The following is a 207,347-nucleotide window of genomic DNA, read 5'->3' on the forward strand; positions in this document are numbered from 1 at the left end:
GCACCAGCCCCAAGCATCCAGTATCGTGCATCGAACCTAGACTGGCCACTCGTTTCATACATGATATTTTACATGTTTCAATGCCATTCTCCCAAATCATCCCACCCTCTCCCTCTCCCACAGAGTCCAAAAGACTGTTCTATACATCAGTGTCTCTTTTGCTGTCTCGCATACAGGGTTATTGTTACCATCCTTCTAAATTCCATATATATGCGTTAGTATACTGTATTGGTGTTTTTCTTTCTGGCTTACTTCACTCTGTATAATAGGCTCCAGTTTCATCCACCTCATTAGAATTGATTCAAATGTATTCTTTTTAATGGCTGAGTAATACTCCATTGTGTATATGTAACACAGCTTTCTTATCCATTCATCTGCTGATGGGCATCTAGGTTGCTTCCATGTCCTGGCTATTATAAACAGTGCTGCGATGAGCATTGGGGTACACGTGTCTCTTTCCCTTCTGGTTTCCTCAGTGTGTATGCCCAGCAGTGGGATTGCTGGATCATAAGGCAGTTCTATTTCCATTTTTTTAAGGAATCTCCACACTGTTCTCCATAGTGGCTGTACTAGTTTGCATTCCCACCAACAGTGCAAGAGGGTTCCCTTTTCTCCACACCCTCTCCAGCATTTATTGCTTGTAGACTTTTGGATCACAGCCATTCTGACTGGTGCGAAATGGTACCTCATAGTTTTGATTTTGTTTTGATTTGCATTTCTCTGATAATGAGTGATGTTGAGCATCTTTTCATGTGTTTGTTAGCCATCTGTATGTCTTCTTTGGAGAAATGTCTATTTAGTTCTTTGGCCCATTTTTTGATTGGGTCATTTATTTTTCTGGAGTTGAGCTGTAGGAGTTGCTTGTATATTCTCGAGATTAGCAGTTTTTCTGTCTAGGCACTCTGCCCTCTACTCTGTCTCCAGTGAAAGTGGGAGGGTAGCTAGCATTTCAGAAAGGAGACTATAACGTAGGGGCTGTCCTGGCACAACAGAAAGGAAAGATGAGATAGCATTGGTTTTGCTCCACGGACTGGGGGAGAAGGAAGAGTGTGGAGCCCGCAGAAGTGTGTGGAGCCCACAGAAGTGTGTGGAGACATGTGTGTCTCAGCTTCCTTTCCTGGGCAAAGTCCCAGAGTGGGGAAGTAGGCTCCAGCAGAAAGCAGAGGGGATATACCCAGGGTCCCATTTGTAACTCTGAGAAAAGAGGTCCTTGTTCAGCTTGGACAGCTGCGCCAGTTCATGCTCATGCTCGGTTACTTAGTCATATAGGACTTTTTGTGATCCCGTGGACTGTAGCCCAACAAGCTCCTCTGTCCATGGGGATTCTCCAGGCAAGAATACTGGAATGGGTTGCCATGCCCTCCTCTAGGGGATCTTCCCAACCCAGAGATGGAACCCATCCTGGGGCCTTGGGAGCACACAGATGACAAGCTGCCACCCCCATTAGGACAGTTTTATTAGCCTGTGCCATTCATGAACATTATTCACTCTAACTGCAAAGGTTCCACTCCAAGTTAATTGTAAGCCTCTTGCTTCTATTCCCACAACTGTGCCATTGTGTGATGTATTATGCCTTTGAAGGAAGTTCTATTCATGACAATGAGTCCTTTTTAAAAAAATTTTTTGGCAATAGGCGTTTACCTCACAGGCTACTTCCCAAAGATAACTATTTCAGTTATTGTGCTTTGTCCAGGAGTGTGGTTCGGCTTTAATTAAATAATCAATCGATGTTTTTAAAGGCACTCATATGCCAGGGACTGTGTCAACTCATGATCCAAAAGAATAGCCCTGCACCTCCTATAGTTTTAGTCAAAGCTATTTTGATTGCCAGTCATGGAAACTCACTCAAATTAGCTTAAATGAAAAGAAGAGAATTGAGTGAAAAGATGCAAGAATATTCACAGAACCAAGTGCAAGATGCTGGACTTTACATAGGACTGGAACCAGCATTTGGAGAGCCAGAAAAAGTTCCTTTATGTTTCTTTTTGGAAGTTTTTAGCCCCTTATCTCTACTTCTCTCTAAGCATCTACCTGATTTTTCTCTCCACAAACTCCATTTCTTTCCTACCAGAACAAAGTTCATTCAGTCCTCTCAATGTTCTCTCATTTCTGTTCTACCAACTACTAGGAATCCTTGTGATCCAATTGCAAATTCAAAGGAAAGAGAAGATGGGCTCTCCTCTGGCTGGGATTGGTGCCCTTGGTCCATTAGGGAGAGGCCATCCCATCAGCTGAGGCTGGGTCAAGGAAACAGAACCTTCCATGTATGCAGGAATGAAGGGTTGATTACAGGGACTTGGAGGATCGCAGAGCCACTGGAGACAATGGAGGATGACTACTTAGACAAACAACTGCTGTATGGCACCCCACCCCAGTACTCTTGCCTGGAAAATCCCAGGGATGGCGGAGCCTGGTGGGCTGCCGTCTAGGGGGTTGCGCAGAGTCGGACATGACTGAAGTGACTTAGCAGCAGCAGCTGTAATCTCATCCTACACAACCAAGCAGTGATTTTTAAGAACTCATCCCAAAACCATTGTGAATCTCATGAAATCTGGGCTCTGTTCCCCTGCTCCTTCTCTGTCTGCTGAAATCTCAGTTACTTTCACCACCAGGTCCAATGCCATCTTCTTTTATTTGGAACCTGCCTGCTCCCCCTTGCCTTGGGAGTGCAATATTATTCAGCACTCTCTGTCTTGAATGAGCTGTTCACCTGCATTTCCTCACACAACGTGGACCACAGTGGTAGGTTGCACGGGAGCCACTGTCTCATTCATCCTTGTATTCCCCACTGCCTTAAGTAGGTTCTTGCATGGTAAGCATTCGTTGAATTTCAAAATGCCTAAAATCAACAACAGTAACAAGCAACCCAATTTAAAAATGGGCAAAGGACTTGAAAAGGCATTTCTCCAAAAAGAAATACATGTGTTTCAGTAAACACATGAAAAGATGCTCAACATTATTAGATATCAGGGAAATGCAAATCAAAACCACAATGAGATATCATCTCACACCCTTTGGGATGGCTTTGACCAAAAACAAACAAACAAACAAAAAAAAACCTGGAAAAAAGTAGTGTTGAAGATGATGTGGAGAAACTGAAACCCTTGCATGTTGGTAGGAATGTAAAATATTGTAGTTTCTTTGGAAAACAGTATGATGATTCTTCAAAATATTAAGCATAGAACTACCTTATGAGCTAGTAATTCCATTCTTAAATACATACCCCAAAAAGTTGTAAGCAAGAACTCAAACAGATATTTGTATACCTTTGTTCTTGACAGCATTATTCACAATAGTCAAAAGGTAAGATTTTTGCCCATTGACAGGTGAATAGATAAACAAAATGTGGTGTTGATACATTCTTACAATGGAATATTATTCAGCCATAAAATGGAAAGGAATTCTGACACATGCTACCCTGAGGACATTACACTATATGATATAAGCCAATCATGAAAAGACAAATACAAATACATGAAATATCTAGAGTAGTCATATGTATAGAGACAAAATGTAGAATGGTTGCTGCCAGAATTTGGGAGGAAGAGGGAATGGGGAATTAGTGTTTAAAGGATACAGTTTCAGTTTGCGATGATGAGAAAGTTCTAGGAATAGACAGTGGTGATGGTTTCAGAACAATATGGATGGATGTACTTAACGTCTCTAAATTATATACTTACAAGTGATTAAAATACAAGTGATTATATACTTAAAAGTGATTAAAATCTGACTCTGAATTCCAAGCTTTTTCTGCTGCTTCTCTCAGCATCAATTAATTACCTTTTGGTAAGTGTAAAAAACATCCACAAGCCAGAACCTCACACATGTCATTTGCCAGAAGGGTTCCTGAAAATCTACATACCCTCCTGTTATCAATGAGTGGCACACAGGGGCACATATTCCCCCCAGGGAGCTATGTTTTTTTTTTTAAGGTGTTCTTGGGGTTGCCAACTTTTATGGACTGAATGTTTGAGTCCCCCCAAAATTCAAACGTTCATGCCCTAATATGCAGTGTGGCCATATTTGGAGATGGGACCTCCTAGTAAGAAATTAAGGTTAAATGAGGCCATAAGGGTAGGGCCCTAGTCCAAAGGGATTAATGCCCTTGTAAGATCATGGCATCTGGTCCCATCACTTCATGGGAAATAGATGGGGAAACAGTGGAAACAGTGGCAGACTTGATTTTTGGGGGCTCCAAAATCACTGCAGATGGTGACTGCAGCCAGGAAATTAAAAGAAGGAAGGAAGGAAAGATGATGGAAGGAAAGTTATGACCAACCTAGATAGCATATTAAAAAGCAGAAACATTACTTTTCCAACAAAGATCCGTCTAGTCAAGGCTATGGTTTTTCCTGTGGTCATGTACGGATGTGAGAGTTGGACTGTGAGGAAGACTGAGCACTGAAGAATTGATGCTTTTGAACTGTGGTGTTGGAGAAGACTCTTGAGAGTCCCTTGGACTGCAAGGAGATCCAACCAGTCCATTCTGAAGGAGATCAGCCCTGGGATTTCTTTGGAAGGAATGATGCTGAAGCTGAAACTCCAGTACTTTGGCCACCTCATGCAAAGAGTTGACTCATTGGAAAAGACTCTGATGCTGGGAGGGATTGGGGGCAGGAGGAGAAGGGGACAACAGAGGATGAGATGGCTGGATGGCATCACGGACTTGATGGACGTGAGTCTGAGTGAACTCTGGGAGTTGGTGATGGACAGGGAGACCTGGCAATTCATGGAGTCACAAAGAGTCGGACACAACTGAGCGACTGAACTGAAGAAGAACACAATTGTCTTGCTCCCTCACTTTCTCAGCACCTGCACAAAGAATAGGTCATGTGAGCTCATGGTGAAATAGCAGCCACCTCCAAACCAAGAGAAGAAGCTTCAAAATGACCCCACGTTGATCTTGGACTTCTTGGCTGTAGAACCGTGAGAGACAAATGTCTGTTGGTGAAGCCCCTCAGTCTACAGTACTTTGTCATGGCAGCCTCATCTACTAATAAAAGCAATATGACCAAAAAGTACATTCCTTTGTCCAGTACTCCTGGAAAACGCACCCAAGAAAATCTCATGAGAAAAGATTTCTCTTGGCCTCTCTTGATGACCTCTATTCTTCTTGTAGGGAAATTACCTCTAGTGCTGGCCGAGACTTCAGGCTCAGGCACCACAACACCAAAGCCCTCCTCCAGCAGAAAGATAAACAACTAGATCCCTGGACTTTGATCTAGGCAATTCTGCCTCTCCTAATAACCTCACCTCTGCTTCACCTGAATATTTTTGGCCTGCCAGCACAACCTTGGCTGAGAAGCACCAGGCTTGGCTACTGCCAGGTTGGCTCTCATATCAGTGGCAGCATCTCCAGTCCAGTGGGTGCCACTCAACACCCACATGCTGTGAGCAGAGTCTGGGCGGCCTCAGCTGTCATCTGCACATCCTGCCATTCCTCAACATGGAGTTCTCCCTTGAGACTCAGACGTGGGCATTATTGTCTGGATCTTAAAGGAAAATCTTTCAGTCTTTCACTATTGAGTACGAAGTTAGCCATGGGCTTTTCACATATGACCATTATTACGTTGACGTAGTTTCTTTATATTCCTAGTTTGCTGAGCGTTTTCAATACACAAATGGGTATTTGAATTTTGTCTAACGCTTTTTCCTCATCCAGTGAGATAATCATGTTTCCCCCCCCTCCTTCATTCTATTAATGTGGTATGTTGATTGACTTTTGTATGTTGAACAGTTCCTGCATTCCAGGAAGAAATTCCAATTCGTTTTAGGGTATAATCCTTTCAATGTGTTGTTGAACTCGGATAGCTAGTGTTGAAACTTCCCCAACTTTTACAGAGAAAGAAATTAAACTCTGAAGAGGTGAGACAATTTCTCCATAGCTACTCATTTAGTAGGTGTTTAGAGTTGGGGTTTAAACCTCAGCCTATTTGATTCCAGAATCCATGACATATTCACTATGCCAGACTGCCTCTTCTTATTCCATAGCAAGGTCAAGAAGGGAAAATGTGGGCTACCTAAATGTTTAAATGAAGATAACAGATGTAACGCTCCCAGAACAGCCTGAGCTTTTTATTAATGGTAGCATGGATGGCCTTCTGCCCCCTAGTTTAGTCTTCTGTCTTAAAAACAGCTTGCTCCCCAACCTTAGACAGAGGCTTCACGTGCAGCCTTTGGCCCAATTACCAATTTTGTTTCTTTACTATAAATATTCTAGAAGCATTAAAACCATCAGTGAGTTGTCGTATGACTTTATATTTCTGGCCCATAAGGAATTTTCATTCCCCTTGCAACTCATCTGTTCCTTTCTGCAGCTAGCTTCTAAATACCTTGGGACACTGACATTTCAAATATCCTTGTCTTTTAGCTCTTCTTCAGTGGCCTCAACTCATGTCCTGAATTCTTTTTCTTCATTTTCTTCTTTTTTTAGGATGTGACCAAAGCATTGCTGGTGGAGATACTTGGCATTTTTTGGAGTGTTTTCTCCTATTTTTCACAATAGCTCCAGGCAGGTCATTTTTGGACCCAGCATGTTGACAGAGTAACTTAGGATTTGTAGTGGTGATGAAATTTTTCCAAATGCCCTACAGGAAAAAGGAAGAAGACAGCAGGAAATCCACAAATTCTACTCTTGGTTTTGGGCTACACATTCTTCCACTTAGCAGGAATTTTCCCCTTTCCTTGGAAATAAAGAGCATAAAGCATGAATCCTGAGAATGCCCTTACAGTGTGTCTTGGAGAGGGAGCTGTGTGCTGACCACAGGGAGCAAGTTATAACATTTTCTACAAGGACTGCAGTCAGAACTGCTGTTAAACTGAGCTTTTTATGCAGTAACCTCATAGAAAACTCAACTCCGAGAGCTGAAGTTTACTTATGCTTTCCACCCCTAAAGGCCCAAAGCCCTCACTAAAGCTATAAATACCAGAATCCCTTCATCTCTGAACTACAGCCAGTTCTAGGTCTTGCTTAAATAGCCTGAAGCTGGTACACACGATGCATGTGTGTGTGGTGAAAAAGGCCTTTATGAGTTTGCCTCTGCTGGAGGCTGAAGAGAAGGGTGAGGGGAATGTTCTGGAATGTCTGGCAAACAACAGAGGCAGATTTGGGGGTTAAGCTGCTTAGGAGGCCCCGCGGGGCTCAGTTCTAATCCCCGCCATGTGCGGGTCTGCAGGCTGCCTGGCTCCCTCAACCTCCACGCCGTCTCCACAGCCGGGAAGTGTGGCGTGGGGGAGGGGACCGCTTTGTGGGAGTGAGGTGAGGGAGCGCTGTGCCCCCATGACGGTTGGGCATGCACAGCCCTGGTGCTTGCCGGGCACCCTCCCAAACCTGAGTGGGCTTCCCTTCCTCCTAGACCTTGCCCCGGCCTCCCACTTGTGTTCAAGAATGTAGATGGCACGTAGCTTGAGCAAGACCGCAGGCCCAGCACTTCTTCCCACTTACTCATCTGTCCTAATTCACTGCTCCTTCGATAGGACCCACTGTGAGCCAAACGCTGTGCTAGACTCAGCAGAGAGAACAATAAACAGGACTCTGACCTCCAGACCAGAATTTCAGTCAGGGACAAACCACAGAAAAGTCAATAAATAGAAAGCAGACAACTGCAGATTGTGAAAACCTCTTTAAATAAAAAGAAAAACAAACAACCCGCCCACCACCACCACCACCACACACCCACACTGACACAGAAAATAAACAATAAAACAAAACCAAAAGGTTAGGGTCAGGATCAGGGTTAGAGGTAAAGAATTTGCCTGCAATGCAGGAGAGTTGGGTTCGGTGCCTGGGTGGATACAATCCCCTGCAATGGCAAAAAACTCCAGCATTTTTGCCTGGAGAATTTAATGGACAGAGGAGCCTGGTGGGCTACAGTCATGGCATTGTAGAGAGTCAAACATGACTGAGGGACTAACACTTTCACTTGCTTTTCAAAACAAACAAAATACACACACACACACACACACACAACAAGATAAATAATTTAAAAGAAGGACTGGTCAGAGAAGGCTCTCCAGAAGCCAGGTTGGGGTAGGGAATTCCTAGAAGGGGTCCCCTCCATGCTAGGCGGGAGGCCGGAAGGGCTTGCAGTGTCCTGGGAGCCCCAAGGAGGCCAGTGGGGCAGGAGCTGGTGAGCAAAGGGGAAAAGGACTGGAGATACAGAGTGAGTCAGCAGGGCTGTGTCCTCACCAGGCTGTGGCCCTGATAGGAAGTTGAAATTTATCACAACTGCAGAGGAAGCAATAGAAGGATTTCAAGCAGTGAGAAAAGTGACACAGTATGTGAGTGTGTGTGTGCTTTAAATCACTGTAGCTACTAAATTGGATTAAGGAGCAAGACTAAACTAAACATCAGCTAAGAAGGTACTAGACTAGTCCAGGGGAAAGTTGATGGTGGCTTCAGGTGGCGCTAGTGGTAAAGCACCCGCCTGCCAATGAAGGAGACATAAGAGACGCTGGTTCCATCCCTGAGATGGAAAGATTCCCTGGAGAAGGGCATGGCAACCCACTCCAGTATTCTTGTCTGGAGAATCATGTGAACAGTGGAGCCTGGAAGGCTACAGTCCATAGGGTCGCAAAGAGTCAGACACGACTGAAGCAACTTAACACACCTAGAGACTATAGAAGTGAGGGTGGAAATGAGGGATAGAGGGCTGATTGTGGATCAGTTTTACAAGTAGAACAAACAGGACTTGGTGGTGAATTGAGACGTGAGATAAAGGTGAGCATCCCAGGTGAATGCTGGGTTTTTTTCTTAGGTGTGTGTGCATGCTGAGTTGCTTCTGGTCATGCAAGACCCTTTGTAACCCTGGACTATAGCCCACCAGGCTCCAATGTCCATGGGATTCTCCAGGCAAGAATACTGGAGTGGGTTGCCATGCCCTCTTCCAGTGGATCTTCCTGACTCAGGGATCAAACTCGAATCTCTTATGTCTCCTGCATTGGCAGGCAGGTTCTTTATCGCTAGTGCTACCTGGAAAGCCCTTTTCCTTAGGCAGCTGGGTCCACAAAGCTTTCTTCTGATGTGGAAAACCTTGGCAGGGGTTGGGGATGGGGTTAGAAACATATCTCAGCAAAGCAGAAACTGGGAACAGGACAGCTTTGGGGAGGAAAGATAAAAGCCAGCAGTGGTTCTCTGGGGTGGGTGTCTCTACCCATTCCAACCCAAAGCTTCCCATTCTCCCAGGCACTTGCCTGAGGAGCTCCGGCCCAGAAAAACCTCTTCCCTCCCTCTTCACTGCCCAGTGCTGCTTCTCAGCCCGTTCTTTCCCCAGGGTGAGGAGGGAATCTATTGGTAGCCAAGCACGTTAGTGTCACCTCACTTGCTTCCTGACCCTCAGCTGTTAGCACAGACAGACTAAACCATTCTGAGATCTGGCAGTGCAGGTTGGAGAAAAGGGGGAAGAAACCGGGGCCAGGGGAGCTAATCCTGTGTAGCAGGGGTCCAGAACTCCCAGGCCATGGGCTGGTACAGATATGGACTTTGGCTGCAAGGCAGGAGATGAGCAGCAGGCAGTGAGCAAAGTTTCATCTGCCGCTCCCTATCACTCACGTTACCGCCTGAACCATCCCCTCGCCTCTGCCCTCCCCCATTCGGCAGAAAAATTGTCTTCCTCTAAACCGATTCCTGGTGCCAAAAATCTGGGGGATTCCAAATTTGGGAGTCCCCTTCCACTCTGTAGGGGGCTTCCCTGGTAGCTCAGCTGGTAAAGAATCCGCCTGCAATGCAGGAGATCCCAAGTTGATTCCTGGGTTGGTAAGATCCCCTGGAGAAGGGATAGGCTACCCACTCCAGTATTCTTGAGCTTCCCTGGGGACTCAGTCAGTAAAGAATCTGCCCACAATATGGGAGACATGGGTTCGATCCCTGGGTTGGGAAGATCCACTGGAGAAGCGTATGCAACCCACTCCAGTGTTCTTGCCTGGAGAATCCCACAGACATAGGAGCCTGGCAGGCTATAGTCCAGGGGGTCACAAAGAGTCAGACAGGAATGAACAACCAAGCACAGCACAGCCGCTCCATAAAAAAGACCCCCAAATGTGCAGCCAACAGCAGAGTCCGTGAGCCTCAAGAGGTATGGCAGAGCCTAGTCTTAGAACTGCGAGTATAAACCAGTGATGGAGTAAAGTCAAGGTGCAGCACCCTTTTGGATCTGAACAATGGTCCTATTGGAAGAACACTGATGAGCAGTCACAAGGATGAGAGATGGGGTCCGACTCCCACAGGGAGAGGAAAGGAGGCAAGCAAGAGTTGGACAGGGAAGAAAGTCCCGACAAACAGATTGGGTCACCCAACAGAGGACGGGTATGTGGTCTCTCCCATCTGCAAAATGTGCCACACCCCCAGGCCACAATAATGCCAGGCCTCTTCATCAGGCAGAACCGAGCTCCTGTTCACAGCGTGCGTACCACTCGCCAGGTGTTGAGGTAGACCGCAGCTTGGTCCCATGCCCATCATCCCGTGAGCCTCTTTCTGGGTGTAGATGTGGACACAGCCTTAGAGCGGTGGTAAACTTTGCTGGGGCTCCAAGCTGGGAAGAGGTGGAATCAGGAAGAGACATGAGTCTCCCTTTAGAATCCTTGGCCTGTCCACCACAGCCCCTTACCTGGGTCAGCTTAGCTCAGGACTGGGCCAGACTCATTGTATATGCTGAGGCCATACTTTGGGGCCCTTAAGGACAGTGACCAGGCAGCAGCAGTAGCAGGCAGCTGACTATTCAACCTGCACCCCAGGCGGCTCACAGTGCCTGTCCTGTTCCTTCCTCTGTGGTCTGCAATGGGGGAGCATCAATAACGTTTGGTCCTCCAACACCTCTGCTATGCCAGCACTTCTGAGGGTTTGAAGGACTGATCCCACCCCAGAACGCGTCCTTGATTCTGTTCTGCCTAAGTCATCTGTGTTCCTTCTCTTTAGGAATCTTGTCTTCTTTAGAAATCTCGTCTTCAACCCAGACCCATGCTTCTCAAGCTGTTTTTTTTTAACCTGATAGCACATTCTAAAAATGGTGAAATTGGTATATCTAACAGGTAAACTGAGAAGGCTGTTCTGGTTTCCCCAGCCCCTGGTATGTATAACCCATTCAAGACTGTCCACTGGAGGACTTCTCTGGTGGTTTGGTGGTTAAGATTCACCTTCCAATGCAAAGGACAAGGGTTTGATCCCTGGCTGGGAAACTAAGATATGACATGCGCAGAGCAACTAAGGCTGTGCTCACTATAAAAAGAGAGCCTGTGCAGCCAAAATTAAAAAAAGAGAGAGAGAGACCCTCCACTGGGAAACTCTGACCCCCAAGACACCTAGAGAGTGCTGCTTATGGCTTTGCCTCTACCGCACCTTCACCTGAGTTCCCTTCTTCTCAGCCTTATTGAGGACAGAATCCCAGAATGACCTGGCCTTCCATTCTGACATTTTCAATCTCACAGCTCTCTGATTGGAAACCATGTCCAAGCTCACCCTCCCACCTCTGCCTACACACACACCCACACACACTATTCTCTTTGATTCAGAGGCCCTTTGTCACTTTTTTTTTTGAGATGATCATATGACATTTTAATTTTAAGGTCTATACTCCATTTACCGTTATTACTAAGTATTGGCTATGTTCCTTGGGTCTTACAGTTTATCTCTGTAGCCAATCTTATATGCAACAGTTTGTATCTTTCAACTACCACACCCCTATGTTGGCCCTTCATAAAACGAGTGATAACCACTAGTTTTTTCTCTTTATCTGTGATTCTGCTTTGTTTTTTGATATATTTTCCAGTTTGTTGTTGCTGTTGTTTTGGATTTCACACATAAGTGATATAATACAGTATTTATCTTTCTCTATCTGACATTTCACTTAGTGTAACGCCTTCCAAGTCTATCTATATTCCTGCAAATGGCAATAGATTGTTCTTTTTTGGCTGAGGAGAGTACCATATTTTCCTTATCCATTCATCCTCTGATGGACAGTTGGGTTGTTTTTTTTTTCCCCATATCATGGCAGTTGTAAATAAGGTTACTGTGAACATTGGGATGTGTGGATCTTTTCAAATTAGTGTTCTTGTTTTGTTTTTCAAATGTATACCAAGGAGTGGAATTGCTGTGTCATACAGTAGTTCTATTTTTAGTTTTTTGAGAAACTCCATACTGTTTTCAAACTTTCAAACATCACAGTGAATCAGTTATACATATACATATATCTACTTTTTTTTATATTTTTTCCCGTATAGGTGGTTACAGAGCATTGAGTAGAGTTCCCTGTGCTACATAGTAGGTTCTTAGTAGTTATCTCTCCCAATTTATCTTTCCCCCCTTTTCCCATTGGTAAGCATAAGTTTTTTTTTCAACATCTGTGGCTCTATTTCTGTCTTATAAATAAGTTCATTTGTACCACTTTTTGAAAATTTCACATATAAGCAATATTATATGATATTGATTTTTTTCTCTGTCTGAATCGCTTCACTCAGATGACAACTCTTTCATTCTTTTTATGGCTGAGCAGTATTCCATTGTACATATTTACCACATCTTTATCCCTTCATACACTGATGGATAGCTAGGTTGCTTCCGTGTCTTTGTGATTGTAAATAGTGCTGCGGTGAACATTGGGGTGCAAGTATCTTTGCAAATTATGGTTTTCCCTGGATATATGCCCAGAAGTGGGATTGCTGGATTATATTTATATATATATATATATATATATATATATATATATATATTTAGTTTTCAAAGAACTTCCATGCTGTTCTTAATAGTGGTGTACCAATTTGCCTTCATTTTAAAATCAATTTTGATCACTTATTTGATAACTTGGTATAAAAGTCAAATAACTTTTATTCTTGGAATTAAAGAAGTTAACTCTCCTGTATTATACATCTATAGAATAGTTTGAAGCTATCATCTATTCTTTTAATAATTTATCTTATTAAAATTATGTTGTTTTTTTTACAGAATTTTACTTATTAGTATATTTTTGGCAGGTTTTGGAATCTAGCTTATTCTAGCCTAATAAAATGATGGCAAAGTTTTCTAATTTTGTACTGTATAGAAAAATTCGTGTACACTGATTTTAGTTGTTTTTTTTTTTTTTCCTTTAGATGTTTGGTAAACCTCAATGACATAGTATTTTTTTCTTTTTAATTTATTTTTTTATTGAAGGATACTTGCTTTACAGAGTTTTGTTGTTTTCTGTCAAACCTCAACATGAATCAGCCATAGGTATACATATATCCCCTCCCTTTTGAACCTCCCTTCTGTCTCCCTCCCCACCCCACCCCTCTAGGTTGATACAGAGCCCCTGTTTGAGTTTCCTGAGCCATACAACAAATTCCCATTGGCTATCTATTTTGCATATGGTAATGTAAGTTTCCATGTTACTCTTTCCATACATCTCACCCTCTCCTCCCCTCTTCCCTGTCCATAAATCTATTCTCTATATCTGTTTCTCCATTGCTGCCCTGTAATGAAGTTCTTCAGTACTATTCTTCTAGATTCTGTATACCTGTGTTAGAATATATTTATCTTTTTCTTTCTGACTCACTTCATTCTGTATAATAGGTTCCAGGTTCATCCACCTCATGGGAACTGACTCAAATGCATTCATTTTTATGGCTGAGTAATATTCCATTGTGCATATGTACCACAACTTCTTTATCCATTCATCTGTAGATGGACATCTAGGTTGTTTCCATGTTCCAGCTATTGTAAATAGTGCTGCAATGAACAATGGGATATATGTGTCTTTTTTTATTTTATTTTATTTTATTTAACTTTACAATATTGTATTGGTTTTGCCACATATCAAAATGAATCTGCCACAGGTATACATGTGTTCCCCATCCTGAACCCTCCTCCCTCGTCCCTCCCCACATCATCCCTCTGGGTCATCCCAGTGCACCAGCCCCAATCATCCAGTATTGTGCATCGAACCTAGACTGGCGACTCATTTCATATATGATATTATACATATTTCAATGCCATTCTCCCAAATCATCCCACCCCCTCCCTCTCCCACAGAGTCCAAAAGACTGTTCTATACATCAGTGTCTCTTTTGCTGTCTCGCATACAGGGTTATCGTTACCATCTTTCTAAATTCCATATATATGCGTTAGTATACTGTATTGGTGTTTTTCTTTCTGGCTTATCTCACTCTGTATAATAGGCTCCAGTTTCATCCACCTCATTAGAACTGATTCAAATGTATTCTTTTTAATGGCTGAGTAATACTCCATTGTGTATATGTACCACAGCTTTCTTATCCATTCATCTGCTGATGGGCATCTAGGTTGCTTCCATGTCCTGGCTATTATAAACAGTGCTGCAGTGAACATTGGGGTACACGTGTCTCTTTATATGTGTCTTTTTAAATTTTGGTTTCCTCAGGGTATATCCCTAGGAGTGGGATTGCTGGGTCATATGGTGCTTTTATTCCTAACTTTTTAAGGAATCTCCATACCATCTCCCATAGTGGCTTTACCAATTTACATTCCCACCAATAGTGCAAGAGCATTCCCTTTTCTCCAGACCCTCTCCAGAATTTATTGTTTGTAGACTTTTTGATGAGAGCCCTTCTGACCAGTGTGAGGTGACATCTCATTGTAGTTTTGGTTTGATTTTCTCTAGTAATAAGCAATGTTGAGCATCTGTTCATGTGCTTGTAGACATCTGTATGTCTTCTTTGGAGAAATGTCTGTTTAGGTCTTTTTCTCACTTTTTGATTGGGTTGTTTGCTTTTCTGACATTGAGTTGTATCAGTTGCTTATATATTTTGGAAATTAATCCTTTGTCAGTTGTTTCAGTTACTATTATTTTCTCCATTCTGAGGGTTGTCTTTTCACCTTGCTTGTAGTTTCCTTTGCTGTGCAAAAGCTTTTAAGTTTAATCAGGTCCCACTTGTTTACTTCTGTTTTTATTTCTGTTACTTGAGGAGGTGAGTCATAGAGGATCTTTTTTTTTTAATTTATTTATTTTAATTGGAGGCTAATTACTTTACAATATTGTATTGGTTTTGCCATACATCAACATGAATCCGCCACGGGTGTACACATGCTCCCCATTCTGAACCCCCTTCCCACCTCCCTCCCTGTACCATCCATTTGGGTCATACCAGTGCACCAGCCCCAAGCATCCTGTATCCTACATCGAACCTGGACTGGCGATTCATTTCTTATATGATATTATACCTGTTTCAATGCCATTCTCCCAAATCATCCCACCCCCTCCCTCTCCCACAGAGTCCAAAAGACTGTTCTATACATCTGTGTCTCTTTTGCTGTCTCACATACAGGGTTATCGTTACCATCTTTCTAAATTCCATATATATGCATTAGTATACTGTATTGGTGTTTTTGTTTCTGGCTTACCTCACTCTGTATAATAGGCTCCAGTTTCATCCACCTCATTAGAATTGATTCAAATGTATTCTTTTTAATGGCTAAGTAATACTCCATTGTGTATATGTACCACAGCTTTCTGATCCATTCATCTGCTGATGGACATCTAGGTTGCTTCCATGTCCTGGCTATTATAAACAGTGCTGTGATGAACATTGGGGTACACGTGTCTCTTTCAATTCTGGTTTCCTTGGTGTGTATGCCCAGCAGTGGGATTGCTGGATCATAAGGCAGTTCTATTTCCAGTTTTTTAAGGAATCTCCACACTGTTCTCCATAGTGGCTGACCTAGTTTGCATTCCCACCAACAGTGTAAGAGGGTTCCCTTTTCTCCACACCCTTTCCAGCATTTATTGCTTGTAGACCTTTGGATTGCAGCCATTCTGACTGGCATGAAATGGCACCTCATTGTGGTTTTGATTTGCATTTCTCTGATAATGAGTGATGAGGATCTTGCTTTGATTTATGTCATCTAGTGTTCTGCCTATGTTTTCCTCTAAAAGTTTTATAGTTTCTGGTCTTACATTTAGGTCTTTAATCCATTTTGAGTTTATCTTTGTGTTTGGTGTTAGGAAGCATTCTAATTTCATTCTTTTACATGTACCAGTCAAGTTTTCCCACCACCATTTATTGAAGAGGCTGTGTTTGCCGCATTGTATATTCTTTCCTCCTTTGTCAAAAATAAGGTACCCATAAGTGCACGGGCTTATTTCTGGGCTTTCTATCTTGTTCCATTGGTCTATAGTTGTGTTTTTGTGCCGGTATCATACTGTCTTGATGACTGTAGCTTTGTAGTATAATCTGAAGTCAGGAAGGTTGATTTCTCCAGCTCCATTCATCTTTCTCAAGACTGCTTTGGCTATTCAGAAGCCTTTTGTGTTTCCCTATGAATTGTGAAATTTTTTGTTCTAGTTCTGTGAAAAATGCCATTGGTAATTTGATAGGGATTGCACTGAATCTGTAGATTGCATTTGGTAGTAATGTCATTTTCACAATATTGATTCTTCCTACCCAGGAACATGGAATATCTGTCCACCCATTTATGTTGCCTTTGATTTCTTTCATCAGTGTTTTACAATTTTCTGTGTACAGTTCTTTTGTCTCCTTCAGTTCAGTTCAGTTCAGTTCAGTTGCTCAGTCATGTCTGACTCTTTGCAACCCCATGCACACCAGGCCTCCCTGTCCATCACCAGCTCCTGGAGTTCACTCAGACTCACATCCATCGAGTCAGTGATGCCATCCAGACATCTCATCCTCTGTCGTCCCCTTCTCCTCCTGCCCCCAATCCCTCCCAGCATCAGAGTCTTTTCCAATGAGTCAACTCTTTGCATGAGGTGGCCAAAGTACTGGAGTTTCAGCTTTAGCATCATTCCTTCCAAAGAAATCCCAGGGCTGATCTCCTTCAGAATGGACTGGTTGGATCTCCTTGCAGTCCAAGGGACTCTCAAGAGTCTTCTCCAACATCACAGTTCAAAAGCATCAATCCTTCAGCGCTCAGCTTTCTTCACAGTCCAACTCTCACATCCATACATGACTACTGGAAAAACCATAGCCCTGACTAGATGGACCTTTGTTGGCAAAGTAATGTCTCTGCTTTTTAATATGCTATCCAGGTTGGTCATAACTTTCCTTCCAAGGCGTAAGCACATTTTAATTTCATGGCTGCAATCACCATCTGCAGTGATTTTGGAGCCCCCAAAAATCAAGTCTGCCACTGTTTCCACTGTTTCCCCATCTATTTCCCATGAAGTGATGGGACCAGATGCCATGATCTTAGTTTTCTGAATGTTGACCTTTAAGCCAATCTTTTCACTGTCCTCTTTCACTTTCATCAAGAGGCTTTTTAGTTCCTCTTCCCTGGTGGTTCAGATGGTTAAGCATCTGTCTACCATGTGGGAGACCTGGGTACGAGACCTGGGTTGGGAAGATCCCCTGGAGAAGGAAATGGCAATCCACTCCATTACTATTGTCTGGAAAATCCCATGGACTGAGAAGCCTGGTAGGCTACAGTCCATGGGGTCGCAAAGAGTCAGACACGACTGAGCGACTTCACTTTCTTTCTTTCACTTTCTGCCATAAGGGTGGTATCATCTGCATATCTGAGGTTATTGATATTTCTTCTGGAAATCTTGATTCCAGCTTGTGCTTCTTCCAGCCCAGCGCTTCTCATTATGTACTCTGCATATAAGTTAAATAAGCAGGGTGACAGTTTGTCTCCTTAGGTCAGTTTATTCCTAGACATTTAATTCTTCTTGTTGCAAAGGTGAATGGAATTGATTCCTTTATTTCTCTTTCTGATTTTTCATTGTTAGCATATACAAATGCAAGTGATTTCTGTGTACTGATTTTGTATCCTGCAATTTTGCTAAATTCACTGATTAGCGCTAGTAATTTTTTGATACCATCTTTAGGGTTTTCTATGTACAGAATCATGTCATCTGAAAACAGTGAGAGCTTCTTTTCTGATCTGGATTCATTTTATTTCTTTTCCTTTTCTGATTGCTGTAGCTAGAATTTCCAGAACGATGTTGAATAATAGTGGTGAAAGTGAACACCCTTGTCTTGCTCCTTATCTTAGGGGAAATGCATTGTTTTTCACAATTGAGAATAATGTTTGCTGTAGGCTTGTCATATATGTCCTTTACTATGTTGAGGTAGGTTTCTTCTATGCCCATTTTTTGAAGAGCTTTACTTATAAATGGGTGCTGAATTTTGTCAAAGGCCTTTTCTGCATCTATTGAGATGATCATATGGCTTTTATCTTTCAGTTTGTTAATATGGTGTATCACATTGATTGATTTGTGTATACTGAAGAATCCTTGCATACCTGGAATAAACCCAACTTGATCATGGTGTATGAGATTTTTGATGTGTTGCTGAATTCTGTGTGCTAAAATTTTGTTGAGGATTTTTGCATCTATGTTCATCAGTGATATTGGCCTGTCATTTTCTTTTTTTGTGTTGTCTTTGTCTGGTTTTGGTATTAGGGTGATGGTGGCCTCATAGAATGAGGTTGGAAGTACTCCTTCCTCTGCAATTTTTTGAAAAAGTTTTAGAAGGATAGGCATTAGCTCTTCTCTAAATGTTTGATACAATTCTCCTGTGAAGCATTCTGGTCCTGATCTTTTGTTTTTTGGGAGACTTTTGATCACAGCTTCAATTTCAGTGCTTGTAAACGGGTTGTTCATAATTTCTATTTCTTCCTGGTTCAGTATTGGAAGATTGAACTTTTCTAAGAATCTATCCATTTCTTCCAGGTTATCCATTTTATTGCCATATAGTTGTTCATAAAAGTTTCTTATAATCCTTTGTATTTTGGCATTGTCCATTGTAATCTCTCTTTTTTCATTTCTAATTTTGTTGATTTGATTCTTGTCTCTTTTTTTCTTGATGAGTCTGGATAAAGGTTTGTCAATTTTGTTTATCTTCTCAAAGAACCAGCTTCTAGTTTTATTAATCTTTGCTATTGTTTCTTTCATTTCTTTTTCATTTATTTCTGCACTGGTTTTTTATGATTTCTTTCCTTCTACTTATTATGGGGGAGGGGGTTGGTTCTTCTTTTTCCACTTGCTTTAGGTGTAAAGTTAGGTTGTCTATTCAATGTTTTCCTTGTTTCTTGAGGTAGGATTGTATTGATATAAACTTCCCTCTTAGAACTGCTTTTACTGCATCCCATAGGTTTTTAAGTTGTCATGTTTTGATTGTCATTTGTTTCTAGAAATTTTTTTATTTCCGTTTTGATTTCTTCAGTAACCTGTTAGTTATTTAGAAAGGTGTTGTTTAATCTCCATGTGTCTGTATTTCTTACAGTTTTTTTTTCTTGTAATTGATATCTAGTCTCATAGCGTTGTGGTCAGAGAAGATGCTTGATATGATTTCAATTTTCTTAAACTTACTGAGGCTTTATTTATGACCCAAGATGTGGTCTGTCCTGAAGAATGTTCCATGTACACTTGAGAAGAAGGTATATTCTTCTGCATTTGGATGGAATGTCCTGAAAATATCAATGAGATCCATCTCATCTAATGTATCATTTAAGACTTGTGTTTCCTTATCAATTTTCTGTTTTGATTATCTGTAGGGGTGTTCAAGTCTCCTACTATTGAAAGGTTGTTGCTGAACCACAGAAAAGATGCCGGGATTCTTGGCCTCCAGAGGAGAAGAATTCAATCCAAGGCCAGAGACGAGGCTTGATCACTCAGAGCTTTGTGCAATAAAGTTTTATTAAAGTATAAAGGAGATAGAGAAAGCTTCTGACATAGGCATCAGAAGGGGGGTAGAAAGAGTACCCCCTTGCTAGTGTTAGCAGTGGAGTTACATACTCTCCAATGAATCAAAAGAATGTCTGGAGGTTGTAAAGACCTCACCAGACCTACTCCCATAATTTACATTTTAAGATAACAGGATTAGCCAGAAGGTTTAATCCAAAGACTGTCCTCAGGCAGGATACATTATTGTTATATAATCCTAAGGAGGGTAGAACTTCCCTGGTGGCTCAGAAGGTAAAGTGCCTGCCTATTGGAGACCTGGGTCCAATCCCTGGGTCGGGAAGATCTCCTGGAGAAGGGAATGGCAACCCACTCCAGTATTCTTTGGAGAAGGCAATGGTACCCCACTCCAGTACTCTTGCCTGGAAAATCCCATGGATGGAGGAGCCTGGTAGGCTACAGTCCAAGGGGTCGCTAAGAGTCGGACACGACTGACGGACTTCACTTTCACTTTTCACTTTCAAGGAAGGTAGATGGAAAAAAGTTTGTCCTTTCTTCCTCCTTGAGAATTCCAGATCCCTCTCTCCTTGGGGACCCCTAGACTTCTTATCAACCTGCCTAGGAAATGACTCTTTCACTATTATTGTGTTACTGTCAGTTTCTCCTTTTATGTCTGTGTTTGACTTATGTATTGATGCACTCCTATGTGGGGTGCATAGATATTTACAATTGTTATGTCTTCCTTATCTCTTGTTATCTTTATTTTAAGGTCTATTTTGTCTGATATGAGGATTGCTACTCCAGCTTTGTTAGTGTCCTTGTTTTTTATTAGTGTCCTTCCTTATCTCTTGTAATCTTTATTTTAAGGTCTAATTGTTAGTGTCCTTCCTTATCTTAACAATTCCTAATCTTAACAATTAGACCTTTATTTTAAGGTCTAATTGTTAGTGTCCTTCCTTATCTCTTGTAATCTTTATTTTAAGGTCTATTTTGTCTGATATGAGGATTGCTACTCCAGCTTTCTTTTGCTTCCCATTTGCATGGATTACATTTTTCCATCCTCTCACCTTCAGTCTATATGTGTCTTTAGGTCTGAAGTGGGTTTCTTGTAGACAGCATATATATAGGTCTTGTTTTTGTATCCATTTAGCCAGTCTGTGTCTTTTGGTTGGAGCATTTAATCCATTTACATTTTTTTTTTTATAGTTCCTGAAACCTTAAATCCCACAACATTTATTATAAAGGTGGTGTAAAGGGAAACCCTGGTCTTCATGATGGGCTTATCGGTAGGATTTCTGGTAGCAGGCACGGGCACCAGGACCTCCAAACTTCTTGGATTCACAGCGACAGGGATCAGCTACCAGCAGGGTCCGGTCGTACTGGATGAGGATGTCTTTGATCTCCTTCTTGGAAGCCTCATCCACATATTTCTGGTAATAGGCCACCAAGGCTTTGGAGATGGACTGGCGGATGGCGTAAATCTGGGCTACGTGACCACCACCCTTCACTCGGACGCGGATGTCCACACCAGTAAATCGCTCCTTGCCCAGGAGCAGAAGAGGTTCCAGTAGCTTGTATTGCAGCGTGCGCGGTTCGATCATCTCCAGGGGCCGTCCGTTCACCTTGATGAGGCCGTTACCTCGTTTGCAGTGCGCCACGGCCGTGGCTGTCTTCTTGCTTCCGAAGACTTGCACCGACTGCAGAGGGCCCTTGGACGGCATGGCTGAAGGCGCAGAGACGAGATCCTCACCGCGCGGCGCCGCAACCGGAAAAGGCAATCCATTTACATTTAAGGTAATTATTGATATATATGTTCCTATTGCCATTTTCTTAATTGTTTGGGGTTGATTTTGTAGATCTTTTTTCTTCTCTTGTATTTATTGACTATATAAGTCCCTTTAACTTTTGTTGTAAAGCTGCTTTGGTGGTACTGAATTCTTTTAACTTTCGCTTGTCTGAAAACTTTTTATTTCTTCATTAATTTTGAATGAGATCCTTGCCAGGTATAGTAATCTTGGTTGTAGATTTTTCCCCTTCCAGTAGTTTAAATATATCCTGCCATTACCTTCTGGGCTGCAGAGTTTCTGCTGAAAGATCAGCTGTTAAGCATATTGGGTTTCCCTTGTATGTTACTTGTTGCTTCTCTCTTGCTGCTTTTAATATTCTTTCTTTGTGTTTAGTCTTTGTTAGTTTGATTAGTATGTGTCTTGGCATGTTTCTCCTTGGGTTTATCCTGTATGGGACTCTGTGCCTCTTGGACTTGATTGACTATTTCCTTTTTCAAGTTGGGGGAATTTTCAACTATAATCTCTTCAAAAATTTTCTCATACCCTTTCTTTTTCTATTCTTCTTTTGGGACCCCTATAATTCGAATGTTGGTGAATATGATATTGTCCTAGAGGTCCCTGAGAGTATCCTCAGTTCTTTTGATTCTTTTTACTTTATTCTGCTCTTCAGAAGTTATTTCCACCATTTTATCTTCCAGCTCACTGATTCATTCTTCTGCTTCAGATATTGTGCTATTGATTCCTTCTAGAGTATTTTTAATTTCAGTAATTGTGTTGTTTGTCTCTATATGTTTATTCTTTAATTCTTCTAGGTCTTTGTTAATTGATTCTTGCATTTTCTCCATTTTGTTTTCAAGGTTTTTGGTCATCTTTACTATTATTATTCTGAATTCTTTTTCAGGTAGTTTGTCTATTTCCACTTTATTTATTTGGACTTCTGTGTTTCTAGTTTGTTCTTTCATTTGTGTAGTATTTCTCTACCTTTTCATTATTTTTTTTTAACTTATTGTCTTTGAGGTCTCCTTTTCCCAGGCTTCAAGGTTAAATTCTTCCTTCCTTTTGGTTTCTGCCCTCCTAAGGTTGGTCCAGTGGTTTGTGTAAGTTTTATATAGGGTGAGATTTGTGCTGAGTTTTTGTTTGTTTTTCCTCTGATGGGCAAGGTTGAGTGAGGTGGTAATCCTGTCTGCTGATGACTGGGTCTGTATTTTTGTTTTGTTTGTTGTTTAGATGAGGCATCCTGCACAGAGTGCTACTGGTGGTTGGGTGATGCTGAGTCTTGTATTCTAGTGGTTTCCTTTGTCTGAGTTCTCACTATTTGACACTTTCTAGGGTTAGTTCTCTGGTAGTCTAGGGCTCTGGAGTCAGTGCTCCCACTCCAAAGGCTCAGGGCTTGATCTCTGGTCAGGAACGAAGATTCTACAAGTGTCTTGTTATGGCATTAGTGAGATTAAAACAAATATCCGATGAGAAACCAAAGATGAACCCCAGACAAATGGCAGTTACAAAATCAGGCAAATAATAATGAAAAGAATAGAATATACATTTATACATATAAACCCATGAGCAAAGTCAAAACAGCCCGACAAAAATAAAATACAGTAGATTTTCCTGGTGAACAAAGGAAATCAAAAGTTATATTTACCAGTTAAGAACAAAACTAAAGCACAAACTTGAAAACAAAACTAAAGCAAGGTGCCAAGTGGGGAATAAAGCAATGAAAACAAAACTAACAAATATGTTGAGAGGAAAGGAAAGAAAGAATAGATATGCAAAGTTAAATAGAGGTAGATAAAGAAGATTTATATACATTAAAGATTTACTGCAAGGGGAAAAGAACAGTAGGAAAGGCACACAAAGGCATAAATGTAGAAAAAATATAATAGCCTAAAAATTAAAATTATATAAAAGAGAAAAAAGAAAAAAAAAAAAAAAAAAAAGGGAAAACTTCACAGAACTGCAAAAGCCCAATGTAGAGGCAGAGGTTTATAACAACAATAAAAAGTGTGACTGAGGGGGGGAAAAAAAGGCTCAAAAGCTTAATTAGATTTCATAATGCCAAGAAAATCAACAACTACAATGGGGAGGGGGGGAATCCAAGAGAATCTACAGAACAAGTCAAAACATAAGAATTGTAAATGTTTGTCTCGAGTCACTGCTGTCAGAGTCCTTCCCCTCGCTGGGAGTCACAGTCCACCTCACCTCCCTAGGATGCCCTCCCACGCTGTGCTCATCTCTGGACCTGCTGTGGCGGCAGCTCAGATTCTAATCTGGTCCTACTCCTGTGTGTTCTTGCCTCCAATGTCCACAGTTATCAGAACTAGTGTGTTTTCTTTTGTGGGAGCTCTCAACGACCTTTTATATATTGCATAGACACAGAGTGTGCCTAGTTGATTGTGTGGATTTAATCTGCAGCTTGTCCAGCTGGTGGGAATCTTTTGGGTCTTCTTCCTTAGCCACACTGCCCCTGGGTTTCAACCGTGGTTTTATTTCTAGCTCTGCATGTGTGTTGTCCACTGTGGTTTGCTCCTGAGGTTGCAGTGGAGGACTTGGGTTTGCCCCTGTGAGGCCAGGTGTGGAGGAGGTGCAGCTGCTTGGGTTGCAGGGGTTCTGGCAGCACCAGGTACTCAGGGGGGTTGGCGGCTAGGGCAGCAGGAAATATATCACTCTAGAAGGGTATGGCAACCAGTATTGACCAATATGCTCCAGTATTCTTGCCTGGAGAACCCCCTTCCCTGACAGAGAAGCCTAGCAGACCACAGTCTACAGGGTCACAAAGAGTTGGACACTCCGGAAGCAACCCTGCTTGCATAGATGTATGGCTTTTTTCGCCTGTGGCAGCTCTGCCTCATGAGAGATGAGCGTGCAGGTGGTGCAGCTGCTTGGCTTGCAGGACCCTGGCGGTATCAAGCGTGCAGGGACATGGACTGCCTCCACCGCAGGAGTTATGGCCCTATCAGAGTCTTTTTCGAGCCTCTTGTAGCTGGTGATCAGAAGGCCTCTTTGGCCAGTCTTTCTCCGTAGCTCCACCCATTCAGGCATTTAGAGAGCTCCCTTGCCTGGGGTCCTTCTCTGTTGTTCTGCACATCAGGCATATAGAGAGGCCCCCTTGGCTGGGGTCTTACTCTGTAGATCAGTGTGTCAGGCACTTAAAGGAGCACCCTGGGTGGGGTCCTACTCTGTAGTTCAGTGCCTCAGGCATTTGCTAGGCCAGGCTCTCTATTGTTCAGCTGCTGATGCTGGTAGTGGGGCCAGAGAGGCTATGGTGATGGCCCCACCCCCTATGAGTGACTCAGCAGTATTGTCTTGCTTCCATGGCTGCCTGGCTTTCCTCCACAGTCATTTCCCACCACAGTCTCCTCCTTCACATCACCTTGATCTGTCTCTCTGCAGTCAACAGCAGCCCTTGCCCTGGGATTTCTCCATAATCCCTAAACTCCAGCTTCCAGCTCCTATGCCTTCCAGGGGACCTGCATCACTGTCCAGGGTATGTATGGCTGTGGCAAGGACTCTCTGATTCTCGTTCCATTTAGGCTGCCTCAGATCAGCTGTTTCACTCTCAGCCTTAAATGTTTCTCCTCTGACTCAGACAATTGCCCCGCTGCAGGGATCGGACCCCTGCTTCAGTTCTGTCACTGGCTGAGGGCAGGTCCAGTCCTATCAACACTCCTGTTTTTTTCCCTTGTTCCTTCGTCCTACTGAGTTTTGCATGGTTCTATATATTCTTTCCTCTGGTCAGGTACTCCTGTCTGCTCTCATCTGGTGTTCGGCATGCACATCTGTGTCTGAAGGTTTATTCCTGATGTATCCATGGAGAGATGTACTCTACATCCACCTACTCCTCTGCCATCTTGTTCTCCTGTTGCTTTATTTATATAAAATGCCTAGCATGTGTCTGGCACTTGGTAGGCTTCAGGATATGATAGCTTACTTAGTCCCCTTTTGTGCTATCCTAACATATGTGGCAGGAAAATAACTTTATCATATGGCAGCAACATATACCATATTTTTTGGGACAGTCCCAAACTTATCATTTAATTATTTTCAAAAAGGTAACATTGAATGTATAATTACATGAAATTTAATTTTTTAAAGAAAGATTTATTTAGGTATGATGGCAGGCAAAATTCCATGATGGCCCCCAGGAATTCCTTAAAATAGGGATCTTAAAATAGGGACATTATGCAAGTGGACTTGCCCTTTGCACATAAGCTTTTTGAAGGGGAGAATTTTCTCTGGCTGGTGGCAGAAGAAGAACTCAAAGGGTTGGCATGCCCCTGCTGGCTTGAAGATGTGGACATCATGCTGCAAAGAGAACAGGTGACCTCTCGGACCCAAGAGATGACCCTCCTGACTGCCAGCAAGGAAATAAGGACCTCATTCCTACAGCTTCAAGAAATTAAATTCTCAAGAACGAGCTTGGAAACAGATTTTTTTTCCAGAGCATCCAGACAGGAAGTCAGTGACTGCCTCCCTGGTTTCAGCCTTGTGACACCCTGAGCTGGGAAACCAGCCACAGCACACCCTAGTTCAACACACACAACTGTTGAGTTCAGAGGGTGAGTTTCTGCCGATTGGTCAGCAATATAGAACTAACATATAAGTTGCATTAATAAATTAATTTTTAAGTGGTCAGCTCAGTGAGTTTTGATAAATTTTAAGTCATGCAACTACCACCATAATCAACATATAGAACATTTCCATATAGAGCTTTTCCCAAAGCTTCCTCTGCATTCAATTCTCTTCCTCAGTCCCCAGTTCCTGAACTATGTTTTGTGGTGGGTTTTTTTTGTTTTTGTTTTTGTTTTTTGCCTTTTCTGGAATGCCATACAAATGGAATGGTAAAGTAGATAGCTTTTGTATTTATTTCACTCAATGCAATGCAGTGTTGTTGCATGCATTAAGTCATTCTTTTATTGCTGAGTAATACTCCATTGTAGGTATATATCATTATTTATCTCTTCAACTGTTAATGTAGGTTTGGATTGTTTTCAGTTGTTGGTCATTATAAATAAAGATTCTCTAAATATTTCCTTGAAATATGTCTCTGTGTAAACAATGTATTATTTATTTATTTGGCTGTTCTGGGTCTTTGCTGCTATGCAAAGTTTTCTCTAGTTGTGGCAAGTTGGGGCTACACTTGGTTGCAGAACATGAGCTTCTCACTGCTGTGTCTTCTCTTGTTGCAGAGCATGGGCTCTAGAGCTTGGACTCTGTAGTTGTGGCACACGGGCTTAGTTGCTCTGCCGCATGTAGAATCTTCCTGGGCCAGGGATCAAACTTGTGTCCCCTGAATTGGTAGGCAGATTCTTATCTACTGTACCACCGGGGAAGTCCTAGACAATAGATTTTTATTTCTCTTAATAAATATTTAAGAATGGACTGTGTGCTATATTTGTGTTTAACTTATGAGAAACGGCAGAAATCTATTCCTAAGTGCCTGTTCCATTTCATTCTCATCAGAAACAGATACAGGTTTCAGTTGGCTCACATCCTCATCAGTGTTTCATATTGTCAGGCTTTTAAATTTTAACCACTTGTGTGAGTATGCAGTAGTATCTCATGAGATTTTAATTTGTATTTTCCTAATGACCAATATGAAGCTTCTTTTTTATGTGCTTATTTGCCATCTGTGTATCTTCATTGGTAAAGGGTCTGTGCAAATCATTTGCCCATTTTTTTTTTGGGGGGGGGGATGTTCTAGATATCAATCTTCTATCAGCTATGCATTTTGCAAATATTTTTTTCCAGTCTGTGGTTTGTCTTTTCATTTCCTTAACAGTGTCATTTGAAGGGCAGAAATTTTTAATTTCAAAGAAGCCCAATTTATCAACTTTTTGAATGGTTTGTTCTTTGTCATATCTAAAAAAAATTTTTGCCTAAATAAAGGTCACAAAGCTTTTCTTCTTATAGTTTTATCACAGTAACTCTTATATGATCAATTTGAAATTAATGTATTATATATGATACAAGGTAATGGCTTAGTTTTTGCATATGAATAGCCAATTGTTCCAGAACCACACTTAGTAAGAGTGTCCTTTCTCCACTGAATTGCTTTTGTAGCTTTATAAAAAATCAACTGACCATGTATATGTGAATCTATTCTATTCTATTTGCCTACATACATATTTTTAAAGCTACACCTATTATCTTGGTTACTATAGTATTATAGTCAGTCTTGAAATTATGTAGTTTGAGTCTTTCAACTGTTTTTGTTTTTACCCTAAAATCCTTTTCGCTGTTCTAGATCCTTTGCATTTCTATGTGAACTTTAGAGTCAGCTTGTCAATTTTTTTTTAAACCTTTTTATTTTATATCGGAGTATAGTTGATTAAGGCAATGCCAAAGAATGCTCAAACTACCGCACAATTGCACTCATCTCACACACTAGTAAAGTAATGCTCAAAATTCTCCAAGCCAGGCTTCAGCAATATGTGAACCATGAACCAGATGTTCAAGCTGGTTTTAGAAAAGGCAGAGGAACCAGAAATCAAATTGCCAACATCTGCTGGATCATAGAAAAAGCAAGAGAGTTCCAGAAAAAACATCTATTTCTGCTTTATTGACTATGCCAAAGCCTTTAACTGTGTGGATCACAATAGACTGTGGAAAATTCTGAAAGAGATGGGAATACCAGACCACCTGATCTGCCTCTTGAGAAATTTGTATGCAGGTCAGGAAGCAACAGTTTGAACTGGTTCCAAATAGGAAAAGGAGTTCGTCAAGGCTGTATATTGTCACCCTGTTTATTTAACTTATATGCAGAGTACATCATGAGAAACGCTGGACTGGAAGAAACACAAACTGGAATCAAGATTGCCGGGAGAAATATCAATAACCTCAGATATGCAGATGACACCACCCTTATGGCAGAAAGTGAAGAGGAACTCAAAAGCCTCTTGATGCAAGTGAAAGTAGAGAGTGAAAATGTTGGCTTAAAGCTCAACATTCAGAAAACGAAGATCATGGCATCCGGTCCCATCACTTCATGGGAAATAGGTGGGGAAACAGTGGAAATAGTGTCAGACTTTATTTTTCTGGGCTCCATAATTGCTACAGATGGTGACTGCAGCCATGAAATTAAAAGACGCTTACTCCTTGGAAGGAAAGTTATGACCAACCTAGATAGCATATTCAAAAGCAGAGACATTACTTTGCCAACAAAGGTTCGTCTAGTCAAGGCTATGGTTTTTCCTGTGGTCATGTATGGATGTGAGAGTTGGACTGTGAAGAAGGCTGAGCACCAAAGAATTGATGCTTTTGAACTGTGGTGTTGGAGAAGACTTTTGAGAGTCCCTTGGACTGCAAGGAGATCCAACCAGTCCATTCTGAAGGAGATCAGCCCTGGGATTTCTTTGGAAGGAATGATGCTGAAGCTGAAACTCCAGTACTTTGGCCACCTCATGCGAAAAGTTGACTCATTGGAAAAGACTCTGATGCTGGCAGGGATTGGGGGCAGGAGGAGAAGGGGATGACAGAGGATGAGATGGCTGGATGGCATCACTGACTCGATGGACGTGAGTCTGAGTGAACTCCAGGAGTTGGTGATGGACAGGGAGGCCTGACGTGCTGCGATTCATGGGGTCACAAAGAGTCAGACACGACTGAGCGACTGATCTGATCTGATAGTTGATTAACACTGTTATGATAGTTTCTAGTGTACAGCAAAGTGATTCAGTTGTACATATATATGTCTATTCTCTTTCAAATTCTTTTCCCATTTAGGTTGTTACATAATATTGAGCAGAGTTCCCTGTGGTATACAGTAGGTCCTTGTTGGTCATCCATTTTAAAAACAGCATACATATTGAAATGTACCATGTCAATCCCAAACTCCTTAACTATCCCTTCCCCCAGAAGTGTGTATTCCTTTTTTCTTTCATCCTTTTTTTTTTTTTTTTTGACCATGCCATGCAACATGTGGGCTCTTAGTTCCCCGACCAGGGATTGAACCCACTCCCCCTACAGCAGAAGCACAGCCAGTCTAACTGCGGGCCCACTAGGGCAATATTGGGAGTGTGCTTTCTTAACTTTACTAAGTACTGCACTCTCCAGACAGTTGCACCACTCAGCTTGTCAATTTCTATGACAAGCTGGAGTTTGTTTGAGTTTGCACTGAACCTATAGACTAATTTGGGAAGAAACGGTGCCTTAACAATGCCCAGTATTCTTGCCTGGAGAATTCCATGGGCAGACGAGCCTGGGAGGCTACAGTCCATAGGGTCACAAAGAGTTGGACACAACTGAGCGACTAAGCATGCATGCACACCAATTGATCATGAAGTAGTGTCCTTTTTATATATTGAAAGATTCAAGTTAAAATTTTGTTAGAGATTTTTAGCTACTGTGTTTATAAGGGATATTGGTCTGTATATTTCTTTTCCTGTAAGATCCTTGCCTTGTTTTTACATCAGGGTAAAAAGCTTATATAAAATTGCTATTTTTAAAAGTCAGTATCCTTATTTGAACTCTTTCTATTGTATTGATTGTACCCTGTTTGGTTGTACCATGTGGCTTGTGGGATCTTAGTTCCCTGACCAGAAATTGAACTTGGGACATGGTAATGAAAGTGTCAGAGAAGGCAATGGCACCCCACTCCAGTACTCTTGCCTGGAAAATCCCATGGACGGAGGAGCCTGGTAGGCTGCAGTCCATGGGGTCGCTAGGAGTCGGACACAACTGAGCGACTTCACTTTTACTTTTCACTTTCATGCACTGGAGAAGGAAATGGCAACCCACTCCAGTCCTCTTGCCTAGAGAATCCCAGGGACAGGGGAGCCTGGTGGGTTGCCGTCTATGGGGTTGCACAGAGTCGGACACGACTGAAGTGACTTAGCAGTAGCAATGAAAGTGTAGAGTCCTATTCACTGGATCACAAGGGAATTACCCAAAATTGCTATTATTTTTTCAATGCTTGGTAAAATTTCTTAAATTTTTGGTAGAATTTACCAGTGAAGCCACAGGGGTTTGGAGTAGCCTTTGTGAGAAGGTTTTTAACTAAGAGTTCTTTTTTTTTTTTCATTTTTTTCAATTTTATTTAGGACTAATCAGCTTATCTGTTTCCTCTTGAGTAGCTTGAGTCTTTTAAAGAATTTATCCATTTCATCTAAAGTTATACAATTTATTGTCCTAAAATTGCTCTTATTTCTTTTTCTTTCTTTCTTTTTTTTTTTAGTGACTAGGGCTCTATAATGATGTTCCCTCTTAATTCTTGATGTTGGTAATTCATTTCTTTTTTGTTGATTAGTCTCGCTAGGACTTTGTTAACTTTATTGAGCTGTAAATAACCAACTTTTTGATTTATTAATTTCCTCTGTTATTTTTCTGTATTCTATTTCACTGATTTCTGCTCTGGTCATCATTATTTCCTTTCTTATGCTACTTTGATTGTGTTTTGCTCTTTAATTATTGTCAAAGACATAGTTTTTATGATGAGAATACTTTTAAATTTATTAAAGGTGTTTTTTAATTTGTTTTTTATTTTCTGTAGCCCAGAGTATGGATTACTTTACTAAATGTTTATGTGCAATTGAAAAAACTGTGTATTATGCTGTTGTTGGATGGAATGTTCTGTAAATGTTAATTAGATCAAGTTGGTTAATGGTCTTGTTCATGTCTTATATAGTGTCTATTTTTTTTTTTTGCATATTTGTCATTGGAGGGAAGTAATGAAGCTTCCAACTATAATTAGACTTGACTATTTTCATTTCTTTCCATTTTTTTCTTTATATATTTTGAAGCTATTATTAATACACACAGCAAACACATTTAGGATTGCTGTGTTCTTAAATTTACCTCTTTCTGGGACTTCCCTGGCAGTCCATGACTAAGACTCTGTGCTCTCAATACAGGGCACAGGGGTTCAGTCTCTGGGGAACTAAGATCCCACATGCAGCAAAGTGCTGCCCCCTCCAAAAATTTCCCCCTTCATAATTATATAATAGTCCTCTTTATTTCTGCCAACATGTCTCATTTTTAATGTACTTTGGATGTATAGTCCCTCTAGCTTTCTTTTATAAATATTAACACAAAATAACTTTTTACATAATTTTACATTTTCACCTATTTGTGTCTTTACATTTAAAGTAGATTTCTTGCTTTTTAAAATTCAATCTTTGCTTTTTAACTGAAGTGATTAGATTATTGACATTTAATGTAATTGTTAAAATTCAATCTTTGCTTTTTAACTGAAGTGATTAGATTATTGACATTTAATGTAATTGTTAATATGATTGGAGTTAGATCTACAATCTTCCTATGTTTTCAATTTATCAAATCTGCTCTTTAATCCTTTTTTTCTCTAGTATTGTCTTCTTTTGAATTGAGAATTTAAAAAATAATTCCATTCACCTCCACTAGTGACTTATCTATTCCACTTTTAATGATTGCCCTAGCTGAAGTGAAGTGAAAGTTGCTCAGTCATGTCCGACTCTTTGCAACCCAATGGATAGTCCATGGAATTCTCCAGGCCGAAACACTGGAGTGGGTAGCCTGTCCCTTCTCCAGGGGATCTTCCCTACCCAGGAATTGAACCAGGGTCTCTTGCATCAAAGGTGGACTCTTTACCAGCTGAGCTACCAAGTTATCACCCTCTGTCCCATTCTCTCTCACAAACACACGCTCCTCCTCCTACAACTCTAAATACCTGTACGTTAGATCACTTGACTGTACCCCATAGTTCTTAGAGCCACATCACCTGCTTCCAGACTCTTTGGCAAGCTTGTTTACATAGAGTGAACACAGATGAAAGGATCAGTCCAGCCATGGTAACACCAGCATTTGACCATTGAGGGCAGGTCAGAAGCTCAGAGTAGATGTTTAGCCAGACTGCAAAGCTCAGATCCAAAAAATTCAAGTCTTGGATCAAACTCTTAGGACAGAGTTGGAGACAGAAGAGGGTGAGCATTTAGGAAACTCAAAAAGAGCTGGGTATCCTCTCCAATTTGACGTGGTAAAGAATAAGAATGCCTTGTGTTATAGCAGATGGTCACAGGCAGAGATGACATTGAGATTGTTGGCACCCTGCAAGTTCTTAAAAGCTCTATGAAGAGGTGTGGAATCACCAATTTGGATCAAAATATCTAGATTTCAAGGAACAAGAATGCCCCAGATTATATCTGTTACACATTTTAATTTACCATCTCTTCTACATGGCCTATGTGGTGCTGTGGCCATATTTTCATAGATGTATTATGAAAACAGGAATAACATCTTCATCAGGTGTGCTCGATATACAGCAAGTATGCAAACATTTTCAAAGGAATGATGAAATCAGACAGTGTGGGTTAAATTTCAGTCCCACCACTCTGCAGCAGTTATTGATACTTAATGTTTTCCACTCTTTACAGTCTCATCTAGAAATTGGTCATAATCCCACTTCACAATGTTGTTGTGATGGTTAGACTGGGGAATATAGGAATCGGGTATGAATCTCATGGGCTTCCTTCATGGCTTAGTTGGTAAATCATCTGTCTGCAATGCAGGAGACCCAGGTTCAATTCCTGGGTTGGGAAGATCCCCTGGAGAAGGTAAATGACAACCCACTCCAGTATTCCTGCCTGGAGAATCCCATGGACAGAGGAGCCTGGCGGGCACAGTCTATGGGATCACAAGAGTCGAACACGACTTAGCGACTAAACCACCACAACCATGAGTCTCATGCCAAAAACCTTAGGGGAACAAGAAATGTAATGTTTTATTGTCTCTCTGAGTGAATTCAGTTTTTATTTCAGCTACGATTCTTCTGATGATGGAAATTTGTTTTCTGTCTATTAGATGCTCTGGCAGTTATTTCTAGGCAAACACCCTTCCCCACCTCCTCCCATCCCTGGGGTGTGCTTGAGCTCTGGAGCACTTTCCATTGTGATAGCGTACGTCTGCACAAGGGCATAAGCATCTAGTCTCACATCACTGTCATTCTCACACACATTGACATCTGTTGGGATGTCAAGCAGATTTCCAGCTTCGCTTCTGGTCATATGGTTCTTGTAGATTCTGGCTACAAGGCGGCTTTAGCTTTGCCAGTGTTCCGGGGTGAACATGAGTTGTAATAAGCTGTACAAAAAACATTTTATGCTTCTGGGGCGCTTGCAGGGAATACAGGACCCAGCTGGGCTGCCTTAGCCTGTCTGTCTGGACACATTTCAGCTCCACTGCCTTTTCACCCACCAGCCCTCTGTGTGACGCTGGCAGCGTTCTGTCCATTCCCAGGAGTCAGCGCACTCTCTGCTCTCAGGCCCCCTGACCCGCACGAAGCACCTGTGACCCCTTATCCCTTTCCCCATGGCCAGTATAAGAACTGGGACTGTGACATCTTCCTGGTGACAAACCAGCATCTCAGCTCTCCTTCTAACACGTCCCTTCTTCTCTTAAGGGGTGCTTTTTTGGTTGGTTTTTATTTTCTCCTGATGCAGGAAAAACTGATTCTAACCAATCTTACAGTTTCTAAAACCATTATTTATTACATAGAGTATGTGTCCCGAGCTATTTAGAACTCAGAATTATTTTTATATTCAATATCTGAAAATTAATTTTTTTCTCTTAAAACATTATATTTGCCCTGAGTTAAAAAACCTTATTTGAGAATCACATGCTAAGAACTGTCTCTTTTCTTACTCTCTGATTCTACTATGACAATCATTACTTTGCAGTGGGTGTAGAGTTCCAGTAAGAGGATCTTGAGATAAAGAGAAATGAGTGAATAAAAAATTATTGATTGTTTTGATTACTATGTTGAAATACTATCCAGTTGCTGCTGCTGCTGCTGATAAGTCACTTCAGTTGTGTCCGACTCTGTGTGACCCCATAGACGGCAGCCCACCAGGCTCCCCCATCCCTGGGATTCTCCAGGCAAGAGTACTGGAGTGGGGTGCCATTGCCTTCTCCGACTATTCAGTTACATGTATCCAAAAGATAGGCAAGTATAAAAGCTGGTCATAATTTCTTTATTTAGCATTGTTTCACTAAAAAATTTTTTTAATATTCATTTTTATTTGTTGATTTGTTTGGCTATGCTGGGTCTTAGTTGTGACATGCAGGATCTTCGATATTTTAGTTACGGCACATGAACTCTTGGTTGTGGCATGGGGGATCTCGTTCCTTTACCAGGGATCGACCCCAGGACACCTACTTTGGGGTCTTAGCCATTAGACTGACTACCAGGGAAGTCCCTCACTAAAAGTTTTAAAGTCAATGCTCAGCCCTTAACCTATGAATAGTATAAATATTTAAAATCTCCCCTTGTTTCTTTTGTACTTTAAAAACCTTGTTGTCTATTTTTAGCAAGTTTATTAGTTCTGTGTTTGCTCTGACTTGCTGTGACATCTGCCTTAGACATTAAGCTCCTCAGGAGCACAGACTGTATTTTCCCAGGAACTATACTCATTTCCTGATAGATTAGATCTGACAGCTCTCCCATCTCCTCCTGTAGCTCCTGCAAGATATGCGCTCATTTTTCTCACTCTCCCCAAGTATAGCCCTATACTCTAGCCAAAATAGTCTACTTGTAGTTCATTCATTCACAAATATCTATTGGGACTCAACCATATGACCTTGTTGGAGGGCAGAAAAGTAGTAGCGTAATAATACATCATGTTTGTTGAGCACTCCGTATTGCCCATTTTTCTTGATGCTTTGTATGTGTAATTTCACTAAGTTGTCCCAGCTCTCTGTGGACTGCCCAGGTGACTCAGTGGTAAAGAATCCTCCTACCAATGCAGGAGACACAGGTTTGATTCCTAGGTAAGGAAGATCCCCTGGAGATGGAAATGGCAGCCCACTCTAGTATTCATGCCTGGGAAATCCTGTGGACAGAGGAGACTGGCAGGCTACAGTCCATGAGGTCACGAAGAGTCAGACATGACTTAGCAATTGAACATGCACACAGTTATTATCTCCATTTTACAGGTGAGGAATATGAGTCTCTGAGAAGTTAGGCATCTTGCCAGAGTTCCCCTGGCTAGAGCCATGATTCCAAGCCCATCCAATTCAGCTCCAAAGCCCACATTCCTCACCTCCATACCACTTCAGATCCCAGAAGTTTTGTCAAATTTCTACCAAAATTTGGGGGATTCTTTCATAGAACTAAGTCAAACACAACTGATGTTACAAAGCTACTCAAGTTGTCTAGTGACTTCCCTGATAAAAGTAATGCTTTTGGTGAGTGAACTGGACCATGATATTGTTTTGGTTGGTCTTCAGCTCTCTCCACATGGAAGCTGCCCTGCCTGGGGCTATGAGTTTCTTGTCCTTGGTGGTGTGTCCTTGCAGGGGCATTGGGTAAATAAAGCTGTCAGGATTTGAAATCACTTATGCACAGCATTCCATAGCTTCTTCTGATCTTATTCCTACCAAGTAACCAACTTACTATTTCATATAGACACTGAACAGTTTACAAACCTTAGGGGTTTGTTCCCTGTCTTAATATGGGAGGCTATTGGATTTACAGTGACCACAAGTACATTCTAACACCCCATTGATTCCCTGTCTAAGAAAATATCAACTGGAGAGAATAACACCACCATGGAGCCATGACTCTGACTGTGGTCAGGAAGAGGAAGCAGGGAGCTCCCCAAAGGGGAGGCAACGCCCAATACAATTGTGGTCAGATTGAGAGAAAAGAGGGAGCCAAAGCTTAGCAGACTAGAAAGGTCAAGCCTTTGGAAGAAAATAGCATCCAGCGATGAAATGAGCAAAACCATGGACTTCCCCAGGTAAGAATACTGGAGTGGGTAGCCATTCCCTTTTCCAGGGGATCTTCCCGACCCAGGGATTGAACCCAGGTCTCCTGCATTGCTTTCTGCATGGGCTTCCCTTGTGACTCAGCTGGTAAAGAATCTGCCTGCAATGTGGGAGACCTGGGTTCCGTCCCTGGGGTGAGAAGATTCCCCGGGAGAAGGGAAAGGCTACCCACTCCAGTATTCTGGCCTGGAAAATCCCATGGACTGTATAGTCCATGGGGTCACAAAGAGTCGGACATGACTGAGTGACTTTCGTTTTCACTTTTACTCTTGCATTGCAGCAGATTGTTTACCATCTTAGCCACCAGGAAAGCCCAAATCAATGAATAGTCAAAGCCAGAATCCAGTAGAATGAGAGCAGAACAATTTCAACACCCCAAAAGAAGCAACTAAAATATCGAATGAAGAAAAATAAAGGAATTCCTTGGTGGTCCAGTGTAAAGACTCCACCTGCTAATGCAGGGGACCCAGGTTCAATCCCTAGTTTGGGAACTAAGATCCCGCATGCCACAGGGCAACTGAAACTTTGCCCCACAATTACTGAAGCCCATGTGCATGAGAGCTGGTACATTTTTGAACCCCTATCCTTTCTGAAAGGAAAATAGAGTGTCATAATATCATTAGATTAGAGGGATATTTTATGGAACCCAAGGACAGGAATATAGCTGGGTCTCAGAAATGTGCCAGACTGTGGGACCCTCAGAGGCCCCCTCTCTCTTTGCTGTCTCTGTATTTCTGCTTTATTCTTCACTCTCTGTTTCTAGGCTTTTTCTAGGAGAGCTCCTTAACTTGGGTGTTAGAGGCCCATCTAGACTCTTTCTCTGGATTTCAATTTTAGGACAAAAAGATTCTGATCAGCCTAGTCTGGTCTGGTACCACCCTTGGACTAAACACCTCTGCCTAAGTTTGGGTCAAGTTGTAGTAGCATGGCTGGTGAGAACCTACCAGGGGGTTGGGGGCCCCTCCCTCAGTTTTACCATCTCTTAGGCCAGTCTGTGTTGCTGTAAGGATCAGATTAGAGAAAATATATGAAAAGGTACCATGAAAATGAAAAGCACTCCAGTTTTCATGGCTGAAACGTGTAGCCGTAAGTATTTGAAGCTCAAATTGCTTTTGTGGTAATATTAGTTTCCACGCATTATAAAGATACCCTGGGTATATAGAGTCTTGTAAATTGGAGTGAATTTGCTTCATCTGAGATTTTATTCTAAACACTTTGCTTGCAAAGGATGCCACGAGAGAAGGGAAGACTTTCCAAGAATGGGTCTTCTGCTCTATAGAGAAGAAGATGCTCAGGATTGGGCGGGCGGGGGGAGAGACAGTCAATATTTGGCATCCGAAAAGGTAACACAGGAAACTGTTAAGCACCAGTCAAGGATGTTTGAAGGGGAAAGTGGGTGGGTTTTAAGTTTCCTCTATAGAGTCTACCTTCAGGAAAAGAAGCCAGTTGTAAACCCTGGAGAGGATGCTTTGTGTTGCTAGAGATAATTGCTCCTCATTAACTTCGCCATAAAGAAGCTTTAGTGTGTGGGGCATAGAGGTGGATGTAGCTGCTTTCTTCTCATTAAATGCTAATTATTGTAGACCAGATGGTTCTTGAGCTGTAGATTTTTATTAAATTTCCTGACTTCTCTTACACTGTCAAAAACAAACAAAAGGTAACTTAAAAGTTACCTTTTAAAGTAAAATATATCATAAGTTTTCATTAAGGATATATTTCAGGGATTGTTATACTTGAGATTATAGCATCTATTTTTATCTGATACAGCCTTAAATTCCATTCTACTTTATACTTAAAATTCAAAGGGCAAAGCAGATTGACTGTTTTACCTGTAACTTGCTGTGTTACCCAGAGTAAATTATGTAACTCATTTGTGCTTTTTGAGGAGAAGTAATACCCTCTGTCTTGTCTTGAGTGTTTCTGGGATTTTAAGCATAAAACTCATGCTGGAGCATAAAGTAACTCACAGCAGAGTGTTTTTTCTCTGCCTTGAAGACAGTGCATCACGGAATTTTAATTATTAATGTGCTGTTCGGATGTGTCCAAATGCTTCCCTTTTAAAACAAAAAGGGCCATAAAAAATGGAGCAACTAGGATGACACTAGAAATTAAATACAGGGCCTCGTTTCTGAGACCAGTAAGTAGTTCAGTAATTTTTTAAGAGGGATAATTATCTTTTTAAAAATTATTTATTTAATTTTGTCTGAGCTGGTCTTCATTGCTGCTCTCAGACTTTTGGCAGCCTGAGGCTACTCTCCAGTTGTGTTGAACTGGCCTCTACGGCTGTGGCCTCTCTTGCAGAGCACAGGTTCTCGGCGCCCAGGCTCAGCGGCCGTGCTGCACTGGCTTAGTTGCGCCGAGGTGCGTGCAATCTTTCCAGAACAGGAATCAAACCCAGTGTCCTCTGCATTAGCAGGCAGACTCTTACCCACTGGACCACCAGGGGTAAGTAGTTTAGAACAGAGAAGAAGATGGTCAAGGAGAACCAAGTAAGAATAATCAGGTTAAACACTAAGAAGATTAGAATAAATAAAGAATTCTAAGAAAAGATGCACATGTATAGGAGAGCATATGTGCACACACACACCCCAAAGGAAAAACTCAGTAACCGATTTGAACTTCAGAATTAAACAGAGAAAATTTCCTTGTGGATCTGTTGGTATTTTCCACAGGGAAAAAAAATTATTTCCACCAAAGTTTTTCAGGGAAGGTTAAGGGAATGGATATTCTCAAACTGACAGCCCGTCAGTTGGTCTACAAAAATGGAAAACTTAGTCAGAGCCAGAAAATAGCAGAAGAAACACACCTGGGAAACAATATAGATACGGATACTATCCTTGAGAAGCTTCTTGTCTTGAGGAGAGAGATATACAAACAAAAATGACAGGCAAAGATAGAGATAGGAAGAATAAGACAGAATACTTCTAGGGGCTTGTTAGAGATGCACCTAACCTGGAGGGGGCTTCCCTGGTGGCTCAGATGGTAATGAATTTGCCTGCAATGCAGGAGACCGGGTTTGATCCCTGGGTTGGGAAGATCCCCTAGAGAAGGGAATGGCTACCCACTTGAGTATTCTTGCCTGGAGAATTCCAAGAACAGAGGAGCCTGGTGGGCTACCATCCATGGGGTCACAAAGAGTCAGACACAACTGAGCGACTAACACTTGACCTGGAGGGTGGAGGAGCCTGGGAAGGCAGACAGCTGCATGTTCAGTGGACCAAGTGAGGAAAGGGAGCATGGACGCCAGTATTCCTGACTTCCCCTTGACTGTCCATCAGAAACTCTGACACAAGTCTTCACTGGCAACTGTGTTTGAAAGGAAAATGCTTTGAACTTGAAGTCTGATCAGTTATAGATCCACCATTAAAAGCTATAGTAAGACCTTGAGTGTCCTCATCTCAGTTTCCTTGTCTGTAAAATGGAAATAATAAAATATTTCCATGATCCTAAGTGACTGGAAGATGCACTATCAATTTAATAAGAAATTTTCAAGGTAAGCGTGGAGAGAGACGTGTCAGTTGTAATATGCTTACTGATTTCAGCAACATTAAAATGTAAAAATATGTTCATCATAAAATTAAGATAATGTGGTGATTTTCCAGACTTGTTGTGAGGATTAAATGAGATTATATACAAGAATATAATTTCCAGACATCCCTGGTAGTCCAGTGATAAAGAATCTGCCTGCCAATGCAAAGGACACAGATTCAATCCCTGGTCCGGGAAGATTCCACATACAGCAGGTCAACTAAACTTGTGTTCCGCCTCTGTTGAGACTATTTTCTGGAGCCCACAAGCTGCAACAAGAGAAGCCACCACAATGAGAAGCCCGAGCACTGCAACTAAAGGAAGCTCATGCAAAGCAACAAAGTCCAGTTCAACTCCTCGAGCTTGATCAAACTCATGTCCATCAAGTCAGTGATACCATCCAATCATCTCCTCCTCTGTCGTATCCCTCTCCTCCTGCCTTCAATCTATCCCAGCATCAAGGTCTTTTCTAATGATGCAGTTCTTCACGTCAAGAGGCCAAAGTATTGGAGCTTCGTTTTCAACATCAGTCCTTCCAATGAATATTCAGAACTGATTTCCTTTAGAAAATTTCCTGGTTGGGTCTCCTTGCAGTCCAAGGGATTCTCAAGAGTGTTCTCCAACACCACAGTTCAAAAGCATCAATTCTTGCGCGCTCAGCCTTCTTTATGGTCCAACTCTCACATTCGTACATGACTACTGGAAAAACTATAGCTTTGGCTATACAGACCTTTGTGGGCAAAGTGATGTCTCTGCTTTTAATATGCTATCTAGGTTTGTCATAGCTTTTCTTCCAAGCATCAATCTTCTTTTAATTTCATGGCTGTAGTCACCATCCGCAGTGATTTTGGAGCCCAAGAAAATAAAGTATGTCACTGTTCCCATTGTTCCCGCATCTATTTACCATGAAGTGATGGGACTGGATGCCATGATCTTAATTTTTTGAATGCTGAGTTTTAAACCAGCTTTTCAACTCTCCTCTTTCACTTTCATCAAGAGGCTCTCTAGTTCTTCACTTTTTGCCATAAGGGTAGTGCCATCTGCATATTTGAGGTTATTGATATTTTTCCCAGCAATCTTGATTCCAGCTTGTGCTTCATCAAGCCTGGCATTTCTCATGATGTATTTTGCATATATGTTAAATAAGCAGGGTGACAATATACAACCTTGACCTACTTCTTTCCCAATTTGAAACCAGTCCATTGTTCCATGTCTGGTTCTAACTGTTGCTTCTTGACCTGCATACAGGTTTCACAGGAGGCAGGTCAGGTGGTCTGGTATTCCCATCTCGTGAAGAATTTCCACAGTTTGCTGTGATCCACACAGTCAAAGGCTTTGGCGTAGTCGATGAAACAGAAGTAGAGGTTTTCTAGATTTCTCTTGCTTTTTCTATGATCCAGCAGATGTTAGCAATTTGATCTCTGGTTCCTCTGCCCTTTTCTAATACAGCTTGGACACCTGGAAGTTCTTGTTTCACGTACTGTTGAAGCCTTGAAGGATTTTTGAGCATTACCTTGCTAGTGTGTGAGATGAGTGCAAATGTGCAGTAGTTTGAGCATTCTTTGGCATTGCCCTTCTTTGGGACTGGAATGAAAACTGACCTTTTCCAGTCCTGTGGCCACTGCTGAGCTTTCCAAATTTGCTGGCATATTGAGTGCAGCACTTTAACAACTTCATCTTTTAGGATTTGAAGTAGTTCATCTAGAATTCCATCACCTCCACTAGCTTTGTTTGTACTTATGTTTCCTAAGGCCCACTCTACTTCATATTCCAGGATGTCTCACTCACTCTAGGTGAGTGATCACACCATTGTGATTACCACAGTCATTAAGATCTTTTTTGTATAGTTCTTCTGTGTGTATTCTTGCCACCTCTTCTAAATATCATCTGCTTCTGTTAGGTCCATACCATTTCTTTTATTGTGCCCATCTTTGCATGAAATGTTCCCTTGGTATCTCTAATTTTCTTGAAGAGATATCTAGTCTTTCCCATTCTATTGCTTTCCTCTATTTCTTTGCATTGTTCACTTAGGAAGGCTTCCTCATCTCTCCTTGCTATTCTTTGGAACTCTGCATTCAGATGTGTGTATCTTTCCTATTCTCCTTTGCTTTTCGCTTCTCGTCTTTTCACAGCTATTTGTAAGGCCTCCTCAGACAACCATTTCGCCTTTTTATATTTCTTTTCTTGGGAATGGTTTTTATCACTGTCTCCTGTACAATAATATTTCAAACCTCCGTCCATAGTTCTTCAGGCACTGTGTCTATAAGATCTAATCCCTTGAATCTATTTGCCACTTCCACTGTATAATTGTAAGGGATTTGATTTAGGTCATACCTGAATGGCCTAGTGGTTTTCCCTACTTTCTCCAATTTAAGTCTGAATTTTGCAATATTCAAATGCTCAAATATTTGATCATGATCTGAGCCACGGTCAGTGCCAGATCTTGTTTTTGCTGACTGTTTAGAGCTTCTCCATCTTCGGCTGCAAAGAATATAATCAGCCTGATTTTGGTATTGACTATCTGGTGATGTTCACGTGTAGAGTCATCTCTTGTGTTTTTAGAAAGGGGTGTTCGCTATGACCAGTTTCTTTTCTTGTCAAAACTCTGTTAGGCTTCATCCTGTTTCATTTTGTACTCCAAGGTCAAATTTGCCTGTTACTCCGGGTAGCTCTTCCTACTTTTGCATTCCCATCCCCTATGATGAAAAGGACATCTTTTTTTGATATTAGTTCTGATGGAGGAGCCTGGTAGGCTGCAGTCCATGGGGTCGCTAAGAGTCGGACATGACTGAGTGACTTCACTTTCCCTTTTCCCTTTCATGCACTGGAGAAGGAAATGGCAACCCACTCCAGTGTTCTTGCCTGGAGAATCCCAGGGACGGGGGAGCCTGGTGGACTGCCGTCTATGGGGTCACACAGAGTCGGACACAACTGAAGTGACTTAGCAGCAGCAGCAGCATGTGTGTGTGTGTGTGTGTGTGTGTGCATGCGTGCGTGCAAACGCACGTGCGCTCTAAGTCGCTTCAGTCCTATCCGACTCTTTGTGACCCCATGGACCTGCCAGGCTCCCCTGTCCATGGGATTCTCCAGGCAAGAATATTAGAGTGCCCTGCCTTCCTCCAGGGGATCTTTCTGACCCAGAGATCAAACCCACATCTCTTATATCTTCTGCACTGGCAAGCAGGTTCTTTACCACGAGCGCCACCTGGGAAGCCCAGTGGTTGGGACATAGACTTGGATTACTGTGATATTGAATGGTTTGCCTTGGAAGCAAACTGAGATCATTCTGTCATTTTTTAGATGGCACCCAAGTACAGCATTTCAGACTCTTGTTGACTGTGAGGGCTACTCCATTTCTTCTAAGGAATTTTTGCCCACAGTAGGAGATATAATGGTCATCTGAATTAAATTCTCCCATTCCAGTCCATTTTAGTTCACTGATTCCTAAAATGTCGATGTTCACTCTTGCCATCTCCTGTTTGACCACTTCCAATTTACCTTGATTCATGGACCTAACATTCCAGGTTCCTATGCAATATTGTTCTTTACAGCATCGGACTTTACTTTCACCACCAGACGCATCCACAACTGAGGGCTGTTTCTGCTTTGGCTCAGCCTCTTCATTCCTTCTGGAGCTTTTCCTCTGCTCTTCTCCAGTAGCATATTGAGCACCTACCAACCTGGGGAGTTCAGCTTTCAGTGTTATATTTTTTGCCTTTTCATACTGTTCATGGGGTTCTCAAGGCAAAACTGCAGAAGTGGTTTGCCATTTGGTCCTCTAGTGGACCACATTCTGTCAAAACTCTCCACCATGACCCGTCCGTCTTCAGTGGCCCTACACGGTATGATTTATAGTTTCACTGAGTTAGGCAAAGCTACAATCCACCCAGCACAGCCAAAAATAAATTAAAAAACAAAATAAAAAAATTTTAATTATATAATTTCACACTGTACTGTGAACTAAATGTGTATATCACTCAAAATTCATATGTTGAAATCCGAACTATCATTATATTTGGAAGAGGGGCCTTTCGGAGGTAATTAGGTCATAAGGGTGGCTCCCTTGTGAGTGGAAATAGTACCTTTGTAAGAAGGTGATGGCACCCTACTTCAGCACTCTTGCCTGGAAAATCCCATGGATGGAGGAGCCTGGAAGGCTGCAGTCCATGGGGTCGCTAAGAGTCGGACATGACTGAGTGACTTCATTTTCACTTTTCACTCTAATGCAATGGAGAAGGAAATGGCAACCCACTCCAGTGTTCTTGCCTGGAGAATCCCAGGGACGGCAGAGCCTGGTGGGCTGCCATCCATGGAGTCGCACAGAGTCGGACACGACTGAAGCGACTTAGCAGCAGCAGCAGCAAGAAGAGATATGAGAGCTTGCTGGGCTCTCCCCTTCTCTATGTAAAGATCCATAAAGAAGGCAGGTCTGGCATTGAGGTGGGATATCTTCACCAGACATCAGATCTGCCAGTGCTTTGATCATTGACTTCTCAGCCTCTGGAACTGTGAGCGGTAAATTTAGTTGTTTAAACCACTCAGTCTATGACATTTTTTTATAGCAGACTTAACAGTCGAGGACACACCGCCAAGTGCCACAATGGAAACATTATTATTTTCCTCACTATCTAAATGAGGCCCAGATTTTGACTTGAAAAAATGGATATGCCATTCAATCTTGGGATCAAATGTCTTCATGAGAGTCATTTTTATTAAGAAAGATATATCATTCTTTTTTTAATTTTTATTTACTTATTTATTTATTGGGGCTTCCTGGGTGACGCTAGTAGTAAAGAATCCATCTGCCAGTGCAGGAGACACAGGTTCAACCCCTGGGTCAAGAAGATCCCTGGAGGAGGAAATGGCAACCCACTCCAGTATTCTTCCTGAAAGAAATCCCACGGGGTGGCAAAGAGTTGGACATGACTGAGCACCACTTAGTTTACTCTGGCTACACTGAGCCTTCAGTGCTAAGCATGGGCATTCTCTAGTTGGGGTGAGTGGGAGCTACGCAAGCTTCTCACTGCGGTGGCTTTTCCTGCTGCAGAGCACAGGCTCTAGGCGAGTGGGCTGCAGTAGTTGCGCTTGCTGGCTCAGTAGGTGTGGCACATGTGCTCTGTTGCCCCGAGGCACGTGGGATCTTCCTGGACCAGGGATTGACCCCATGGCCCCTGCCTTGGCAGGCAGATTCTTAACCACTGAACCACCAGCTAAGCTCTATCATTCTTGTTGTTGTTGTTTGATGGCTAAGTTGTGCCTGACCCTGGGATTCCATTCTTAACAATTATCAATAATATACAGACACTTTTATAACCAATGAATTCTATCCTGAAATTTTATAATAGAAAAAAACTGAGGATCAGAGAAGTAAGATTATTTTCCTATATATGTATGGTACATGACTCGGGACAGAAAGAGGGCTTTTTAGAGTAATGTTGACAACTATTAGTGATTATGGTTATGTACAGTAAGCTATTGGAACCACTGTGTAACCCCAGCTCCTACATAGCAGCTGAAGGATGCCAGTCCCCACAGTGAGCAATGCCTTGGCAACAGCTGTACAAGGTTAAGCTGATTTAGATCATGGGATTGAGGGAATGGAAGGGGGCTGGTGGGAAAGGCACAGGTGGAAAATTCTGAATTCTGAGCTTCCTTCCCATGAAAAACAAAATCATGCTCAGTTTGAGTGACAGAGTTATTGGAATTTAGTCCTGATCAGGCATATTTCCATTCCCCTTCAAGAGCTCCCAATGCTCAGCCTGCCCTCCCAGCAGTTTACCTTGGTCTGAAAATGACAAAGTAGAGTGTGTCTTTCAGACATATGCACTGGTTGAGGATGGAGGGGGGCGGTTGGCAGGCAGGCCTGTTCACCGTAGAATCATAAGAGATTATTATTTGCTCTGCAGTCACCAGGTGGCTGGAATGGGCTGGGGTGAGTGACGATACTGCTAGCGTCACAACAAATGCATCTTTGAATGATTCGATCACATGACTTATCTACACCTATCTACCCCCACCCGAGTCCCACACCCCACCCCACCCCACCCCACCCCACAGCAGTAGTAACACTATAGAAACTTTCTTGAAGGCTTATCAAAGCATTGCAGGCAAGATGCAGCACATGGTGACTTCATTATAGAAGGGAGATTAAAACGGGGTGGTCACCGGGCCCCATCTGGGGATACTGGGCCTGGGTGAATCCTCCTTCTAAGCTCCCTGCTGCTGAGAATTCCGGTCAGGCCTTTTAACTCTGTGCTGCTCTGTGTACTCCACGCTGTGGGCCTGCTCTTCAACTTTAAGACAAACTGGAAGCTGGCTGTTCAACAGTAGCCAAAGCCGAACTGAAGAGTCACAGGATTTTAGAGCAGGAAGTAAGATATGCAATCTGTATTTAGGACAACTTCGTTTAGTTCTCACACACAAGTGTTATTGCCAGGCTCAGAGACTAGGAAAGCATGAGCAGACCGCTCAGGGTGGAAGCGACTGATCAGCGAAGGAGCCGAGATTCCCACCTAGGATCCTGACTCGCAGAGTTCGGTCAGGAAAACGTCAGCACGCCTCTCCGTCGGGGGTCTACCTGCGCCGCCCCCACCCCCTAACTCCAGACACCGGTCTCCCCGGGATGGCGGCTTTCTCCCGCGGCCGCCCCCGCCCCGGTGGGCGCGCTCCCCGCCCGGTGACTGGCAGACACCGAGGCTCCCCGCCCGGCGCTGCAGCGCCTCTCCTGCCTTTGTTTGGAGCGCGGGAGAACCAGAGAACAGGAGGAGGCCTGACTTCAATATTCTTGTCGTTTTTAAACAAACGATCTCCTAACTTGTGTCTGTTTCAGGCCAGCGTGAAGCGTCGGTAGGCAGAGCCGGCTGCGCCGCGAGCACTTGCTCCTGCCAGCCCCCAGCCCCCGCGTTCCCGGGGGGCCTCCCCACCCATCCTTCCCGGCGGCGGAGAGACAACAGCTACGCAGAAGAGCAGCCTGGCCACGGGTGGGAGGCTCTCCTCGCGGCTGGGGAGGCACAATGTGAAGATTTTTTCATTCATAAAACTATCAGCCATGATCGCTGCGTTCCCGCCTGCCCCTCGCCGCCCGCTCGGCGGCAGAGTAGGCCTGGGTCCAGGGAATGGGTTACGAGGGCCAACGGGCATAGGTGGCTCGTCTTCGCGTTTCTCCAGGAAGTCCCATTTCATAAATTCCGTGCGGGGTCCTCTCTCTATTAGACGACTGACATCGATTGTGCAGGAGCCCTCTCGATTGAAGAGACAAGATGGCTTGCGGTTTTGATCCATAAATAAAACCTCACCCTTTGACTCCAGGTTGTCCGACATCTTGCTGCTGCATTTTTCGGTCTATCAGATTTAGGAAGCGACTGTCAACCGTGCTATCGCTGCATTTGTAAACAACTGGCTTTCTAGGATCCTGTTTTTACCCTTTTATGGTGGCGGATGGGAGTAAGGGGGAATGAGCAGGGGAGATGATGGCAGGGACGGGACGGGTCGTCGTACTAATTCAGGATGCAATTTCCATCCAAATAATAGATTGTTATTAACAATGATCCTCTCTGCGAACCCTTAAAATTGCCCCTTTGCCTACCCTAGCAGCAAGAGGCGAGCCCTCATTCGCCGAGCAGACTCCGCCTCCCTCTTCCTCCCCTCCTCCCCATCACTACTCCCGGCTCTGGAAATTACAACTCCTGGGCGCGCGGCGTCGGGAGGAGGCTGCGCGGGGAGGGAGACAAGAGGGGATTCCCGAGCCAGCCGGGCGCTCGCCCTCCGCCCGCTGGCTGCAGCGCCGTGCGGCCAAGGTCAGAGGCGCCGCAGGAGGAGAGGCTGCGAACCGAAGCGGAGGGTCAATCCTGCCCTCGGGGAGAGAGCCCCAGGGCGCGCTCGGCCCGCGGCAGCAGCGGCCGGAGAGAGGTGAGAGAAGGTCTCCGGGCCGGCACGGCCGCCGGAGGTAGTCGCTGGCGCGGAGACCCGGCAGGTGGCGGCCCTTGGATGCGCGCAAGAGAAGCTCGAACTGCACCTTCGGTTCCCGGGCGCTGTCCGTCGCCTCGTGGTGCTGAACCCAGCCCCAAGGCCAAGGGGCCTGCTCGCCCTCCTTCTCAAAGATCACCCGGACTAAGGGCGGGGCGAGAGCAAAGGGGGCCCCCGGACAGCTGCCCACTGGAATCTGGAACCGAAGGGCTGAAACGGGAGAGCTAGCGATCCGCAATCCAGCAGCCGGTCCTGATGTGGAGAGGAGACGCCCGCTACTGCCAGCGGCGGCGCTAGTGCTGATTCATCACCTAAAGCATCTCGCAGGCCACCGCGGGGGCAGCCGACCGGCCCTGGACTCTGGCCGCAGGTTGAAGCCTCTGGTGCAGGAGCCTCGCGGGCAGGAGGTGAGGACTCTCTTTTACCTCTTCCCCCTCACCTAATCGTCTATGGGCGGTGGCCCCAGGACAGAGAGAGGGGCGTGCCCATGGGTTGCAAAGTAGTCATGCCCGTGTGATGCTCCCTCCTCCCATCTCACTGGTGCTAACCTCACTTATTCTCCTCTGCCCGTCTGCGGAGCTTGGGCCATTCCACCTTCCACCCTGAGCAGTTCTCCGCCGGCTCAGCGATGGAAGAGGAGCTGAAGTGCCCAGTGTGCGGCTCCCTGTTTCGGGAGCCCATCATCTTGCCGTGTTCCCACAATGTCTGCCTGCCTTGCGCTCGTACCATCGCGGTGCAGACCCCGGACGGTGAGCAACATCTGCCCCCGCCGCTGCTGCACTCTCGAGGCTCAGCGCTATCCTCAGGCGCCGCCGCCGCGCCCCCTCTAGACCAGGAGGCGGCGGCTGGCCCGGCTTGCAGCGGCGCGGGCGGAAGCGCTGCTGGCGGCCTGGGCGGCGGTGCGGGAGGCGGCAGCGACCACGCGGACAAGCTGAGCTTGTACAGTGAAACAGACAGCGGTTATGGCTCTTACACCCCGAGCCTCAAGTCCCCAAACGGGGTTCGAGTGCTGCCCATGGTGCCCGCGCCTCCTGGCTCCTCCGCCGCTGCTGCCCGAGGCGCCGCCTGCTCCTCGCTGTCCTCGTCCTCAAGCTCCATCACGTGCCCGCAGTGCCACCGCAGCGCTTCCCTGGACCACCGCGGCCTGCGCGGCTTCCAGCGCAACCGACTGCTTGAGGCCATCGTGCAGCGGTATCAGCAGGGCCGCGGGGCGGCGCCGGGGGCGTCCGCAGCTGCTGCGGTGGCCATCTGCCAGTTGTGCGACCGCACCCCGCCGGAGCCGGCCGCTACGCTCTGCGAGCAGTGTGACGTGCTCTACTGCGCTGCCTGCCAGCTCAAGTGCCATCCATCCCGGGGACCCTTCGCTAAGCATCGCCTGGTGCAGCCGCCGCCGCCGCCTGCGCCCTCCGAGGTCGCCTCCGGGTCCCCGGGCGCTGTCCAGGGCGCCCCCAGCGGAAGTGGCGGCTGTAAGAGCCCGGGAGCCACCGGGGCCGGAGCGGCGGGGGGCAACACCACCCGCAAGTACCCTACGTGCCCCGAACACGAAATGGAGAACTACAGCATGTACTGCTTAAGCTGCCGAACCCCGGTGTGCTATCTGTGCCTGGAGGAAGGCCGGCACGGCAAGCACGAGGTGAAGCCGCTGGGGGCCATGTGGAAACAGCACAAGGTGAGCGCCGCTGGGCGGGGCACAGGGACACGGGTGCAAAGAAAAGGGTGCCCCCTCCCGTTGGTTAAATGAACAAGTACTCTGAGTTGGTGTTGGAAATGGGAAGGGAATGGAAAGATGACATACTAGGTCCCCTCCCCCTTGAGGCTGTTTTGATTCCACCCAAAAGTCATCCAGAATGCAGAAGCAGGTCGCAGGACTCTTTCACTCCTAAAGTTGACTAATAAGTTACATTGATGACCCCTTTGGATTTATGGCACCTGGATTTATAGAGAGACTTTCTCTTACTGGGACTCTGGATGATGGAAGTGTGGCAGGGTTGCAGAGTAAACTCTTAGGAAGACAGAAAGCCACACTCATCTTCAGGCTGCTTTAAGCCATGTTCCCAGGGACTTGCCTGGAGATGCCACCTCCCTAGTGGGAAGGAACAGCCTCTAATAGGTAACTCGCATACACTTGTGGCTGCCAATGTATCTTCATATCTAACACAGAAGGAGAAAAGCCTGCAAAATCAGGTGAGGCCCTTGATCAGACCCCAAGGCATGAGTGAGGTCAGTTTTTCTAACAAACATTCACCTTAATTTCCTAATCAAAGGCCAGGCTGAGCAACTGGACTCACTGCTAAGGTCAGTGATCCAGGTTCCTTGTTCAAAGAGTCCAACTGCAAATTTGTATGTTTATCATTCAACGTCCTCTTTCCAGTAAACTCTTGCCCCACAGAGAAGCAGAAGGTCTCCAAAGAGCCCAACAGGAAGTATGTATTCTGATTGAGGAGGAAAGACACAGGAAAATAAGGCAACTTGCCATGGTTCTCTCTTCATATCATCCAACTGGAAATGGACAAAAAGGAGAGCACAGGGGGGAGAGAAGAAGAGGCCAACCATTTATACTATAGATTTATTACATACAGTTGCTCTACAATTTCTGCTACAGTGTGCCAGTTATTTCTGTAACTCAACATTTTCAAAGAAAAAAAAATTACGAACACTTCAGAAATCTACCTTGGAGAGAGAAATCTGCATTATAGGCCAGAAAAGAGAAATCTGGAGTCGAATCTCTAATTCTAGAGCAGTGATTCTCATTTGGGAACAATTTCACTCTCCTTATAGGACATTGCCAATGCCTGGAGACAGTTTTGGTTGTGTCACACTTAGGAAGTTGCCCCTGGCATCTGGGTTAGAGGCCAAGAAGCTGTGAAATAGCCTACAGTACAGAGACAACCTCCATCAAAACAATAACCCATAAAAATATCACTACTGTCTGTGGACTTGAAAATATTCACAGCCTAAAAGTTGAGAGTTTTGTTTTATTTAGTGGAAATTTTTAGAACTTCATGCCTGGGAGGCAGCAGCTCAAGAAATCTTGAGAGAACTGCTCTGAGGAGGTGATGGGAGGAGCCAGGTTATACAGAAATTTTGCAAATAAAGACAAGTCTGAACATCAAAAGATTATCATTAATTAAAGAAAACCAGATAACCCAAGTTGAGGAATTTAGGGCTTTTCTGTATATGGGAAGATGCAACAGTCTGGGCTCACTGAAATCATTCCTTTGATATGCACCTCAGCTATTGGGGGCCAATATCCTGTGTTTTCTTCACATCCTTAGTTTCCTCAAGGCTCACCATAGGGAGTGGCTGCAGTGATAGCTACTAGATGGCTGGTATTCTTTGCTTCCTGAGCTCCCTCGGGGTTCACCAGCTCACCATCCATGGTGGCTAAAGTTGCTGGTGACTGTGCCATCTTTGTATGTTGAAATATTCTATTTCTCATGTCTCTGAGAGAAACCGTGTTGTAAGTTACACAGACCTAGATCCAACTCTCAGGGTTTGTAATTCACTTTCTATAAACATTTAAGCACAATTTTAAACCCACTGAATAATGTCTAACTCAGATAGTTGTTGTTAGGGTAAGTATAATAGTGTATCTTTACCCTCTAGCACAGTATCTGACTCACAGTAACAGATATATATTTATCATTATTATTATTATTATTGCCTTCCCTGGTGGCTCACATGGTAAAGAATCTAGTTGCAATGCAGGAGATCCAGGTTTGATCCCTGGCTTGTGAAGATCCCCTGGAGAAGAAAGGCTACCCACTCCAGTATTCTTGTCTGGAGAATTCCATGGAGGAGTCTGGCAGGCTACAATCCATGGGGTTGCAAAGAGTCAGACACGGCTGGGCGAATTACAGTCTTAATCCTTAAAAACACTAAACTTGCAGAAAGCTATAGGGCAACAGCAAAGAGTTCTTATTTGACTGCAGTGACTTGGTAATCTGAAGAAAACATGAACTGGTAGCATGTTGAGTCCTAAAATAGCTTTGAGCTAAATGAGAACGTCTGCTCCAGTGAGATGCCATTCACAGGACATTTTGTTGCATATCACTTTCTGTAGCTGCCTTGTTTATTTTATCTTTCAAGTGAAGAGACATTATTTTACAAATAAAGAAATCTTCTGCAAAGAAATTGTGAACAATTATCAAGACAAGGTTCACATTCAGATTTACAAACTGGTAAATTTTCACAGCTTAGATAGCTAGAACTAATTTCGGACATTGCCACCCAAATTTTTAGGCTTAGTGTAGAGTGGAAACCAAAATGAGTTGAGATGAATCTGCAATTTTAAAAGATTAAGTCTCTTACCTGGAAAAGTGAGTTGGATAACGATCAATGGTTTCAATAACCAAGATCATGCAGGAAAAACACTGGTCATCTTGATTTAGTGTCAACAGCAGTTTTACAACATTTCTATCTGAGGAAATACGAAAAGAATACATAATATTTGCTCAATAGAGTGGGACAGTTATCTGGGGAAAACACAGCTATGCAGAACCTAAGTGTCTCAATTTAATATCACGTCTTCAGGGAACTAAGACATACTCCTAAGTAAAGAAGGAATTCTATGAGATACTTTTGTGAAAACTTCTTTTCAAGAATGAGAAGAAGTTCTGCTATTCTCTTTCACCAGCTGCTGTTTTTCTACAGAACAGGAAATCATTAAGTGCTCCTTACCATCTCAACTAGGGGTTGGAAATCTAAAGAAAAGATAACAGAGGGAGCCCTGATGGAAAGTTTGATTTTGCTTTGTGAGCAGGCATCTAGACCACCATTTTGAGCTGTGAAGGTGGCTACTTTTGTTTGTTTGTTTGTTTTTAAGATTATTTTTTTATATGGAGCATTTTTAAAGTCATTATTTGTTATGATATTGCCTCTGTTTTATGTTTTGGTTTTTTGGCCCTGAGGCATGTGGGATCCCTGACCAGGGATAGAACCCCATGCTCTGGAAGGCAAAGTCTGAACCACTGGACTGCCGGGGAAGTCCCTAGATGACTACTTTTGAAAGATAAACTCGATTTCACACCCCCACCGTGGCTGTTTGAGTTCTTTGGTAAAACTTACTAAAGTCTCTGGATTTTGCTGTCATCATCATCACTGTCATAGTCTGAAAATCCCAGGTGCCATGACAATCTTGGTATACTCCCAGAACTAGAATCAGGACAGAAATATTTCTCTCATATCCCTATGACTGGAGGAGCCTTAATCAAAGCTTTAATTCCTCTCTAGTGCGACTGGAGCTTGCCATCTAATTAGTGATTCTTAGGCAAAGAGACATGTAAGTGACACTGAAATCTATTTTGAAACAAGGTTGATTATCACCTCTCAAAAACAGTGAAAACACTTCAGGTCTTGGCCAAACACATTTTTGAATGATTCTCCCAGAACAGCCTTAATCATTTCAAAGAATTTGATGTGAAGAAGCAATACAGTGCAAAAGATAAGACAAAGAAGGGAGGCTTTCCATGAGAGCTTCTGTCTTTTTGCTATTGGGTGGAATTCCAATTTTCCTGAAACTAGAAGGAGAGGGTCACTGTGGGATGGACCTCTTCCCTGTGTGCCGAGTCGCAGAACGTCAGCAACCACTGTAATTCCTGCTGAGTGCAGGACTCTGAATTAAAATGGCTAGAAGTTGATTCTTGAACTGAGGTAGGGACTGCTGGATAAGCCCTTCTTCAGAAGTCTTTTGAGAACCATAAACAATAAAAGAGAATCAAAACAAAATCTCATGGTACCCCAGGAATACTGTTCCCAATGAGTCAGCATTTCACAAGAGCAAAGGAGACAGTAAGGTCTAAAAATCACAGGAAAGACAGGATTTCAGGTTACTGCCATGTCCCAAGGATCTGCCAGGCTTCTCAGCAGCCTGGTCCTACCTTATTTTTACAGAAGAGATAAAGAATGGGATTTAAACTTTAAAGTCTCAGAGGAAAGACTTTCTCCATTAAAAGATAACACATAAATGACAAAAGCAGAACATGTAATCATAATTGTATATGATCATAAATATATTTATTAGAATATTTGTGGTACATTATAACACAGGGAATAAATGCTCTTTGTTAAGCATTAGAATTACAGGTGTAGAGATGTAGAAATTAAATATCATCCTCAAATTTCAATTTGCTGAGAAAAACAAATTCTAACGTTTTGGAGTTTTTTCCTTCTAGAATTCTATTATATATTTATTTTATAATTATCTTTTTTTTTCTTTAACAATACAATGTGAATATCTTTCCTGTCAATTAATGTACATCATTTTGGATGGCTGCATGTTATTCCATTGTAAGGATTTATCCACATCCTGATGCTGGACTTTATCTAGGTGTTTTCAGTCTTTTGCTGATAGGAACATTTTTCAAGCTAAATCTATGCCTATATCCTTAATAATCACCTTAAGTTAAATTTCTAAATATGGAGCTGCTATATCAAAGGAGATCTGGCTTTCAGACATCTGATTAATGTTGCCAAATTGCTTTCCATAAAGTTCATACCTATCTTTTCTCCCAATAGCAAAACTATATTTAAAAAAATTTTTTTATTTAATTTAATTTTTTAAGTTTACAATATTGTATTGGTTTTGCCATATATCAACATGCATCCGCCACAGGTATACGTGTGTTCCCCATCCTGAACCTTCCTCCCTCCTTCCTCCCTGTACCATCCCTCTGTGTCGTCCCAGTGCACCAGCCCCAAGCATCCAGTATTGTGCATCGAACCTGGACTGACGACTCGTTTCATATATGATATTATATATGTTTCAATGCCATTCTCCCAAATCATCCCACCCTCTCCCTCTCCCACAGAGTCCAAGTTGACAAGGACCATGGAGGAAAACAAATAGATGGATTGTCTTGTTTCTAGTAACCATTGCTTGCTATTTTCATTACATTATTATTAGAACTATTTTTAAAGAGGATCACAGTATCTAGATTTTTATAACTACCTGCCTGTGATCTGTCTGGCCTCAAAAACTGGTTTAATATGTATAACTATTGCTTAAATATGTGCATGTATGCTGAGTCACTTCAGTAGTGTCCAACTCTTTGTAACCCTATGGACCATAGCCCACCAGGCTCCTCTGTCCATGGAGTTTTCCAGGCAAGAATACTGGAGTGGATTGCCATGCCCTCCTCCAGGGGATCTTCCCAACCCAAGGATCGAACCCAAGCCTCTTGGGTCTCCTGCATCAGCAGGCGGGTTCTTTACCAGTCGCACCACCTATCCCCTCTTGAATTAAGGCCCATGAAAAGACCAATGCTTCAGGGCCCATCTAAGGCATTTTTGAGTAGGACTGAAAGGGGAAAAGAGATTTAGGTAAAGAGAAGTGTTTGGCAAAAATCTTCTGGGAGGTCTGAAGTTTCCAGCTTTCTGGCTAATTACTGCAAGCTGAGAGTTACTTAACAGAAATCTCTCAGAGCTGTCAGAGCATGTAGCATGGAAATATACACAATCTGAGTGGAAACATGGATTGCTTGAAATGTTGAATCCTTCACCAACTCTGGAGCTCTGGGAAATGAATTGCATAGGCTGGCTTCTGTTCCATCGGTCCCAGACTGGCTAAGAACCAGTGGCAAAACTGCTTAGACACCTGCGAACACGAGCTGACTCTGATAAGCAGAGGCTGCCTCGTCTTCTGAAACCACCCTCTGTGTTAACATCACCACTGTCTTTAAAGCTGCCAGGGCTGTAGCCTGCCTCCTGCTTGGATTTAACTCCAGGCAGGTCAGTAATTCAGGAACAACTATTAGAAAGAGCCCCTGTGTTACAAGCTTTGAAGTACCTTCTTTCCTCATCATTCCATACATCTGAAAAACAAAAAGTGTGTTTGAGAGAAAGCAAGAATCCATAAACTTGAATTGCTTTCTCTTCTCTTTGAAGACTATTTATGGAGGATAGGGGTTCAGGAGAATTGAGAAGGACCTTAGAGACTGTGGAAGGAAAACCCCAGGTTACTGCAGAAGAATGTGTTTCCTAGTATAGTACTGGAGGTCACTCCATGGCTAAGGTGTTCTATGTTTAGCCTGCAGTGGGATGTCCTGTATCTGGGTCTACACTGGTAGAGATGGGACCTTGCTTGTAGATGCCAGTGAGATAGACTGTTTTAGAAAGGAGAGATCTCCTAATCTCTGAGATAGATTAGAGGGGCTGACATGCTGGCATACTGCCTGTTTCTGTAAATAAAGTTTTCCTGGGACACAGCCATCCTCATTTGCCTACATTCTGCCCATGGCTTCTTTGGGCGATGGTTGTTTTTGGTAGATTTAGGTAGTTGTGACCAGAGATCTATAGCCTGCAAAGCCAAGAATATTTACTGTCTGGCTCTTTATGGGGGGGAAAAGTGCCAACTTCTAGACTAGGATCTCGTGACTTAAACAGTGGTCTGCAGAGCAGCAGCGGCACTGGGAGCTTTTGAAAATGTGGAATCTTGAGACCCGCCACAGCCACTGACTCATGATTTGAATTCAGCAACATCCCTAGTTGGTCCAGACAGATGTTAAAGTTTGAGAAGCCCTGATGGGAATACTTTGGGGGCTGGGCCCAACACTCTGTGCACATCATCTGAGAAGCAGTGTGAAGGGGACTCTAGGGGGAGCTGAGAGGTTTGAACCAGAGTCTTAATTACTCTGGGAATCTTCAAGCTCATCAGATTCTGGGTGCTAGGAGGGAGGCAGTGTGGTGCTCAAAAACCCCCTGACCCAGAGATAGGCAGGAAGCTCAGAGGGGCGGTGGTGCTGTCTGAGCCCTCCTGGGCCAGAGCATAGGTGTCTCCTGAGAAGGGAACTTCAGGCAGATGCTCTTTGCTGCTTCCCTGGTCTGAACAGAAACATGTTCACTGCTGTTTGTATATCTGGGTTTCCTTTGGGTTTGTGTCTTAGTCCTTCTATAAAGAAGCAAAGAGGGTGCTTTATCCACTCTTTAGGCAGTTTTGAAGGGCCTGCCCAGAGAATGAGGGAGGTTGGAACTCTCAGAATCATGAAACCCAAAGGAGCAGGAGAAAATCCAGGCACATATTGTGGGGCTCTCATGAATTCACGCCTCTCTGCTTAGAATTTCCATTTTCTAGTGTAGGCTGTTTCCTAGCAGAGATCATAACTCCAGCCTCCTCCTTTGCAGATGAGGAACATCTGAGGTTGCGGGGATTGTCACAGTTGCACAGCAATTTGTAAAATGATGATCAAGTTTCCTCCTTTGTACCTTTCAATTGACTACAAAAATGTAACAGAATACTCTGTGTATCTGAACGAAAACAGGTGGCATACGGCACCCCCTAAAGAGTCATTAGGAATGGGAAAAAATAAAGGGTTGGCGGACACTTAGTCTAGAAAGTGGAGCAGCACGTGGGGGCACAATCCCTCCCTCATTTGACTGCAATGGGCTACAGAAAAGGGAGATGAAAGGGTGAGAAGGACACAGTGTGTCCTCTTTAGAACAAATAGGATAAAAGAATTTGAGTGCTGGAGGAAATCTAGAAGATCAAATAGCTCTGTCTCCTCATTTCTCATGTGGCTACGGAAGGAAGAAGAGATTTGCAGGAAATAGAGAATAGGGAAGGATCCACAAGAGACAGGAACCGATGAGGTGGGGGAGTCTAAATGACAGGTGTAAGAGACTGGAATCGACCCCTCCAGCACTCATCCAGCAGGAGAATCTGGGCCTTGGTCACATGGCATCTGAAAAACCTGTCCAGACAGTGCATCGTTTTAAAAAGTAGGTCAAGGTTGTGTTAGGAAATTTAGGCAAGTACTTGTACTTGTCCAGTCTCCAAATTCTTCCTTATAATTTGATATCTATATATTCTGGGTGATATCTATAAAACCAGAAAACCAATAAAATATGAATAATCAGAAATGACAGTCCTCTTTGAGGCAGACAATTGTGGCTAACATCACTCCATAAATCAGTTCAGTTCAGTTCAGTTCAGTCGCTCAGTCATGTCCAACTCTTTGTGACCCCATGAATTGCAGCACACCAGGCCTCCCTGTCCATCACCAACTCCCAGAGTTCACTCAAACTCACGTGCATCGAGTCGGTAATGCCATCCAGTCATCTCATCCTCTGTCATACCCTTCTCCTCCTTCCCCCAATCCCTCCCAGCATCAGAGTCTTTTCCAATGAGTCAACTCTTCTCATGAGGTGGCCAAAGTACTGGAGTTTCAGCTTTAGCATCATTCCTTCCAAAGAACACCCAGGACCGATCTACTTTAGAATGGACTAGTTGGATCTCCTTGCAGTCCAAGGGACTCTCAAGAGTCTTCTCCAACACAGCGCTCAGCCTTCTTCACAGTCCAACTCTCACATCCATACATGACTAATGGAAAAACCATAGCCTTGACTAGCCAGACCTTTGTTGGCAAAGTAATGTCTCTGCTTTTTAATATGCTATCCAGGTTGGTCATAACTTTCCTTCTAAGGAGTAAGCGTCTTTTAATTTCATGGCTGCAGTCACCATCTGCAGTGATTTTGGAGGCCAAAAAAATAAAGTCTGACACTGTTTCCACTGTTTCCCCATCTATTTCCCATGAAGTGATGGGACCAGATGCCATGATCTTAGTTTTCTGAATGTTGAGCTTTAAGTCAACTTTTTCACTCTCCTCTTTCACTTTCATCAAGAGGCTTTTTAGTTCCTCTTCACTTTCTGCCATAATCATGTGTTATCAAATGTCTGGCTACCTCTTAGCTGAGCTGTGTACCCACATGACTAAAATTCATCTCTAGCACTCACTGAGGATAACTTGAAAGTTGATGACACCTCTTGACCTGTAATTCCTTCCTCTGAACCTAAGCCACTAATGCCTATTTATTCTTCAAATGACCTAATTGCTTATTCATTCAACACTGAAATCTTCAATGCCAGTATCATGCCAGGGACCATTGTAAGCACCAAGGCTATGGAAGGGCATGTTTTTTCCTCCCAAGAGCAGAGATCTAGTCACAGGAGAGAGAAAATCAACATGTGCATAAACAGTTAAATACATTGGATAATTTTTGATAATAATAAGTACTACAATGGAAGTAAAAAATGTGATAAAAAGCAGTTAGGCAGACTTGTTCATGGGGAAAGTTGGAAAAAGCAAGATTTGAAGATTGGCTGAGAAGTAACCAGCCCAGCACAGTTCTGAAGACAGCTCGCTTCACAGGGAGAGCAAGACCCAAGAACCTTTGGAGTACATGAAGAAAGCGGATAAGTGGCTGGAGCAGATACAGACAGGATCCAGAGGGTGCAGGGAACACATGCGATTTTATGTTAAATGCAAAGGGAGATGACTGGGGGACTTTAAGCTTAGGAGTGATGTTTATTTTTTTTTAAGATTTTTTTACTGCAGTTGGAAAATGTGTGGTAGGGGGATAAGAGTAGAGGAAGGAAGACCACTTAGAGGCCATGGGAGTCACGTGGACTATAAATATGGACTTGAACTAGGAGGAAGGCAGCAGAAATGGGGAGAAGTTATTTTTTGTTGTTGTTTGTACTTGATATTCTGTGCTGTGCATGGGCTGTCTCTAGTTGTGGCGAGTGGGGGTTACTCTCTAGTGGTGGCGTGCAGCTTCTCGTTGTGGTGGCTTCTCTCGTTGTGGAGCACAGGCTCTAGGAGCATGGGCTCTAGGCGCATGGGCTTCAGTAGTTGCGGTGCAATGGGCTTAGCGCTTGTGGTGCATGGGCTTAGTTGCCCCACAGCATGTGCAATCTTCCCTGACCAGGGATCGAACCCATGTCCCCTGCATTGGCAGGTGGATTCTTAACCACTGGACCACCAGGAAAGTCCAGAAATGGAGAGAAGTTTATACATTCATATGCCGCTTAGCTCATTGGAAAAGACCCTGTTGCTGGGAAAGATTGAAGGCAGGAAGAGAAGGGGATGGCAGAGGATGAGGTGGTTGGATGGCATCGTCAACTCAATGGACATGAGTTTGAGCAAGCTCTGGGAGATGGTGAAGGACAGGGATGCCTGGCGTGCTGCAGTCCATGGGGTTGCAAAGAGTCAGACACGACTGAGCGACTGAACTGAATGCTGCTTAGTATTCTCTGAGCTTCTTTGATTCATGGTTTGATGTCTTACTATTTTTGGAAAATTCTCATCTATTATCTTCAGATTATTCTTTTGCTCTGCTCTCTGTCTCTTTTACTGCCGGTTTTCCAATTTCATGTATGTTACACTGTTTGATATTGTTCCACAGTTCTTGAATGCTCTGTTCTTTTCCCTTTAATCATTCTTTTTGTCTCTGTGTTACAGTTTCCTTAATTTCTATTGATCTCTCTTTAAGTTCACTGATTCTTTCCTAGACTGTGTCAAGTCAACAGACTAGTCTCTTTTTATCTTTCCTCTGCATTTTCTCAGTTGTCCTGCCTTTCCCCAGCAGTAGGAAGCCTTGCATGATCTGGACCCATGGCTGTCTCCTGAATCTTCTCCAGGAGGATTGGTATTTTTCTTTTCCCTGTCTCCAGCCCTGTGGGGTCTTCACTTTGCTTGGGGTGGTAGGGGAAAGGAACAGGTTTTGCTCTTTGTCCCCAGTGGCTTAAGGTTTTTATTTGGAGGGAGATAAGGGTCCTGGTAGGGCTTTGTATTTTCCTGTGGTGACTGTCATATCTCTCCTTCAAGCCAGCTCTGAGGTGCAGGTGTCTCCCTTTTAAAATCTAATAGATCCTTTAGATTTTGCAAATAGTCAGATTTCACTTTTCTCCTTGGTTGCCAAAATGCTTAGAGCCAAATATTTGGTGTGTACACAATGGATACAATTTGGTGTGAAATTTATGTTATAAATTTGGAACCTCATTTCCAACTCCATTTTATGCTGCATCCTTTGTTTTTCTTTAAGTAATGCCATCTTGAATTCTATAAACCCTTGAAAGCTGTCTTAAATCCCCTTTGAACTAAATAGATTAATGAATAATCAAGCAAGTGGCTTGCTTGAATAAAGCAAAAAAGAAACGGAAACTTCTGGAAAATCTTGTTAAGAAAGTCCTCTACTTTTGAACGGTGCCCAGTCACTGTTACAAAAGCAAAATATTGTTTGAAAATGTTCAGAACAAGAAATAGGGACCCTCCCAGTCACTGGGATGCGTGACTGCTCCCTTCTCCCGTTTAGTCCCTTACAATAAAGAAACTCCAGAATGACTATGCCTGGTCTTGACTGCAGGATCATTTGTCCTGTTTTACAACTTTCCTGTGAATATCACCACATATCTCAGCTTGTTTGGAGGGTGTGAGTATCACCTCTCAAGTTGGCTTCCTGTACAAGTATTTGCAGCTTCTTCCTGATGAATATTTGTCTTCCACATAGCTCAGCAGGGTTCCACTTCTGTAGCTTGTTTGGAGGGGAAGATGCTCAGAGGGGAAGTCAGGGCCCATTAGGGCCAGAAGGCCTCGCTGAGAGGCTGTCAGTAACCATGAGAGATTTGAGATTTTAGCCTGTGTACAACTTACACATGCATTTGCCACAGTTCATGGATGTGCTCAGGAGACGTGACACTCCTGGGTGAGAACTGAAGACAGTTTATTACTCACAGCAGTAGTATAGCATGGTATACTCACAGTCATAGTATTAGCATGTTTGTGCCATTTCCATGAGCCCAGTTCCCCCAAGGTGATGTGAAGATAGCCAGATGGCATCAGCACACACAGTAAATTGCCTTATAGAAGAGAAACATGAGCTTAGGGAAGCTGAATCTTTGGTAAAAGGCATTAATCAAGCACAGGGCTCTTTGCTCCAGAGGGAGACAGTAAGTCCAGTTTCCGAGGTTGTTGTCTATGCAAACATCCTTGGAAGGACTGCCCAGGATAAAGAGCAACCAGTGCCTCACTGACAACACTCGGAGAGACACAAGAGAGCAAAATTACCTTCCAACAGGAAGATTAAATCAAAATTCAGGTAGTTCCTCAAGTGATTTCTGCTTGTGTGCATTATGGGTAATTTCTCCAAGCTCCGCTGGTTCTCAGAACTTCTTGTTTCACTTGGGGTACACAGGCTTCAGGGTTTTCTGGGTGCTGTGATAGTGATGTTGGTGGCGATGGTGGCGGAATGCCTGTGGTGCGGTCCACAGGACGTATGAGTGGTTAGGGTGACTCATTCCTGGGTGCATTTGTGTCTCCTCCAGCATGGGAAGGACAAACACCATCTCACGGCTTCGTATTTTGCAACTGAAACATTCCATTGGATAGGCATTCACTGGGCACCTACGTAACCCACAGGCTGTGCTGAGGGTTGTGGATACACTTGAAACAGGCCACAGGGAGCTCACAGTCAACTGGAGGAGAGGATAATTTTACTCCCCTGTAATATTTGTACAACTGATATTAAAAAGTGGAATAAGTGCCATATTTGTCAAGTGAATAAACTGATGAGAGAAGAGGTGGGGGAAAGGTAGTTAATTTTGCCTGGAAATTGGGAAGGAGAAGGGTAGCAAGTGAGAGATTGAAGAGAAAATGGTGTTTGAGCTGCAGTCATGAATGATGAGTAGGAGTTTTTTCAGCAGGGAAAGAAATAGTGAAAGTGTTAGTCATGTCCGATTCTTTGCATTACATGGACTGTAGCCCTCCAGGCTCCTCAGTCCCTGGAATTCTCCAGGCAAGAATACTGGAGTGGGTCACCATGCCCTCCTCCAGGGGATCTTCCCTACCCAGGGATCGAAAGGAGAGACTTGAATATACAACATTGTGTGAGGTGTGAACAAAGATATTGAAAGTCAAGTTTCTACTTTCAAACACCAGGGATGAGCATATATTCACACACGAGGGGCACGGAGACCTATGACACTACTTCTGATAAAAGTGAGCGAACTTAAATTACCCACACAGCATCTGAGACTCAGAAAACATTCTGGATCTCGAGACAGTGGTGAGATAATGATGGGATAAATGGATTCCAGAAGCGGCATTTAAGGGGACAGCTACTTTGGGAGTCTAAGAAAGATTAGCTGTTGGCTTCATTTAAATTTCAGTGAAGAATAGAAATAGCCTGGCTATAATCCTTTTGAAGGTTCTTGTAAATTTTCATTATTTTCCCTGGGTTGTTATATTTATCCAGTTTGCTAGTAAAATTTGGCAGCAAAAACCTTTTGAACATCTCAATTAGCTTTGCTGAGTTAAGAGGAGAGAGGGGGCAAAAAAAAAAGTGAGGAAACTATGACAGAAAAGACTTGCAGGAGCAAGGCAGCAGTGAAAGGAACTTGGGAAAAGGTTGATAAAGGAGTCGATTTTGCACTGGCTTTTAGATGGACAGAAGGGCCCGTCTCTCCACTTGCACACAAGAAATAAAGAACAGCACCAGAGCACAGATGTGTCATTGTGCTCAGTCACTCAGTCATGTCAGACTCTTTGCGACCCCGTGGACTGTGGCCCACCAGGCTCCTCTGCCCATGGGATTCTCAGGCAAGAGTACGAGAGCCGGTTTCCATTTTCTACTACAGGGGATCTTCCCAACCCAGGGATCAAACCCGAGTCTCTTGTATCTCCTGCATTGGCAGGCAGGTTCTTTACCACTAGCGCTACCTGGGAAGCCCAGAGTGCAGATAATTGGCACTAAACCCTAAGTGTGAATGGGTGCAGAGCAGAGTCGGATCAACAGCAGATGGCAGGGTAGGCTGCACAGAGGGGATTAGAGCTGAGTTGGGTTTCAAAGTATTGGGAGGATTTGGAGAGCTGAAAGGAAGGAGGTATCCGAATGAAAAGAAAGTGCTCTCTTTTTTTTAATAATTTGACCATGAATAATGAAAGTCTCTCAGTCATGTCCAACTCTTTGTGACCCTATGGACTATAGCCAGCCAGGCTCCTTTGTCTTGGGATTTTCCAGGCAAAAATACTGGAGTGGGTTGCCATTCCCTGCTCCGGGGATCTTCCCGACCCAGGGATCAAACCTGGGTCTCCTGCTTGTAGGCAGATTCTTTACTGTCTGAGCCACCACGGAAGCCCAACCATGAATAGAAAACTCTAAGATAAGTCCTCATCAGACATGATTGCCCTCAAAACCATTCTGTTATGGTTGCCAGTGACTGGGGCTGGCCTGATCCCAATAAAGAGGTAGTTTGGGCCATAGGTGATTAAAAAAAAAAAAAAAATCACCTGGGTTTGCCATGCAAATGGCCTTTGTACAAAGACAAAGTCAGAATTCTGGCCCAGGGGTTTGTGCATCCACCATCCTGTCCCAGGCTGATATGCTACCACTGGAACATGATCTCTTTCATCTATGGCCTTTCTTCAGGCAAACACAATCTTGCTGTGCCCTGGTCTACTTTTCTACCAACTGGGTTTTCTCAGATTCTCCATGACACTCATTCTCACGTGCTGCTGCTGCTGCTAAGTCACTTCAGTCATGTCTGACTCTGTGCGACCCCATAGATGGCAGCCCACCAGGCTCCCCCGTCCCTGGGATTATCCAGGCAAGAACACTGGAGTGGGTTGCCATTTCCTTCTCCAATCTCACGTGCTAAACAGCTTTAAATGTAAAATACCACCTAACCGGACTTTTCTTATTTACACCTGTCAGTGCTATTTTGCGGGTGACAGAGACTTACCAGTTCTCTTTATTTAATCAACTTTGTACATCACAGGCATGGGCTTCCCAGGTGGCTCAGTGGTAAAGAATCCACCCACAGTGCAGGAGACACAGAAGACGCGGTTTTGATTGCTGAGTCAGGAAGATCCCCAGGACAGGGAAATGACAACACACTCCAGTATTCCAAGGACAGCGGAGCCTGGAGGGCTACAGTCCATGGGGTCACAAAGAGTCAGAAACAACTTAGTGACTCAGTTCAGTTCAGTCACTCAGTCATGTCCAACTCTTTTGACCCCATAGACTGCAGCATGCCAGGCCTCCCTGTCCATCACCAACTCCTGGAGTTTACTCAAACTCATTTCCATTGAGTTGGTGATGCCATCCAACCATCTCATCCTCTGTCGTCCCCTTCTCTTCCTGTCCTCAGTCTTTCCCAGCATCAAGGTCTTTTCAAATGAGTCAGTTCTTTGCATCAAGTGGTCAAAGTGTTGGAGTTTCAGCTTCAGCATCAGTCCTTCCAATGAATATTCAGAACTGATTTCCTTTAGGAAATTTCCTGGTTGGATTTCCTTGCAGTCCAAAGGACTCTCAAGAGTCTTCTCCAACACCACAGTTCAAAAACATCAATTCTATGGTGCTCAGCTTTCTTTATAATGCAACTCTCACATCCATACATGACTACTGGAAAAACCACAGCCTTGACTAGATGGACCTTTGTTGGCAAAGTAATGTCTATGCTTTAAACAACAACAATACATCACATGCATAAACAATGCTGTATTGGGGACATCTTGGCAGCAAGGGCTGTGTCTTGCTCCTTTTGTACCCCCAGTACCCAGAAGAGAAGTTGGCACCCAGGAGGCCAGAGAAACATCTATTTAATATGTGAATGGTGACTCAACACCAAAATGCATTCTAATATCAACACAGTAAATGACTGTTTCAGTGGGGCCCCTTTTAACTTCATGGTGACTCTTCAACAGTGTGATTCATGCGGGAGGGGCAGTCCAGGGAACAGTGTGGAAATGAGGGCAGGAAGAATTATGTGGTTTTTCTTGGCCCCTGATGAAGAGAGCCATTTGCATTCATTAGCATGGCACACCCCTCCCCCATTATATTTGCTAGTGGTTTTGGAAACAATCCATTGATCTCGTGGGATGACAGAAGCTAACTAGAAATGTGGTTGAGACTTTTCCCAAATGTTAGCTCTTACATCTTGTCCAGAGAACAGACTGAGTCTGTTTACTAGACTGTGATTCCTGAACTCTTTAGTGCTCCAGAAGTAGCAGAAACAGAATAAATAAAGTTCGTTGTGTTTTTTTAATATATATTTTTCTTTTTAAAATTCTGTTTATTTATTTGTTTTTGGCTGCACTGGGTCTCCACTGCTGCACCGGGCTTTCTCTGGTTGCAGCGAGTGGGGACGGCTCTCTAGTTGCAGTGCACGTGCCTTTCGTTGCAGTGGCTTTTCTTGATGTGGTGCATGCGCTCTAGAGCATGAGGGCTTCAGCAGTTGCAGCTCACAGGCTCTAGAGCTCAGGCTCAGTAGTTGTAGCCCACGGGCTTAGTTGCCCCAAAGCATGTGGTTTCTTCCCAGACCAGGGGTCGAACACAAGTCCCCTGCATTGGCAGGCAGATTCTTCACCTCTAGACCACCAGGGCAGCCCTGAAGTTTTGTTTTAGCGATAACTATCCTAAAACTCGACCACTTTTCAGGGAATGAGATGGCGCATTTTAAGCAGTGCACACCTCACAGTAAGCGCCTGGAAAAGAAAGGCCAGTGTCACCACCACGACTGTGCTCATCGTGAGTGTCAAGGCCAAACACAGTGGGAAAGAAGGGGGAACTGTTTCAGGGTCCGAGATCTTGCAGGCGGCCTGAGAAGCAGCCATCACCCTAATGACGCACTTGTCTCCTTGGTGGGGCCTTTTCACCACCCTACATGAATAGGTGCTAGAGAGATGATCTATCCTAGTACTACCTGGACCAACCTTCTGGTCCTCACTGACTGATATAATGGGAAGGATTTGGGTTGAAATCAAGAGCTCTGGGTTCAGTTTAGAGCTGTCTCTTGAGATAAGTTTCTTAATGTCCCTCAGCTTCAGTTTTCACACTTGAAAGGTGTGAGGATGAAGTGAGATGAAGTAAAGAAAGGTACCAATAGTAACTGCAGGGCGCTCAGTCCATTGTAGCCCCTGCTTCTTTCCTGAAGGTACAAGCAACTTGGCCATGTCCCTCTTCTCTAAAGAACTTAAAGCCCATGTTATGGTCTACAGAAAGAGTATGCATACTATGATTCCATTCAGTGATTATATGGGCTTCCTGGTGACTCAGACGGTAAAGAATCCACCTGCAATTCAGGAGACCCAAGTCTGATCCCTAGGTCAGGAAGATCCCCTGGAGAAGGGAATAACAACTCACTCCAGTATTCTTGCCTGAAGAATCCCATGGACAGAGGAGCCTGGTGGGCTACAGTCCATGAGGTTGCAAAGAGTCAGACACAGCTGAGTGATTAACACTTTCACTTTCAATGAATATATATGAAAAAAACATTTTTTAGATCCCCTGGAGGAAGAAATGGCAGCCCACTCCAGTATTCTTGTCTGGAGGATCCCACTGACAGAGGAGTCTAGCGGGCTACCAATAGTCATAGAGTTGCAAAAGGTCAGACATGACTGAAGCTACTTAGCACGCATGTTAGAATAGGGGAAAGTATACTAGTTTGCTAAGGCTACCATAACAAATTATCACAAACCGGGTGGCTTAACACAACCAAAATTTCTTGTCTCACAGCTCAGAAGACTGGAAGTCAGAGATCAGGGTGTCACAGGACCAGGCTCCCTCTGAAGGCTCTGGGAAGGGTTGATCCAGGCCTCTCTCCTGACTTCAGGCAGCTCCTTGGCTTGTGCTGCGTAACTCCAATCTTCCTGCTGTGTGTGTCTGTCGCCAGATTCCTCTTTTTCTTTTTTTAATTAATTGGCTAATTAATTTTTGACTGCACTGGGTCTTGTTGCTGTGCGTGGGCTTTCTCTAGCTGTGGAGGGGGCCTGCTCTTGGCTGCAGCGCTCGGGCGTCTCACTGCGGTGCTTCTCTTGTTGGGGAGCATGGGCTCTAGAGCGAGGGGTCAGTAGTCGTGGCACATGGGCTTAGTGGCCTGGAACATGTGAAATCTTCCCATACCAGGGCCTGAACCTGTGTCCTCTGCATTGGCAGGCATATTCTTAACCACTGGACCACCAGGGAAAATCTTCCCTTTTCTAAAGACTTCAGTCCTACGGGAAAAGGGGCCACTCTACCCCACTACGACCTCATCTTAACTGAGTACACCTGCAGTGAGCCTCTATATCACATTTGGTGGCACTGAGGATCAGGACAGTGAAAAACTATTTTAAGTTACTAACCAGGCAGAGGGAGCCAGTTGTCTCCTCATGAAAAAAAGTGGAAGTGTTAGCCACTAAGTCGTGTCTGACTCTTTGCAACCCCATGGACTGTAGCCCCACCAGGCTCCTCTGCCCATGGAATTCTCCAGGCGAGAATACTGGAGTAGGTAGACTTTCCCTTCTCCAGGGGATCTTCCTGACCCAGGGATCAAACTTTGCATTGCGGGCAAATTCTTTACAATCTGAGCCACCAGGGAAGTTGTCTCCTCATACCCTATAAAAATATTTGGCCAGGATGGATTTGAACTGTTTTCTAGCAGAGACTAGGCACATTAAGGCAAGTGGGAGTTCAGATCCTTGTGGTGGGTCAGGGAGAATGAAGGCTTTGAGGTGGGAGAGGGGCTGTGGGTGTTGGGTGGCAGCGAGGACCCTGTAGACTCTGGGCAGGAGTGGGGTGCCGGAGAGAAGGGCTTTCAAGGGGAGCCGTGTCATCCTTCAGCTTTCCTCTGAGCCCTCGTGGTGATCACCCAAATTGATTATATTGAAAATATTAGCCATCCAGGTTTATCATAAGCAATGGTATGTTGCATCAAGACACTGTTCTGAAGTCTAAATGTCCCGAATCAGAGGACATCTAGGGAAAGAGCATGTGACTGTTTTCAGTTGTAAAATTGCTTAACTGCTCAGGGTAGAAATTTCAAATGAGACCTTAGTAACATGAATTTTTTTAGTGAAAATAACCCTATTGTTTTTTTAATTACATAAGATGATACTCATTTTTAAATATTTAGGCAATACAGACAAGATGCAAAGAAAAATGTGAAAATTCATGTGTACTCTTAAAATTCTTACTTGTGTGTTACACACACACATATATAATTACCTGAATAGTGACCACATACATAATAACATACATATGTATGCCACATTGATTTAACCATTACTCCTGGATATTTAAGGTTGCGTATGAATTTTTACTATTTTGAAATTGTATTTATTTATTTTTGGTTGTGCTGGGCCTTTATTGCTGTGCTAGGGTTTTCTCTAGTTGTGGCAAGTGGGAGCTACTCTTCCTGTGCTGTGCAAGCTTCTCCTTGCTGTGGCTTCTCTTGTTGCAGAGCATGGGCTCCAGGGCTTGCGGGCTTCAGTAGCTGTGGCTCCTGGGCTGTGGCAGACAGGATCGGTAGTTGTGGCTCTGGGCTTAGTTGCTCCACAGCAGGTGGGATCTTCCCAGACCAGGGATCGAACCCATGTCCCCTGCATTGGCAGGCAGATTCTTAACCGCTGGACCACCAGGGAAGTCCTGGTCCTTGCTTCTGATCTTTGGTTCATTTTATAAACTTCTCTGCCATATTGTCCAAAAAAAAAAAAAAAAAACTATTCAATTCATCTGTTCAGCAAATACTTATTGACTATACACTGGTAAGTCATACAGAGATGAAGCAGACAGAGTTTCCATCCTCTAAGACCGCACAGTTGAGCAGAAGAAAAGGTAAATGCATGCTGGCTACAGAATATTGAGATGTGGGCCCGTACAGGAGCCCAGAAAAGTAGCCTTTCCACCAGCCATGAAGGGGTGGTGGAGAGAGGAGACAGCATGAGGGAGGGACTTTAGGGCTGAGCTTTTTTTTTTTAGATTTATTTATTTTTATTATTTTTTATTTTTTGGCTGTGCTGGGTCTTCACTGCTGTGCCAGGCTTCCTCACTGCAGTGGCTTCTCTCATTGTGGAGCTCAGGCTCTAGGGAGTGAGGGCTTCAGTAGCTGCAGCTCACAGGCTCTAGAGCTCAGGCTCAGTAGTTGTGGCACGTGGGCTTAATTGCCCCGAAGCACATGGGATCTTCTCGGATCAGGGATTGAACCTGTGTCCCCTGCATTGGCAGGTGGGTTCTTAACCGCTGGACCACCAGGGAAGCCCTGAAAGTTTGTTTTAGAGACAACTATCCTAGAACTCTACACTTGCCAGGGAAGGAGATCATGCACTCGAACTTCAGTACTTGCAGTGCATGGCTCAGTAGTTGTGGCACAACGATTTAGTGGCCCTGAGGCACGTGGGATCTTCCCAGACCAGGGATCGAACCCATGCCCCTGTCTTGGCAGGGGGGTTCTTAACCACTGAACCACCAGGGAAGCCCTGAGCTGAGTTTTGGATGATGAGGGTGGGCACTGGCAAAGCAAGGGGGAGACCATATCAGGCAGGCATACAGGGATGCATGATGGAGCAAGACGGAGCAGCCTGGCATGTGTGCTGAGGTTGTCTGTGTCTGGCTGCTGGTCTTGCCTGTTAACTCCTACACGAACTGACAAGCCTATGTCCCTAGGGGACATAGAATTTCCAATTAATCTGGGTCTGGTTTCTGCACACGTGAGCTCTTGAGGGTCACTTGGCACTAACTGACCCTTTTATCAGAATAGGAAGTGACCGTGTCTGCCCAGGGGTACATGTAGTGATGTAGCGAGTTCCCCTCAGGCCTGCCTCTTCTTATTTTTGACCTCACCAGCATTAAGGCCTAGCCAAGGAAGTTTGGTTGGTGTCTGTGACAAATCAATATTGGCAGCTTGAAGATACCTGTTGACAAGTTGAACTGCTCCCCCTGCACGACTGGGGCAGGAGCTCATCAAGAACTCCTAAGCTGTCAACATTTTGGGGAGCTGGACTCTGAAGCTGAGCTGTGGTTGGGAAGGAGAAACAGTTCCCACCATCCCCATCTCCAGAGGGACTCAACTTACCCAAGTACAGCATGAATCGCTGATTATAGCATAGATATCTTTGTGTTTGTTTGACCTCCCAGCCAGTTAGACTTCTTGATGTGAGCAAAAGAAACCAACTATGGCTCAGTTGAACTGAAGAAGATTTATTGGAAAAATTACACTTTTTCCTAAGCACTCACAGAATCCAAGGGAGCTTTGAGAGCCAGGTTCAAAGTCATGACAGGGATTACACACAGCACTGCATGTGTGCCAGCCTGTGCTCGCAAGACTGACAAGCAGCAATTCACTTAGCCCACAACCGCATCACAAATTCCCTCCTGTCACTACCCCCCTTTATACGGTGGAGGAAAACAGGGGCAGGAAGAGATTAAACCATTCACCCAGGGACACAGAGGTTGTGAGTTGGAATCCATACCAGGCATTTTGATCCCAAAGTCTTCCTCAAAACCTAAGACACAGGGGCTACAAGAATGGTCTACTTGCAGGAGTCTGGTCAGGGGACTTCTGCAAGTAGAACCACAATTCCCGATCTTTTTAGCACCGGGGACTGGTTTTGAGGAAGACACTTTCCCCATGAATCAGGGTCAGGAGGGATAATTTCTGGATGATTCAAGCACATTATATTTCTTATGCACTTCATTGTTATTCAGTTTCTAAGTTGTGCCCAACTCCTTGTGGCCCCATGGACTGCAGCATGCCAGGCTTCTCTGTCCTTCACTGTCTCCCAGAGTTTGCACAAACTCATGGCCATTGAATTGGTGATGCTGTCTAACCATCGCATCCTCTACTGCCTCCTTCTCCTTTTGCCTTCAGTCTTTTCCAGCATCAGGATCTTTTTCAATGAGTCAGCTCTTTGCATTAGGTAGCCAAAGTATTGGAGCTGCAGCATCTTGATTTCCTTTAGGATTAACTGGTTTGATCTCCTTGCTGTCTAAGGGATTCTCGAGTCTTCTCTAGTACCACAGTTCAAAAGCTCGAATTCTTTTGTGCTCAGCCTTCTTTATGGGCTAACTCTCACATCCATCAGTTCAGTTCAGTTCAGTTCAGTCACTCAGTTGTGTCCGACTCTTTACAATCCCATGAATTGCAGCACGCCAGTCCTCCTTGCCCATCACCAACTCCTGGAGTTCACTCAGACTCACGTCCATCAACTCAGTGATGCCATCCAGCCATCTCATCCTCTGTCGTCCCCTTCTCCTCCTGCCCCCAATCCCTCCCAGCATCAGAGTCTTTTCCAATGAGTCAACTCTTTGCATGAGGTGGCCAAAGTACTGGAGTTTCAGCTTTAGCATCATTCCTTCCAAAGAAATCCCAGGGCTGATCTCCTTCAGAATGGACTGGTTGGATCTCCTTGCAGTCCAAGGGACTCTCAAGAGTCTTCTCCAACACCACAGTTCAAAAGCATCAACTCTTCGGCACTCGGCTTTCTTCACAGTCCAAATCTTACATCCATACATGACCACTGGAAAAACCATAGCCTTGACTAGACGGACCTTTGTTGGCAAAGTAATGTCTCTGCTTTTCAATATGCTGTCTAGGTTGGTCATAACTTTCCTTCCAAGAAGTAAGCGTCTTTTAATTTCATGGCTGCAGTCACCATCTGCAGTGATTTTGGAGCCCAGAAAAATCAAGTCTGCCACTGTTTCCACTGTTTCCCCATCTATTTCCCATGAAGTGATGGGACCAGATGCCATGATCTTCGTTTTGTGAATGTTGAGCTTTAAGCCAACTTTTTCACTCTCATCTTTCACCTTCATCAAGAGGCTTTTTAGTTCCTCTTCACTTTCTGCCATAAGGGTGGTGTCATCTGCATATCTGAGGTTATTGATATTTCTCTCGGCAATCTTGATTCCAGCTTGTGCGTCTTTCAGCCCAGCGTTTCTCATGATGTACTCTGCACATAAGTTAAATAAGCAGAGTGACAATATACAGCCTTGACATACTCCTTTTCCTATTTGGAACCAGTCTGTTGTTCCATGTCCAGTTCTAACTGTTGCTTCCGCCCTGCATACAAATTTCTCAAGAGGCAGATCAGGTGGTCTGGTATTCCCATCTCTTTCAGAATTTGCCACAGTTTATTGTGATCCACACAGTCAAAGGCTTTGGCATAGTCAATAAAGCAGAAATAGATGTTTTTCTGGAACTCTTTTGCTTTTTCTATGATCCAGTGGATGTTGGCAATTTGGTCTCTGGTTCCTCTGCCTTTTCTAAAACCAGCTTGAACATCTGGAAGTTCACGGTTCACGTATTGCTAAAGCCTGGCTTGGAGAATTTTGAGCATTACTTTACTAGCATGTGAGATGAGTGCAATTGTGTGGTAGTTTGAGCATTCTTTGGCATTGCCTTTCTTTGGGATTGGAATGAAAACTGACCTTTTCCAGTCCCATGGCCACTGCTGAGTTTTCCAAATTTGCTGGCATATTGAGTGCAGCACTTTCACAGCATCATCTTTCAGGATTTGAAATAGCTCAACTGGAATTCCATCACCTCCACTAGCTTTGTTTGTAGTGATGCTTTCTAAGGCCCACTTGACTTCACATTCCAGGATATCTGGCTCTAGGTGAGTGATCACACCATCGTGATTATCTGGATCATGAAGATCTTTTTTTTACAGTTCTTCTGTGTATTCTTGCCACCTCTTCTTAATATCTTCTGCTTCTGTTAAGTCCATACCATTTCTGTCAGGTCCATACCATTTCTGTCCTTTATTGAGCCCATCTTTGCATGAAATGTTCCCTTGGTATCTCTAATTTTCTTGAAGAGATCTCTAGTCTTTCCCATTCTGTTGTTTTCCTCTATTTCTTTGCATTGATAGCTGAGGAAGGCTTTCTTATCTCTCCTTGCTATTCTTTGGAACTCTGCATTCAAATGGGTATATCTTTCCTTTTCTCCTTTGCTTTTTGCTTCTCTTCTTTTCACAGCTATTTGTAACACCTCCCCAGACAGCCATTTTGCTTTTTTGCATTTCTTTTCCATGGGGATGGTCTTGATCCCTGTCTCCTGTACAATGTCACGAGCCTCAGTCCATAGTTCATCAGGCACTCTATCTATCAGATGTAGTCCCTTAAATCTATTTCTCACTTCCACTGTATAATCATAAGGGATTTGATTTAGGTCATACCTGAATGGTCTAGTGGTTTTCCCCACTTTCTTCAATTTCAGTCTGAATATGGCAATAAGGAGTTCATGATCTGAGCGATAGTCAGCTCCTGGTCTTGTTTTTGTTGACTGTATAGAGCTTCTCCATCTTTGGCTGCAAAGAAAACATCCATACATTACTGGAAAAACCATACCTCTGACTATAGGGACCTTTGGTGGCAAAGTGGTATCTCTGCTTTTTAATAGGTTTGTCATAGATTTTCTTCCAAGGAGCAAACATCTTTTAATTCTGTGGCTTCAGTCACCAGCTGCAGTGATTTTGGAGCTCAAGTAAAGAAAATCTGTCACTGTTTCCACTTTTACCCGTTCTATTTACCATGACATGTTGGGACCAGATACCATGATTGTAGTATTTTTAATCTTGAGTTTCAAACCAGCTTTTTCACTCTCCTCTATCACTTTCATCAAGAGACTCTTTAGTTTCTCTTCACTTTCTGCCATCTGGTATCATCTGCATATTTGAGGTTGTTAATATTTCTCCTGGCAATCTTGATTCCAGCTTGTGATTCATCCAGCCCAGCATTTTGCATGGTGTACTCTGCATATAAGTTAAATAAGCAGGGTGACAATATACAGTCTTGATGTACTCCTTTCCCAATTTTGAACCAGTCAGTTGTCCATGTAGAACTATTATAATTGTTATATGTTATAATTGTTGCTTCTTGACCCTCTTACAGGTTTCTCAGGAGGCAGGCAAGATGGTCTGGTATTCTCATCTCCTTAGAAATTTTTTACAGTTTGTAGTGATCTACACAGCCAAAGGCTTTAGTGTACCTAATGAAGCAGAAGTAGACATTTTTCTGGAATTCCCTTGCTTTTTCTATGATCCAACAAATGCTGGCAATTTGATCTCTGGTTCCTCTGACTTTTCTAAAAACAGCTTGTGCCTCTGGAAGTTTATATTTCACATACTGCTGAAGCCTGGCTTGAAGGATTTTGAGCATAACCTTGCTAGCTCAAGGTTAGCTTGATTGTTAGATGATTATACAGTGGAGGTGATGAATGGATTCAGGGGATTAGACCTGGTAGACAGAGTGCCTAAAGAGCTATGCACAAAGGTTCATAAACTTGTGCGGGAGCCAGTGATCAAAACCATCCCCAAGAAAAAGAAATGCAAGAAGGCAAAGTGGTTGTCTGAGGAGGCTTTACAAATACCTGAAGAAAGAAGAGAAGTGAAAGGCAAGGGATAAAGGAAAAGATATACCCAACTGAATGCAGAGTTCCAGAGAATAGCAAGGAGAGATAAGAAAGCCTTATTAAATGATGCAAAAAAAAAAAAAAAAAACAGAAAAGCAATAGGAATGGGAAAGACTACAAATCTCTTCAAGAAAATTGGAGATATCAAGGCAACATTTCATGGGAGGATGAGCACAATAAAGGATAGAAATGGTATGGACCTAACAGAAGCAGAAGATATTCAGAAGAGGTGACAAGAATACATAGATGAACTATACAAGAAAAGATCTTAATGACCTGAATGTGAAATGAGTGCAATTGTGTGGTAGTTTGAATATTCTTTGGCATCACCCTTCTTTGGGATTATAATGAAAACACCTTTTCCAGTCCTGTGGCCACTGCTGAGTTTTCCAAATTTACTGACATACTGAGTGCAACACTTTAACATCATCATCATTTAGGATTTTAAATAGCTCAGCAGAAATTCCATCACCTCCACTAGCTTTGTTCATAGTAATGAACAAATGGGTCCTAAGACCCATTTGACTTCACATTCTAAGATGTCCCTCTCTAGGTGAGTGACCACACCATTGTGGTTATTCAGGTCATTAAAACCTTTTCTTGTATAGCTCATCTGTGTATTCTTGTCACCTCTTCTGAATATCTTCTGCTTCTATTAGGTCCATACCATTCCTATCCTTTATTGTGCCCATCCTTCCATGAAATGTTCCCTTGATATCTCCAATTTTCTTGAAGAGACCTGTAGTCTTTCCCATTCATATTGTTTTTCTGTTTTTGTTGTTGTTGTTGTTGTTGTTTTGCATTGTTCATTTAAGAAGGCTTTCTTATCTCTCCTTGCTATTCTCTGGAGCTCTGCATTCAGTTGGGTATATCTTTTCCTTTATCCCTGGCCTTTCACTTCTCTTCTTTCTTCAGGTATTTGTAAAGCCTCCTCAGACAACCACTTTGCCTTCTTGCTTTTCTTTTTCTTGGGGATGGTTTTGGTCACTGCCTCTTGTATAAGTCTTTGAACCTTTGTGTATAGTTCTTCAGGCACTCTGTCTACCAGGTCTAATCCCTTGAATCTATTCATCACCTCTGCTGTATAATCATAAGGGATTTGATTTGGATCATATCTGACTGGCCTACTGGTTTTTCCTACTTCCTTCAATTTAAGTCTAAATTTTGCAATAAGGAGTTCATGATCTGAGTGAGCCACAGTCAGCTCCAGGGCTTGTTTTTGCTGACTGTATAGAGCCTTTCCATCTTTGGGTGCAAAGAATGTTATCAATCTGATTTCAGTATTGACCATCTGGTGATGTCCATGTGTAGAGTCATCTCTTGTGTTGTTGGAAGAGGGTGTTTGCTATGACCAGTGTGTTCTCTTGACAAAACTCAGCTAGTCTTTGCCCTGCTTCATTTTTTACTCCAAGGCCAAATTTACCTGTTGTTCCAGGTATTTCTTGACTTCCTACTTTTGTATCCCAATGCCCTGAGATGAAAGGATATCCTTTTTTGTGTATTAGTTCTAGAGGGTCTTGTAGGTCTTCATAGAACCAGTTAACTTCAGCTTCTTTGGCATCAGTAGTTGGGGCATAGACTTGGATTACTGTGGAGTTGAATGGTTTGCCTTGGAAATGAACTGTGATCGTTCTGTCATTTTTGAGATTGCACCTAAGACCTGGATTTCAGACTCTTTAGTTGACTATAAAGTCTACTCCATTTCTTCTATGGGATTCTTGTCCACAGTAGTAGATAATATTCATCTGAATTAAATTCACCCATTCCAGTCCATTTTACTTCACTGATTCCTAAGATGTCAATGTTTACTCTTGCCATCTCCTGTTTGACCACTTCCAATCTCACAAACCTAACATTCCAGGTCCTATGCAATACTGTTCTTTACAGCCCTGGACTTTACATTCACCACCAGACACATCCACAACTGAGCATAGTTTCCTCTTTGGCTTTTTCGCTTCATTCTTTCTGGAGCTATTAGTAATTGCCCTCTGTTCTTCCCCAGTAGCATATTGGACACCTTCTGACTTGGTCAGGGAGCACATCTTCTGGTGGCATATCTTTGCTTTTTCACACTATTCATGGGGTTCTCGAGGGAAGAATACTGAAGTGGGTTGCCATTTCCTCCTCCAGTGGACTGTGTTTTGTCAGAACTCTTCACTATGACTTGTCCATCTTGGGGGGGGGGGGCTTACACAGCATGGCTCATAGCTTCACTGAGTTACAGAAGCCCCTGTGCCACAACAAGGCTGTTATCCAGGCAGGGGCCTGTGCACTTTATTTCTATTATTATTACATCAGCTCCACCTCAAATCGGTCAGCTCAGTTCAGTCGCTCAGATGTGTCCCACTCTTTGTGACCCCATGGACTGCAGCACGCCAGGCTTCCCTGTCCATCACCAACTCCTGGAGCTTGCTCAAACTCATCAAGTCAGTGATGCCACCTCAGATCATCAGGCATTCGATCCCGGAAGTTGGGACCCCTGCTACAGAGCAAATGCCTCTATTTCTACATTTCTTGGGCCTTCTGCTCAATTGTGAACTGCAAGGAGCTGGCACATTCCCAACTAGAATGGGGCATGTGCCTGCGCCTTGTCGGGTGATGGTAGTAGTAGCGGGGTCGTGACTCCAGTCCTTCCAGGCGGGGCCTGCTGGGAGAGAGGCAATTCCCAAAGCAAAATAAAGTGCCGTTGGGAACGATAGCCGATGGCCAACAGCAGGAAGCAGCAGTGCCTGCAACGGCCCCATTATGCGCAGGACCACCCTCACTAGACCGCCAGCCCGAGCCCAGGGCTCTCCATGCAGGCGCTCTCTTAAATCTTGAGCTAGCTCTTGGAGAGTGTATCATTACCCCCACTCCAAAGTGAGGACCCAAAGGCTCCCAAAGAAACCTGGTCACATAAAATGAGGGTTTGAGTTCAGACCCTGACCCCAAAGTCCAGTTCTGGGGTCCCTGGGTGGATACAGCAGGGCTTCCAGCTACATGGCTGGCAGATCCAGGAGCTTAGTCCACTCTCCAGCCTGATTAGTGCAGGGCTGAGCTGTGAGCTGAGCTTCTGGGGAGCAGGGCCCCCATCACTGCCTCTGGTCCGCCACGGCCTCAGTGGCTGGCTCCAGGTTGGGGCGGGGACAATGTCAAACCAGCCATAATGTAGTCACACTACATCCTATCCTGACCCATCTCCCCCATTGTCAGGATTCACATGTTCATAATCTGAAACTCCAGTGAAGAAGGAGCCTTCCATTCCCGGGACCACCTGCATCCCACCCACCCATTATGGAGGCACTTAGGGAGGAAAAGAAAGGAAAGTCTGAGAGTGAAGTGGGGAAGGGGTGGCATGAAAAGTCACAAAAAGAGGGCAGGGTTTGACTGCCAGTGCCCAGGGCCAGATGGGGCTTTGTGCCCTAGAAACAGCAAGTTCAGAGTGGCCACATGGCTGTTTTAATTAAGCCCAGTTGGAGAGGACTGAGACACAAGGAGTAGCTGGGGGCAGCTTGTCAGACGGAATCCACGACAGAATCTCCTCACTGACTGGTCTCTGTGGAGCACTTTCTACGTGGGTGGCCCTCTGCTGCCCACACAGAGTAGCAAAGGACAGGCCTGCGGGGCAGCAGGAGCTGGGCCCGGGGATGCCACGGGGAGCCGATGCATTTCCCAAGGGTTTCCCATCTCACAGAGAGGGAGAAGCACCCCGGAAGGAGTTCCAAGGACACATTCCATATGGGGAGGGAAGCAAACGATCTATAGGGGGCATTTAGGAGCCGTGTCTGGATCCTTGGTGTCTAACTTCCTGCACTTCTACCAGGTAATCCTGATATCAGACAAAAAACACCTAGTTTAAAAGGCAGCAACTTAGGGGCTTCTCCACAGAGACTGTGGCAAACATGAAAATTATCTCTGAGGCTGTGTGAACTAAAAGTATAAATAGGTCCTAGGGGGGTAATTTAGATAATTCATGTCTTAGTCTGTTTGGGCTTCTATAACCATACCATATAATCAAGGCAAACTGGAAGTGGTCAAACAGGAGATGGCAAGAGTGAAAGTCGACGTTTTAGGAATCAGTGAACTAAATGGACTGGTATGAGTGAATTTAACTCAGATGACCATTGTATTGACTACTGTGGGCAGGAACCCCTTAGAAGAAATGGGATAGCCATCATAGTCAACGAAATGGCAAACCATTCAATACCACAGTAATCCAAGTCTATGCCCCGACCAATAATGCTGAAGAAGCTGAAGCTGAATGGTTCTATGAGGACTTACAAGACCTTCCAGAACTAACACCCCAAAAAGATGTCCTTTTCATTATAGGGGACTGGAATGCAAAAGTAAAAAGTCAAGAAACACCTAGAGTAACAGGCAAATTTGGCCTTGGAGTACAGAATGAAGCAGGGCAAAGGCTAATAGGGTTTTGCTAAGAAAATGCACAGGTCATAGCAAACACCCTCTTCCAACAATGCAAGAGAAGACTCTACACATGGACATCACCAGATAGTCAATACTGAAATCAGATTGATTATATTCTTTGCAGCCAAAGATGGAGAAGTCAGCATAAGCAAGACCAGGAGATGACTGTGGCTCAGATCATGAATTTCTTATTGCCAAATTCAGGCTGAAATTGAAGAAAGTAGGGAAAACCATTAGATCATTCAGGTATGACCTAAATCAAATCCCTTATGATTATACAGTGGAAGTGAGAAATAGATTTAAGGGACTAGATCTGATAGACAGAGTGCCTGATGAACTATGGATGGAGGTTCGTGACATTGTACAGGAGGCAGGAATCAAGACCATCCCCAAGAAAAAGAAATGCAAAAAAGCAAAATGGCTGTCTGAGGAGGCCTTACAAATAGCTGTGAAAAGAAGAGAAGCCAAAAGCAAAGGAAAAAAGGAAAGATATACCCATCTGAATGCAGAGTTCCAAAGAATAGCAAGGAGAGATAAGAAAGCCTTCCTCAGTGATCAATGCAAAGAAATAGAGGAAAACAACAGGATGGGAAAGACTAGAGATCTCGTCAAGAAAATTAGAGATACCAAGGGAACATTTCATGCAAAGATGGGCTCGATAAAGGACAGAAATGATATGGACCTAACAGAAGCAGAAGATATTAAGAAGAGGTGGCAAGAATACACAGAAGAACTGTACAAAAAAGATCTTCACGACCCAGATAATCACAATGGTGTGATCACTCACCCAGAGCCAGACATCCTGGAATGTGAAGTTGAGTGGGCCTTAGGAAGCATCACTACAAACAAAGCTAGTGGAGGTGATGGAATTCCAGTTGAGTTATTTCAAATCCTGAAAGATGATGCTGTGAAAGTGCTGCACTCAATATGCCAGCAAATTTGGAAAACTCAGCAGTGGCCACAGGACTGGAAAAGGGCAGTTTTCATTTCAATCCCAAAGAAAGGCAATGCCAAAGAAAGCTCAAACTACTGCACAATTGCACTCATCTCACATGCTAGTAAAGTAATGCTCAAAATTCTCCAAACCAGGCTTCAACAGTACATGAACCATGAACTTCCAGATGTTCAAGCTGATTCTAGAAAAGGCAGAGGAATCAGAGACCAAATTGCCAACATCTGTTGGATATCAAAAAAGCAAGAGAGTTCCAGAAAAACATCTATTTCTGCTTTATTGACTATGTCAAAGCCTTTGACTGTGTGGATCACAATAAACTGTGAAAAATTCTGAAAGAGATGGGAATACCAGACCACCTGATCTGCCTCTTGAGAAATCTATATGCAGGTCAGGAAGCAACAGTTCAAACTGGACATGGAACAACAGACGGGTTCCAAATAGGAAAAGAAGTACATCAAGGCTGTATATTATCACCCTGCTTATTTAACTTATATGCAGAATACATCACGGGAAATGCTGGGCTGGATGAAGCACAAGCTGGAATCAAGATTGCCGAGAGAAATATCAATAACCTCAGATATGCAGATGACACCACCCTTACGGCAGACAGTGAGGAACTAAAGAGCCTCTAGATGAAAGTGAAAAAGGAGAGTGAAAAAGTTGGCTTAAAACTCAACATTCAGAAAACTGAAACCATGGCATCTGGTCCCATCACTTCATGGGAAATAGATGGGGAAACAGGGGAAACTGTGTCAGACTTGATTTTTCTGGGCTCCAAAATCACTGCAGATGGTGACTGCAGCCATGAAATTAAAAGAAGCTTACTCCTTGAAAGGAAAATTATGACCAACCTAGACAGCATATTAAAAAGCAGAGACATTATTTTGCCAACAAAGGTCCATCTAGTCAAGGCTATGGTTTTTCCAGTGGTCATGTATGGATGTGAGAGTTGGACGATAAAGAAAGCTGAGCGCTGAAGAATTGATGCTTTTGAAATGTGGTGTTGGGGAAAACTCTTGAGAGTCCCTTGGAGTGCAAGGAGATTCAACCAGTCCATCCTAAAGGAGATCACTCTGGGGTGTTCACTGGAAGGACTGATGTTGAAGCTAAAACTCCAATAGTTTGGCCACCTGATGCAAAGAGCTGACTCATTTGAAAAGACCCTGATGCTGGGAAAGATTGAAGGCAGGAGAAGGGGACGATAGAGGATGAGATGGTTGGATGGCATCAGCAACTCAATGGGCATGAGTTTGAGTGAACTCCAAGAGTTAGTGATGGACAGGGAGGCTTGGCATGCTGCAGTCCATGGGGTCACAAAGAGTCGGACACGACTGACCAACTGAACTGAACTGAACCATACCACAGACTAGGTGGCTTAAACAACAGAGATTCATCTCTCACAGTTCTGAAGCCTGGACCTTATTGAGTCTTTATATGTTCTTTCCTCAGTGCATGTGGGAGGAGAGAGTAAGATCTTTTCTTTTAAGGATACTAATCTCATCATGAGGGCTCCACCCTCAAAACCTAATCACATTCCAAAGTTCCCATCTCCTAATACCTCCATACCAGAGGTCAAGGCCTCCATATATGGATTTTTGGGAGACATAAACATTCAGTCCATAACCACCCATATATGATAGACCCAGATCAAACAATGAAGAGGACTTTGGGGGACTTCCTTGGTGATCCAGCGGTTAAGAATCCACCTGCCAATGCAGGGGACATGGGTTCAATCCCTGGTCCGGGAGGATCCCACATGCTGTGGAACAACTCAACCCATGTACCACCACTACTGAACCCACCCTGTTCCATCTACTGAAGCCTGAGCACCTAGAGTCCATGCTCCACAACAAGAGAAGCCCCCGCAGTGAGAAGCCTGCTCACCACAACCAGAGAGCAGCCCCCACTTCCGCAACTAGAGAAAAGCCTGTGCAGCAATGAAGACCCAGTACAGCCAAAAATAGATAGATAAATAAATTCTTTCTAATTTACAGGTTTCTTTTGCTTAAGAAAGTAATAGCATGAGTAATCTAAAAGGATTGTTATCGTTATTAATTAGGATGATTAAATATTTTAAACAGTGATATTATTAATAAAGTTACCATGAAAACAATAGTTAAATTATTTTACAATTTGCACTTTCAAAGGAATACAAACAGTTGTTATTATTTTAAAAGAACGGATGTAAGTTTAAAAAATTAGAAAAATTTGCACAAAAAATTAGACTGTTTAAATCGGTTCAGCACTTCTCACAACCCAGAAATCAAACTGAAAGCATCCTGTTAGATAAGTATCATTGCATTATTATCTCCCAAACATTCACTAAAGAATAACATTTAAAATGTCCTGTTTTGGTGTGATCAGGTTTAAAAAGTAGCAAAAGAGGATCTGGGGAAAGCTCAAGTTATATTTCCAAGTATAATAGTGCAAACTCATATGAGGAGAGGACCCTGTATAACAGAGAGATGAAGAATCTTTCTGAGACACACAGCTAACAGATGACAGAGCCAAGATTTGGCTATATGCCCCAGAGTCCTCTTGCTTAATGCATTGCAGCAGTCGCTCAGTCGTGTCTGACTCTTTGTGACCTCATGGACTGTAGCGCTCCAGGCTTTTCTGATCATGGAATTCTCCAGGCAAGAATCTTGGAGTGGGTAGACATTTCCTTCTCCAGGGGATCTTTCCAACCCAGGGATTGAACCTAGGTCTCCTAGGTCTCCTGGGCAGATTCTTTACCATCCTAGCCACCAGGGAAACCAGCTTAATGCATTATGAGGCCCTATAACACCATCTAGAAGGAGGCGGGGGTAGAGGCAGAAAACTACACCGTTCATCTAGAAGCTACTCCTTCAGGCTGCAGGCAAAGACATGATGCTAGGCCAGGAAGCAGGTGGTTTGGCCCTGTTGGAAATACTGACATTTTTAAGCTGTCTAAACTCAGAGACTCTATAGCAAAGTAATTCTAACCTTTAAGAAATAGGAAGGCATAAAATACAATGTTTGATTCAAGTTAAAAATCTGTTCAGTCATTTAAAAATATTTATCTTCTGTCTGGATATTTCCTTTCTTTCCAAGAGTATAGTATGGTCACAGAGACTGAACAACGCATTCTCATTTCACAGATGGCAGGGTCTTCCTCTGACCATGGAGTTCAGGATACTGGAGCAGATTGCCCTTCTGTTCTCCAGGGAATCTTCCCGACCCAGGGATCAAATCTGGGTCTCCTGCATTGCAGACAGATTCTTCACCATCTGAGCCACCAGGGAAGCCCTTCTCTAGGACCAGAAGAACACAGTTTTCCATGTCCCCTGCTGGCCCCCCTAGACAGTCCTTGTGGAAAAGAGGAAGAGCATGTCTCAGAAAATTGCAGCCAAATACAATATGCTGTGAGCCTGTAACATGTTGTCAATATGTAATTTGCCCCTTGAGAAATGGTTTCCACCTTTGCCACCCAATCCCTGGCTCCTTTTCCAGTAGAACAACCATGGCCAGTTTCCACAGTGCTGTCACCTGGGCAAGGAGAGCTGACTTGCGGCCCCACCACATGGGAAGGAACTGGGGTCAAGAAAGGAATTAATACAAGTGTGTGCTTGTTGGGTCAGGACATCCTTCAAGGGAGACCAGCTCTCACATGGGAGCCCAGGCTCTTCCATCAGGCTTTTGCTGCACCCTGCTGGGCTGGGGTCACAGGCAAGTCTGATGAGCCTGGAGCAGTGTCTAGTGAGCTGTGAGTTCATTCCCCTTTCAGCTGGGTGTCTGCCTAAGGCCACTGGAACCTTTCAAAAATCACTTGTTCTGGGCTCATTGCCAAGCTCCAGGATCTATTTGTCAAGTGGGATGTAGGTCGAGAGCAGGGCTGGGCTGCAGGGAGGCCGGGGCTGGTGGGGGCAGAGCCATGCTGGCTCCAGTTTCCCAGGTGGAAGGAGGGGGACACTCACTAATGCGGCTTCTTGTGGACAAGTGTGCTGCCTGTGGATCCACAGGGATCTGTCTTGGTTAGCATCCGCTTCTAGTGGAGCAATTGCTTTGCTTTCTATTCAGCCAGTGAGTGGTTTTTGAGCCCCTTTTTTGTGCCTGGCTAGAAAGACAAAGTCCCCACCATGAAGGAGTGCATATGTTCCCAGGAATGGGCCTCTCCTTGAAGAGAAAAGGGGTGCAGCCTCCGAGGGCCCTCTTCTTGCATTGAGTGTGGTAGGGAGGGAGGCACCCCTTTTCTGAACACAGATGATGAGTCTGAGTGACGCTGACCTCTCCAGCTCCTCCTGAGTGAAGTTATCAGACACAGGCTGAGCTGCTAAGGATGAGTGCATAGATCTGTGCTGCCCAGGACAGCAGCCACTGGCCACACATGGCGGCTGAAAACGAAGTAAAATTTCAAGGGCTCAGAGCCACCCATACTGGTGGCAGCTGTATGAGAGAGAAGATGCAGAACACTCAGCTATTCTTGCGATTTCTATTGGCTAGTCTTCCTGCATAGATAATTGCAACAGAATTGTCCATAGTGGGTAAGCATAAAGGGAAGGGCTTACACCAGCTGAAGTGTGTGGGGTGTGGGGAGTGGAATTAGGAAGCCATTGGAGGCAGGAAGAGCTTCTCTAGGAGCCACCTCTCAGCTGAGCCACACCCGAGGTTCCCAGCCACCTCCCAGAGCAGGACACAGCCCAGACCTCACCTTGATCATTGGTGACCCTGGTCACCTTCCATGTTCCCACATCTTCTCATCCACTCTGTGGCTATATTTGTACCATCCAATGGATCTCAAAGTGCATCAGTCATCCCTGGATAACTTGTTAAAAGAAAGATTCCTGGGCTTCACCCCCAGGTTCTGAGCAGTAAGACTGGGGTGAGGCCAGAGAATTTGGATTTCTAGCAAATTCCTGGGTGATGCTGATGTTGAGGGTCCAGGAACCACACTTGGAACACCATGGATATGGTCCAAAGAACCACATTCATTGACCCATTCATTCCACAAATATCTACACTGTTTAATTCTGCCTTGTGCCTGGTGCTCTTTCTGGATGTGAGCAACCAGAGAACTTACATTCTTGGGAGGAGAGACGCACAGCAAACAAACCTGTGTTGGGTGGTAATGAACATTGTGAAGAAGCATAAAGCAGGGCAAGGGGAGAGGCCTCTCAGACAGATCATATTTGAGCAGAGACCTAAAGACAGTGGATATCCGGTATGACCCGGCTTTTCTGGCACCATTTTTTCCTCTGCCCTCAGCTTTTTAATTTGAAACATGAGAGTACCGTTAAAAATCAAGGGCATCAGGAGATTTCCCTGGCGGTCCAGTGGCTAAGACTCCACACTTCCACTGTAGGGGATATGGGTTCAATCCTTGGTTGGGAAACTAAGATCCCACAGGCTGCAGAGCATGATCAAAATATAGATAAATAAAATTTAAAAACAAAGGGCATCAGTCTATTCAATAGTGAAGTTTTGAAGACAGATTCGATTGTGTGGGCATATGTTTCATTGAAAAGAAGCCTGAGGCTTAAGGCCGTAGATTTGAAACCAGCCTGCAGCTCTGCCTTTGGGTCCCAGCAACTGAGCAGAGTTAGGAGTGTCGATTGCCAAAGAGGCCACCACCATCCCTTCTACATGGTGACTTGGGACCCTCCATCCACTTGGCTCAAGCTCATTTCCAGGTCTCTTTCCCACCCATCCCACTTAGACCAAAACAGAACTGTGTACAAATGAGGTGGGCAGAGTGTGGCCTGGCACCTGGGGTGTCCACACATTGGCGTCTGAGTGTCCTACTCATGGGGGTAGAGCTGCTGTGGGAGGGGCGGGGGCCAGACCCGGTCAGGTCTATACTTGCTTCTTGTTCTGGGTCCTGTCAGCCCCAACCAATTGGCTGAATGCTTCTTACTTCTATCCAGCTTTGGAGGGCAGACAGAAGAGAGCAGGTCAGCCAACACTTTATCAGCCATTGCTGGAAAGACAAGCCCATGCTGCAATGACCGGGCTCCCTCCATAGAGGAAAGCTCTTGGTTATACCCTGTTATAAACACAGCTTTCAGAGCAAAGGGCAGACCAAATGCCTTTAACACCTGATTTTCCTTTTCAACCTGTAATATCTTTTAGGCCCAGCTGTCTCAGGCGTTAAATGGAGTTTCCGATAAGGCAAAAGAAGCAAAGGAGTTTCTGGTTCAGCTGAAGAACATTCTGCAGCAGATCCAGGTGAGCCCAGACCCCACCCCTCCGCAGAAGGGATGTGAGACACGGATGAGGAAAAGGAAGGCGCCTGGCAGCACTTCTCAGTGTTGAACACGGGGAGGCCCAACTCCTCCACTGCCCCGCCTCAGATGTTGCAGACACTACACACGCAACCCATTGGCAGCCATCTGGTAGGAAGGGGATTTCACTTGAACTCAGAAAGAATCATAAAAGAGAACCAGGCAGAAATAATGCAGGGCCATACAGTGCTACCAGTGTCTGTATACAGTGCTTTCATACCAAATGCATCATAATAGAAAAGCATCAGTTACTAAATAAATGTATTTACTGAGCACCCACGCTGTGTCACGTACAAGCCCGACACTGATCGATAAGTTGCAGTCTGTGCCCCGGGGCGCTCTGTCTGTCAGGGAAAGAGTGTATAAATGCATGCAGGGAGGAACTTTCACACAGATCACGAACTTCCTGGTGTCTGGGTGGAAAAGGGGGACTGAGGGCACTGAACTCTAAACCAGCCGATAGAAACCACCCTTCCTAATAAGCTAAAGCACAGAGTTCAGCCACCAGGCATTTCCTTCCCTGTTTCTGATGTTTCAGAACACCAGCTATTTGGTGGGGTTGCTATAGCAAAGCACCATAGACTGAGTGGCTTCAACCCCAGTAACCTATTTTCTCACAGTTATGGAGGCTAGTAGTTGAAGATCGAAGCGTGGGCAGGGGTGGTTCCTCCTGAGGGCTCTCTCCTGGGCTGGCAGACAGCCACCGCCTCCCTGCGTCCTCAGGGGGCCCTCCCTCTGTGCCTGTCTGTGTCCTGACCACCTCTTCTAAGGACACACACAGTCATGTTGGATCAGAGCCCAGCCTAAGGACCTCGTTTAAGTTACTTCTTTCAAGGCCGTTTCTCCAAACACAGTCTTGAGGTCATGGGGGTTCGGACTTCATCATAGAAGCTCGGGGCAGGGGTGGGAGAAAACACATTAGCCCATGACACGAGGTCTGAATCCAGGTTGGTCTGAGAGGTGTTAAAGGATTCTTTTTCACAACTGAGAAAGACAGATCCTACAGCCAGACCACCGGGTTTTGTTTGTTTTACTGTTTTCTGATTATGAAAAGTAAAAATATGTTCTAGAAACTGTGAAAAGTAGAAAATAGCAGACAAAAGTAACAGAAGTTCACCAATATCTCACCCCTTTAAGTGGCCATCCCACTATTTTGACATGCTCTTCCATTAGTTTACACACACACACACACACACAGTATGCAATTATGCTGCGCACACTTGTAGCTGCGTTTTTTTTTAAAGTCTCTCATGAGTGTTTCCCATGACACTGAAAACCCTCACAAACCCACACAGCTCAGGTGATGTTGAATATTCATTCCATCCTCCGATGTGCTGAGACTCACATGCACGGTCTCCAATCTGGAAGCGGGACCACTCTCTCTGGGGCCCACTTGCTGACATGGCCGTGTCTCTAGCACCAGCCACGTCTCTGTGTGTCTCCTCCCTAAAGCTCTCTGCGTCCCACAGGAGAATGGCCTGGACTACGAGGCCTGCCTGGTGGCTCAGTGTGATGCGCTGGTCGATGCTCTGACCCGGCAGAAAGCCAAGCTGCTCACCAAGGTCACCAAAGAGAGGGAGCATAAGCTGAAGGTGGGTGCCCGGGCAGCCAGCGCGCCCAGTCCCATCCCCCTCCCTGCCTAGGGTGGGGGAACACGCAGTGTAGACACAGGGTCAGTGTTAGTTGAGGGTATGAATGAGTGAACGAGTGAGGGGAGGAAGCACTGAGTAGGTTCCCTGGGACCTATGTACCCTCGTGCCACTTTGCCTGTAGTAATCGCCATGCCTACTCTCCCTCCAAAGTGGGGACCAGACCCCTGAATCCTGCTGCTTTCAGTCAGAAGCCCCGCTCTCCCATCGGCCAGGCCCCTGCTTTCTGTGGAAGACACACTCCCTGCTCCCATCTTGCAGAGCGGAGACGGCCTCGTTGGATGACGAGGGCTGGGCTCAGGACCCCGGCTCGGCCCATCCATCAGGTTCTCTGGCGTCTGGTGCTCGCGTGGTCAGCACGGTGGCCAGTGACCACCGTGGAAAGGCAAGACTTCCCTCACTTACACCGGGCCCCCGGCCCAGGCAGCTGCCCCGTGAACACCCTGCCTTAATGAAAACTACTCACTTCATGGTCTGGGCTCGATCTATTTCATAGACATTTCCCAACTGAACCAGAAATATTACTGAAGGGCGAGAAGGAATGTGTGTTGGGGGTGGTCCATGGGTTTACATGCAAAGCAGTTGAGCCCTTCAAGTGATCACCCAGCAAGCGAGAGTAGGGGGCATGGGCTGGTCACTTGGGAGGGTTCAGATTGTGTGCGTTCTCTGCTTTTTATCCAGAGTTCAGGAAGTGTGCTCTGTTGGGTGTGGCAGGCCTGCTTGTGGGGCAATGTGTCCAATTACTCCCCTGTAATGAGGGCACGTGGAGCTCAGGAACAGAGCAGCGGCAGGAGAGGGTACAAGGGAGTCGAGAACAGTGTTGCTTCCTGCTGCAGCTGAGCTGTTCTTCATCCATGAGACAGTTACCAGGGGTTCTTTTCATGGCAGATGGTTTGGGACCAGATCAATCACTGCACACTGAAGCTGCGCCAGTCCACTGGGCTGATGGAGTACTGCCTGGAGGTGATCAAGGAGAACGACCCCGCCGGGTTCCTGCAGGTGAGCAGGCTGGCAGTCCTTCTTCCAACTCCATGGCCATGTCCCAAACCAGCCAAGGTTCTAGGAAAGTCCCTCCCTGTGGCTTGGAGTTGAGCAGATTCTCCTGTGCTCAGTGGTTCCAGAATACCTGAAATCTCATCTTGGCTGTTCTCACAAGCTCTGACCTCGCTCTGGGTCATCATTAAATGAGGAGGTCAAACATCACAGTCTCTAGGCCTGCAATGCCACGCTCTCGTGGCTCGACTTCCTAGAACACCAGTGCAACATTTTCCCCACAGATGAAAGAAGACAGTCTGCCAGTCAAGCTGGAAAGATTGCACTGGAAGAAGTGAGTTAGCAGAATCCACATGACCCCCAGTGGGCAGAGTCCCACAGGTCTAGACAGAATACTGCAGCCCAGAAAGCCCGGGCTGCCTTGCTGGGCAACCCCCAGCAGCTAGGCTAATCCGGGTCACGAGCATCTCTTGGGAACACTTCTGTGACTCAAATGAAAGCCCAGTCCTCCGTCTGTGGGGAAAATGATGAATCTCCTTGATTGGTCCCCAGGAAGGGTGCATGGGCATCATAGCTCTACAGGGACATGTGCAAATGTTCTGAATGAGCAAGACTTTCTCCAGCAGAGAACAGAGCTGTGGGTTTGATAAAGTGAGAGTTTGGAGCAGAAGCTGCAGAATAACATGGGGGAAAGACAGTGGGAGGAAGGAAGCAGCCCAGTCTTGGGGTGAAGGAGATGCTTTCACATGCTAGGACAAACCACTAGTGAGTTTCACTTTGCAAAGTGCGGGATCTAGCAAAAGAAGTATATGCAGAGTGTTTCTGTATATTTTAAAAGTATCGTTTGCTTCCAAACAAACTTAGTTACTAAACAGAAAGAGACTCACAGAAAATGAACCAGTGGTTGCTGAGGGGAATGGATAGGTAGGGAATTTGGCAGGTTCATGGACACACTGTTATATACAAAATGGGTAACCAACAAGGATCTTCTGTGGAGCACAGGGAACTCTGCTCAGTGTTATGTGGCAGCCTGTTTGGGAGGGGGGGTTTCTGGAAGAATGGATACACGTGTATGTCTGGCCGAGTCCCTTGGCTGTTCACTTGAAACCATCACAACATTGTTAATAGGCCATCCCCCAATAGAAAATAAGAAGTTCAAAAAAATAAATAAAAAGTATCATTTGCTTTACAAAAGGGTTTAGCCTAAAACAGCAAGTGCTTCTTTACATGGAACATGCCTGACCTATGCAGATGATTTAAACAATATAATGCATTTTTATTTACCCCCATACCAGCATAGGTCCTGACATCTCTGCCAGGGCTTGAGAGGGCATGCTTAACACAGCCACCCCCTGAGCCCATGGAGATGAAGCCCCTACCCTTTCCTCACCACCTGCTGTGTTATTTTTCCTTTGCATGTGGACACCCTAAACTCTGTGCTTCCTTTAAGATCTCGGACGCCCTGATCAAGCGTGTCCAGGTGTCTCAAGAGCAGTGGGTCAAAGGCGCCCTGGAGCCCAAAGTGTCCGCGGAGTTTGAGCTGACCTTGGACAGCGAGCCGCTGCTGCAGGCCATCCACCAGCTGGACTTCATTCAGATGAAATGTAGGGGTGAGCCGTGGTTGGCCCAGTTCAGTTGTTGCTTCTTCTGGAAGAGGCATCATTCTGCAGGGCAGCTCGTGCATCGGCAGACTTGTGACCCTGGTGTGACCCAGATGGGGAGGGAGGGACTTCTGCAGCACAGACCTGGGTTCAGGTCCCAGTTCAGTGTCCTCGAGCTGGTGACCTCTGCGGGTAGCCCCCAGCCTGAGCCAGTTTTCGCATGTATGAAAGAGGATCGTTTGTTCGTTCAGAGATACCTATTGAGTGTTTATCGCCTGCCAGGCACCATCCTCGGTGTTCGGGACACAGCCGTGAACAAGTCCACAGACTCCCTCACAAGACTGAGCTGGCATCTAGAGAAGGAAATGATACAACAGATAGTATAATATACCCTGATGGTGGCGGGTGTGACCGACAAGGTGCTTTTTGAGAAGAGAAAGTGTTAGTTGATCAGTCATGTCTGACCCTTTCTGACCCCATGGACTGTAGCTCACCAGGCTCTTCTGTCCATGGAATTCTCCAGGCAAGAATACTGGAGTGCGTAACCATTCCCTTCTCCAGGAGATCTTTTCAATTAGGGATCAAACCTGAGTCTCCTGCATTACAAGCTGATTCTTAACCATCTGAGCCACCAGGGAAGCCATTTTTTGAGAAGAAGGCATTAGTATGGGGGTAGTGTTTCGAGGTGAGAAGGAAAGAGATGCAGTATAAAGGAAGGAGGTTCCAGGCGGCAGAGGGCAGGTATAAGTTTGCTGTGTTCCAAGCAGAGCGAGGTCGGAGGTGACAGCAGCGTGGAGAAGGTGGTGGGTGGGAGAGGTGAGTTCAGAGAGCCGGGGGGGCACAGGCTATGGGTTAAGAAAAGTTTGCATAACTTTCCCCAGGTTACAAAATTAGCATGTGAGGTCACCCTGCCTCTCCAGAGACATTAAGGGTACATTCAGGAGAAGGCGATGGCACCCCACTCCAGTACTCTTCCCTGGAAAATCTCATGGACGGAGGAGCCTGGTAGGCTGCAGTCCAAGGGGTCGCTGAGGGTTGGACACGACAGAGCGACTTCACTTTCACTTTTCACTTTCATGCATTGGAGAAGGAAATGGCAACCCACTCCAGTGTTCTTGCCTGGAGCATCCCAGGGACAGGGGAGCCTGGTGGACTGCCGACTATGGGGTCGCACAGAGACACAACTGAAGCGACTTAGCAGCAGCAGCAGCAGCAGGAGTGGAGGGAATAAAACTCTTTGGGGGTTTGTTTTTTTAATCAATGTATCAAAGAGCTGAGCACCACAGTTCAGAAGCTGTGAACTCAGGAAAATGCTCACTTGCAAAGTGTGTGGCCATTTTTAAACCGAAGACACCCAGTCTCTGCGCTCACTCCCACACTCAGTTTGCACCTGAGGTAAGGTTTGGAAATGCCATCTGCCCCAGGTGTGAATGAGGCGTGGTTCTGGGAACAGAATAAGCCTGGCAGAAGTTGGGGCTCTGGAAGGTGGGGGTGCTGAAAGAGGCCGCTTGGAGCTGCTCCTTACAGGGTGGGGTGGTGGAATTCACAGAGGAAGTGGAAAAGCGAGAAGCAGTGCCCGGGGATGCAGAGAGGACTTCTTCCACACTGATAACCCAGGGTCCTGGGGCCAGTCTGCATGGAGCCAGCCCTGAGACGACATCCATAACAGACAGTGCTCACACCCCACTAAACTGTCCACCAAAGGTGGAAGATGGTGCCCTAACATCTGGACCCAAATGGAAATCTGTAGTTTTTACAAAAACTCATGTTGCAGTGTTCCCTTTGAAAAATGTCAGCATGGACTATGCATGCATGCATGCTAAATAGCTTCAGTTGTGTCCACCTCTTTGCAACCCTATGGACCATAGCCCACCAGGCTCCTCTGTCCATAGGATTCTCCAGGCAAGAATACTAAAGTGGGTTGCCGTGCCCCCTTCTAGGGGAACTTCCCAACCCAGGGATAGAACCCAAGTCCCTTATGTCTCCTGCATTGGCAGGCAAGTTCTTTATCATTAACGTCACCTGGGAAGCCCCAGCATAGACTATATTTCTAAAATCTCTCGAGCCTGAAGACAACTAGAGAATAAAAAGATACTTCCAAGCTCACCTTGATAGAACTGATGATACACTTGACTTGAATCCCTAATTCCATGGGTAGACTGTCCCATACTCTAAGATTGCCTCACCTTCCAGGATCTAGTTCCCTAAGCCTTTAAAACACTCCCAGACAAAGGTTTCAATGTATCTCTGTGTTTTGCCTGTCCCCCACCCGCAACCACAACTTCATGGGCCCCAGGTGTGAGCTGCACATGACTCCATGCAGAGGGTCTAGAGAGGCCTTGCCGCACTGGGAGGCACAGGCGGTCAGGCTCTGCTGCAAGTCCTAGGGAGCCGCTCGTGGGGCAGAATCAAAACCAGTGATGCTCAGTGGGTCGGTGGGGAGAGGACACCTTGTCCTCAGGGCTCCAGACTCAGAGGGGTGGCGGCAACTGCCACGTCTCTGCGTCTCTCCCGGCCTCAAATCCCAGGACCCCCTTCCAGGCTAGGAGGTCCACGGAGTGTGCATACAAGTAGCAGGGAGTGGCGCAGGTGGTCGCCTTCCCTCTGGGGTGGGCCGGGCCCGCAGCTTGTCCCTGCGCCCTGCAGGGCGTGCACACTGAAGCCCGCCTGTCCCGTCACAGTGCCGCCTGTGCCCCTGTTGCAGCTGGAGAAGTGCTGCACCCGGAACAACAGCGTCACGCTGGCCTGGAGGACACCGCCCTTCACCCACAGTCCTGTGGATGGCTACATCCTGGAGCTAGACGATGGCGACGGGGGGCAATTCCGGGTGAGGTCTGCTGCGGGGGATGGGGGGCAAGGCTCGCACTGTCCCAGCCTCTGGGCCACTCCGTGTGGCTGCCCCTAACTCTGATGCCACTAACGGGGGTGTCAGCCCCAAGAACGCAGGACTGGCAGGCCTGGGCTCATGGGACACGCAGGGGGTTTCTCTACCGAGAGCTAGGTCTGGGCAGGCAGAGAAAGTTCAGGATGGCTTTTCTGTGAAGACTGACGCAGGTTGGAGGCCAAGGCAGAGCTCAGAAAAGGTGTCCCCCACACAGACCTGCTTCCCAGCTGACCCAGCAGTATCTAGTCAACGCCCTCCCACACATCCCCCCCAAGCAGCCTCCTACTCCCTCAATGTTCCCACACAACTGCCCTGCCCCGTTCACTAATTAGCTCATCTGGCAAGGTGATCTGCATGGGAAGACACATCAAAAACGGTTGTAGGGTTTGGGTGATGATCTACCTTCAGGTCCCCAGTGATGATATACATGGGGAGAGTAAAAACCCTTAGTGAGTCAGAAATGTATCTTCCAGTCTCACCCTGTGGTGGGAACCCTGACAGCTCCCCACCCCATCCCCCCAACAGAGCTCTACTGAGACATCACAGTGGAGTTCAGACTCCTGTCCAGTAATTTTGTTGACAATGAACTCCAGGAAGCACAAACTCTGGCTCTTCTTAGAGCTTCACCTTTCTGTCCCCAAGAGACTAAATAAAGACTCATTCTATCAAACCAGAGCAATCATAACAATTCTCATACTTCTTCTCCTAGAACTGGTACCCATTCAAGGAATCTTACCAGAGTCAGTGTTCCTTTTGTTTTCCTCAACGGGATTTACGCCTAAGTCTTCATTTTTTTGTTTTGTGAATGCCAAAGTTGTAGTACTCCATGAGGGAAAATTGAGTCCCTGGGAATATGGGCTCTTTAGGGAAGAGAGAAGCTGAAGTCACATTGGTCAGGAAGAGCAGGTCATACACTGTCTGGTCATATGCAAATGAACGAGGAACTGACAGAGTTCCTTGACTAACCAGAAACCAGGAAGACAGTTTATGGTTTTGAAATGGGATGAAGGAAAAGAAGCCACCAGTACTTCCCTGGTAGTCAGTGGTTAGGAATCTGCAGGGGACACGGGAAACTAGATCCCGCGTGCTGAGACGCAGCTAAGCCCGTGAGCCACAGCTGAAGATCCCATGAGCCACAACTGACACCCAGTGAAACCAAATAAATAAGTAAATAAATATTTACCAAAAAAAAAGAAGAAGCCACAGAGCTCAGTGGCTTCTCCCCTTTGAGACGTGACCATTAATAGAAGCTGGAGCCAAGGGCTCGAGTTTCTGAGGGACAGTGTGTCATGGTGGAAAAATCGTGGGCTTAACGCAGACAGACCTGGATTTAAACCCTGGCTTCTAAATGGATTGACTGTGATCTTGGGCAAGTTTCCTGCCCTCTCTGAGTGTCCTTGTGAGTAAAACATAAAAAATAATAGCAATGTCCCAAGGTTGTGTAAGGATTAAGATGCCTTATACAATAATAGCTGGCACACAGCTATTATTATCAATAACTCGAAAAAACAAATGAAGAATAACACCCCCAAGTAATCAAGCAGGAATGTTTACAATTTTATTTAATCAGGCTGTGCTGGGTCTTCTTTTCTGCACGGGCTTTCTCTAGTTGTGGTGAGCAGAGGCTTCTCTCTAGTTGTGGTATGCCAGCTCTCACTGCAGTGGCTTCTGTTGTTGCAGAGCACAGGCTCTGAGGCATGTGGCTCAGGAGGTGCAACACGTGGGCGCTAGAGCACAGGCTCAGTAATTGCGGCACACGGGTTTAGTTGTTCCACGGCATGTGGGATCTTCCCAGACCAGTGGTCCGACTCGTGTTTCCTACATTGGCAGGCAGCTTCTTCATCCCTGAGCCTAAGGGAAGCCCAGGAATGACGTTTTATGTAATGACAAAAGTGAGGTGTAAGACTATGTATTTGGGGGCAGTTAACGGGACAAATTAAGTTTGAAGTAAATGTTCTAGAAAAGGACCTTTGGGGTCCAATGCAGAAATGCCCCACCCTCTGGGGAACCAGGAGAAAAGCAGCTCCAGGAGGCTCAAGGAGTTGGAAGATGCCAGCCTCAGCGGTGGGAGAGGTGGGAGAAGGTGGAGTGGCCCTCTGACTCCAGAAGTGGCCAAATCAACTTGAACCACCTGTGCTTGACCACGCCCTTCCCCCGTCTGCTTTTTCCCATCATGTGTGATGATGCTTCCTTTTCAAATATTGTTTATTTTGTCTACTTCGATGCTTAGTTCATATTTTCCAGCTTAAATTCCCATTGAAAACTGATGATCTCCTCTTGCTCCAACCGTTTTGTGCACCCCCATCTTTGGGCTCCAGAGTCCTATCCGTGAGAACCACCCTCTGAAGAGGTAGGACGTTATCAGGCAGCATCACAGCTACTGCACCCCATACCTTCACAGCAGAGGAGCCCATCAGCCACCAGTAAGGGTTTGTGTTCAACTTGGATGTGCCCTGAAACTCAGCCACCACTCACCCCAAATCTACTTATTAATATCACTCTTGGGTAATGGAAATAAAAAGAAAAATAAACAAATGGGACCTAATTGAAGTTCAAAGCTTTGGCACAACAAAGGAAACTATAAGCAAGGGGAAAACACAGCCTTCAGAATGGGAGAAAATAATAGCAAATGAAACAACTGGCAAAGAATTAATCTCAAAAATATACAAGAAGCTCATGCAGTTCAATACCAGAAAAATAAATGACCCAATCAAAAATGGGCCAAAGAACTAAACAGACATTTCTCCAAAGAAGACACACAGATGGCTAACAAACACATGAAAAGATGCTCAACATCACTCATGATCAGAGAAATGCAAATCAAAACCACAATGAGGTACCATCTCACGCCAGTCAGAATGGCTGCTATCCAAAAGTCTACAAATAAATCCTGGAGAGGGTGTGGAGAAAAGGGAAGCCTCTTATACTGTTGGTGGGAATGCAAACTAGTACAGCCACTATGGAGAACAGTGTGGAGATTCCTTAAAAAACTGGAAATAGAACTGCCATACAACCTAGCAATACCACTGCTGGGCATACACACCGAAGAAACCAGAATTGAAAGAGACATGTGTACACCAGTGTTCATCGCAGCACTGCTTACAATAGATAGGATATGGAAGCAACCTAGATGTCCATTGGCAGATGAATGGATAAGAAAGCTGTGGTACATATACACAATGGAATATTCAGATCAGATCAGATCAGTCGCTTAGTTGTGTCCGACTCTTTGCGACCCCATGAATTGCAGCACGCCAGGCCTCCTTGTCCATCACCAACTCCCGGAGTTCACTCAGACTCACGTCCATCGAGTCAGTGATGCCATCCAGCCATCTCATCCTCTGTCATCCCCTTCTCCTCTTGCCCACAATCCCTCCCAGCATCAGAGTATTTTCCAATGAGTCAACTCTTCGCAGGAGGTGGCCAAAGTACTGGAGTTTCAGCTTTAGCATCATTCCTTCCAAAGAAATCCCAGGGCTGATCTCCTTCAGAATGGACTGGTTGGATCTCCTTGCAGTCCAAGGCTCTCAAGAGTCTTCTCCAACACCACAGTTCAAAAGCATCAATTCTTTGGCGCTCAGCCTTCTTCACAGTACAACTCTCACATCCATACATGACCACAGGAAAAACCATAGTCTTGACTAGATGGACCTTTGTTGGCAAAGTAATGTCTCTGCTTTTGAATATGCTATCTAGGTTGGTCATAACTTTCCTTCCAAGGAGGAAGCGTCTTTTAATTTCATGGCTGCAGTCACCATCTGCAGTGATTTTGGAGCCCAGAAAAATCAAGTCTGACACAATTTCCACTGTTTCCCCATCTATTTCTCATGAAGTGATGGGACCAGATGCCATGATCTTCATTTTCTGAATGTTGAGCTTTAAGCCAACTTTTTCACTTTCCACTTTCACTTTCATCAAGAGGCTTTTGAGTTCCTCTTCACTTTCTGCCATAAGGGTGGTGTCATCTGCATATCTGAGGTTATTGATATTTCTCCCGGCATCTTGATTCCAGCTTGTGTTTATTCCAGTCCAGCGTTTCTCATGATGTACTCTGCATGTAAGTTAAATAAACAGGGTGACAATATACAGCCTTGACGTATTCCTTTTCCTATTTGCAACCAGTCTGTTGTTCCATGTCCAGTTCTAACTGTTGCTTCCTGACCTGCATACAAATTTCTCAAGAGGCAGATCAGGTGGTCTGGTATTCCCATCTCTTTCAGAATTTTCCACAGTTTATTATGATCCACACAGTCAAAGGCTTTGGCATAGTCAATAAAGCAGAAATAGATGTTTTTCTGGAACTCTCTTGCTTTTTCCATGATCCAGTGGATGTTGGCAATTTGATCTCTGGTTCCTCTGCCTTTTCTAAAACCAGTTTGAACATCAGGAAGTTCACGGTTCACATATTGCTGAAGCCTGGCTTGGAGAATTTTGAGCATTACTTTACTAGCTTGTGAGATGAGTGCAATTGTGTGGTAGTTTGAGCTTTCTTTGGCATTGCCTTTCTTTGGGATTGGAATGAAAACTGACCTTTTCCAGTCCTGTGGCCACTGCTGAGTTTTCCAAATTTGCTGGCATATTGAGTGCAGCACTTTCACAGCATCATCTTTCAGGACTTGGAATAGCTCAACTGGAATTCTGTCACTTCCACTAGCTTTGTTCGTAGTGATGCTTTCTAAGGCGCACTTGACTTCACATTCCAGGATGTCTCGCTCTAGGTGAGTGATCACACCATCGTGATTATCTGGGTTGTGAAGATCTTTTTTTTACAGTTCTTCTGTGTATTCTTGCCATCTCTTCTTAATATCTTCTGCTTCTGTTAGGTCCATACCATTTCTGTCCTTTATTGTGCCCATCTTTGCATGAAGTGTTCCTTTGGTATCTCTGATTTTCTTGAAGAGATCTCTAGTCTTTCCCATTCTGTTGTTTTCCTCTATTTCTTTGCATTGATCACTGAAGAAGGCTTTCTTATCTCTTCTTGCTATTCTTTGGAACTCTGCACTCAGATGCTTATATCTTTCCTTTTCTCCTTTGCTTTTCACTTCTCTTCTTTTCACAGCTATTTGTAAGGCCACCCCAGACAGCCATTTTGCTTTTTTGCATTTCTTTTCCATGGGGATGGTCTTGATCTCTGTCTCCTGTACAATGTCACGAACCTCAGTCCATAGTTCATCAGGCACTCTATCTATCAGATCTAGTCCCTTAAATCTGTTTCTCACTTCCACTGTATAATCATAAGGGACTTGATTTAGGTCATACCTGAATGGTCTAGTGGTTTTCCCTATTTTCTTCAATTTAAGTCTGATTTGGCAATAAGGAGTTTATGGTCTGAGCCACAGTCAGCTCCCAGTCTTGTTTTTGTTGACTGTATAGAGGTTCTCCATCTTTGGCTGCAAAGAATATAATCAATCTGATTTTGCTGTTGACCATCTGGTGATGTCCATGCATAGAGTCTTCTCTTGTGTTGTTGGAAGAGGGTGTTTGCTATGACCAGTGCATTTTCTTGGCAAAACTCTATTAGTCTTTGCCCTGCTTCATTCCGTATTCCAAGGCCAAATTTGCCTGTTACTCTAGGTGTTTCTTGACTTCCTACTTTTGCATTCCAGTCCCCTATAATGAAAAGGACATCTTTTTGGGGTGTTAGTTCTAAAAGGTCTTGTAGGTCTTCATAGAACCGTTCAACTTCAGCTTCATCAGCGTTACTGGTTGGGGCATAGACTTGGATTACTGTGATATTGAATGGTTTGCCTTGGAAACGAACAGAGATCATTCTGTCGTTTTTGAGATTGCATCCAAGTACTGCATTTCGGACTCTTTTGTTGACCATGATGGCTACTCCATTTCTTCTGAGGGATTCCTGCCCACAGTAGTAGATATAATGGTCATCTGAGTTAAATGCACCCATTCCAGTCCATTTCAGTTCACTGATTCCTAGAATGTCGACATTCACTCTTGCCATCTCTTGTTTGACTACTTTCAATTTGCCTTGATTCATGGACCTGATATTCCAGGTTCCTATGCAATATTGCTCTTTACAGCATCAGACCTTGCTTCTATCACCAGTCACATCCACAGCTGGGTATTGTTTTTGCTTTGGCTCCATCCCTTCATTCTTTCTGGAGTTATTTCTCCACTGATCTCCAGTAGCATATTGGAATATTACTCAGCTATTAAAAAGAACTCATTTGAGTCAGTTCTAATGAGGTGGATGAAACTGGAGCCTATTCCGTTCAGTTCAGCTGCTCAGTCATGTCCAACTCTTTGTGACCCCATGGACTGCAGGATGGCAGGCTTCCTGGTCCATCACCAACTCCTGGAGCTTACTCAAACTCATGTCCACTGAGTAAGTGATGCCATCCAACCATCTCATCCTCTGTCATCCCCTTCTCCTCCCACCTTCAATCTTCAATCAGGGTCTTTTCAAATGAGTCAGCTCTTTGCATCAAGTAGCCAAAGTATTGGAGTTTCAGCTTCAGCATCAGTCCTTCCAATAATATTCAGGACTGATTTCCTTTAGGATGGGCTGGTTGGATATCCTTGCAGTCCAAGGGACTCTCAAGAGTCTTCTCCAACACCACAGTTCAAAAGCATCAATTATTTGGCACTCAGCTTTCTTTATAGTCCAACTCTCACATCCATACATGACTACTAGAAAAACCATTGCTTTGACTAGTCGGACTTTTATCAGTAAAGTAATGTTTCTGCTTTTTAACATGCTGTCTAGGATGATCATAACTTTTCTTCCAAGGAGCAAGCGTCTTTTAATTTCATGGCTGCAGTCACCATCTGCAGTGATTTTGGAGCCCCCCAAAATAAAGTCTGTCACAGTTTCCATTGTTTCCCCATTTATTTGCCATGAAGTAATGGGACCAGATGCCATGATCTTAGTTTTCTGAATGTTGAGTTTTAAGCCAACTTATTCACTCTCCTCTTTCACTTTGATCAAGAGGCTCTTTGGTTCTTCTTCATTTTCTGCCATAAGGGTGGTGTCATCTGCATATCTGAGGTTATTGATATTTCTCCCAGTAATCTTGATTCCAGCTTGTGCTTCAGCCAGTCCAGCATTTCTCATAATGTACTCTGCATAGAAGTTAAATAAGCAGGGTGACAGTATACAGCCTTGACATACTCTTTCCCAATTTGGAACCAGTCTGTTGTTCCATATCCAGTTCTAACTGTTGCTTCTTGACCTGCATACAGATTTCTCAGGAGGCAGATCAGGTAGTCTGGTATTCCCATCTCTTGACGAATTTTCCAGTTTATTGTGATCCACAGTTTATTGTGATCCACACAGTCAAAGGCTTTGGCATAGTCAATAAAGCAGAAGTAGATGTTTTCCTGGGACTCTCTTGCCTTTTAGATGATCCAGAGTATTTGTCAATTTGATCTCTGGTTCCTCTGCCTTTTCTAAATCCAGCTTGAACATCTGGAAGTTCATGTACTGTTGAAGCCTGGCTTGAAGAATTTTGAGCATTACTTTGCTAGCGTGTAAGATGAGTGCAATTGTACAGTAGTTTGAACATTCTTTGGCATTGCCCTTCTTTAGGACTGGAATGAAAACTGACCTTTTCCAGTCCTGTGGCCACTGCTGAGTTTTCCAAATTTGCTGGCATAGTGAGTGCAGCACTTTCACAGCATCATCTTTTAGGATTTGAAATAGCTCAACTGGAATTCCATCACCTCCACTAGTTTTGTTCGTAGTGATGCTTCCTAAAAGCCCACTTGACTTCACATTCCAGGATGTCTGGTTCTAGGTGAGTGATCACACCATCGTGGTTATCTGTGTCATGAAGATCTTTTTTGTATAGTTCTTCTGTGTGCTCTTACTACCTCTTCTTAATATCTTCTGCTTCTGTTAGGTCCATACCATTTCTGTCTTTTATTGAGCCCATCTTTGCATGAAATGTTCCCTTGGTATCTCTAATTTTCTTGAAGATATCGCTAGTCCCATTCTATTGTTTTCCTCTATTTCTTTGCATTGATCACTGAGGAAGGCTTTCTTATCTCTCCTTGTATTCAAATGGGTGTATCTTTCCTTTTCTCCTTTGCGTTTCACTTCTCTTCTTTTCACAGCTATTTGTAAGGCCTCCTCGGGCAACCATTTTGTCTTTTTACATTTATTTTCCATGGGGATGGTCTTGATCCCTGTCTCCATGTACAATGTCATGAACCTCCATCCATAGTTCTTCAGACACTCTGTCTATCAGACCTAATCCCTTGAATCTATTTGTCACTTCTACTGTATAATTGTAAGGAATTTGATTTAGGTCATACTTGAATGGTCTAGTGGTTTTCCCCACTTTCTTCAATTTCAGTCTGAATTTGGCAATAAGGAGTTCATGATCTGAGCCACAGCCAGCTCCCAGTTTTGTTTTTGCTGACTGTATAGAGCTTCTCCATCTTTGGCTGCAAATAATATAATCAATCTGATTTTGCTGTTGACCATCTGGTGATGTCCATGTGTAGAGTCATCTCTTGTGTTGTTGGAAGAGGGTGTTTGCTATGACCAGTGTGTTCTCTTGGCAAAACTCTATTAGCCTTTGCCCTGTTTCATTCTGTACTTCAAGGCCAAATTTGCCTTTTACTCCAGGTATTTCTTGACTTCCTACTTTTGCATTCCAGTCCCCTATAATGAAAAGGACATTTTTGGGGGGTGTTAGTTCTAGAAGGTCTGGAGAAGGCAATGGCACCCCACTCCAGTACTCTAGAAGGTCTTGTAGGTCTTCAAAGAACTGTTCAGCTCCAGCTTCTTCAACATTACTGGTCGGTGCCTATTATATAGCATGAAATGAGTTAGAAAGAGAAATACCATACACCCTTATGGCAGAAAGTGAAGAACTACAGAGCCTCTTGATGAAAGTGAGAGAGGAGAGTGAAAAAGTTGGCTTAAAATTCAACATTCAGAAAACTAAGATCATGGCATCTGGTCCCATCACTTCATGGCAAATAAATGAGGAAAAAGTGGAAACAGTGACAGACTTTATTTTGGGGGGCTCCAAAATCAATGTAGATGGTGACTGCAGCCATGAAATTAAAAGATGCTTGCTCCTTGGAAGAAAAGTTATGACCAACCTAGACAGCTTATTAAAAAGCAGAAGCATTACTTTGCCAACAAAGGTCCATCTAGTCAAGGCTATGGTTTTTCTAGTAGTCATGTGTGGATGTGAGAGTTGGACTATAAAGAAAGCTGAGTGCCGAAGAATTGATGGTTTTGAATTGCGGTGTTGGAGAAGACTCTTGAGAGTCCCTTGTACTGCAAGGAGATCCAACCAGTCCATCCTAAAGAAGATCACTCATGAATATTCATTGGAAGGACTGATGCTGAAGCTGAAACTCCAATACTTTGGCCACCTGATTGGAAGAGCTGACTCATTTGGAAAGACCCTGATGCTGAGAAAGATTGAAGGTGGGAGGAGAAGGGGACAACAGAGGATGAGATGGCTGAATGGCATCACCGACTTAATGGACGTGAGTTTGAGTAAACTCTGGGAGTTGGTGATAGACAGGGAGGCCTGGCGTGCTGCAGTTAATAGGGTCTCAAAGAGTCGGACACGACTGAGTGACTGAACTGAACTGAGTGCATATATATAGGGTTTATAAAGATGGTAATGATAATCCTGTATGCAAGACAGCAAAAGAGAAATAGATATAAAGAACAGACTTTTGCAATCTGTGGAAGACAAGGGTGGGATGATTTGAGAGAAGAGCATTGAAGCATGTATATTACCATATGTGAAATAGATGTCCAGTCCAAGATTGATGCATGAAACAGGGCACTCAGTGCTGGTACACTGGGAGAACCCAGAAGGATGGGATGGGGAGGGAGGCGGGAGCAGGGTTCAGGATAGGGAGACACATGTACACCCGTGGCTGATTCATGTCAGTGTATGGCAAAAACCACCACAATAGTGTAAAGTAATTAGCTCCAGTTAAAACTGATTAATTAATTAAAAAAATAACACTCTTGGGATGATAGCACTTTGGATGCAACATGTGGCTAAGTGAAATTTTCCACGTAACAGGGGCACCTGATGAGTGGTCTGTGTCTCTTCCAGGAGGTGTATGTTGGCAAGGAGACCCTGTGCACCATCGACGGCCTTCACTTCAACAGCACATACAACGCCAGGGTCAAGGCTTTCAACTCCTCCGGCGTTGGGCCCTACAGTAAGACTGTGGTCCTGCAGACATCTGACGGTGAGCACTGGGGTGTCTCAGGGGAAACAGATTCAGGCCCAGCCCACGTATCAGATGGGCAGACAGATGGGCAGGGAATATCTGTGAGTTGCTGGTGAGGGAGGCATCAGGGGTAAAGGAAAGAGGTGGCAGCTGGGTGAGTCCATCTCCTCCAGCCCTGCCCCTGATCTGCTCACCTTGCTCCCTGCCCGCCCATCACAAAGGAAGGAGACATTCCTTCACCCCACTTGCTGGATCTGGAAAGTGAGACTGGAGGCTGAGAGGCACAGGGAGATTACACTCCCTGTGTAGTCTCACTTCCAAGGGGCCAAGAGTGGGTGGGATGTCCCAGAGAAAAGAAGGCAGGAGGCTGCCAGGAGGAACTTGCCCCTCGAGCACCCCGTACCAGAGCTCAGATCTGAGTGCTGCAGACCTCGCTGTGTCCTTTCAGGATTCAGGCAATCAGAGCACATCCACACTCCGCTGGATTTTGATCATGTGAATCCTAAGCGTCGAGGGGTGATGTAGAGTCTGGTCTGCTACATCGAACACGTACCTATCAGGCCTCAGGGGTCCCTGGAGGGTACCAGCCCTGTGTTACTGTCAATGTTTGTCCCAGGGCTTCCCTGATGGCTCAGCGGGTAAAGAATCCACCTGCAATGCAAGAGACACAAGAGACGCAGTTTTGATCCCTGGGTCAGGTAGATTGCCTGGAGGGAGGGCATGCCCACTGCAATAGTCTTGCCTGGAGAAGCCCATGGACAGAGGAGGCTGGTGGGCTACAGTCCATACTGTCACGAAGAATTGGATGTGACTGAGCAACTAGCACTTTCACTTATCCCAGCCCATCCTCTGGCTGCCCTGAGGAACGCAGGACAGCCTGAACCGCCCCCCAGGGATGAGCAGATGGTGCTGTCCCAGGGGTGGGCTCCCCAGCTGTGTGCCCCTAGAAGCCCTCACCTGCCAGCAGGCTGTGGGTGGAGAACAGAGCGCGGGAGCTTTGGTGACCCCACTTCACTTCTCTGCCTCTCAAGTCTGTCTCCCATGACGCGGGGCTGGATGCATATCCTCACTCCTAACAGCACCCAAAATGTGCATGAGTGCTGTAGAAACCAAGATTCCATGAGAGCATGTAGGTGGGGGCCTGGATGTCTGTGTACTTGGCCCAGCTGGGGTCATGGGATTGGGCACATGGATGAACACAGAGGAGAGAGCATGAATGTGTATGTGCGTGCATGCGTGTGTGAATTGAGCAGGGAAGAACACTCAACCCCATGTGCGCACTTCCTGAGAGATGTCAGTGAGTCCGTCTGCAAGCCCAGGTCAGAGGCTGCCGGCAAGCTCACCCCAACCCTGCCCCTCTCGCCCGCCCCTTCCTTTCCAGTGGCCTGGTTCACGTTTGACCCCAACTCTGGGCACCGGGACATCATTTTGTCCAACGACAATCAGACAGCCACCTGCAGCAGCTATGACGACCGGGTGGTGCTGGGCACGGCGGCCTTCTCCAAGGGCGCGCACTACTGGGAGCTGCACGTGGACCGGTATGACAACCACCCTGACCCCGCCTTTGGGGTGGCCAGGGCCAGCGTGGTCAAGGACATGATGCTGGGCAAGGACGACAAGGCCTGGGCCATGTACGTGGACAACAACCGCAGCTGGTTCATGCATTGCAACTCTCACACCAACAGGTGCGTGCCCCCCGCCCTCCCCCGACACGAGGCTTGGGGTCCGGGTCCTCCTGCCCTTCCCAAATTCATCAGGATGCGGTGGGGGGCAGTGTCCTTGACCACTTTGGTGTCCAGTTCCCAGGGAGACATGACCGCTGGCCTGCAGCCCAGATGGGAGCATATGACAGAGTGTGGAGCTGGTGGGTGTGCAGGCTGCTCAGCGAGCCCCGAGGCCAGGCTCACCAGCCCTGGGCTCCAGTTCTCCTCCAGGCTCTGCTCCACTTTCCTCCACACCCCTCAGCCCAGCCTGAGTCACCATGGAGCTCCCCACACACAACCACAGGGCCTTGAAACAGGCAGGGAGGGGGTGCAGTGCCCCGGGGCATTCACTGTGGCCGGCTCTGACCCGGACAGCCCCAGCGCTGCCTTGCCCTGAGGCTGGCCTGGGAGAGTGGGGCCACCAAGCCAGACACGGGAAACTCGAATCCTGGGGGAGAACCTGGCCCCAGTACTGGAGGGTTGTGGCCCTCCAAGCCACCTCCTCACTGTGGGGTCTCCTTCCCAGTCTGCTGAGGGCCGTCACCCCTGCTGGGAGAGGCGAGAGGCGCCGAGGAACCAACCCCCCTGGGCTGCAGCGCTGGGCTGGGTCAACTCCAGGGGCTCTCAGAGCTCCAGGCCCACCTCAGTGCTCCTGCAGATGGCCCCAGGAGTCCTGGCCTGGGACAGGGACTTGCTGAAGGGTCCCCGGGGGCTGAAGGCAGATGGGACCCCTAGTCGGCCTTTTCGGCAGCTGTGACCCCCTCTCCACAGGTCTGGGGTGACAGCAGGCAGCTCCTCCCCTGGGGCTGGGCGGCCTGGCCCTGCGCCTGCCCGGCCGTCTGCTCACATGCCACCCGGGGGCTGGGTCCAGGCCCAGCAGCGCCCTCTCTGCTTGCTCAGGCCAAGCGGAAGCCTAGATACCCTGGGGTGGGGGTGACAACAAAGAGCATCTATCAACAGCCTACTTTGTGCTGTGGGAAGCACCTGGCTCATGGGATTTCGTTTGGGCCTCAGGAAAGTTTGATTGTTATCACCATTTGGCAGATTATGAGATCAGGGCTCAAGGTTAATGTCCAAGTCTTGGGGCTAATTAGGCATGGTGTCAGGGTTTAACTCAGGACCCAGGCTCCAGTTCTAGGGGAAGGGTGGAGAGGGGGCTGGGCTGGGCCTGGAGACCCGGGGGAGGCGCTGGGTGGGCCTCCTTCCTGTGCCTCAGGCAGGTCCTTACCGCCACCTGTTGGTCAGTGTCTGAACAGCGCCACAGGCCCACTCGCAAGTCGCACTCCCACCAGCAGTGTCCCGCCCCGGGTCCTGCTCCGCCCTCTGACGACACCCACCCAGCACTCCTCGCCGTTTCCCGTGCTGTCAGCCCACCATCCGCTGACCAGCTCTCCAGCTGACCAGCTCGTTCCCCATCAGGAAAGGACAAAAACGGTTTTCTGATCAGAGCAGAGCCGCCTGTGTCAAGGCGGACCTCCACCTCAGCTAAGGGAGGAGAGAGTCTAACGGACTCGGCCCGCCCACCCCCGGGAAGGAGGGTGACGCCCACCCAGAGACTCGCCCCGCCCAGTGGATGCGAATCCAAACCACCATGAGATGCAGCGCCCCAACATCCCCCACGAGGGTCCCGATTGTGGTCCTTTGCTCTACGGCGGGCTCTGGGGCATGACCGGCTCCCTGCTCCACTGTGTTTCCAGGCGAGGGGGTCCCCAGCAGCCTTCAGCTGATCCTCCTGTCCTCACCTCCACCCCGGCTTCTCTCCCCAGGACCGAAGGCGGTGTGTGCAAGGGGGCCACCGTGGGTGTGCTGCTGGACCTGAATAAGCACACTCTGACGTTCTTCATCAACGGGCAGCAGCAGGGCCCCACGGCCTTCAGCCACGTGGACGGGGTCTTCATGCCGGCCCTCAGCCTCAACCGCAACGTTCAGGTACTGCGCACCTTCCGGGCCAGGGCCCCTTGCTGGCCCCAACCCCCACTGCCCGTGGGCCTCCAAGGTGTACTGGACAAAGACGGCTCTAAAGAAGCCGACGGCTGCCCAGCCAGGAGCTTACTTACTGCCCACCTGGGCCGCGCCTGGAGACAGTCTCCTCCAGCGTGATGAATCCTTACTTGGCTCCTTGAAAGCAGCAGAGGCTCTAACGTGGCTCTTTGTGCACAAGCAGGGGAACGGAGGGGCAGCGAGGGTGCAGGAGGCGGGCAAGTCCTGATGACATGTTCTGGGAAAGCTGCCAGACAGGCAAGTCGGTGCCTCCTGTCCTGCAGGGCCCTGGTGCCCAGGTGTGTGCTGGGCCTCATGTGGCTTTCCTCCAAGAGGAGGGAGAGTTGGGGAGAGACCACGCCTAAGGATTTACCCGCATCCCATCCCTGCCCCTCTGGTTCCCTCAGAAAGCCAGCATCCTCCCAGGGCCGAGTCCAGTCCTGGGGGGACACCTTCTCAGGAGCCCCATGAGGGTGTGAAGGACAGAGGGGAGTGTGGAAAGTGTGGGTAGTGTGCCAGCCTTTGTTTCCCACAGACGGCTCCTCCCCTGGGAAGTATGGGGTTGGGGGCAAAGCCCTGTTTCAAGGTGTCCACTGACTTTGAGTATTATCCTTTATTGATTGATTTGTGGGGTGGCGCAGTGGTAAAGAATCCACCTGCCAATGCAGGAGATGTAGGTTCAATCCCTGGGTCAGGAAGATCCCCTGGAGAAGAAGTGAGCAGCCCACTCCAGTATTCTTGCCTGGAGAATCCCCATGGTCAGAGGAGGAGCCTGGCTGGCTATAGTCCATGGCGTTGCAAGGAATTAGACACGACAGAAGGAACTTAGCATCTACTCACGCACAAATCAACCAATGCATGTGTGTGCTCAGTCTCTGAGGTGTCTGACTCTTTGAGAGTCTATGGGATATATAGTCTGCCAGGCTCCTCTGTCCATGGGGATTCTCCAGGCAAGAATAGTGGAGTGGCTTACCATGCCCTTCTCCAGGGGATCTTCCCAGCCCAGGGATAAAACCCACATCTCTTATGTCTCCTGCATTGGCAGATGGGTTCTTTACCGCTAGTGCCACCTGGGAAGCTCTTGATTGATTTGTATCTCCATTCATTTGCAAAAGAGCTCTGAGGCAGCCTGAAGTATGAGCTGTTCTTACACAGGGTTAAGAAAACAAATGTAGGAAAGGAAAGAAAGCAGAAACAAATATAAATCCTGAGCCAAATTCCTCCTGCAGCAAAGAACCTCAGCCTTGCCGAGGCTCCTGCAGGCTGGGGCAGCATGGGAACCAGGCAATACGCAGTTCTCACTGTGAGGAAAGAGCTGTGCACAGCTCCTCGGAGCAAGCTCCTGGGCCTGATGGTAGTGATGCCAAGCATGATAAATAGCAGATTCCACAACACAGAAAAGCCGGGCCACTGCCCTTGGTGATCCTGGAGCAGAGGGCAGGGCACGGTTGCTGAGCTGTGTGCATTGGGGGCTCGCAGGGCCGCTCTGCCCCTGATCACCACATCTTCTTTTCCAGGTCACTCTGCACACGGGACTGGAAGTGCCAACAAACCTGGGGCGGCCAAAGCTGTCAGGCAACTAGGCTGCCAGGTCCTGCTCTGCGTGGCCATCCCTCACTGCACTCACATAACCCCTGAGGTAGCACAGCCACATCCTGGGTGCAACCCAGCAGCCGCTGAGCATCTTAGAGACCTGCTTTCTTTGAGGGATGGAGAATGTCTGCAGGCCATGCTCACTGAGGCCACAGAGGGTGGTGAACATGGGTGCTTCCTGTCGTTCCACCGGGCATTACAGACACGAAGGACATTTGTCAAGACAGCGAGGAAGTATCTGGGGTTTTGTTTGGTTTCCTGCCTTCTATTTTCAATGCTTGTCTTTTGCAGGGGGCGGGGTGGGGGGGCAAGGGGAGAGCAGATCCTGTGATGAGCATTCTGAGAGCAGGAGTCAGGGGACACTCGGGAATCCTGTATCCTTGGTGTCAAGTCTTTGCTGGATGCACCACTTCAGAGAACAAAGGGTGCCGGCTCCCATCTCTGCCAGGAAGTGTCATCCTTCAGGTTTTCAGTTCTGGCATATTCAGTGTGTTACGCCACTTGCAGACGAAGCCAGGATGCACAGAGAGGGACGTTAATTATTCATCTTGCTCTTTGCTGCTCCCATTGAACTGTTGAGAACTTTTTCAAACAGTTTCCTTAGGTCCTTCATTAATCAACCAGTCTCTCTCCCCTCCCCACCCCCTCACTCACACGTGCGCCCACACACACCAGTCTCCTAAAATTCATTCACTCAGTTCTTAAACACAAAACCCTGGAATCTGAATCACTGTGTGCTGAGTCTCCACCTGGTGATGGCTTTTTTCAGGAGATGGCTCCCCCAGAAGTTAGCTGCAAACCCGAGTTACTCCTCTGAGCTGTGAGGCTCTCAGATTCCTGAGACATGAGGCCCTGGGGAAGCCTGTTATACTCAGTCCACCATCACTTGAGACCATCCACGGCCACCATGACAGCATCGTGATAACAAGGAGTGGCCCAATGGCAGGGGAGGCTGTGCCCTGGGGCGGGCAGCACTCTGCAGAAGTCAGGAAACAGTGGACGCTGCTGTGTTCCTGGCCTTCACCATTCCTCGGTGTGAGGGCTCCACGTGGCTGCTGTGGGCTCCGGGATGAGCCCGCCCCTCCCTGCTGGGAATGCTAACCTTCTCCCTGGAGTCCGCCTGTCGAAAAGAGCCTGCTCCAGGGTCTGAGCCCAGCTGCGCCCCTCTGCTCTCCTCCCCGTCTCTTCTTCCTTGTTGCCTGCCACCTCCCTGTCCAACTGGTAGTAAGCCTTTCTCTCTCCTTTTTAAAAGAATATATTTTATCAAGCATTATTTTTGAGGTCGAGGAGTAACTTGTCTATTTGCTGGCTTGGATTTTTATAAAACTTAGCCCGTAAACCGGCACTGTCTGTGTCTACTTGGTCTTACCTGCTCGTTTAGACGCTGCACTTGCTTTCGGAGTCAGCCCGGCCAGTGCTGTGCAGATCCTACTAGCCTCTATTCAGCAGATGTGACTATCCTACCTCAAGCCCCTGCTCCCAGACGAAGACTGCCAGCCCAACTGTGCCCACCAAGGTGGCCAGGAAGACTGGCCGCCCACATCTGCAGGAGTCTTCTGGTGCTGTCTAAGCCCCTGCTGCCCAGGTCCCAGCAGCCACCCACTCAGTCGAGGTCCAGCCTCCTCCTTTCCATCCAGCAGGTGGTTCCCAGGGCACACAGAGGTGCCCTGCACCCCGCAAAGCTCCAGCCAGAGCCCAGCAAGCGACGCGCACGGCATCCGCATCCTCGCAGCTGCCTGTCTCTTCTCCGCCCCCAGCATCCTTTCATCTCACTCCGGGGCCACGGTTCTGGGGGACTCCACGTGGAGGGTGGGGAAAGTTCTTGAAGACTGGAGGCCCCAGAGGAGCCTCTGCCTTCCCGGGGCAGGAAGCCAAGGCCGGCAGGTCCAGAGGCATCGGCACTGGAGTATCTTTGGGGAAAGAAAAGCCCAGTGAGCTGGGAGTGAGGTGTGGCTGGGAAGGCGGCCACAGACGGCCCGATAGAAGTGGCTCCTTTCAGTGGAGTCTGGGTGAGAGGCTGGGAGCTCCCAGGATCATCGAAGCTGGGTGACCCTGCAACCCAGGCTCTGCGTCTTCGGGGAGGAGCTCCTTGGGATCAGCCTGCACTTGGTGGCACCCTTGGGAGAGCAGTATCTGGGTCAGAGGGAGATGGGCAAGGGAGGAGGAAGGCCTCCTGAGGAATAACATGACTTCCTTCCCACCAGCAGCAGCAGCGGCCCCAAGGCCCTGTGAGTGCAGGAGCAGGCGAGCACCTGCCTTTCCCGGCTCCTCCGGGGCCAGAAGCAATACAGCTGAAACCGAGCACCGCTCAGGTGGTCCGACAGCCACTCTCCTGTCCTCAGCACAAAACAACTTCTAGAAGCAAGAATGGACCACAGGGAGAAGGCAGGTCCACATGTTCTTGAGGGACCAACAGAATGAAGGGGGGACTCAACAACAACTCATGGTTTGTGTTATGCTCTCAAGAAGCCTGGGGTTCAGAGCTACTGCAGGGGTTCTCATCTGCCATCAGATTCCCTTTCCTTTACAACATGGTGTCATCTCTGTACATAAGGTGGTATCAAGATGATGCTTTGGTTGAAGGATAACTTGGTGTTTGTCTATTGAGCAGTTTCAGTGAGAAAGGCATTCAAACTAATTTAAGATGTCAAGTTCCATTTCATTGTAAATAATGCCCCAGCCACATAGATCTGCAGTTTGTTCTTTGCTAGTGAGCAGGTTTGGTCAAAGTGTATGCCTTTCCTTTTAGAATTAATCTCCTTAAAAATTATCCAATAGCATCTCACTGCATAGCACCCAAGCTCCTAATTCAAAGCAAGGTAAGACATCACACACAGCCGCTTTTCCTGCTCTGTCCTATTTGGGGAAATAACGATCCCACCTGCCGCACAGAGTAACCAACCTGAAACCCATCAAACTGTACATAGTCCAGGATGAGTCTTCAGCGCTATACGTACTCTGTCGTTTCGACAGCGCCCTCAGGCACCCCTGCCCCTCTGGTGCCCCTGCCCTCTGCCTACCAGAGCATTCTCAGGAAGGGACCAGGATGCTGGAGCCGTGTGTACTTCTTCCAGGGATATTTGCATCCAAGCCTCAGTTGAAAGGCTTAGTCCCCGGAGAAGGCACATTTCAGAACAGGTGAGTAGGTTGCTTATAGATGAAGCTGCTGCCGGCTGTGAGGTATCGTATCCACATACAAACCCCAAAGCACTCAGTACGTCAACACTGAAAAACTATTGCAAGGCTGTGGGTGATGCCAGGAGTTCTCAGTCTCAGCACTCTTGACATTTGGCACAGCGGGGGCCTGTCCTATGCACCATAGGCTGCTTAGAAGCATCCTTGACCTCCCCTCAGTGGACGCCAGTAGTGCCCCAAGTTAGCTGTGACACCTACAAGTGTCTACAGGACTTCCCTGGTGGTCCAGTGGTTAAGAATTCACCTGCCAATGCAGGGGACACGGGTTCAATCCCTGGTCTGGGAAGATCCCACATGCCGCAGGGCAACTAAGCCCAAGAAGCCTACACACCCTAGAACCCATGCTCTGCAACGAGAAGCCAGTGTAGTGAGAAGCCTGCACCCCACAACTAGAGAGCAGCCCCCACTCGCTACAGCCAGAGAAAGTTCGCACACAGCAACAAAGACCCAGTGCAGCCAAAAATACATCATAAAATATATTTTAAAAAAAAACTAATTAAAAAAAAAAAGCTTTAAAAGGATCTACAGACATTGCCAAGTATGCCCAGGGGACTCCCCAGCTGAGAACCACTGGGTTATGCTAGCAGTTGGTCATTGGTCGACACGCAGAGTGGTGTGTGGGGCGTCCATGCTGTGGTCCCCAGAAAGCCTGAACCACAAACCTGTGGGCTTCATCCTAACACCCATGACCAGGCCTTCCCAAGTCTGCAGTGTCCTGCCAGAAAGGACAGGGCAGGAAAATGGGGGAGCCTCTCACTGAAGCCAGCCCGTCAGGTCTCACTTTGTATTTCTGAAGGGTCTCCAACCCACCACCATTCCCAGAAAGCAACACTCTGCATCCACATTCTTCCCAGCCCACTTCTGACTAGAAGCTACAGGAACGTCTTAGTAGGTGTGTGGCCTTCAACTGGTGAAAACATCAAATCAGGCATCATCAGGAAGCTACTTAAGGCCTATGCAAATCCTGGAAACCACAGTGTTTCTTTCTCAAGCAAGCCAGGAGCTCCTGGCTATTCATCAGTCACATTCATTGATCCACGGCTTGAACTTTAAATGGACTATAAAACAGAGAAGAGTGGGTTTGGGGGAGAATGCCAGGCTCAGCCATCAGAAATGCCTCTCTTTCAACCCAGTACGGGTGGGGCCAAACCTCTTCAGTCTCTCTGTGCCTCAGTCTCCCCACCTGCATGTGGGCGCGGTCACACTAACCTACCTCATCTGGTGTGTTGTGATGATCGTAGACTAACGCTTCTTCAAGAACAAAGTGGAGACTTGCATCTACTGAGTCCAGGCCAACGGTTCACACTTGGAGGACAGAGCCTGCGCGGTGACTTTCCTGAGCCTCGTCTGACATGTCTTCCATCCAGGAGCACATGTTGATTACACAGCTGCCTGGCCAGGAGTGCGTAAAACCAGATTCACCTGAGCACGGAGGAGACAGGACAAGCGCTCCTGTTCTCAGAATGGCCTGCTTTGATGGCACGGTGTGAAGCACTGCATCTGCCTGCAGAAGCTGCCTTGAAACATGGAAAGAGTGACCGCCTTCCTGCCTTTGCGGTTATCTTAGCTCTCTTTTAAGGGCACCTTCAGCTGACAATGTTTCTCCTGTTTTCAAAGATCTCCGCAGAAGGAATGGTTTTGAAAACCAACATCTAAGCATGAGAAGGCATACAACCAAGCTACCATCTGGAAGGCAGGTTGGCCTAAAAGGTGGGGGGCCCAGTGTCCACACGGGTTGGGACTCACCTGCACCATCTGCTGTGGGGGGTGGGGCTCAATGGTTTCCTGATGAATGATGTTGACTCGAGTCAGAGTAGCTGGGAGCTGAGACTGCAGCCAAGTCTTTAAGCCAGGAGGCATTGCTTTCTCTCAACGGGAGTGGAAGGCTGCCTGGCCCGGGTGCTGGGAGACCCAGAGAGCTCCTGGGTGCCACTCCCCAGACTAGGACCTCAGGAAGCCTCCAAGGAGAGAATCCAAGACAGGCTTCGGGTCTGGAAAAGTGACTGCTGGCAGTTGTGGACACAGGAGCACAGTGGGTGTTTCCTGGGTGAGGCTGCAGCTAGGGAAGGGCCCTTCCAACTCCTCAGTGGTGACTGGACGTCCCAGGCCCCGGGGTTTTCTCAGCACCAAGAGGAAGTGCAGAGTGAGCAAAGCAGAAAACATTAAATGCATGATGTAGAATTGCTGCTTTCACACTCAGCTGTTGTATTAAGCATGAGAGATGTGTGTTTAATGTTGGCAAAGGAATTTTCAAAGTAGCAAAAAGCTTCGTGTCCTTGTTTAGCTGTCGATGACGGAAGCTCCGTCTTCCTGTCTGTCTTTACCCTGCTTTCCCCCTCCCCCGCTCCTCCCCCACCGCGCCCCTGTCTGTCGGGAGCGGCTGCCATAGGGTGGCAGCTCTTGGTCCCGTTGGTGTTCACATTCCACTGGAAACCCGGAGGAGGGAGGTGGGGGGACGGTATGCAACTTTTTTCTAATTTTTGTATTGGTATGCCAAGCGTTTGTATTTTTTGAATTGCAAACACTGTGCTTTCTGGTCTTCGGGGGTTGGTTGGACTTTGTGTATCGCCTTTTGGAAAACTTGAGTTTTACCACAACCTTAAGCAGATTTGAAATAAATTCTTTTGACACTGCCAACAGCTGAAAGACAAGGTCTGATCTGTGCTTACTGATCAGCAGCAAGGTCTGCCTCTCTTCAAAGTTGCCTAAGTGCCAGCTGGATGGGGCAGAGGCTGCAGTGGGATGGGGTGGGGGCCCGGGGAGGCCCAAGGTCAATGTGCTCAGGAAATCATGAGGTGATTATGCTCAGGAAATCATGAGGTAAATATGCTGTGTGCTAAGTCGCTTCAGTCGGGTCCGACCCTTTGTGACCCCATGGACTGTAGCCTGCCAGGGTCCTCTGTCCATGGGATTCTCCAGGCAAGAATACTAGAGTGGGTTGCCCTGCCCTTCTCCAGGGGATCTTCCTGACCCACGGAACGAACTCACTTCTGTCTTCTGCGTTGGCAGGTGGGTTCTTTACCACTAGCACCATATGACTCTCAATTATAAGGTACCATCTCAAACAGCTCATGAAACTCATTTTCGCAAGTAATTGGTAAGAGTTAACACATAGTTGAGATAAATTCATGAATGAAAAGTGGGTCATGGGCTGCAAGTGGAAGCTAACTAGGATTTGGGGAAAATGTCCTAATTGACCTGGGAGGATGAAGGAGACTGACCAGCCCCTTCACCCACAGACTGAGCCTGGTGTCTGACTGAAAACTGTCTTTTCTCAAATTGTGCTTCCCAAGAACAGCTGTCTCCCATGCTCCCACAGCTGGCGACCTGGTCTCAGCCTTCTGTCACCTGCTGGACCACCAAGTGGTTTAGCCAGGTTTCAGGGCCAGTTGTGGACTCTGAGAGCAGAGGGCAGGACATCTCTTAGAGGGAGCTCTTGGCATCAACACAAAGAGAAGGAAGCAGAATCTGGCCAAGGGAGACCCAGCAAAGGCCTCGGCCATTCAGCTCAGTTACCCAGCGTTGGGACGTCAGTCATCACTGCCTGGGACGTTACAGGGGGCGGGCATCCCTGAGAATAGCTCACTGCTGAAGCAGGTACCTCAGCGCTCTTGGCAGAGGGTCTGCAGGGACATGGCAGGGCCCACCAGTCCACGCCCTGTGCCACACACAGGTTTCCCCTCAAGTTTAGGGAGAGGCTCCTCCAGACTCACAGAGAGGGAAGCTGAGACAAGCCAGGCTGGCTGGTCCTGGAGCTGCACAGACCCTCACCATTTGCCTGGACTCCATCAACCCCCCCACCCCAGCATCCCTGATCCAGACTCCATCCCCTGGGGGGCGGGGTGTGGAAGACCTGAGCTTCAGGTTGCCAAGGCCCTTCTCTGTCCAGGGTTCCCGCACTTGTCAATTTACCACCGACACGGGACACGGAGCACCGGAGACGTCTGGGTAACCACCTGGGAACAGACTCCTCCCTGCCCCCTGGGTGACTGTAGCCCTGCCTCCACTTGCCGGTCAGGGTCAGTTACCTCTGCAAGCTGGTGCCTACTGTTGCCCGGGCAAGAGCCTTGGTTTAGTGAAACACAGCTGTGCTCTCTACTTTCTTCTTTGTCCACAAGGCCAAGCGCTGTGGGGACGGGAATCAAGAATTCCCTAAGGGGGTGCCTGGGATTAAGGGCAGGTGGTAGTGTTGTATGGCACCAGGACCGATCCACCCAGGTGTATCCATGGTCAGGGAGACGCCCTGTGAAGGGGGAAGGGCGCTGAGTATGCAAGACATAGCAAGGAAGCACTTAAGCTCCCCCCAAGCGCGGGCTCCTTCCATGGCAGCACTGCTCTCCACTGTCACTTCTCTCTGCTGCTAGCCTTGCTGGAGGAAGCCTCCTGAATGGGGAAATAAGCAGCATGGTCTTACACGTGACCATCAGTCCTGATCATGCAGGCTTGCCTGTCACCCTTAGACCTGACTATTTCCAGAGCACCCAGTGGTTACATGGCTCCTCTGTATTTACTCCATAAATTAAAAGGTGAAACAAGAAACAAGGAAAGCAGTTTACACTAGGAGCTTGCATGCTTTTCCAGAACTGACTAGCCTGGGACTCTGGTCGAGAGTTGGGCCAAGTGCTGAGTTATCTGAGCCACAAAGGCTCATGGGAGGTGGGGTGAGGTGGGACTGCTGGGTTTCCTGGCTCCCTATCAATAAGAAAAGGAGTTAAACTGACCGGGTACCCACTCCAGTAGGTCATTTCCAGCTCCTCAGATTTTTCCTAGGGCTTTGTCATGTTTGGTGGGCTTCCCTGGTAGCTCAGTCAGTAAAGCATCCACCTGCAATGAGGGAGACCCAGGTTCGATCCCTGGGCCGGGAAGATCCCCTGGAGAAGGAAATGGCAACCCACTCCAGCACTCTTGCCTGGAAAATCCCATGGACGGAGGAGCCTGGTGGGCTACAGTCCATGGGGTCGCAAAGAGTCGGACACAACTGTTTCACACTTTCTTAAAAAAAAAAAAGAAAAAAGAAAAATAAAAACATTTAACTGCCAAGGACTTCACTGGTGGTCTTAGTGGTTAGGAATCCACCTGCCAATGGTTCCATCCCTGGTCCGGGAAGATCCCATACGCAGTAGAACAACTAAGACTGTACTCCATAACTATTGAACCCATGCACCTAGAGCCCATGCTCTGCAACAGGAAGCCAGCACAACTGAGAAACCCTTGTACCGCAACCAGAGAGCAGCCCACAGGCAACAATGCAGGGACAGAAGACTCAGCTCAGCCCAAAATGAACTAATTAAAATAAATCCACCAAAATATAGACCCTAATGAAGACTGCCTTTCAAAATAAACCAGAAAAAAAAAAAAATACTTCCAGTGTTTAACAAAACATTTCCAATTTTGCCTCAATTGAAAATATATTTTGAACAATGTAAATGCCTTCCAAGTCAACTTATGAGTCACTTAAGAGAGTCAGCCAGTGGTGAAAAGTACCCCTCTGTTTTCCCCAAAACTTTATTATTTATTAGGTTTAGATCTGAATTTTTGGACAGTGGGGGGAAAAAAAACAGCCAAAAATGAAGACCTCTTTTTTAAGTGTCACAAGCTTTAGGAAGTTCCAATACACTCAATAAGGGCAGTACTATTCAAACATATGTGTATGGCTGCCCCAAGGGATGACTCTGAAGGAGATAACATTTAACTTATTGGTTGTGTTTTTTAATAGTCATGTTCATTTTTATCAAAAAGTTGTGTTTTATTTATACAGCTTCTTACAAAGTAGATTTTATACACCTTAGGTAGGCTGAAAATGTAAACTGCTTTTCCCACAAAACAACTGACAAATTATCACATTCTTAATTCTTTCATGATTAAACATTTTTAGAAAATTATAAACCAATTTTAAGCTAATTATTAGCATCTACAAATCTGTAAAATTATGAAATATCTACAAGTAAACGCACAAGGCACCAGTGAAAGTGAAACTTGAGTGAACCTCGCTGAAGAATTTTAAACATTCTTCTCAACAATTCGACTTCAGATTCACGTTGCAGTTGGCCCAATGTGGTTATCATAAAAAGACAGATACTTCAGCAGCTAGAAATTAATTATTTCTTTTCCTTAAGATAAAAAAGTCTGTGAAATACAAAATAAATAAGAATAATCTGGAAGTCTTGTAGGGGTCCAGTTTCGGTCCATTTGGCACTTTCCCATTCCTCTATTTTATAAAATAACGTCATTTAGCCACTCTGGAAGAATTTATTTTCTTGATATCAACTTGGCTCAGAATCAATGTCCCATTTTTGAATTTTCCAACCTGTCCAATCTGTCCACTTGACAAAATACTTGGAGCAGACTTCTTCTTTTTTGATTTCCTACATTTAAAGTGAGAGAAAATTACTATAATCAAGCTTTAAACAAATGATTCCAGCACCACAACCAGGCCACCTGGGTCTGCTCCTGTGAACTCTCAGCTCTTCCCAGGCATGGCCCCCGACCCAATGTAGTACCACCTCCTTCCTGCGGTCCCTGAACTGCCTCCTGCCTCAGGGCCTTTCCACTGGCTTCTTCTACCCTGAATAATCTGCTACCAGGTCTTTCCAGATCTTCCTCTTTATTCAGTTCTCAAGACTCAGATATGGCTTCCTTAGAACAACACACCAGTCCACCCTCAGTGACATTCCCTCATACTGTGCTAAACTTCAACCTCCTCACTAAGACTGCCAGCTTCCCTGGTGGCTCAGATGGTAAAGAATCTGCTTGCAACTGGGTTCGATCCCTGGTTGGGAAGATCCCCTGGAAGAGGGCATGGCAACCCATTCCAGTATTCTTGCCTGGAGAATCCCATGGACAGAAGAGTCTGGTGGACTACAGTCCATGGGGTCTGCAAAGAATCGACACAGCTGAGAGACTAACACTTTCATGAAGCCTGCCCAGACTTGACAAGCCCTATATATCTGTTTATAGGTTTTAATGTGTCTCCCGCCCTAAAATGTAAGCTCCTCCAGGGCAGAGACCCTCAATGTGCTCATGGCTGTACCCCCCACATCTATGTGCCCAGCACACAGAAGACAGACCACACAGCCAGAAACAACTGATCAGCTTCCAGCTGTAGACAAAAGTAGATTTTGAAACAGTAATTTCAGAAGAGAGAAAGAGGTACTTGAATGAAAGCTAAGAAATAAGCAGAATGGCAGAAAATCAAGGTTCTACTACTCAAACCCCAGTGCTCTCCCTCGTGTGGCTGTGGACAGGCAGGCAGCACAGACCCCGGCCAGTCATGCTGACCCAGCAGTACCTCTCTTAGGAGGGAACAGAGGTCTTGTTGGAAACTTCAGTCCCAGCTTTTCCATCAGTCACTGCACATGTCTGGTGCTTGAAAACAGGTTCCTTATTCAATTCTGAGGGAGTCACCTCATCTTGGACAATTCACTAAATCCTGTATTCCCCCCTCAAGGGCCTGATTTAGGATAAAAGATAGGGCAGCGCTGCACCAGGCTAGAAACACCACATCCATTCAAGGTATCACCTTCAGAACTAACCAAAAGGTTTATCCAAATCATTCCACCCCAGTGCCTATCACTTACCTGTCTTCCTGCCCTTTCCTCTTCTTTTTCTTGAAAATATCTGTGTCCTTGGCCTGATTTCAGAATCAAAGAAAAAATATGTATCCATAATGGATAATGGAGATTCAAAAAAAGGCAAGAGATTTGTCACCAAAAGCCACAGAGATACCATTTATTTTTAATATTTTTTCAGGTAGGCACATTAAACGTAACTGATTCAAAGTTTCATCCTAAAACCCTTTCAAGACTGTGAAAGGCCATTCAGAGAAAATGAACAGCAGAAAGGTCAAACCTTCCATTTTAAGCAAAAGGGAGGGAACATAACATCCACATACCCTTGTGGTTTGTCATAAGTCCATATGTTCTATACAACACAAAAGGCAAAAGAAACAACTTGATATAGCAAAAGGATCAAAGTAGCTCATAGTACCTGAACAGGAGTCGGCCATTTCAAAGCAAACCTTTCATGTAAATGAGTCAGATTACGTGGCTGGTATCACAAAATGCAGCTGACTCAAAGAAGTAGACAGAACGGTTATTTAACCCTAGGCTTGCTGTTGCCTAGACTGCTTTCCAAGCAGAGGGGTCCAGTGCTGCACTGCGGCAGACTGACACCATCTTTCCATTCTAGTTTAATAGAGAGGCTATGACACCTACCGTTCTCTTTTCTTCTTCCTTTGCTGCCTTCTTTTCTTTGATGTGCTCCTGCAAAACCTTGTAATTCACATAACTATTTTTCGGAGGCTGAAACGAGAAAGTACACTTATCATTTTTTAATCTTGCAAACACTTCCCAGCATCCCCCATCCTGCCTTGGTCAGGTGTTCCCCTCTGCCGTAACCCAGCTGGGGGTGGAAGGCAGAGGCAGCCACTCACCCGAGCACCCAGCATAATGGCACGTTCCTGTTCCAGGACTCTCTCCTTTCCTTTTCCATAGCCTGTGATCCCAAACCGGTGCACTTCCAAGCGAGCCTGCAGACACAAAGCACAGTCAGACCCAAGTGCCTTCCAAAGACTCCACAAAGGGAACACAGCCGGAGGGGTACTGCCCATCAGACACGACGCACTATACCCCCAATGCTATTATGACCTGCAGTGGCTGGCTACACCGCGTAAGAGTTCTGTCATGGTGGCAGGTAAGCAGCTTTGTGGAGCTCTCATGAAGGTTCATGAATTCCCCACACCATTCTCCCACATTTAATGCACGCAGCTAAAGCTGAGATTTCTCTGCATACAAATCAGTGATAAAATGAGGATGACCCACAGAGCTCTGTGGTGCTTTGAAGTGAAGTGAAGTGAAGTCGCTCAGTCGTGCCCAACTCTTTGCAACCCCATGGACAGTAGCCTGCACCAAGCTCCTCCGTCCATGGGATTTTCTAGGCAAGAGTACTGGAGTGGGTTGCTGTTTCCTTCTCCAGGGAATCTTCCCGACCCAGGGATCGAACCCAGGTCTCCCGCATTTTAGACAGATGCTTTACCATCTGAGCCACCAGGGAAGTCCATGTGGTGCTTTAGATGTGCTCTAAAACAAGCTGTTACCCGCAAAGGCAACAAAGCACCTCCCCAGACATATCTACTCACACCAAGAAACCCTTTATCACAGCAGCTTCAAACACAGGTCCATTTCTTTAAAAACATTGCTGGAACTTCCCTGGTGCAGTGGTTAAAAAATCTGCCTTGCAATGCAGGGGATACGGGTCTGATCCCTAGTCAGGGAACTAAAATCCCACAGGCCAAGGAGCTATGAGCCTGAGCACGCCATAGCCTGTGCACCACAACCAAAGATCCCACACAACACAATTAAGATTCAGTGCAGCCAAATAAATAAATACATTAAAAAAAACAACAACTTAAAAAAATACATTATATATAAAAAACATATTGTAAAACAGAAAAAGACACCAATATCCACTCTTGGCAGCTGAACTACTTCCTATCTTTTTTCTCACACATTTTTTTTTAATTGGAGGCCAATTACTTTACAATATTGTAGTGGTTTTTGCCATACATTCACATGAATCAGCCATGGTTATACATGTGTTCCCAATTCTGAACCTCCCCCCACTCTCATCCCATCCTATCCCTCAGGGTCTTCCCAGTGCACAAGCCCTGTCTCATGCATTGAACCTGGACTGGCGATCTGTTTCAAATATGATAATATACATGTTTCAATGCTATTCTCTCAAATCATCCCACCCTCGTCTTCTCCCACAGAGTCCAAAAGTCTGTTCTTTATATCTGTGTCTCTTTTGCTGTCTCGCATATAGGGTCATCATTATCATCTATCTAAATTCCATATGTATGTGTTAATATACGGTATTGGTGTTTCTGGCTTACTTCACTCTGTACAATAGGCTCCAGTTTCATCCACCTCATTAGAACTGATTCAAATGCATTCTTTTTAATGGCTGAGTAATATTCCATCGTGTATAGGTACCACAGCTTTCTTATCCATTCATCTGCTGATGAACATCTAGGTTGCTTCCATGTCCTGGCTATTGTAAACAGTGCTGCAATGAACATTGGGGTACACATGTCTCTTTCAGTTTGGGTTTCCTCGGTGTGTATGCCCAACAGTGGGATTGCTGGGTCATATGGCAGTTCTATTTCCAGTTTTTTAAGGAATCTCCACACTGTTCTCCATAGTGGCTGTACTAGTTTGCATTCCCACCAACAGTGTAAAAGGGTTCCCTTTTCTCCACATCCTCTCCAGCATTTATTGTTTGTAGACTTTTTGATAGCAGCCATTGTGACTGGCGTGAGATGGTACCTCATTGTGGTTTTGATTTGCATTTCTCTGATAATGAGTGATGTTGAGCATCTTTTCATGTGTTTGTTAGCTATCTGTATGTCTTCTTTGGAGAAATGTCTGTTTAGTTCTTTGGCCCATTTTTTGATTGGGTCATTTATTTTTCTGGTATTGAGCTGCATGAGCTTCTTGTATATTTTTGAGATTAATTCATTGTCAGTTGCTTCATTTGCTATTATTTTCTCCCATTCTGAAGGCTGTCTTTTCACCTTGCTTATAGTTTCCTTCATTGTACAAAACCTTTTAAGTTTAATTAGGTCCCATTTGTTTATTTTTTTTATTTCCATACTCTGGGAGGTGGATCATAGAGGATCCTGCTGTGATTTACATCAGAGAGCATTTTGCCTATGTTTTCCTCTAAGAGTTTTATAGTTTCTGGTCTTATGTTTAGATCTTTAATCTATTTTGAGTTTATTTCTGTGTATGGTATTAGAAAGTGTTCTAGTTTCATTCTTTTACAAGTGGTTGACCAGTTTTCCCAGCCCCACTTGTTAAAGAGATTCTTTTCTCAATTGTGTATTCTTTCCTCCTTCGTCAAAGATAAGGTGTCCATAGGTGCATGGATTTATCTCTGGGCTTTCTATTTTGTTCCATTGATCTATGTTTCTGTCTTTGTGCCAGTACCATACTGTCTTGTTGACTGTAGCTTTGTAGTATAGCCTGAAGTCAGGCAGGTTGATTCTTCGAGTTCCATTCTTCTTTCTCAAGACTGCTTTGGCTATTCGAGGTTTTTTGTATTTCCATACAAATTGTGAAATTATTTGTTCTAGTTCTGAGAAATACCATGGGTAGCTTGATAGGGATTGCACTGAATCTATAGATTGCTATGGGTAGTATACTCATTTTCACTATATTGATTCTTCCGATCCACAAACATGGTATATTTCTCCATCTATTTGTGTCCTCTTTGATTTCTTTCATTAGTGTTTTATAGTTTTCTATATATAGGTCTTCTGTTTCTTTAGGTAGATTTATTCCTAAGTATTTGATTCTTTTCTTTGCAATGGTGAATGAAATTGTTTCCTTAATTTCTCTGTTTTCTCATTGTTAGTATATAGGAATGCAAGGGATTTCTGTGTGTTAATTTTATATCTTGCAACTTTATTAATTGATTAGCTCTAGTAATTTTCTGGTGGAGTCTTTAGGGTTTTCTATGTAGAGGATCACATCATCTGCAAACAGTGAGAGTTTTACTTCTTCTTTTCCAATCTGGATTCCTTTTCTTTCTTTTTCTTCTCTGATTGCTGTGGCTAAAACTTCCAAAACTATGTTGAATAGCAGCAGTGAGAGTGGGCACCCTTGTCTTGTTCCTGACTTTAGGGGAAATGTGTTCAACTTTTCACCATTGAGGATAATGTTTGCTGTGGGTTTATCAAATATGGCTTTTATTATGTTGAAGTATGTTCCTTCTATGCCTGCATTCTGGAGGGTTTTTATCATAAATGGATGTTCAATTTTGTCAAAAGCTTTCTCTCCCATCTATTGAGATAATCATATGGTTTTTATCTTTCAATTTGTTAATGTGGTGTATCACATTGATTAATTTGCGAATATTGAAGAATCCTTGCATCCCTGGGATAAGGCCCACTTGGTCATGATATATGATCTTTTTAATATGTTGTTGGATTCTGTTTGCTAGAATTTTATTAAGGATTTTCGTATCTATGTTCATCAGTGATACTGGCCTGTAGTTTTCTTTTTTGTGTGGCATCTTTGTCAGGTTTTGGTATTAGGGTGATGGTGGCCTCATAGAATGAGTTTGGAAGTTTACCTTCCTCTGCAATTTTCTGGAAGAGTTTGAGTAGGATAGGTGTTATCTCGTCTCTAAATTTTTGGTAGAATTCAGCTGTGAAGCCATCTGGACCTGGGCTTTTGTTTGCTGGAAGATTTCTGATTACAGTTTCAGTTTCCGTGCTTGTGATGGGTCTGTTAAGATTTTCTATTTCTTCCTGGCTCAGTTTTGGAAAGTTGTACTTTTCTAAGAATATGTCCATTTCTTCCACGTTGTCCATTTTATTGGCATGTAATTGCTGATAGTAGTCTCTTATGATCCTTTGTATTTCTGTGTTGTCTGTTGTGATCTCTCCATTTTCATTTCTAATGTTATTGATTTGATTTTTCTCCCTTTGTTTCTTGATGAGTCTGGCTAATGGTCTGTCAATTTTATTTATCCTCTCAAAGAACAAGCTTTTGTCTTTGTTGCTTTTTGATATGGTCTCCGTTGTTTCTTTTGCATTTATTTCTGCCCTAATTTTTAAGATTTCTTTCCTTATACTAACCCTGGGGTTCTTCATTTCTTCCTTTTCTAGTTGCTTTAGGTGTAGAGTTAGGTTTTTTGTTTTTTTTTTTTTTACTTTTTTCTTGTTTCTTGAGGTATGCCTGTAGTGCTATGAACCTTCCCCTTAGCACTGCTTTTACAGTGTCCCACAGGTTTTGGGTTGTTGTGTTTTCATTTTCATTTGTTTCTATGCATATTTTGATTTCTTTTTTGATTTCTTCTGTGATTTGTTGGTTATTCAGAAGCGTGTTGTTCAGCCTCCATGTGTTGGAGTTTTTAATAGTTTTTCTCCTGTAATTGAGATCTAATCCTACTGCATTGTGATCAGGAAAGATGCTTGGACTGATTTCAATTTTTTTGAATTTACCAAGGCTAGATTTATGGCCCAGGATGTGATCTATCATGGAGAAGGTTCCATGTGCCCTTGAGAAAAAGGTGAAGTTCATTGTTTTGGGTGAAATGTCCTATAGATATCAGTTAGGTCTAACTGGTCTATTGTATCATTTAAAGTTTGTATTTCCTTGCTAATTTTCTGTTTAGTTGGTCTATCCATAGGTGTCAGTCAGTTCAGTCGCTGAGTCGTGTCTGACTCTTTGCGACCCCATGAATCGCAGCACGCCAAGCCTCCCTGTCCATCACCAACTCCCGGAGTTCACCCAGACTCAAGTCCATCGAGTCAGTGATGCCATCCAGCCATCTCATCCTCTGTCGTCCCCTTCTCCTCCTGCCCCCAATCCCTCCCAGCATCAGAGTCTTTTCCAATGAGTCAACTCTTCGCATGAGGTGGTCAAAGTACTGGAGGGTATTAAAGTCTCCCACTGTTATTGTGTTACTGTTAATTTCCCCTTTCATACTTCTTAGCATTTCCCTTACATATTATTGTGCTCCTATGTTGGGTGCATATATGTTTATAACTGTTATATCTTCTTGGATTGATCCTTTGATCATTATGTAATGTCCTTCTTTGTCTCTTTTCACGGCCTATATTTCAAAGTCTATTTTATCTGATATGAGTATTGCTACTCCTGGTTTCTTCTGGTCTCCAAATTTGCATGAAATATCTTTTTCCAGCCCTTCACTTTCAGTCTGTACATGTCCCTTGTTTCGAGGTGGGTCTCTTGTAGACAACATATATAGGGGTCTTGCTTTTGTATCCATTCAGCCAGTCTTTGTCTTTTGGTTGGGGCATTCAATCCATTTACATTTAAGGTAATTATTGATAAATATGATCCCGTTGCCATTTACTTTGTTGTTTGGGGTTTGAATTTATAAACCTTTTCTGTATTTCCTGTCTAGAGAAGATCTTTTGGCATTTGTTGAAGAGCTAATGTGGTGGTGCTGAATTCTCTCAGCTTTTGCTTGTCTGTAAAGCTTTTGATTTCTCCTTCATATGTGAATGAGATCCTTGCTGGGTACAGTAATCTGGGCTGTAGGTTTTTCTCTTTCATCATTTTAAGTACGTCCTGCCATTCCCTCCTGGCTTGAGGAGTTTCTGTTGAATGACCAGCTGTTGTTATCCTTATAGGGATCCCCTTGTGAGTTATTTGTTGTTTTTCCCTTGCTGCTTTTAATATTTGTTGTGTTTGATCCTCGTTAATTTGATTAATATGTGTCTTGGGGTGTTTCGCCTTGGGTTTATCCTGTTTGGAATTCTCTGGGTTTCTTGAACTTGGGTGGCTATTTCCTTTCCCATTTTAGGGAAGTTTTTGACTATTATCTCCTCACGTATTTTCTCATGGCCTTTCTTTTTGTCTTCTTCTGGAACTCCTATGATTCAAATGTTGGGGCGTTTAACATTGTCCAGAGGTCTCTGAGGTTGTCCTCATTTAATTCTTTTTTCTTTTTTCCTCTCTGCTTTGTTTATTTCCACCATTCTATCTTCCACCTCACTTATCCTATCTTCTGCCTCAGTTATTCTACTGTTGGCTCCCTCCAGAGAGCTTTTGATCTGTTATTGCATTATTCATTATTGATTTGACTCTTTTTTATTTCTTCTAGGTCCTTGTTAAATGTTTCTTGCATCTTCTCAATCCTTGTCTCCAGACTATTTATCTGTAACTCCATTTTGTTTTCAAGATTTTGGATCATTTTTACTATCATTATTCTGAATTTTTTTTCAGGTAGGCTCCCTATCTCTTCCTCCTCTTTTGTTTGGTTTGATGGGCTTTTATCATGTTCCTTTACCTGCTGAATATTTCTCTGCCTTCTCATCTTGTTTAGGTTGCTGTGTTTGGGGTGGCCTTTCTGTATGCTTAAGTTTGTGGCTCCTCTTTATTGTGGAGGATCCTCCCTGTGGGTGGGGTTGGACGAGTGGCTTGTCAAGGTTTCCTGGTTAGGGAAGCTTGCGCTGGTGTTCTGGTGGGTGGAGCTGGATCTCTTCTCTCTGGAGTGCAATGATGTTTCCAGTAGTGAGTTTTGAGGTGTCTATGAGTTTGGTGTGACTTTTGGCCACCTGTATTTTTGTGCTCAGGTTTATGTTCCTGGGTTGTTGGAGAATTAGCTTGGTAAGTCTTGTTCTGAAACTTGTTGGCTCTTGGGTGGAGCTTGGTTTCAGTGTAGGTATCAAGGCTTTTGGATGAGCTCTTGTTGATTAATGTTCCCTGGAGTCAGGAGTTTTCTGATGTTCTCAAGTTTTGGATTTAAGCCTCCTGCCTCTGGCTTTCAGTCTTATTCTTACAGTAGCCTCAAGACTTCTCCGTCTATACAGCACTGATGATCAAACATCTAGATTAATGGTGAAAAGATTCTCCACAGTGAGGGACACCCAGAGAGGTTCACAGAGTTACATGGAGAAGAGAAGAGGGAGGAGGGAGATAGAGGTGACCAGGAAGAGAAGAGGGGGAGTCAAAAGGAGAGAGACCAATCTAGCTTGTGATCAGTTCCCTAAGTGTTCTCCACACCTGGGACACCCAAAGAGATTCACAAGAGTTAAGCAGAGAAGAGAAGTGGGAGGGAGGAGATAGAGGTGACCTGGGGGAGAAAAAGGAGTCAAAAGGGGAGAGAGCACTCAAGCCACTAATCACACTCCTAAGTAAAAATGGGTACTGAAGATTGGATTCTTTAAGGTACAGAATTGATAACAAATACCAAAAAAGCAAAGATTAAAAATCTAGAGTAGAGGTAATATGATATTAAAAAAACAAAACAAAGTCGCAAAGGTTATAAAAAATACATGAAATTTGCTTTAAAAATAGGGTCTTAAAAAAAAATAGGGTCTTTTTTTTTCGCAAAGTAAGAGTAGGTTTTAAAAATGAAAATTAAAGGAGTAATAAAGAACTTAAAATTTTTTTTAAAAATTGTAAGTGATAATAGAAAAATATATATAGGAATTTCTCTGGAGTTGTTGAGGGCAATGTGGGGTCAGCTCAGTTCCAGCATATACTTCTTCTCAAGGTCTACAGGCCCCTTCTAATGTAGCCAATGCTGCTGCTGCTGCTGCTAAGTTGCTTCAGTCATGTCCAACTCTGTGCGACCCCATAGATGGCAGCCCACAAGGCTCCCCCATCCCTGGGATTCTCCAGGCAAGAACACTGGAGTGGGTTCCCATTTCCTTCTCCAATGCATGAAAGTGGAAAGTGAAAGTGAAGTCGATCAGTCGTGTTGGACTCTTCTCGACCCCATGGACTGCAGCCTACCAGGCTCCTCTGTACATGGGATTTTCCAGGCAAGAGTTCTGGAGTGGGGTGCCATCGCCTTCTCCTGTAGTCAATGCTAACAGGGTTTTAATCTGTTGCACCTGTCACTTCCAAAGCGGTTCCCTCTTCTTCGTTTACTTTGGCTTCCTCTGTTTACAAGTCTCTTCAGTATCTAACTTCCGCCTTGACACAAGGGGGCGAAGGTGGTCATTTATTTAGGCTCACTTGTTCAGTTGTGCTGTGGGGAGGGAGGAACACTGCAAACAAATATCACTGGTGCATGTGGGGAGTGTTTGCGGTGTCTGGGCCACACTGGGTTTGCCCCTGCTCACAGCATGTGTGCTTTCCTGGTCTATACTGCTCAGGCTCCAGGTTGTTCTGCTGGAGAACCATCTAAGGCAGGCCCTGGGATGTGTGCACTTTCCAGGTATAAGCCGATCAGGTTCATGTTCTCAGGTACTCCACAAGGGCACAGACTTAGTTGGGCCTGCGTTTTGTGCCCTTCCAAGGTCCTAGCAGCTCAGGCGACAAGGTGCTTGGAGAGCGCCCCAGGTAGGGGTGCATCTTATCACCTCCCTGGTCCCAGCAACTCGGGAGTGCCATCTCAGGTGTGCCATGTGTCTCCTCTGAGGAGCTAATCTCTGTCTGTGACCCTCCTGGTGGATGTCAACCATCTAGGATCCCAGGAAGAATTGGTTAGCAACTGGGAGCCTGCTTGCAGTTTGGTAGAGGATGCGGTCTCTTGGGGCCGAGTTTGCCCCTTTCCAGCTTTGGCTGTTGCCTGCCTGCATTCCTGCCTCCTGCGGAGGATGGGCCAGTCCGCAGCTGGCTAGCTCTCCTCTGGTATTCATTCAGTCCTTTGTTCTGTGAGTGGGTCTGGCAGTGCCTTAGGTTAGAGCTTTTCGCAGGAAAGTTCTCTCTCTCTTTCCTCTTTTTTATTTTCCTCTTTCTCTCTCTGGCTATCCCACAGTTTGGGCTGCTGTCTCACATCAGCTCCCTCAGATTGCCCTCAGGGCATTCAGGCCCGGACCTTACCCTAAGCAATGCAGCCCACGCCTCCCTGTTAGCCCCCGCTTGCTGGTGGCAGACAGGAGCGTCTGGGCTACCTCTCCACTGGGAATTGCAGTTAGGCGCGTCATCTGTGAGTTTTATTTATTTTTTCCTCCCGGTTATGTTGTCCTCTGAGATTCCAAAACTCCCCACAGACCCGCAGGTGAGAGGGTTTACGGGTGTTTGGAAACATCTTCCCTTACAACTCCCTCCCTGGGACAGGTCTCCATCCCTAACTCTTTTGTCTCTCTTTTTATCTTTTATATTTTGTCCTACCTCCTTTTGAAGACAATGGGCTGCCTTTCGGGGTGCCTGGTGTCCTCCGCCAGCGTTCAGAAGTTGTTTTGTGGTATTTGCTCAGCATTCAAATGATCTTTCAATGAATTTGGGGGGGAGAAAGTGGTCTCCCCGTCCTATTCCTCTGCCATCTTAGGACCGCCCCCCTTCTCACACATTTTTAAAACCAAGTTACAACCAGAGAACACAAACATCCCTGTTTTTCCTACCACTATATCATAGACACTATAATCATAAAACCAGCGTGTTTTAAACAACTACACAATGTTCAACCCGTAAATGCAGTGTGCCCTACGTCACCGTTCCCTGACCATTGGACAACATAGAAACACATGCATTTTTGGTATTAAAAGCTGAAAAAATAATTTCAAAACACCTACCTTTTCTAAGTTAAATTCTTGTATAGCCACATCTTTATCAAGATGGTTTTGGTCTTTAGTTTTGGTCTGAAAAGAAAAAAATAATTATTAAGGTCATCTGTTCTTTACAGTATCCATCCTCCAAGAGAGTAGTCATATTTTTAAAAGCTGTGAATCTGGCCCAGATGCCTAGATAACAAACAATAACATATGCTTGTGGCACAAAAGCCTAATTAACAGCGAAGGGAAGAAAAACGGAGAACATAAATTTAAGGTTTCAAAGTTTAAGAAAGGATTGATGAGAAACTAAGAAAAAAGAGACGTGAGTAAGGGAGAGACCAATATCTGTATCTCATGCAGTGTATGTGGGAAGCTCTGCATAGTGAGGGGTTTAGAAAGGGATAACTACCGAGCAGGAATTCTAGAGGGTAAAAAGTCATATTTAAATAATTCTCAGGACTCAGGACTTGGTGCTTTCATTGCTGCAGCCGGGGGTTCAATCTCTGGTTGAGGAATTAAGATCCCACAAGCCATGAGGGAAAGGGAGGAAGGGGGGTGGTGGGTTGGAAGGGAAGGAAAGAGAGGAAGGAAGGAAGGAAGGAAGGAAAAAAGGCATAAAGGAACAAATTTCTTTCAGGAACATCAGAAATCTAGAAATGATAGAGATGGAGATGCATAATTCCCAATAGAAAATAATGATACTGCAAATGCCATCAAGATATGTGACTCTTTACATCAATATACCCCCTGGTTATGGTTACCAATTCATGTAATTAACCAGAAGTTTGAGACTTCAAGGAAACTCTCTTGTCAATCTGGCCAAGGACAGCGGTCACTATTCAACCCCAGGCCATCCTAGCCATGCAGCATCTTGAAAAGCAGTTCTGGCCTCTGGGTCCACAGGGCGGGGCCGGTGCAGGATACAGCTGTCTTGTATGGACAGCAATGGACAGGGGAGCGGCTTGTTAAAACCCCTCTGCTGGTCACCTGCCTTAATGGAGTAGGCTCACTTTAGTTACTCTTCCCTTTTTCCTCTCTTTAACTGCACACCTTCCCAGCTTCTCGTAGCCCAGCTGTTCCACAGGCATGTAGTGTCAGCTCCTGCCCTGTGAGAGGTGGCTAAGGCTACTGGGATCACCAGCCCCAAACTGGGCCCTACTGGGCCTGCACAGGGCCCAAGGAAGGGCCCTCCAGGGTCAGGTGCAGAAAACTCAACCCTCAGATCAAGTTGAGCACCTCAACTTTGAACACACTGAAGCCTGTAACCCAGACACACCTGATCAGAACACTGATTACCTCACCTTTCCCCCTTCCTCCAATAACCTCTCCCCATGCCTAAGATCATCGTGCTTATCCCATGAAGACCCCAACCCCCTCACTTCTGAGAGGCAGACTGAGACTTGTCCTCCCATCTCCTCACTTGGCTGCCTGGTGAATAAATTGTACATTGCAGGATCTCAGTGTCTGGCTTGCTGCACATTGGGCAAATGGACCTGGTTCGGTAACAGATCCTTCTTCATAGTAAAAACAAACATCTGGGAAAAATTCTTGGCTAATTATTTCATGATGCTGAGTCTATTAGCATGACCCCACCACTACCTTAACTTTCGTTTCTATTTTTAGCTTTAAAACCACTTTAGCACATTAATCCATGGTCTCCCCTGTTTTCTTTGCCCCTATCCTCACTGTGGTAGGAGGCCCTACTGTCTGCAAGCAACACTCAGTCTCCTCTACCTCTAGGTTCACAGGAGAACTGGGCTTTGCTCCCTACCTGGAGTTAGGCATGCTGACTTGATGTTTTAGCCAAAGACATGACAGCAGAAGGAAGCATATGCCTTCCACAGAGAACCTTTAAGAGCCTTTATCGACTTACCTTCTTCAGCAAATGGTGGAGCCCCTATCACCCTGGGTCCCTAGATTAGGATGGTGTGGACCATGGCATTCTGCCCTGACAATCCTGATGAACACATGCTGCTACTGCTGCTGCTAAGTTGCTTCACTCACGTCCAACTCTGTGCCACCCCATAGACGGCAGCCCACCAGGCTCCCCCATCCCTGGGATTCTCCAGGCAAGAACACTGGAGTGGGTTGCCATTTCCTTCTCCAATGCATGAAAGTGAAAAAATAAAGTGAAATCGCTCAGTCGTGTCTGACTCCTAGAGGCCCCATGAACTGCAGCCCACCAGGCCCCTCTGTCCATGGGATTTTCCAGGCAAGAGTACTGGAGTGGGTTGCCATTGCCTTCTCCAGATGAACGCATGACGTGAGAACAAAATTGACTTCTGCCTTTAAACCACTGAGGTGTAAGGGACTACTTGTTACAGAACCACCATCTCACCTATGCTCACTGATAAAGCTTCCCTGTCCCACACACAAGAAAGAGAAATGTTTGGAGATTCTGAGAACTTGTATGTGAGGTTATGAAGAAGAGAACAAGCTACAAAAAGAAGCTGGAACTTCCCTGGCAGTGCAGTTGTTAAGACTTTGCCTTTCAATGCAGGGGCTGCAAGTATAATCCTTGGTCAGGGAACTAAGGAAACTAAGATCCCTTACCCTGGCCTCCAAAACCTCAAAACATAAAACAGAAGCAATATTGTAACAAATTCAATAAAAACTTTAAAACTGGTCCATGTTAAAAAAAAAAAAGAGGAGGAGCAGTTTGGGAGGAATGCGTGGGGTGAGGGGGGAAGGCAAGCAGGTTACCAGGCTCAGTGATCTTTCTGATGGGCTGACCAAAAGTATTTTCTCCTGCACTGGTGAGATTTTTATCTATTAGTTACACTGTCCAATCCTTGTCCAATTAGAGAAGAGTTGGGTAGATAAACACTCTCTCTTTAATATGCCAGCATTTCTGGGAATATTGAGAATTTTCTTCACGTCTTCTTGAGTGTAAATTATTATTTCGGGGGGTGGGGGGCGGTCCCAAGATGGTGGAGGAATAGGACAGGGAGACCACTTTCTCCCCAACAAATTCATCAAAAGTTCATCTGAATGCTGAGCAACTTCCACAAAACAACTTCTGAACGCTGGCAGAGGACACCAGGCACCCAGAAAGGCAGCCCATCTCTTTGAAAGGAGGTAGAACAAAATATAAGAGAAAGAAAGAAAGACAAAAGAATTAGGGATGGAGACCTGTCCCTGGGGAGGAAGTTGTGAAGGAGGAGAAATTTCCAAACTGTAGGAAATCCTCTCACAGGTGGGTCTGTGGGGAGTTTTGGAAACTCAGAGGGCAACATAACTGGGAGGAAAAAAAAACCCACAGAATACGCGCCTAACTGCAACTGCCAGTGGGCAAGTAGCCCAGAGGCTCACATCCACCACCAGCAGCGGGGGCTGGACAGGGAGCTGCGGGCTGATAACTGGGGCTTAGGGTAAGGACTGGGCTTGAATGGCCTGAGGACAATCTGAGGGAGCTAACGTGAGATAACTTTCCTGCGAAAGGCTCTAACTTGCAGCCTGACAAAGGACACAACTCACACAACAAAGGATTGAGCAAATACCAAAGGAGAGCTGGCTGGCTTCGGTCCTGGCCCCTCCCCGCTGCCAGAGGCAGAGAGGCAGGCGGGTGACAGCCAGAGTCGGAAGGCAAGGGGCTGCTCCATTCTCAGCCCCAGAGACCAGAATCTTCCACCAAACTGTGAGCAGGCTCCCAGTTGCTAACCACGTCTTCCTGGGATCCTGGATGGTTGACATCTGCCAGGAGGGTCGCAGCCTGAGATCAGCTCCCCAGAGGAGACACACGGCACACCTGAGACCGTGCTCTCGCAGCGCACCCGGGAAACCAAGTGGGTGGGACCCGGAAGGTGATTAAGATGCACGGCCCACCTGGGACAGTGCGCTCGCCAGGCACCCAGTTGCCTGAGCTGCTCGGACCTGGGAAGGGCACAAAACACACACCCAACCAAGTCTGTGCTCCTGTGGAGTACCCGAGAACCTGAACCTGAGCAGCTCAAACCTGGGAAGTACATGAAACACAGGGCCCACTTTGGACAGTGCCCTTGCTGAGCAACCTGGAGCTGCAGCAGACCCACTGTGGTCCATACACCGCGAGCACTCCCCACACACGCCAGTGATATTTGTTTGCTGTGTTCCTCCCTCCCCACAACACAACTGAACAAGTGAGCCTAAATAAGTGACCACCTTCACCCCCTTGTGTCAGGGTGGAAATTAGATACTGAAGAGACTTCCAGAGGAAGCCAAGAAAAAAAAGAGGGAACCGCTCTGGAAGTGACAGGTGCAACAAATTAAAACCCTGTAGTTAATCAACACTGACTATGTGTTGGAGGGGAGAAGGCAATGGCAACCCACTCCAGTACTCTTGCCTGGGAAATCCCATGGACGGAGGAGCCTGGTAGGCTACAGTCCGTGGGGCCGCTAAGAGTCGGACACGACTGAGCGACTTCACTTTCACTTTCATGCATTGGAGAAGGAAATGGCAACCCACTCCAGTGTTCTTGCCTGGAGAATCCCCCGCTGGTGGGCTGCCGTTTATGGGGTCACACAGAGTCGGGCACGACTGACTTAGCGGCAGCAGCAGCAGCAGCATGCATTGGAGGGGGCCTATAGACCTTAAGAACAAGTACAAGCTGGAACAAGGAACTATCTGAAATGGAACTGACCCCACACTGCCCACAACAGCTCCAGAGAAACTCATAGGTATATTTTTACTATTATCACTTTTTAATTTTTTTTTAATTTAAGTCCTTTATTACAACTTTAATTTTCATTAGTATAACCTACTATTACCTTGCAAAAAAAAGACCCTATTTTTAAAGCAAATTTCATATATATTTTTTTATAATTTTTGTGATTGATTTTGTTTTGTATTTTTAATATTGTATTTTTGAGAGTCTAACCTCTACTCTAGATTTTTAACCTTCGCTTTTTGGTATTTGTTATCAATTTTTTACCTAAATTTAAGAATCTAATGTTCAGTATTCATTTTCACTTAAGGGTGTGATTACTGGCTTGATTGCTCTCTCCCTTTTTGACTTTCCCTTTTCTCCACCAGGTCACCTCTATCTCCTCCTTCCCCCTTCTCTTTTCTACTTAACTCTGTGAATCTCTCACGGTATTCTGGGCTGTGGAGAAAGGTTAGGGAACAGATTACTGGCTAGACTGGTCTCTCCCCTTTTGACTCCCCCTCTTCTCCTCCTGGTCACCTCTATCTCCCTCCTCCCTCTTCTCTTCTTCATGTAACTCTGTGAACCTCTCTGGGTGTCCCTCACTGTGAATTGTTTCACCATTAACCTAGATGTTTTATCATCTGTGCTGTATGAATGGAGATATCTTGACGCTACTGTAAGAATAAGACTGAAAGCCAGAGGCAGGAGGCTTATCTCCAAAACTTGAGAGCACCAGAGAACTGCTGATTCCAGGGAACATTAATAGACCAGACCTCACCCAAAAGCCTCCATACCTACACTGAAACCAAGCTCCACCCAAGAGCCAACAAGTTCCAGAGTAAGACATTCCATGCAAATCTCCAGCAAAGCAGGAACACAGCCCTGAGCATTAAAAGACTGGTCAACCACCTGCAAAAGAATGAAACTAGAACACTTTCTAACACCATACACAGAAATAAACTCAAAATGGATTAAAGATCTAAATCTAAGACCTGAAACTATAAAACTCCTAGAGGAAAACACAGGCAAACACTCTCTGACATAAACCACAGCAAGATCCTCAATGACCCACCTCCGAGAGTAATGGAAATAAAAGCAAAAATAAACAAATGGGACCTAATTAAATTTAAAAGCTTTTGCACAATGAAGGAAACTATAAGCAAGGTCAAAAGACAGCCTTCAGAATGGGAGAAAATAATAGCAAATGAAGCAACTGACAAAGAATTAATCTCAAAAATATACAAGCAGCTCATGCAGCTCAATACCAGAAAAATAAACAACCCAATCAAAATATGGGCCAAAGAACTAAACAGACATTTCTCCAAAGAAGACATACAGATGGTTAACAAACACATGAAAAGATGGTCAACACCACTCATGATCAGAGAAATGCAAATCAAAACCACAATGAGGTACCATCTCACGCCAGTCACAATGGCTGCTATCAAAAAAGTCTACAAACAATAAATGCTGGAGACGGTGTGGAGAAAAGGGAACCCTCTTACACTGTTGGTGGGAATGCAAACTAGTACAGCCACTATGGAGAACAGTGTGGAGATTCCTTAAAACCTGGATATAGAACTGCCAAATGACCCAGCAATCCCACTGCTGGGCATACACACTGAGGAAACCAGAATTGAAAGAGATATATGTACCCCAATGTTCATTGCAGCACTGTTTACAATAGCCAGGACATGGAAGGAACCTAGATGTCCACTGGCAGATGAGTGGATAAGAAAGTTGTGGTACATATACAGAAGGGAATATTAGTAAGCTATTAAAAAAAGAACGCATTTGATTCAGTTCTAATGAGGTGGATGAAACTGGAGCATATTATACAGAGTGAAGTAAGTCAGAAAGAGAAACACCAATACTGTATATTAACGCAAATATATGGAATTTAGAAAGATGGTAACGACGACCCTATATGCGAGGCAGCAAAAGAGACACAGATATAAAAAACAGGCTTTTGGACTCTTGGGGAGAAGGCAAGGGTGCGATTATTTGAGAGAATAGCACTGAAACATGTATATTACCATATGTGAAATAGATGACCAATCCACATTGGATGCATGAAATAGGGCACTCAAAGTTGGTGCATTGGGACAACCCAGAGGGATGGGATGGGTAGGGAGGTGAGAACGGGGTTCGGGATGGAGAACACGTGTACACCCACGGCTGATTCATGTCAATATATGGCAAAACCCACAATATTGTAATTAGCCTCCAATTAAAATAAATTAATTCAAAAAATTATTATTTCAACTAGATTAGTTTCTTCCTAATACCTCTCTGACTGGATCCATTAAAGAGCAGGGGACTTGGTACAGCTGAAGGGTGATGCTCAAGGTAGCCCTGGAATACTGCAGGCTTCCCAGGTGGCTCAGCAGAAAAAGAATCATCCTGCAACACAGGAGACAGAGACGACTATGGTTTGATCCCTGGGTCAGGAAAATCCCCTAGAGGAGGGCATGGCAAGCCAATCCAGTATTCTTGCCTGGAGAATCCCATGAACAGAAGAGCTTGGCGGGCTACAGTCCACAAGCTTGCAAAGAGTCGGACATGACTGAAGCAACTGAGCATGCACGCAGGCTGGGATGCTGCAGAGACTGTGAGGGCAGTAAGAAGCGGGGCAATAACCGGGAGAGCGCCTTTAGGGCTGATGACACTTCCGGCGCAGCGCGCTCACGCCCCTCAAGGCACAAGCAGCCTAACTGACCCACACTCCTCTCGCCAGTGTCGCACTCAGGCAAACAGCTTTTAAGCCAGAAAGCCTAGCGGCAGAACTTGGGCACGTTTTTCATATCCACAACCCTTCATCTGGAATCCTAAGAAAACTCAGAAGGAAATATTGGGAATATACTGAATACTGTGTACATTTCCGTCCTTTATTTTGCCCATCTTTGCATGAAATGTTCCCTTTGTATCTCTAACTTTCTTGAAGAGATCTCTGTAATCTTTCCCATTCAATGGTACACAGTGGGATACTGTTGACTATTTCCAGTGGGATCTAAGACAGCAGCTCATAATTAAGCACAGTCACATTTCTGTAGCAACGCCTATAAATATTTATGTCAAATGGAACCAACAAAAGTAACTCTTAAGCCTCCCATCAGTTCAGGTCAGTTTTGCTGCCAAATAAATCTGTACCAAACATACAAAACAAAAAACAAAAAAAAAAAACCACCTAAACGTGTGCTTTCCAAACAAAGCTCTAGGGTATTAGAGTTGTATATATGGGATGGTGGGGTGACTGTTTATATGCAAGCAAATCATTAAATCTGTCTAGGCATCAATTCCCTCTGCAAAAGGAAAACAGGTCACATGAATTGTGAAGATTCAATGAAATACTGAACTAGTTAAGAAACATAAATAATCACTTTTAGTACACAGCAACCACTCAGGAAATGGGGCTTCCCTAGGGACTTAGATGGTAAAGAATCTCCTGCAATGTGGGAGACCTGGGTTCGATCCCTGGGTAATGAAGAGCCCCTGGAGAAGGGAATGACTACCCACTCCAGTATCTTGCCTGGAGAATCCCATGGACAGAGGAGCCTGGTGGGCTACAGTCATGGGACTGCAATGAGTTCGACATGACTGAGCAACAAATATACACAGTAAGCTTTCAGGAAATACTGGCAAATCTTTACTCAGCAATGCATTACATGCTCAGAAGCGTGTATGTGTACCACAGCCCATGCCATAGGATCCACGCGTTCCTTCTGATCTACGGTACACTGCTCTATTGTTTTTACTATGTCTTTCTTGTCTCTTTTCTACAGAGGCCACAGAGGAGGCTAAGGTTCATGAGATGGACCCGCGTTAAGGGTGGAGAAATAGGCTTATCAGATACAGCCCTGACAGCCGAATAATACTTGGATCATTTAAGCTACACCTGACCCTTTCTTAAGAGCATAGGAACTTTCTTCCTCACAGGCAGCCTTTCACTCATTAAAGAGTGGGCTCATCCACTCCACTCTCAAATCACAAGTCTAGGCCACCCCATTTTGATCCTGGACCCTGCAGTAAACACCTCACCCAGTCCCCTCATGCCTTTGGCTACTGCTTTACCTATAATCCATTTACCATGCAGGGGACACAGCAATCTTTTAAAATATAAATAAGATCACTTCACGCCCCTGCTTAAATTCTTCCATGTGGTTCTCCATGCACTTTAAATCCGAAGGCCCCAAGCCTCTGGGGCCTGGTGTGACTGGCCCCAGCCTGTATCTCCAACAGCTCACACCTTCTCCCCACTGTCTTCCTCCTGCTAGTCTCCCAGCTCCTAGAACCTTACAGGCCTCCATGCAGCTCAGGACATCTTCTGCCTACACTGCTCTCTTCTCTCCCATCCCTGGCAACCTTCAACACAGTGTCAGCCTAGAGTCACCTCCTCGGACACTTCCAACCACCTACTCCAATGGAGGTTCTGCCTGTTACTCTCAGGACCCTGCATCTTTCCTTCAGAGTATTTATAACACTTTTAAAGTATATTATTAATTTATGCAGGGTTTGCCTGACTGAAAGCCGAGGACTATTATCTTGTTTACTGTGGCATCTCCTGGGTCTGGCAAATAGTAGGCACCCAATTACTTATGGAATAAATGAATGAACAAATCAATGTAAAGGTGACCTCTGACCTACTATTTCTTATCAAATTACTTCTGTAATCAGAACTTTACAAATGGGACATGATCAGGAAGTTTACTTATAGGTCAGATATCTGGAATGGGTTAAATATACAAATGGTGGCTGCTGCTGCTGCTGCTAAGTCGCTTCAGTCGTGTCCGACTCTGTGCGACCTATAGACGGCAGCCCACCAGGCTCCCCCGTCCCTGGAATTCTCCAGGCAAGAACACTGGAGTGGGTTGCCATTTCCTTCTCCAATGCATGAAAGTGAAAAGTGAAAGTGAAGTCGCTCAGTCGTGTCAGACTCTTTGCGACCCCATGGACTGCAGCCCACCAGGCTCCCCCGTCCCTGGGATTCTCCAGGCAAGAACACTGGAGTGGGTTGCCATTTCCTTCTCCAATGCATGAAAGTGAAAAGTGAAAGTGAAGTCGCTCAGTCGTCGCAACCCCATGGACTGCAGCCTACCAGGCTCCTCCGTCCATGGGATTTTCCAGGCAAGAGTACTGGAGTGGGGTGCCATTGCCTTCTCCGACCAATGGTGGGCAAGTTCCCAAATGAGTCCATTAAAAGGGGTTCTGATCACCAACTCCAATGTAGGGAAGAAGGTTGCCTCACATGTGGGAGCCAGTGTACAATAAAGCGTGTACTGTAGATTAGAACACACACACAGAACACACAGCTGTGTGTTCACAGCTCAGTGCAATTCCGACACCATGTACTGGAGACAACACAGATTCCACAGGCAAAGGGCTCAGTCCGACAATACCATCCCCACTTCAGACCAGCTACAAGCCCAGATTGTTATGTGTAGCACATCTGACCCACCACCTACAGACTGCAAGTTCTCCTGAGCCCCTTCTTGTGTTCAACTAATTTGCTCAAGTGGCTCACGGAACTCAAAAAACCCATTTACTTCCTAGATCACCAGTTTATTCTAAAAGGTTGTAACTCAGGAACAGTCAGATGGAGGAGATGCAGAGGGCAAGGCGTGTGGGAAGCAGAGAGGACCCTGCACCCCCTCCCTGGGCCCCACTCTCGCAGCACTCCACATGCTCACCAACCCAGAAGCTCTCAAAACCAAACCCCTCCTCTGTGGAGTTTCAGAGGTTTCCTCACACAGGCATAATTGAGTACATCTGCCCTCTCCAGCTGTGAAAAGAAGAGAAGCCAAAAGCAAAGGAGAAAGGAAAGATATAAGCATCTGAATGCAGAGTTCCAAAGAATAGCAAGAAGAGATAAGAAAGCCTTCCTCAGTGATCAATGCAAAGAAATAGAGGAAAACAACAGAATGGGAAAGACTAGAGATCTCTTCAAGAAAATTAGAGATACCAAGGGAACATTTCATGCAAAGATGAGCTCAATTAAGGATAGAAATGGTATGGACCTAACAGAAGCAGAAGATATTAAGAAGAGGTGGCAAGAATACACAGAAGAACTGTACAAAAAAGATCTTCACAACCCAGATAATCACGATGGTGTGATCACTTATCTAGAGCCAGACATCCTGGAATGTGAAGTCAAGTGGGCCTTAGAAAGCATCACTACGAACAAAGCTAGTGCAGGTGATGGAATTTCAATTGAGCTATTTCAAATCCTGAAAGATGATGCTGTCAAAGTGCTACACTCAATGTGCCAGCAGATTTGGAAAACTCAGCAGTGGCCACAGGACTGGAAAAGGTCAGTTTTCATTCCAATCCCAAAGAAAGGCAATGCCAAAGAATGCTCAAACTACCACACAACTGCACTCATCTCACATGCTAGTAAAGTAATGCTCAAAATTCTCCAAACCAGGCTTCAGCAATATGTGAACCATGAATTTCCAGATGTTCAAGTTGGTTTTAGAAAAGGCAGAGGAACCAGAGATCAAATTGCCAACATCCGCTGGATCATCGAAAAAGCAAGAGAGTTCCAGAAAAACATCTATTTCTGCTTTATTGACTATGCCAGAGCCTTTGACTGTGTGGATCACAATAAACTGTAGAAAATTCTGAAAGAAATGAAAATACCAGACCACCTGACCTGCCTCTTAAGAAATCTGTATGCAGGTCAGGAAGCAACAGTTAGAACTAGACCTGGAACAACAGACTGGTTCCAAATAGGAAAAGGAGTACATCAAGGCTGTATATTGTCACCCTGCTTATTTAACTTATATGCAGAGTACATCATGAGAAACGCTGGCCTGGAAGAAGCACAAGCTGGAATCAAGACTGCCGGGAGAAATATCAATCACCTCAGATATGCAGATGACACCACCCTTATGGCAGAAAGTGAAGAGGAACTAAAAAGCCTCTTGATGAAAGTGAAAGAGGAGAGTGAAAAAGTTGGCCTAAAGCTGAACATTCAGAGAACGAAGATCATGGCATCCAGTCCAATCACTTCATGGGAATAGATGGGGAAACAGCAGAAACAGTGTCAGACTTGATTTTTGGGGGCTCCAAAATCACTGCAGATGGTGATTGCAGCCATGAAATTAAAAGATGCTTACTTCTTGGAAGGAAAGTTATGACCAACATAGATAGCATTTTAAAAACCAGAGACATTATTTTGCCAACAAAGGTCCGTTAGGTCAAGGCTATGGTTTTTCCAGTAGTCATGTATGGATGCGAGAGTTGGACTGTGAAGAAAGCTGAGCACCGAAGACTGATGCTTTTGACCTGTGGTGTTGGAGAAGACTTGAGAGTCCCTTGGACTACAAGGAGATCCAACCAGTCCATCCTAAAGGAGATCAGTCCTGGGTGTTCATTGGAAGTACTGATGCTAAAGCTGAAACTCCAGTTCTTTGGCCACCTCATGCGAAGAGTTAACTCAGTGAAAAGACCCTGATGCTGGGAGGGATTGGGGGTAGGAGAAGGGGACAACAGAGGATGAGATGGCTGGATGGCATCACCAACTTGATGGACATGAGTTTGGGTAAACTCCGGGAGTTGGTGATGGACAGGGAAGCCTGGCGTGCTGCGATTCATGAGGTTGTAAAGAGTCGGACACAACTGAGCAACTGAACTGACTGACTGACTGCCCTCTCCAGAGGTCAGGGGATAGGACTGAACTATCCAGTCCTCTAATCACAAGGTTGGTTCTCCTGGCAACCAGTTCCCACTCAAGGATGCTTTCCAAGTCACTTCACTAACAGAAAAGACACCTTTATTTCTCTCATCTTTGAAGAAATTCTAAGAGTTTTAGGAGTTCTATGCCAGAAACAGGGGCTATGTTTAATGTAATATTTCTTATTATAAATCACCATATCACACCCAAGAATATCTGTTTCAATACACTGTGTAGTTGGACCATTTTTGATGGCACAACCTAAATTCTGGGAAAAGGGGGTCACTTATTTGCCAGTACCTCTTGTGTTCACATGAGTACTTCAGACAACAGACAGCAACAGGAACTCACATGGAGAATCGACTAGTGGGGGGAGCCACATAAATGGAGAAATAAAATGAAAACAGGAATAAAAAACAAACGGAATACTTCAAAGATGACCTGCTGTTCCTGTGATTGGTCAGTGGAAGCCACCATTATTTTATCATGTCTGTTTCCATGTCTGTTGGACTGTCTGATGGTGACTTGTAACTTACGTTTTCAGAGAGCAGGAGCCACAACATGTACATTTTCCTATGTTCTGCAAACTCTTAGCATAGTATTATTGTGTCCTAATTACTCCAAAGAACTGGCCTTTGCCTGGTGTGCCTTATACCCAGGATATGCCATAATGACTAGCACTATATTAATTTGCAGTTATTTATATATTGCAATATCAACATTCTACAGTCTTTTTATGGGCATATGTATTTTCATTGTGTTCACAATACTGTCTCCTTAGGCAGACACATTTACATCTTCAGAAGATAAATTTTTAAAAGGAGCAAAGGGCAGAACACCAAGAAGAGCTAAAAAATTTCACCAAGATGAGGAAGTCCAAAATGTAAAATGAGGACTTCCCTGCTAGTTCAGTGGTTACGAGTCCACCTGCCAATGCAGGGGACCCAGGTTCAGTCCGTGGTCCAGGAAGATTCCACATGTCGCCGGGCAACTAAGCCCGTGCACAACTACTGAAGCTCATGCGCTCTGCAACAGGAGAACCCACGGCAACGAGAAGCCCACACACCACAACTGGAGAACAGCCCCGCTCACCACTGCTAGAGAAGAGCCCTCGCAGCAGCGAAGACTCAGCACAGCCCAGAATAAACAAAGAAACGAAAAGGTCCACATCAAAAGGTAAAACGAGCTGAGGTTCCTGAGAAAAGCCAACTACAGTGAAAAGGGGATTCTGTAGAGCAGAAAGAAAAAGACTGCTATACGTTTGCTATCATTAAGAGACAGGGAGATACAGACTCATTCAATGACAACTTTTTTTGTCCTTTCTATTAGGAAAAAAACAAAATAAAACTCTATTCCAGAAGGATGAACACAAGCGAATATAAGAGGAAACTAAAGACCGAGACATTTCAGGAAACGAGGGTATCTAGGTGCTTAGTGTCAGTTAAATTCCCCAAAGGCAGTACTGTATTTCACACTGCTGTTCTCCAACCTTCTTCATATCATGGCACACACAGAAAATACTAATTATTTGTCTGGCTCACTGTAGTACCCTATGGTAAAGAATACCAGTCTTTGGAAGCTCCCTGGCTGGCCAGCTTGGGAGCTCTGGCTACAAGGGCCAAAAGAATCCATTTCTTATGTGCCTGTAAGAATTCCCATTGCCCCAGTACTTGGATACTATAAGAATTGGAAAGCTGACCTAGGATCAAAGGAAATATGGCTACCTCCTAGCCTGTGTTCACACGTTCATCAAGAATATGCAAGCCTAGCTGTCTTTGCAGTGGATTGAATCATGGTCTTCAAACAGAGATGACCATGCACTAATGCCAGGAATCTGTGGATGTGACCTTCTCTGGAAAAAGAATCTCTGTAGTGTTATCAAGTTAAGGATTTCATGATGAGATCCATCCCAGATTTAGGGTGGCCCTACATCCAATGATGTATTAAAAAGCAGAGACATCACTTTGCCTAACAAAGGTCTGTTTAGTCAAAGCTACGTTTTTTTCCAGCAGTCATGTATTGATGTGAGAGCTGGACTGTAAAGAAGGCTGAGCACCGAAAAATTGATGCTTTCAAATTGTGGTGCTGGAGAAGACTCTGCAGAGTCCCTTGGACAGCAAAGAGATCAAACCAGTCAATCTTAAAGGAAATCAACCCTGAATATTCACTGGAAGGACTAACGCTGAAGCTGAAGCTCCAATACTTGGACCACCTGATGCAAAGAGCTGATTTTTCTTGGAAAAGACTCTGATGCTGGAAAAGACTGAAGGCAAAAGAAGGGGACAGCAGAGGATGAGATGTTTAGATAGCATCACCAACTCAATGGACATGATTCTGAGCCAACTCCAAGAGACAATGGAGAACAGAGGAGCCTGTCATGCTGCAGTCCACTGGGTAAAGAGCTGAACACAACTTAGCGACTGAACAACAACACATCCAATGATGGGTGCCGTTCTAAGAGAAAGGCAAGAGATTTGAGACTCAGGCACCAGGAAGAAGGCCACGTACAGACGGAGGAAGAGTTCAGAGTTCTGCAACTGTTGGAAGATGGAAGAAGCAAGGAAGAACTCACCCTCTGAAGAAGGGAGTAGGGCCCAGCCAACACCATAATTTGGACTTCGGGCCTCCAGAACTGTGAGAGAATTAATTTCCCTACAGCAGCTCCAAGAAACTAAGATAATACTCTTTTTCTTTTGCTGACAGACAAAAGTTTATAGGACATGCGGAAAGCAACAGAAATGTAACCATCTGGATTTCCGCAATGAACTTGACAAAAACTTGTGAAAAAGTTTGGCTAAGCAACCACACCTCTCTCGTGGACTGAATTCTGGGCCAGAATTACAAATGTAGCCTGAGACTGCTGCTCAGCAGAATCCCTCTGCTTCCCATCAGAATGGAAGTTCCTTGAGAGAAGGCAGTTTTTGCCTGTTTTGTTCACTGCTACATCTCAGTGCCTAGAACTGTGGCAGGACAACATCAGGGTTTTCATCATATGAGCCGATTCTTTACCTTTGTGTTCTCGTCTTGATCTGGCTTCTGTTTTCTTTTTTTACTTCGGCTGTGAAACTGTACCACTTCTACCAGCTCCCTGTCATTCCTTGGGGGAGAGCAGGCTGCTGCAGCTGCAGAGACTACAGGTCCTGCAGGGGAACCACTGGGGGTCACAGCAGGAGCGCCCTGCAGCTCTTCCTGGAGCTCCTGGAAGAAGCTGGCAGCACTCTTCCTCTGGCCTCTGACAAGAGATTCGGGTTGGGGAGCTGGCTCTGTTGCCAAGGATGCCAGGGTCCCCGTACCTCTCTTCTTCTCTCTCTTTTTTCTGACTCTTTTCTCTTCTGTTTCATCTTCTGTCTCTCCTGTTTGTTTGAACACAAAAAGGAAAAATAAATATTTTGTGCTTCAGCTGTCACCAATATCAAATCATATGAATGCACACATCCATATGTCACAGTTTACAAACACACAGAAATACACACAAAGAAGATACCTGTTTTTCTTCGGAGGGTCGTATCCAATATCTGCACAATTCAGAGACTCCAAAGCACTTAGTCATCTTTTCCCAAGGTAATTACATTCATGTCTTTGACTCTCAGTACAATTACCTAGTCCTTACGTTGGTCCTGACTAAACGTGTCATCACGACAACACCCCAGGAACTGGTAATCCTAGCTGGCTCACAGTCTGTACCAAAAATGTAAGTACATCCACCACTGCTTCTTTTTAACACTCTCTAGGGTTACAGGTGGGTACCACAGTCTTCCTATTTCCTTTCATGGTTATAAACTAAAATGAATCTAAGACAACTGGCTTAATTTGAAAGGCTTTGAAAGTGAAAAAGTGAAAGCTGCTCAGTTGTGTCCGACTCTTTGTGACCCCATGGACTCCTCTGTCTGTGGAATTTTCAGGCAAGAACACTGGAGTGGGCAGTCATTTCCTTCTGTAGGGGATCTTCCTGACTCAGGGATCGAATCCGGGTCTCTTGCATTGCAGGCAGATTCTTTACCATCTGAGCCACCAGGGAAACCCAAGATGAACCTAAGACAATTGGCTAAATTTGAATCCCTTTATTTGCAACTAATATACCTCCCCTTTGTTTTAACTGTTTAAACTCTGACCAGTCACCTGAAGGTTCTGACAAGAACTCTAGGCCTCACTACTGACTGACAGTATATCACAGGGCTCTCTAAATATTAGCTGAGTATTTATGCTTGTTTGTATTTTCTCAGATTTTTATTCAGTAAATGTGTATCAGACTTCTTTACCACTGGACCCGACCCCAGTGGTCCAGTGGTAAAGAATGCACCTTGCAATGTAGGGGACACATACTTGATACCTGCTTCTGGAAGATTCCACATGCTGTGGGGCAACTAAGCCTGTGGGCCACAACGACTGAGCCCATGAACTGCGACTACTGAAGCCTGTGCGTCTAGAGCCTGTGTTCTGCAACAAGAGAAGTCCCCACAAGGAGAAGCCAGCGCACCACCACTAGAGAAGAGCTCTTGCTCATGCTCACCGCAACTAGAGAAAAGCCCAGGTAGGTGCAGCAATGAAGACCCAGTGCAGCCAAAAATTAAATTTAAAATACAAACCTTTAATAAGAAAATATATGTATTTAGAGTCGATTAGAAAACCTTGGTCAAGATGTGGAGTAGAAGGATATATGCTCATCTCGTCCTGCAAGAGTACCAAAATTGCAACTAGCTGTTGAACAATCATTGACAGGAAGATGCTGGAACCCACCAAAAAAAAAAAGACACCCCATGTCCAAAGACAAAGAAGAAGCCACAGCGAGACGTAGGAGGGGTGCAAACACAATAAAATCAAAACCCATACCCGCCGGGTGGGTGACCCACAGACTGGAGAACAATAAAACCAAAGAAGTTCTCGCACTGCTGTGAAGGTTCTGAACCCCACGTCAGGCTTCCCAGCCTGAGGATATAACACAGGGACTTGGAATCCCCAGGGAATCTGGCCTTGAGGGCCAGTGGGATTTGATTACAGGCCTTCCAAAGGACTGAAGGAAACAGAGACTCCAGTCTTTGGAGGTCACAAACAAAATTTTGTACATACCAAGACCCAGAGGAGAGGAGCAATGACTTCACAGGATACTGAACCTAAAGTACCTGCTAGTGTGGGAGGGCCTCCTTGGGAGGTGTGGGTTGGCAGGGGCTCACCACAGGGGCGGGGGCACTGGAAGGTCTCCCTTAGAGTAAACCCTCTTGGAGTTTGCCATTAACCCTACAGTAGAGCCCTCAGACCCCAGGGCTGGGATGCCTCAGGCCAACTACCAGGGAGGCAGTGCAACCCCACCCATCAGCAATAGGATCAAAGCTTTACTGAGCAAGGCCCTGCCCATCAGAGCAAGACCCCTCCTATCAACAAAAGCTTGAGTAAGAGATAGTTGCTCAGTTGTGTTCGACTCTTTGCAACCCCATTATGTCACAATAAAAATGACAAATGATATACAAGGGAACTCCCATCAGGCTATAAGCTGATTTCTCAACAGAAACTCTACAAGCCAGAAGGGAATGGCATGACATATTTAAAGTGATGAAAGAGAAGAACCTACAACCAAGAATACTCTACCCAGTAAGACTCTCCTTCAGATATGATGGAGAAATTAAAAGCTTTCCAGACAAGCAAAAGTTAAGAGAATTCAGCACTACGGAACCAGCTTTACAACAAATGCTAAATGAACTTCCGGCAGGAAACACAAGAAAAGGGAAAGACCTATACAATTAAGACAACGGTAATAATATAGGAGGATATTATTATATTATATACAGTAATAAAATAATATGATCATACATAGATCCTTCAATGTAAATGGATTAAATGCACCAACCAAAAGACACTGGGTGGGCGAAAAATGTGCATGTATGCACTTCCACTTACCACATCACTCTACTTGATCCCCCCTAAATTCTATGTAATTATTTTATATTGTTAATCATGTTCCCATTATGACTTGCAATTGTAATTGTCTTTTACTTTTTGTCTGGCTATTGACTGTGAAAACTGATAAACATCTTTTACTTTGTAATTATGTAACTACTACTTACTTAACACTATTGTATCATGATTGGTCAACAGAAAAATAATAGAACTCTGTATCACCAAAACTAGAATCTAGTAGAAAAACCTGTAATCACTTTTTAAAATCCAGATGCTTATCAGAATTATCTTGAATTTTTTTTGAAAAATACAAATGCTCAGGTAGTTTTTTTCTTCAGAGCTCCAGATATGTTTCTAATGAGCACTCATGTTTAAAAACAATAAGACTATAGATGATCTTTTACTTTTTCCTAGTTTCACTTTTTCTATTTCATAGTCAGTGCTCCCGTTTCATTTAGTTTATGTTCTCCAATTTCTCCATTTCTTTCTTTCTAAAAAACTTTTGTATACATATGTATAATATATATATTTAAGAAAACTTGAGTTTTTGCCTAACTAAAAAAATTACATTTTGATTCCACTTGTTTGACTTAGTATAAACAGAATGCTAGATTTCTAATTAAAAAATAGATATGCACAAGCAACAAAGGTTTACTGTATAGCACATGGAACTATAGTCAATATCTTGTAATAACCTATGATGAAAAATAATTTCAAAAAATAATGTGTATTTGTATAAATAACCTTGCTGTGCACCTGAAACATTGTAAGTCAACTATATGTCAATAAAATAGACACATTAAAACAAGAGCCAACTAAACTTTGGCATTAGGGATATAAAAACAAGTAGATACTGCCCGTGTCTTCAGAGCTCCAAGTGTAAGTTCCAGCCTGTGTTAATACAAACTATATTTAGGATTTTGCAGATACAGTCTTCTCCTCTAGGACTTCTCAAGGTCAGAGACTAAGTCTTCTCAGTCTTCCAACATTCCCAAAGGCCCAGAGATACTCTGTCCACAGTACAAATCAATACAAGTGAGGGAGGTGGAGACAGACAGTGTGGGGCTTAGAACCCAAGCTCTTCAAGTTACTAGCTGGGTGAACTTTCAAGTTTTTTAACTTCTAGTGCTTATTTCTACAATAATGCTATTTGTCTTGTACTAATAGTATCGATGACAATATCTATTTCATAGAATTGTTGTGATAATTAAATGAGTATATACATGTAAAGTATGGAGTATATGGTAAAACCGCAATGCTTTTTTAGCTATTATTTTTATTCCAAGTTATGTAATGAGCTTAGAATTTTGAGCAACTGGCTCCAAAATAAAACAGCAACATCACACTACAAATTGAAGAAATGTGTTTGACCTATACGGCACTAATGCCTAATGATTTCTGGTGCATGAAGGAGTGTCATCTTCCCTGGGGCAAGTTCTTCAGTGTGTAGAACTGGCTCCTTGCTGAAGTGCCAGGAGTTCCCAGCCTTTAATGATAAGTTTCCTTTTCCGCAATCAAGATGAAGGAAGGCGAGCATAAGTCAGCCAACTCAAGGCTGAAAGGTAGTGAAAAGCTTCATGTAAAACCGTTCTCTGAAGTCACTAAAAGACTGGGTCCCAACGCGACAAGGTGCCACCAATGCCCGAGAGTCAGGCGGATCTGGGGGTGCGTGGGGGAAAGGGGCTTGCCAGAGGTCGGGAGTGAAAAAGGACGCTATTTCTAGAGCATGAGGTCCTTTGCACATCTCCTCGTTAAGTCTGAAAGCCTAATGCTTTCGACAAGCAAGCCGGTTGGCCCCCACACTCAGGAACGAGCTGGGACATCTGATTCATAGAAAGACTCACAAACCCCGGTCGTAGGCGAGGGGAGGGTGCAGGACCCATTATCTGAACCAGGTTGGACGAGCCGAGGGGTGCTCCAGGAGCCTGAGGCCAGCCAGGTCCGGGGTCCTCAAGTCGGCTCTCCACGTGGGCTCCGAGGCCCCGCACTCACCAAAGTCGTAGAGGTTCTGGAGCAAAGAGTCCAGAAGGGCCTGAGAACCGGGAGGCCCAGAGATCGCCAACCGGGTCTCTTGAGCCATCGTGAGGCCAGCGGTCCGCAGCGAGACAGCGCAGATCTCGCGGACCTCCCGCCGCTCGGCGTCCGCTTCCGGTTTCCGACGGGCTGCGCGCGCCGCAAGTCCCCGCGCGGCTTCCGTCCTGGTTAAGATGGCGGCGCCCGGGGTCCTGTGGAGCGGCCGTAGAGGGTGCTGCCGCCCTAGGCGAGGTCGGGCCGCCCCGCGCGGAAGAACCGCCCACAGCAGCAGCACCACCACTGCTTAGCAAAGAATCGCAGGCCACGCCCGGGACAGCAGCCGCAGCATGGATCATTCCAGTTCATCCAACTCTTGTTTCTCCGTTGGCTCCACCAGTCCCGGGGCTGTCATGCTTCTCTACTCGGTATGCGCCCAGGGGAGCGAGGCCGGGGCGGGGCTGCGAGGGGACCCGCTTCTCTTGGTCCCGGGTTCCTCCGGGCTGCGACCCGAGGTCCAAAGGAGTGGGTCCGAGATCCCCAGAGGAGGGACTAGGTGATTGATTTGGTTTCCAGGGCGACGGTGTATCTCGGTGTGTGTGAACGTCAGTATGCTTTTAGAAGTTTGTGTTTGGTGATGGTTCCTGCCCGCTCGTTCCTTCCCTTTCACTCCACCAGGCATGGGGCCTTCAGGAAGCCTCTGACACAAAAACGAGGGAGTAGAGTTGAGAATCTCCCTCTAGCGAGGGCGTGTCGAACTACCTTTTGGTTGGTTTCTCGAACCGGAGAATCCTGCGGGTCTGACCCAACCTGAGGTAGCCTGTGGTTCCCCATCCCGCTCTTTTGCAGGTGTGATATTCCTGGGAGAAAAAGTATTTGGCTTGTATGTGTGCATCGAGTTTCTAAAACTTCTAATCTAAGAAGATTTGGAGCTTCTGGAAATTTTTATTGTGTTTCTGTCTCTGTCCATCATTGTACTTGTTCCACAAGTCATTTTGAAAGACAGCTAATGGCACCCGACCTCCCTACAATTGGCCTTTTCACCGCCTAAACCCCTTCTCCTGATTTTAACTTTTTTGCCAATGGAATGTTGGTCACTCACAGTTTCATGAAGAAATTTTGAGGCAGAAATTTGTACTTCTCAATATTGCACTACCCTGGGGCAATTGACTTTAAAAAAAATTAATTTTTATTTACCATAAGAAGAAATAAAAGTGCATATTTTAAAGTCATGTTATCTATGTTCTGGCTTAAATCTAAGGTTAATTTATGTAGGAACGTGGTAACAGGGAAAACATGAAAGAGCAAAGTAAACAAGAAACTCAGTTTCAGAAAAGAACATACGTATGATAAAGAATCAACCTGCAATGCAGGCGACCCGGGTTGGATCCCTGGGTCTGGAAGATCCCCTAGAGACAGGATTGGCAACCCTCTGCAGTGTTCTTGCCTGGGAAATCGCATGGACACAGGAGCCTGGCGGGCTGGTCTATGGGGTAGCACAGAATTGGACATGACTTAGTGACTGAACAACAACAACAAAACCCACCTCTACCTTCAAATTGGGAAATCAGTGGAACATGGGAAAACGTCTGTTCCCTTGCTGTGAAGAGCCTGGGCTTATAATTGCTGCTAATTGTCCACTCTCCTAAGGTTTATCACTTGTGCCTCTCTTCATTGACCTCACTTCATAGTTCAGTGAAATATTTCAACCTTGGAATGTAGTGAAGAGGGTTACTGTGTAGCTCTGACTCCCTATAGGTAGCTTTTTCAGCCCTAAACTGGTTTATGAATTAACAGCAATTTTCCATGTGTATTAAAGGAAATAATTGATTTTTTATTTCCCCCGCTCACCAAAGGTAAGACTTTGGTCCACTTTTTCATGTGAAAAACTAAAGAAATTGCATGTACACTGTTACTACTTTTGAAGCTAGACAGCAACCCTCACTACTCTTATGACTACAGTCTTTAGTTTCTTATTAACCTGAACTTTTTCTTACTGGTTCAGACCGCCCTTATATATTTCGTTGCCATGCTCCTAATTATGCAACACTCTGATCTTAAGATGTTTTAGAAACCGCTGATTGCAGCAGATGTTGCAGTAGTAGGTACCTACAGTGTTCTAGTCAGCATTGACAGTGTCCAAGTTAAAGATCCACCTCTTGCCTTTAGGGACTTCACAGGAGATCATGAAAATAAATAATGATAATTAAGTGAGATAACGGCTTCCCAGGTGGCGTTAGTAGTAAAGAACATGCCTGCCAATGCAGGAAACATAAGAGATGTGAGTTGAATCCCTGGTTTGGGAAGATACCCTGGAGGAGGGCATGGCAGCCCATTCCAGTGTTCTTGCCTGCAGAGCCCCATGGACTGGTGGGTTACAGTTCATCCATGGGGTCGTGAAGAGTCAGACACAACTGAATCAACTTAGTACCCAGGCAAATGAGGTAAGTGCAATGATTGAAGTATGCTGAGTATGCTGCGGGAGGGATAAGGAGGAGCACCCAACCTGTCTGGGAACTTGGAGAAGGCTTCTAAGAGAATATGACACCTGAAATGAGATTTTAAGATATGAATGGTAGATGAGGAAGAGGAAGACTACCCTAGATGCCAGTGTAAGAATACCACACCCTAGCATGTTTGGGGGAACCAAAATAGACAAGGGTAGAATAAATGGAATATGAGAAGCACCGTGGGATCATGGAAAAAGCAAGAGTTCCAGAAAAACATCTATTTCTGCTTTATTGACTATGCCAAAGCCTTTGACTGTGTGGATCATAATAAACTGGAAAATTCTGAAAGAGATGGGAATACCAGACCACCTGACCTGCCTCTTAAGAAATCTGTATGCACTTCAGGAAGCAACAGTTAGAACTGGACATGGAACAACAGACTGGTTCCAAATAGGAAAAGGAGTACGTCAAGGCTGTATATTGTCACCCTGCTTATTTAACTTCTATGCAGAGTACATCATGAGAAACGCTGGGCTGGAAGAAACACAAGCTGGAATCAAGATTGCCTGGAGAAATATCAATAACCTCAGATATGCAGATGACACCACCCTTATGGCAGAAAGTGAAGAGGAACTAAAAAGCCTCTTGATCAAAGTGAAAGAGAGTGAAAAAGTTGGCTTAAAGCTCAACATTCAGAAAATGAAGATCATGGCATCCAGTCCCATCACTTCATGGGAAATAGATGGGGAAACAGTGGAAACAGGGTCAGACTTTATTTTTCTGGGCTCCAAAATCACTGCAGATGGTGACTGCAGCCATGAAAGTAAAAGACGCTTCCTCCTTAGAAGGAAAGTTATGACCAACCTAGATAGCATATTGAAAAGCAGAGACATAACTTTGCCAACAAAGGTCCGTCTAGTCAAGGCTATAGTTTTTCCAGTGGTCATGGATGGATGTGAGAGTTGGACTGTGAAGAAGACTGAGCACCGAAGAATTGATGCTTTTGAACTGTGGTGTTGGAGAAGACTCTTGAGAGTCCCTTGGACGGCAAGGAGATCCAACCAGTCCATTCTGAAGGAGATCAGCCCTGGGATTTCTTTGGAAGGAATGATGCTAAAGCTGAAACTCCAGTACTTTGGCCACCTCATGCAAAGAGTTGACTCATTGGAAAAGACTCTGATGCTGGGAGGGATTGGGGGCAGGAGGAGAAGGGAACGACAGAAGATGAGATGGCTGGATGGCATCACTGACTCGATGGACATGAGTCTGAGTGAACTCCGGGAGTTGGTGATGGACAGGGAGGCCTGGTGTGCTGCGATTCCTGAGGTCGCAAAGAGTCGGACAGGACTGAGTGACTGAACTGAACTGAACTGAGAAGCACTGCTAAGCGATAGGCAGAGGATATTTCCTAAAGGAAGTTTATATGTTTAAATGCCCTTAAGGGTAAATCTTAAACTTTATGAGGCAATCATTTATTTATTTTTTTGGCTGCGCCATGTGGGACCTTGGTTTCCTGAGCAGGGATCTAACCTGTTCCCCCTGTGCAGTTTTAACCCCCAGATCGCCAGGGAAGTCCCTACGGGGCATCATTTAAGGATGATCGGATTTGTATTTTTCAAAGTCCAAGAGAACTGCTGCTGCTGCTGCTGCTGCTGCTAAGTCGCATCAGTTGTGTCTGACTCTGTGCGACCCCATAGACGACAGCCCAACAGGCTCCTCTGTCCCTGGGATTCTCCAGGCAAGAATACTGGAGTGGGTTGCCATTTCCTTCTCCAATGCGTGAAAGTGAAAAGTGAAAGTGAAGAAGACTACTAGGTTTCTCAAATGATTGTGTGGATGATCTCTTTTACTTAAGCAAAGACTATAGAATTAGAATCTGGTTAGGGAAGGAATCTGATCTGGAAGCATGAAGATCAGTTAGGACTCTGTTGCCACAGTTCAGGGAAGTGATTGATGAAAGCCTGAAGTCAGGCAGTGGCAGTGAGTCTGTGGAGAAGGGAGATGGATGAGTTTGTCTAGTGCTCGGGACAGTTACATGTGGTGGCTAAGAGGCTGAAGCTGACTCCTGATTTCTGCAATAGGGCGCCTGGACAGATGATGCCACCTTTCACTGATAAGAAAGAGGAAGAGGAACAGGTTTAGTTGGGGTTATACAATAGTAATTTCAGTTTAGGATGTGGGGAGTTGGAGATGTAAGAGGCAACATTATGATTTTTAACTTGTGAATTATCTTGTTATGGACCCAATACATCACAAAGTATTAGGGAAACATCCAAATACAGTTAGAAATATGATATTTCTAATGATATGGTCTATAAATATATTTCATATGATATTTAAATATGATACCAGAGTGAAAGAGGATGATCTGGCCTTAAAACATGGATATGACAGCCATCAGCAAGTAGGTTGTATCTGAAGCCATAGGTCTGCTTGGAATCTTCCAGTGATACCACAGATGAAAAGCAGACTGGGACTGGGTAATTACTGGGTGTACCCATAACCCAAATTAGAACTTCCTATTAGAGTCTGAATGAAAAGTCTAGTCCTTTTACAGTGTCCTACAAGACTACACAGTCGGGCAACTGCTCTGTCTCTTATTTGACTCATCTTGCTCGCTGGTATTCAGCCACACTGGCCTTCTGTTTCTCAGAAGTAAGCATGCTCACTCCTCAGAGTACTTAAAGTCCTCTCTGTACAACATGCTGTGTTTTCCCAGAACTTTGCATTGTTGGCCTTTTATTATTATTATTATTGAGATCCCAGCTCAAGCATCATCTCCTCAAAGAGGCCTTACCCCCACCACACACTCAGTCTAAAGTAGCTCTCCAATCACTCTTCATTAGTTACTGTTTTATTTTCTTTATATTCTGTCTTCAGTGTTATGCTACAACAGTCTTATCCTGACTTTCAAAGCTCATTAACTTGTATAAAGTTTGCAACCCTATGGTTAAAACACGGCTGTTATTAAAAATTAAAGATTATTATATAAATTTCCATTAAATTCTGTTAAAAATAGTTAATACAACTCAGCACTTCCTCATTAGTTTACTAAATTTCACTGTTATGCTCTTGAAGTTATTTATGTCACACTGTAAGGTGGAAATCCTAAAGTACAGTGGCTCCTTCCATCTCCTCCTAACTCTATGTTTAGTAAGGTTGTGTTGGTAGCTTGAGGCTTCCCAGGTGGCGCTAGTGGTAAAGGACCCGCCTGCCAATGCAGGAGATGTAAGAGACAGAGGTTCGATTCCTGGGTCGGGAAGACCCCCTGGAGGAGGGCATGGCAACCCACTCCAGTACTCTTGCCTGGAGAATCCCATGGACAGAGAATCCCATGACACATAAGTCCGTAGGGCCGCACAGAAGTCAGATACGATGAAGCACCTTAGCATGCATACAGGCATTGGTAGCTTGAAACTTGCCACGGTGGGAGGGTATAGACCACAGACACTGGCACATGCTATAAATCAAGGCTCTCCCGTAGATGCACCTTTACCAGCATGTTCCTGGTGGACTTCCTACGTGAACCTGTCTTGTTTCTTTGTTGTTTATCTCCTTAAGGGCAGGCACAGTCAGCCCCCTCAGGGTACATTTCCTGTCTGCCTTGTTCAGGCTGTATTCTTAGCCTGTAGAACAGTGCCGGGTATATCTGGGGCTCCCAGTCACTGTTGAGTGAGTGGGCCCACCAGAGCAGTGGTAAGGGAGATACAGGTAGAGGCTTGCTGTACAAAGTAAGATAGGGAAGACAGTAGCGGAAAAACACTTCACCTCAGCCTTCTGACTTGGACTCCTCATTGTATTTTGGTCCTGTGAGTATTTATTTTAGGATGGTAAATACTTGTCCAGCAAGACGTGGGGAAGGCCAGTTAAGGAGCAGTAACACTCAACCCTGGCTGCATGTTGGAAATCTTTAAAGTACTTTCAAAAATACTTCTGATACACAGGTAGCACTCACAGACCAAAGTAATCAGGAATCTTTGGGAGGGCCTGGGTATCAGAATTTTTTTTAAGTCGTGTCGTGTCGTGAAGTCGCTCAGTCGTGTCCGACTCTTTGCGATCCCATGGACTGTAGCCTACCAGGCTCCTCCCTCCATGGGATTCTCCAGGCAAGAGTACTGGAGTGGGTTGCCATTTCCTTTTTTAAGTTCCCTGAGTTAATTTTAATATGCAGCCTGTGTTAAAAGCACTGTATTAGACATTGAGTTAGACCAGATTGGGAGAAGTTTGAGCTTTAGACTAAATATTGGAGAGCTGTCATCAACAGGGCTCAAGAAGTGGCTTCATTTAGTAATTTGTTATCATTCTACAAACAATGATTGGGTTCCTACTAGGGACTAGAAATACAAAAATGTATGACACATGACAAGGAGCTTCCCTGGTGGCTCAGGGGTAAAGAACCTGCCTGCCAGTGCAGGAGACACAGGTTTGATCCCTGATCTGGGAAGATCGCACATGCCATGGAACAGCTAAGCCAATATTCCACAACTACTGGGCCTGTGCTCGAGAGCCTGGGAGCCACAACTACCAAGTCCTGTGCACCCTGGAGCCCCTGCTCTACAACAGGAGAAGCCACATCAATGAGAAGCCTGCGCACTGCAACTAGAGAAAAGCCCTCACAGCAGCGAAGACCCAACACATCCAAAAAGAAAGAAAGAACAAATTTTTTTTTAAAGACACATGACAAGAAGTTCACAGTCTTGTAGGGGAAACACCAAATACAAGTTTATTGAAGTTTTCTAGATGAAAATGTAATGAGGACTCCCTACAAACTCAAAGGAGAAGATGACCGTTTCAGTCCTAGGTTAAAGGAGAATCTAGAAATAGTACACAGAGGAGGTGTGCAGAAACTGTGGTTGAAGGCTGAGCACTGTCAAGGTGAACAGTGGGGGAGGGCCACCTGTAAGTGCCCTGTCTCAACAACTGGTACCACCGTGCACCTGGTTACCAACAAAAGAAGCTGTGGCTCTCTGGGTCACACAACTCATATCCCCGACATACACCACAGTGCCAAGAATGTTAATAACAGGTGCCAAATGTTTGATAAGGAATGCTGCTCCTGGAGGTAACTTGAACAAAGCTGTAGGAGCCATGGGATGTCATAGCTTGTTTAGGTAACTAGGTCTTTATGTAGCCAGGTCAAGTGTTAAGAGGTGTGTGTTTGATCCTGCAGTTAACAGAACCATGGAAGGACTGTGGGTGAACATATCTTGGAAGTTTGCAGAGTACACATACCTGCTGCTCTGCCTGGCGCGTTCTTGTTCTGAGGACTCCCTTTCTCCCCACTCCCCCGTCCTCTCTCTCTGCACCGCCCAACCCTAAACACACCTCCCCAGCTGATTCTGATCCTTTTCTCTTCCCACACTAAATGGGAAGTCTCTTAAGTCCCTTTTTGTCCCTGAAAATTATATCATTTATAATGGTAATTTGTGGCATTCTACCCAGTCTGAGCCTATATAACTTATACTGTTACTTTATTAATGAGAAATGTGAGATTTAAGGTTCTTCAGCAGGAGTCTGTGATATGTTACAATGACTGCAGTTTTACACCGGAATTCCAACAGTTACAATATTTTCCCCTCATATATTTTCTTTATATATGAACATAAAAATGTTCGTTTGCATATTTCACGTGTTTTACATGCTACCCTTTCATACTTAAGCTCCCCATCAATGCTTTTTTGCTTCTGTTTATATTCTTGTTGTGCCTAATGGTGGTCTCAGTTTAAAATTCTGGATTTTTTTTTAAATTACCTTCAGTTCAGTTCGGTTCAGTCACTCAGTCCTGTCCGACTCTTTGCGACCCCATGAATCGCAGCAGGCCAGGCCTCCCTGTCCATCACCAACTCCCGGAGTTCACTGAGACTCACGTCCATCGAATCAGTGATGCCATCCAGCCATCTCATCCTCTGCCGTCCCCTTCTCCTCCTGCCCCCAATCCCTCCCAGCATCAGAGTCTTTTCCAATGAGTCAACTCTTCGCATGAGGTGGCCAAAGTACTGGAGTTTCAGCTTTAGCATCATTCCTTCCAAAGAAATCCCAGGGCTGATCTCCTTCAAAATGGACTGGTTGGATCTCCTTGCCATCCAAGGGACTCTCAAGAATCTTCTCCAACACCACAGTTCAAAAGCATCAATTCTTCGGCACTCAGCTTTCTTCACAGTCCAACTCTCACATCCATACATGACCACTGGAAAAACCATAGCCTTAACTAGACAGACCTTTGTAATTCAGAATATATATATTCCAAACACAGCTAGATGTTGGAAATACAAAGATGCCCTCAAGGTACTCGCATTTCAGTAGGGAGGCAGATGTGCAAATGATCACATGTCATGTGATACATACCATAATAGTTGTATGTAGAAAGAAGTCCTAATGAGGAAGGCAGAGTGATTCCATCAGGGGATGTTGAGGAGAGTTTTCACAGAAGAGTAATACCTGAGCAAGGATAGGAACAGAAGGGCATTCCAGGCCAATGGACATGTGCAGAGGCCCAGAGGCATGTCAGCAATGGACTGTGTTGGGGAAATTGAATCACTCACTGTTAAGTGGGCCATGAGTGTGGTGAGAAGGAAAAGCCAGGTCTCAGAGGTTCTTGTATGACACCAGGAGTGGCTGAGGTCTTATTCTGAAGGAGATGGTGGGGGAGGTGGGGAGTCATATTTTAAACCAGAATTTGGCCAGAATTGTGTTTTAAAAAGGGCATGGAGTGGGGACTTCCCCATTGATCCAGTGGCTGGGACTCAGTGTTCCCAATGCAGGCAGGCCTGGGTTCAATCCCTGGCCAGGGAACTGGATCCCACATGCTGCAACTAAGACCTGGCACGGCTAAATATAAAAGAAAATAAAAAAGGCATGTAGTGGCATGGAAGACTGATTCAAAGGGGCAAAACACAGGCAGGGAGACCAATGAGGAAGCTGTTGTGATAAAGAGCACGGGCTAGACATGAATGAGAAGACAGGATTGATTCTTAAAGGCCCTGTTAACAGGATGAAATGGATTGGATGTAAAGGGTGAGGGAGGAGAGGTCTAGAATGATCTAAACAGAGAAGTGAAGATGGCATGGAGGTTATTGATTAATACTTCACGAAAATGATCAGGTTGTAGGATTGTTCAGAGGAGAAGTGAATTCACTTTTGGAAAGGCCAAATTGAAGAAGAGAGAGGACAGTGCAGGGGATTCAGGAACAAATATTTGAAAGCAGTTGAGTAGGTGAGAGTGCTCAACGCTGCGTGGAGTGAAGAGAAGAGGGCTGGAGAGGTTAACACATATTAAAGGAAGTGGGAGGGAAAAAAACGTATTTGTAGTTTAGGGAGAAAATTTCCCCCAGGTTGAGAATCTCTGAATTAGAGAAATGAGAAGAATTTTCTACTTGACAAGAATTGAGAATTAAAAACCAAAGTAGGAACATTTCAGAATTGTTGTAGCTAAGGACAGGAGGGCATGCTTGAGAGTGGTGTCACACCGTGCGGAGGTTGAGGAGGATGAAGACTAGAAAGAGGCCAGGACTAGTAATTAGATTTGAAAGAAATATTAGTGTTTGTTACACCTTTTATAGTAGCAATGAATGAAAAATAGTTCAAATGTCCGGCATTTAAAGTTATATAGGAGAAACTTAAATTGACATGGAAGAGTGTTTTTAACATTAAGTTTTTAAAAATCAGGTGACAAAAATATGTGTGTGATTGAGCAAGAGACCAAGTCCACAGGCATAGAGACAAGCATTTGCTGAAATAGTATCTGGCTTATTGGGTGTCGATTTTAGTTTTCTTTGTGCTTTTTTTATCCTCTGAATTTTTATAATGAACATGTATCACTTTGGTAATTAGAACAAAATATATTAAGAAATTAAGGAATATAAAGGTGATTATGCAGCCCCTAAAATATTTTAAAACAATATTTATTAATAATGTAAGGAAGTACTCAGAATACAGTTGATAAGATAAACCATATTTGGTTTAAACCAAGATAAACCATATTTGGTATGGTCCGTGCTTTAAATTTAAAAATATGTACTTTTTATCTATGAATGAAAAAAATAAGGAAACTAGTAGTAAAAGTTAAGAGTAGTTTGAGTAAAAGTTAAGAGTAGTGGGCAGTTTGTCTTTGCTTGTGTGTTTCTGTGTTTCCAAATTTTCCATAATTAACATGCTGAGTAGTGTAGGATAGTGGTTAGAAACAAGGTCTGTGCCGAGATAAGGCTCGAGGTTGAGTCCTGTCTCTGCCCTTGGAGAGCTGTGGGGCCTTGGCTGAGTGACTTCACTTCTCTGTGCCTCAGGCTCCCCGCTGTGGAACGGGGTAGTGCTGCTGACTCCCTCACAGGGTCGTTGTGAGGACTGCCCCTTCTTGGAGGTAAAGGTCTTAGAACACTGCCTGACACTTAGGAAGCAGTGAAGCATGTTAGCTGTACTGACTATTACTACTATTACTTTTATCATCAGAAAAACAAACTTTTAAGAATTAACAATTTAGAAGTCATTTAACGATTTAGAAGCCTAATAACAAGCAATTTCCGGGGTGGGTTGGCTAGAAGCTGATTTGCAGTGGTTGAAAGGAGATAAGAAACTAGTACAACAAAATATGAACTGCCCCAGAGAGCTTATATGGGAGCACTTGTGTCTTGAGTTTGCACCTGTGTACTCTTGATTTATTTGACACAATGGTAACTTTCTAATGTATGCTTTGATTTAATTTTTAAGCCTAAGTGAAGGGACTTCCCTGGTAGTCCAGTGGCTAGGACTCTGCGCTCCCAATGCAGGGGGCCTAGGTTGGATCCCTGGTCAGGGAACTAGATTCCACATGCCACAACTGAGTTCGCATACTGCAAGTAAAGCCTGGCACAGCCAAATAAATTTTAAATGAAAAAATTTTTAAAACAACTAAAAGAGGCAGACAAAACAAGGGTAATGGATGAAACCTGTAAAATAGATCAGACTTGCTTTAGACCTTAGTGCCCCACTGTGACTGTATCTGTTAACTTTCGCACAGGGACACTGGCTTTATAAAGATAGCAATCAAAAATAAAATATTACAATTTAATATCAATTCATTGATCCTAATAATAGCTACATTTTTTTTTCTTACTATGTGAAAATCTAATCAGAACACCCTGTTCTTTTTTTTGCTTTTCTTTTTTAGGCAAAAATTTATTTAGACCCACTCATTTCATGTATGGAATTTTCTCAGATACATATGGTGGTGAGGGTGGTGGTGGTAACAGTTCAGTCACTAAATTGTTTCAAACTCTTTCGACTCCATGAGCTGCAGCCAGGCTCCCCTGTCCATGGGATGTCCCAGGCAAGAATACTGGAGTGAGTTGCCATTTCCTTCTCCAGGGCATTCTGTTCTTACTCTATGTCAGAATAAAAATTTTGACAAAGATGAAACCTTACCAATGTAGTTCCTAACCTGTCTTAATTTATTTTACAGTATGTGCATGACTTTCTTTCCTTTGCCTTGTCCACAGAAAGAGCTCAAAAAGTGGGATGAGTTTGAAGATGTTTTAGAGGAGAGGAGGCATGTCAGTGACTTGAAGTTTGCAATGAAATGCTACACACCTCTTGTCTATAAGGGAATTACTCCTTGTAAGCCAAGTGATATTAAATGTAGTGTTCTCAATTCCGAAGAGATTCATTATGTCATTAAACAGGTAAGTGAGTCCATCTTCAGCCATAGCCAGATTCATTCATTGTGTACAAGTTTCTTTCTCTTCTTGATTCTGTGAATTTAGTTTGCTGTTTTTAATGTATCTTTTTGGATTTCACTATATTCAGCACATTCATCCAATATTTATTTTACCTATAATGCATGCTAGCCTCTTTGCTAGACATTGTGTCTAATAGTGAGCTAGTTGAGCAGAGTCCTTGACCTCCTGAGTGTTTAGTCTCATAGGAAATGATGACTGGTGTGCAGTCAGTTACAGTGAAATACATACACAAGACATGCCAGTGGGAGGCCAGTGTACAGAACGTTAATTAAGCATGCTGCTGCTGCTGCTAAGTCGCTTCAGTCGTGTCCGACTCTGTGCGACCCCATAGACGGCAGCCCACCAGGCTCCCCTGTCCCTGGGATTCTCCAGGCAAGAGCACTGGAGCGGGTTGCCATTTCCTTCTCCAATGCATGAAAGTGAAAAGTGAAAGTGACATCATTCAATCATGTCCAACTCTTAGCGACCCCATGGACTGCAGCCTACCAGGCTCCTCTGTCCATGGGATTTTCCAGGCAAGAGTACTGGAGTGGGGTGCCATTGCCTTAGGGTAGTTAATTTTGTGCAGGGAGTAAGAGAAGTTATTTTTTAAATGAGGCTCGAAAGATGTATAGGGACTTTCCATGTGAAATGGATGAAGAAGAGTGTTCCTAGCAGAACAAATAACTTCTTTCCTGTGGTTTTCAAACCTCGTGGCACATTAAAATTATTCAGGGAGCCTTTAAAAGTCCCTGTACCTACATCTCACATTTGGGTGAATGAAGTGAAGGGAAGGCAGAATCAAGGCTGATGGAGCCATTCACTGAGTTAGGGGCTTAGAGGAGGGGTGAGAAGAAGGCTGGAGAGAGAAGCTGTGCTCCTGCTCTGGACCCGCCACTTGAGCTGTCCAGGTCGACGTCCTAGCTGGTGCGACACCATGTGGTAGCGGCCCTTCATGTGGTAGTGAGCTTCCACACCTTGATGTTCATGGAGAGATCCTGCTTCTTTGACATTTAAGTGGAGGTGAGTCAGGTTTATGGAAAATTCTTAATTTTTTTTTTTTTTTTTTTTTGGCTACACCACATGGCTTGCAAAATCTTAATTCTCTGACCAGGGGATTGAACCTGGGCCTATGGCAGTGAAACCACAGAGTCCTAACCACTGATCTGCCAGGGAATTCTCAGGAAAACTCTTTATTATCTTTATTATTTGCTGTCTGTTTTCCTCTGATTTAGACTTATGACCTATGCTGTTAATCATATTGTTTTCATCTAGCGTGATCTGTCTTGGGGAAATTATTAATCTTCTCTCACTTCACGTAAGTGAAGTCAAGTTTCCTCATCTGTTGGAAGATAAAGACAGTTGTTCTCAATACTGACTCTTTGTGAGAATCACCTAGAGAACTTATGCAGAACTTAAACACAGTTTTCCACATGTATGTAAACTCTGCAAAGGCAAGATTTTTTTTTTCTCTTTCTCTTTTTTAAATTGCTGTATTCCTGGTACCTAGCACGTAGTGCACGCTTAATAAATACTTCTTGAATTAATGGGAAAAAAAAATACTTTGGTCCCATCCATAGGGATTCTGACCTAATTGGTCTAGGTTAGGACCTAGGCGTTCTTCTCTTTTCTTCGTCTCCTCCCTTTCTCCTAAATGGCACTTTTTAATTGCCCCGTTCTCCTTGAACCTCCAAATCTACCTCCACATACTCGCGACAGATGACTTTTCTTCCTACTTCACAAAGAAAATTTAAGCCATTATGTGAGAACTCTTTGAACTTGCTGTGATCAGGCTTCTAATTTACCTGCACCTAATATACATCATTTTCTTAAATGGAGCCCCTTCTGTTTGAGTTTAGTCCCGACCCTACTCCTTCGCTCTGGATCCCTCCTCCCTCCTCCTCCTCATCCTCAGGGACTTGGCTCTCTTGCCTGTCCAGTCAGATGTCTCAGCTTCTTCCTCTTTATCAGCTCTTTACCATCAGCATTTAATATGCTCACTGCTCTTCCAGCTTAAATAGACCCCCTTTGACCATGTTCCTTCTCTCCTTAGTACCCCTCCCTTCCTTTCCCACTTCTCTCCCCTTTGAAGAAGTTGGCTGGTTTCTATGCCTCTTGCCCTACTTTCTCACCCTTCATGGAGTGGCTTCCAACCCCTTGTAGTAGTTCTAACCAAGGCTGTGAATGACTTCCTTCCTTGTGACTAAAATCAACCTAGTTAAAATCCTGGCTAACTTTTGGCACATGCTTTCTCTTTCTTTCCCTGACACCATACTCTTCCGCTTACCCACCGCATCTGTTTTATTATTCCTCAGTTGTCTTTACAGGCTTCTTTTTTTTTTAACCTATCTCTTTAAATACTGCTGTTCCTCAAGATTTTGTTTTCTCCCCTTCTTATTCTACTCACTCACTGGACAGTTTTATTTATTGCCAGAATTTTAAGTACCTTCCTTATACTAATGTCTCCATATTATAATATTCAGTTCAGTTCAATTTAGTTGCTCAGTCGTGTCCGACTCTTTGCGACCCCATGGACTGCAGCATGCCAGGCTTCCCTGTCCATCACCAACTTCCAGAGCTTACTCAAACTCATGTCTGTTGCATCAGTGATGCCATCCAACTATATCATCCTCTGTCGTCCCCTTCTCCTCCTGCCTTCTATCGTTCCCAGCATCAAGGTCTTTTACAGTGAATCAGTTCTTCGCACCAGGTGGCCAAAGTATTGGAGCTTCAGCTTCAGCATCAGTCGTTCCAATGAATATTCAGGACTGATCTCCTTTAGGACTGACTGGTTGGATCTCCTTGCAGTCCTAGGGACTTAGAAGAGTCTTCTCCAACACCACAGTTCAAAAGTATCAATTCTTCGGTACTCAGCTTTCTTTATAGTCTGACTCTCCGAGCCATACATGACTACTGGAAAAACCATAGCTTTGACTAAACAGACCTTTGTCACTGAAAGTAATGTCTCTGCTTTTTAACATGCTGTCTAAGTTGGTCATGGCTTTTCTTCCAAGAAGCAAGCATCTTTTAATTTCATGGCTTCAGTCACCGTCTGCAGTGATTTTGGAGCCCCCCAAAATAAAGTCTGTCACTGTTTCCATTGTTTCCCCATCTATTTGTCATGAAGTGATGGGACCTGATGCTATGATCTTAGTTTTCTGAATGTTGAGTTTTAAGCCTACTTTTTCACTCTCCTCTTTCACTTTCATCAAGAGGCTCTTTAGTTTTTCTTTTCTTTCTGCCAAAAGGGTGGTGTCATCTGTGTATCTGAGGTTATTGATATTTTTCCCAGCAATCTTGATTATAATATTACTATATAAAAATGGTATATTATAAATAATATAGATAATTAGTATCTATTGCTTCAGCCCAGATCTCTCTGGAGTTTCATATGTGTATTTTTGTAGTTTATTGGATATCCTCTTGCAAGTTCCAAAAGCACCTCGTATTCAAGATGTATAAATCAAAGTCTGTGATCCACCTCACCCTCGTGCCGTGGGTGTGCTCCCACCCCATCCCCCACCCCAGATTACCCTGTCTCCAAGAATGCTCCCCACCACGTGTTAGTTGCACAAACCAAAACTCTGGATGCCATCTTCCACTGCTTACTTTCCTCTCATACGCTGTCCGTCACTGAGAGCTGCTGATGTACTCTCCTAACAGTGAGGTGCTCTCCTAAAAATAGCACTTGTCTATTTTCTTTCCATCTCTGCTGCCACTTCTCCACCTCAGGCTCCCTTTATCTCACAGAGTGCGGTAGCATGAAGTGATTATGTCTGCATTTAAGAGACCATTCAGGTTTGTGAGATGTAGAATAGACTGAAGAGGGACCACACTGGGCACAAGCAGTTGGAAGACCAGCTTCTTTTAGGTTTCCAGGAAGAGGGCTCTATGGGGATGGCATATCTGTTGGGCAAATAAGAAGCACAGCTGCACAGAATAAGAGACCAGGTCATTCTCTGCTTCTCTGGTTTCCTCCAGTGCCTTGAAGAAGTCATTCCTCCTGAACAACAAGCCTGTTAACTTGTGTCCTTCATCTATTCACATCCTTCCTGTCTCCAGGTGTCTTGTCTTGCCTACTCCCCAGCGTTCTTTGCTGGCTTAAACTGGCATGTACATTTCCTATCTGGAGGAAGGTCCTCTCCTGGGCTTGTATTCTTTCTTTTAAATCTCCAGTTCTCTTTCCCTTCTTATCCTGACTCCTTAGAAGTACAGGCTGCCCTCTTCAGTTCAGTTCAGTCGCTCAGTTGTGTCTGACTCTTTGTGACCTCATGGACTGAGGCACGCCAGACTTCCCTGTCCATCACCAACTCCCAGAGCTTACTCAAACTCATGTCCATTGGGTTGGTAATGCCATCTAACCATTTCATCCTCTGTTGTCCCCTTCTCTTCCTGCCATCAATTTTTCCCAGCATCAGGGTCTTTTCCAATGAGTTGGTTCTTTGCTTTAGGTGGCCAAAGTATTGGAGTTTCAGCTTCAGCATCAGTCCTTCCAATGAATATTCAGGATTGATTTCCTTTAGGACTGACTGGTTGGATCTCCTTGCAGTCCAAAGGACTCACAAGAGTCTTCTCCAACACCACAGTTCAAAAGCATCAATTCTTTGGTGCTCAGCTTTCTTTATAGTCCAACTCTCACACCCATACATGACTACTGGAAAAACCATAGCTTTGATGAGATGGACCTTTGTTGGCAAAATAATGTCTCTGCTTTTTAATATGCTATCTAGGTTGGTCATAACTTTTCTCCCAAGGAGCAAGTGTCTTTTAATTTCATGGCCGCAGTCACCATCTGCAGTGATTTTGGAGCCCCCCAAAATAAAGTCTGTCACTGTTTCCATTGTTGCCCCATCTATTTGCCATGAAGTGATGGGACCAGATGCCCTCCTCACATCCCAGTTTCAGAAGTTCATTTGCTGAAATTCATCCAGTAAAAGTTACTGTGAGTCTCCAAGTAACCCGATCCCAGGGACCCATTTAGTCCCCACTTGCTCAGTTCTTGCTGTGTCACTGTTGTTGGACACTCTTCTTCAGGCTGTCTTACCTGGACGTCTGTGACATCACACAAATGGTTCTCTTCGTACATCTTCCTTGTTAATCTATTTTATGTGTTTTTACATCTGCCAGTGTTTCTCAGGATTGAATCTTAACAACCTCTTTCTCTTCCTCTCTATAGTCTCCCTGATCGATTTTATCCATTCTCATGATTTCAGTTTTCATCTATAGTCTGATGATATCAAAACGATATCTCTACCCTTGGCTAGATTATTGGCATTCAGAATTTTATCTCTGACAGCCCTATTCCCTGCTGGATATCTAATGTCTGTGTCTCACAAATACCTCAAAATCAGTATATCTGCCTTTTTAACCCCTGCAGTGTCCCTGGTCTGCATTCTCTATTCAGAGGATGGCCCTACTACCCATTCTTTTGCCTAAAACTGAGCGTCACACTGTCCTTACCCTTCTCTTCAGCACCCATTATTACCTTTGTTTGGGGCTCTTCTGTCTCTGGTCTGAACTATCTTGATAGTTTTCCAAGTGTAGTCCCTTTCCTAGGCTCATTTCCTGAAATCCATTCCCACCAAATCCTTGAGTCTTCCTTTTTCCCTTTTTCTAATTCTGCCTTTCTGTCCTCTCTTCCTAATTAGCCTTTCCTAGGATTACTTGCTTAATTATGTTACCAGTAACTTTAATTCTCATGTACCCCAGTCTGCCTTCCAGACTGCCCAGGATCTGTGTCAGTGTGGCTCTCTGTTCATGTCACCAGGTACCGGGCTGCTCCTGGGTGGATGGGCAGAGGTGTGCACATCAGTGATCTCCAGACTTGAGATCCCTTCTTACATCAGTCCCTTCCCGTCCCCTAAATCTGCCAAACCTTAAGCTCTTATTAGACTCTACCCTTCTTGCCATTAGCAAACAATCATATTTTTACTTTGGAATAATGAAAAAGACTAGAAATTGCTTTCCTCAAATCCCTGTTCCTTATCTTGAGGTGTGCCTCTGCATGCACCCTCTCCACGTGTGCTTTAGTCTGGGCTCGGTGGCAGGGCCTCTGTGTTCCGGGCCAAGATGAGCACTCGTTAATCTCTTCTGAGACTTCTAGCAGAAGCCTCTCCCTGTCTCTATCTTCAGCCTTTCTTTCTCTGTTGATTCTTCCCTTAATCTGACAACAGGTCCAGTGCCACCAAACTTTACACTTAAAAATAGTTAAAATGGTAAATTTCATGTTATTATATTTTATCATAGTTTTTTAAATGCAATGATGATATAAAAACAAGAAACAGGGCTAAGGCTTTTCCAAGTTTGGAAACATTTTTACTGTAACTGTTGTCCTCTCTATTCTCCTCATTCAGACTTTCCAGTTATTCACTCTGTGGCCACTGTCTTCACTTTCCCACCTCCTGTTCATTCAGTCTCCGGTCTGTTAATATTCAGTGTTGGTTCTGTTCTGATCATACCACTAAACCTTTCTTGCTTCATCAGTTTTCTGAGTATAAGGATAAGCTCTGAGTAAAATAAGGGAGTGCCGGTTAAGAGGAAGCAATTTATCTTGGTCCCACAGTCGTGGGCCTGTGAACTGGCTCCTCAAAAACTCAGATACAGGGACTTGCTGGCGATCCCGTGCTTAAGACTTTGCCATCCAGTGCAGGGGCTACAATCCCTGGTTGAGGACTTAAGATCCCATATGCCTCACAGCCAAAACCAGAGCATAAAACAAAAGTAATATTGTAACAAATTGATGAAGACTTTAAAAATGGTACACATTAAAAAAAAAATCTTAAAATGTTAGAGAAAAGCTGAGATATGGAGCTAAGTAGAGGATAATTATACATTTGTGAAAGTACTAAATGCCACTGACTTATTTCCTTTGATACGGCAATTTGTGTGTTAAATTCACCTCAGTTTTTTCAAAAAGTGAAACTCCTTCATTGCATGTAACTGGGGAGATTGGGGCTCTAACATCCCATCCTTGTCTTTAAGAGCATTCTCCTTTAGTAAGAACAAATATAATTTATTACATAGATTTCAGTCTTTTTCAAAGTGCTTTTTTAAGGAGAAGTTAAAGGAACAGATTAGGCTTCTTTGAGGATAGACGCTGTGACTTGTTCGTCTCCAGGCACTTGACAGTCCCAGCACACAGCCAGCATTTTGTTCTCTGTACAGAAAGATGTGGCACGCCATATGAATGAAGAGCATTCCATTGTGAGGTCATGAATTTCACTAATTATCCTTTGATAGTTCAGAGATTTTTGTACCAGTGTCCTGCATATCTGATACAGTGAGTGGTTATTTCAATAGAATCTTATATTTTCACCTTGTATGTTGTTACCTTGTAATAGCACTAAGCAATTAGATGAAGAGATAAAATAATCTACTGAAAGTAACTACTCTCAAAGTATATGCTCTCAGACACTAGATTTTGAGCAGCAACTTAGAGAATTTGGATATAAGCTTAAATCATATCCATTTAAATTAGGAAGAAAACATGCCATTTGTGAATTATGTAACATTAGTCCGTTTGGAACTGGTCCCGCTGATTTGAGCAAAAAGAATTTGGACTTTTTTTTTTCTCCCCAGAAATTTATCCCTGCTTTCCCTTTTAGCTTTCCAAGGAATCCCTTCAACCTGTCGAGGTCCTCCGAGAGGAAGCCTGTGAGATCCTGGATGAAATGAGCCACAAGCTGCGTCTAGGAGCCATTCGGTTTTTTGCCTTTGCCCTGAGTAAAATATTTAAACAGATTTTCTCAAAAGTGCGTGTAAATGAAGAAGGGATTCAGAAAGTGAGTATTGCTTGTTAAAAAACAATCTCTTCTTCAACCCCTCACCGTTTCTTCAACTCAGAGGCATCTCACTTTGCACTGGATGAGCAGCTCCTGGTTATCAAGTGGCATCCAGCCTGAGCAGAAAGCAGCTCTGCCTCTCTGATCGGTGTTTCTCTCTTCCCTTCAGACCTGCAGGCTTCAGACAAACCAACTTAGTCACTTACTCACAGACTTGACAGACTAAGCTAATGTCAGATGTTCACTGAGTAGTAAGAGAGTTTCTGTATATGTTTCACTGAGGTTCTACAACATTTTCTTGTTACTCACACACCTTTCTGGTATGTTTTTCCTGTAAACAAAGACATTCTCTTGTGGTGTAATTATCAAAATAAGCAAATTAACATGGACACAGTGCTGGTAATACAGATCTTTTTCATGTTTCACCAGCTGTCCCAGCTCTGTCACATACAGGCAAGGAAAGTCCTACGTCATATGTCACAGTCAGCTTCCATATCTCTTTGGAGTCTTTTAATCTAGAACAATTCCTTAGTCTTTGTTTGTGTTTCATGAAACTACTTTTGAAGGAAACAGACCAGGTGTTTTCCACTGCCCCTTGATCTGGATTGGAGCTGCTTTCTCACTCAGGCTAAGGCCGCGTCCTCCGTGTGTCCGTCCAACCTGCGAGCAGGCGGCCTCTGTGCTTGTTCCTGTAATGCTCACGTTCGTCGGTTGGTCTCCGCTCTCTGCCGTGTTTCTCCACTCAGTTACTCTCTGTCCCCTTGTAATTAATACACATCTTGGGGAGTGCTTCAGGTTCCTGTTTTTCATCATACTTTCCTCTCTTAGTTTTTATACCCACTGATGATTTTTGCTTGAATCCAGTTATTACTCTTATGATTGCCAAATGCTGGTTTTTCTAATTGCATCACTCCTGTCATTTAATACTTTTTTTCTGGTAACAAGAGCTTTCTCTATGAAGAGTATTTTATCTGTTTATTTTTTAATACATTTTTTAATTTACTTGGAAGCTCTTACCTTCATTGGCCTTCCTGCTCATGCCTTTTAATGCTGTGTTTTTATTCAGTCATCTGCTTTGCTTCCAAGTATTTCTTCTTTTTCCTCCTGTGACTAATTTCTAAATTGCTGACTTACTATTTGGATCTCTGCAGGAGGGTGTTTGGTACAGTGCTGGGGCAGGGGATGTTGCTGGCTAGATCCTAACTGATAACAAACTACCTTATCTCAGTTGATTGTGTACTTAGATTTCAGAAGAACAGACTGTATGTTGACACATTGGGTATTTTTGAAGTTGCTAGCCTGAGAAATGTATTGGGAAGTTCATTTGCATTTGTCCCTGCTGCTGCTAAGTCACTTCAGTCGTGTCCAACTCTCTGCGACCCCATGGACGGCACCCCATCAGGCTCCGCCGTCCCTGGGATTCTCCAGGCAAGAACACTGGAGTGGGTTGCCATTTCCTTCTCCAATGCATGAAAGTGAAGTCGCTCAGTCGTGTCGGACTCCTAGCGACCCCATGGGCTGCAGCCTACCAGGCTCCTCTGTCCATGGGATTTTCCAGGCAAGAGTACTGGAGTGGGGTGCCCTACTACCGGGCATCCACTCTCCCCTGAGTCTAGTGTATAAATAGAAAAGTACCATTCCTTTTCTTGGTCCTAACAATGTGTAATTTTTTTTTTTTTTAAATCTCTGAGAGAGAATCTCTTGCTCTCTCTTCCTACAAACCACCAGTCAGTCTAGTACAGCAACTAATTGTTGACTTCTTAACTCAGTCTGACTTCAGATTCGTTCCCAGTTCCCCGCGAACATTAGTGGCATGACTATGTCACAACCAAGGAAGTTGAATAAGGCTTAGGCATTATTTACAAATATGTGTGTAATATTAAACAATGCATGTAAAATGCTTAATTGCTGCTCAACTAATATATGTTAGTGATCATCACCATTACTATTATTATGATCTGTAAATTTTAAGTTTTTAATATTCTTGCATTATGTGAAATTATTTAGCTAGAACTCAGAAATAAGTTTTGTGTATGTGGTCAGAGAGGCAGAAAAAACATTGTTAGTGTTCCCCCAGTAGCACATTCTTCCACTTTCTGATATAAGGTACAGTTTTAATAAGCGTGAAAGCTGAAAGTGTTCCAAGTGTAACCTTTGTCTTAAAGCTCCAGCGAGCCATCCAGGAGCATCCAGTTGTCCTGCTGCCCAGTCATCGGAGCTACATCGACTTTCTGATGTTGTCTTTCCTTTTGTACAACTATGACTTACCTGTGCCGGTCATAGCAGCAGGAATGGGTATGCTTCGGTCTTCTACTTTCCTTTTTTTGTTGTTATAAAAATTAAAGCGTTCACTGGAACGATTTTAACAATTCCAAGGAAGTTGAAGAAAATGATGAAAATATAATAGCCTCTCCCTCCTTCCTTCCGGTTCCAGGTGTAATAGTTGGATTGAGTCCTCTGTGTTGTGCTCTACTGGCCTGAACAGGCATAAGCAAGCGTATGTGCACGTAGGGCTTTTGGTTTAGGTTGAAAAAGGAGAGTATACTACCCTACTGGTTTTGGGTTTTTTTTGATAATGCATCAGTGGCTATCTCTATAGGTCAATAAATAGATCTAAACTTTTTTTAAAAAGTAAAAAAATTTTTTTAAATCTAAAGGGACTTCCATGGCAATCTGTTGATTAAGACTTCACATTTCTAATGCAGGCAATGCAGGTTCAGTCCCTGGTCAGGGAACTAAGATCCCACATGCTGTGCAGTACAGCCGTAAAATATTTTAAATCTAAAAAAAAAAAAAGGTCTAAACTCTTTTTACTATTTTTCAATTGTGTTAAAATGCACAAAGCATAAAATTTTCCATCTTCATCATTTTTCAGTGCACACTTCAGTGACATAAAGTTCACACTGTGGTACTACAGTCTATCCACTGAAGTCGTCTCATCTGGCAAAAATGAAATTCTGTCTTCATTTAACACTTAACCTCTCATTCTATTCTCCCTGCATCCCCTGGCAGCCACTATTCTGTTAATGCTTTCTGTCTCTACAAATCTGACTATCCACTACCTTCTGCAGGTGGAATTACACAGGATGTATCCTGCTTTTGCCAGCCTATTTCACACAGCATAGTGTCCTCGAGGTTCATCCATATTGTAGTGTCTGTCAGAATTTTCTTTTTTTTTTTTTTTTAAGGCTAAATAATACCCAGTGTATTGTTGTTCAGTTGCTAAGTCGTGTCCAACTCTTTGCAGCCCCAGGTACTGCAGCATGCCAGGCTTCCCGGTCCTTCACTGTCCCCCACTGTTTGTATAGACCAGATTTGGTTTACTCATTCATCTATCCCTGGATACTCGGGATGCTTCCACTTTGTGGCTGTTGTGAATAGTGCTGCAGTGAGTGTAGATGGATAAATACCTGTTTGAGGCTCTGCTTTCAGTTCTTCCAGATATGTACCCAGAAGTAGAATTGCTGGGTTAGATGGTAGTTTTATTTTTAATTTTTTGAGGAACTGCCCTTTTGTTTTCTGTAGTGGCTGCACCCCAGCAGTGCATGCAGGTTCACTTTCTCCACATCCAACCAACACTGATTATTTTCTGGTTTTTTAGATTTTTTTGTTTTGTTATTATAATAGTCTTCATAATGGGTTTGAAGTGATATCTCATCATGAGTATTTGTATTTCCCTGGTGATTAGTTATGTTAAGCATCTTTTCATATGCTTGTTGGCCAGTTCTATATCCTCTTCAGAGGAGTATTTTAAGTCCTTTGGATTGTTTGTTTTCTTTGTTGATGAGTTGTAGGAATTTTTTATATATTCTGTATCAGATATGTGATTGTAAATATTTTATCCCTTTTCACTCTGTTAATTGTATCCTTTGATGAATGGAAGTTTTTCATTTTGATTTACAGTCAGTGGTCTGTATCCACAAGTTCTGTATCCATGGATTTAACCAGCCATAGATCAAAAATATTTGGAATAAAAACTCCAGAAAGTTCCAAAAAGCAATAATTGAACTTGCCATTCACAGGGAACTATTTGCATAGCATTTACAGTATACTTACAACTATTTACAAGCAGTTATATTAAGAATTATAAGTAATCTGGAGCTGATTTAAAATGTACTAAGGTGTGCTAGGTTGTATGCAAATACTCTGCCCTTTCATATAAGGGACTTGAGCATCCAAGTGTTTTGGTACCCACAGACAGTCCCAGAACCAGTCCCCCACGGACTTCTCCCAACCCAAGGACGACTGTAGTCCAGTTTGTCTGTTGTTTCTTTTATTTTCTGTGCTTTTGGTCTCATATCCGAGAAATCATTGTCAAATCCAATGTTACAAAGCTTTCCCCCTATATTTTCTTCTAAAAGTTCTATAGACTTAGGTTTTGTATTTAGGTCCTTGATGTGTTTTGGTTTAATCTTTGTATGTGGTGTGACTTTTCTGGTAAGATTCTAACTTCAGGTCTAAGATTTTTATTGCTACATAATATTCAGCAGTGTGTATGTATCATAATGTAGTAGTTTTGCTGTAACAAACAACTTTTCAGTATATTTTCATATTAGTGCTTTTATTTCTGTAGAATTGATTCCAAGAAGTAGGATTACCAAGGTGAAGAAATTGTTTTTTATCTCCCTTATAGGTAGCCAGGAAAGCTGGGATTCAACCATGTATGCGCATGCTCAGTCATGTCTGACCCTTTGTGACCCCATGGACTGTAGCCCACCAGGCTTCTCTGTCTCTAGGATTCTCCAGAAACATACTGGAGGAGTGGTTTGCCATTTCCTTCTCCAGGGGATCTTCCCAACCCAGGGATCAAACCTGGGTCTCCTGCATTGCAGGCAGATTCTTTACCATCTGAGCCACCTGGATTTAATCAACACCTTTGTTAATAAACCCAGGTGGCACAGTGGTCAAGAATCTGCCTGCCAAAGTAGGAGACTAAAGAGATGTGAGTTTGATCCCTGGGCCAGGATGATTCCCTGGAAGAGGAAATGGCAACCCACTCTAGTATTCTTGCCTGGAAAATTCCGTGGACAGAGGAGCCTGGTGAGCTACAGTCCATGAGGTCGCAAAGAGTCAGACACAACTGAGCACTAACAGTAAAATAAAAACTGCCAGGAACCTAAGCACTTTAAAAGCATTTCCATCTATATACATGTGAAAAAGTTATTTGAAAATTAGGATAAAATGAAAAGAACTTTTTAAAAACTGATAGTGAACTCTTTCTTTTCATTGTTGACTTTTCTTTTCTAATCTGTGCTTCTAAAAGAATATCGATATTTTTACCCGATGGGTAAAAAGGAAAGGAGAAAGTGAGTTAGTTTGGCCTACCTGTCCAGAGCATGAAGGATGTGTTGATCTGTCATCAAGGCCAGGCTTCCCAGGTGGCTCAGTGGGTAAAGAATCTGCCTGCCAATGCAGGAGATGCCGGTTTGATCCCCTGGAGGAGGGCATGGCATCCCACTCCAATATTCTTTCCTGGAGAATCCCATGGATAGAGGAGCCTGGCCAGCTACAGTCCATAGGATCTTAAAGAGTTGGACACAAACAACTAAGCACTCACGTCATTGAGGTCAGCAGCAGTACTGACTAAAAAGGTTGGCATGATGCCATAGTTGAGGCTGCTGCCCCTGTCTCTTGCTGGTCTGGTTGTAGATGCAGAGGTGCATGGGAAGGAGGGTACACGAGGTAACCCCCCTACCAGCACCTGCCCACCAAGGCCGTTCTTTCCCATAATCCCATTAGATGTTTCTTCTTAAGATGAGGAGTGTCTTACATACATAAAATCTATCTGAATAGAACTTGACTTGAGACATTTATAGGAAGTTGCACTCTGTGGATAAATATTAACCAGCCTTTCTTTGGTAGACTTCCTGGGAATGAAGATGGTTGGTGAGCTGCTGCGGATGTCGGGGGCTTTCTTCATGCGGCGCACCTTTGGTGGCAATAAGCTCTACTGGGCCGTGTTCTCCGAATATGTGAAAACCATGTTACGGGTAAATGCAGATAACTACCCAGTGCTTTCAAGCTGTGCTTTCTTTTCACTGGCGTTTGCTGTAAGGTCTTATTTAAATTCTTAACTTCCGAGTGGACCACTTAGCTGTTTCTTTCCCCTCGAGGAATGTGTGTAACCTCAGCAATCTGTTTACTCTGCGTGGCTCCCTTGTTTAAGTTTCACTGTGAGCAGTGTTTGCTCAGAGGGCTGGGGAGGGAACTCGGGAAAAGGAATCAAAAGAAGCATTTATCACTTTGAGAGTAGGCAACGGGTTTTGTGTTTTGTTTTGTTTGTTTGTGTTTTCTCTTTAAAGAATGGTTATGCTCCTGTTGAATTTTTCCTCGAAGGGACAAGAAGCCGCTCTGCCAAGACATTGACTCCAAAATTTGGTAGGTTCCTTACAGATTGAAGGAAAAATACAAACCCAAAGACTTCGGGTGTGGTGTTATCATAACTGCTTAATAGAACATGACACTTTCTTTTTTTTTTTTCAAGATATTCTTTACCTTATAAGTGCAAGTGTTTCTTTATAAGTGCAACTGTCTATATCATATTTATGGGCTTGGTTGTAACGTATACTCTTAGTATCTTCTCATGCCCTTGTTTGCTCTCCTTTTCAATATGTATGAAAAGCTCTTTCTCCCTGTGTTTACAGGTCTTCTAAATATTGTGATGGAACCATTTTTTAAAAGAGAAGTTTTTGATACCTACCTTGTTCCAATCAGCATCAGTTACGATAGGATATTGGAAGAAACTCTGTATGCATATGAGCTTCTAGGGGTTCCTAAGCCAAAAGAATCTACAACTGTACGTAAAGCTTGATAGCCAAGCTTGACTTTACTGGAATTTATAGAAAAATGCTAGTTTATACGTAACTAATTTCTGGATTTATTCCTATTTTTCCCCCCTGTTGTGACATTCATAGGGATTGTTGAAAGCCAGGAGAATCCTCTCTGAGAAGTTTGGAAACATTCATGTGTACTTTGGAGACCCTGTGTCGCTTCGATCTCTGGCCGCTGGGAGGATGGGTCGGAGCCCGTATAACTTGGTTCCCAGGTGCAAGGCCTGTGTTTTCCTAACTGACATAGAAACAAGGACAAAAATCTAAAAGTGTAAATTGTAATTCTCGAGTTGACCACTTGCAGAACTGAAACTTGCTTTTCTGAGATGATACCCTGGAGAAGAGAAAGCTTCAATTAATGTGTTTTCCAGACAGTTAGCTGCATTGTGTATATTAAACATGCCAAGCCAGACAGTGCTAAAACAAACACAAGACCCCATTGCCTGCTCTCAAAGTGACAGATGTTTCTTCTGATTCCTTCTCCCCAGGCTCCCTTCCCAGTAACCTACAAACTTAAAAGCACAAACAAGAAAAGTGTGTTAACAAGCACATGTATGGGAATTGTTGAGCACTTTTGGTAGGCCAGTCAGAGTATTTATTTTTGATCCTGGAAAGGACTGTTTAGTAATAGTGAATGGGAGTGAGTCCCTGTTCTCAAGAAGGTTATAGTTTTATGGGCAAGGAAACATGTTAGGTTCTCTCAGGATGCAGCTGCAAACACGCATTTGGGGGTTTTTTTAATGCAGAGAAGAACACCTGCAGGAGTAAAGGAGACAGACCACCTGCTCAGCCAGGCCTCACGTGACTGCAGCATTGTTCATAATTTATCTGCAGTGCCAGTGGTCCCACAGCAGCTCCAGCTTCATTAGCTATCAGAAGCAGATAGTTAGATTTTTGTGGCCACAAGCTTTCACTCTTTCCGTCTCAAATTGGTCAGTTGTATCCATTACCAGGGAGTTCTCATTGGCTACAGCTTTCACATTATTTTGTGGGTTATTATGTGACTGCTGTTAGGTCATATGCATATCCACGGTCCAACCAGCTGAGTAGGTTCCTGATATCATCCAATGCAGTGTTTAGTGATCCAGGCATGAGGAGTGTGTCAGGTGAGGACCCTGGCAACACCGGGCAGGTGCCCTGAAACTTCTCAGAAGGACGGTGTGGCAGTCAGGCCCACTGTACAGCCTAGCAATGCAGACATGAGCCGTTGTCAACAGAACATATACCTGTCATAACCTGATTGGTGTGTTCTACAAGAGACACGTTCAAAATACTATGGATTTGAACGAGGCATAGTAGTTCAGTCCAGTGGAGGAGGCATCAGTTTTCACAAAAGAAGTGATCTATCCCACTTACAAAGCAGCAGACGTGTTGTTTTGCCTGAAATCAGGGATAATAGAACCCTGTTAGCTTGAGTATTTTTAATCACCTGTCAAGAGCATGCTCTCAAGGTGAACAGACAGATCACACTTTAGTAAAGTGCAAGTATATTTTTTCAATGTGACCTGAGAGAATTCAGTTGGCATAAAGCATGAGAAGACTCTAAAGGGTCTGTCTTCTCCCATTCCGTTCTCCTCTCACGTTGTCTCAGTAGCAGAACTGTGATTGCTTGTTCTGTATTCTTCCTTTTAGATATATTCCTCAGAAACAGTCAGAGGAGATGCACACCTTTGTCACTGAAGTTGCCTATAAAATGCAGCTTCTCCAAATTCAAAACCTGGTCCTGAGCCCGTGGCCGCTAATAGTTGCTGTCCTGCTTCAGAACCGGCCATCCATGGACTTTGATGCCCTGTTGGAAAAAACTTTATGGCTGAAAGGCTTAACCCAGGCCTTCGGGGGGTTTCTTACTTGGCCTGGTACGTATGTGGGACATATGTGGTGAGAATGCTTGCTTTTTTTATTTATTAAATTTGGAAAACTGAACGTGAAAAAAACCCATACAGGACTCTGAGCAAAGCATTGCTCAGAGAAAGAAAGCTTAGTCTGTTTTTATACTATAGGACATTGACCATAGCTTGTTGATTACTTGAGAATAATTGTCTATATGTCATGTCTCACTGTGAGACTCCAAGTAGATAGAGGACTAGAACACCCTCCTTTGTATCCAGTGGAGTGGGGAATAAATAATGACTCTTCGTACTCCACATATTCTTCCCGCTACACCGACCTCTTTCTACCACGTATTTGCAGCCCTTTGCCTTACTGGATTGTAAGGATTAAAGGGCTAGTCTTGAAGAACTGTATACAATTCTCTGATAATAACAGCTTTGAAAATCTCATTGGAGTTGTGAGTACTATGCTCAGAGTTTGGAATATATATATAACAGTAGTTAGCTTAAGTTACTTTCAATCTCTTTGATTTAAAATTGTAGAGACTGCAATTGAAACTGCAGTCTTCTGAGGGGGGCACAACCCATAACATACAGGATCTTAGTTCCCCAACCAAGGATCAAACCTGTGCCCCTACATTGGAAACGTAGAGTTTTAACCACTGGACCTCTAGGGAAGTCCCAGAATGCAGTCTTTTTAAGACCATACAATTATATATAGTCAGATACTTACTGACTGTTCACTCATTAAACCTGGGGAGTACCAGGGGTACAAAGATGAACAAGATGTAAACCCTGTTCTGGATAGAAGGCATGGTGGGTGGTGATGTGTAAACTAGTCGTTCGTTGAAATAAAGACAGAGAGCTATGGACAGACTGCTGAGGTTACTGAGAATAGTGTGTGGGAAAGGGCGCACACTCAGCAAGGTGGGACTTGTGAACCAGCCTTGAAGGGCACTAGGAGCCCTTCAGGAAGACAGCTGGGGAGGAGCATGGCTAATGCAGGGAGTAGGAGCGCGGTGAGGGGGCGACAGCACTGGGCGCCTCTTGACCCGCTGGTGACAGGTGACGCTAGAGCACTGGCTTTGGGGAAGGAGTGATGGAGATGGACGTGTGGACAAAGGCTGCATCCCAGAGGCCTGCTGTCTTGGAGTCTGGACTAGAGTTGGAGGTCAGAGAATGCAGCCATGGATTTAGGCAGGGAAGTATGGCGGATTGGCCTTAGGAAGTAGCCAGATTTCAGTTTAAAGATGGACCACGGTGGGGAGGGACTGGAGTCAGGGAGACAAGCAGGAAGGCTGCCATTCAGAGATGAGCACTCAGGCAGCAGAGCCAGGCAGCCGCAGAGGGCGGCATGGCTGACAGAGGCCTGGAGGCATTACTCACAGGAGTGCTGGTCAGCCGAGTGTTGATCACCAGTAGGGAAGTAAGGATGAATCATACATCTCTTCCCAGTATTGTAATGGTCTGATAGGAGGCAAAGGACATGCTGATTGTAATATAAGGTGTAAAGTCGTGAAAGAGGAATACCCAGAAACATATGAAAATGGAGGCACCTGTCTTTCTGAGGTGTTCTGCTTTCTCAAGAGAGGATCAATATGTGGCTGCTCCGTAGCTAAAAGCACCTGTGCAGCCACCGCAACCGCTGCGGTTGTCATCAACACACAGGGAGAGTCGGTTGCTAAGTTCCAGAAGTCAGGTACCAGAAATGATCAAACACAGTTTCTAATTTAGAACGTGGTGTGTATATTTGGTTCCTTTTTTGCCTTTTTACCCAGATTATTTCATATTCTTAAGCATTCTCATGTCTAGGCTATGATATGCATATTATTATATTATATATGTAAAATAAATCATATTGTATTGTATATATAGTGTCACGCACTGTATCATTACCATGAGCAACCTGAGACAAGGCAGATTAGTCCAGAGTGAATGTGATTGAGTCTGGAAGGAAAAACTTCACCTCCCACTTGTCCCTTCCATGAAGCATTCAGAACCTGTTGTCCCGCTTGAGCAGTGTGCCTCCTTTACACACCTGTCAGCCAGCTCTTCGGAGAAGGCAATGGCACCCCACTCCAGTACTCTTGCCTGGAAACTCCCATGGATGGAGGAGCCTGGTGGGCTGCAGTCCATGGGGTCGCTAAAAGTCGGGCACGACTGAGCGACTTCACTTTCACTTTTCACTCTCATGCATTGGAGAAGGAAATGGCAACCCACTCCAGTGTTCTTGCCTGGAGAATCCCAGGGATGGGGGAGCCTGGTGGGCTGCCATCTATGGGGTGGCACAGAGTCGGACACGACTGAAGCGACTTGGCAGCAGCAGCAGCCAGCTCTTTGTCTCAGGGTAAGAATAAAATGAGTTCCCTTATCAAGAATATTGTTAAATACTCCCATCTCATTTATCATGCGTATAATTCTAACTCCTCAGCTATCTCTTGGCCGGTGGAGTGTCGGGTGCTGACGTACCAGAAATTGTTATGAACCTACTTCTTCAGTTACCTTTGATACAGGAAAACCAGAAAAGTCTCCTTGGTGTCCCTTTGTACTCAGGGAGACGTGAAGCTTGGAGGGCGCCTGTTCGGGTTGCCCTTTGGTTTACCTCCAAAGTTGTAAAGTGATATTTTTGCCATCTTGGAATTTAGGTGTGTCGCATATCTTCTTTTAAAAAAAAAATTAATTTATTTATTTTTGGCTGCATTGCGTCTTAGTTGAGGCTGCAGGCTTAACTGACGTGTAGCATGTGGAATTTTAGTTCCCTGACCAAGGTTGAACCCACGTTAGAAGGGTAGAACCACCCATTAGAAGGCATGTTCTTAATCACTGGACCCCCCTCCCCTCCCCAGGGAAGTCCCTAGCATGTCTTCTTGTCTTAGTATTCTTAGATTCACATATGTGATTTTCTTGTCATGTAACTTGGTATTACAAAAATGTGATTCCTGAGAAAGTGTTGGCTTTCAAAATGGGAGTTGATGTGCATTTCACAATGGCTAACAGATTTGGGGTAGATGAAAAAGTATGTTCTGTGTCCTTAAAAAGAGTTGATTTATGATATACTGCTTTTAAAATATCCTTCCCATGTAGTATCATTACCTCATTTGGTGGGGTCTAAAACCAGTACCTGTACATAACAGTAAATGTGTCAGTTCACTAGCGTTAATTCATACTGGGGGTAAGACCCCAGCAGTGACCCAGCCCATTTCTTTGCCATTTCCCTGAGTGAATTGTCCTTGCCTGTGTAGATAATGAACCTGCTGAAGCAGTTATCCAGTCCAGCATTCTTCTGCATTCCAACATCGTCAGCCTTGTCAAAGACCGGGTGATTCTGAAAATGGAGTGCGGAGACTCGGAACTGGTGGATGGACTCATTTTCCAGCATATCACCCACCTCATGTGCTTGGCATACAGGAACCAGCTGCTCAACACTTTTGTCCGTCCTTCCTTAGTCGCTGTGGCATTGCAGATGACACCTGGGTTCAGGAAAGGTAACTTTTGGTACTATGGTCTTGAATTCTGGAAGAGACCTGGCCATTCAGTCCCATGTAGGGAGCAACGTTTGAAGTTTTAAATGCTGTGCCACGTATGTGCAGCCCACACACCAGCAAGGGAAGGGCCTGTACTCAGAATTAGTCAGGTTTTTCCTCCTAAATACATGACTAGCTGCCTAAAACTCGGGAATTGCAAAGGACCTAAAAAAATCATCTAATCTAAGCATCTCCTTTTATAAATAAGGAACATTAGGCCTAGAAATTTCTGACTACTCAAGGGTATGGGCAACTCCATTGCCTGGTCTGATGCGCTTTCTCTGATGTCACTTCCCTCAGCCGACAGAAGCAGACGGGGTGAACAGTCCCAGCGGTGTGTGAGTGCTCATATACAGGAGCATGCTGGTCGCACCGAGGAGTATAATAACAAGTGAAACCGTTTTTTTCACAGAAACCTGTAGTCAGGGCCAGGGATTTTCTACACAAGGCTGCACTGTAGAATTTTTGGAGGTTGAGTTCCTTCCCCAAAGGCTTCTGATTCAGTTGGTTGTTTTTGTGTTTGTCATCCAAAGCTCTGTAGATCATTTTAAGGAAAAGCCAGAGTGGAGGTACACTGGGCTCAGCTGCAGACCTTTAGCCTTGGAAGGAAATGTCATTTTGTGAATGAGGAAACTGGGGCCCAGAGGGGTCAGACAGCTTAGCTCAGGACAAAGGAAACTCAAACCTTGATCCCAGTTCTCCCTGAGGCTTCTCACATTGGGATTCATCCACAGCTGAGGGGCACATACGTAGTCTTCTGGAGTATTTCAGTGTGAACACCCTGAAATGGGAGGCGACCGTTTGTGTCCGTATGGAGGTATATTTTTATGATGAGAAAAGTCATGTCAGAAAGATGAATGTCTGTAGCTGATGGGCCAGGAAGACCCACACATCTGAGGGGTAAGACAGTAGTTTCTAGTGTTGTGTGCCAGTGTGTTCTAGTGCCAAAGATGGGGTAGAGACATCGGCAGATGTTAATGTGGAAGGGAAGGGAGGAAGCCATTCCTTTCCGTCTCTGCTGGGAAACCACGCACAGGTGAAGTGAAGTGCCCTGGCTTTAAGGCCACTTGCTGATTTCCACACTGACTGATTAGAAGCCTGATTGTAATTCAGCTTCAACCATTGAAATCATACTAGACTGTAGTTTACTTGTGGGTAAAATTTAGATTGTTTATAGCTTCCTTCCCTGGTAGCTCAGCTGGTAAAGAATCCGCCTGCAATGCAGGAGACCCCAGTTCTATTCCTGGGTCGGGAAAGTCCCCTGGAAAAGGGATAGGCTACCCACTCCAATATTCATGGGCTTCCCTGGTGACTCAGATGATAAAGAATCCACCTGCAATGTGGGAGACTTGGGTTCAATCCCTGGGTGGGAAGATCCCCTAGAGGGAGAGCATGGCAACCCACTCTAGTATTCTTGCCTGTAGAATCCCCATGGGCAGAGGAGCTTGGCAGGCTACAGTCCTTGGGGTCGCAAAGAGTCAGACACAACTGAGCAACTAAGCACACAACATAGCTTCTTTGCCCCTGGTACATGAATAATATGTCTTTAAAATACTACATTTTTAGCTTCAAGAGGGACAGGACGTGTGTATACCTATGGCTGATTCATGGCAGAAACCAAAGCTATTGTAAAGCAATCATTCTTCAATTAAAAATAAATAAATTAAAAAAAATAAAATACTACATTTTGGAGTATCATGAACTGCTTGGTACTCCCTGCCTGTTTAAAAAGCTGAGTTGTAATTTTGTGTAATGAATTTATTTCCAGAGGATGTCTACAGTTGCTTTCGCTTCCTATGCAGTGTTTTTTCAGATGAGTTCATCTTTCTTCCAGGAAATGCACTAAAGGTAAATCCTTAACTGCAGAAAAGCTGTGTGTTTGTGGTGTGAGTTCTGAAAATATTAGGCTTGGATTCACAGGTGTGTCTTCCCTTCCTTCAAGGCTACATGCAGCAGAGAAAGAGATGTGCAAAAGAGAAACTTGGACACTTACAGTTCAACAAACTCGGTTTTACTTCCTCACGTTTAATCAATGCTCTGGGGATTGTTTGGTGAGAGGAGCCAAATCGTTGAGCTGTTAGTGCGGCCACTGTAAAAATAACTAATAGCCAGCTACTCTGTTAGGAAATTTACCAATCAGGACATGTTTTCCAGCACAACTAACTGGAATGATTAGGGTCTTTTGCTTAGAGACTGGAGAACAGTGGTCCTGCCTGGTGGTGTGCACAGCTGGTGAAGGATCGAGCCCCCAGAGCTGGACCGCTGGCTTGCTGGCGTGGAAGCAGCACTGGCAAGTGGGTCTGGGGTCTGTCCGTTACGCTGAGGGACACAGGTTTTGTTCAGTAGGAAATGAGGGCAGCCATTTTGAGCATAACATGATTCTCAGTGTTTTTCGGACTTTCCGCATGCACTTTTGTTTAAATGTGAGGAGAATATGGCTGTATACAAAGTGAAAGAAGATCTGTTGCCCAGGTAATGATTTCTGAGGCTTATCGGGTTTTCAGTGTTTACTGCATTTGAGGATCAATATTCTGAGCGTCGAAACAGTGCTGCTCTGGCTCCTAACAACCACAACCGTGGGTCTGGGAAGGGTTGCAGAATTAGCTAGTGTTTTTCTTGTTTCAAGGGTGCATGGCTGCATACACTGAGCCCAGCAGTGGATCATTGACCTAAATTATAAATTTGTGGATGAATTCTGTCTTTTCCCCTCCCCTTCCAGGACTTTGAAGAAGGCTGTTACTTGCTTTGTAAAAGTGAGGCCATACAAGTGATGACGAGGGACATCCTAGTTACAGAAAAAGGAAATACTGTGTTAGAGTTTTTAATAGGACTTTTTAAACCTTTTGTGGAATCTTATCAGGTGTGTAAATCTTTGCAAGTTCTCCTTCATCCTCCCATAACAAATATAACTGAGACTGTCCTACCCTGTACTTATTTCTATCTGAAGAGCAAGTATCTTCCCCAGGGGAATGGTAGAACTTTTTTTTGCAAAGGGAGGGGTCTTTATTCTGCCATAGAGGGGCAGAATACAATTAAGAGGGTCAGTGTAAAATTTTTACTGTTCTATTGTAGTTGGCTGCCCTTTTTCACTTTCTGTTCCTCTTATCCCCCCTCTTAAAAATCAGATAATTTGCAAATACCTCTTGAACGAAGAAGAAGACTACTTCACTGAGAAACAGTACTTCATAAGAGTTAGAAAATTCACAAGTCAGCTTCTCGATCAAGGTGAGTCACAACCCTGAAGGTGGTGCTTTCTGTCAGCTGAGAACAAACAGGAGGTCACTCACTCCCTCATCCCTCTGTTTTAGGGGCCTCACAGTGTTACGATGTATTATCCTCTGACGTACAGAAAAATGCCTTAGCAGCTTTTGTGAGGCTCGGTGTGGTGGAGAAGAAGAAGGTGTAAGTAACGGAGCATGATGCCCAGGGTGGGCTCGGGGCAGCGACAGCTCAGAACAGTTGAGCACCAAGTCCATAGAGAGAACTGTGGAAACGCATGTGATCTGGGAAACATCACATCATGCTTCACTTTTGCACATTCTGAGTAGTGAAGGCACTCTGCGTTACCATGCAGATTTTATGTGGCTATGAATAAAAATTACACTGAAGCAAAGACAAAATTTGCGCTAGGCCAGCATTTTGGCTTTGACCTAATTATTGAAATTTAAAGGTTAATTCTGGAGTAGGAAATGGCAACCCACTCCTTTATTGCCTGAAATATTCCCTGGACAGAGGAGCCTGGTGGGCACAGTCCATGGGGAGCAAAGAATTGGACACGACTGAGCGATTGAGTACAAGTGCACACATATTGGTTAATTATAAGAAAATCCGAGTGGGGGGGCATGTCGTGTGTGTGTGTATCCTTACATATATATTAATATACACACAACTTTCAGCTATTTAAAACTACCCTTGAGGAAGACTATTTAAACATTCTCACTATATAAAAAATGAATGTTGTCTTTTCGTCCTAATTTATGCAGTAAGAAAGCTTATTATTTTTTCTCCTAGAAATAATGATTATATATTTAACGTGAATGAACCTGCCACAACAAAGTTAGAGGAAATGCTTGGTAAGTACCATTTAATAAAATGTGATGTGTTTTCACATTGCACTTAGCAACATATAGTAAAACAAGAAAGTACGGTACTAAATAATTTATCAAAATGAACACCAGTCAAGCTTTAATACACGCAGAGAACTATTTTTGTTTTTTTATATTCATGGATAAGCTTTATTCCAATGTCTGCATAAAAATGAGTTGATGTTAATTAGAAGGAAGTTTTTCCAAAGGGGTTAAAATTTATCAAACAACAGAATTTTGTCCTTCCCTTTAGGCAAAGAACTATTTCTATCATCTAGAGTTTTCTTAAGGAACTAAGAAGAAAACTAACAGAAAACACACCAGGCATAAAATAGGCAGTCTTATGCAGCATAAAAATGATCAGCTCCTAACATAACTAATCAGGATGCATGATCTAGTCCTGGTGACGTCAAGAAGATTCCTCTCCTTCTAGTTTGGATTCATTAGCTCCCATTTCATTGCCAAGGACCTTAGTTTCTTGAATGGGGCCTGAAGCCAGGCCCTTAGCAATGAAAGCACGGAGTCCTAACCACTGGAGTGCCAGCTTAGGACTAAAATAGTCTTCTATTTATAATATGTCTGAAATTTCAGAATACGTAACCTTGAAATTCGATTTTGAATTTTGTGGTGGTGGTGTTCAGTTCCTAAGTCATGTCTGGCTCTGCGACCCATGGACTGCAGCATACCAGGCTTCCCTGTCTTTCACCATCTCCCAGAGTTTGCTCAAACTCATGTCTGTTAAGTTGGTGATGCCATCCAACCATCTCATCCTCTGTCGTCCCCTTCTCTTTCTGCCTTCAGTCTTTCTCAGCATCAGGGTCTTTTCCAATGAGTCAACTCTACACATCAGGTGGCCAGAGTATTGGAGCTTTAGCTTCAGCATCAGTCCTTTCAATGAATATTTAGGGTTGATTTCCTTAGGATTCACTGGTTTGATCTACTTACTGTCCAAGGGACTCTCAACAGTCTTTTCCAATACCACAATTCAAAAGCATCAGTTCTGCGGCACTCAGCCTTCTTTATGGTCCAACTCTCACATCCATGGCTACTGGAAAAACTATAGCTTTGACTACATGGATCTTTGTTAGCAAAGTGACATCTCTGCTTTTTAATATGCTGTCTAGATTTTTCATAGGTTTTCTTCCAAGAAGCAAGTGTCTTTTTTAAAATTTCATAGCTGCAGTCACCGTCCACAGAGGCCACTAAAATTAAGTGTGTCACTGTTTCCATTGTTTCCCCATCTATTTGCTGTGAAGTGATGGGACCAGGTGCCATAATCTTAGCTTTCTGAATGTTGTTTTAAGCCAGCTTTTTCACTCTCCTCTTTCACCTTCATCAAGAGGCTCTTTAGTTCCTCTTTGCTTTCTGCCATTAGAGTGGTATCGTCTGCATATTTGAGGTTGTTGATATTTCTCCTGGCAATCTTGATTCCAGCAGTGCTTCATCTAGCCCAGCATTTCGCATGACCTACACTGTATATAAGTTAAACAAACAGGGTGACAATATACAGCCTTGACGTACTCCTTTTCCGGTTTTGAGCCTGTCTGTTTATTTCATATCTGGTTCTGTTTCTTCTTGACCTGCATACAGGTTTCTCAGGAGGCAGGTAAGTTGGTCCAGTATTCCCATCTCTTTAAGAATTTTCCACAGTTGGTTATGATCCACAAAGTCAAAGGCTTTAGCATAGTCAGTGAAGCAGAAGTTGATGGTTCATGGAATTCTCTTGCTTTTTCTATGAGACAGTGGATGTTGGCAATTTGATCTCTGGTTCCTCTGCCTTTTCTAAATCCAGTGTGTACATCTGGAAGTTCTCAGTTCACATACTGTTGAAGCCTGGCTTGAAGGATTTTGAGCATTACCTTGCCAACATGCAAAATGAACGCAATTGTATGGTAGTTTGAACATTCTTTGGCATTGCCTTCCTTTGGGATTGGAATGAAAACTGACCTTTTCCAGTCCTGTGGCCACTGAAGAGATTCCCAAATTTGCTGGCATATTGAGTGCAGCACTTTAACAGCATCATCTTTTAGGATTTGAAATAGCTCAGCTGGAATTCTGTCACCTCCACTAGCTTTGTTCATAGTGATGCTTCCTAAGGCCCGCTTGACTTCACACGGTAGGATGTCTGACTCTAGGTGAGTGACCACACCATTGTGGTTATCTGGGTCATTAAGACCTTTTTTCATTCCAATCCCAAAGAAAGGCAATGCCAAAGAATGCTCAAACTACCACACAGTTGCACTCATCTCACATGCTAGTAAAGTTCTCCAAGCCAGACTTCAGCAATATGTGAATTGTGAACTTCCAGGTATTCAAGCTGGTTTTAGAAAAGGCAGAGGAATCAGAGATCAAATTGCCAGCATCCACTCGATCATCGAAAAAGCAAGAGAAAACATCTATTTCTGCTTTATTGACTATGCCAAAGCCTTTGACTGTGTGGATCACAATAAACTGTGGAAAATTCTGAAAGAGATGGGAATACCAGACCACCTGACCTGCCTCTTGAGAAACCTATATGCAGGTCAGGAAGCAACAGTTAGAACTGGACATGGAACAACAGACTGGTTCCAAATAGGAAAAGGAGTATGTCAAGGCTGTATATTGTCACCCTGCTTATTTAACTTATATGCAGAGTACATCAAGAGAAACGCTGGGCTGGATGAAGCACAAGCTGGAATCAAGATTGCTGGGAGAAATATCAATAACCGCAGATGACACCACCCTTATGGCAGAAAGTGAAGAGGAACTAAAAAGCCTCTTGATCAAAGTGAAAGAGGAGAGTGAAAAAGTTGGCTTAAAGCTCAACATTCAGAAAACGAAGATCATGGCATCTGGTCCCATCACTTCACAGGAAATAGATCGGGAAACAGTGGAAATAGTGTCTGACTTTATTTTTCTGGGCTCCAAAATCACTGCAGATGGTGATTGCAGCCATGAAATTAAAAGACGCTTACTCCTACGAAGAAAAGTTATGACCAACCTAGATAGCATATTCAAAAGCAGAGACATTACTTTGCCAACAAAGGTCCATCTAGTCAAGGCTATGGTTTTTCCAGTGGTCATGTGTGGATGTGAGAGTTGGACTGTGAAGAAAGCTGAGCGCCGAAGAATCGATGCTTTTTTTTTTTTTTTTAAATTTATTTTATTTTATTTTTTAACTTTACAATATTGTATTGGTTTTGCCATATATCAACATGAATCCACCACAGGTATACACGTGTTCCCCATCCTGAACCCTTCTCCCTCCTCCCTCCCCGTACCATCCCTCTGTGTTGTCCTAGTGCACCAGCCCCCAAGCATCCAGTATCGTGCATCGAACCTGGACTGGCGACTCGTTTCATATATGATATTATACATGTTTCAATGGACTCTGTGGGAGAGGGAGAGGGTGGGATGAATTGATGCTTTTGAACTGTGGTGTTGGAGAAGACTCTTGAGAATCTCTTGGACTGTAAGGAGGTCCAACCAGTCCATCCTAACCGAGATCAGTCCTGGGTGTTCTTTGGAAGGAATGATGCTAAAGCTGAAACTCCAGTACTTTGGCCACCTCGTGCGAAAAGTTGACTCATTGGAAAAGACTGATGCTGGGAGGGATTAGGGGCAGGAGGAGAAGAGGACGACAGAGGATGAGATGGCTGGATAGCATCCCCGACTCAATGGACATGGGTGTGGGTGAACTCCGGGAGTTGGTGATAGACAGGGAGGCCTGGCGTGCTGCAATTCATGGGGTCGAAAAGAGTCGGACACGACTGAGCAACTGAAATGAATTGAACTGAAGACCTTTTTTGTACAGTTCTGTGTGTTCTTGCCACCTCTTATTATCTTCTGCTTCTGTTAGGTTCACACCACTTCTGTCCTCTGTTGTGTCTGTCTTTTGCATGATACGTTCCCTTGGTGTCTAATTTTCTTGAGGAGATCTCTAGTCTTTCCCATTCGTTTGTTTTCTGCTTTCTTTGCATTGTTCATTTAAGATTTTTTTTTTATCTCCCTGCTATTCTTCGGAATTTGGTGAGAGAGGCATAAAGCTAAAATAGACACCAAAGCCCTCATTCTGAGGATGATGGAGTTGATTTCTTAATCTCAGAAGTCAACGGTGTGAGAGTGAACATACTGGAACATGCTCGCCTTGAAGTTCAGGAAACGTGGCTGGGGGCACAGTGGCCATGCCCATCGCCTCTTTGAGACACGGCTGCTTCTATGAACGGTGCTGCTGTCTCCACTGATTGTTTTTCAGTCTGTAAAACTCTGCACAGGTGTCGTGTGTTTTCCTTTTGCCAGTGCCCAAGTGTTGTACGATTTCATGAGCCATCTCTCTGTTTTTACCTTAGGTTGTAAAACACTGGTAGGAAAACCAGCAACTGCGAAGCTTTAATGATTGCCAAATGGTTACGGAAAAATTGGTCGTGTAATTTCTGTCATTCATGGACTCGTATTACAACAAAGAGGAAAGTAAAAGAAGCGACCCATCTTCCATCTTTTATAAGGCTTCGAGAACAGTGGACTCAGTACAGAGAGAGAGCCATCAGTTTAAGCAGTCAGTGAAATTTGCTCCACAATGGTTAAAAAGACATTTGTGTCCAACCCTGTGTGTTTTAAAATAAAACAGGCTTTTGGAAACATGTTTGGAAGTACAAAGCCTAGCTCCTGTTTCACTAACACTTTCAACTTATTACATGTATTTAACTGTTACGTTGACTTCTGAATTAAAATGCAGCATCAACTCTATAAAGGCTCTGGCTATCAAAAGAAAACTACTAGAAAGGGCATGTCTTATGCTTCTCGTGACTTTCTTTAATTCAGGTTGCCTCAAACAAGTACACATTTGACAAAGATATATAATAAAGTAGCTAGCTTCCATTAAACTTTGCCACCCAAGGGCCTTAATCAGTAAAACTGAATTAGAGAAAGTACATGTGACAGAGAAAAGTTATGCGATGTATCATAAATAGGCTTAACAATTCAAAGGAAGAAAAGTTTGAAATAAGATGGGCAAATAGCAAACCTCTCGCCACTTCTGGAAGGGCATTTAAGCTGAGAATTTGGATGAGATCAGCCAGTCCTCGAAATGTGAGGCTGAGGTGACAGAGGAGGGGGCAAGGGGTGAGTGTGCAGAGAGATGTGTAATCAGAATGTTCTGGGGTTGGTTCTGAAGGACCTGGAAGACCAATGTAACTGAAACAAGAGCCATGGAAAATGAAATTAAAAAGAAACGCAGGTATATTCATCTGCTTGGGCTGCCATAATGAAATACCACAGAGTGGGCAGCTTAAACAGCAGAAATTTGGTTTTTTACAGTCCTGGAGGTTCAAAGTCCAAGACCAAGGTGCCAGCAAGGTAGGTTTCATTCTGAAGCCTCTTTCCTGGGCTTGTAGGAGGCCACCACCTTGCAGTGTGCTCACCTTACTTCTCTATGCGTCTGAAGACAGAACAATCTCTGGTATCTCTTCTTAGAAGGGCGTTACCCCATCAGACTAGGGCCCCACCCCATTTGCCCCATCTAGCCCTAATTACTGCCAACGGCTCCAGACATGTCACATTGGGAATTAGGGCATCCATGTCTGAATGTCGAACTGTGGTGCTGGAGAAGACTGTTGAGAGTCCCTTGGACGGCAGGGAAATCAAACCAGTCAATCCTAAAGGAAATCAATCCTGAACATTCATTGGAGGGACTGATGCTGAAGCTCTAATACTTTGGCCACCTGATGTGAAGAGCCAACTTACTGGAAAAGATCCTGATACTAGGAAAGATTGAGGGCAAGAGGAGAAGGGGCAACAGAGGACGAGATGGTTGGAAGGCATCACCAACTCAATGGACATGAGTTTAAGCAAGCTCTGGGAGGAGAAGGGCAGAGAAGCCTGGTGTGCTGTAGTCCATGGGGTCGCAGAGTCGGACACAACTGAGCGACTGAACAACAATAACAGTCTGAATTTGGGGACCACCATTCAGTCCATAGCAACAAGGCTCAATTTCTGCAGTGCCTTAGAAACTTCTTGTAAGACATTTGAACAGGAATATAAGTCCCGTGGGAAATGCTGAAACATGGTTTCAGCATTTGCTTGTAGGACTGTCTGTATCCAAATCCTTGGAATATGTGTTCGTTCCCCAGAGGCCCAGCTGTTTGTGCTGCACATCCGGATTGGAGAGTCACTCCCCTGGTCCGTGCACTGGGGGCAGAGGGGCCCTCTGTGTGGCTCTGCTTGTTGGGAAGCCAGAGAAGACTCACTAAGAGCTGAGGAGTCAGTTGAACAGTTCTTGGCTTGTATGGATCGTATGGCTTGCCAGCTAAACGGCACTGAGCTGCTGCCCTCCAGGTAGTCCAGAGCAGTGGGGAAGCTGGGGCCCTGGCCAGTCCTTGCTGAGTGGGTGTGCACCCAATCTGGTTACTTGTTTTCTCATGCTATGTATGTGTTGAAGACTGAGTAAGATGACTTTTATTCACTTTTTGATGTGTTTGTAATGCATTTCCAGTTTGGGGACAAAGCTACTTGGGTGCAAATGGCTATAGACTTCTCTCCCAGCCAGTTCTGGCATCAGAGCCAGGCAAGTAAGCCCATAGTAGAGAGGCGAGAAATGGGGTACAGCCCAAACAGTTGAGGTCTTGGTGTAGGGGCAGCTGTGGGAGGTGAGTGGGTAGGTGGGGCTTTTTCTCTCTCAGTCTTCTCAGACCCTCCCAAGTCACCCAAGTCAATCTAAAGTCTTAGTCAAGGAACAGCGTGCTTCCTATGCTGATGGGGCTTCAAGGTGGGTATCCTGTACCCTGCCCTACACGAGCTCCTGCACACACCTGCAGTTACAAGCCACACTGCTGTGCCTAAACTGCCCCTGCCCCCCATCCCATCTATAAACTGTGGAGCTGCCCTTGCTTTGAAGTTAGTAAAAGAAGGACCCATAGCATCTGGTTTTCCAGGACAGTCTCCCATCCTAACACCACACAGTGTAGCAGCCAAGAATGCAGAGTCTGAAGCCCAACAGGCTGTGAAGTCCAGCAACCATATGTGAGCCCTGTGTGATTTGCTTAACATCTTAGAGCCTCAACTTCCTTATCCATAAAATGAGGATGATGAGAATACCTCTTGAGTTGTAAGAAATAGTGTCAGTAAAATGTTAGATCCAGTCCTTGGCAGTAAGTATAACCTGTTACTGTGATTGATGACTGGGACACCACCCTACTTGGCTTCCAGAGTAAATGAGATTGGACGCTTCCAGAGTGGTTAGTATGGCCATAGGCGCTTGCATCCTTGACTGACAACCTTAAGAGCCAGCCTCAGTTGAGCTGTTTAGCCCAAGAGCGTTACATGTGCCTCACTGGGCTGTCTCTCACAGACACCTGCCATCCTCCAAGGCCAGCTGGGCCATGGTGGAAGTCACAGCTTTCCAGATATCCCTTCTTCCTCTCACCAATAGGATCGAATCCTTCAGTGTCGGGTAGAAAACAGATTTTGATGTGTTACTTGACTCTGTTCATATCTTTACTTTTTTGTTTTTCCTGATTAAAGTTTTCAACTCTGACAAAAGTATGACTCCCCCTTCAGTAGGTTCAAACACATTTTTCTAGAGCCCACCCTGGACTGGTTGCTTTGTAGGCCTGCATATAGCTGTCAACCAGGGGTTTCCCATCACTGGGAAAGTGTTACCTTAACATTTCCCTTCACTTTTCTGCATTGGATTCCCCTCTCTCTTGGATCCCATGTCTTTCTTTTTATCTGTTTAATTTTAGTGAAGCACATGTTCCAAGGGTATGAGGGGTTAATATTTCAGGTTTCACCTGCTTAAAAATATCTTTCCACAGTCACAGTTGTCTGATGGCTTAGCTAGCTAAGGGTATAGAGTTCTAAGTTAGAGATAATTTTCCTTCAGAATTTTGAAAAGCGTTTCTCCTTTATCTTCTGTTTTCTAAAGTTGATTAGAACATTCTGATTCCCGAATATAAACATTTGCTTTCTCAGAAAATCTTTAGGATCTCCCTTCTGAAATTTCAAGTGATGTGCTTTGTTCTCAGTGAGTTTCTGTCTGTGGCTCAAGCAAATTTATTATCTTACTGTTTAGGCCAGAAGTCTGAAAGGGAATCTCAGTGGGCTGCCTTCCTTCTGAGGCTGTCATGGGTGTATGACATGGGTGTATTTCCTCACCTTTTCCAGCTTCCAAAGACCACCATGTGCCTCAGCTCCTGGGTCCCCTCAAAGCCACGGTGTCCAGCAGAGTCCTCACACTGCCTCTTCCTGCTTCTCTCTTCTCTCTCTTTTCCACTTTTTAAGAAAATGGTGGTATAATTGAAATAGCATTATATTGGTTTCAGGTGTAAATGTCATAATTCAGTATTTGTATACATTGCAAAATGATCCCCACAATAAGTCCAGTTCCTATTTGTCACCAAATATGGTTACAGAATTCTTTTTTCCTGTCATGGGAACTTTTAAGACCTATTCTCAACAACTGTCAAGTGTGCAATACAGTATTATTAATTAGAGTCACCATCCTGTACATCACATCCCCAGGACTTAACTCATTTTGTAACTGGAAGCTTGTTCCTTTCTACCCACCCCACCCCCGGACCCATTTCATCCACATCCAAACCTGCTGCTTTAGGCAACCACCAATCTGTTCTCTATATCCAGGAACTCAATTTTTTCTTTTTTCCCTTTAGGTTCCTCATGTAAGTGAGATTATATGCTATTTATCTTTTCTTGTGTGACTTATTTATCTTTTCTTGTGTGACTTACTTGCCTTAACATAATGCCCTCAGGGTCCATCCAGACTGTCATTAATGGCAAGATTTCCTTCCTTTCTTATGACTGAGAAATATTCTGCTGTATATAAATACCACAATTTCTCTATCCATTCATTCATTGATGGACGTTTAGGTTGCTTTTATGTCTCAGCTATTAAGACTAGGGCTTCCCAGGCGGCACTAGTGGTAAAGAACTTGCTGCCAATGCAGGAGACATGAGACCCTGTTTAATCCCTGGGTCAGGAAGATCCCCTGGAGGGGTATGATAACCCACTCCAGCATTCTTGCCTGGAGAATTCCATAGACAGAGGAGCCTGGCGGGCTATAGTCCATAGGATGGCAAAGAGTCAAACGCAAACTGAAGCGACTTAGCACACACACAGGCAGTCTTAGCTGCTTCTGTGTAGACTCTTGAGGCTTGAAACCTTTGATTTCTTTGGAAACTGAGCCATTAAATACTGAGAACCAAAAGGAAACAATTCCATAAATAACTAACACATAAAAAACTAATTTTTCTTTGAAAGTGTGATTCTGCCCCAACTGTGTTAAAAATAAGATTTTCCATCTGTGTCAGTTTGACAAAGTAGAGACAAAGCAACTTGTTCAGCTTTCTTTTCCCATGGGAAACTCATAGGTAGAAAGATTTATCAGTTTCTTCAGGCAAGCTTGGAGGTTAAAGCAGAACGCACCTGTATGGTCATAATTAGCTGTACTTATGTGTTAGTGGTTGACAAGTGTCTCAGAGTCACCTGGAGGGCTGGCTGAAGATACAGGTTCCCAGGTCACCCCACTAGGGTGCGCCTGGAGTCCCGAGCACAGTGTCTATGTCAGATGGCTCTAGGAAGGCATGATCTTGGGGCCACTGGGCAGAAGTCAGTCAACGTCACCCAAGTAGCCAGATCTCAGGCTGTGATGAGCTGCCCCGTGGACGGAGGGGCAGAGCCAGGACTTAGCCAAACCCAGGAGGCAGCAGCCCTGCCAGCAGGTACTCAGGGAGAGCAATGATGCGGGTTTCCTATTAATAAAATGATACTCTGAAACAGGAGCACTTACTAATTCACTTTCGCTGGCCAAAGCCGTACTGACATCCACGTCTGTATTTGTTTTCCCACTGTGCTGGGTCTTGGTTCTGCACTGGCTTTCTCTACTTGCGTGGTGCGGGTTTCTCACTGTGGTGCCTTCTCTTAAGGTGGAGCGCAGGCTCTAGCACATGAGCTTAGTTGCCCTATGGGATCTTAGTTCCTGGACTAGGGATTGAACCCAAGTCCCCTGCATTGGCAAATGGATTCTTAACCACTGGACCACCAGGGGTCCCTACATCTACAATTCCCCAGTGGCATTATTTTCCCTTCTTACCTGTTCATGATGTTTCTTTTGTAGGTTTGGACTAGACTCCTTCAGAAGTGCATTAAAGGGTGTGAAATTAGAAAAACCTAATCGCGTTGCAGGTCAGGAGAGCTGGACCACATATGCTCTTCTGCAGGCTTCCAGTGCTGACACGAAGAAATCCTGGTGTCGACTAGGTGGGGGTAGGACCAGTCCACAGTCTTGCCTCCCGTAGGTGGGTCTTCTGGGCACACATTCAGGCTGCTGCCACCTGCCCCTTAAAGCCAAACAGTGGTCATAACAGCTAACATGCATTAAGCACCTGCTGTGTGCCAGGCACCATCTTAAATCCCTTACATGTGTTCGCTCATTTACTCCTGCAGACAGCAGACTGCATATTACTCTACCTCCACCATATGGCTGCCCAGACAGATTGAGGTTAAATAATTCACCCAGATCCACACAGCAAGAAACTTGGAACTAGATGTCAAGCAGTCATTTTACCGTGGAGCTGTCCCTGGGAGCCGGCTGTGCACAAGAGTAGAGGTGACTGCGTGGGGTCACAGGAGAGGCTCCACTTCCAAGGAGAAAGTAGGGGAAAGAGCGCCTTCCCAGGGAGAAAAAAGACTGCCTGTTCCTGCAAGTCCTGGTCCCCACGAAGGGAGCAGCTAAGGAAAGGCAGGCAGGCTGGAGCTGGGCTGAGGGCCCGCAGAGTCTGGCCTTTCTGCGCCAGGACTGGGGAGAGGGCTGGGAAGGGCAGCTGGGGCATCGGTGCTAGCGGGGCCACATTCCCATCACTGGCCCCTGCTTCTTGGTGTCCAGAAAGCTGGGGGGATAGCATGCCCTCCTGTCCGCATAGGCATGGCCAGGGCCCAGATCTGTGGCCTGTTCCCAGCTGGCCAGGGCACCAACCCAGGCCCAAGCCTGCCACTACGTTGTACCAACCCCTGAAGCCTCATTTCCTCCTCTCAACCATGAGAATGAGGGGGTACCTGTTCACTCACGGCGCTTTAGCCCACAGGAAGCATCCAGTAAAGATCAGATCATCGCTGCCTCTTACCCGTCCTCACACATGGGCATGCAGAGGCTGGGCCCCCTTGTCCCCAGCTTGTCCTGTGGGTAGTGGCCCTTGCAGCCACAGAGCACTTCCCAGGGGTGGGTGTCAGTCACCCTGGTGGTGGGATGCTCATGGGATCTCCACTGGCTCAGTCTGTCCTTAATTTGAGAGGAGAAAATTATACTCTTTACATGTAAAATTCATGAGTTGAAATCGAAGGTACCACTCTGCCTGAAGAACTGAAGCTTCCCATTGTCCTGGTGTGGCAGCCTCTGAACTAAAGAGCTTAAGGTCGGGGATGCAGGCAAGGCCTCAGTGGGCCGGTGTGTCTCCTGGGGTGCACCCAAGGCCAGACGGGGCCAGCTCTGTGCCACGCGCCCTCAGAAGAGCCCTAATATTAGCTCATTTGATCCTCAGGACAACTGTGAGGTTGTTACCTTTAGGTTAATCCTTTTATCCACAAGAAAGCGAGCTGCATGGATGTTCTATGACATGATTTAAATTATTTCCATTTACTGTTTCCATTTCATGAATGCTTTTGGTGAAACAACCACTGCCAACAGGACTATATAATGTTCAATCACAGGCCAGAGGCCAAAGGGATGGTAGTTGCAGGAGCCCAGGCAATGGCCCAGAGCTGCTCAGGGCAGGACCTGGGGAAGCAAAAGTGTTGGTCCAAGGGGTGGTGGGGGGCTCACTTAAGCTGCCCCGGGACTCAGCTGAGGACAGAAGCTTCCTGGAGTGGAGACAGGCTCCCACCTTGAGGCCACTACGTCCTCCTGCCAGGGTATCAGCTTTGCTGTCATCACTGAGCCCCACCACCTCCTTCCTCTCTCTCTGTCTCTAATTCTTTATTTAAAATCACCACTCAAATATACATATGTGGATGGATATTTCTTTCTTGATGTTTCCACTTTTCTCCTTGTTTTTTCTTTTCCTTTTTCACAGTTCAATTAAGCTTCCTTTTCTTTGTCTTAGGGGAAATTATTAATAACAGTGGGATGGAAGGCAAAAAGAATTGCCGGCAAAATGTTTCCCTCTTAGGCTTTTAGACTTGTTTTCAAGAAACTGCTGCTGCTGCTGCTAAGTCTCTTCAGTCGTGTCTGACTCTGTGTGACCCCATAGACAGCAGCCCACCAGGCTCCCCGTCCCTGGGATTCTCCAGGCAAGAACACAGGAGTGGGTTGCCATTTCCTTCTCCAATGCATGAAAGTGAAAAGTGAAAGTGAAGTCAGTCATGTCCAACTCGCAGCGACCCCATGGACTGCAGCCCACCAGGCTCCTCTGTCCATGGGATTTTCCAGGCAAGAGTACTGGAGTGGGGTGCCATTGCCTTCTCCTTTTCAAGAAACTAGGGATAAAACTACCATATGATTCAGCAATTCCACTACTGGGCATATATCCTGAGAAAATCGTAATTCAAGATGACACATGTCCATTGGAGCATGATTTACAGTAGCCAGGATACGGAAGCAACCTAAATGGCCATTGACAGATGAATGGATAAAGATGTGGTACATATATACAATGGAACGTTACTCAGCCATAAAAAGGAACAAAATTGTGTCATTTGTTGTTGTTGATCAGTTACTAAGTCATGTCCAGCTGTTTGTGACCCCATAGATTGCAGCACACCAGGCTTCCCTGGCCTTTGCTATCTCCTGGAGTTTGCTCAAACCCATGTCCATTGAGTCGGCAACCCCATCCAACCATCTTATCCTCTGTCGTCCCCTTCTCCTCCTGCCCTCAGCCTTTCCCAGCATCAGGTCATTTGTAGTGAGGTGGATGAACCTAGAGTCTGTTTCACACAGAGTGAAGTCAAGTCATAAAGAGAAAAACAAATATCGCATATAAGGAATACATATATAGGAATACACATATATAAGGAATCTAGAAAAATGGGACTGATGAAGCTACTGTAGGGAAGGAATAGAAACCAGATGTAGAGGATGGACTTGTGGACACAGCACGGAAGGAAAGGTTGGGATGAATTGAGAGAGTAGCCTGACGTATATAAACTACCGTGTGTAAAATAGCTAGCCAGCGGGAAGCTGTTGTATAACACAAGAGGCTCAGCTTGGTGTTGTGTGCCAACCTAGGGGAGTGGGGTGCAGAGTGGGGTGTGGGGTGGGGTGGGAGGGCATTTCAAGAGGGAGGGGACATATACATAAGTGTATATATATATATATACACACACATATTTATAGCTGATTCACATTGTTGTACAATTTAAAAACAATTTAAAAACAAATCCTATGATAAACTCTAATGGAAAAGAATATTTTAAAAAGAATATATGTATATACATACATGAAAAAAGACTGAGAAAAGGTTGCTGCTTGCAAAAAAAAATTTATTACTGTAAGACATTTTCTGCCATTTGTATTTTTCCATTTTCCCTTCCACATTACCTGTGTAGCCTTGTAAAAACATCATAATCCAAAAAGCTGAGATTTAGAAATAAAACATAAATCAACATTTAAAAAAATTAAATAAACCTGAGGCAAAAGATAGGCCTTGCAGGAAGAAGCAAGGCTCCAAGAAAGAAGTGAGAAGGAAAGACACCTCCCCCTGACCACCACCTCTTGTCTCCTCCACCTGGTTCTGGAGTTCTTCAGAAAGAAAGATGGCCTTGGGGCTGGTGGGGTGGGGAGGGGTTTGTCCTACAGGATTCAATCTACTGTTGAATCCAGAAATCAACAGTGGGGTGCTAGGTTACGGGGAGGGCAGCAAGCAGGGCAGGGTGAGGAGCGTTGGCACAGAGAACCCAGACCCTGGGGTTCATTGTAACAATAAAACCTGATATCCTTAATGTCCTCTGTGAGGTAAAAGATGATCTTCCCAACCCAGGGATTGAACCCAGGTCTCCCACATTGCAAGCAGATTCTTTACCATCTGAGCCACCAGGGAAACCCATATAAAGGGATAGCAGACAAAAAGCAAGCTCAGGAAAAATAAACATGAAAACATATGGAAATGAAAAACTCAGTAGAAGTTTGGAAGATGAGACATTTCTCATAAATTAGGGCAAAAAGAAATATAAAGATGAAAATTGGAAAGTAATCTTTCCCTCTGAGGTTCTAATTATCCACATTCTAAATGTTGTTGATAGCCCCTTGTAAAAGTTCCTTAGTGCTGAATACCTTATGTCTGAATTGAAGTGAAGTCACTCATTCGTGTCCAACTCTTTGCGACCCCATGGACTGTAGCCTACCAGGCTCCTCCATCCATGGGATTTTCCAGGCAAGAGTACTGGAGTGGGTTGCCATTTCCTTCTCTAGGGGATCTTCCTGACCCAGGGATTGAACCCAGGTCTCCCACATTGTGGGTAGATGCTTTACTGTCTGAGCCACAATACCTTCTTCTAATCTGTCTTCCCTGGTGGCTCAGAGGGTAAAGCATTGAAAGGTTGTAGTTGAATCACGCGAATACACCGGGATGCTTGGCCCCTGGAGGAGAAGAATTCAATCCGGGGCCAGAGACGAGGCTTGGTCACTCAGAGCTTTTGTGTAATAAAGTTTTATTAAAGTATAAAGGGGATAGAGAAAGCTTCTGACATAGGCATCAGAAGGGGGGCAGAAAGAGTACCCGCTTGCTAGTGTTAACAATGAAGTTATATACTCTTCAGTGAATACAAAGAATATCTGGAGGTTGTAAAGACCTCATCAGACCTACTCCCATAATTTACATTTTAAGATAACAGAATTAGCCAGAAGGTTTAATCCAAAGACTGTCCTCAGGCAGGATACATTATTGTTATATAATCCTAAGGAATGTGGAGAAAGAAAAAAAGTTTGTCCTTTCTTCCTCCTTGAGAATTCCAGACCCCTCTCTCCTTGGGGACCCCTAGACTCCTTATCAACCTGCCTAGGAAATGACTCTCTCAGCATCTGCCTTGCAGTGCAGGAGACCTGGGTTTGACCTGGGTTTGATCCCAGGGTCGCAAAGAGTCGGACACGACTGAGCGACTTCACTTACTTTCACTTTAACCTATCTTCCAGTTCAATAATGCTGCATCTGATTTTCTCTTAACTCAATCTATTGGTTCTCAATTTCAGGTTTTGAGTTTTACAGCTCTAGGCTCTCCATTTCATTATTTTGTGTGTTGGCTTTTTCATTTCCGGTTCTGAGAAACTCTGAATTTTGTCATTTATTTCTGAGAACATATTAAAGTTGTGCCTGATAACTCTTTTATCTGGATCCTCTGTTAAGTCTGTTTCTATTGTCTATTGTTTCGCTTTCATTTTAATCAAACAGTCTCTTTCATAGATCTCACTATTTTTATTTGAGGACTAAACACTGTATATAAAAAAGTTACAGACTCTTTGAGAATTTTATATCCTCAGTGAAAGACTTGGCATTTGCTTCTGGCTGTTCACTGGAGGAACTAGCAACCACAAATCCCCTTCATCTATGGTTTATGATGAGTCCATCCTCAGCTTCTGTCCCTTGACAGCCTCTTTTATTTCTGGTTTTTCTTTGACTTTCAGGGTTCCAATCCTAAAAGCCTACCTGTGATTGGTTCATGTTGATGTATGGCAGAAACCAACACAACAATTTAAGGCAATTATCCTCCAATTAAAAATTTTAAAAAGTTCATAAATCACATACATTTGTTTAATGGGTAAATCTGCTTTAGGAAGTAGGCAAAGAAGTGTATTATTGCTAGGTTAAAGGGCTTGTGCATGCATGCTCAGTCGCTCAGTTGTGTCCGACTTTTTGTGACCCTAGGACTGTAGCCCACCAGGCCTCTCTGTCCGTGAGATTCTCCAGGCAAGAATACTGGAGTGGGTTTGCCCTCCTCTGGGGGATCTTCCCAATACAGGGATTGAACCCGCGTGTCCTGTGTCTCCTGTGTTGCAGGCAAATTCCTCACCCACTGAGACACCTGGGAAGCCCTGGAATAATTCTGTAATTTCAAATTATCCAGTGAATCAGTTTATGGTAATTATTAATTCTGGTTTGGCTTATGTAACTTTGCTTCATATGTTTAGCTGGTATAATAGTCTGAAATCAACTTATCAGGCAAAACTAATAAAGTGTGACATGAGAAACACAGCTCTTTTCCTGCAACTTTCCTAAGGTTTAGTCCTAGGTTTAGTCCCTAAGTCGTGTCTGGCTCTTTGAGACCCCATTGACTGTAGCCCGCCAGACTCCTCCGTCCATGGGATTCTCCAAGCAAGAATACTAGAGTGGGTTGCCATTTCCTTCTCCAGGGGATTTTCCTGCCCAGGAATTGAACCCAGGTCTCCTGTATTGAGAAGAAAGTATTGTGGCTTAGACGGTAAAGCGTCTACCAGCAATGCGGGAGACCTGGGTTCAATCCCTGGGTCAGGAAGATCCCCTGGAGAAGGAAATGGCAACCCACTCCAATACTCTTGCCTGGAAAATCCTATGGATGGAGGAGCCTGGTAGGCTACAGTCCATGGGGTCGCAAAGAGTCAGACACGACTGAGTGACTTCACTTCTTCTTCTTCTTCTCCTATATTGCAGGCAGATTCTTTACCAACTGAGCTACAAGGGAAGCTCTTTCCTACTTAAATGACACCTACCCAGTGGCTTAGGAGCCTCCCTCACCTCTGCAGGGAGCAGTCACAAGCATTTTAATCCCCAAGGCAGTTTCTGCGTGTTTGAGACTGTTTAATATCACTCTTACTCAGAACTTGAGAGCTTGTTTGGAGGTTCTAGCAGGGGAGCACAGCTACTCATATACCCTTAACTGAAGACTAGTCCTCCTCTAGGGACGACTGCCCCTACAACCTTTTTGGACTTCCCTGGTGGCTCAGGTAAAGCGTCTGCTTATAGTGCGGGAGACCCGGGTTCGATCCCTGGGTTGGGAAGATCCCCTGGAGAAGGGAATGGCAACCCACTCCAGTACTCTTGCCTGGAAAATCCCAAGGATGGAGGAGCCTTGTAGGCTACAGTCCATGGGGTCCCAAAGAGTTGGACACAACTGAGCGACTTCACTTTCTTTCACTCAGAACTTAACAATGTACATCTTGTGATTAGTGAAAATAGTCTTATTGTAACTATCTCATTAACTCAAACCTGCAACTTAATTCAAGGAAGTTAAAAAAATATCCTCTGACGTAACGGAGTACCTATAATTTTAACAGAGTACCCAGAATGTGTACAGATAAGCCTTTGGAAAAAGAGCAACCTATCCTGGTGAGATGTCAACATCAGACAGAATCCAATCACACAGCTCAATGACTTAGCGCAGGGGTCCCCAAGCCCTGGGCCACAGAGCAGTACTGGTCCGGCCTCTTAGGAACTGGGCTGCATAGTAGGGGATGAGTGGCAGGCGAGCAACTGAAGCTTCTTCACCTGTCACTGTCACTCCCCGTTACTCACATTACTGCCTGCATCCTGCCTCCTGTCAGATTCATGGTGGCATTAGATTCTAAAAGGAGCTCGGACCCTACTGGAAACTGTACATGAGAGGGATCTAGGTTGCATGTGCCTTACGAGAATCTAATGTCTGATGATCTGAGGTAGAGCTGAGGCAGTGATGCACTGATTCCGCATGATAGTGAGTTGTGTAATTATTTCATTATATATCTCAATGTAATAAATAGAAGTAAACTGCTTAATAAATGTAACGAGCTTGAATCATTCCCAAACCATCTCTGCTACCCCACTCCCCTACTCCAGTCCATGGAATTATCTTCCATGAAGACAGTCCCTGGTGCCAAGAAAGTCAGGGACCTCTGACTTAGAGCTTAGAGGAATGTCCTCTGAGTTCAAGTCCCACTTAGTTAGGGACCCCCTTGTAGACTGGATTACTTGCCAATTATTTAACTTCAAAAAATTGAAATTCCTTCACAGACTGATGTGAAGAATAAATCATCTGTTAAGGGGGCTTACCGCACAGTCTGGAACATAGTAATTGTTGATCAATTGTCCTCCAAAGGCAGGTTCACACATTGCTTGTCACACTTGAATTTTTTTCACACAAATATTGTCATTCTTATTGATTCAGACACATGCCTCAAATAATTTTGTCTTCAGAAAGTTTACTTAGAAATACCAATTTGAAATGATTCTGATATAAGTAATGGTCTGGTTCATGACAGAATGAAAAAACTGGGCCCAGGACCTGGACTTGAGCATGGCCTGCCACTCAGTGGGGAAACACCTCGGCCAGCTGTCTGGCTACCCCTGCGTCATCGGTACCAGGAGTATAATGATACCTATTTTCCAGGTTATTGTCAGGATCAAATGAGATCAAGCATGTAACAAAAGGTGGTGCAAACTAGAAGCCTCATAAATTATAACTGTCATTAGTTATTAAAGAAATGCACTCAATAGCATTTATTTACTAAGCTTTTATCATTAATGTTATGCCCAACACTGCTCTAGGCAAGTTGATGGCAAAAAAATGAAATGCAAATATTCTGTGCTAATGAAACATACCTGTTTCTCAATATATAATGTTTTTAACATGCATATATTTACATATCCTGTATATCGCTGACACAGTTGGAAATGGGGATGAGATTCAATGGGATCCTTTACTCTTTTTAAGAGCTCTGACCGTCCAAACAGCTTAGGGAGGCTCATACTTGAAGTGACACAAGTCACCTGTGTCACACTGTATGATTTTTCATTCTTATTGTTCAGGAATCAAAAGGAATGGGGATATGTCTCATTACGTCACCATCATTATCATGTTGCACTCACCTCATGAATGACATGAGCATTGGATATCAATGCAAAAATGCTAATGAAATATTCACTAGAATCAGGCAGTATATTAAAAGAATTATGTTGTTACAACAGGATAGAATTAATTCATAGAGTGAAGTATGATTCAGTGTTAGGAAATCTTTCCTAAAAACTTACCAAATTAATATGAAAAAGGAGAAAAAAACTCTAAATAGGTGCTGAGATTCATTTGATAATTCAACATGCATTCTTGACCTTAAAAAAATTAAAACCGCAACACTTAGTTCACTGAAATACATGATCACTTCTTTAACATAATGACCAAAAGCCAACATCATGTTTTGAGAACAACAGGAAAAAAAACTTCTAGTAGATACGTATCTACTATAATTCCTAATTCCTTTATATTAACATCAAGCAAAAACTATAATTTAATATAGTTTTAGGTGTTCAATTTAATACAGGATATGAAGAGAACTACATAAGATGTATAAAAATTTAAGAGGCAAAATTATCTTTAGAATCACATCTTGGGTGATATGATTACACACTGGAAAACTCTAAAAAAGAAACCCCAGAAAACTAAAATCAGTACATTTCTTACACACAATCAGAAAACATAATGGATTCATTCACAAAAGTATTAACAGATGAAGTACCAAGGAATAAATTCACCAACAAATGTACAAGATCTACTTGAAGAAAATTTGAAAATGCTACTGAGATATAAAAGTACCCTTGCATAAATAAAATAGGAATAAAATAAAGAAATAAAATAAGAAGATTCAAAATTATAAAGATGTCAGACTTCCCTAAATTACATTTGAGATTATTTCAATGAAAATGCCAACTGTTTGGCAGGATGGTAAGGAATGTTATTAAATTATTTAAAATTGGATAATAATATGTGAGAATACTTAGAAAAAAACTGAAACAGCAAAAGAATGAGACCAGTTGTACCAGCTGTCAAATTATAAATCTACAATTAAGATTGTTAATAGCACAGAAATCAGTGCTATTAACTGACTTAAGTGAATTTACTGTATCAGTAAAATAGAATATAGAGCCTAAAAGTATACTCCGATCCACATCTAATAAATGTAATATGTTATTAAAATAGCATTTCAGGTTAAGTGGGGGAAAAAGGATGATTCAAAATTACTGCAACAATTTGCTAATTATTTGTGAGGAAATGGGATTCTTACATTATTCTTCACTCTAAAACAAATGATAGATGGAGCAAAATTTCAAGTATTAAAATATAATTACTAAAAGAAAAGCATGAATGTTTTTGAAATCTGAAAGTGAGTAAGGCCTTTCAAAACCTAATAGAAACCTTATAAATCACACAGAAAAAAACTCAGATAAATGTGGCTTCATAAGAAATTAACATTTACTATACTCTGAAAATAAATACATGAATGAATACATAGATGAATAAATGACAAACTAGGGGGAAATCTGTAACACAGTATACATGAAAATTAATTTCTTCACTATACTATAAACTACAAAATCATAATACAAAGATCATCAAAGAAAAGAATGACAAAAGACATTTACAGAGCTTAAGAAAGATATACAAGGTTGCTGAAACTCACTCATAAAAATTGCAAAGAAAACACAGTAAGATTTTTCACAGATGAGTAAAGAATAAATGTTATTACTAATCAGAATAATCTTATTAAACAGTGAATGACGAAAAGTAGTGAGTGAGTAAATAGTGACATTTGGGGAAGCAGGTGTTCTCCCACACTGCTGAGAAGGTAAAATGGTGCGACCTGCCTGACCAGCAATCTGACAATGTTTTACCTAAATTTAAAATGTATGGTTTGGCTGAACAATTTTGATAAATCTTTCCTAAGACATAATCACACAAGTAAGCAAAGATGCATGCACAGCTTTTTTCAGGATTTCTGGTAATTCTGAAAATACCCTGAAGACAGCAAAGTAATCAGAAAACGCACAAGCCTGACAGACCCATTCATGTGACAGAGTGCTGTTCAGTCACAAAGCCCAACCTGGGGAGGTGCACTGAGATATGAGAAGTACTGAACTGGTAACACTCATGTGAGAGCAAGACAAACAGTAGGTGCCGTATGGTCCAATTTCTGGGGAAAACATTACGAGAAACTCTTACCCGTGGCACCCCTGCTGAGGGTCACTAGGGGTCTGGGCGTGATGATGTGGACTTCTTACTCCATACCTTCTGCAGGGATGAATTAGTAGGGATGAATTACAGCTTTCCTCACCTTGAATCTAGCCCGTCTGCAATGGCGGTGGCA

At 44.5% G+C, this 207,347-nt stretch overlaps 4 protein-coding genes and 1 non-coding gene across 7 annotated transcripts; 3 read left to right on the forward strand and 2 right to left on the reverse strand.

Annotated features, from left to right (window-relative positions):
• Window positions 1–20,793: 20,793 nt before the first annotated feature.
• Window positions 20,794–21,347, reverse strand: LOC102403113 (40S ribosomal protein S16-like). The gene has a single exon (XM_044940666.2). The coding sequence runs from the start codon at window positions 21,302–21,304 to the stop codon at window positions 20,864–20,866; it is 441 nt and encodes a 146-aa protein (XP_044796601.1). The 5' UTR covers window positions 21,305–21,347; the 3' UTR covers window positions 20,794–20,863.
• A 25,945-nt stretch (window positions 21,348–47,292) lies between these two features.
• Window positions 47,293–108,777, forward strand: TRIM67 (tripartite motif containing 67). Of its 2 annotated transcripts, none has more exons than XM_025284492.2 (10): window positions 47,293–49,268; window positions 85,990–86,085; window positions 87,611–87,733; window positions 88,679–88,789; window positions 90,234–90,393; window positions 93,066–93,211; window positions 103,324–103,462; window positions 104,826–105,129; window positions 106,914–107,076; window positions 108,645–108,777. In XM_025284492.2, the coding sequence occupies exons 1-10, from the start codon at window positions 48,228–48,230 to the stop codon at window positions 108,708–108,710; spliced, it is 2,349 nt and encodes a 782-aa protein (XP_025140277.2). In that variant the 5' UTR covers window positions 47,293–48,227; the 3' UTR covers window positions 108,711–108,777. The 2 variants fall into 2 exon arrangements, with proteins under 2 accessions (XP_025140277.2, XP_044797940.1); XM_044942005.1 differs by having other exon boundaries at window positions 47,294–49,268; window positions 90,234–90,387.
• Window positions 108,778–117,608: 8,831 nt separating this feature from the next.
• On the reverse strand, window positions 117,609–150,211 carry C4H1orf131 (chromosome 4 C1orf131 homolog). Of its 2 annotated transcripts, XM_025284493.2 has the most exons (7): window positions 150,080–150,211; window positions 145,205–145,548; window positions 129,920–129,985; window positions 120,347–120,442; window positions 120,129–120,215; window positions 119,493–119,545; window positions 117,609–118,280 (listed from the first exon to the last, which is right to left on the reverse strand). In XM_025284493.2, exons 1-7 carry the CDS (start codon window positions 150,165–150,167, stop codon window positions 118,142–118,144), a joined length of 873 nt encoding a protein of 290 aa, XP_025140278.1. In that variant the 5' UTR covers window positions 150,168–150,211; the 3' UTR covers window positions 117,609–118,141. The 2 variants fall into 2 exon arrangements, with proteins under 2 accessions (XP_025140278.1, XP_025140279.1); XM_025284494.2 differs by lacking the exon at window positions 119,493–119,545.
• A 174-nt stretch (window positions 150,212–150,385) lies between these two features.
• GNPAT (glyceronephosphate O-acyltransferase) lies at window positions 150,386–190,903 on the forward strand. Its single transcript, XM_006055544.3, has 16 exons — window positions 150,386–150,525; window positions 162,015–162,197; window positions 169,838–170,014; window positions 172,180–172,309; window positions 175,877–176,004; window positions 176,317–176,392; window positions 176,659–176,810; window positions 176,929–177,059; window positions 178,477–178,700; window positions 181,916–182,158; window positions 183,966–184,045; window positions 184,917–185,057; window positions 185,323–185,422; window positions 185,506–185,599; window positions 186,209–186,270; window positions 190,611–190,903. The coding sequence occupies exons 1-16, from the start codon at window positions 150,448–150,450 to the stop codon at window positions 190,652–190,654; spliced, it is 2,043 nt and encodes a 680-aa protein (XP_006055606.2). The 5' UTR covers window positions 150,386–150,447; the 3' UTR covers window positions 190,655–190,903.
• Window positions 161,264–161,336, forward strand: TRNAG-CCC. The gene has a single exon. It is a non-coding gene; the product is annotated as a tRNA-Gly (tRNA).
• Window positions 190,904–207,347: the final 16,444 nt, after the last annotated feature.

The sequence above is a fragment of the Bubalus bubalis genome, chromosome 4 (assembly GCF_019923935.1).
Source record: "Bubalus bubalis isolate 160015118507 breed Murrah chromosome 4, NDDB_SH_1, whole genome shotgun sequence".
NCBI classification, from domain to species: Eukaryota; Metazoa; Chordata; class Mammalia; order Artiodactyla; family Bovidae; genus Bubalus; species Bubalus bubalis.

Coding starts and splice junctions, on each gene's coding strand:
- GNPAT (XM_006055544.3), top strand. CDS start 150,448: ATGGATCATTCCAGTTCATCCAACTCTTGTTTCTCCGTTGGCTCCACC. Junction 176,005..176,316: donor ATGTGAAAACCATGTTACGG/GTAAATGCAGAT, acceptor TTCTCTTTAAAG/AATGGTTATGCTCCTGTTGA. Junction 185,058..185,322: donor CTTTTGTGGAATCTTATCAG/GTGTGTAAATCT, acceptor CTTAAAAATCAG/ATAATTTGCAAATACCTCTT.
- C4H1orf131 (XM_025284493.2), bottom strand. CDS start 150,167: ATGGCTCAAGAGACCCGGTTGGCGATCTCTGGGCCTCCCGGTTCTCAG. Junction 129,986..145,204: donor ATCAAGACGAGAACACAAAG/GTAAAGAATCGG, acceptor TTTTCTTTTCAG/ACCAAAACTAAAGACCAAAA. Junction 119,546..120,128: donor AGGAAGAAGAAAAGAGAACG/GTAGGTGTCATA, acceptor TTCTGAAATCAG/GCCAAGGACACAGATATTTT.
- TRIM67 (XM_025284492.2), top strand. CDS start 48,228: ATGGAAGAGGAGCTGAAGTGCCCAGTGTGCGGCTCCCTGTTTCGGGAG. Junction 90,394..93,065: donor CATTCAGATGAAATGTAGGG/GTGAGCCGTGGT, acceptor GTCCCGTCACAG/TGCCGCCTGTGCCCCTGTTG. Junction 103,463..104,825: donor GGTCCTGCAGACATCTGACG/GTGAGCACTGGG, acceptor CTTCCTTTCCAG/TGGCCTGGTTCACGTTTGAC.
- LOC102403113 (XM_044940666.2), bottom strand. CDS start 21,304: ATGCCGTCCAAGGGCCCTCTGCAGTCGGTGCAAGTCTTCGGAAGCAAG.